Genomic DNA, 239,229 nt, shown 5'->3' with positions numbered 1-239,229 from the left:
CCAGAATCTTCTTGTTTTAGTAACTGAGGATCACTAGGCATCAAAAGACATCATTCAAACTGTGACACCAAAGAGGAGGTTAGATGCGTTAAAATACTGAATTGTGTGTGGGTTGTGTGGCAAAGGAGCATGCTTGTATTATTTATGAGCGCTTGATTAAACACGACTGCAGCTTGTGCTATAGTGAGTACGATCTGTAACTTTATATCCATCTGGCTGCTCTCCAGATTTATTGTGAAGATGCCATTTGTGCTCAGTAAATACATTTCAGATAAGCCGAGCTGGCACTCAACAGAACGGTAACTGTCATAACTATCACAATACATAACCGTTAGCACCTCTGAGGGATCCATGAATCTCATAAATGCGATAATTAAAGCCTGACATCAAATCAAGCTTTTGAGAGAGTTGCAAGTGTAGTACTCTTACAATTTATGACGTGAGGCCTTCTTGGCATTGACTTGCAGACTGACAGGGTAAGTTATTTTAGTCACTTCCTCACATACCCTCAAAAAAGTGTGTATTTTTGGAGCATCTTCCTTGTATGGCCTGCTTTTGATCGCACAGCATGCAACAGATCCCTGCGATGGCTGCTAGAGTTGTCCCAGCATTTATCCTCATGAAAATTCTGTCAACATTATGAATTTAATCTAAACCCCTACTGTGCTTTTTCGGCTTATCAGTTATCGCTGATTTGTTCATCTAACCTATTTGAGACTGCTATCATTTACTGTTGCAAAAACTTATACTTTCTCTCAGTTTATTTTCACCTGCTACTTTTAAACTTGTTAAGTTAATGGAATCTATATATTGAGCTGCACTTGTGATTGATTGATTTTGTTCACTATATTGCACCTTTTACGCTTGTGTATTTTTTTGTTCACTTTTTGCTTTGAGTGATTGATTTTTTTGAAAGTTTTATTGATTCTCTGTCCATGTCTCACACAGATTCATCTGATGAAAAATATTTCCAACTAAATCTGAATAGTGCAATTAAGGTGAACCAACAGCAGGAACCTGCATTTTAATTTTCGAAGTACTCTCTAATGTACAATGAAATTAACATAAAACATGCATATGATACAATAGCTATTAATTGGGGGCAACAGGTTAGGCACATTTGGCTCTTTCTGTTTTTTTTATCCATTTATTTAATCATCAATCCAGGTTTGTTGACATGGGGGGATAATCGTAAACATTCATGGGGGGGGGGGGGTCCCTGGCGATTATTATTATTATTATCAATTGCTTAATAACTTTAAAATGGCTTTTTGGTTGCTTTTAGTCAGAAAACGTAAAGAAAATGACACACATACAGCAAGATAATATAATTTCACTTAGCCTACCTGTTCTATCACTTGAAACAAACATCCATCCCTTCTTAAATGTCTGTGTTAAAAGAGACCTGCCTGTTGCGCCATTTAATTAAGCCACGACTGCTATAGCCTATATCCAGTTTAGGCGTGTTTTCCATTTATTTAAATTTTGTATAAATACTGTTTGAATGACAGCTTCGTAAATCTGTTAGCAATCAAATATTTAATATCGCTACTCATCATAAGTACTTGGTACATTATCAGTGCAGCGACAGACGTTTAAAATAATATCACATAATTTACGTCTCTATGGTGATTGGCCTATATGAGAAGGGCGGCTAGCCTCTAGTCATCAAAAAAATTCGTAATATTCTATTGGAATGATTTCTGAAGGATTAGGTGACACTGAAGATCAGAGTTATGACATTACAGGAATAAATTATACTTTAAAATATATTTAAATATAAAACATTTAAAATTGTAAGAATATTTTACAATATTACAGTTTTAACTGTAATTTTAATCAAATAAGTGCAGGCTTGGTAAGCATAAAAATAAATATATTTTTTAAATCATTCAAAAATCATCTTACCAACTCCAAGTTTTGTAATCTTGTGGATTTACTTAAGTAATGTAATAATATTTCAGGTTATCAGAACAGCAGCTTTTGTTGATACAAGTTTAAGTTATATTTCAATTTGCATTTTTTTTTATCATGTTATATGCTAATTTTGTAAAATTAGGATGTGTTCTTGTCAAAAGGCAACAATTTTGACTTGTGAACACTGCTCTGAATGTGGCTTGACTGAATGCAGATTCCATTTGAACAATTCACTAAGGAATTACCTCTAAGAGACATTCCACAAATAGAACATATGATAGATGACATTTTATATTAAACAACAATTACCCGTTTTGCAGAACAGATGTTTCGGGGCCATGGTATCCATGGCCATATGAAATTTTCTCCATCACATTTGTCATATTTATTGTCCCTGACTAGACAAAAGACACTATGGGTTTGTGAGACCTTTGTCGGGGATGTCACAGCACTTCGCCCTCTTGTACGACAGAGTAAGACTCAGCTAATGCTCATGTCACTGTGCCAGTCTTAGACGCAGCAGGAGCTAAAAATGGACAGATAAGCAAGGGGGTGGGGAAAGACGCAACAAAAAAAAGAGACGCGAGAGAGAGGTCCCCTGCTTCTACACCATCCTGTTTTCACAGATTAGCTTTTTATTGATCTACCTCTCACCTGCTCCCTCTCTCAATTTCTCCCATACATGCTCTCTTTGAGCGCAGCTACCTGGTGGCAGTGGCTCTGCATTTTTAACATCTACACACGCTCACACACACTTATGCTAACACATTTTTCCTTTTCATCTGTGTGTATTCCTCTCTGCCAGGCCCTTTGTGAGTAGAGAGACTCTAAGAATAGCAGTCAATCAGATGAACACCTCAGAACGTCTGCTTCGAAAGGAGTTCTGCCGCGCATGTTTGTGTGTGTGTGTGCGCGTGTCTCGAGAGTAAGAGAGACAGCAGAGAAATGAGAACAGACAGCTTTACACGCACCAGTCTCCTTGCATTATATTTGGATAGTAACAACACACATACATACGCACATGTACGCTCAAACAAAACAGATGTGCACACGCAATGACAGCTTGCAGTTTGGAACCTCCGTTCCACCTCCTGGTTGGTGGGCAGGGGTTGCGTTTCCATAGTAACAGAAAAAGGGAGCTCCCCAGGCCCCTCCTATGTGCACAAGTGCTGTAAGTTCACCACAGATTCAAACGTGTAAATATTTTCTCACACTGGTGAGACGTTTTGTGTAAAAACCCAAAAACGACAAATGATATGCTATGAACTACAAAACCGCAATTATGATATGACATTTATGTGGGTATTGCGAAGTATACACAAACACTAAAGAGAACCAGTCGCAATTTTACAAAATGTCAAAAAGAACTTTTAAAACACAAGGGTCAGCTGAGCCAGAAACTACCTGCTGGTTTCCTGTGACCAGGCATGGGTCACTTCCTATTCTGTAGCTGGGGGAAAATGTTTGATTGGGGGATGAGTCACGCAGTGCTTGCCCTTTACAGAACATACGCACACCAACTCATACACTGCTTTCTTAATTAATGTTGTTCAGTTGCTTGAACACGATCTGATTTGTTTAAAGCGCTATATAAATGAGGGTGACTTGACTTGACTTTTGAGTGGTTGTTGGGACAGTTAAAGGCTATTGTTGGTTGTTAAGGCATTGCTATGGGTTTGGTAGTATGTTTTGGGTGGTTGTTAGAGCATTGCAACAGTGTTGGTTATTATTAGGGCATCACTTGGGGTTTGCACGTGTTTTCTGTATGGTTGCTAGGGGTTTGGTAGTGTGTTGGTGGTTGCTATGGTATTGCTTGGGGTTTGATAGTATGTTTTGGTAAGTTGTTAGGGCATTTCTACAATGCTGGTAATTATTATGGCATCACTTGGGGTTTACAACTACAGTATGTTCTGGGTAGTTCCTATGGAATTTATAGGGTGTGGGTGGTTGTTAAGACATTGCTAATGGTTTGGTAGTGTGTTTTCAGTGGTTGATGGGGCAGTTATAGGGTTTTGGTTATTATTATGGCATCACTAGGAGTTTACAACTGTGGGTTGCTATGCCATACTGTTGGTGGTTGTTAGGGAATTGCTTATTATAAGTATTTATTATAAGAGCATCACTGAGGTTTGCAATTGTGTTCTGGGTGGTTGCTAGGGGTTGGTAGTGGGTTTGTGGTTTTTAGGGCATTGCTAGGGATTTGGTGTGTTTTGAATGGTTGCCAGGGCATTTTTATGATGCTGGTTGTTGTTAGACTGTCACTCGGGGTTCACTAGTGTGGTCTTGGTGGTTGCTATGGCATTTATAGAGTGTCATTGACTGTTAGGGGTTTGTAGTGCATTTGGGTGGCTGCTATAGTGTTACTATAGTATAGGTTGTTCTTTTAGTGTATCCGTGATTATTAAGGCATTGTATAGGTTTTGATTATGTATTCTGGGAGGTCACTAGACTGTTGATATGTGGGTCCTAGGGTTTCTGGGTGGTTGCTAGTTCATTGCTAGGGGTTTGGTAGTATGTTTTGGGTGGTTATTAGGGCATCTTTACATTGTTTATTATTAGGGCATCACTATGGGATTGCAAGTTTGTTCTCTGTGGTTGATATGACATAAATAGGGTGTTGGTAGTCATAAGGGCATTGCTAGGGGTTTGGTAGGGTGTTTGGGGTGGTTTGCTAGAGGCATTTCTATTGTGTTTGTGGTTATCAATGCATTTTCATAGGTTTCCTAGTGTTTATGTGGTTGTCAGGTCATTGATAGGTGGCTGTTATCCAGTTACCAGGGCATCACTAGGGTGTTGGTGGCATTAGGGCATGGCATTTGCTAATGTTTTAGCGGGTCGCAAGGCCATTGTTATCTGATTCCTAGGCATTACTAGGGTGTTGTTGTGGGTTTGTGCGGTTGCTAGGGTGTTGGTGGCTATTAGGGCATACTAACACAGCCAAGCAGGGTCTCTCAGCCTGTCTGACCTGTCTCTCAGCCTGTCTAGTGGAAAAGTGCACAAAACTTCTCTCAGACAAACCTGTTTAGGCTGGGAGACCATCAAACAAGCAATGTTGTTCATTACATAGTGAAAGTCAAATCCATGGATGAATTAACTTCCTCAACTCTTATTTGCATGTGAGCACTTAGGAGCTGGTGGGTTTGTTCTTCAGGGACATATTTCACTGTGAGTGTTGATTTGTGTTATGATGTGTTTGCAGCCCCACAAGAGACATCAGCTAATCCTAGCTGAGAACATCAGAAACATGACCCATAATCTTGCACTTTAGCCACCTACAAGCCACGGATAAAGCAAACACTCCACCCACACAACAAGGACATTTATCACTCCACAACTTCTCCAAAGGGACGATGAATAGATTTAATCTTTGTATATTCACCATTTGCTAATTCCCTTGTTCTACACTGTGTCACCGTACACTCACTATAATGATTATTCTTTATTAGCATCCAGCTTGTACGCCACCTCCACTTTAAGTGAATCTCACAAGGGTACTTTGAGATAAATTGCCAGACATCAAACAGCAATTAAAAGTTTTTATTGAGTTTTTAATTTTATGTTGATGGGAAATGTAGGAAGTTTATTATTGCTGCGTTCCGTTCAATTCAGACGTGGGATATTTCTACTTAAGATAGCTGACCTACAGGTATATAAAGAAACAAAATGGTACAGTTTTGCAGGTACAGTTATCAGCAGGGAGGCCTCTGTAAACACTGGCTCAAAAGATTTTTATTATCTTGAAATCTAGGAACTTTGACTCATTGAAGCATTTTATTTGTTTAAAGGTTAGTGATTATCAGTAACTGTGTACATCCTGGATGCCACTTTCTTTAATGTGACAAAATACCGAGAAACTGAATGAGAAACTGGCACACATTCGACCAAGTTGGAAATTAAAAAGGATTAAGAAATGAACAAAGAGACAAAAAGTAAATTTATTACCTGAAGTGTTGCTTGTGATTTCAGGAGCATTTAGTAGAGCTGCGTGTGCTGTTGATTTTGACACATTTATTAGCGTGCAGTGCTAACAGGCCTGAAGCTCTTCACTGACCTGTTCTCCATAACACTCAGCAGTAGCCAGCAGCATTGGCCGCACAGATAAAAAGGCATAGTCTGGATAACCGGCTGTATTTTTTAGTCCAATAACTGAACTATTTATAAACTATCCACTAGTATCTACTGGCAGCATTTTCTGGACTTCTTTTACCATTCAAAAGAAATCTTATAGTAGTGTTGAGTGTATATCACTTAAGGAAGACACAGTGAGTATCCAAGTTTACTTTTGTATTCATATTCAGCTGCATTCCAGGAAGTACATTAATTTAGACAGGAGAACAAATGCTGGATAAACATTATTTTTGAAAGGCAAAAATACAAAAAGAATGAACAGAGGTGGATTGGAGATGTAATCCCAAAAGAAATGGAAATGAATTCAATTCTTCCTTTAGGTATTCAATAAAGAGACAAGTGAAAACCTGTCTTCATTGGGATTTGGGATTAGAGACACCCTGATGGAGTGGTTGCTTAAAGCATGAAGAAAACGTTGACTCCAGGTTTATCTTCAATAAGAGACCTCAGTCACACATCACTGAGATGATAATGAAAGGCGCAGCTGAGGTGAAGATCTGTGAAAGGGCACTTTGTCTAAACAATTTATTTTATGGATTTAACTCCATGAATAGCTTTACTGCACTGCTGCTTGAAGACAAAGCAGATGCTGCTGAAGTTATTCATTGCACTAGGGGTGTCCCCGACTAAGGATTTTCAAAGTCGAATTGGATTTTTTTAATCTTGCCGATATTCGACTGATAGTCGGATCATATGTTTTGGGGGCAGGGCAAAATAATTAACAAGAGTCAAGTCAGACATTCGACAGCCGTAATTACTGATGTTTATTTACAGGGAAAATGTGTAACGAACACCTTGCAGATATAAACGGGGTAAATAATGTGTTATGTTTTGATGAACATGCTAACACTTAGCGTCGGCGAAACTATAACAATTAATTTTTTTTTTTTTTTTTACAATAGTGCTCTCATTATAACGTTAGCCTATAACATTAGCAGTTAATGTTCTGCATTTCTGTTTTGAGCTGCGGGAGCTGAAGATGACATGCATATTATTTCAGGTAAACAATATGTCCACGATATATATACACCGGCTGAAATGTTTTTAATTTACTTGTACCCTACCTGTTCGAAAAAATCCAGTCTCTGCCTTTGTCAGTTTGAGTCTTGGTGAAGTTTTAAATCCCTGCCGCCAAGATGCTCCTCAGTCGGTCACAGATTATGGACAGTGAAACATAAATCTATAGGGGTGGTTGGATTTTTTCACGCACTTTAAAATCTTAATTTGAAGCTTCTTTCTTTTCAGATCCTTACAGCTTTATCATAATAGGCTGTATATTAACTTATTGGGAGAAAACCGGTATAGTTATATGTGAAATCAGACATTTGAGCTCCCCCATATAGTCAGAATGGCGTAATCAGTAACACAACGCAAATATTCGACTGTTAGATTGGTAGACGAATCAGGCTCCTTGAATCAAAACATCAATTCGTCGACTATTCGGGGTCACCCCTACATTGCACTGAGCAAATGTGTTGAAACCATCAAAACTAATTAGATTAACAACCAAATCTATGAACAAAATGTGAGCGGTGCTTCAGGTGCAAAAAGTGCTACTACAGTGTTGGAATTTTCCATTGTATGGTGCTGTAAATAAATCACATCTCCTGATATTCTGGAGACAAGAGCTGGCTCAGTTTGCTATGAGTTTTTTTTTTTTTTTTTTTTTGGTTGCTAAGGTGTTGACTAAATCACTTTTGTAACTCTAATAAGAAGAAAATTGTATTCACAAAATGAATATGCAGTATTTTAGGCGTTTGATTTCTTTATACAATGGAGCCTATGTAGCATTTATTTTATTTTCTTGTTCTACTGTAGTTTTTTGTCATTTTTTTAAATTAGTTTCTTATTCTTATTTAATTGCTGATTGTTTACTTGTCTTCAGTGAGCCTGAGTTTTAATTCTATTTTTTGATATATTGACACTGGTGACAAGAATAATGAAATTGCTAAGGTATCAAAATTGTCATCTTTTATTAAAAGCCAAAATAACTATATTGTGATATATATCATTACCGTGTAATAAAATGTATCATTTCGTTTATATAATATATTGTTCTTATCACCCACCCCTAGATAGGGTTTTGATAGTGTGTTCAAGTTGTCGCTTTGCCATCAACAAACAGTTGCTATGATCTAGGTGGTTGCCAAGCTATAGTTAGGTGTTTGTTAGGACATTGCATGGGCTTTGGTAATGTGTTTTGGCTGGTTGCTAGGGCTTTGATGGTCATTAGGATATCACAAGGGGTTTGCTAATATATCTTGGTTTGTACCTGGTCTGAGCAGAATTCAAATCGGCATTTTGGTAATAGGATGCATGCATGCTAACAAGGACACTAAAGGCCACAGAAACTGGTGTCTCCAGGGTGGGGAGTAGGCCATGCAAACAAGGAAGCCAAAGACTGCTGCTTCCAGCGTCAGGCACCAGTGTACATTTTGGGATCTGGGACCGAGGTTTAACTGCGAAGCACTTACTAGCTGGCCTCCATTACACTAGTGTCACTAGGATGTTGTTAGGCAGCGTCGCTAAATGTCCCTAGATATTTGTAGGGAGTGTTTTCAATGGAAGTGGAAACAATGTTATTAGTAAAGCACCACTAATAAGTCCTTATAGTTTCTTTTCCTCAGCAGTATTAACAGTGGCATTCCCTGTGGTGCCATGCTCCCTGCAGAGCTCTGGGAACTGATGAAGGGGTATTAGCATAATTAGTTAAATGTTAGCTGCTAGCCAGAATGATTGTCCTCCAGTTTGGCTGACCAACAGCACCAGTCTCATACAGGCCAAAAGAATGATGATATAATCTAGAGGGGAGTGGAAGAAGGAGAAAGGAGGAAATGAAGGTTGCATATGAAGGAATTACTGGAAAGACACCAAAAAGTAAGAAAGCGAGTATGCAAGGAGGACAGTGGTAAGGAATGAGTGATCAGAGCGATCGGATGAAGTCAGAGATATAAAGAGAGATTAAGACAGTCAACAGGGGAGAGGCCATCTGTACTCCAAATATCTGGAATTGGTTTTGGGGCTGGAATGTCAGAATAAAGTGTGAATATGGAATGCCTCTGTTTGAACAGAGCTTGAGGGTTTGTGTAAGTGTGTGTGTGTGTGCGCACTTGCGTGCGTGTGTGCGCACGTGTGTGTGTGTCAGCTTGGGTTTTCGTTCAAAATCCCACAGGGATGCAGTAATCCGCGAATGGCTCCGAGATTTGAGTCTCTAAGCAAAGCCTTTTTCTCTCTATTTATAAATCTCTTAATCTGCAGAAAGGGTCCTGTGAGACACACAAACCGGAGTCTGTATATGTTGTGAATAGAGCAGTGTGTTAGCTCTACTTACACACACAGGACATTTGTGGTACACGCCACCTGGATTCAGTAAGAAATGAGGTTCATTTGAGTCACAGGTACTGCTCAAAAGTGGGATCAATCATTTTTTGTGTGTGCTTCCGCTTGATGCTCATAGACAGAAGCAATCTGAAACCATACTTTATCAAATTACAGAACTTTTTGGGATGCATGTGAAAAATGCAATTATCTAAAATTTTGTTGAAATTAATAAAGTAATATATTTGTATTTTATATTTAAAAATTTCTATCGAAAATGATTTTTCCTCAAGATTAAACAATCAAAAAGGTAAGTGTTAGATCATTTAAAATAAGAAATGTAATAAAGAGCCCCAGTTATGAGAAATAGTCACAATTATGATAAATATTATCACAATTATGAGAAATAAAGACATAGCTGTGAAATATATAGATGCTAATTAATTAATCAGCAATTCCAAGAAATAGATACAATTTAAAAAAAATAGTTATATGCAGTACCAATTAATATTATGATAAAGAAATAACGTCTTAATTACAATAAATATATCAATGAATTTGATAAATACATTTTCAGCTGTAAGATATAAAGTTGCCATTATGAAAATGCAATTATGAGATGTAATTATATTGTGCAATATCAAGTCAAATTGTGTGATATAAACAACGCAATTGTGGTATTTTCACAATTATGCATAATTATTAAATAGACATAATTATGAAAAATACACCTACAATCCCAAGAAATAAAAACAAATTATGAAAAATAAAGTTACATACATATATACATTTATATACAAGATATACAGTCACATTTACAAGATATAAAGGTGGAAATATGAGAAATAAATTCACAATCACTGGAAATAAGGTTGTAATTACAATAGATATATTCATAATTACGAGAAATAAGATATAGTATATTATATTGTAAGACACAATTATGAAAAATAATGTTGAATATTAGAAGATATATTCATTGTGATATATAAACACACACTATGAAATTTAAAGTGTTCCTATTATGGATTTTTGAAACTGACCTTTCATGCAGTGTGTAACGCAGCTCTAAGTGAATGAATACATCCTGCAAAGTTTTAAATCTGAAAGTGCAACGTGTATAAAGTTATTCTCTTTCAAAAGAAAGAGTTGACTGAATGATTGAAAGTCATTTTTAAAACGAATCCCAATCCATTTCATGTTGACGTCAACATGAACTTGTTGGTCTTTTCGAGTTGGTCTGAAGGAAAATGTAAATTCATATTTTGCCACTAGGTACTGCTTTTGGAGCAGTAAAATAGCGGTTTCCCCGGTAACGCTGTACACAAAGCAGCACTGCGCTCACAAACGCTGCTTTATTCGGCTTTACAGGCATGATGAAATGAAAATAAACCCATTCTGACCAATCACCACAGATTAGCATCACGCAAAGGAGAGGTTTGGAAAAATTCATCATTGAGCAAATCGTTTGGGAGTCATTGGCTGCATCCGAAAACTCTAAAACACTGCCTTCTGAGGATGCATTGCAAGGCAGGAAGGCATCAAGGCACGTTGGAATCCAAATTCTGTTTTACTTCCTGTCTCCGGAGGTAACCTCTTCTGATCAAATTGTGAAGGCAGCATAGATGTATTATTGACTGCCTTTGATATCCCACAATCCTGTGCGTTCAATTCCGTGATGGTTGGGTTAAAAAAAAAAGATGGCATCTGAAAGTTGTGTTTGGTGGTCAGTTTGTGTGTAAATGTATATTTCTGACTAACCTTTTGCACATTTGAGGTTAGTTCTAGTCAGAAATCAGTATTGTAGTAATTAAACATTCATTTAGTTATCACAAAAACTCGTTCTATTTTGTAGTAGATCATAAAAACTGTTACGCTGGCCTGGAAGTCTGTCCAAAATCAGTTTCATGAGGAGCCTTCGTGGTCATTGCCTCATACGGCAGCGAAGTAGCAAGTCAGCTGCCTAAGTTTTCGGATGCAGCCATTGAGCAAGTAAGGTTAAAAAAAATAAATGCATATTATAAGAAAATTAGAGGTGTTTTTAACCTTGCGTGCATGTCAACCTGTTGTTGGGGACTCCAAAAACCAAAATATGAATCTTTCATAACCCATAATAGGTTACTTTAAAGTCACACATAGTATATAAAGATATAAAGGTGCAATAACGATAAACAGATTCATGATTATGAGAAATACATTTAAGTTTAAAGTTCCAGTTGTAAGGTATAAAGCATTTACAAGGCATACAAACTTGCAGTAATGTGGCATTGCCGTTATTGCAGTCTTAGCTATGTGACTTAAATTTTCTTGCAAATCAGTTCTGTAAAGAACATGAATGTAAATTTAAATGTAATATAGGGTGACGCTCAGTCCATGGCTCATTGGAAGTGTTGCCAGTGGGCTGGGTTTCTCTGTCAGTTTGCAAAAGCCTGAACGAGCTGTTGCATTTTTTTTCTCCCCCAGACTAAGATCAGGACACATTTTGATCATTCTAGGCTAAAAATATCAATTTTTCCCCCCAACCCATATTAGCTTATGCTATCAGCTCAATATGCGATTTGACTGTCTGACTGAACAGATTACTCATTTTATATAACCATGTCAGAAGAAGTGAGATCAGTCTCATTGTCTAAGTAGTGAACAAGAGGAGGTAATATGCAGGCTTTTATTTACATGCACATATATACATGCTATGATCATAAATGGTGCAAAATCAGTCATGTTCTACTATGTTGCAACTAACTTGTCAGTCCTAAAATGCGAACAAACTGCTCAATTGTCCAGTTTTCACAAATATCATCCAGCGTTTCATTGTCTATCAATTCTCTGCTACAGAGAAAGCTGGCAAACTTGTGTTTACTAGAAGCTGCCCCTCCCCTCCAGTCACTGTGACCCCTCATGTCGACAATGTTTTATATCAGTCCCACACTCTCTCCCTCTCACCCCCTGCCCTATCCCTCCAGAGCTGTGAGAGAATTTTGCATGCTCTCTTCATGTCTTCAACCATAACCTCACTTCTCTCTTGTGTAGGATTATGGTTTATACAAGAACTATAGATTGTTACTGCTTTAGTTCTTCCAAAGACTGATTCCTCACTCATATGTAAATATTCTGTCTCTATTGTAAAAAAAAAAAAAAAGTGAATGCAGGAGCTAACTCCCCAAAACACATCACAGGATGACCCTAAAAGGAACAAACAATAAAGTGCAGAGAGCTTCTGATAACCTGTACTGTAGAAACCTATTTAGAAAAATAGGTTATATACTTCAATTTCAAGTAATACTATAAATATATATAAATATATATATTATTTAGTTTACATGCTTTTGCCCAAACCAAACACACACACAAAACTAATAAATTAATAATAATAAAAAATAAATATGTGATAAAATGTAGTATCACTTGGTTTCTATATCAGCTGTGGGTCAATCCCATTCGCACTGAATTCTCATTAGATTGAATTAGTGCTCCTCTTGTGTATTAAATATACAAGTAGAAACTGACCCTGGAGCACAGAACCAGTCTTAAGTCACTAGGGTATATTTGTAGCAATAGCCAAAAATACATTGTAAAATAAAAATAAAAATCATTAAGATATTAAGTAAAGATCATGTTTCATAAAAATATTTTGTAAATTTCCTACTGTAAATATCTTAAAACATAATTTTTCATAAGTAATGTACATTACTAAGAACTTCTTAGGCCAATTTTCTCAATATTTAGATTTTATTGTCCTATCCTAACAAAATCTTATTTATTCAGCTTTCAGATGATTTAAAAATCTAAATTTCGAAAAATTGACCCTTATGACTAGTTTTGTGGGACCACAAATCATCTGATTTATAACAAATACAACAAAGCATCCAATCTGCTAAAGAATTACAGAATTTTTGAAAATGCAAGGTATATGCTCTTATCTTTACTATCTTTAGGGGGTTTTAGAGAGTGTGCAAAGAGAGAGAGATGCTCAGATTGGATTTTTTTGTGATTGATTGTCAGGTCAACCTCTATTTGCTCTTTCAGTGTGAATAGACACATTTTTGGTCACGTCGTGTCTGATTAGGTTTGTATTTCTCCCATTAATAGTCCTAAATATATCTTCGTCCTACTTTCTCTGGTATGACCAGAAAAGGACTTAATATCAGGGCGGTTCTTGGAGGAGGGGGCAGTGTCATCCCTAAATTTGGAATCATATCACACCAAATTATTTTGGGTGAAATGTGCAGTTTGTCCTGTAAACTATACATATAAAAAAATAAAAACATCACCAGCTGCCAAATTTAAATCTGCATTCGCTGGCAGGCACAAAGCCAGAGACAGACACGTTTTTAAAGCACTGCACATTATAACCAATCCCATATGATTATGTTGAGTTCATGAATGGAAGGACCAATCAGAGGTGTTCAAATGAGTCATCGCTGAAACACACTGTTTCGTCACTGCACTCACTGGCTGGCTAATTCTCTCATCAGAAAAAAAAAAAAAAGTGAAAAAGTACGAATGTAAGTAAAATATTCATTTCACAGTGTAAACAAATTTAGAGATTATTATGTGAGTTTTCGAGAGTGCTTCAATTCGCTGGACTGAAGTGAAAATGTTCTTTGATAATATCAATGTTCTTTGCTCTCTTTTTGTACAATGAAAGTGTTATAAGCTAATTAGTAACTTAAAATGTTTTTATTAAATTCACATTGAATACAAAGTCAGTCCTATTAAAGCTATTTTCTGGTATGACACCCATATCTGGTACTTAAGTAAAAAGATGTTGTTGTTTTTTTATGCATAGTTAACAGATTACACCATTAGGCTACTTTAATAGAGAACTAACATAAGCTATAAAGGTGCAAAATGCATTTACTTGCACATATTTGAGAATCAAGATATTTCATGATATATTTGGGAATATTTAAAATAAAAATTGTTTAATGGTTTTACTGGTTATAATGAGACTTGTATTGGTTTTACTGAAAACTGTAATGGACCCTGTTCTTCTCTGCTGGTAATTGGTTGCTTTCTATTGGTGGCTTGTTAAAAACCAATACATTCTAAACGAATATGTCCCAAAACACACTGCAGAATACCATTTTTAATGGTTTTAATTGTTAAAAGTTGATGGTTTGTAGTGTTATTTGTTGTGCTGTGTATCACATGACAAGCATAAGATCCTTCTCAAAAATGATGCCCTTGACACTACAATACAAAATAATCTGTCAAATAAATGAAACATGATTAAACATTAATTTTAGTTAAAACTGTTACTTCTAGAGATTCCTGTGATAAATGACATGGTTAAAAATAACTGAATTAATAATAGGCTACTTAAAGTAGTTTGAGATGAATTTTAAAATTGTGCCCCCTAAAAGCACAAGTGGCCGCTGAAACAAAAAGGGGTAACTGAGAGATCTGTTCGATTTCCAGGCTTTCAAATCACTGCATGTTTCACCAACCCCAAGCTGAGAATCACAGTAAAGTGTTGAGACTCCCTCCTGCTATAATACTGAAGCCACATGCACCAGACCGCCCTTCGTGAAAACCAAACCTTAAAAAAAACCATTCAATTTCAGCGCTGTACTCAGAACTCCAAATATTTAAAATCAATCCCCTTTATTTCCTACACAGCACACTTTCTTAAAGCATAAGTTGTTGTTGTTTTTCTCAAAAGTACATCAGTACATTACTTTTCCATTAAATAAACACATTGGCCAACTGACATCTCTGCTTGGAAATGTTTGAACAACACTGCATTCTGTCACGCTGAAATGAGGGCAAGATTTTATACTTTAAACTAAAAATGGTCTATTTTATATTTAGTCATGTTCAGGCATGGTGAGAGCAGTAGGTGGTTCCCCCCCAGAAGATTGATGGAGTTGACACACTCCCACCCCCTCAGAGGACAACTTAAAGCTTGCAACACTATAGATGCCAAAGATTGCAATGGTGAGGACTAGAAGCTTCAATAAAACAATTTCTGCACCCTTGGTTTCACTACTCATCATAAGTGTGCCCTTAATGTGTATTGGGTTAGATCCAGGTAGGTCTGAAATGAAAGTATACCTAGGGTTATGAATATACTGCGGTTCTCCTTGATTATGCCATCCTCAATCCAGAACTAATTCCTCTCCGAAAGCAACTTCTAAAAATATTGCGAAGGACCAGAGCCTGAAGGGGATGCTGTCAAAGGTGATGGCATTTATAAGCGGAATCTCATGATCCTGTATGTCCTACTTGGCATGAAAATGATATGACCCAGATGGCTAGCTTCTCTTTTGGTGCAACTATTATGAAATCCCCCTGTAGGATTATCATCAACTTTTGCATATAACTTGGTGATATAATAAATAAAAACCAAAAAGGGTTCCAACTGTTACACAACATTTCCTGAAAAAAAAGAGAAATAGAAAGACTCACATTTCCTTGAAAATATTGGCATGTCAATGTCAGTGTCAACAGGTGGATCATGCTTTACCTCTAAGTGCCAAGAGGACACCAGTTTTCTGGATGTGTGAAAACTGTATTTGCTCACTGTACTCTTCTCATCCAGCACTCACATTCACTCAGATCAGGGTACACACATTACTGCCAATGGAAGTAGGCATCTTAAGCACATTTTTTGGAAGGCATCTTAAGCGAATGGACACTGACTGGCCATTCCTTTCAGGTAAAGTAGAATTAATTGAGTCATTCAATAGAAACTGAAAAAAAAAAAAAGAGTCAGGGTCTCTTCAATCAAGGAACCACCAGTTTAAGCTTGTGGACACCGCAAAAAGAATCTCCTGGGGGCAGGGGAAGGAGGCAGTATTTGGCTGGTACGCTTCGGTCTTATGCAGGGTTCACACTGCACGATTTTAGCCCCAATGTTCACTCGCCAACAGTTTTGTGGAAATCAATTATTTATACCCAAAACTGAAGGCAAATCGGTGCTTGTTCACACAAGTGACACTCACACAGTGTATTATCAAAGACACAATCTGAGAAAACCACCGACACCCATGAGATATTTGACATGCTAAGGCCTGGGACACACTAGATTTTCAAATCTTAACCAATTTTAAAACCATGGGAGACCACAGGCATGAAGAGTTTTAACCATGAGATCGAATGTGACTTTGGGTGTGTAAATCGGCTTTAAATCGGCCTTAAAATCTTCAAGTATGTGGCCACCCTAAATATCTGGAGTCTGGACCTGTCAGTGACTCATAGTTCTGTAGTGTGAAATGTCTTTTTGACTGGAAATAACATTAGTGATGACCTACAGCCAATAAGATAGCAAGATACAGGGCAAGGAAAGGTTCAGAGGGAGGAGTCAGATCTACAACAAAACATCACATGCGTGAGTCGCGTGACTTCTGCAAGCAACCATTCACTCCTTCATATTCTTCTTCGTTTAATTTTTAATTGCAAATCATTGTAGAGACAACTTGGATTGCAAGGTTTTTGCAGGCTGCCATTTCTTACAGAAACATTTATGTCTCTCACGTGATCTTACATTACATATGAAATCAAGCATGTGTTTGACTGTGAAACATAGTATGTAGACAATGCAGAGATGTTGGCGATTCTTTCTATTGAGAAACTATAAATGTTTGTCCCCTGTCCCCGATCCATTGTGTAGTGTGCACACAACAGCAACGAGATGGAACCCCACACTGTCATGCTGTGTGAGAAAAGCAAAGATCTGATGACTGAAAATCGTGCAGTGTGAACCCAGCGTTACCCTGCTTGCAACAGAAGTAGGTCAATGAACCCTGGAGAAAGTTTTATTTGCATTTTCAACAACAATCCCAATCCTCCCCAACTTTAGTTTTACTCACGGACACTAAGTTCTTGACATTTTTTTAATCACTCTCTTGAGTTAAGAATGGCATGACTAATCATATGATTGTCTAAAGGAATTGTTTCTGGAACTGAGATGATTGCAAACGGATAGCTCCCTCCGGGTTTATTAGACCTCCTTTAGTTAAGGTTAACTTCAAGAGCATCAGTCCTGATGCCAGAGGGGACAGTTGTCCAAGACAGATGTTAAAGATACCCATGAGAACACTGGTCATTTTGGCCTGACATTCTTTAACTAAACCTGAAAGCTAAGCTAAAACTGTTTAGGAACCTCTGCAATTAACCGAAGCCTATGGATTGGTGAAACACTGTGAGATTGTGAGAGGTTAAGGCTCAGGCCTGGTAACCGGAAGGTGAGTCATGAGTCATCACAGTTGTGCCCTTGAACAAGACACTTAACCCCAAGTTGTTCCAGAAGGACTGTCCCTGTAATATGTTGTGCTGTTTTATGGCCACAGAATGTGACAGTAATGGAAACAAATTCCACTTCTTCTGGTTGTGCTGTGATAAATAAAGATTGTATTTGATTCATTCTTGCTAAATGATGCCCTTGTGGCTGGATAAGCACAATGCATGTGACACACAGCCTCATAGAGGCATTTAATTCAAATAAAAGGAACATAAAACATTAAATTTATATATAAAAAATAAGTGTCCAGAGAGAATCCCTTAACGCTCCCTTTTTGAATCTGCAAGAGCACACAACCTGGACTTTAGGAACATGTGTTCATCTCAACATACTATATACTCGCCATCGATACTTTATTTTAGAATTTTAGGGTTTATTTGAGAAGCCTCTCTTAGGCCTGACACTGCATCTGTATTTTTTTTCCCTCAGCCAGCAACAGCTCTCTAAAAATCATTAAATTTCACAGCACTTCAGACCTAGATTCAGAGTTCCCACACCATAATAACAATGAATTTTCATGACTGTGTCATGATTTTTTAGCAGCTTGTGATGGCTTGGCAAATGAAGCTGGCATGCAACCCAACTGCACATCCATATTGTGACTTATGTTTGAGCAAAACACATTAACAGAAAATATTTTTTTTTTTAAAAAGTAGGATGGAACTTTATTTTAACCATCAGCTATTGACTGGAGTGTTAAAAGTGAGTACTGCATATCGTAATGGAGGCAGATATGAATGCAACTGGCTTAACTAGCACAGCCTTGCATACATCAGCAGAGAAGTCGGTCAAATCACAAAAATAGTAAGCCATGACATTTATATAAATATCATACAGATATGCAAAGGTATATAAATATAAATGCATGGATGGATCTCAACCAGATCATTTACATATATTAAGAAAAAACCAGGGTTACTTTCAATTTCATGCCAACTTTAAAAACATGTTACAGAGACTGCACTCACACAACTATTTCTAGTCGATTAAATATTTTAGAGCCGACAAGAGTAATACAATTATTATTCACAGTAGAAATTTCAGTGGTCTTTTATTAATTAAAATGAGTTTTAAATAATTACGTTCCAAGCCTAAAAATGACAATTTTCACATTTTCTGATATTTCGAGGTTGCCAGTTGCTGCAACTGTGTATATTTTCTAAGAAGTTATCCAGGAATTAATACACAATCTACATAAATAAAATAAAAATAAAAACTTGCTCTCTTATTATAGCTATCAACAAATTGTCAAAGTAAGGAACAAAAAAGTTATCATCATGTAGAAACACAACAAGATCCATATCACACCAAGCATCCGTCCCACTAGTGTCCTCCTCCTCTCCATCACTCCATTCCTATCCTCCTGCTCCCTCCCCTGCATCTCTCTGTCCCTGTCCTCTGACAAGCCCAGACTGGGGAGACACTCAGATTGGTGTGAAATCGATATTTAATGGGACCATGCGTGTATGTGTGTGTAGGATTGATGTTGTGTGTCTCAGAGGATTTTAGAGGCTAAGCGTATGTCAGGGGAGATATTTATTGTGCATGTGCGCGCGTACGTCGTTAAGCTCAGATTGGTGTGAAATTGTGGTTTAATGGACAGGAGATGGTGTGTGTTATTTTTGGAGCAGACCTCTCTCATCGCCTCAGAAACTAATGAGCCACAGTCTCTCCAGGAGACCCAACGCACACACACCAACAGTGATCAGTTACACACACACACCTCAAAACTACACACTCATTTATCATTTACAAACACAGACGTACAACCACCCCCCCCCCCCATCTCACACATATAAACACCAAAACAGCATTTTAGTAACAGTGTCAGTCTGTGAAGACACATTCAATTTCTTAGAAGCAAATGTGCATTCTGTTGCACATTTGTAATTCAGATAAATCAAGCGATTCATGCAGCATCATCCCACAATCTCATGTTAACATGAAAGGATGAATCTGTATACATATGAAAGTAAGCAGGATACCTGAGTTGGACCAGGAGGTGTCAAACAAAATGTAGCTTTTCTGCTGCTTGGTTGTATAAGTCATGACAGTGAAAGAGAGAGAGAGAGAGAGAGAGAGAGAGAGAGAGAGAGAGAGATTTCCAGCTGGACCATGGAATCTGGCATAGGACTAGACAGAATCAAGGTGACCCGATGCCACAGGGTGCATGCACACAAACACACACAGAGTCACTCAAACTCATCTATTGACTTTGACAAACAAAAAACAACACTCATACATATGCCAACCACCGGCTAAAAGTGGCACAATTTAAACAGTGATCTCTGACGAATTTCGCAGTCAACCTTAAACACAAACTAGGGCTGTGCGAAAAACAAAATACAATCGCAATATGGCTTACTGTAGGATAATTATCAAATTACTTAATCTGCACTGTGTTCATTTACACACAAGCAGCTCATGATTCAGTGTGTTCAGTGTCTCAGAGCAAACTCATCTCGGCATGACTTTGTGCTCCGTGTTTGGGTCTTTTGTATCGTGCATTTGGGAACACAACATGTGACAACCATCTTTCCACACTTGTAATGAGAAGCACATATCAACAAAAGGGCTTTTTTAGGGCTCCCAGTCTCTGCATTCTTCCGCTATAATAAAGTATTGTTGTATTGTTAGTATTGTAATTTTACTGATGTACTTTAAAATAAAAGCAAAAAAAAGTTTCAAAAGTAAAATAAAAATGATTGAAATATTAAACAAGTGAAATATAAAAAAAATAAATATATATATCTTTAGTTGAATACAATAGTTTTATTTAGTAATAATAGTCATAATAATGGTAATCAATAAGAATATTATAATTATATATATATATATATATATATATATATATATAAATGATTATTGTTGGCCAAATTGTGCAGCCATACGAAGAAGTAAAGCAAACCTGGAGCTTTTTTCCTCCACAATTAATCTTTCTGACCCATCCACAGACAGCAACAGAACTACCAAGTTCAAGGCCCAGAAACATAGTAAGGACATTGTTAAAACAGTCCAATGGTTCAACCGTATGATTTTATGAATCTAGAAGAATTCTTTTGTGTGTGTGTGTGTGTGTGTGCAAAGAAATCAAATATAAATGACTTCATGCATCAATTTCTTCTCCTCCGTTTAAGCCTAAGATGTGCATTCACAAGAGTATCACGACACTGTGTTGCTGTCTGTGGAGGGCCAGAAAGCTCTCGGATTTCATCAAAAATATTTTAATTTGTGTTCTGAAGATGAACAAAGGTCTTACAGGGTTGGAAAGAGATGAAGGATGAGTGATTAATGATTTCCTTTTTGGGTGAACTATCCCTTTAATAACCCAACACTAAAAATAGAATTTAAAGACCAGTCATAAATCTTGTTCATGTACTCATGTGTTTTTAAGTATTCCCCTTGGACACTTTATTTAATGGTTATTTTATTTCAAGTAAAACTCCTGATTCCTCACTAATTGTGTCCGTCTGTGCTCATCCTGACACAGCTCATTCAAAATCATTATACTGCATTAGTGTCTAGTCCTACATGTACATTCAGGGTACCCACAACATTTGACCAATCAATTTTCATGATTTTTCCAGCCAGGATTATTATTATTATTTATTTTTTTTCCAATGAAATATTTCAGAACTGATCATATTTAAAACTTACTCATGATGGAAATTTCCATAACTCTTTAAAACTATTATCTTCAATGACATTTCTGGGTCTGGAAATTACGATCTTTAAATTCCCAGGTATTCCACGACTTAAATGAGTTACCAGTGAATCAACAGGAACAAATCTACTAAGATCCAATGCCAAAAACACAACTTGCCCAAAACGCACAGGCCAAGCAAACACTCAAAAAGACACTATTTAAAACTTGATTTCAGCCTTTGCAATAAATCTTCATAGCACGCTAACAATGAAGGCATGAACCAATCCAATGTGCTCTGTTAAAGTGCTCTAGGCAGTAGGCATGAACAAATGGGTCATGCCTTCTCTCTCCTTAAATAACCTCGCTCTCGTGGCGTTCCAGGGCAGGAGGCAGTGTGACACCACAAGGACCCTCAAAGTGATATCTGTTGGTGAGAAACACATCTCAAATAAACCACACGCAGGTGTTCAATTTGTTTTGTGAAGTGTAGCGTTCAGTGTTTGCTCAAATGCGACAGCGAGGGACGTCACTAAGAGTCTGTGCGTATGTGGAGGCTTGTGCACAATAGAGCAGCTATGCGTTATCCTGTTGAATGGGCTGACTGAGAGGCATCACTGTGACTCATGTAAAGTGATAGTTTGTGTGTTTGTATGTCTTACTTAAAGCGCATAGTAGCAGGTGTGCTCTCCATGTTGAATTCAGCTACAGGCACTCCTCTTCCTGCCACCTGAGGAGCAAACATGGCTGCTGGGTAAACTATGGAGGAGGTACCCACCTAGAGACAAGAGAACAATGTGACAAACACAGAATACAGTTGGAGGTGAAACGCATCTGTATGAGGGATTGACGATATTGTGTTGGTTTTAGTCAAAGACCTTGCAAACCTACATTAAAAACAGTATAAATATGTTAACCAGTATACGTTTTTTATAGTATTGTAAGAGTATTATTGATGTTGCTGTTATGCCAGGATTTCCTGCAATGCTCGATCTCTAGAGCCACTGTGTAAAAAACATAAATCCCATTTACTCGAACTGTAAATGTAATTTTGCAGGCTGAATTGAATGTGATGTGATAAAAAGACTGGGCACCTTGTGAGCTGCACGAAAAAACGTACATCTCCAGTGTAGTTCGATTCATATTACTGGTTTGAAGAGTCTTTCACTGAATTAATTCTCTAAATTCTTCACAGCGGTCAATAAATCAACATCTGACTCACTTAATAAACTGCAAGATAGCATTCCTTTCTTTTTTTGCATGCTGAAGGATCATGAAAATTACTAACAGATCTCTGGTAATTGATTCTAATGGATATGGTTTAAGCCTGCATGTTGCTAAGCTAAAAACTCAATACTTTAGTAAGCTGAAAATAAAATTTTGGATTTCATCAAAATAAGGTATTATAAACATAATAAGAAAGCCTAAGTTCTAAAATAGGCCTATTCTTAAAATCCTTTCTAGGTAGTCAGCTCCGTGGTTCTGTTAAGTGTATCACTCACCACTAAGCAGAGATCACATTTTTCCAGCTCCTGCTCCACAGCGGTGAGGATATCTGAATCCAGAGTCTCTCCGAACCAAACCACATGAGGCCTCAGCAATCCATTACAGCCACTTCTGTCACACCTATAATCATAAAGTAAAAAAACTAACATCTCGATCATGAAATATTAAACACGTGGATATATACTGCCCACTGCTGGAGAAAAGTGTTGCTATTCTCAAGTTATTTCTGTATTGACCTTTACATATTTTTTTTTATTTCCCCATGAAGTCCAGTTATAAAGGTTGTTGAAGGTTTTTTTGCACCAAAGCACCCCCAATTTCGTATTACATGACTACCCTCCTACCTCTCTAAATTAAGCAGCCTTACAGTATGTTTACAGTAAAGCAAGCCAGAGGTATGCATTCCAGCGGCATCTGATTATATTTGTTGCAACGCAGGACATCATTTTTTTTTATGCAACATAATTTAAAAAAAAAAGTTGATTTGATCTAAAATGCAGTAAAAACTGTAATATTGTGAAATATTTTGACAATTTAAAATCACTGTTATTTTTTATATACTGTATTTAACATGTCATTTACTCCTGTGGTGCAATGCTGAATTTTCCGCTGTCACTACTCCAGTCTTCAGTGTCACATGATCCTTCAGAAATCATCCTGATGTTCGTACATCATAAAACTGGTGCTCAATAAACATTTCTTATTATTAACAAAGTTGAAAACAGTTGTGCTGCTTAACATTTTTGTGGAAACTTAGAATTTTTTCCGGGTTCTCTGATTAATTATTTTTATTTTTATTTAAAGAACAGCATTTATTAATTTTTTTCATAACAATGTAAACATCTTCACGGTCACTTCTGATCTGAATAGAAGCATTCATTTCTTTTAAAACCCCAAACAGTGTAGTGTAGTTCTCAGTTCCTTGCAATTTGTTTAAACAGCTTAAAAATCTGATTCTGCACAAAAATCTGCACAGAAGTACAGCATGCAGAACATTTTGCAGATTTGCACATATTAAATATGTAGGCAAATTAGGTAGCGGAACAGCCCCCCGGTAAAATAGCTGCCTTTTACAATGTACTGCATCTTCAGACTAATCACAGTCTACAGTACTGATCTGCAACAAAACCCAAACTCACAAACCTAGGCAGGTGCTCCACTGGTATCCTGGCATCCTTGGCACTGGGGTCAGGCTCTCTGAGAATTGAAAATGAAAGAGAAAAGCAGATACAGAGAGTGCATTCTCTTGTGGTTTAAATATTTGATGAAATAATAGTGATGTGTTTGCATGAGCTTGTACCCTTTCCCCTCCAGAGCAGGACAGATTGGACTCTTGTGGTTGGCTTTGACTTCTCCACAGCTCATGCAGCGGGTTTTAAATAGACTACCTTGAGAGAAAGAGAGAAGAGAGAGAAATCGCAAATCGGATCGGGAATAACCTCAATTTGAAGGTATGATTGTATGGAAAGATGGGACAAAAGCTCCACTACCAAATAGATGCCCAATTAATTTCATTCTGTTAATCAGATGTCAACCAGTAATTGATGCATTATAATGGTGTCCTGGGTCGAGAAGCTGTTGTCTCACCGTGGATTTCATAGAGATGTTCGGAGCCAGCACGACGGTGCAGTTCATCGATGTTCTGAGTGATGATCACAACAGAGCGCCCCTGTTTGCTGAGACGGGACTCACACTCCGCTAAAGCCAGGTGGGCTGGGTTTGGCATCTTACTGCGAATAACCTACAAAATTACATACAATATGAAAAATGAAATAAATTAAGATTAGTAGTGGTCGAAATATTTTGCATTTTTCAAATATCGGCATCGGCCAAATACGTTTTTCTGCTTGGCCGATGTGTTCGAGGTGGATAGAAGTCTGTCTAATAATCAGATCGGTTAAAGCAATTAATGTATATAAAAAGTATTATACCAATTGCTTTTTATTAGACCTATCAGTAACAGAAAGGCACATATTATAATACTTTCTCGTTTGCCATTAGCATTAAGCAAATCCACATTTATATAATTTAAACAAACCTTTGAATGACTAATGAACATTTCATTTCACAAACCTTGCAAACTTAGTAGAATCCAGGAGTGAGATCTTGTGAAGTGTGCACATGACCAGCACGATTGCGTGATCCCTGTGTGACGGCTGGTCCGTGTACACTCAATGCTTTTAACTTTGAACTTTGATTTTCAATTCTGCTGCACTTGCCCTATGCATTTGCCCACTCTCATATTCATGACATTTTCTCTGTGTGCTGTATGTAAAATAAGGGTTACCCTGGCTTTATTTGAAAAATATGATTCCCAATGCACACAAACTTCCCAGAATACTCAGTGCCCTGTTGGTTACAGTGTTTACTTCTTTTTTTAATCATATTTCTATTAAATATCTATGTATTTGTGAAAAATACTTTGTCATGTAAAGTATGTTTATTTTACACACTTCTTTTTTTAATCCATTGTCAAAAGATTTATTAAATATTAATAAAAAAAATATTACATCGGCTTCATATCGGTTGTCCCACCCCAAGAAATCGGCATTGGTATTGGCTGTCAAAAACCCAATATCGGTCGAACTCTGGTTATTAGGATGCAACAAAACATAATTTTTTGTTTAATTATTCTTAATTGTTTGACTGCAACCCCAGTTTTTAAACATATAATAACATTTGATGTTGAAAGTGGCTGGTTTCAAAATTTATAATAATCATATTTTGTTTTATGTAGTAGTTTTTAAAATGATTTGCATTTTATTTCTTACGTTTTTTTCAGTTAGTCTTAATCAAAATATTTTATTATATTTTATTGCATTATTATATTTGAGACAGTTTTGATATATTATAATATAGTGCAATTTTTCTTTCTCATATCGGTACCTACAACTGAAACTTTTATTGTATTGTCACAAAATTAATAAAGAAAGTTTTTTAAAAAATGCAAACAGGAATCTCATAACCAATCTACTACTATTGAGTAACCCTGGGATGCAATGTGAATTTCAGACGTTCTTTCAGATTTTTTACTGCAATTCTAAGGATGCAAAACATGAAGAAAAAGTAGTAGTAGAAGAAAAGTAGTAGTAGTCTCATTAAAGTATTAACATACCATCGCAGGCATTTATAATATACTTTTACAGTGAATTGATCACTGAAAGAAACAAATGGCATTATGACATTGGTAACCATTCAGTCAGTAATGTGTAACCCACCTCACGCCTGTAATGGTAAAACTCCCAAACTAAAGAAGGATCTCGAGAGAAAGCTTCAGGGGTTGCCAAATCCTGAAAGACAAAGAGAAGAAAAGAGAGCCTCCTGTTAATGTTTCCTTATGTACATGTGATGTGAAACTAAAAGCTTGAATTATGACAAAAAAGTTTAAGAGTACTATTTAGAATAAAAGTATCTCTATATGTTCTGTTGTGCAGCACTAAAAAAAATAAAACATCAACGATCCGTTGTAAAATAATTGTTAAATTTTCATATGATTAAACTTTAAATAAATTGTTAATTTTAGTATTTCATATTAATATATTAAAACGATTATTATTATTAATCTTTGCATGCTTACACACGTGGTGTGACTACAGCATTCATATCCACTGTTACAAGTAGCCTGACAAATTTGGTCAGAGCTGTCAAATACAATAGATGTTGAATGTTTACAGTCATTATTTACAATGCAAAATGTAAACTATGTTTTACAGGCCCATTTGTATATATTTCTGAATCATAAATTAAAGAAAAGTCATGCAGTATAATATACAACTGGTACCCTGCTGTAACTATGCCACTACTTTTTCAGTGGGGTGTTTTTCACAGCCAAGAAAGACTAAGACTCGCCTCTTCATTTAGAAGTGTATTTAGACTTTTTATGTTGTTATGTTGTCAATTAGAGCAGTATATCGCCTTGTAGTCACTGTGCTCATATGCTGTTATGCTCTGCAAAGTACTACATAAGTCAGGGGTTTTCAAAGAGGTCTGTGAAAAATTGGTCAAAATTAATATTAAGATATTAATGTAATGCACATTCACATTCTGCCATTATTTATCAATAGAAAGGACCATCACAAAGGGATTCGAGTCCTAGAATTACAAAGTTTTAAAAACCTTGGTATAAATCCTTTACTGAAACTAAGATCAGATAGTAAAAATTGTGTCATGTGTTTACAATACCTGTGCCTGCCATTTCCTCCAGTAGCCCCCCTGTCCTCTAAAGGTTGGGACTCCACTCTCTGCACTCACTCCAGCCCCCGTAATGATAGCAATGTGCTTGGCTTTAGCAAAATCCTCACGAAACTCTGTTAAATCTGCAAAATGAAACAAATTACAATGCAAACCACTTAATTCACAGGCCATCCGCTGCCATACATACACAGTGAAGACGGTCCTACCTGAGCTTGGTCTAGCCATCTTTGGAGCGCTCCAGTTCTGTCTGACTGTCGCACAGAGGTGAGAGGTCAGCCCCCTACACGTCAAATGCCACACAATCATTCAGAGTTAAATGTCACTCTGCACAGCAAGAAAATCAGAAATATCCATATAAACAACCTGAAATGCAACGTACTCACCAGCAGACACGCACAGAATCAGAGAATGAGATTAAAGCACTTCCTCTTTCTGTTCGGAGATGTTCCTTTGCTAGAAAAGGAGGCGTGTCCAGGAAGTAGTCTGACAGGTTGGGAATTCTGGAATGATTTCCTTCTTCTATTCATAATCACACAAAGCATTAAAACTGTATTGGCTTAATATAAAAAACTCCTTTGTGCAGCTTTTTTTTTTAAAGAAGGAAGAAAAGAAAAGAAAAATACTATTTATATATATATAAAGTATATGTATATATTTATTTAAATACATTAATGTACTACATTGTTAAATGTAACATTTTAAATTAAAAGTTTCATAAAACTCATTTAAATGCAATCCACAAATATGAAAAAAAATAAAACACCACATTTGGGATTTTTTTTAACGACTTCTACATATACACTTAAGGAAATGACTGAACAGAAAATCTGACTCATGGGTCATTGCTGCTGTGCATTAAGTTTCCATGTCCTCAATACATTTTATACGTTTTATTTACATTTGTTTTTTAACAATGAACTTACAGTATGAGTGAATTTTAAATCTCGAAGCTACAAAGCTGTTTCAAACCAGAAATATTTTTTAAAAATGTTTGATTAATTATGGTTGAACTTGTAATAGCGTCATTAAAATGAAATAAACTTGTTTGCGTTACTTAACTTAGACACCCCAATATAAGCTTTATATCCATTCTGTTAAGAACCATGTTTATTTCTTTATTAATTAGTAGCCTCATTTTTTTTTTTTTTTTTTTTTTTTGCCAATGTGTAAATAATCAATTTAATTAATAAAATCGAGTTAAAAATACTAATAAGTGCCTGCTTGACCTGCACATATTTCTGAATATCTGGTATGGTGGTGCACCCCTTTATTTGATGTAGTTACTAATAAAACTACACAACCATATTAATTTTTATTATTATTTTTCTTTTTTATTTAACCACATAAGAGGAATGAGTCTGACCCTCCTGCACAAGACTCATGGCACTATTGCAGGAACATGAAAAGAGGACAGTACTGAGGTGCAATAAAGTCAAACTTTAATAAACATATGTGGGCCTTGAAGGACCATGACCACAGCTCACATGCACTATAGTTCCCTGCTCTCAGAAAAACACTTGATAGGTCAAACATGGTAAACAAAGCAGCAGTAATGTTACATGTGCAATACATGCTGATGACTATGAACACACAGCTGTCTAACAGAATGAAAGGAAAGTAACAGCTACCTGCGTGTGTTGTGCGGACTTCTATAACACAGATTGTGTAGATTTAGTCCAGCAGAGCTGAAGATGAAATATGTATTACATCTACTCGCTGTCATGAGCCAGTGGAAGAGAGGGTGCACTACTCTCGGCTTCGAGACAAAATTGCACGCACAACACAAACCGTGAAACAACAAAAGTTCCTGTTAACTTTCATATTAGACGCCTCTGAGGGGCGTTTGGTGGCTCAGAAAACTCAAGCGTCAACTGACTCACATCCAAATCTTTGAACGCATTTTGAGTTACTGATTATATTTGTGCACCATAAAGTATAAAATATTAAATAAATTAATTTCAAGGATTGTTATCTGAGAAACGAACAGACTAACTCACCACAATAATTTCTATAAAATCACACTCAAAAAATGTTTATCCATTAATCACATTCGACTGTGAATGGTGCATCCTAAACATTGATGAGAAAAGTAACACGCATCACGAGTCTTTGCGCTTCCTCAGCGTCGGCCTGGACAATAATTCGCAGCTGAAAAATGGCACTAATAAACTTTAATAGCCAATTAATTGATATTAAAAGGGTGAAGTTTTAAATACGACAATTATTATTTAGACTCATAGTACTTGACCAATAAGAGAAAACATCTGAGCCACTAAACCCGCCCATTATTGTAATATTTCATTCTGTTTTTCAGAAGAACACGCTGCTGTTGAAGACTGGTCCGGTTATGGAAAGAGCGACCTCTAGCGTGGAGAACATAATACTGTCAGTGGATGTATCACAATTACAAATACGGCTAAATACAGCAGAACTATGTAGAAAAAAAAGACTAGTTTTATTGATAGCCTGGAAAGTCATTTAAAATTAATTTGAAATGCAGTGAATACAATTTTGGATGTACTGTATCCATGTACTGTCTCTTCTTATAATTACCTAATTATAAACATAACAGTTAGTGCTGTCAAATTATTAATCACAGTTTATTGTGATGGTGATATTTGCTATTTTATTTTATTGTTGCATAATTTATTTACACACACCCTTTATGTTTGTGCACATATTACATTACAAATATCCACTCCCCTAGTCTCCCAAAGTGCTAAAACAAATTACACGGAAACATCTTATTAAACATGTAATTATGCATGCATTCATCCATTGGGCATGAACAGACATGCACTGGAACAACCAACATCATCATCATCCCTGGGGTTGATCTTTCCAGAAGCTTAGCTAGCCTACTCGAAGCTATGATGAATCACTTTTCTGAGGTAAACATGAAAATATTAATTACAAAACAACAACAGCAAAGATTTAGTGACTTAATGAAGCATGTGACTCCTCTGAAACATGATCAGAGTGACACAGACTGTACACGATGACGGACTCCTCCCTTTACAACCTCAAAACAGACAATAGTGGGAGGCACAAGCAAACGTCATACTCTCTCTCTCTCTCTCTCCACAAAGCAGCTTTACACTCTGTTTTTTACCCTCACTGTAAACGATGGCAGAGGAAGAAGCTGGTGTTTTCGTCAACCAGGAGCAGTTCAGCTGTCCCATCTGTATGGACCTTCTGCGGGACCCCGTGACCATTCCTTGTGGACACAACTACTGTATGGAGTGCATCAAGAGCTACTGGGAGCAGAAGAGCCAGAAGAAGTTGTGCAGCTGTCCAGAGTGCAGACAGACCTTCTCCCCGAGACCGGCGCTCAACAAAAACACCCTGTTTGCTGAAGTTGTTGAGAAGCTGAGACAGACTGGAACGCGTTCATCCACCATCCCTGGAGCTGAGACCGATGAGGTCATTGGAAAAGAAAAGCAGGACCTCGTCATGTTCTGTCAGGTGTGTCTGACTTCTCTTCTGATGGTAAACGTCATAATAACCAAGCACAGCAAGAGCTTTAATAAACAAGTCATTGAAAGGTCAGTTCATTTCTGTATGTTGAGGCTCAAGTGTATGAATAAAATTGCGTTATATAACAAAATGTCAAACTAAGTAGGATTTGTCTTTGCACAAATAATGTCACACGTACATTATACATTTCATAAATTAAGTTTTAAATCAATAAACAATTATTAAATTGATCAAATAGATGTGTGTGCGTTATTATATTACAGTAAAAATCCTTGAATATATAGGTAAATGTATTGTTTAGGGTTTCTTTTTTTTTCTAAATATGATCAGTGATTAATTTCTAAGCATCAGTACTTTTGGGGGATGTCACACAAGGACATCACTGCTTTTTCCCTAATGAAATTCTAATATAAAAAATAATATGAGTCAGGCTTTTTGGCTGATTTTTAACTTTAATTCTCAAAAAATATCAAAATTGATTTTAATCAGAAGAACATGCTCACCACAAAAGAAATATTGAACAAATAAAATAGTAATAGTAAAACTGGTACTTTATGGATCACAAGGGCTGTGGACTAAATCAACTTGGGGGGAGGGGAGGGGGGGGTCTAGTAGTACTTTTAATGAAAAAAAAAAAAAAAAAAAACCCGGGTTGATCCTGATCAAGGTTTGAAACCCAAAACATGTTGGTATGTTTCCCATCACATGTGCTGCTGGATTCTTTTTTGTTGTTAAACAATTCTTCATGTATTTATCCTCATGTCTGCAGCAAGAGCTTAAGCAGTCACAGAGGAGATGCCAGCAGGTCATAAAGGAGCGCGAGACAGAGCTACAGGATCTGAGTCACGCCGTCCTCTCTCTCAGGGTGAGTCTCTTACTGCCAGGAGCTGGGAGATCTTAATGGACAAGTGGAATAGTGTGGGTCAACTTATGATCCTTATTAGACCCGTTATACACAGAGAGGTTCTTGGACTCATCACTTCTCTGGTTCTGCTTGTTGTATAACAGAGCTCTGCCCTGGCAGCAGTGGAGGACACGGAGAAGATCTTCAGTGAGCTGATTCTGTCCATTGAGGCACTGTGTTTCAAGGTGACAGAGATGATAAAAACAAAGGAGCAGATGGAATTAGACGAGGCACATGGATTTATGGAGAAACTAGAGCAGGAGATCTCAGAGCTCAGGAGGAGAGATGCTGAATACGACACGCTTGCACGCCTTGACGATAAAACCCAGTTCCTGAAGGTAGCGTCAGTGCTTCTAGACTCCAATGTACGTGTCGCTTTGTGATTTTGGGTTAAGAGAGTTTATTACTATTATGTATTCCTCAGAGTTATGAAGCACTGTGTAGTCAGCCGGAGTTGGTGACTTCTCCTGCAGTTCTAGTCAATCCGGACTTCACTTTTGAGAGGGTGTCAAGAAAACTCACATATCTCTGTGAGGACATTAAAGATCTGTGCCAGAAGAAATCGGAGAAATTGTCAACAAAAGGTAAGTCATCATCTGAATATGTTTGGAATAGCATGCAAACTAAACATTTAAATCATGTAAAGATGCAGTATATTCCAGGTTAATAATTGCATTACTTTAGTAGTAAGTAGTTTCAAAGTAGGACTTCTCTTGTGTATAACTGGTTAATGGCAGCTTTATAAGAAACAAGACCAGTAAATTACATGTTGTTAGCAGCATTCTGCTGTTTCACAGTAATTTGGCAGGAAAATAACCCAATATGCATATATTTCACAGCAAATTTTTGACCTAATTTATGTAATACTGTACATTCATGGCAAATTTTGTGATTAATGAATCACACATTCTGATTCATTATGATTGGATAAAATTATATGTTATAATATACTGGATAATAGTTTTTATTTATTTATGATAAACCACTGAATTAATAACTAGTGATGGACAATGATTAATCATAAAATTAACATTGATAAAAATTGTTTACATAATATATGTGTCTGTACTGTGTATATTTATTATGTATATATAAATACACTCATACATGTACATATTTAAGAACAAATTTATGTTTATATATTAAATATATTTAGATATAATATAAATTATATTCATATTAATATAAATATGTACATGTAAATGTTAATGCATGTGAATTTTTTCCAAATGTATACTGTATGTGTGTGTCTTTATATATGCATTATAAATATCCACATCACACACACATATATAAACAAAAACTTTTATTTTGGATGCGATTAATCACAATTAATCATTGCCCAGCACTGTTAAAAACTCAACAATCAATAATAAAACATCAATAATAATAAAAAAAAAAAATACAAATAATAATCCTTATTTTCTCAAGATGGCAAATGCAAACCTCTCACAAGTGATGAGGTCATGTGACAATGTTTAATATCTCTATCTGTTTTATTCGCATACTATTGTTTGAAATGTAAAAAAAAAGTGCTTCACTTACTATTTTCAAAGAACTGTCAAAATTCATATAGTATTCAAGTATTCCAAACACTATTAAACATTAAAAAAAAAAAAAAAAGTATACATATTTAAAATGCCTGCACTGTTTCTATTTTGTCTTATTAGTGACAAACCTGAAGTTTATTCCTACTCCTGAACCTAAAATCAGAGAGCAGTTTTTGGAATGTGAGTAACACACACATGCACACACACACACACAATTAAATGTGCACCAGAAATCAATACAACCAACTACAGAACTACTGTCTTTGTTAATCCACGTCTTGTGTCTCTGGATTTCAGATTCGGGTCCCCTGACTCTCGACCCGAATACGGCTCACAGAAACCTCAGCGTTTCCTCAGAGACCGGCGAGGTGATGTGCAGTAAAACCTCTCTATCCGTTCCTGACCACCCAGAGAGGTTTGACAGCTATTACCAGGTCCTGTGCAGGGAGAGCGTGTCCGGTCGATGTTACTTCGAGGCAGAGTGGAGCGGGAAGGGTCCTGTGCACATCTCAGTGTCCTATGAGGACATCAGCAGGAAAGGAAAGAGCACCCTGTGTGCTTTTGGACACAACGCCCAGTCCTGGAGTCTGGTGTGCTCTGAGGATACATATGCATTCTGGCACAATGCACGGGAAACTAAGATTCCCAAAATGCAGTGGGCTCGCAGGACTGGCGTTTATGTTGACTTCTCTGCAGGAATTTTGGCGTTTTACAGCATCACAGACTCATTGAATCTCATCTACAGAATTCGTACTGCATTCACTCAACCGCTCTATCCTGGATTCAGAATTAACACCGGGTCCAGTATGAGGCTCTGTTATCCACTTTAATGCCATGAAATGGAGATTACTCAGTTCTTGAGAAGTTCTTTGAAACTTAACAAATGAAGCATGAGAGGTCAGGCTCTACTGGTTGTTAACATTAGTTAACTACATTAGTTGACATTAGCTAACAATATAAAGTGATTCTAAAGCTTATATCAATCTTTGTTAATTTCTTCATTTACTAATATAATATTAAAATCAAAAGTTGTATCTGTTAAGATTATTTAATTGTTCTGAGCTAACATGGACTAGCAGTGAAAATCTGTATTTTAATGTAATAAACACTGTAACAAGTGCTCATTGAAAAAGTGAAGTGACATACAACCAGGTATGGTGACCCATACTGAGAATTTGTGCTCTGCATTTAACACATCCAAAGTGCACACACACACACACACACACACACACACACAGCGTGATCACACACCTGGAGCAGTGGGCAGCCATTTATGCTGCGGCACCCAGGGAGCAGTTGGGGGTTCAGTGCCTTGCTCAAGGGCACCTAAGTTCTGCTATTGCCGGCCCGAGACTCAAACCCACAACCTTAGAGTTAAACTCTCTAACCACTAGGCCACGACTTCCCCACTTTGTTAGTTAATGTTAATTAACATGAACTAATGTTAACTCATGTAACTTATTGTAAAGTTTTACATAAATGACCAACACACTCTCATGGCAATTCTTAACTATTTAATATTTTGGCTAATTGATATCCTCTCATTTGAATGTTTTCATACAATCTGCTTGTGTCCCACTGATAGAATGGGTTGGGGGTAAACCTTCATGGTTCTTTTTTTATTTTATTTTTATCACAAGTTTCTGTACAAATCACATCACACAAATTCATACTAAATTGCCACCACATAAAATAGTTACGTTTTCTCTGTGAATGTTAAATTTGGCATACTGAAGTGTCACCAAAAATGTTTTCTGGAACCTGGTATTCATTAAATATTTTTTCATCTTATCTTTTTTTTTTTTTTTTTTTTAATTAAGGTTCCAAAGGGGGTTTTCGCAGCAGTGCCATTAAAAAAAAATATATATATTTAGGCTATGTTAAATATGTGTCAAGCTAATGCGTCAGGAAGAGGAACTGAATTTGTAGGCTAACGTTACTTAGACTGAATTTATTAATAATGTTAACGTTACTTGTATATAAAAAAGGTGTATACGAATTATTTAAAATGTATGCATACACAAACGTATAGCATAATTAAAAATGTCAAATAAGTTTTGTATGAGTATGTATGAGGGAATTAAATGAGCTGTGAAGGGAACGTGGTCTTTCTTCTAGTTTTATCCATAAAACAAGTTATGTCAAAAGCTGTGTTACTATAATTAATTTCAGGTTTCATTTTGGCATGTTGTGTGATATTTTTGTGTTTCCGACATTAAAAGATATGAATAAATTGTGCCATCTCTCTCTTTTATTAGCCAATGCTTAATTATTACAATGAAACGTGTAACGCTAATGTAAACCAGTGATATACGCTTATTTGAAGTTAACATGGGTGTGTTGAATGGGATTTAGCGTGTGCAAACTTTTGCAATTTGCTGGTATTTATCAACAACAGGAAGGCATATTATGATATTATTTTAATGCTGTTTAAGGTAGACTTTTAATATGAAATGTCCATGTTCTGTTACAAATCCTTGCAACTAATGAACAGTTAGCATCAATGCTCCCTGTGTTGTGTGATGGATTGACATCCCAGATGTCAGTGACTTGTCTTCTTCAGTAGAGTTTTATCTGAATTGGTGATACACTGCACATCTGTGGCTGCCGGTTTCTGATTGTTTATTCATAAGGTCTCTATGTGTCCTCAGGAGCCTTTGGTAATTTGGTCTTGTCTGTATATGATTATTTGACTCTCAAAAGCCAGCAGCCAGAGACGTGCAGTTTTGCAATTTTTTTAAAGACAATGTTTTCACCTAAAAATTTCCTTTATGCAGATTGTTATTAAATAAAGTTGTAATGTGTTGTAATGTGTTTTAGTGATTGATAGACACCAGGTAGTTTTTTTTTTTTTTTTCAACTCAATATAAAATATTATAACTAGTTCAACAGCAATTTCTTATGATGCCCAAATAATACACTTTAACATATGAAACACGTGGAGTGAATGGTTAAATTTTAATTGACATAACTTGCTGTAGTTTTCTAAATGTTTGACCAATGAAATAATTTTAGTTTAATGGACTATAAAACTATTTCAGTAAAGGTTGAGCCAAATTAAAAAAAAAAACTAAAAAAAAAACAATTCAGGCAACACTTTGAAGACAGAAACTGACTGAATGTAAAATTTCTGTGGAACTTGTTACTAAATAATAATTAGTTGAAACGGCTTGACATTTTTTACAGTGTATATACAGTATTACACACACACACATACACACACACACACACACACATATATATATATATATATATATATATATATATATATATATATATATGGGCACTTTTAAACACTAGTAAAATATTACATTTCTCATCCACATACAGTACATTTATCCTTTACAACTGTGGCATGTTATGAGCAAAAAACCTACAAATCCAAACACATTTTTATAAATTTATTTAAAAATAATTATAATAATCAACCCATTTCCATACATTACACAACAGAATGGCAAAAGCTTTACATTCATCACAGATTCAGACATTATTCTTCATTCTTGAAGTTGATGTGTAATTTTTTCGATAAATGTAATTGCTAAAATAACAGATTTCCCAAACAGCCCTAACGTATAACTGGTCAAACAGACAAACACAATAGTTCAACCAGTGTTGCCGTGTCAGGCTGGTGGTTTTTCACATTTACTTTCAATGTGCTGTTTAATATAAAAAAAAGAGAAGCAATATAAATTGCAATTAGCTTTTATTCAGGCAGAAAACCTGGTAATGCAACATTTTCTTTATCTACTACTTCATTTACATACAGTGCTGTGAAAAGGTTTTTGCCCCCTTCCTGTTTAAATTTATTTTATTTTATTGCATATTTTTCACACTTGAAAGATTCAGATCATCAAACAAATTTGAATATTACACAAAGATAACGCAAGTAAAATGCAGTTTTAAATGATTTTATTTATTAAGGGAAAAAATATTTCAAACCCACCTGGCCCTACGTGAAAAAATGAATTGCCCCCTCATGTTAAATCACGAATAACTGTGATTAACCACGTTATTTTAGAAAGCGGGGTTAAATTTCACACCCACACATGATAACTGTCAGAGCTGTTGAATCAAGAAATCACTTAAATAAAACCTGTCTGACAAAGTGAAGCAAGCTTAAAGAGCAACACATCATGCCACGATCTAAACAAATTCAAGAACAGATGAGAAACAAAATAGTTGACATGTATCAGTCTGAAAAGGGTTATAAAGTCATTTCTAAGGCTTTGGGACTCCAGCGAACCATGGTCAGAGCCATTATCCACAAATGGAGAAAACTAGGAACAGTGGTGAACCTTCCCAGGAGTGACCGGCCTACCGAAATTACTCCAAGAGCACAACGACGAATCATCCAGGAGGTCATAAAAGAACCCAGAACAACATCTAGAGAACTACAGCCTTCACTTTCCTCAACTGAGGTCAGTGTTCATGATTCAACAATAAGAAAGAGACTGGGCAAAAACAGCATCCATGGAAGAGATCCAAGACAAAAGCCACTGCTGACCAAAAATAACACAAAGACTCGTCTCACATTTGCCAAAAGATATTTTGATCTTTGAGTTTTGGGCAAATATCCTGTGGACTGATGAGACACAACTTTTGGGAAGGTGTGTGTCCCGTTACATCTGGCGTAAAACCAACACATAATTTCATAAAAAGATCATAGCAGCAGTCAAACATGGTGGTGGTAGTGTGACGGTCTGGGGCTGATTTACAGCTTCAGGACCTGGACGTCTTGACATAATTGATGGAAGCATGAATTCTGCAGTCGATCAGAAAATCCTGGAGGAGAATGTCCAGACGTCAGTTTGTGAACTCAAGCTCAAGCGCACTTGGGTTACGCAGCAGGACAATGATCCCAAACACACCAGCAAGTCCAGCTCTGAATGGCTCAAGAAAAACTAAATGAAGGTTTTGGTCCAGACTTAAATCTGATTGAGATGCTGCGGCATGACCTCAAACAGTCCTTTCATGCTCGAAATCCCTCCAATGTGACTGAATTAAACCAATTCTGAGAAGAAGAGTGGGACAAAATTCCTCTTTTTCACGTAGTGCCAGGCAGGTTTGGACAGTTTTTTCCCCCCCTTAATAAATGTAATCATTATTTAAAAACTCCATTTTGTATTTACTTGGGTTATCTTTGTGTAATATTACAATTTGTTTGTTGATCTTAATCATTCTAGAGTGACACATGCAAAAAAAAAAGTTTAAAAAAGAACAGGATGGGGCTAACAATTTCACAGCACCGTATGCAGGCAGGAATTAAACTTTGGCTAAAACTTGATGGAACTTCAGTATTAAGCTCAAATCTATGCATTTAATTTTTTTGACCATATGATTTACTAGATATTTTAAGTTAAATACAGTAAATCTAACCAATAACAGAGTCCCTGGCTGCCGGTTCATTTGCATTGATAAAATATAGTCAATCCCTTATTACAGGGACAAACCCAAAGCCTCACCAGCATCTTACTGGAGACAGTCATACAGTATTAAAGCTGAAAGATACCTCCATTCAAGGCACTGTACTGTAACTGATATGAATATACACAAATATGATGGACAGAAAGCAGGATGTGTAAGGCAACTGGAAACAGAAGCTACATTCCAGAGTAAGGAGTCACCATTACAACAATGGTGCTTTATATCTAATCAGTTTATATGACTAACACATCAGTTAGGCACATCACATATGCTTGACAAATCAAATGACTGGGAAGCACACAATGTGTCATGTACACCCAGGTAGTTCAGTTTGTTGTTGCTTAACATCTGCAAAAGACTCAAAAGCGGTCAAACAAGACATAAACTGGTTCGTGTTGAATCTGTCACAGCAAAGGTCAGTTTGATGGATTCAGATAGAGTTCATCTGTAAATGTGTCTGACCAGTATGTTTGAATAACATAATCCCACAACTTGATTCATGACTCAGGCTGACATAAATATTCTGTGCAAAACTTTGGGGTGTGTAATAATCATAATAATTTTTATATATATATATATATATATACCAGTATATATAATTTTTTTTTACATCTATTAAGCTCAATAAGGCTGCATTAACTTGATTTAAAAGTGTAATAAAAACAATTTAAAACAAATGTTTTCTATTTTAATGCATTTAAAAATGTCATTTATTCCAGTGAAGGCTCATGATCCTTTAGAAATTATTCTGATTTGGTGATCAAAATAAAAAGAATTGTGCCAGTATTTTTGTGAAAACCATGATTGTTTTTCCAGAGTTATTTGATTTAACAAGTGTTTTTTTTTTTTTAAACAGCTTTTATTTCCCGTAGAAATGTTTTGCAACATTATAAATGTGTTTATAGTAGTGCTTTCAAACAATTGATAGCCTCCAAAAAGTTTTTGTTTACATAATATATGTATTTGAACTATGTATATTTATTATTTATATATAGACACACATACATACAGCATAATTGTAAAATATTTACATAAATTATATTCTATATAAATATATTAAATATATAAACCAAATGTATTTTTCTTCAATATATCCATGCAAATGTGTGTATTTATATATGCAAAATAAATATACACACAGTACACACACATATATTATGTAAACAAAATCTTTTATTTTGGACGCGATTAATAGCGATTAATCATTTGGCAGCACTAGTTCATAATCATTTTGATAATTTGCTTCCTTGTGGAATTAAGTCTTAAAGACAAAAAACAAACAAAAAAAAAACTGACCCCAAACATTTGAACAGAAGTATATATTTATAGTGTGAATAACAATAATAATAGGATATATATATATATATATATATATATATATATATATATATATATATATATATATATATATATATATATCTCAACACACTTATATTAATGTTTGTATTAATTTTGTTTTTGATATTAATGTATTTATTTGTCTGTTTATGTAAATACATTTATTTAATGTATTTAAGTATTATATATTTTTTACCTTAGAATATATTACACATTAGACTATATTAGATGAGCGCATAGTCACCTGTGTATCCAGTGCACTGATTAAATACTACACAACAGACATTGTCAATCAGTATAAAAAAAGAATATGTGTTTGTGAGTCATTAAAGAATACTTGTAGAACATGCTCAACTCCATTCTGTGGGGCAACTGGTGCTGGGTGCATTTAATTTAACCTCTACTTCAACAAACAGCAACAGAATTCTAAATCTACATCTAGGTGAGAGCATGATTTACGGATTCATCCCTGTTAAAATGTGGAAGTGAGAAATTGTGCGCAAACATGTCGATTCATTCATACCCAATCCAGGAGAACAGGATGAGATAATATGACCACTTTGTGACAGAGTGAGGTTGCCTTCATAAAGAAAACCGAAAATATGTGCCAGAACTCTAGAACGTCAAGAAAGGTTTTCAGAATATCCCTTCCACTTCCCATTCTTGTCCATTTAAACTTGCATATCAGTTTTTTCTCAACCATGCAAAGTGTAACATTCTATCATTTAAATATGCACAGCCATGATCTGTAACAAACAAAAAAATCTTCTCTATGCATCATATGTCTAAACTAAAACTAGAACAGCAAAGATAGAAAAAGACTATCTATCATAATAATAACCAGATTTGTCAAGAGGTAATCCAGTACCTGAGAGCAAGTCATCGCTGCCCGAGTCACACAGACGTTAACCAAAGGTTTGCATTGCATTGTGGGAGCATAACTCCACTATGTTGCAGTAAGGTCATCAGAGTGTGGTGAGGTTTTCTGCCAGGTAATATAAGCTGTATCCATTACATACGATACAGCAGAGGTTACAAAGTGAGGACAGCAGGTGATACAGCCACAGCCGACCACTCAGCTTTTTATACTTGGGGTCTGTCTCGCAGAGCTTGGCGTACGCTTCCCGATTGGACGAGAGCCCGATGTCCTGACCCAATCCACAGGCCTGCTCAATCAGGTGCATGTCCGCCATGATTTCAGAGGTCATCTGACCAAACCACTGGGCATTCACTGCCGCCACCGTCACACAGACGAAAAAAATGAAGATCTAGGGGAAAAACAGAAAGCTGAGGGAACCAAGTCTGTCACATTACATAAAGGTGAAAAGGTTAGTTCGCCCAAAAATCATACTCTTTTTACTCTTGTATTGTTTAAGAACTGTGTGGCTTTCTTTCCTCCATTTAACAAGAATTTTTTTTTTGGAGAATGTGTTACAAGCAAGGGTTGGAAGTTAAAAACACACTGATTAACTTGGACTGGACTGGTGGATTATTGTGATGTTTTTATCAGCTGTTTAGACTCTCATTCTGACGGCACCCATTCACTGTAGAGAATTCTCTTGTTAGCAAGTGATGTAATGCTAAATTTCTTCAAATCCGTTCAGATGAAGTAACAAACTCATCTGGATCTTGGATGGCTGGAGCTGCTCGATTCATGAAGTCTGAAATCTGATTCAGAAAATCCACTGATTCAATGATTCATTCACACTGGTTCTCAGCTCACATAAAGATGAAGGGAAGTTGTTTAGAGGTGTCTCTCACCCGAAAACTATCACACGACTTTAGAAGATTTTATTATCTGCTCAAATCATATGGACCGCTCAAGTTTTTGGAATCTTTTCTTGAGAACAGTAGAGTAGGTTCTAAATACCTGGAAGGCCTCTTTGTCATCCAGCATGTTACTAGGATGGTACATGGCAAAGATGGTGAGGTTGAAGAAAGCGCAGGCCGAGCCTATATGCAAGTAAAACGGGAAGAGCCGGCTCTGGATGAAGCCAAACGTGTGTCGGTTTAGATGGTTGTCCATTACAAAGCCTGAACAAAAAGAAAAGAAAAAAAAATTAAGTTAATCTTAAGGATTTTGGATGTCGTAAACCTTGTTTATAACATTATATTAGTTTCACATATAAAACTATACTTGTGAAAAATAAGTACACTTTAGAAAAAGAGTTTAGAAACAGTACTTGTGGAAATAAAATACTCATAATAACAATAATAATTATTAGGGCTCAAGCCCGAAGGGGCGAAGAGCCCTATTGTTCTTCTAAGGATTATTCTTATTATTATTTTTTTTATTTTTTATTAAACCTTCCGGGGGTTTTTGGGGGTCTTAACATGCTCAAAAACTCTTGAAAATTGCCACACACATTGGAATCTGCGGCCAACAGGACGCCACAGAGACTGGGACCCGGGCGTGGCACAGGGGCTCTACAGCGCCCCCTGGAACGCAGTCAGAAATCATGAACCATAGCTCACACACACTTGCATATATTTATATGAAACTCAGTACACTTATAGATCTCTTTGAGCTGAACAACTTTCACACTTTATGTCATAAGCTCCGCCCAACAGGAAGTCAGCTATTCAGGGCTGTTTAAAAAAAACATGCTCTGGAATTTGAAATACTCCTCTGAGGTTTTCAACCCGTTCGCCACGAAACTCGGTGAACATGATCTCAAGACATTGAGGATGAAAAATTGCGAGGGGATTTTTGATATCTCGAACGGTTTGCCCGTGGCGAGGCGTGGAACTTATGGCGAGAAATGAGAAACAGGAAATGCCTAATAACATCCACATACATTGCCTGAGTTTGATCAAACTTCATCGGTTTGTTCGATGTATGATACCGATCGTATATATGTGATTATTAAGAGTCAACGTTATAGCGCCACCAACTGGCAGCAGGAAGTGAGTCATTTCCAAAATGCTTTGAATTCAGCATCTTATTTTTACTCGATTTGCTTCAAACTTCATCAGAATAATGACAAAACATGGCCGATGTAAATCTGTTGTGGGGATATTGATATCTTATATATTGTTGCCATGGCAACGTGTCAAACTTGAATATTCTGTTATGGTGATTTTGAGGCAGATAACAACCTCAGATTTACATGAAACTCAAAACACATATCAGTATTCTTGATAGCTAGACAATGGAAAAAGCTTTTAAAAGGGCGTGGAAGAGGCACTCTATAGCGCCACCTTTTGTCAAAAGTGGGGGGGTTAGTTTTAGCTACAGACACCAAACTCGGTACAAAAATTGTTCTTATCAACACGGACAACTTTCTAATTCACAGTCATCAGCTACGATCAACAGGAAGTCAGCTATTTTGATTTGAATGTGGATTTTTTTTTTACATTTAGCTGTGAATTAATGCATACTGCTCAGAGGAGAGTAACACTATACACACCAAACTTTGTCTACATGATGCCAAAACATTTTAAACAACTTAAATTGCCAATGGATTTTGGATAGCTTGAACGGTTTTGTCATGGTGATTTTTTTAAATGACAATAAAAATGGAATTATTAATTGTCCTGCATTTTTAAATTCCAAACACTTCAAAACCTTTTTTCATACAGAAAAAAAGTCATTCTGAGTAAATATGGATAGTTTCACGACTTTACAACACTGTATGGATAACAGAAAATTAAAAAACTGTCAGACATCTCATCTCACTCTGTCCCTCTGTTTGAGTATATGTGCTTCAGACTTCCATTGTCTGAGAGAAATAGCGCCCCTACAGGTTCAATTCCCGAACTTTTACTTTCACTTTTAAATCGGTTAAAAATACAAATACATACTTAGATTTAATTCACACTGACAAGCTAAACCAACATATCTGATTATTACCGGTTCAGGGCTCATGGATAAATTATTTCTGGCCAGAGATACGTGAGAAATAGGAGAGATGAATCACCGCTGTGATCACGAGCGTCTGGAGTAAAGAGCTCAGAAAAAACGAATTTATTCCTGTTTTAAAGCTTTTAAAAATAAATTATTACAGCGATATCACACAATCAACCAATTAGAACACACCAAGAGCTAAATTCAGATGTTTTTGAACTGTTTGTGTGAAAATGAAATATTTGCAGCTGCCTATCTGAAATCACGCCTCCGATCAGCGCGTACAGTGTCGAGCTCAAAACAAACGAATTTATTCTTGTTTAAGAGCTTTTTTAAATAAAATATTACCACAAATGCACACAATAAACCCATTGTAACACTACAAGAGCTAAATGCAGGTGTTTGTGACTCGTTTAAGTGTGCAAGACTATTTGAAAGCGCGACTGGCAGAATAACATATCTCTCGAGCTGCAGGTTTCTGTCTTTCGTCGTACGAACGAACACATAACGGACAAGATTATTTCAAAATACATAATAGCTTGGCGAATATAAACGAAAACAGCCACGTGAACATAAACTGGATCTACTGGATTTGAATATTAAAGTGACCACATTTACCACTTGCTTCTGTCTTCAATTTTAATCTATATAAAAAAGGAAACTCATTCGACTTGGCTGCTTTTTTAATGTGTGCGTATTTATTTATTTACCTTTTTATACATTTTATATAATTTCATAGTTTGTGTATTACAATTATGAAAACAAAAATAAATTTAGCCACTCACATAGAAATAGCTTAGGCCTTAACCTTTTTCTGTCAGTTTTAGGGATTTTTAAAAATCCTAAAAAAAAAACTTATTTGTGCTGCAAATAATAATTTCAAACTCATTTGATACTGACCTATGACATCCTGTGACATTATATTTATTTGAATTTACATAATCTCATAGATGTAACAGTAAATCTGTTCAGCTCACAGATCAATACTAAGCTGTAATGCAAGCAGAACTTTCACAAATGCTTATGAGTCATTTAAGGATTTGATAACACTGTAAAATAATGTCTAATTTGTTAACATTAGCAAATTCATTGATAACACTTTATAATAACTGCACTCATTAGTAAATAGTCAGTTCATGCTTTATAAAGCCTTGTCCCAAAATTAATAGTCAGTAGTAAGCAGTTTATAAATACAGCTATAAATAGCTTGTCCTTGGTTTATAAGCACATTTATTAAAAAGGAGAGTAAAGGGTCAGTTATCTTCCTATGAAAAATAAAAGATAAAAATAAACAAACAACAACAACACAGATTCATACAGAACTCAGAAATTTTATTGTGGATTTATGATAAAATCAGCCTGTAAATGAATTCATACTCCTCCTCATACTACTCCATACTCCTTTTTCAACATGATGCCAATATACTGAGATGTTAAATTGTGAATGGGTTTAGGATACCTTAAATGGTGTTGCCATAGAGATTTATTAAAGTAACATAAAAAATACAATAGTTATTTTACTATATCTTTAAAATTTTTCATTCTAACTCTTCATAATTTTTTATATAAGTAGAAGTCCTCATTTGAAGGAAGCACAGTAAGTTTCATAGCTTTATCATTTTCAAGAGCCAGCATAAAATTAAAACTATCATAACTTATAAATCAAGCTTGCAATTCTTAGTACCTATAATGGCCACCAGAGGGAGCTATAGGATTACTTTTAAATAATTATTGGAGAAACGAGTATGATTTAAATAATTTATAGAAATCTTTCAAATAAAATAATATGTATTTTAGGAATTTTACTGATAAAATGACCCTCACTTAATTAGAATAACAAGCTGAAGTATTGTGAACTGTATATTAAGAATAATTCTTAATAGGCTTTATGGACAGATACGTTTTATGTGACTCTTGAAGGTTCAGCACCACATCCTCTTTTACCACTGTTTAAAGAATTAATCTTACAGAACAGGTGTGAATGAATTTTGGATAGCTTGAATGGTTTTGTCGTGGTGATTTTTTGAAATAATAGTAAAAAAGGAACCAGTAAAAAAAAGTGCAGCTTCTAAACACTTCAAAAAAATGTACACATAGAAGACAAGTCATTCTGAGGAAATATGCATAGTTTCATGACTATACAACATTATATGGATGACAGAAAATTAAAAAACATACATCTGATGTCACTCTGTCCCTCTGTCACTGTGTGTGTGTGTTTTAAGTGAATTAGGTGTGAAACTATCAGTGAGCATTTAGTCTCCAGCGCCAACATTTTACAGAACTGCCACTTTCCTGGAGTCTCAGAATTACAATGTGTCAGGTTCTGAGAGATCTAAGATTCCAAAAAATTATTTAATTAGAATACCATGAAGTATTGTGAAATACTATATATTAAGACTTTATATATAGGCTTTATGAACAGATTAGAGTGACTCGTGAAGGACCAGCACCACCTTCTCTTGTCCGATGGTTTGAGGAATATATCTTCCAGAATCTGGGATTAAGATTTAGGAGCTCATTTTTATTCCACCTCCTTTCCTGAAAGTCTGTCTTGCAGAATTGACTAAAAATTTATCTTCACATTAATTCCTAATTCTTTTGCAATTCTTTTGTCAGTTCTTCTTGACCTGTTTTTCTCTTCCAGCTTTCCTGGACTATTGTATAGCACTCATAAATGATTAAATAAAAATAATGGTAGTTATTAAGATTGATATGGTTTGGAATTGGTAAAATGTGCTTGGAAAAAAATCACAATAAAACAATGTTTTAATGTTTAAGTTTGGAATATTAACTGACATGAATGAATGCTATATAAATATTGTTCATGTTAACATAATGTTTATAAATGAAATCTTATTGTAAAGTGTTACTAAAGTTATATATATATATATTGTTCTGTGAATGTGATTTTAAAGTCTAGATGATTCGGATTAACCCTTTAACTGCCATATCAAGTTCAAGTTCTAGTTCAAGTTCAATTTATTTGTATAGCGCATTTACAACAGCCTCCTGGCTGACCAAAGTGCTTTAACATAAGAGCAAGAATATTACACATACATAACAATAGACCAGACAAAAAATTTAAAACCACCCATTTCAAAATGTAGCATAACACAGTAGTCAGTACACTAAGGAAAATAAAAAAGTTTTTAGCAAAGATTTAAAAATAGACAAGGAAGGGGCCAGTCTGATCTCTAAAGGCAGGGTATTCCAGAGTCGTGGCCCAGCCACTGCAAATGCACGCTCCCCTCTACGCTCCCCTCTATCCTTTAAAACCTCACTGCCAGAGGGATATTGTGAATGCATGTGCCCGCTGGGCACAGTTTACCTGATGCCACCGGGGTGGTGATGGCATTGGTGGCTTGAGCCCGCCATCGCTGCTTGCAGCTATATTTAATAATTATTCTTTAGTGCAAACTGAATCTTGAGAACTGCATGTCATTACAATTAAATAAATGCATCATAGTTTAAATTTGTTAAATGCAATTAACTAAACTTTAGAGTGCATTTTTGACAGACAAGCATTTGTTAAACTAAAATATACTTAATTTTCCTTTCTGCTGAAATGTGTATGTCATACATGAAAATATTTGTAATTTGACATTTGTATTCAAGTTGCAATTAAGTACAATCAATTTGTGTACTTTACACGTAATATCCCGTTCAAATTATAATGAAGTACTTTACATGTGCTTTAGGATGTTAGTCAATGCATCTAAAAAGGTGTATACTTCTTTAAGGCATGACAAAATATTATTAAATCATATCGATTTAAAAATGTACTTTTAAGTATATCCTAAACTTAAAAAAAAAAAAGTTTATAAACTGAATCTAGAAACTTTTTAAAACGTATTCTAAAAGACTTTGAGGTAACCAACACTACAATAACTCTATTAATGATCTATAACCAGTGAAAAGCAATGAAAAACAGTGACCACACCTACCTGATATGAAGGTGACCCATATCTGCATTCCCCAGAAGGTGGAGAGAAACACGAGGTGAAGGAGTTTGGCAGTGACGGGAGGCTCTCGGTCTGTAGACATTGTCACAGGCACACTATCGTCTTTCACCTCCCTCACTCACGGTCATGCTGTTATAAAGGTTTGACACAAAAATGACGTCAGCCTTATTGTTGTAGTGTATAAATTACACTAGATTTATGTAAGACTTAGAAGTCATAACAATTTTAATGTATCAAGTCATGTACTTGATGTGATGCACACATCAAAACAAACCCTGCCTTATAAACAAAAGAGGTGGAGGTGATCACCTTTCACCCACATGACTAACAGAGCACACCATAATGAAACAAACCTTCTTACATAAGATCTGCCACCTAATATAAATCATATCAGGCACACTGACTGAAAACTACTGTGTGGTGGTAACAAAGCAACAAGACAAATGGAGAATACTCTTAAAATCTGAAAAAAAAACAACAACTTATTATTATTAATTTTTTTACATCCTGTCCCAATCACGTTGTTCCAAACCAAGAATGACAACAATAGTCAGGGTTGCCAGATCTAAGTAACAAAACTAGCCAAATGGCCAATCATAACTAAACGAAAAACAGCCCAATGACCCAAGCCCTAACATAAAAACTATGCTAATATGCTAATTTCATACTTAAAATATATATTTTACAGTCATTGACATGCATTACACAAATCACAATTTACACAAAATCACTATTTAGGCTATAAGTAATAATAAAAAACAGCCTTAAAAAAAGTCAAGCGATTTACGACCAGTGCTCCTTCTGTACAACAAATATGGTAGAATATAAAATGGGTGAAATACTTCAGTACAAGCATCTCAGTCAAAGAGGGAGTCATGGCCTAGTTGTTAGAGAGTTTGACTCCTAACCCTAGGGTTGTGGGTTCGAATCTTGGGCTGGCAATACCATGACTTAGGTGCCCTTGAGCAAGGCACTAAACCCCCAACTGCTCCCCGGGGCGCCGCAGCATAAATGGCTGCCCACTGCTCCGTGTGTGTGTGTGTGTGTGTGTGTGTGTTTTCACTGCTCAGTGTGTGTGCACTTTGGATGGGTTAAATACAGAGCACGAATTCTGAGTATGGGTCACCATACTTGGCTGAATGTCACTTTCACTTTAAATACAATTCACAGAATGAGTATAACATAACTTGGCAACCCTGACCCCTGTCACCATTCACTTCCATTGTATGGAAAAATGTGCCAAGAAAGTGACATGACAGAGACTGTCAATCTAACTAACATGTGCTCCACATAGACATGATGGTAAATATATAACAAATTTATAAATATAGCATATTTTGGGGTGAAGGGTCACTTTAAGAATCGTAAGTGAACTACTCTTGATTCACTACTAACGCCATGTCCAGAAAGTGTGGGCTGTGTCTCAAAACATACTACGCTGTCTACTAGACTACATCTTTGGCTCATTCTGAGTACACACGCGCTGTCAATATAGGCAGCTCACTAGTTCAGATACAGCCATTGTGTCCAAACCTCCAAAGCTTCCGATTAAGCACAGAAACTCAACAACAGAGGAAATTTGTTTCCTATTTGAATTGGCACCAACTTACAATATGAGACAGACGAGCTCTCGTAGCACGTCATTTCTATTGCGTCGTGTGAAAGCTACACCTGGTTATCATTGACTAGATATCATTACTGCTACATGCTGTCTCCATGATGTCGATCTACTTACCAGGCGCTCACCCTGACTATGTAAAACGTCGATGTCCGGTTGCGCGTCACGGCCAGCAGCAACACCATAAATGTGAGACAAAAGGAGGAACCAGTGTGCGGCGCAGTAACTCTCGGAACGGTGGGCGGGGTTTAAGCGCACTCGGCATTCAAAGCGGTCGGAGTGGTTTAGTGGGCGTGGTTTGTCGTTATGTTGGGCGTGGTTTTGTACACTGGCGGGCGTGGTGTATGTAAACGGGTTTTTTTGATTATTGTAATTATTGTTGAATGGAAAATGTGTTTCTAGTTTGTACATTTAAAAACGCGCACGCACACGAATTTTCAGCATCATAAATCTTAATTAATTTATTTGCTTCTCAAGAAATGTTTATTATAATTATTTTTATTATTATCAATATTCAAAACAGTTGAGAACATTGTTTTTCAGGATTCTTTGATGAATAGAAAGATCCAAAGATCAGCATTTATCTAAAATAAAAAGCTTTTGTAAAATTAATATACACTATACAATTCAAAAGCTTGGAGTAAAAAAAAAAGAAATCTATACATACATTCCATTTCAGATAAATGCTGTTCTTCTGAACTTTCTGTTCTTTAAAGAAACCTAAATAGTTTACTCGGATGATTTCAGCATAATAATAATAATAATAATAATAAAAGAGCTGCAAATCAGAATATTAAAATGATTTCTGAAGAATCATGACTGGAGAAATGATGCTAAAAATAAAGTGTTGAAATCATAGGAATAAATTACATTGTAAAATATATTAAAATAGACAGCAGTTATTATAAATAGTAAAAATATTTCACAATATTACTAATTTTGATGTATTTTGAATCAACCAAAACCAGGCTTGGAGAGCAAAAACAATTCATCAAAAAACATTAAAAATCATAATGTTCAAAAACTTTTGGCTGGTAGTGTATAAACACACACACACACAGACAGACACACACACACAATATTACTACAACTAGTTGTAGTTTTACAATAAGGAAATCATTTGCTTTTTTTTTTTTGACAAATATTCTTGTACAAAACATCTGATATGTCAGTAGCTGTTCACCACAACAAAGGACCAGTTAACAGAGAAAGTCCTTAAACATAGCTGTTCTGCCTGTAAATAATCACAGCGTTTATTCTCACGGTGCCTTTATATGGCATGTTCAAACTGGTGGATTAATTAGTGCTTAACACGTCACTGCTTTCTATTTAATGGGTGTGAATGAGCAAAGGACAGGTTAATTCTCTTGGGCGCTTTCTTCACTGTTGTCACTGCTTTGATGAACAATTGTTCAGGGCATAAGTTTACAGCAATTACTATGTGCAACCGAAGTAGAACAACATCAGTGACTCCTAAAAACACTAGGAACTTCAAGCAAAAATATTTGAGTGGGTTTGTTAATGTGTAGCGTAACAGACAACTTTGTATTTTATCTGTGATACACAAATCTCTAAGTTGTCTACGGAGAAGCTTTTGGGGCACAAAACTGATATCTTTAGTCCTTCAAACTGAAGGAACCTACAGTACAGTTATCTAGAGATACACATTTAATTTTATGAAATAATTTGCTTGTGCATCTGGAAGATTTTTATTGTAATTTCTGAAAAATAAATTTTTTTAAGGCCTAAAATATTAACCTGTGTAAGTGATATACTTATGACATGCTCATGTTCCCATATATATCAAGATCTTATGCAGAAGAAACTACTCAACTTCACAGGCACCAGAAAGAAACGATATGAATGAAGCATTCGGTCACTAGAGGGAGACATGCTTCATTCAGTCACTAGAGGGAGACATTGCCGCACTTAAGTGAGCCCCTCGCGAAAAAAAAAGTTAAAAAAAATTATATATATATATTTATAAAATTAGGGGATATTAATAATGTGGCCAAAAAGAGAAAAGTTCTTTTGAAGCAAGGATGTCAGTTAATATGACAAGGACATGACTGCTGAACAAGGTACATCATAATGTGCCGGCATCACGTTACAAGGAGAGACTGGGAGCCATTAATGTTTATCTGGAGCAGATGGATGATTGTTTTCCATAGCGTATGTTCCTCGGCCATAAATCCACTCAACCCAACCAATACACATTAAGCACCACCATAGAAAACAGGAAAACTTTCCAAGAGCTCCATTATTAGAGGTTCACTGAATATGATCAGAGCCAAATTCACTGTTACTGACAGCACAGCAGTCTGTAGAGGAGTTAAATTATTCATTTTGATGGATTTGTTGAGACTGCTAATTATGTGACATCCATAACTCTTTCAGTACAGTGAAAATACAAATACAGAAATATACCGTGAATGCAGTATAAAAGGGCAAAAACACATTCAGAAGGCCACAAATACAGTATAGTTATTGTTTTGTTCATAGACCTAAAGTAACCTAATCTATGTAACCAACTATAACAGTAACTGTACTTTACTTTAACTGTATAGACAAAAATACTGTGGTTTTAGTAGATAAAATATCCCTTTGAATACATCTAAAAAATTAATGACTGTTGAGGTAGGCAACACTCACAAATGTAGGAAAATTGGGAATATATATATATATATATATATATACATATATATATATATGTATGTATATTTATTATAATTACCAATAACCATTGGTAACTCTTTTCTAATAATAAAAATAATAATTATATAATGCTTAAAAGATCATTATGCAAAGTACTCTAAAATAGTTTCATTTATAGTTTATTCACATTTGAATGCACTAGAAAAACTGTCTCTTAAGTATTATATATTGTTTTAATAAATCTAAGCATGTATTAAACCTTAGGAATAATAAGGGCCTTTACTTTTTTGTCTTAAACATAGATATACAACAAGGCGGTTAAAAATTTAGCTGGTGCTCCTTCAAGAAATAAGAGTTTTTGCCCAATGTGTTCATTTACTTCAACAAAAGTACAGTTTTTTTCAGCTGTTCTGCTGGTCACACCTTTCGTGTTTTTTTTTTATTCAGTGTCTTGCGGTCTTGCAGATTTTGTCATAGACTTCAGGAAACGCATCTTCACAGGTGAGCTGCTTTCTGAGTTTATGATACAATGTGCCATCGAACATTTCCCAGAATTCCTGACGCTCCATATATACATCAGCATACAGCATCTGGAATCTAGAAATGAATGGAAGGAAGGACTTGTGTTATACAGTACCCTCCACTATTACTTCAGCAATTGCATTTTAAACACCTTTCTTTCATAAACAGGTTGTTGAACTTATGCGGTTCTACCAAATAACGGAAAGATGAGAAGTCATAACTGACCCATGAACGTCTCTGACAAACTTCTCCAGCTGCCGTGTGGAGGATCTGGCCTCAAAGTGTTTGACTTGGGGCTCCCCGTACGCTCCGATATCAACATACAGTTCATCTTCATCTCCTTTAGGATGCACCATTCCTGGCTGGTTGGGCAGCATGAAGGGACAAAGCCACAGAGGATACACCTACAGCACACACATAACCATCAACAAAGTGTCGCACATCCAATCACTTTATTATACAGCAATATTGTGAAATAGATTTTAATAGATTTAAATATGTAATTTATTCAAAGCTGAATTACTCCAGCTTTCATTCAATCTAACATGCTGATTTGCAGATCTAAACATTTATTTCTTCTTACTAATGTGGTTAAAAACAATTGTACTGCTTCATATTTTTGTAGAAACTGTTACATTTTGTCAGGATCTTGAATAGAAAGATCAAAAGAAGGGCATTTATTTGTAAAAAATTTTTTTGTAAGATTACTAATGTCTTTTCTGCCACTTTTGATCAATTTAATGTATCCTTGCTGAATAAAACTAATACTTCCAAAAAAAAAAAGTTTTAATGTTTGATGCATTCGTAATACTGTCTCTTTTTCCATCACAGACAATGTTCTGATTTGGCTGCTCTAGAGCCGTTCAGCTTGTAGTAATAAAACCTGGAAGAGAGTAAGCTTTTCAAGTCATGCGTTCCCCCAAGAATTTCTAATGGTTTTCAGAATAGCAGCTGTCGATTTTTGAGTAAAATAAGGTCTGTGGTGAACATTACTGGAACAGGCGGGCACATTTTGTTCTAAAGTATAATACATTTTGATGCCTGCTTTCACTTGAAATAAATATACAATTCCTTAGTGAGGCTTTAGTGTGTATTGAAATAATAATGTAACAGTTATTAATAATTAAGAAATGCATTCATATATTTTCAAAGCGCCCCCATTATGGGTAATGAAACGTTCATATTTTGGTTTTGGGAGTCCCCAATGACAGGTTGACATGCATGCGAGAACAAAAAATGCTTTAATTGTCTTATAATATGCACTTGGTGATTGATCCGATTGGTTTCATTTTCATTTCATCATGAGCCTGTAAAGCCTGATAAAGCAGCGTTTGTGAGCGCTGTGCTGCTTTGTGTACAGCGTTACCGGGGAAACCGCTATTTTTACCACTACAAAAGCGCCACCTAGTGGTAAAGAATGAATTAGCATTTTAATTCAGCCCACTGCGGGAAAAACAATAACTAGGTGGGCAATATGCTAATGTTTCATGTTGACGTCAACATTAAACGGTTTCGGTTTAGTTAAAAAAAAAAACGACTCATTTCAATGATTCAGAATCGACTTTTATTTGAGAGACAATAACTTTATAAAACTGCACTTTCAGATTTAAAACTTTGCAGGATGTTTTCATTCACTTAGAGTTGTGTTACACACTGCATGAAAGGTCATTTAAAAAAAATCCATATTAGGAGCACTTTAAAGTAATAATAATTGTAATAATAAAACGTATACAGAACTATATACATTTATAGCGATTAGCTATCAGTTCTCACCTAATGTGTGCATATCTATGTGTGTGTTTGGGCGTCTCACCTGTATGTCCTCGTGGAAGCGTAGGATGGCACTCTTGATGTGCTTCATAGGGACCAGCATGTCCTGCACCACGTGGTGCTGCTCGTATAGCTTGCGGATGGTCTCTCCCTGAGTGAGCTTCAGTAGAGAGATCTTCGGAGGAACCATCCAGCCGAACACATACCTGAACAATGGGTTATTCCCAAACGGAATGATGTCCTGAAAGATAGACAAGGAATAGAGGTTGTAAAATAATATGACATGGATAAGGAGATCAAGATATAGAAAAAGATGACAGAAAAGAAATGACCAATCAATATGTTCAGTAACTAAAGGAAGTAGATGTGTATACATACAGCATTCTTCATGTTCAGAAAAGTCATGTTTTACAGTCAAAGACACTCCTTCTAAGCTTGTACATCTTTAGCTTTAGCTGCATAATTTATTGAGTAATGTTAGACTAGTCCTGTCTCTCAACAGACAACGCACACTTCCTGGAGCTAATGGACGGCTTCAGTGGATATAATGCATCGAAACTGTGTATGCTGAAACTGAGTATGTTTGAGAGTGAAAGAGAAGGGTTGAGAGAGAGAGAGAGAGAGAGAGAGAGAAACCTGGCTTGATTAAGATGGAAGAGAAGGATAATAGTCTTGCCCATAACTATGCATTATGGGACAAGTGAAAAATGCCAGCTAATGGAACCAAAGAGGAGGAAGTGCACTTCTGACTAAGTGTCTCAAACTCTTGATACACTTTAAGTGTACACCACAAACCAAAAGCCAAATTGAAAGTTAAAACTTGTAATAGGCTTTCTCAATAAGAGTCTGATATTAATAATATAAGATGCAATCCCTAGAGATCCATTCATAATACAACGCTAATCATACAGCTACATATTTTCATAACTGTGGAGATCATAATCGAATACTAAACTCCTCACATTAAAGTGGAGTAGAATAAATAAAATGGTTGTATTTTGGGATACTCGTTGAAAAAGAAAATGGATAAAGGATAATTATGAAAATTTAGAATAATGAATGCAAAAATTATAATATCTGTACAGGTTAACGCAGAGCGGTCCCAAAAATATTTAGACATTTGAACTACTTTATAATTAAAAATGCCATTCAATTATATAAAACAATAGAAAACCAAATGACAGTTATCTGAAATAAATTATATATATATATATATATATATATATATATATATATATATATATATATATATATATATATATATATATAAAACCGGCTGGATGTACACGCAAACAAAATTACTGTATTTAAATAAAATTTAAATAAAAAATAAATAAACAAACAGCCTGGTGAGCATAACATCATATAACCCTAAACTTTAAAATGGTGGTGTATGGTGTGTAAAAACAATAATTGCTGTAAATCAAGTTAATCTGATTCTCTATACAACCATCTGAACATTTTTGAAATATGACACTATACAGCCACTGAAAATCAGTGTCTGTTATTTTTAAAAAAACAAAAAGACAAAATATAAAATAAAAATAAAAAAAAGATGAGAAGATAATTTGGTAGTTGTGTTGTTAAGTGAAATTTTCCAGCATCATTTGTAATTACATACTTGTACATTACATACTTGTAATTCCCAGAAGATGCTGCGGGTGTGTCTGTGGTAATAGTGCCGGAGAGGAATGTACTCCACTGCAACACGGTTCTGTTTCAGGAAACCCTCCACATGCCGAAAGAACCACGGCTTGTAATAGTGGCCTATACAGTTAGTCTAAGAGACAGAGAAAAACAGAGACAAAATTAAACACCATGATAACACAGTGGTGTTCAAATGTAGATAAACATGTTCCAGTGCTACTGGAAATGTAGGCTCCTCAAAGGCCCAGCAAGAAGCAACTGGGCCAAAGAAAAAGTGCATAAAAAAAAAAAAAAATTTGCATTACAGATATTCATTATCACCTTGTCAGGCTCTGCGTGATCGGTCATGGTGCCCGTCATAATCACAGCCTCGTCCCGAGAGTACTGCAGTCCCTCCACAAACTGGTTCTCCCTGTTGGCTGATTCCTCTGCAAACTTCTTGCAGATAGCATCCAGGCCTCGTACAGGTTCGTAGCAAAGCTTCACCCATTTGCGAGCTGGGATTATCCGGATCTCTGCTGCAACCAGGAACCCCAAAGTACCGCAGGACCAGGGAACGGCATAGAAGAGGTCCGAGTTTTCTTTCTGTGAGCAAATTTGAAAACATCTGTTTTAACATGTCTAAGTTTGTTTGAAATAATCTGTAACAACGCGCTCACCTCAGTGCAGCGGACCAGACTACCATCAGCCAACACCAGCTCAAAAGCCACACAAATGTGCTGGAACAGGCCATAGATGTGAGATGAAGACTCGATGCCTGTTCCCATCACCAGCCCACCTGAACACAACATGAGACATTCCTGAGGGACAGTCTCTTGAGTAAATGACCTTTAGAATACAACTGAATGAAATATTTAATATTACTTTTAATATTATACTACTGTTCAAAGGTATGATTAAAGTAAGTCTCTAAAGCTCAACACAGTTGCATTTACTTGAAAAATATAAATAAATAATAATAATAATAATAATAATAATAATAATAATAATAATAATATATATATATATATACATATATATATATATATATATATATATATATATATATATATATATATATATATATATATATATAGTGAGAAATATTATTACAGTTTAAATTAACTGTTTTCTATTTTAATGCATTTTAAAGAGCGGTCAAATGATTAATCGCGGTCATCTTTTTGCTCTCTTTTTTCATATTTGTCACACTTAAAAGTTTTAATTTTACACAAAGCTAATGCAAGTGAATACAAAATACAGTTATTAAATTATGATTTAATTTATTAAGTGAAAGAAGCTGTCCAAACCCACCTGTCTCTACGTGAAAAAAACCCATTAAATTTACTGCCCCCTCTTGTTAAATCACGAATAACTGTGATTAACCACATTATTTTAGAAAGCGGGGTTAAATTTCACACCCACACATGATAACTGTCAGAGCTGTTGAATCAAGAAATCACTTAAATAAAACCTGTCTGACAAAGTGAAGCAAGCTTAAAGAGCAACACATCATGCCACGATCTAAACAAATTCAAGAACAGATGAGAAACAGAATAGTTGACATATATCAGTCTGAAAAGGGTTATAAAGTCATTTCTAAGGCTTTGGGACTCCAGCGAACCATGGTCAGAGCCATTATCCACAAATGGAGAAAACTAGGAACAGTGGTGGACCTTCCCAGGAGTGACCGGCCTACCGAAATTACTCCAAGATCACAACGACGAATCATCCAGGAGGTCATAAAAGAACCCAGAACAACATCTAGAGAACTACAGCCCTCACTTTCCTCAACTGAGGTCAGTGTTCATGATTCAACAATAAGAAAGAGACTGGGCAAAAACAGCATCCATGGAAGAGATCCAAGACAAAAGCCACTGCTGACCAAAAAGAACACAAAGACTCCTCTCACATTTGCCAAAAAATATCTTGATCTTTGAGTTTTTGAGCAAATATCCTGTGGACTGATGAGACACAATATTTGGGAAGGTGTGTCCCCCGTTACATCTGGCGTAAAAACAGCACATAATTTCATAAAAAGAAGCTCATAGCCACAGTCAAACATGGTTGGGGGTGGTGTGAAAGTCTGGGGCTGATTTACAGCTTCAGGACCTGGACGTCTTGCCATAACTGATGGAAGCATGAATTCTGCAGTCGATCAGAAAATCCTGGAGGAGAATGTCCAGACGTCAGTTTGTGAACTCAAGCTCAAGCGCACTTGGGTTACGCAGCAGGACAATGATCCCAAACACACCAGCAAGTCCAGCTCTGAATGACTCAAGAAAAACTAAATGAAGGTTTTGGAGTGGACAAGTCGAAGTCCAGAATTAAATCTGATTGAGATGCTGCGGCTTGACATTAAAGGGGGGGTGAAATGCTCGTTTTCACTCAATATCCTGTTAATCTTGAGTACCTATAGAGTAGTACTGCATCCTTCATAACTCCAAAAAGTCTTTAGTTTTATTATATTCATAAGAGAAAGATAGTCTGTACCGATTTTTCCCGGAAAAACATGACCGGCTGGAAGCGTGACGTGTGGGCGGAGCTAAAGAATCACGAGCGCCAGTAGGCTTTTGAGTTGAGAGAGTTTGGAAGCTGTGACACCGTGAGGACAAAACCAACCAAAACAAACCATGGCTAACAGTCAGATTCAGCGTATATTTATGATCCAGAATCAGATCCAGAGGCTGAAACTGAACGAGAGCAGCACCAGCAACGACTCGCTCCAAGCGGACGCACTAACAAGGAGGCAGGGATATTTGAAGCAGTTTTACTCACCGCCTGTGGTTCCAACACACGATCGTGACCCTTTTTCGTTAGGATTCCATCATCCTTAAGAAATAAACGATACGCAAATCCATCGTCAAACTGGGCCTTGTTTGTAAAACAAGCATCTTCGAAATGCAGGGAACAAACAAAAACACTTGCACAACTCCGTTGATGCTCTGTAAAAATAAACTCCATCCACTGGTCCCTTAATGCTGTTTTTTTTTTTTTTTGGTAATCTGTGCAGGGTTGTCTTGTCCTGGCAACCAAAAACACACTTCTTTTGTGACATTTCGCGAAGCTCTCGCTCTGATCAGTGAAGTCTGTTGTGCTCTCTCTGCTCTGCTATACGGGAGCACGCGCTCTTCCGGCAAACGTGCCCTTAGGACCCATATAAGGAAATTCCGCTCCATCTAACGTCACACAGAGCCATACTCGAAAAAAACTTTCCGAAACTTGTGACAAACCGGAAGAGGTACTTTTGGAACAAAAATACTCCTTCAAACGTACAACTTAATTTTTTTAAACTTTGTCCATGTTTAGCATGGGAATCCAACTCTTTAACAGTGTAAAAAACTCAGTATGCATGAAATAGCATTTCACCCCCCCTTTAAACAGTCCTTTCATGCTCGAAAACCTGAGAAGAAGAGTGGGAAAAAATTCCTCCACAGCGATGTGAAAGACTTATCTCAAACGCTTGACTACAGTTGTTGCTCCAAAGTGTGGCACAACCATTTATTCGATTTAGGGTTCAATTACTTTTTCACGTAGTGCCAGGAAGGTTTGGACAGCCTTTTCCCTTGAAATTAAATAGTTATTTCAAAACTGCATTTTGTATTTATTGAAATAAAAAAACAGGGTGGGGGCAAAACTTTTTCACAGCACTGTATATGAATGTGTTTATTTATTATGTACAGTATATATAAATACACACACATACAGTCTATATTTAGAAAAAATTACATATATTATATATTTATATTATAAAGAAATATATTTAATATATGAACAGCATATTTGTCTTAAATATATACAAGCAAGTGTTTGTATTTCTATACACATAATAAATATACACAGAACACACTCATATATTATGTAAACAAGAACTTTTATTTTGGATGCGATTAATCACGATTAATTGTTTGACAGCACTAATTTTAAAATATTTTTTTTTTTCCTATGATGGCAAAGCTGAATTTTCAGTCTCATCACTGCAGTCTTCAGTGTCATATGATCCTTTGGAAATCATTTTAATATTACCGGTATAATCAAGAAACATTTATTATTATCGCTGATAAAAAAGTTTAATAGAATAGCATTTATTTTTTGTTATAGTATTCAATGGCACAGTATAAGTATCTTTAAATAAATAAATACACACACTTTGAAACTTTGTTTCAACTGTATAGTTTATTGAACCAGAACTATATATTCATATAGTTTCATCTCGGCTCAAAACAACGAACTATAAACAACATGTTAACAATTAGTGAAGATTGAAATATAATTTATTTTTGCATGGGACATATTTCTGACATCGATGTTTTTATCAATAAACCTGAAAACTTTCAAAGTGACAAAAATTTACTATGTAATATATGATAAATAGGCTACAGTCAATACAATTTTTATAAAAGTGAAAAATGGAACAAGATTTGAACTGCATATATATATATATATATATATATATATATATATATATATATATATATATATATATATATATATATATAGGCTAATTTTGATGTTTATTAAAAATGTTAAATATTCTACAGTGTCTTTCAAATTTCATTCCCTTTTCTTAGTTATAAAATGCAATACTCTCTTTCAACTACATGTTTTTAGCCAAATTACCATGTTCCATCACTGTCTAAAGATTATTTTAAATCTATGCACTTACATATGCACATAAATCTTTTGTTGTGTTTTGTCTGAGTACAATTTTTAATACTAATATGTTTGTTTATGTTTCTGTTACATAAATAACTTAAATAGGTCTCGCTACAACATTCTTTGCTTCTAAAGCTTAAAAAAAAATAAAAAATCTAAAAGTTATTTGTGAAAAGTGCCAACTGGGCAATAAAAGGGAAGGGTCAAAAGTCCAATAACTGACCTTTGATTACAGATGCACTCTAAACTGCTTTAAGGTATGGTTTTGTATAAAACGAGCGCTTTCAAACAGTCCCTACAGTATCAAAGATATAGGAATCAATACATGTGGCCAGAAAAATCTCCTATCGTTCAACACTTCACAAACACAACACACCTTTCCAATGTGTCTCTACAGGATTACAAATGAATTTGAAGGAAAGTCTGTGTAAAACATTTCTCCGCCGATGAGCGCTCTTTTCTGAGATCTATAAACACTTTCAGCAATAGGACCCGTATCCGCCCTAATCTAATCTGCCTCACTGAAACAGGGACAATGCTCATCCATAACCTGATTACAAGTAGCCTCTGATGCACCACACACGGCATACAATATTGATCAGGAAAGAACGTTATGCTCCATTTGAAGAAAGCGAATATCTGCAAGTGCTCAGAGACATTAAACAAATACCTTGTGGTGCATGCGGAAAGAAAGAACGAGATTATACAGGTCAGAGATGATTTACAGTCTTCATCTAAATGGAGAGAAGTGTTACTGTGTGCCGAACAGAAAATTATCAAATGCATCTAGACGCCACATAAATAAGAGTTTTGCTGTAATCTGAGACCTGGTAACAATCAGGCATAAACAGACTTAACACCGGTGCAAAAGAAGAAAAAAAATATGAGAACCCTTTATGTGTATGTATGTTACTGAAATTAATAGTAATTAATATTCAGATTTACTATCTTACAGAAAATGTACCACAGAGCCACATCCTCAAATGCAAAGTAAGTTGTTTTAGACAAAACATCCAGTGAATGATGCAGGGATAATTAAATACTTGTTTATTCGCTTCTGTCATAAAACCTACCAACTGTGAGGTCATCGAGTTCAGGCAACACTGGCAGGGTCCAGCCAATAGAGTTGAGCAGAGCAGTCACCTGACCCATGTTGGCTAGGGGTTCCACACGCACCACCTGGAAAAAGCAACAAAAGTTTGATTTGTTGTTTTTGACAATTGCAAATTTCCTCACTTTTCATTGTATGTTTCTATCAGCCGTTTGGACTCTCATTTTGATGGCACCCATTCACTGCAGAGGAGCCAGTGGTGAGCAAGTGATGTAATGCTACATTTCTCCAAATCTGTTCACATGAAGAAACACACACATCTTCATCCTGAATGGCCTGAGTGAGTTAAATGGTCAGCAAATGGTTATTTCTGCTGAACTATTCCTTTAAATTAAAGAAGAGATTTAAACGGTTTTATTGTCAAAAATAATAATAATAATATCTGGCAACAACCACCTGCCGTTTTGTGTCCACCTCCAGAATGTCCATCATGTTAATCATGATGTTCTTGTGCGTCTTCTTGTACTTTCCCACCCTGAGAGATACAGTCAGCCATCCTGGACGACCTGTGCACATATGTTTCTTCCCTCCCTCTTTTTTCCATTCTCGCACCTGAAAATGTTACATGGTCACATTTTATTCAAACCAGATTGCATTGAGGTCTCATCATTTTTATACAATAATTTTTTTTTTTTACACTGATTCAGCAAAACCACAGTAAAATTACCAAAAACTATTTTGTTTTAGTTAACAATAAGTACACCTGCTGATGCACCTGTCATTGTGTGCCGAATGTAGGGGGCGTGTTAGTCACTTTTAGCCACGCCCCTACTTTCGCAACTCCATAACTTGCAGAGAGACTTTTTTGTACCATCAATTATTTTATTTCTTTTCAATCAGAATTTATTTGAAGAGAGAAAAACTACCTTTATAGATCAAGCCGTTTGCACATTTATTTGTTTTTTCATGCATATTCATTCATATTACATGCATTTCTAATTTGTAATGCATAATGATTTATCATCAATACCAAAGACTATATTCAAAGACTATAGACATACTTGAAGATACCTTTGGCAGTACTAACGTATATAAAATATTAAGTTATTAATGAAAGTATGTAGGCTAACATAAAAATCATTCATAACTTACCTGTCTCTGGATATCTCTGACTCTCTGGTCGTGCTGCTTGGGTGCTGAGCACATCTTGAAGATGATCCACGCGCGCAGGTAATAGTACACATCAAAGATGACTGACAAGGGGAGCAGAAAGAGGCAAACGAAGATCCATCTCTGGTGTACTATCACGTACTCCAAGCCCTTCACCTTAATCCACACCAAAAACAAGACAACTAACCCTCCCAAATATAATAACGGATTCATTCCGACAGCTTGTTTAAATCACGAATCGCCTAATTACAATGCAATTTAAAAACGCATGGAGCTTGTTGCTGGGTTTTGACTTCACATACGCTTTTTTTTATTATTATTCACAGCGGACGAGCATCAAACCACATGCATTAGCGCTGTCTAATAAACTGCTATTTAACGCGGTTTCCCCACTTGCTCACACACTATTTGTCATCTGCATATTACACGCTGTTTAGGAACTTGCCCAGGTGGTCTAAGCACCGCCCCCAGCATGCAATGATTGGCCAGTAGCGCATCAAATCAGATGACGCCAGTGGTTGCGTGTCGTCTGTTCAGCCAATCACAAGAAAGAAACACCGTCACACCATTGACTCAGCGAGATGTATTCATTATTATACAGTAGTTGAGAAATGAGGCGACTTGTGATAGCAGTACAGATATCGGCATACATTTCAGTTTAAAAGATTATTCCAAAACTCCAATTAAAAAAATTACTCCAATACTATAATTTACAATTTATAGAATATTCTTACCCAAGTTTAGAAAAGTGTTTTATCATAGGGTTTCTGAGTAAATTAAATGATATTGTCAAAATTAATGAAAAATTTACTGTTTTAACCAAATTAAACTTCTTAGGTGAAGATCTGTGTATATTGAAACATTTTTTGTTCTATAACATTAGACACAGTCACACCATATAGGCCTAAATGTGAATCCTTAAGCCATATATGTTCATGTGCAAGCTGCTAAAAAGGAAATCAGCTACAACAGAGAATCCAACTGCTTGAATGCTTTTACTTAGTAACAAAAATCCACAAGTCACTTTGTTTAATTTATGTTGTAGAGGAACAACATGTGAAAATCTCTTGAAGTGTTCCTAAACGAAAATGGTGTCAATCATTTACTCATCCTCAAATTGTTCAAAACCTGTATGATTTTATTTCTTTGGCTGAAGATTTTGAAGAATATGTAACCAAACAGCTGCCAGTAGCAACATACTTTTTATAAAGTCTTCATGTTCCTCCAATAGTAGTTCAATATTATGTAAGTCAATGGCTACCGGCAGGGTTTTCCAACATTCTTCGAACTATATATTTATTTTTTGTTTTTTTTTCAACAGAAGAGAGAAACTCATAGGTTTGGGTACTCACTTGATGGTGAGTAAATGATGACAAGCAAACATTTTATCCCTTTAATAAAAAAATAAAAAAAAAAAACTTTCTACATTTTTGACGTCTTGACTGAGGAGCATGAAGGGTTAACCGGCAAACTAATGTTTATAACGGTTCACACTGATAAAGGCTATATTTACCTCCTATATTTAGCAACTGGATTTTCATCTCGGGGGAAATCTATTTTAAAAAGGTTAGAGATCACCATAGCTGCAACAAATAGGCCTACAGTATGTCTATGTGTTTTCTTGTTAGAAATCATTTTCATATTCATGCCAATGAGCATCTGTCCTACAGACGGCTCTGGGGTGGGGCATGAACTCTAATGATGCTCTTATAATGACAGAGGAGTTTGACAGCACAGCAACTGCGCTCATTTGACACAGCATGGACTAAACCTGATGCGCGCGGACAGCAGATCACCACCGAGTGCATGTTACATTTGTTTAATGCACATTATTTCCTTTTTTACTACAAGTGCCTAAATCAAGACATTGGGTAATATGAAGGCATTATCAGTCATAAAGTGCGCACAGGATATGCAGTTTCCTTCAGAAGTGAACCAATGCAGACAAGTCTCCGTTTGAGAAACTTGATTCGCCCTGGATTCTCGATATCAACTTGAAGCTGGACGATGCGCGCGGAACTTTCCAGATAGATCAGTGTTATGAATTTACATTATGCCTTCACTACATCATGGCGCTATATTTATTGGAGTATTTTTAATAGTCTCCGGTGGCACCACCGCTTTTCTAACTTCTCATCAAAGTCGCCTGCAGGCGTTCAGCATGTGCTCTGTGGTGCTCGGGGCGGTGATGCTCACATTAGGGCTCTTCTGGGCGATGAACGGCAAGAGAAACCCGGTGCCTTATAATGAAGAGGACAGTCACGACTATAGTCAATCCCTGTTCACCCCAGCGCCCGGAAACCACTTCCCCGAGTCCCAGTCTGTCATTCTGCACGGGTAAGTGGGGGATCGCATCATAAATTCACTTATAAATGTCTTCGCTGATGATTCTGATAAGATGAAGTAAATATTAAATCACTGAGCAATCTGGAGTTGAATCGCAGAGGAGTTTCCATCCAAAATAGCCTTTATCAGGATCAATCTAGAGTCATTAACAGAGGGACTCGACACTCAAACTCTCCTTATGGGCTAACTCAGAAAAAATAACGTTTCCATAAATGGACACTAACCTACACTCAAGTAACTATAAAATTGTAATGTCAAGAGATATTTCATGCTAAAGATAAATAGATAGAGAGATTTACTCATGGAATTGCAATTTTCTATACTTTAACTTTTTATATTGTACTTTATGAACTTTAAAGTAATTATATATGTTTAATGACTAGCCTAATTCTAGGTAATTCTATATATTTTATTATTAGTAGCCTATTTGTACTCTTTATATTGTATATTTTAATACAAAAGTATTTTTATGCAAGCTACTTTAGCTAATTATATACAGTTAATGAGGAGTTCTATTACATATAGTAGAATTACTCATGCAATTGCAATTTTATACTTCGTACTTTTCTATTGTACCTTTTAAATTCTATATGTGACCTTTGACCACAAAACCAGTCATGATCATTTGAACACCATGTGAAAGCTGAATAAAGAAGTTTTTCCATTGATTTACGGTGTGTTAGGAATAGGATACAATATTTGGCCGAGATACAACTGAAAATCTGTAGTCTGAGGGTGCAAAAAAAATTAATAAAAAATCAAAATATTGAGAAAATCACTTTTAATGTTGTCCAAATGAAGTTCTAGCAATGCATATTAATTATCAAAACTTAAGTTTTCATATATTTATGGTAGGAAATTTACAAAATATTTTCATGGAACATGTTCTTTACTTAAAATCAAAATTATTTTTGGCATAAAAGAAAAATAATTATAATAATAATGATAATTTTGACCCATACGATGTATTATTTATATATATGCACTTTTGACTCAAAATATCTCATCTTGATGTTGTATATTGTTCTTATTCCAACACCCATGAATCCAACCTAATCTCTCTGTACTCAAACTCCATCTCATATTTTATCACATGTAATACAATGTAATATTTTAAAATAAATCTAAAAAACATTCAGCATATTATCAGCTTAAAATAAAAGAGTAGACCTCATGTGCCATAAAACAAAAATACTTAATTTACCAAAAAAAGGCCCACATCGTTGCATGCATTTTCATGCAGCTTTTTTTTTTTTTTTTTGACTGGAATAGATAGGAGCAAGCATGGAGATAATTTTACTTTTCCACCCATAACCCAAATCCCTCTGGATTTACGCCATTTCTCTTTCCTTTCCCCCTCTCTCTCACCATCAGATGCCATTAAAAATCACTTAGAGGAGAAGCCTAAGAACCTTAGCTGCTCCTCTGTTATCTGATACTCAAAGGCCCTCTAGTGTTGATAAACATCTTACACCAGCTTACATCCTGGTTCTGCTTCATTTTTTTATATTTATTATTAAAAATAATAATGTGTGATTGTGTTTTGAAGGACTTTGCAAAGACTAGGTGTTTATGGGGAAGATTTGGACTATCCCCCGATGGAGCCGACCTGTTTTAGCCCCACCACTCGGGGTCGGCCGCCTCACTGGGACATGGAACCTCCCCCGCCTTATGAGGTGGCCATCAAAACCACTAGGAGCTCCACGCACCTGAGACGCAGCTACTCAGACACACAGCTGCTCACTGAACCTCTGTTTGGACGCTCACGAGAGATCAGTTTCGAAGTGTGACATCTGATCCACATTCATCTCCTGAGACCCGAACTAAGGAGCTGAATAGCCATCATAAGTATATGCAAACAAGTGTTGATGAAGCTTCAAAACAGGCATAGGCAATCCACAGCTCGTCGAGTCGAGGGGCTGTTTTGTGCCTCTTGAGATGGTTCTTGACTTATCCATGTGTTTACAGCCTTTATTTCAGAAAGAAATGTAGAATACTGTGCTTTTTCTCAAATAAAATGCATTATAAATAAATAAAAAAATCTATAATCAAGCTGTTGGAAATAAGTGGTTGATGTCTCAATAAACATAATGCCATGCATTTTTTTTTTTTTCATTTTTTTTTTAAAGAGAAAGTTTTGATTTTAGTTAGACGTACCAATTCATATCGTTTCAAGTCATCTCAGTAATATCTCAAATTCTATGTATTCTAACCTATTCTTGCGAGAATGTGAGAAAATGAGCTTGTGCATAGGAGTGTATTCAGTTCTGCAGTCAAGTGAATCTGTCAAAGCTAGCGAATCACAAAGATGTCAAAATAAATTACAATTACATTTTTATAGTTGAATTATTATTATATTATATAAGTTAATATTCACAATTCATTTTTTTTGATTTGTATATTTATCCATTTGTAAGACTCTCAGGGTGAAACACTGAGTTTAATGTCAAGAATATTTTCATGGCATATATGAGCACACAATTTTGACTCAAAAACCGCATGGTCAGGTTACTGTAGAGATCTGGCCAGAGAATTGATTTATGCATAAAGCACATATTGTGGTGGCTGATAATGGGAGCACATCTCTGAGAAAACCACACAGCATTACTGAATTTAATGATGAACTAATGCTCTGTTAATGTTGTTTGGAACACTATAAACATTGCATTGACAGCCACTGCTTCCTCTGACTCATCCATTACAACGATATTAATCTTTTAACAAGAGCACTTCTGGGTATTCTCTATTTTGAACCGATTCTGTGTGTTTTCTTTGAACTGCAATGAATAATCTACCAAGGGCTATTTACATAATTTGTGTTTGCATGCTAGACATTTATTTGAGACGATGCTAGTTATTTTGTTATTATTATTTAAACAACTAACTAAAGGATAAACCAGACTCACACTTTTCTTATTAATTTTTTTAATGATGTGGCATGAAGGGCTAACCTATGACACTTAAAGTAGTGACGATTCAGATCAATTCCAAGAACTCGGCCGAGTTTAAGAATGTAACATCTCATCTATGCAAGTTGTAACCATGCCAAGCAACACCCATATCCCGCTGTTTCTAACTATTTGCTGTGCCATGGGACACTGTGTAATCTCTCTATTGAGAAATAGTGGTTGGGAGAAATTCCATAGTTCCCATTCCTAAACAATTTCCCATAATATGTCAATCTTAACGTTTTATACAGATCTATTAATGAGGTGCTGCATGGTTCATTGCCATTTGGTCTGCAGAGGTATGTCCCTCTCAGTGATTGGAAGTGCCCCTGATTTTATGCAGAAGAATTAATCTGAGACCACTGCAGAATTTCTGGGACTTTTTTAATGACTGCTCATCAAAGGGTTAACAGTGAGCAGGACAGTGAGTGTTTTTACATTAACTTATTAAACTGTTCAAATGAGACTGACACCACTGTTCTTGTCTAATGTTGTGGCAGTACAGTGTGGCTTCATCAGATTTATCTTCAATAAAAGCTTGTGTGCACTGAATAAACTGTGATTGTATCAGGAATCTCGAAACTCGAGTTTCACATGAGACCCGTTGGGCTCTGCCTCTTCCACGCCCAGGACCGTGTCATTTCCCGAGTGATGGGAGAGGTCAGACTCATTTCCGCGACTCGGTTCGTTTGAACAGTAAAATAAAATAAAATAAATAAATAAACAAATAAAAAAACAAAGTTAAATTCTGAGCAGCAACCCGTAACACGTCATATTCAACCCTAATATTTAAAGAAACTGTAATAATATCAATTTCTGTCATTTCCCCCTAGCAGAGCCAAATGATCCGTTCTTGGACTGTTTAGTGAACCGGCTCACCTGAACCAATAAAGCGATTCATTTCAAAAGAACGATTCATTAACGGATCGGTCGTCGCTCTGAAGTGGCATCAACCTCCGCCCATAAACTCTGCCACTTCCTCTTCACGTTTAAATGCTTATAGAGACTCAAACAGCGATGGTTGTGGGAAGAGCTTGACTTTCCATTAGGATTCCCGAAGGAAATGACTGGCGATTTCTGTGGTAAAGTGAAGAGCTTGCTGGAAATGATTATCCTCGCTGAGTATAAATGAAACAAGCGGCACTAGAAGCCTCTTCAGTACAGATAATATATGTTGAAGACCGTTCATTAGAAGAAACGCATACACTCATCCACTGATGTTCAACTTCATGATCAAAACAAACGCCCGTCGGACTCACAAGGTAATGCATTTATAAAGACGAATTGAATAGCCTGATTTTTGTTACATTTGAAAAATACATTCAGTCACAAATGCTAAATCATAAGATTCGCCTATAATAATTGCAACGACATTTGAATAACATTTATGAATTGTATTTAATATGGACAAGACTACGGTATTAAGTTGATGTTCATACGTTACATTGTAATAATGCAATTATTAATATAAACATATTTTGCCTAATTTAAACTTACCTTTTTAATGCAACTAACGTAGTCATTTTGCTTATGTCGTATTTCAGTAAGTTTATTTGTACATTACCACATGAAGCATATATCTTAATGTATTTATTAGCTATCTTATGAGCAATTGGATTTATATTGAAGCATGCTGCCATATGTCCTAATATGCTTTAAGATGTTTTAATATGTAAAAAGCTTGGGTGCAAGTGTAACGTTAACTCATTTATGCTGCTCTATATTTAGGATGGTCTCTGGGAGGATATGAATTGACCACAGGGCTGGACTGTCTTTTGTGCTTAGCTCTGTGCAACACAACTTGAAGCACATACTCGGACTATCATAAACACATGCTCAGTGACACGTGTGCTGTTACAAGGGCAGAAAACAACGTGTCTACTAGTGATGGCATAGCCAAAAAAAACAACATGTCCTTCAAGCACAGATGGCAAGTTTCATTGGGGATCTTGCTTGTGATAGCAGGCCTAGTGCTCTTTACGACAATGTTTATGTACAAGCATATGTACATTGTTTTCATTAGCGTGCCTATCGTGTGTCTGGGCCTTCTTATCCTCATCCGTGCCTTCGGCGTGGCCATTAAATCCAGTGATGTACCTGTGCCGGGTCACTTCCTTTTACAGTCGCGAACAGGCACCTGTTACACCCACCACCAAGCCATTGCGGTGCAAAGGTAAGAAGCAAAGGCTTTCCATGCATAAATATCATTATGAGGCTAATTTATGAGTGCAATTAAAGAGATCCAAGGGTTTAGTGAGAGTTGTTGCAACTCTATACAAACTCGACGAGTGCCATGGAGTATTTAAATGTCAAATCAAGCTTCTGTAACACTGTGAATAGATACAATATAAACAGAGACACTCTAAAAGCTGGAACAGACTACATGACTTTTAAAACCAGAACAGATTTTAATATTTGCACACTGGTTCTGACTTTTGGCAACTAGCACTGATTTGTCCAGACTGCAAATTGAGGCAAAAATCATGTAGTGTATTCAAAGCTGTATATGTGGACAATATCAAAAACAGAACAGAAGATAAATAATGTTGAGAGGTCATGGTCCACAAGGATGGGTTCTTGACATAGCAATCTTTTTTTTTGTTACATCTATAAATGTATTAATACATACATACAATGTCTTGAACACACATTTTCTATGATAAGCATGTTTTGAATTCCTGAATTGCAATTCATTTTGATATTTGGAGGCAAATAGAAAATGTCATTGTGATACAGTTGTTTTCGCAATGAAGAAAGAAAAAAAAAGCGAATAAAAAAGGTAAAATTCTTAAATAAAACATAATCTTTTTAATTATTTATTTTTGTGATTCTATGTATATATGTACTTTATAGAATGTTTCCATAAAATGACAGTCATGTGGTGCAACCAAAATGCAGAAAACCCATAAAATAGGAAATGGCATCATAGATTGGACCACCTGCTGACCCTGACCTAAATAACTTGCATTTCTAAATAAGTTTTTTTTTTTTTTTTTTTTTTTTAGAATTAGTTAGAAGTCATTAAATGATTGTTTTTACTTAAGTATGAGCAATAGTATTCGTTTTCTTTTGCACTCACTAGAACTAGTAACATCAGTTGTGAAACATCAGTTTTGTATTCTCTCAGTCGATCTCTGGCTTTCGGTTTATAAAAATATGCAAACTAAGAGGGTGCTCTGTCTCTTTTTGGCTCACTCTACGTTTGGAAGCCAAAGTTACGCAGAAGTAACAAATGTTCTGATTCTAGAAGTAGGTCAGCAGTGAAAACAGTGAGAGCCTGCAGTTTTAGATAATAGATAGACTTGGTGGTTTTCATAGTACAAAAGCCCGATGTATTAGCTGAAAGGATGATCATTTTCCTCCATCCAATATGTCTATGAGATCTGGCTTGTGAAAAACAAAACAAACAACAAAACAAAATTCAGATTCATACTTCAGAATTTCAGCTTTAGTCTGTTTTATTTTTTATTTTATTTGATATTTTTGTCATTCCAGTTTAATGTACAAATTAGATGCCTTAGCTTATTGTTTGTTAGCCTCTTATGCAATTTGTTTGGTGTGTTTAGTGTTGCAGGAATTACACACTTTAGTTTTAAATTAGATGTTAGGAAGTCATTCTGTGATGCCCAGCTCAGCACAACAGTGTTTTTGTGTCAATCACAGTAATTAGTTTAAGAGTTTAAACTGACTCCCTTTAGTCAAATCAGTCAGAATCATTTTTAAATGTTTCATTGCCTGACAAAATGCAACTGTGTCATGCAGTTAATGGAGAAATGGAGAGAAAATGTTACAGCAAGGTCACGTTCACAGGCCAAGTCAGGACTGAACAGCTGCTGGGCGCCAAATTCTTTCAGTGTTCCATGTCTGAGGGAAAACGAGAGACGGAGAGAGAGAGAAAGGGCCCATTGACATTTAAACACTAGTGAGGTGCTGCTACTTCATAATGACATTAGTTTATATTCATATCTATGTTTTGTTTTCTTTTTGTTTGGAGAATCGTGCCGAATCAAAGAGGGCAAAGCAGTTCGTTCTGACCACATGATCTGGAGCATAAATTTTAACAGAAACTAGTCTGCATTGTACACTAGCCCAGAAAGAATGAGGAGGGAGGGAATGAGTTTTTTGTTGCTTGCAACATGCTGAAGCCATCAAATCAGTGCTTAGGGGTCCCCCCCTTCTCCCCACCCCTGTCTTTTTGGCAGCTGAAGTACAGTCGTTTTAAAGGAATAATGTTAAATGCTCAAACTCTTTGGTTTAAAAAGGACACACTAGCAAGCACACACTAGGTGATGTAAACTTTGTCTCTATAATTCCTAATAGTTTAAGCGAAATCAGAGACTAAACCAGTATGACATAATTTTTAACAAAATCTGACCAAAACAACGTTTGCTTGGAGTTGTTTCGGGAAGTTGCCAAAGCAAACATTCCTAAAAGCAGGTAAACACTGTAGAACCACCATTGGTTTTTGACGAATGTGAAACAGGTAGATGTGGCTCTGGAGCTCCACAAGGGTCAGCTCAGCTGAAGTTGTAATTCTAATTGAAAGTGAGTGACTGACACTGTCTTGAATGATTGACAATATAAAGCTGCTTCCACTATAATTGCAATCTATTGTGTAAAGTGTGGAATACAGTAAATAAATGTGACTTGACTGGAGTGTGAATTTGCAGAGCTGGTGCAATCATATCCACTGCTATTATCAGATACTTTCCTAACCGCTGTTTTCTCAACACTGTAAATTTTTTGTGCATTTTTTTTTTTTATTGACGGAAAGCATTCAGCACATATTTACATATGCATCTAAGCAGTTTGGTTGCTGTTGAGATTTTTGATAAGAGTATACCAATGCAAACGTATTTCAAATTTTTAGTTTGCAAAAATGAAAATTACCCCGTGATTTACTCACCCTCAAGCCATCCTCTCCCTAAAGCATCAAGCCAAAAATGCCCTGGCTCTTCCAAACGTAATAATGGCATTGAATGGGGGTAGAGATTTTGAAGGTCCAAAAAGTGTGTCCATCCATCATAAGAAGTACTACACACGGCTCCGGTGGATTTGTAAAGAAAAATGTTGGAGAATTTCGACATGCTGTAAGCCAAGAGGAGACTGGTTTTTCTTTGTTATAAACAAAAATTGGTTCTCACAAGACTAGCATATTCTCACCAGAGCTTACACTACACCATTCGCTGGAACTGCACTGTCTAGTGAAAGCATGTACAGCAGTTAGCAGAAGCTAGAGATTAATGTTTATAATGTTTTAATTATGTCGATTTTTCAAACACAAACTGATCGCTTCGCTTCAGAAGGCTGTCATTAATCCCCCGGAGCTATGTGGAGCACTTTTTATGATGGATGGAGGCACCTTTTTGAACTCCAAAATCTCAACCACCATTCACTGCCATTATAAAGCATTTTTTAAATTAACTCTGATTGTATTTGTCTAAAAGAATGAACCTAGGATTACTTGAGGGTGAGTAAACCATGGGTTAATTTTCATTTTGGGGGGAGCTATCCTTTTAAATATCCAGTTGAGTTGCAATTATGCCACATATTCAAACTATATGTACACATATTCACTGCTGTTCTCATTTCCCCAGGAGACTGGATCGCATCCGGAGGGCTACAGCAGAGGAGCACAGTTCAGTCCAAGCACCTCCCACCTCAGACATTGGTCCACAGAGCCAACCTGCAACCCCTCCACCCTGGCAAATGGAGCCGCCGCCGTCTTATGAGACTGTTATGAAGATCACTGCAGCAGAAAACCAAGTATTACCACTGGTTTGACTTTAGACACCGACGCGTTATGATTGAAAATTTGGTTTAATTGGGGGTGCACAGATATAAAAAATCTGTCAGTCACAGTTAAGCCAGTAGTTATTTTTATAAATGGCCATATTAAACTCTATTCTACAGAAATAAATAAATACCTTAAATTCTTCAACTGAATGTCGGCATCAAAACAGCGATGGGATGAAAGATGGATATTTTTCAGTTTTTGCAGTATGAAAGGGGAATAATTATTCATAACTTTCATTTTTGATTTGAATGAAAAAACAAAGTAACATTTGTATGCATGAATGCACACAGCTCTGCATGCACTCTACAAGAGATTATGCACTTAAAGGGTTATATCTTTTTATATCTCTATCCTTTAAGTTATTGAAACAGTAGATACAGACTGCAAAAGTAATCCGAAATTAAAAGGGAATCAAGTTCACAAGTACATATGCATTATTTAATAATAAATGGAAAAAAAAGTACTTTTTTTATTGTGCAGCTCCATTTCTCTATCTTTAATCTGTAAAAAAAAAAAAAAAAAAACGCTAAAGTGCCTTAAGTGACACAAAAGATCAGTCTAACCTCCAAAAGAACCCAACCTCCAGTTTCCTGTCTTGTAATAGAGGTGTACTGATTTAAATTTTGGCTGACGATGAACATTTTAATTTTAATTTTAGTTTTGAAGCCAATAAAAGTACAGATCTCTGCATGCTACAAATGACACCAAGTGTCGTAAACAGTGGAACTGCTTTTTATATGAAAAGAAAACAATATTCCTTACTTCGTATTTAAATAAAATTATTTGAAAGTGAAAAAAGTAACATGACATACAGCCAAGTATGGTGACCCATACTGAGAATTCGTGCTCTGCATTTAACCCATCCAAAGTGCACACACACACACACAAACTGTGAACACACACCAGGAGGAGTGGGCAGCCATTTATGCTGCGGCACCCAGAGAGCAGTTTGGGGTTCAGTGCCCTGTGCACATCAGTCGTGGTATTGCCAGCCCAAGACTCGAACCCACAACATTAGGGTTTGGAGTCAAACTCTCTAACCACTAGGTCACAACTTCCCCATGGCTTCCCTACGTGTCCCGTGAAACATGTCAATATCTGTTTTTTCTTAAGTCAGACAAAGGGAACGAACATATTAATTTTAAGGGAAAATTTAAGATTATTTTAAAAACCTGCAGAAGCCATCAAATCAGTGCCTAGGGGTCCCCCCTTCTCCCCACCCCTCTAATTATTATTTAATATTACACATACACTACCATTCCAGTTTTGGGTCTGTAAGATTTCAAAAAAGGTAAAACAGTAATATTATTAAATACCATTACAAATTCTAACAGTTTTTGTAATTAATTCCTGCAATGGTAAAGCTGAATTTTCAGCAGTCATTATTCCAGTCTTCAGGGTCACATGATCCTTCAGAAATTATTCTAATAGTCTGATCTGGTGCTCAAAAAGCATTTCTTCTTATTATCCCAGTCGAAAACAGTCAAGCTGCTAAATACTTTTGTGAAAACCATCAATAAAATACATGTAAATGTCTACTTCTTTTTATAAAATTAAAGTCCCTGCTAAATAAATGAATTAATAATAATAATAATAATATTAATAAACCACTTACCCAAAACTTGAATGGTGATGTTTATTACTGGGGTTGGTGGGACTCCAAACATGAAGTCAGTCTGAACAGAACATGAAGGTTAAAATGCTAAGTTATGATTGTAATGCCACTGTGTACCACTTTATTAATAAGCTGAACCAAATACTGAATTGTGCCTTGCTTTCTACACACTCCTTTCCCCTTATGACCAGAACATGTTTTTGAGAAAGATTTAAACATTTCCTAATGTATATTCATTGTATTATTATTAATATTTTTTTATTATTATTATTTTATTATTTTAATAGAAGGCCTACATTATGTTGTAAGATATGGGATTGGAAATGTGTGCCTCTCTCTAGATTGCCACTTTCATTGTCACTTTAACAGGCCTATCAGAAACTATTATCTCTGTTTCGTGTGTTTCATTCATTCTATATCACACATCCTACATGCTGCACAAGTGTGTTTTCAGAGATGTTTTGTCAGTTACACATCATTTTGTCTGTATATTACTATGACCTGTGCATATAAAACACAGTATGATACAGAAATTGTATGGTTGATTTTTTTATTTGTAACCAATATTGATATATCAAACCGAAAGTTTTGTGTGTTCTTGTACTTTATTTCTCTTTGCTATATCATTAAGATGCCAGAATTCCTGGAAATGAATGTAGTAAGATTGCTCAAGCTCATGCAACCTTTACCTGAGGGAAGGTCACCTGACTAAGGCCCATTACGGGTTCAATGATCCGGATCTTGGTTCTCCACTGGCCCTGTGTCCTGTCACTCATTCCTGCCCTTCACCTCTATGAGGACACATTCATAAAGCTCCACACGCTCAGCGATACTTTCCTCTGTGAGCTTAAGAAATCCACTGCTGGACTTGTACGTTTTTCCATGGCCGAAAACAAGCCGTACCGCTATGGGCTCATCATTCTGGGGATGGCGTTCATGGCGTTGGGTCTGTTCATGATGTCTGTAGAGAAGCCACAGGTGTTTGCCACGTTCTGTGCTGCGGGAGTGATAATGGTGGTCATTGGGTCTGTCTGGTCGGTGTGTCAGTGTTACCCCAGGGTAAGGAGAGAGGCTGTTCCTACTGTTCACTAATGGATCTATTTAATGTTTTATTGTCAAGGCATAATATCAGATCTTGGGTTCTTAATACTAAAGTCAGAGTTTGAGTTGTGTTTCACTCGTCCTGCAGGTGACTGTTATACTGCCAGATAAGGAAGATCTCTGTGGGGCTGAAAAACAGGACTTAAGTGCTGGAAGTTCAGACGTTAAAAGGTTAGAGTGATCTAAAAATATATCAAAATTTCAGTGTAAAAAGAAAATCTGATCAATTTCAAATGACATCAAGATTTTTTTTACCATAAATTTGCCAATGGGAAACAAACTTAATTGAAGAAAATAGTTTTGTGTGATGTCTTTAAACATAAACGTATATTGTAGGGGGGGTTTTGTCTTTCTTTTTTTTTTTTTGCCGACAAGGGATTTACAAAGCTAAATAAGGATGTTCTAAATAAACATAAATGCTGTTTTTTTTTGTATGGATAATTAAATTGTGAAGATAATGCAAACTGTCGTCTCCATCACCCTCCTTTCATTCATTCATCCATTCTAATCCAATGTCTTCCTTCTCTTTCTGTCTTTACGCTGGGGTCTGTGTGTTTTCTGAGAGCCCATCAAGATTTATTACTTTCCAAGTACTCTCCCTCTGTAACTGGATTCAGCAGTTGGCTAATTGAATCTTACCAGCCAGAGAATGTAATTACTCTGAAGATGAGGAGATTATTTTTGGTTAAAATCTTCAAGAGACAAGGGTTCAAACTTACAACTCAACAGCCTCTCTCTCTCTCTCTCTCTCTCAGCATTATCATCACCATTTGATTTAAATTACATTGACAATAGTGAGTTTTAGAAAGCAGTCTACAAAATAATGAAAGAAACTGGCATCACTATATTCAACATCTTCTCCATCATCAAATCTTTCCACAACTGACGTTAACACTCGTTTTTTACCTTTGTTGCAACATGACTAGATTTTTGAATACTAGGGTCATTACTTATTTGGGTCAAAATATAATTAAAATATAAATTGTAATATTTTTATCAATTACAAATATTTGTATATATATATATATATTTCAGGTATAAGGATTTCAGGTACAATATATATATATATATATATATATATATATATATATATATATATATATATATATATATATATATATGCAAAACCAGAAAGTGACAATTTGATCCAAGATAGAACCAAGATTTTATGATCTCATCCAATTTCAGTATCCCTTTTATTTTCGTTTTTGAACAACCCATTTTCAAGATTTGATCACATCTGATAACCCAAATCCGATCAGATTACTTTTGAACCACTGACCCCACAGGGTTATGCCATTTCAAAAGGGATTTCAGCTCATTTCAAAGGGATAGTCCACTCAAAAATGAAAACTGGCTGTTAATTTACTTACCCTCAGGTGATGCAGTTGACTTTTTCTTCAGCAGAGCAGTATAGAAGATTTTTTACTTAAACCATGGTCCTTGATGATTCATAAAATACAAGTCAACTGCTACCATAATTTCAGAGAAAAAAATTAAATAAGAATCAGGCAACACAAAAGTAGGTCTTGACAAAATATCGAGGTCTTAAGTGAAACGTTTAGTCTGTGCAGGAAACTGAACATTTACAACATTAAAACCATGATCGAACACTGCGGTAACCCATACACAGTGCTGGGTAGAAACTGATTACATGTATCCACATTGCAAAATCAGATTCCAAAAACTTAAGTTCTTGTAATTAGATTTATATAACATTTTAAAATGCTTTTAATCAGATTACAATGACTTTTTTGTATTACATGATTACATATTCACATATTATTCTAAACTAAAATATCTGGATCCCTTTACATTATTCTACAGATCTTGTGATCATTTTTATCCCTTTAACGTGTAAGACTTTAAAAATTAGCACACACACACACACACACACACACACACACATATATATATATATATATATATATATATATATATATATATAGACGGGTGGATTTAGAAAATCATATTTATGGTGGCATGGGGTCTATGAGGGGTGGCAACACCAAAGCAAGCCCCCATGCAGTTTTTGGGTATTTGCGGTCTGACATACAGTACACAGTTGTATTCACAAATATTGTATTAACATTAAGTAATTATCTATACTGCAGGTTATAAATGTTTGTAGCTTGTATCACTAAAGAAGACGTGGTTCTATTACAATTACATGCGCTAGATGGTATAATTCACGTTTAATGCAAATTTAAGAGCTCCAACCCTGATCAAACTGACCAAACCATTTAGGTTTTTTAAACAAGACAAGCAGCATAAATTTGTCTTCTAAACTTTTCAATCTAGTTATTAAAATGTTTTTTCTTCCAGTTTTTTTCAACTGCTTACATACATTTTCAAAAGTTTGCCTCTATTTTCTTTTCTTTACTTTACACACAAATCTAAGAATTGCACACACAAAATGCAAAGGCCTCACATCTTGCAAATGAGGCTCTGCATTCAAAATATCACAAACACATCTCAGAAACAAACATTTGCAAACACCTTTGGAAAAATATTAATTTCTGTTAGATTTTTGTGTGTTATATAGAGAATTGTGCATGTTTTTTTTTTTTTTGGGTGGATATAAAAAGTTTTGCAGATTTGGTGTGTGCTTCTGGTTTTTGAATTTCAGGTTTCAGAAATTGTGTGACAAGTAAAGATTTTGTGTGTAAGAAGCTGAAAAAAAAACTGTAAATGCTCACAATTCAAATATGACTTTCCTGCCCAGTGAACACTGAGATCAATAAAACTGTAACAAAAAACTCTTACAAGGATTCAGGAATTATTTTTACAGCTCATTGTCTATTACAGTATACATACATTAAAGATACAGATCTATAATTCAGCAATTAATTAGTTCAATGAATTAACTTTATATATAGCTTGTATATATATATATATAAACTAAATTTAGCATCCTCTGCACATTTGGCCAAATTTCATTACAGTAGTAGCAGTAGCAGTTAGTGGTTTCTTGATCTCCGGACACAAGGCTAGCCATATCTCTAGGCAGTCATTTATCTACATATTACCTACATATACATTTTTTTTAACAAATAAAATATACTACAGTTTACTGTACATACAGAATAGTGAATTTTCCATTATCTACTGTACTGGTACTGTACTGTAATTTACTGCATATGCAAGTATTAAAACCCTGTAGATGATTGGCTCAACTCTCTCCTTTCTCCATTGATAGGATGCAGAGAGTCTGGTTCATCTTCTTATTTATTTCATGTTATTATTAAGTGGAGCAAGCGGTCGGCGAATCGGATAACCAAACAATTACGCCATAAATCTCAGGGACGGGATAAGATTTCTTTGAGGACTTCTGAGTTAGCTGAAAAGCAGTATTTATCGGATTTCAAGAACAAATGTAAAAACAATTTGTTTTTGAACTGGGCCGTGCTTTGTGTTTCTGACTCACAAAGTGAGTCCATAAGAGGCATTTGTTGATGAAGCCGACTACACTAGAACGCTGCGTGCGTGTGCAACCTCAAAAGACGTGTTTTTTTTATTTAGTTTTCTATTATTTTGCGTTACTCTGTCATCGCCGCGGTTGAAAAGTAGCACAAGAAACACTGCTTCCATTTATATTTTATTCTGTGATAATTCTGGGGTGGCATGCACAGCTTTTTGCCACCCACATTGAAATAGGCCTGCTGTATAAATCTCACATTTATTTCCTGTCACAGTCCAACGAAATTAATAAGAGCTCCCCTGGCTGGGTTCAGCGATGATGAAGTAGAAATATCGGCAGATCCAAAACGCCACACGGAGAAGAAACCTGGTGACCATGTCACCGTCCTCCACACATGTCGAAGCTCTCCCAGTGTTCTGGCCTGCTCCAGCTCTCCACCGATGGACAGAAGATCTCCACGACCAGACCCCAGCAGAGACATGTACTATGGGAAAGTGGAGGACTCCTGTTTCTACACATCTGAGCTGGAGAGTGAATAACTACTGCTGATCCTAATGGCCAAATCACCCTCTACATCTGACATAAAAGATTTGACATGTAGTCGTACATATTTTAAATAACTTGTAAAACAACAAAACAGCTATGCATGTAATTTCTGTGCCATCACGTTTTACATTAGGCTGATACAGTAAATGTGTGAATGTCACAATGTCTGGCCATGACTTTGTCAACAGCATGATAATAGAATTGTTCAACCATCAGGGAAACGAAGCTGGGAAAGTTTAAGCATTAGGTGATGAAATACTTGTGACCTTGCCTCATGTCTCCACGCAGACCAGAGGACACTGAAAAAGCCCGGTGTGAAGTTTTTATATGTGTTTGTGGTGCTCTATTCCTTTACATCTGAGACAGCACAATAATTATAATTATAGTTTATAGGTTTATAGACTATTTAAATGTATTATTTGAAAAATTCTATTAGTTTAATGTGTAAAGTGATTAATTGTTGAGTGAGTTGTAGATATTGTAAATCATGGGAAGACGCATGTTGCAATACTATAAATCTTGGCCACAAATGATATAAATGCTCACACTCATTTGTTTTTCTGTCAGGGTGGGGACTTTCCATTTTAAGGGTTCCATTTGTGCCAAAAAGGAGTCAACTGCTTTGTGCTATTTGTCCATGTCTACATTGCCTATGTGTTAAGATGAACAAAGAACATCGTCATCAACATCTAAATTATGTTGGTTTATGTCATCCTCCTTGCCAAGCTAGTTCTGTCAATTATGGAAGGCGTTTTCCAAAGATTATGCTGTTCATTTGTGCCAAAAAGGAGTCAACTGCTTTGTACAATACATTTGTTTATGTCTTTGCTGTTGTTTCATTTGTGTTATCTACTTGTGTCGTCCTCCCTGTCATGCACTCAGCTCTGTTTTATGCTTTATACAGTAAGTTACTGCTGTCAGCGAACAATCTGTATTTTTAGAGTTATCCAATTTAACAAATATGTTTTGATACTTTTTCCACTATAGAGCTTTTACAATCTTTCTAACACTCTGACAAATTATGAAGACAAAAGGACTACACTGTAGATTCGCTCAAGTTTATAGAACTATAATATAAATGCATCTAGAATTTTTGAAAACTTATTGAACAAATTTACATGTTCTGTTTATTTAGATTATGAAAAATAACCGTGCTTCACGATGCCACAGATAAAAGATCCTTTTTTGTCTAACTGGTTTCATAAAGATTCTTTAACATCTGAAGAACCTTTCTGTTTCACAAAGGTTATTTGTGTTCTTCCAATTTTAAAAAGTTAAGTACCTTTGACTGAATGTAGTTTTTGACTCAATGCCATATCAATTGAATTCTGCTTACTGAATGTACTGAGCTACTGGTATTTTCTATCCTCTTACCCGAAATATGAACCTGACCAAACTTTTTGCATTTTTACACGCTCATACGGATATATTTTATGAATGAGGCAGATCACTTTAAATAAATAAATTTAAAATACCTACCTACCTCATTTATATAATAAAAGAATAAAACTTCATTTCTGCAATTTGATTCCTACAGTATGCAAAACCTAACACACTCACACACACACACACACACACACACACACACACAGGTGTAAACATTCAGTCTCTGTTAAAAAGCAGATACATTAATCAAGCATTATGCCAAAGCCTCTGGCATATGATTTGCATAATCAGATCGTTTACAAACAGCTGTAACACGTCATATGACACCGAATGACAACGTCATCGCTGCCTCAGTAAAGGTTTACCTGTACTTTTGACAGCACTTGATTCTTGCATTATTTACACCAATAAAGCAGGTTACATAACTAATAAAAAAATTATGTAATAATTATTGTAATATCATATCATGGGCAAATTAAAAAAAAAATTCCTACAAAATGCGTTTTTTTTTACACATATTCTGAATTGAAACAGGTATATTTTCACTATTTCTGGCAAGAGCATTAACCCCTGTTATGCATGTGCACAGTGTATAAAAGTGTAATTATTTTTATAAATTTATATTTTTATTATGCAGACTTTGACAACTTCATGTAATGGTCTACTTCAGACATACAAAATCACACAGTCTGAAAAGTTGTGCATTCCAGTTTTCTTTTTATATCAAATGGTTTCGTCAAACTCTGAAGTACAAATTAAAATGTGGTTTTAACATGCATTAACAGATTCCTTTACACATCATACACGCTGCAGAAATGAATCAAAGAATCACCAGTTATTAAAAACACTTCAAGCATCTTCAACCCTGTCCTGACACACAGCATAAAAATCACAGATCTACCGAGCAGTTGGTACAGCATCTACCGGTGTAGGAAAGATGAAAAAAGATGGATTGGAGGGTGGAGGATCAGATTTTTAGATAGTTTTAACACACCCTGTCCACTCAAGTAAACCATATTTCTTAGAAGACTACAGCAATGGTTATAAACTGTAACCCCACCATATCTTACAGGCTCTTTTACTGAAAACCTTAGCAGGCAGTTAAGCTGAAATTAGTGTGATAACTTTGCAAATGTGCATATTTCAGCAAAATAAGAAAGATGCCTTATGTTTAGGCACTGAATTGATGAATTCCATTCCAACTGAACCATGTGCCTTTAGTCCTGAAACGTTTCAAAATAATCCTCCGGTCATCCTAAAACCTAACTAATCGTCCCAAACACTTAACACATCGGCTACAGTGAATTAGCAGTGAACCATTTACTGATTCAAAGCATGAAGGCAGTTGTGAGTACTGCAGTGTTTTGTTGACTATTAGAGGCCAAAACCAAGAGAAAGAGACGAAAAGTCAAAAAGCATACTGAAAAAGACTGCTTAAACCAGCCTTAACAGGTTTGCTGGTTTTACCAGGCCTTCGGGCTGACCATGTTGGAAAAAAATAAATTAAAAAAACATGTTGAACCAATTTAAGATGGTCTGCTAGTTTCATCAGGTCTTCCAGCCTGACCAATTTTGAATTTAAGTACCCCAAACCATTCTACAACCAACAAACCAGATTAGCCATGGAAAACAATTACAACAACAAAAAACATGTTAAACAAGCTCAAGATGACGTGCTGGTTTGACCGGTCTCCTACTCAGAGCAATCTTAAGTGTAAGTGCCCCACCCAAACCACTGTAAAACCAGAAAACCAGGCTGGCGCTTTTGAAAAAACATGTTAAACCTGTTTAAAACAGTGCGTTGGTTTTATCTGGTCTCCCTGTCTAAGCAATCTTGAGTTTATGTTCCCAAAACTCCCCTAAAACCAGCTAAGCAACCAGACTGGCTCCATTATCTTAAACCAGTCTAAGTTGGTTTGCTTCTCTTAGTTGCTCTTCCAGCCTGATCAGGCTGGTCTGTTGGCTGGTATTAAATTATTTTGGACGCTAAACCACCTAAACACAACAAACAGCTGGGCAGAGACACCAGCATAAACCAGCGAAGTCCAGCAAATCCACTTAGACTAGGTTTAAGATTTATTCTATAAACCAGCTCCTCTCAGTGGTTACGGGCAGTTTACGCAATTCTTTTCCAGCAATAAAGTCTCTCACTGGTACAAACATGCACAGAAGCGCGTGAAAGTTGCGAAGAGCAGGTGACTGTGAGGTAAAAAGCAGCACTAACATTTGTGTGAGGTGGCATTGAGGTCCTTCCGCTGTAAACATTGAAGCAATGTCGCTAAGTGTTCTAGTCTAAATTCAAAATGAGCAGCAAACGGCAGCTAAATCACTCCGCAGGACATCACAGGCTCGGCTCAAACAAGGGACCGTGACGCATGAGATGCCGCCTGAGTCCTCAAATGGCACTCTTGAGTTGAGCGCGGCCGAGCCATCCGAGTATTTGTGTGCGCGTTGTTATCGTGATGTCGAGTGGGTTCAGGCATTTGTGTAGCATGACGTGTCCACTGGTTTGTCTCAAGGCGAGGAGGATGTGAGCGGCGTAGGGGAGGATTTGAGTAAAGGCACTGTACTACTCTGTGAGAACTTTCCTGTCCCTCCAACAACCTACGTCTTTCTCATTCCCCTCCCACGTCGCCCCCTTCCCGCCCCATCCTCGCCTTGTCATCCGATTTGCATTGCGTAAGGCAGACTGAATGGAAAAGATGCAGATAAACAAACAAAAAAAGGAAAATTTGGCAAAATAAACCCTGAAAAGTGTCTTCACGTCCCTAGATCTTCATACAAAAGCAGCACGAGACAACATCAAAACAGATGAACAGAAAGAAATGAGACAGTTTTCCAATGACAAACTCTGCTGATTGTAGCACTCATTGTCTTTCAGGAAGAAGAAAAGCTAGTTGGACAGTAGCGTCTCTGTGTGTTGCATATGTGTCTCCGGGCGCATCTGCTGATGCAATTTGTCTTCCGCCATAAGGTCCGTCCTCAATGTCCACCATTATATTTCTGTCTAGCACTTGCGTAAAAAGCTTGTGTCTTTTGCTGAATGCCGTTCCTATCCAAGTAACTCAATGGACAGAGATCAGCGAGGGACGTCCGTTATTGTCTCCACGTGATGAATTTCTCACAAACTGAATACAAATATAAAGTGCTTTAAAAAATACCAGCAAGAAAAAAAAACAAACAAAAAAAAAAACGGTGTGATTATTTAACTCTCCGAGACTTGGCAAGTTCTTCTTTTTTTCGAATAAATCTGAGGCACCTCTCAAACAGATCCACAAAAAAAATAAAGAAAATCAGTAAAGGATTCTTAAAAATATTATTTTACATTTGAAATTACACTTATGGAACACATCTTTACATTTCTCATGAATAGTATCTACTTAATTACATCGGCAAATATACGCTGACTGCTTTTAAAACACCCCGTCTGGCATCGTAGTAGTAGTTCGGCATAAAAACGTCAAGGAACGAACGCCTCCGTTTTTAAGTCCCACTGGTCTGACAGAACTCATCAAACCAGACGAAATGTAGAAATAACTTGCAAGACCTGAACTCTAATTTAATCTAGCCAGGTTTTAACCCCGCCCCCCCCAAAAAAACGAAAAAAAACCCAACCCCATATTTGCCACTGTTCACGTTTCGGACGAGGCAGCCCGAAGAGCGAACACTCCGACTGGCCCTTTGATTGCTACTTCATTTCCAGTCCTTAGAAGATCAAATGCAGTTTTCTGATTGTCTTTTTAGAGCCACAACATCTCTCTGTCGGAGGGAAACTTTTTTTGTGTTGTTTTGTTGCGCAAAAACAATTGAGTTTTTGCGTTATGGATCCACATCTTCTAGATCACTTCGAGAATCGCCCAACATCATGGGAGATTCAGATCCCTGAGAGAAAGAGAGGTGGAAATGGTAAAAGAGTAAATGTAATTCTTTATTAAACACTAGTGTATTTGATCAAGTAATGTAACTGATAATGGACTGCTGAATTAATGACAGACAGAGCTGTACCTGTCTGAGGCTTCTGTCTGAGTTCTCATTGGCTGGGCTGCCATCTGATCCATTACTGCTGCCGGACTGCTCCTTCTCGTTCAGTAAAGCTGTCGCATAAGCTAAAGTGTCCTAAACACAAAAACCAGCATCCACTAAACTTCACTCCGCAGTTCACATGCCCTCCTAATGACTCATAAAATGGGAAGCTAGCTCTAGGTAAACCCTTTATTTAAAGATATACATCTTGTCCCGTTTTAAGACAAAATGCAAGCTTAAAATCATTGTAATTAGCAGAAATGTAACTTTGTACTTGGCTTAAACTTTGAAATTCGTTTAAATTAGCATTTGTTTGGGCATTCAAAATGGCCTTTTTCCCTAAAAGTGTTGTTAACTAAAAACTAAAAGAAAAATGATTCGCAAAAGTGTTCAACTTTGAATTGTAAAGTTGAAATTTCAAGTTTGACAAATACATAATGTAAAGAATAATACCATGTGAAGAATTGTGAGTGCAGTACCTGTGCTGAGATGGTGCGCTGGAAGGTTTTAGCTGTGGACGTCTCGTTCGATACATTACTCTGAGGCGTCCAGTAGTGCTCAGACATCTGAAACAGGAGAGCAGGGGAATTGAACAATGGATGTTATTGTGTGTATGTGTGTGTGTGTGTGTGTGTGTCATCTGTGGTCTCTTGCCTTCTTCTGAAGCCACTGCACTGCCCAACTCCAGTGTCCTGAGAGCTCTTTAAAATAGTCCTTAGCTGGAGAACATCTATAACAGAAACACAATGTTTACATTTAACATCACTTCTGCCAGAAACACGGATATTGGAAGAAGAAAATATTAGACATGATTTATTCCGATTTCAAATAGCAATATACTACTAAACAGTACTAAAGTTACCAATCTTTTCTACTGTACATGAAAATGTTTTTCTTTAAGTGGAGTTGAGTGAATTTGACGATTACGAAAGCATAAAAAAAATCAACACCTGTTTTGAGATTTGCTATAGATTACATTTAATAGTGTTATTCATTTAAAACTTTTAATATGTTAAATTCAAAAGTGAGTGTTTGATGACAGCAAAGGTAAATGTCAAATTTGAGGAAATTAGCATGAACATTTTAAATATCCAATATCGACAGATACGAGTTAAAGCTACAATTTGTAAGATATTTGCAGTAAAATATCCAAAATCCCCTAGACTAATGCTTTATATTTTGTTCAGCTGATTACTAACAATATCTCTAATGTTTTCAACTACTTGTAAATGATGAGAAAATTCCCATTCCAAACAGTGACACAGGGCAGTGCAGTCGCCTGTCAATGACGTTAGTTACCCTTTGTGAGCGCCTTTACTGACGTAGAAACAACATGACAACAGTGTCATGGACAAATGCGGAAGTAGTGTCTAGCATCCAGCAAACCACTAGCTTGCTTCAAGCTGTTCCTTATTTACTTCTTCACGTTTTATGGTGGATTTTGTTACTCATGGAACATAATTACTGTTTACTGTCTGCCGCTGGTTCTGTCAACAAGGACAGCTACCGTAAATGTAAGTGTACGGGCCAACCAAACGACCCAAGAAGAGTTCGGGACAAGAGGAGAGAAAGAGCGAGGATCAATATCGGTGTTGCATTTTCTAGATGGAGAGAGCTTCGTGACAAACTTCAACTAGAAAGAGATGCGATCTCGCTTGTGTTTTACTCGACAGGTGAGTTGTTTTGATTCGTATCTTTACAGAAAACGTATGCTATTATAAAGATCAACAAGATTAGTATTATGGGGTATACACGCCATACGTAGGGCATTGCATCTCTAGACCCACGCGAGGACACGTCTGACCATAGTCTGATCACGTCTTTGCATTGACTTTGTATGTAATCTACTCGCGCAAATCATTGAACTCGCGTTTGCTATGTATGCCCAATTATTTTGTTTTAAATGTACACGAGTGTATATATTTGTTGAACAAGTGGTAATCGTTTTCATTTCATCTGACTGAACAGTAATCAATTAATTTGATAATTTACTGTCAAACTATATTTGCTTTATTGTTGGGTAGAAGACAACAAATCCCATCATTCCACGCTCCTTCTTAGTGTCATCAAAACACACGATTGTTATTGTTTTGGTAGTGCGCCCTCTAGTGGCAGGTCCTACAACCTGTACCTTTAATATATTAAAAATATTTTCTGATAACCAACATGGCCCTATTATATTGTATATGTCTGAAAAACAATACTATTATATACAATTAAATCCATCTATGTTAACACCCATACTGAGTGAATATTCCTAATTGGATCCCAGTGCTCTACACTCACTTCTGTGCCAGCGTGACCAGGAACTTCACACACTGATAGCAGCGACTGCTGTCCACATTGTTGCTCTGATGCATCAGAGCTGTGAAAGAACGAGAATCAAATATAATCACAAGTTAACTGAATCTTACACACACTTACACTGATGGAACCAAATTATATCGTTCTTACCCAAAAGGCCCTTTTCAGATTCAAATGCATATTTAAGCCTCTGAGACTGCAGAGGGTCCTCTATCATCTGACAGGTCAAAGGAACAGTGGCGTTACATGATTTTAAACCATATAAACTATAACAATAAACTGTTTTCAAGACAGCACATAGCCATCACTCACCAGGATCTCTAGGAGCATCTGAAAAACGTTCTTCAGTTCGTGAGGAGGAGCCGTTTCCAGATGGTTCTACAAGTCACATGAACATGTCATAAGAAACATCGTTGTAAGTTTATTTTTACACAAACGCAGGCAGGGATCAGCTCAACAACTATTTTTCTGCTGAGATAATTTGGGTTGAATATTGCCATTGTGGACATATTTTCACTTTACACAATATACATACAAATGTTACACAACCAAAAGGTACCAACCTTGAGCAAGTGTAGGACTCCCAGTGAGAAAGGTTCATTACAGAATGAGCAATATGTGATCATCTCAATGAGAAACGACAATGGGCCGGACAACTCACGCATGGCAAACATCACCTGAAAGACACGGGACTCAGTCAGTAGTGTGCAATACAGAGAGACAGAGACAGCAGAGAGAGAATAAGAGGTAGCATTACCTCCATGAGATACGCCTGCCCTTCCGCTTTGAAGAGCAGCGTGTTGATGTCTTGATGTAGAGGCAGGAGGGGTGAAGATGGAGCCACCAGTCCCGAGGAAGCGTGCTTGAACACTCCTTGAGCTGAACACACCACAACAGTATTCACATATCACCCTTACTTCACCCATTCATATCTAAACATACAGAAGAATGCACTAATAAATGAATGCTTTATTCAACTTTGTTAGTTATTTGTTAGTTATATATATATATATATATAAACTACCATTCAAATATTTGGGGTCAGTAAGATTTGACCAAAGAATACAGCAGAAACAATAATGTGAAATATTATTAGAATCTAAAACAACTTTCATTATGTGTGTCACATGATCCTTCAGAAGTTATTCTAATATGCTGCTCAATTTGCTGCTCAAGATTTGCTGCTCAAGAAACATTCCTGCTTATTACCAATACTGAAAATAAATGCGCTGATTAATATTTTCGCTCAGTTTCAGTATTATTTTATGAAAATAAAGTTCAAAAGAGCAGCATTCGTTTGAAATATAAATCTTTGTAACATTCTAAATGTTTCACTTTAGATAAAATTAATAAATCCTTTCTGAATAAAAGTATAAATTTCTTTCACAAAATAAAAAAAAAACCCTATATCAATTATAAAATGTAATAAAAAGTATGAACTTTTCTTCTCGTTGTCATTGTTCAGTTTTTTCTCTGCAAACTGCAATTTCATTTGTTTTGTCATTGTTTCTATGCCCTCATCATAGTTTTCATTAATGATAATAACTTTGGCGTGTGTTCAGATCGTGTGTTCTTACCCTCTGTCCTCTGAGACGTGAGGTCTGTTTGCAGCACGATCAGGGCCAGAGTGTTGTGAAGATGCAGGAACTCTCGAGCCTGTGCCGAACTCCAGCGCCGGTGCTGAAACACAAAACCAGAAGAACATTAAACAGTGTAAGTCAACATGTGCACCTAAAGGGACAGTTCACACACAAATTTAAGTTCTGTTATCATTTACACACTCTCATGTAATTCCAAACCTGTATGACTGACTTAGGAAGATATTTTGAAGAATGTTGTTAGCAGTCTTGGTTCCCATTGACTGTCCATACAATGGAAGTCCAAGGAATGAAAACTATTTGGTTACCAACATCCTGCAAAATATCTTTTATAGTGTTCCACAGACAAACTGGAAGGTTTGGAAGGACATGAGGGTGAGTAAATGGAGATCCCACTGGGACTGGGATCTCTTTAAGCAAGCAGTAATAGAGCTGAAGATCTTTGCCCGAACCCGACGGGTTCGGTCGGGTTCGGGCTTAATTTCTATCATCTTACGCGGGCTCGGGCCGGGCTCGGGCTTGCGCTCCGGTTTGCGAGGTAAACGAACTGTCATGTGATGTGTTTCGATTAGCGCGAGAAAGATGCGAAAATGAATGCTGAGCAGGTGTAACGGAGGCTTGCCTCTGGTGATTACGTTTTGGTTGCACCAGCAACTAAAGCAAACTCTGAGCGAGGTGTGGAAAAGTTTTTATCATGTCTATAATGAGAATAATGAGTGAATAATGACGCACCATCAGTGAGCGCAGGAACGCGCTGAAGACATCTACAGTGGATTCAATCATTTTCCTCCACAAAACATGTAGACCTAGCCTAATCTCTGTGAGTAAAGGTTTTTCAAATGATAACTAAATATTCATTGAGTCTTAAATGCATAATGTTGACAGAGTATTTACGCTAATGTTGGCATTATTCTTTTATAAAATAAAGCAAATCCGGCGGAGCCTATATCTTAATTTCGTTATTGCCAAATACCCATTTTAATTTAAAATGTATCTAAATTTTTTTTTTTTAAATGACTCGTTTTTATTGTCTAGAATGCTGAGATGTTACGATGTCACAGAGGACTTATTTTATTTCTTTATTCCAACCTCCAAGTGGTCTAGTCTACGTTAGTTATGAGTAAATTGTGTTAAAACATGAATTAATTACTCATTGTTGACAAAAGGCAAAAGAGCTGTGTGCGTGCGCACATTTGAATAATGTCGGGCTGTAAACGGGTTCGGGCTTTAAAAAAGCTGTCAATGAAAATGTACTTGTCGGGCTCGGGCCGAAACCTGTCGGGCTCGGGTCCTGTCGGGCCTAACTTTTAAGGCCCGATTACAGCTCTAAGCAGTAACCCCAAACCCAATATTCAAAAGCCATAGAACACTGCAGTACCTGGTTGTTTTGCCGGTTGGGTCCCAAAAGGAAGACAAGCATCCGACGACAAGCAGAATGTTTTAGCAGCAACTGACACGGCCCACAGCCCTAAAACAAATCATCAGTGAATAACTGTTCCATAGGTTCCTATGTGTGGCTTCAGAAGACAGAATATCAGTTGTACGGGCCACTTTTATGGTACTTGTTTGTTTTTGGAGCTTACGATCTATTTTCTTAATGACATCATTGTTCTCACCCTCTGAGCAAAGTTACTGAAGAGGCTGAAGTACTGAGAGCAGTTCTTGCAGTTATCCGGGATGTCCTTATCCAATAAAGAGAGCAGCATGTCCAAAAGACTGTCCAACCCAGTGTCCTGGAAGTACAAAGCGCTCTCCAGTGTCTTCTCCAGGATGGTGGCCACCACGACACGGACCTCCCGCACACTGCATTCCAACAGACAGATCCTACAGGGAGAGAAAATCATGTTCACCCATTAACAATGATAATTCAGTTGACTTTAAAACCAGTTTTTGTATGAACATTTGGTAGGAGATGCTGGATGTTGGCGTATCTGAGCTGGTTGGGAGGTCTGTGGAAACGTTTCCTGCAGAGCCAGTTCTATCCAGGGCGAAAAGTTTTTATGAAATTATGGCTCCAGGTCTCTCCTGATAAGGGAAACTTTTTTTTGTTGGAAGTGTGTCAGAGTTGGATCGTAAAACCATCGGGAACATTCCCTGGCTTCTGCAGAGGTGTTTCATGATAATCGGGGTAGTGCCAACATTCAATACGAACCAGACAACTATATAGCAGGGCACAATTACCTCACTTACCCCCAATCCGGAGTACCTCTAGTCATGCTAGATCACGCTTACATGCTCTACACATTAACATCCCTGTACTGGCCCATACTTCAGGTTGACACAAAGCAGCTGTTGCTGTACTCCACATATCCTAATGATTTTCTGCCATACAGTTATGACCACACAGAGAAACTTGTATGAAGAGAAACTTGTATGAAGATGGTGTCTTTATAACCAGCAGGGTGGACTATTGTAATGGACTCCTCACCAGCCTTCCCAAGACAACTATTAGACAACTGCAGCTCATCCAGAACACTGCTGCCAGGATTCTGACTGGAAGCAGAAAATCTGAGCGTAGTCCTCAGGTCCTTACACTGGCTTCCAGTTACATTTAGGAGTGATTTTAAAGTACTCTTACTCGTTTATAAATCACTCAATGACCCAAGACTGTAATATATAGCAGATATGTTCACTGAATATAAACCTAACAGAGCACTCAGATCATTAGGATCAAGTCAGTTAGAAATACCAAGGGTTCACACAAAACAAGGGGAGTCTGCTTTAGTTATTATGCTGCCGTCATCCGTAAAACTCATCTGTTTAGCTGTACATTTATTAGATGAGCATTGTCCGAACTGATTGAGCTATATTTTATATATAATAATTTTCTATTCTTAACTGTTTCAAATTCATTTTAAACCTTTTAAATCAATCAATCTTTAAACCATTTTCAGAGTTTTCAAATTCCTTGTTTTATTGTTGTGAATAAGCATGCCTTGCCTATTAAAGTTACAAAAGTGATGCAGTCAAGAGCAGTGAGAGATTTTCTCTCTTCTGTTGTTTGATTAATATGAAAGACAGACAGCAGGAATATTAGACTACTGTCACTTTAAGAGCTACCCAGTTGATTGTGTCTACAGGTATATTGCCTGCCCTTAATAGATTTAAAGCTGTATGAAGATATGTGTGTTTCATGTCTGTGTGCCAATAGTCTAGTTAGTTTTAACATTTACTATACCAGTGACAATTGTATTGGCAATAATGTGCATAGAGGGTTGGATTTGATGCTCACTTGATGATCTCCCGTCCTTCAGGTGCCACCAGGTACTGGACCATCCACTGACACGCCTCGCTACTCTTGGACAACAAAACCTCCACGGTAGCGATCCACTCCTCTGTGTCCACCCTGAGAAGAAAAGACAGAGTTCCAACACTGATTAAATAAACCGATAAAAGCCACAAATGGGAGACTTGATTAATGAGATACTGACTGAAAAAATGATCATTTTTTGTTTAACTTTTTTATTTCATTATCAAGTTTTTGCTCATATTTTATGCAATTTCACAGTGCATTACAAATGAAGTTTCTATTAAAGGATCAATTCTAAATTAATAAATAGTTCCTTGTCTTTGTAATGGTTTAACAATAATAACATTGTGAGAACAGGCCTTGAGTTTTAAGGACTGTAAACAAAAGCATCATCCCACCTGAGTTTCTTTTTGGTACGCAGGTACGTGTGGAAGAGGAACTGGACGGCCAGCTGCAGGCTGGTTCTGGCCATGGCCTGATATGATGGATGCTTTAACTTTGTCTGAAAAACAGTATAAAGCTGAAATTTGAGTACAGATGATATAGCGCACTTATAAAAGAGGCTGAATGCCTAGAGCTTACCGCGTTGACAGAAGCCAGAGACAGTGTGAAGTTGAAGTAATCACTGTTGTAAACGTCTCTGTTCTTCATGAACTTCAGATTTTCGTCTCTCACCATCTACATATCCAAAAAATATGTAAATAATTTAAATTTGTTAGAACTTTGAGAAAGCATCAAAATGTCTTAAATACTATGAATAATATAACTAGAGTTACTGTATAGTATGATGTTGTCAGACCTGGGACATTTCTTTTAGTCACTTTAGAATTGCAATGCATGAAAAGGCCTTAAAATCGCTACCTGATAGATCCTAGCAGGCATCTTTTCCACAAACAGACCCTTCTTCTCTCCTTTCTTGACCAAGCGTGTGAGCAGGGTGAGGCGGTCATTGTTGGCCCTGGGTGGCCGTGGGGAGGATTGGGGTGAGATCTCCGGAGATGACGGGGCTGACCTGAGGTGAGGGATTGTGAACATTAATAAGTGTATCCACACTTACTCGTTTATGCGGGAAGTAAAACGCTAACTCACAATGAGAGATCCTCTGCCTCCTGTCTCATGATGCTGACTCGACTCTTTTTGGGCACAACGGGCGAGTTCTGGTCACTGATGCGCTGGTAGAACAGCATATAGGCGTTCCAGTATCTCCGCCGCACATCCGGGTAAGGGTTAGCTATAGCATGTGAATACAGTGACAAAATGTTAATATCATATAAACATGAAATTTAATCCATGTAAGACTAAGTTAAGATGAAAACACTGGTGCACTTGACATAAAATTGATAAGCATTTAAAGAAATATTAATAACTTACATTGGTCATAAACTCTGGGTCTGTACTCTCCTCCAAAACACTCGTACTCCAGAGTCTCATCGTTCATGTCAAACTCTTCCACAACATTGTCATTAAACTTATACCAGCGTCCTCGTGAACTACCCCTAAAAGAAAATAAAGCATTGACATTGCAGACATTGCTTAGCTCTGCTTGGTCACCTAAACGTTCCTTCATTCCCTCAAAAATGCACAAGTTTAAAGCACCATCATGCTGGCAAGCATCTGGGACAGTTTAAAGCTCTCATAAAAACACTCTTGCCTAAAACAGAAGCATGTCCCCCCAGAGACCTATACTCATACATACATACACACACACAGAGGGGCAAAAGAACTCCCAGAAACATGTTTCAGATATTATACGTTTGCTGAAGTGTGTGGGTGAGAAATAATCGATATTACAAAAATGAAACAACGTAAACATTACTAGTAAATACAACATTAAAAGTATAAAACTCAATCGTTGTTATAACATAACACTGTCCAACAGGGACACCCACAGGTATAGGTATGGACTCGTTTTAGCATGATAAGGGATACTCCACCCAAAAATGAATATTTTACATCCATAAATATCTTAAATTGTGTTCCGAAGATGAACGGAGCTTTAACAGGTTTGGAATAACATGGGGGTAAGTGATAAATGAAAAAATTTTCATTTTGGGGTGGAGTATCCCTTTAATGGATATGACGATGTTAGTGTGTATGGTCTTGGTGGATTATATCTGCCACATGCTCCTGCTGCTGCCGAGAAATATATGGACTTTATGCTGCAAGCATAAAGAGAAATAAATCCCATAGCAGGTCTAGACAGGTGGAGCTGGGGATTTGAAGGGTTTCAGCGGGTTTTGAAGCAGCAGCGGCCAATCAGCTTGTGTCATGCATTAATTACCGTATTTTTTGGACTATAAGTCGCACCTGAGTATAAGTCACATCAGTCCAAAAATACGTCATGATGAGGAAAAAAAACATATAAGTCGCACTGGACTATAAGTCGCATTTATTTAGAACCAAGCACCAAGAGAAAACATTACAGTCTACAGCCGCCAGAGGGCGCTATTTGCTGCTCAGTGTAGACTACAGTAGCATTTAGCAGCATAGAGCGCCCTCTGGCGGCTGTAGACGGTATTTTTTCTTGGTTAATTTCTCTTAGTTCATTTCTCTTTGTTCATGTCAAATTAATTTGTATAAATAAGTCGCAGGACTAGCCAAACTATGAAAAAAATTGTGACTTACAGTCCGGAAAATACGGTATGTGATAAGTAGCAGACTGCATTTAAAGGATCTATCAGCCTAGAGTTTCTCTAACTAAACTAGATGCAGGTCCCAAGATACTACTCAAATCCCAGTTTGGTGTAACTTTGGTGTAACTTGTAAGGCCTGATACAGAAGAGGTGTGCTACCATCTTCCAAGTCATCAAACTGTCTTCCATTAACTAGGAACAACAAGTAAACACCTAGCAACCCAAACCCCAACACGTAAAGATACTCTCTTGCCATCCCGGCGGTCTTTGATGAATGAGTAATAGTGTCCTGCGTGGGCCTGTCCGCTGTGGACCACCACTCCCACCAGTTCGTAGTTCTCAGAGATGGTGACCTTCTTCCGAGGCGATCCCCCAGATCCAGCCTCGCCCCCTCTCACGTTCTCCCCATGATCTGCACTTGAATCCTGACGGGCCATTCCTGACACCGTGTACGGCTCCATGTTCAGCACCCAGGGGAACTAAAAGGGAACACCAATTACTGAAGTATATGCAAATCAATTATATATTACTATTCAAAAGTTTAAGGTTGGTAAGATATTACTTTTAAATGAGCAAGGATACATTAAATTGATCAAAAGTAAGATTTTTGGTAAGTTTTTAGGTGCAGGCCAACACTGCATAACAAGTGAACCTAAGAAGAGGTGACGCTGCATATAATCTTACTCTGATCTGCTCATCGTATTTGATGGAGCGGCCACTTTCCCAGTCAAAGCCAAATCGCATGAGGTGGATGACCAGCACGCTGGGCAGAGACTTTATACAGGTCCGCTTCACAGTGGTCCGCTGCAACACAGAATGTGTGAGCACAAAGTACAGCTGTATGTCCCCTTCAGTTCTTTATGAATGAAAACACATCAGACTGTACCTTCTCTTTACATTTCTCGCAGTAATAAGCATTGCTGCCATCCAGGACCTCTCCTCTGACAAACTGATCCAGAGAGATCTCCAGACTTTGACAGGATGTCACCCCCAAGTTCAGAGCCATGAACGTCTCCTCACGCTCATACCTACAGAGCAAACCCGAAAACAAACTCAAGAAGTCATGGGTTTGGAATGATATCTGAGTGGGTAAACACTGAGCTGATCCTTTAAGGCTTACCTGTGTGGGCAATCTTTGCATATCTTCTGATCGGAGAAAATGCCCTGGAATGTGTTCTTGAAGATCTGCTCTCGACCGATTTTCTATAAGGGTGAAAATGAGGTGAATTGAAGACACACTTCAGACTGTGTATGAGAACTTGAGTACGCAAGGGACTGCAGGTGAGCTGTACCTTTAGATGTTCATCAAGCTGATCCACCAGACTGGTGAAGAACTCATAAGCGTCCTGCTGTTCTCGCACATATAACTCTTTATTCCACATCTTAAATATCTGCATCAAGACCAACCAAGTGATAAGAACAACGAAGTACTTCATTTTCATTAATAATAAATAAATATTAACTTACATAAAATCAAATATTTATATAAAATAAAAAAACTAAAATATAACATAAAAAGCCATTATTTCCCATTTGTTAAAACTGTACTAAAATAGTACTAAAGTAACTAAAACTTAAAAACTGTATATATTACCACAATAGAGTGCATTTTAAATCTTCATGACTTTGATATAAGCATCTAAATTAAATATATTTTTCCTTAAATTCTCTGGGGTATCTGATAAACCACAGATAAAATAAATGCTGTTTTTAAACATGTTTCTCACCTGACATCAGAAATCTTTCTTTAGTATTTTATACATTTGGCAGCATTTATTCCAAATTTAGTTCACTGTGTAGCATTTCAATAGTTCTAGAGATATCATAACAGTGGATCTCACCTTCCAGAAGTTTTCAGGTATGTAGTACTGTAGCTTGCTCTCCATCAGGTGACCAAACAGAGACTGTACCTGACAGAACACACTCTCCTCTGGGTTTTCAATGTCATCTTCAATTGACAAGACAGCCTACAACACACACAAGGTTAAAATTGTTACCGAAACCTATTATAAAAGACAAACATCTTAAAAACTGAATTAAATAAAAAAATAATCAAATAAATAGGTTAAAATATTAGTATAATAGTCTAATGTCAGTAATATACTACCACATAATTTTTTTATTATTATGATCAATGCTGAAAATGGTTTCTTGCTTAATATTTTTGCGGAAACTATTACTTGTTTTTACTATTAATGATTTTTTTATGAACGCCGATGAACAGAATTGATTTAAAACCAACAATACTTTGACACATCAATGACTTTTCTGTGATTTTGATCAATTTAACGTGTCCTTGCTGAATAAAAGTGTTATCTAAAAGAAAATCTAAAACTTTTGAATGGCAGTGAACATGAAAATATTAAATATATATTTGAGACCTTGTAAAAGTAAAGACAAAAACAAACTATACATGTAGGGAAGAACAGGGGAAAATAAAACTAAATAGAATTGGAATGAAAATAACTTGCAATATTTTCAACACTGGTCTGACTTCTGATTATCAGGATTCATTCACTGCAGTATTTTTGAGTTTTTTATCGTGTAACATGCATTATCATAGGTGGCTGTGGCCTAATGGTTAAGAGAGTTGGAACCCAAGGTCGCAGGTTTGAGTCTCGGTGCTGGCAGGAGTTGTAGGTGGAGGGAGTGAATGAACAGGGCTCTCTTCCACCCTCAATACTCATGACTGAAGTGCCCTTGAGCAAGACACTGAACCCCCAGTTGCTCCCTGGGCGCTGGATCTATAGCTGCCCACTGCTCCGAGTGTGTGTTCACTTCTCACTGCGGTGTGTGTGCACTTGGATGGGTTAAATGCAGAGCACCAATTCAGAGTATGGGTTACCATACTTGGCAAATATTACGTTCCTTGCACTTTTTCACTTTCATAGGTTGAAGGAAAAATTTGTGCTCATGCTTTTGAGAAAATATACTAAACCAAAAATACATTTTCACATACATACATACATACATACATACATATATATAAAGACATTTGAAAACAAACTAGGTCTTACAAACACACAAAGCAATACAGCAATTAATACTTATCTACTTCACTCCTATTACTTCAAGGTTAGGGCATCACCTAGTGGTGAGAAAGTCTGCTAAACTTACTTTAGAGATAAAAGAGCAATGTTACCTCAGGCAAACCAGGCTGCATGTAAAGCTGCTGGAACACTGCATTCATATAACAGGTCGCACCTCCGTTCTTCAGTCCAACAAACCCAGACACAGAGCGACTGTCTACAGGAGGAAGATACTGACAACACACACACACACACAGTGACACAGGAATGAACACAAGAACATCTGTTAGAAGTTCTTCTTGCGGAGATTTAAGGACTGGTGAAGGTACTCACGTCGAACTCTTTGGTTAGAGACGGGTCAGACTGGTGATGCATGGACAGCAGTTCTTTAGTGATGAGCTGCAGGTTAGTAAGAGAGCTGTCGGCCAACATGACCAGCACCTCGTACGCCGCCAGACGACTGCTGACCGTACTGCACCTGAGACACAGACACAATTACTAAAGCTAGCTGAAGCAGCTCCCTTATCAATGTGTTTAAATGTATGCATTTCCTCTTACTTTGGGTGGAAGTCGTGGATAGATGCTGTAGTGCTAGATGAGCTGTCACTGTTCAGGATGATACGAGACGCTCTGAAAAGGAAGTCGTCCAACAGCTGCTGGATCAGAGAAGGACCTGCAGCACATTAACAAGAAGATCCGTTTAATTCACAGCTGGAGCTCCATATGCATGTCTCGCTGTCATATTTATCCGAAAAAGTGGCTGACCGAACTGCTCTTTCTCACTGCCGCAGAGGGACAGCAGGGTTTTAATGAGGCGCAGGTGTCCGGCCAGTAGGATGTTGTCTGCCTCGCTGGTCTCCAGCTCGTTGGTCCAAGTGGGCTCGAAATTATCAAGCCAGCTGATCTCGTCCTCCAGCATAGCCGCAGGACCGATCTGAAGCTGCTCCATTTCTGATGCTGAGGACATGAAACATATGATGCTGAGCTTTTCTAAGGGACTGCACAGGACTAAAGCAAGTGACACTCTCATTTTTAACTTACATAGAAGGGACAAAACAGGATTGAACCAATTGGCTCAGTAAATTGTTTAGCTGCGCTAAAAAAATATTGATCATCAAGCTTTTTATTTGATACTTCATTCATTTTCAATATTTGCAACCCTGTTACCATAATCAAGAATATCGTTAAAACATTATGTCACTGGTCTCTCCTAGTAATAAACAATTTTTACTGAAAATGTAAATAATCGATATTTAACACAATTTTCCCAATTTGCCCCTTTCCCAACTTTTTTTGGAACGTGTTGCAGCCGTCAAAAAACAAAATTTGTTTTGTTCAATAATTACGCTGGTCAGTGAAAACTTTTGAAATCTTTTCTTTGTACTTTTGTAAATTCAATAAAAGTTATAGATAGTTTACAAATCATAGATACTTGATTTTATTGTATTTCACAAACGTCCCAACTTAATTTTGGTCATTGTTTTTTCTGCCATGCTGTAGAAACAATGTTTTAAAGAAAGTAATTTTTTATATATTTAAGAATATATTTTTTTTAAGGGAAACAACAGGGCTGCAAGTAAACAAAAATATGGGACAAAATGTTTTCGCAATTGAGTTAGTTAAATTTTAAATTTAATTTTGCTACAATGAACTACAATTTACTATTATCTAAATTACTATAATCAAAATTATGGAATAACTTTTAATAATCAGAAAATAAATATTGTGAGACCAAAGCATCTTATTCATGAAAACTGACATTTCCAGGTGCTTGTCATATAATTAGAATATCATAAAAAGTTGATTTATTTCACTAATTCCATTCAAAAAGTGAAACTTGTATATTATATTCATTCATTACACACATTTATTTCAAATGTTTATTTCTTTTAATTTTGATGATTATAACTGACAACTAAGGAAAATCCCCAATTCAGTATTTCCAGAAAATTAGAATATTGTGAAAAGGTTCAATATTAAAGAGACATCTGGTGCCACACTCTTATCAGCTAATTAACTCAAAACACCTGCCAAGGCCTTTACATGGTCTCCCAGTCTAGTCCTGTAGGCGACTCAATCATGGGGAAGACTGCTGACTTGACAGTTGTCCAAAAGACGACCATTGACACCTTGCACAAGGAGGGCAAGACACAAAAGGTCATTGCAAAAGGGGCTGGCTGTTCACAGAGCTCTGTGTCCAAGCACATTAATAGAGAGGTGAAGGGAAGGAAAAGATGTGGTAGAAAAAAAAGTGTAGAAGCAATAGGGATAACCGCACCCTGGAGAGAATTGTGAAACAAAACCCATTAAAAAATGTGGGGGAGATTCACAAATAGTGGACTGCAGCTGGAGTCAGTGCTTCAAGAACCACTACGCACAGATGTATGCAAGACATGGGTTTCAGCTGTCGCATTCCTTGTGTCAAGCCACTCTTGAACAACAGATAGAGTCAGAAGTGTCTTAAGACAAAAAGGACTGGACTGCTGCTGAGTGGACCAAAGTTATGTTCTCTGATATAAGTAAATCTTGCATTTCCTTTGGAAATCAGGGTCCCAGAGTCTTGTGGAAGAGGGGAGAGCCACATCCCTGTTCTTAATTGGCCAGCAAACTCGCCTGACCTTAACCCCATTTTCCTTAGTTGTCAATTATAATCATCAAAATAAAAAAAAATAAACATTTGAAATATATCAGTCTGTGTGTAATGAATTAATAAAATATAGAAGTTTGACTTTTTGAATGGAATTAGTGAAATAAATCAACTTTTTGATGATATTCCAACTATATGTCCAGCACCTGTATATGACAAACTAAATTTGTAAATAAGGCAGAACACTCACTGGTCAGGTCATCCAGTAGTTGGCAACGCAGGTCAAAATACTCTGTGCATTGTGAAAGCAACCTAAAAACATGATCATCAGTTTAGCTTAGTAGTTTTCAGAATTTCACAGCTACACAGTGTTTTAATTACTTTTTGGGCTTGTTGCAGTAAGAATATCATTCAGGGCTCATTTGCCATTATACACTTAAGAAAAATAAGATTTCTAAATGGTCTTCTAAGAGACAAAAAAAATCATGTGTTTAGTATGGCAGACCTCTGGTTAACACCCCTCATGATGCTGGTAGGGGACCAGAGAGGAAGTTGGGCTGTCAGAACCACCTTCAGCAGGAAGAGGTTGGGCTTCTGGAGGTCAGGGTACGCAGAGGTGTCTGACTGACTGAGAGTGTACAGCTGATCACACGCCACACGTCGAATCTGTGAACAGAGGAGCTCAGATCTTTAGACTCAGAAGTCATACTTAAGAGACGAGTTGAATTTTGTTAGGACTACAACACATTCACTGACCTCTCCACTGGACGACCCCAGCAGAATATCAATGATGAAATCATTCACTGAAGGCAGAGTGTAAAATGAAGCTAGAAAAAGACCAGGAAACAAAGAGATTGTGTAAGTGTTCGGATTTTTCGCTGACTTTATTTCACATCCTAGTATTTATTTTCTTACATAGCTGTTGGCAGCGTAGCTGAAGGCAAGTGACGAGTAAAGAGAGTGCTTCTCGTGCAATAATGGTGTCTTTGATAGACACACACAGCTGTTTGACACATATCCCAGCCTGCAAAATGGTGGCCTCTCCCTCACTACCCGAGCTGCAGTTACTTCCTGCAACACACACGAGCAAATGCCTTTAGAGAGAGGCATAAGTCCGACTAGAAGACAGACTATAGTATTGTTTAGAGTCTCACCTGTGCTGCTGACCCTGCTGCGGACACCAAAAGGGAGAAGCGAGTTTGTCGTCTCTCTGATTGACTGACTGCTGCCAACAAGGTCCAATCGGCCTGCAGCTGCCGCCCAGGTGAGCCTCATGAAACACGTCACTGTGGATGTGAAGTCCCCCACCTCCATTGTCTGAAATGACAAACCAGTAAAGTCAGATAGGGTCAGAGATGAATCATTTAGTAAAGCCTGGGATGCTCTCTCACACCTGTATAGCGACACGGGCGGCTGGCATGATTTCTTCCACTCTGATGGAGGATCTGTCAGACATGGACACCTGCCTGTAGGAGGACTTCTCTGGAGTTCCACAGACGGAGAGCTGGCGGCCGCTCTGCCGCCCGGCGTTACGAAACGGCCGAGAGGACAGAGTGTCCAGACCTTCCTTGCTCAACTCCTCATCAAGCACACTAGGCATAGCCTGACCTACCAGCAGGAACCTGCAGGGGGAGACAAAGAGCGAGCCCTTTAACAATGGCTAAAGTCAAAACCTTGTTTAACTGAACAATTCATTTAGATTGCGATTATTAAACAATTAGGGATATAATTCACGATTTTGATTTCACGATTCTATTTTCTCACTTTTTTTTTTTTTTTTTAACCAAATGAGATCAGAAGACATTATAGGGTGAAAGAAAATGTGTCCTTTTAGGCTATCGCAGGATGCTTCAATATGAAACTGAAATATAACAAAACTAAATTAAAATTTAAAACAATCCCCAAATAAAATAAGTTACACAAATAAAAGAACTCTTTTCAGGTCTACGAAACTAATGCTTTGTCTGTGCTCTTTCCATTTAAAATTAGAAGCAACCACTGCATTTTAATCATGATCCAAACAAAGATGCAGCGTGCATGCAGCATGAATAGTTTTTAATCTAAATTCGAAATTTGAAGCAAAAACAGAATGCATTTTTTTGCTGTTACTAAAATAACAGGGAGTGGAAGCACTGTCAAGTAAAATGTGCATGTGTCTCACAGTGCATATTCTGTGCAATGAAGCCTGCCACATTTATCACTAGTGCACACACACACAAACAGAAAGAAAATACCAAGTTCCGATTAAAAAAAAAAACAGAGTGCATTTTTTTATACTTGTGTGACATTCGCGTATGCGAATGACGTCATAGACTATAATCGATTGTTCACGTACACATTGTGATGTGTCGATTAATTTCGACACCCCTATTATATTCTGAAATATTATTAATACATTTCTTATGGACCATGGAAATATGGCAAAAGGTCTATGGGAAGTTATCAAAGACAGTTTTTAATTTTCATCCGTGTCAATAAATGACCCAAACAGAACACAATGGTCTTTAAAGCAATATCATTATGCTGCTCATCACTTGGAGTGCTGAATCCAGTGGACAAAAAGAGAAAGAGTGAAAGAGAAGACCGCCAGACTGATAAATGAGACTGCACCTGGCCAGCTGCAGGCAGATGGAGTAGACTCCTTGTCTGGTCTCGTAGTCCACCTCAGAGGGGATGGAGTCTCTCTGCATGACGTTAACCACCAGACTGAGACAGAAAGAGAGAGACAGAGAATGCACCACTGAGATAATTCATGATTAAAATACACAGCCCCACTACGACTGCAGAATTACCAACATGAGGAGCAGTGTAAAAGCGGACAGAAAACAGACGGCTACCTGAGACCTCCCGCTTTGAGGAAGTTCTCACAGAAAGATTTGACACTGGTCTTGGCCATTTCATCGTCAGATGTGGGCATCAGCTTGGAGCTCAACACCTGTAAGGAGGACAGGGGTCAGGTGTGGGAATATACAAAAGGCCTAAAAATGATTGTTCTCTCGACAAATGGTTTTATTTAAAAATTAATTTTTATAACTTCTGAGACCCTGTTACAAAAATGTGGGATTTTATCTACATCGGTATTAATTTCCTAGCACTAAATATAAATAGATATTTGGGAAAAGCAACTTTGTATTTTACTATGCATTTATATTTTAATATATTTTAAAATGAATTTGAATTTCCAGCAGCCATAACTGTCCATTTAGTGTGACATGATGTTTTACGAATCATTCTAATATGCTTATTTGCTGGTCAAGAAAAAAAGACACTTATTATTAATGTTCAAAACAGTTGTGCTGCTTAATATTTTTTTTATGAGGAAACTGGGATGTACAAGTCGAAATAAGAAACAAGGCTGAAAATGAATCTTTCACTCATCTAGATAGTCATCAAGTGTTGGTTTCTAATTACAGCTATGGCTCAAGAAAAATGATTTCTATACCTCCAGGTTATAGAGCACTCTGAATGTAGACATGCCAGGGGCAGAGGAACGGAACAGAGACTCCAGGATGGACGCTGCACTCTGCTGGTGCTGCTGTTTACTGGACAGAGACGGAGACTTTGAGGCCTGAGAACCAGACCCCAGTGTGAACAGAGTTTTCTGATATAAGAGAGAGCGAGAGAGAGAGAGAGAGAGAGAGAGAGAGAGAGAGAGAGAGAGAGAGAGAGAATTATTTATGGTCTGCTAGATTAGAGGACAATGTTAAAGGTTCAACTTTGACTCTGTTTCACTTAAACTACCAGTCACACTTACTTATTCTTTACTATTATTAAATAGTAAATAGTAGTGAACTAGCTAGAAAAAAGAGTGGCTTTCAGGTACCTGGTGACTCCAGACGCTGGACTCTTTTGGCACAAAGTTATCAAGGGCGTCCTGCACCTCTGGGTCAGTCGGGATGAGCAGCAGCAACTTCCTGACACGCAAAGTTATTCTGGACAGGAACAAGGTGGACACACAGTTATTACAAGTCAAATGAAATCACAAAATACACACAACATATGCCCGCATATTGAAAGGAAAAATCAACCATAAAATGAATAAAAAAACAGGATAACTAATAATTAATACAAATTTGGGGTTAACTACTTTAAGTTATTGCATAATTTGCATGGGTTGCGGGTTGTTTACCTGGGTTCCTCCAGATTGGCGAGCTGATAAAGCATCTCAAAGACATTACACACCAACGCCATGACCACACCAGGAAGAGATTTCTCCTGCAATCACACACAGGAGGATAAGAAAGTAGGCTGATTCAGTTTATAACTGCTTATAACGGGTCTGAAAGGTTGTTTTTATTTTTATAACATAAAAACTGCTGTACTATTTCAAACAAATGCCGTTCTTTGAACTTTCTATTCATCAAAGAATCCAAAAATTTTTAAGTAGCACAATTGTTTTCAACAAAAAGTGTTTCTCGAGCAACAAATTAGCATTTTAGAATGATTTTAATATTACTGTTCTTCATGCATTTATAATGAAAATAAATGCAGCTTAAATCTTACAGACACTAAACTTTTGAAGGGTAGTGTGTGTATTCTGTATAAAAGCGTGTGATTGCTCAATTAGCTGTCAGTCCAGTGAATGAATGTACCTGCTCCAAGGCATACGCGGTGTTAAAGACGCCGCTGCTGCTGGAGCTGGCCGAGGCCGAGCTGTCCGCTGAACTGCCTGATGGAGTACCTGTTCCTGAGCTCTTCACCGTCAGACTCTGCTCATCAGAGAAACCCAGCTGATTCAACAGCTTCTGGTCACGATTCATCGTCAGCTACAGTATATAAACAATCCAGAACACAAACAAATATAGGTTAATATGAAGAGCTTGTTAAATATGAACTTTAAAAAAAAATTGCTTAAAATATTATTGATTTATTTGTTTATTTATTTTTATTAAACATTTGAAAGTTTTGAAGTTGAGATTTCTGTTATTTATATATAAAACATAATAATAATAATATAAAACAGAAAATATAACTTTTTTTATTATTACGGAACAAGTTGATCTTTCTTTAAATTAATTTAAGAATAATTAAAATTTGTCTTTAAATCTACCTCATCAAAATAAAAACAAAATCTATTGGTCTAAATAAACATCTACCTCAGCTTCAACTATCAATACTCAAATTAAAAATAAATAAATACAATTATGATAATTATGAATTATATATATATATATATATATATATATATATATATATATATATATATATATATTAGTGCTGTCAAAATTAGCGCGTTAACGCATTCGATTAATTTGAAATATTTAACGCGTTAAAAAAAAATAACGCAATTAACGCGGTTGCAGTTTTTTTTTATTTCCAGTTGTGGCCTATGTGTGTTCAACGTGCAAAGAAATATGGATAAGACCAAGGAAGGACTTTTAGACGGAAAGTTTCAGTATAAAACTCTGCCGGATTACTCTACAGTCTGCCACAAGAAACATTACTCTTCATTTAGTCTGCCACAAGAAACAGCAACATTAAAATCATGAACTCAAATGTCATTGTTTAAAAAAAACAAAAAAAAAACTATGACTGTTGTAACAGTGCGTAAATCAGACCTTTCTGTAACGCTAACGTTAATAAGCTTAAACGAAATAACGAAATAATTGTGTAGCGGAGTATTTTTTGTACACAGTGCCGCGAACTGTCAATCACTCCTGTACGCGTGCATCACTGTCCTCAGCTGCAGCAACTTGCGCTCTCTCTCTTCATCAAGCTTTAAAACAAAAAGGAGACAAAAAGATCATATTGTCTTTGTGCATAGGCTATAGATTAATTAGATAAATGAATATCTAAATTTGTGCCTTGCCGTCTACGGTATTTGTTTAGAACTTAGAAAAAAGATGCTGCAGCCAATGAGCAGCCAGCGGGGGCTGCAGGACGACTCAACCTCCGCAGACAGTTTTTAATGTTTATCAGACAATAAATACTCAAGATTTTGCTTTAGTATAACTCACAACGAGTTTCACACACCTTCTCCGGCCACGTTGAGTTGTTGACACTTAACAGTGGGAAAAGCGACACATGCGCTATTCACTTGTATTATTTAAGGGTGAATGGGTAATGTAGTTACTGCTCTGGGTGGGATGAATTAGGAAGCTCGCATTGTGAAGGGCGCTCTGAAAATCGGCAGTGCAGGTAAAAGATTAAAACCTCTATTAAAACAGATGTCCAAATGAGCGTACCGGTACGCTACAAGCACGTTCTGGGCGCACGGAGAGGTGGCGGTACGCTCAAGAGCTATATTTGGAAGTGGCGGTACTGAGTACCTGTGCTTACTGGCCCACTGAAAGCACTGGCAATGACTATACTTTGTGAATTCAACATGGAAATCATTTTTGTTTTTTATTGGCATTGATTGTTTTGAAATTCAAATGGCACTTACATGCCTGTGTTTTTATTTCTGTAATAAATATGGCTTTCAAGCCAACAGTTAATTTGGAGAATATTGATGGTTTATTGCAGGTATGTTGTTTACATGAGAAAATCTGTGTTACAAGTTAAACAAAAATTCCAATAAACAATCATATTTTGAATTTAAATAGTTTCTTTGTCTTGAGTTTACATTAATTATTTACATTTTACATTTACATATCCAAAAAGTTTCAGTCTTTTAATTGCGATTAATCGCGATTAATTTTAAAAAATTGTGCGATTAATTAGTTAATTTTTTTTAATCGATTGACAGGACTAATATATATATATATATATATATATATATATATATATATATATATATATATATATATATATATATATATATATATATATATATATATATATATATATATATATATATATATATATATATATATATATATAATTCATAATTATCATAATTGTATTGTATATATATATATATATATATATATATATATATATATATATATATATGCGCAAACATGTAAATTCAATGCAGTCCATGCTGTTTTTAGTTTAACTTCTAAATTATAGGCTACAATTTCTATCTGTTGTTGAAATATAATCATTTACACAGTGGCCGTCATAACTTGTTTCATGAAAGATTTCTTTAAATATAGATTAAAATATTAAGATTACACTTACAGGTAAAGTAAAAATATAGTAGTAGGTTATATAGACTAGTCTAATATTTTGTGAAATGCTCTTCTCTAGACTTCATTGCTCTGGACACTGATGACTTGACTGAGGGAAATGAAATGCTACGTGTGACTGAAACACTGATTGTTCGATTACATGAGGCACGAGATGATAATTCATGTTTATTTCATGTTAAAAATAAAAAAAATAAAAGGAATGATTGTGTTCCACGCTGCCGTCAGAACCGAGGCGTTCATGTAGCGATCGGTCTTACCAAAGATTTTCGGTACGAATACGTGTAGTTACACCCCCACAGTGTTGGGTATAGTTACTTTGGAAAGTAGTTAGTTAGGTTACAACGTTACCATCAATTAAAAGTAATCAGTTATGATACAGCGTTACCTATTCATAAAAGTAACGCGTTAGAGTACTCATGCGTTACCAAAAATTAAAAGCCGTTTGCAGTGGCTCACACATGACAGACACAGCCCCCGGCCCCTTTAAATGCACCTAGAAGTCGTGACTCCCGACAATGAATAACGTCAGTCATTCGACTAAATTAACACTGCAGGATAACAATAACAGGAAAGACAGTCAGCAATAGGCTATTCCACATGGCGTTTTATTTATTTATTATCACAGAACATATTATTAATCAAAATTCGCACCTACCCAGCCCGGGTAGCCTAGGCTTCTGTATATTATGAGCACCACAAGATAACTCCTGATTTTTCTTTAACTTTAAATAATGCAGTTATCAAAGTACAAGTATGCTTACTTGTAAACACAACCTTAAACAGGCTTGCAGATTTAAATCCATTTAGAAATGATGAACAACCAGCCAGCCAATGATCTAACAGAAATTAACAGCTGCCTGTCAAACAAAAATGAAAACAAACCGAATTAAATCCTTAACTGCCACACAGGCAAATGACAAATCGCTTAATAGACGAACTAATTATTATTAAAGTGTCACTCACAGTCACAAGCCTAAATTCGCTTTAACACAGTCCTCTTACATTTACTCTTCAAAGTAGTGATTAAAACGTAGCGTTAAATTTGAGGTAGAATTTTTGGCGGTCGACAGAAGCTTTTCACCAAAGCAGAGTGTGCATTTTACCGTTATGTTCTTTTCTTATTCGTTGACAAATTGAAAATAATGTGCGTACTTCCATAAACCAAACGCTGTCCTCTCTGCCATCTTGCCGGGAGTTCAAAAAAAAAAAAAAAAAAAAACCACACACACACAGGGTCAGGCGCAGGGCACAGACGCATCACAGCCATTGACTTTACGATCACAGAGCTTCGGCTCCGCTGATACTGTACATCCGCAGGTGGCACAGTAGACCTAGGACTACTGTCTGACAAAAAGCAGGCTGCAGTCGGGATTTTCCTTTCCTTAAAATAACGGATTACTTTTTTTAAAAAAATAACGAAGTTACTGATTACTTAAGCACGAAACTAACGCGTTAAGTTACAAATTTCAGGAAAAAAGTAATTAGAGTACTCTAACGCGTTACTTTGTAACGCGTTACCCACAACACTGCACCCCCAATATATAAAAAAAAACTAATAAAATTTACAAAGGTAATTCAGATCAATAAAAACTAAAACAGTATAAAAATACTAAAATAACACTGGTAAAAATAATCAACACAAACTATGTTTACTGTTCTCTCTCTATAACAAGGAAAACTAGTCTTAGTTTCAGTTTTCACGGTCAAAGCTTTAACTATTAAAAACATTTTTGTTTGATAAAAAACCCTGAAATAAAATGAAATATAAATATTAGATGATAATTAAATTAAATTTTTACATTATCGACTAAACGAAACAAGTTTAACTAGTTTAACTATAATTAAACTAAATTTTAAAAAACAAATTAAAACTAACCACATGCGGTCATAATAGCTGGCACATTCTCTCCCAGTGCTGTAGGAGTGTTTGATACGACCGCTCAGATATGACTGCGACCAATCACTGTTAGTGTTCGACTCACCATGCTGTCATTGGCAAATATCTGCACATTGTCCACCGGACAGCTGAGCTGCTCGGCTATCTTCCATCTGATGCTGCCTATGGTCTCGTTGCTGTGGGCCTGCACACATTCACATCGACACAAACACATAAGGGTCGTTTCAATCCAGCCATTCAAATCAGACACAGCAAATTCCAGTCAGCTGAGTCACGATCACCCAATAGAAAGATGTTTATTAACATCATATCTGGTTTCTCACGCTGAACCTCCACCTGCCATTTATCAATGCTTCTCTATTCTCCAAACAGGGAGAATGTCGGTCCAATCTTCCATTTATATCATCCCTGTTTACAGTCTGTCATTAGAGGTGCAAGAAGTGTGTGTGTGTGTGTGTGTGTGTGTGTTTGTAATGTTACCTCCAAGGTGAATGTGTCTTTGGTAGATTCGTAAGTGATGTGAAGTGTAACAGGATGGCCATGGAAAGACGCTCCATGAGGTAGAATAGTTCGAGGAACAGAATACAGGTCCTGAAACAGATCCAGCGGGACAACAATCAATATCATGTGACCTGGAAACTAATTTTCCATTTCAAACCAGTGTGAACATATAATCATTTAAATGCTGGCTGTCATACATTTTTTTTTTATTAAATATGATCTACAGATTCAAAGCGTTTTAGATATTATAAAATGCATTCTAATATACGCTACAGCTAAAGCAGGAATTTCCTTTACTGAGGAATACATTTTTTATTCATCTTTACTTTCTATTCATCAAAGAACACTGAACAAAATGTATCCCAGTTTACACAAAAATATGAATCAGCCTGTTTTAAACATTGATTATAATAATAAAGGCTTCTTGAGCAGGAAATCAGCATATTCAAATGATTTCTGAAGAATCATGTGACGCTGTAGACTGGAGGAATGATGCAAAAAAATTCAAAATTACATCTCAAAAATTATTACATTTTATTAACTTAAGTGCTGTCAAATGATTAATCGCATCCAAAAAAAAGTTTTTGTTTCCATAACATTTGTGTGTGTACTGTGTATATTTATTATGTATATAAATACACACACATACAGGATATATTTTGACATTATTTCCACATAGACTGTAATTAGCCTGATGGGACCAAACTTTCTCTGTAAGTGATTTTAAAACCTAACTCAGTTCCCAGATTTGAGAACTATAATAAGATTTCACTTCTACGGTTAAATTATTTTGGTAAGCTACTATGAGATTAATAGACTTAGTTATAGGCCAATAATTCAGATGGGCTGCGTGTTATCTTTATGGTATATATACAAAAGTGTACACTTTTAAATGTGATTGTTGTTACATTTTACCAGTATTTAGCGTACTTTCAAAACAAAAATTCAAATAGGAAAATATGCAATATGAAAATCAATTAAAAAAGAATTTTTTTTCCCCAATAAGTAAAACACAAGATTTGATTTTCAAAAAGGCTTTTTCCAAAAGGTACATCTGGAAAAATGGGTGTCGTCTTATAATCAAAGTTGTCTTCTATTTGGGTCAATTGCACAATTTGCAATATGGTATTTTAAATTGTAGTTAAAAAGTAGTGTATATTATGGTGTTTTTCAACTGCTTGGTACGGTATGGTTTGGTCCGGTACAGTACCGTACTTAGCCGTATCGAGCCGAGTCATACCATGCAGTGGAAAAGCGCCATAACAAGCTACTGAATCACTTTCCTAAAGTAAATCTAACATTAGATGAGCTCCTGCATATTTTACAGCAATAAATCTGCCATTTCAAATTTGATCATGAATAAGCATTTCAATGACTTGACAAATGAATTCCAGCAATAAGCTACTGAGCTTCGTATTACATGATTTACTCAAATTCATAGATTAGACAAAAGTGCTACGGTCCAAAAGCACTTCCTGCACTAAATGCCTGTCAATAACCGACCAATTAGCATCTGTTAGATAGAACGGGTGTCAAAATGTCTGCGTCTCTCTCTCTCTCTCTGAATACGCGCAGGAATCAACAGCGTATCAGATCTCTTTTATTGTGTTCTGGTATGATTATTCCTGAAGGCACTAAATGGCGCGACAGACTCTATGGCAGATTTCAGCATGGAACTGAACAGCTGGAGAAACGGGGAGACGGTGAATGATGATCAGACTTCATCATTCCACACAGCTGCGAGTCTGACGACCATCTAACACATTTACAGAATTAATTAGCAAAGTCTGTTGCTACATTTGACTTTTACAGCTTGCTGGTTCCTTCGCCGAGACTGACTGATGCTTTCACACAGAGATCAACTGTAAGTTATTTAAGATAAGTATTAATGCATTAGTCATAAGAGGTTGAATACAAGATGAACTTGAGCGAATAAAGTTTTGTGCTCAGATATGCAAAGCAGTGTGTAACCCAGTCTCTGTGTGTGTGTGTTGTGTGTATGTGTATATATATTATATATATATATATATATATAAATAATGGCTCTCACCTCTATTGTGATGACATAACGCTCTGCCAATAACAGAAGTCTCTCAATGATCACGAGTTTACTGGACCTGAGGACAGAGATGGTTATGAACTTATGGTTATGAATCCTTTCTGAACAACCTTCAGATCAATTAAGCCTTTAATGTTGCTTAACACCATTGCAACTAAAGGACAAAATATTAAATATGGGATAAATGTGATTTGTTGAAGATTTTAAGTTTACAAAACAAGTTTAAAATTTAGTAGAAAACGGTGAGGTTTCTAAAAAACAATGAATAGAGCATAATATATAGGCTACAAGGATTAATCTGGACAGAGGAACACAACTGTGTTGCCTGATATGAAAAGACATATTCCCAAAACGGAGCTTCCCAATTACGCAATACGGAAATATCTTCTGAGCGTGCTACTTATCTTTGTCAACCTGGCAACCCTGTGCACACGCTCTCTCTCTACTGTGGATAAACACATTTGCTTTCTAAAAACACAGATAAGCTTGCAGTTTAGCAATTTCCACTTGAATATTCTACTCTTCCTATTGTGGGGCAATGCTTTGTTCCGGCCACAACGTGTGAGTGACTGAGCCTGTGTGTGTTAGATACAGTGAATACAGTGCATTAGTGTGGAACATTTCTTATTTTTATTTTTTAAATGTAGATAGTGTTCATTTTGTGCAAAGGTAACCCTACCAGCAATGCAAATATGAATTTGATATATTAGAATGAGTACATTACAATATAAACTTATTAGAATGAGTACATTATTATTTAAACGCAGCTAAAAACATCAGCTGGATCAGCTGCTCAACTGGCCTCAAAACTAGTGCTCATACCTGGATGGAGACTGCACTGATGTGGCGACCGTTGGCATAGCAGTGGCTGTCAGCATCTTGGTTGCCCGTGTAACAGCATGTGTGAGGGTCGGGCCGCCCAGCGCAGAGCTAGCAGCCTGTGTGTGATGTAAGAATGGATTTGATCACAATTTCATCACATGTGGGTGGGGGGGGGGGGGGTGGGTTGTGGGGGAGTGTGACAGTGTAACACACACCTCCAATCTCTTATAGCAGTCAGCAATGAATTTCTTATGAAGAGATACTGAGTCCTGCAAAAATTATACAAAGAAGCAGAGAAAATGTTAATTAACAGCAAAATTATGGAATGGCAAGACTCAAAAAAATGAAGGTTTGACTGTTTACCTTCTTCATTTTGGGGTTGAGGTTAATGTAGCTGTAGGTAATGATGAGCTGTATGGCTTCATTAGCGATGTCCTCGTCTGGAGATTCCATGGCGATCCTCCAGATGAAGTCCATCCCAGCCAGATCCAATCGCTCCACGCACTGAGAGAGACAATCATATGATTTCACCTGTCAAGACGGGATTTTCTGACCGGTTTCACCGAGAAAAAGCAGGAATCCCATACCAGTAGTGTTCCCTGTCGTTTGAGACGGTGGTCACTGAGGTTCACATTCTCAAAAAAGGTCTTGAAGAGGTTAAACCCTGTAAAACATTGATGAAAGACCACAGATGTGGTAAATTTAGCACAGTAAACGCAGTGGTTTCCTGCAGATGTACAGGAGACGTGCAATGCCTTAAGGTGCTATAATGTGGAAATACAGTGGTTTTTAAGTGGAAGCAGTGAGTGAACTCTGTGGTTAAGCTTTTACCGTTCATAGTGATCTCATAAGGCTCCAGCTTGAGGATCTTCTCTTTAAAGAGCTGCTGTTGAATGTCACTCTCTAGATCATGCTGTCCCTTAGTGAACCACTCGAAACACATCTACAGAAGAGTTGAACACCATCAAAAATACATATTTTGCCGCAATAACAAACTAAAAATTTGCAGTTTTACTGAGTATTTGCAACACCAACGACTTTGGAAAAAATAACAAAAAACACAATGGCATTTAAACTTCAATCCGAAGCATGCGTGGCTTATGTGCACTTTTATTTTTAAGGACCATGATTAAACCAGTATAATTACATGCAAAACAAACAAAATTAAAAACAAATAATAAAAACAAAAAAGATAATTCAAAAAAACAAAAAAAAAAAAACAAACAAACAATAGAAGCACTTTTTTTTATAAAAACAAAACAAAACAAAACACCACACCTCTCGATCCAGTTCGCACACATCCATGCCGGACACCAAGCATTCCCAGATCTCTTTGGCTCTATTCCAGACCAGGTACAGACTGGCCTCTTGCAGGAAGAATGCAAGGAATTTCAAATGACCCTCCAAATACTGGAAAAATGTAAACAAAAAAAAAAAACATCAGATAAAAAAAAAAAAAAAAAAAAAAACACTACTTCTCTTTTTCCATTCTTACCAAATGTGAGGCCAAAATGAGTCAATTTGGTAGTCTACCAATATATTTTTGTACTGTGCAAATTTTGGGGTCAAATAGAAACATGATTCATCTATATACCAGAGGAAATGACTTTGTTTTCACTACTTACTTAACTAGAAGTCAACCGCCTTTTTTGGGTGTTGTAGATTACAAAAAAATGCATATTTGATTTGCTACATGTCTGTTATCCACTGGAGAAAAAAAAGGTTATGCCATATTTTATTGTTACTGTTATTATTATTCATATTATTCTCCAAATACGTACCAAAAATGGCAAGGTTCATAGTATTTTTTTTTTTTTTTTAATTTAATAAAACTCAGATTTGCACTGCTTTACATTATTTGAAATTAGGCTTCTTTCACACCCGTAGTAACTGTTATCAGAAAACTCTATTTTTGACTGAGCTGTAATATAAACAATGATTAAATTCTTTGTATCACAAAGAGATAATGGACTCGTGGCAGCACACCTCCTGATAGGAGTACCGCCCATCGACCAGTGTGGACCCAGAAAGACCACTGGACCCAGCGACGGACACGGCCAAGCGATGACATGACACCAGAGAGCCGGTGATCAGCTTCACTATCTCGAAGTTCTTCTTCAGGTCCTGGATTATACTCTGATAGAGGACACAACAAAGTATAATCCAAAGCCATTTAAAGCATGAAAAATCAGGTTTATAGTTTATGTAGCACCACTTGCATGACAAAAACAAATAAACAGGCCAGATGGTTGGTCTGAAAACTGTCTACACGTACCTTGTCCTGTTTCTGGTAGGTCTGTTTGATAAAAGACCGTGTAATCTCATGAAGCTGCCGCAAAGCTGGAACCACCCACACCGTCTGAGGGTTAGTCTGCTGAGACGACTACAATACAAGCACAAAAACACCGATATAAACACAGAAACATCAACCATTACACACACGGTTCATTCATGGAATACGGTAATCTCCATCTGGGTCAATGACGTATAAATATGTCCACAACCTTCATATGGTTTATTAACATTTATACCATTTTCAAGAAAAGTTTATATTTAAAGACTCTAAAAATGTCATGTGGTACAACCAAAGTAACAAAATAATAAACTTAAAAGTTAAAAACAACAACAAAAAAAAATTCCAAAATTAAAACATTTACTAAATTATAAAATTAAGTTTTTGAGGGGTCGCACCACTTGACATTTTACAACCTGGACTAACATTGCCTTGTCATAAAATGGCCAAATTATCATATTTTTTGAAAGACTTCTTGAGTCATGAGGGTCTGGGGTACACTCCACGATATAATTTTTTTAGACATTGTTTTTTGTTTTTGTTTTTCTGTATGTTGGTTGCACCATATGACGGTCTACTTTTAATAAAGCCTTTTTTCTTCATTTTGATATCAGGACCGTTGTATCTGCCTCTCAAAAATATCATACTGAATTTGAATTCAGAAAGAGGCATTTTTAAGTTATTATACGTGCAAACCGCATTATTAACTTATTTATTTTTAATGAAAGAACAGGGAGTAGAAATTAGCATCACGTCATTGACCCATCAACAACCCAGACATTGGTTAGAGTCTCTGATTTCTGAAAGTTTCAAATAATCCAACAAAAGATCGAAGCCAACAGTCAAAGAGTCATTCGTTTTTCCAATAGGTATTTGGTTATGAAGATCAAACCCTCAGAAGTGCCCGTTGTAAATCACACATATCTTTACAGTCCGTCCCAGTGAATCAAGTGGCAATCATCATTTTGCAAATCAAATTCGGTTTATGAGAGATTCAGGCTGAGTTATGATTGGTGAGTGTTATGAACTAAAGGGGTGGGTCTTCTCTTACTTTAGCCAATGAGCTCGGTTTCTTCTTGCCCCAGGTGCCAGTAAGAAAAGAGACCTGTGTCTCGCTGGAAGACTTTGCATCCTCCTGTATTTGCATCTAAAGACATAAACTTTCAGTATTCAGTGAGCGCCACTAAGAGTTTATGCGGCAGACGCTGCACCCAAATCACATCAGAGGCTGAAGCGCAAAGAATGAGCAAAGTGAATGGCTGTGTGCATGTATGTGTGTGTGTGTGAGAAAGAGATGAGGCAAGCTGAAACTAGACTGCCAAAAATATACTAGCGCCAGAGACAGAACAACACCTTTATACTCCCAGAACAGCTCTTAATATAGACTGCTGCACAGATTCTAGCCTGAAAAAGAGGCCAGGAAGCTCAAAAATGTGTGTCATTGTGTTGCTGAGTGAGTATGTGTGCATATTTTGTGTTTATGGTCCATAATCTTCTGAATATGGATCTTCGGGAAGGAGCACAAAGCAGATGGAGTAGTACAGGAGATGTGTGTGAGAGTGAGGGACCCTCACTCCAATTCAGACCACCAGAAGCGAGCCAGACAGTGACTTTCCATAATGACAGAACAGAACATCAATAATAGTGGCATCATACAAAATTAATCACATTCATGTTGGTTATTTATCTATATCCATTTATTCATTACCGATGAATTGTGATAGAAGAATGTGGTTTATGGGAATTCTGATATCAGCTCACCTTCTTGATGTCCTCGATGCATTTGATGATGTAGTTCCTCTTGATGGTTTCTTTGACGGCGTATGCGTCGCTGAGGATGGCCAGGTGTTCTTCCAGCGCCTGCTGCACTAGAGTGGTAGGAAGGGTGGGGAGATGTGCCAACTCCCACAACACCTCCAACACCTGAAACCAAAGCCACAACAAACACAAGATGCTATGATTTGACATCAAAATAACTCACAAGTCCAGTGTCAATTTTTTTTATAAATCTGTCTCTCTCTTATTTGAGATTTATAGCTCACAAAAGCTGCATTTATTTGCTTAAAAATAGTCGTATTGTGCATATTATTACAATTTAAGATTATGGTATTTATTCCTGAGATGGCTTGAGTTGAGTTGAATTTTCATCATCATTACTCCAGTCTTCAGTGTCACGCGATCCTTCAGAAATCATTATTATATGCTGATTTGCTGCTCAAGAGACATTTCTTACGACTATTAATGTTGAAAATAATTGTGCTGGTTAATATTTTTGGAGAAAGCTTGATATGCCTTTATTCAGGAACGAAAGTGCAAAAACTGAATTTCAAATATAATTTATTCTAACAAGTTTAAAAGACTTCATTGTCACTTTTGAACAATTGAATGCATGGTTAATAAAAGTATTCATTTCTTTAAAAAAAAACGAATCTTTTTAAAAGTATTGTAGGTGGTAGCACATAAAATCTGCTGTCAAATATAGAAAATAACTTGAATAAAGTTTAACCACACCACATTTAATTTGCACATAAAAGTAAAGGAGTAAATTAAGAATTTATAATTATGCAATATAAACATAAAAATGTATTTATTTAATATTGTAATATATTATAATATTATTATATAATTAATCACTGTTATAATATTAATGAATAAAAAATGGTTAAAATAGTGAATTCAATATTTAAATATTATATTAAGTATTTTAATATTCTAAATATTATGTTGATATATTTATACCCGAGCAATGTTTGTTTCAAGATTCATATACATTTTATGTTTATATTCCTCACGCATTTATTTACAGATTTTATGATTAAATGCAAATAAATGATCTCTTGAGGTTAAATTGCAATCATTTTCCCTCCATTATTCAATGACCAATATTTGACAATCATCCAATTATTTCAGAAACAAAATAAAAAAGTCCTTACAGTGCAAACCTTCACGGGCTTCAGCAGTTTGTCTGTCACATTTCAGCACTGTATCTTATTAGCAGCTAGACCTACTCAAACCCCAACTTTCAGTTCAGTTTTAGTTGAGAGACAGAAATACACATACAGTTTCATATATACATATGAATGGCACATACCTTTCCTGTGGTAGCCTCAGAGCGAGCCTCCCTGCCGATCCGTCCAATCAGACTCAGAAGCTTCTGTCTCACGCGATCACTTTCCACCTCCCAGCTCTGAACACACACAAGGCACAGTCAGAAACAGCTCATAAAGCTGAAGGAGTCCAGACAAGAAAGAAAGACAGACAAGAGTCGAGACCTTCTGTATGAGGACGAAGAGGTGGCTGAGCTGGTCAAAGTTGAACTTGACGGCAGCAGCGGCGATGATGGCGTGGATGTTCTCTATCACAGTGGAGGACTGACCAGCCTGCACATAAAATATGATCTATGTTTTAGTTCGAAAATCGATTGCAAAATCGATCGGACCAACCAAAAAAAAGTTGCGAAAATGAAAATAGGGAATTGATTTTAACCAAATATGTACACTGTTAATTTTGAAATAATTAAACAATAAAAAAATAGATGTAAAAAAACTCACAAACAAGCAGAAAAAGAAAATAAAAAAATCTGAAAGAGCAATATGCGTTGCGAAAGCTAGACAGAAAATGCCTGCAATTTTACGCGCCTATAAGACCCAGTGACGTCGCGAAGCGACCTCTTATGCTGCTTTCTCACCAAATGCAAATAGAATAGTCTGGCGCGAATGATTTCAATGTTAAGTCAATGTAAAGACGCATTTACGCGCGTCTGGGATCTTGCGGCGGGGTAGACACGAATTCGCCTCATTCACGCATCTAGTTACAGGAGATTCTGAGTTATTAAAAGGACCATTGCAAGCTGACAGCGACCGGCTTTTGTGGTGGAAAATTGGCAGTAATATCCCCACCTTGAGTGTCCCTGGGACATCAGTGTGGTCGGAGTGCGTCTTCTCAACAGCTGGACATATAGGGAATAAAAAAACGCTCTGCTCTGGACCCTGAAAGACTTTTTTTGAACAGTTGTTTGAAATGGATTGAATCATTATTTAAAATAATCTTGGAGATTTTTGAATTGCCTAAATCATAAATTGCAGCCAGTTTGAAGCCAGCAGTGATGTTTTTCTTTTGTTATGGCAGCCGTCCCCTATACTTCATGCCAATAAATAAAAAATATTTCTGACCTGTGTGTTTCCAGCGCTCTCTTTATGTTGGTCTGTTATTTGACGTTGAAAAAGAAAACAGTTTTTTTTTGGACATGGAAAATCAATTTTACAATCGATTCAATGATATATATATATATACACACAGACAGTACTGTGCGAAAGTCTTAGGCCACTATCTTTTGCTGTGGTGTGTCAGTAGTAAATATCAGTTTAAATTTCCAAACATTATTTTTGCCATTAATTGTAATAATCTAGTGAGATTTGTGTTTGCACAAGGAGTCTGAGAGCAGCCAGTGCTTTACATAGAGATCTGATTCCATCATCATCCAATCTGTCTGGAATAACATGAAGAAACAGAACAAACTGAGACACACTCAATCCAGAAGAACTGTGGCAACGTCTCCAAGACACTTCAATAAACATGAAGCCATGGCTGGATAATTTAATGCAGATCTTCACAGCTTTCTCCGATCATATTTACCAGGGGTGCTGATATTTTTGGCCATGACTGTATATCATATGAGCCATATCACACGGGCAGGAACACAAATATGAGACACGTGTTGATTTTGTCCTAAATATCACCAGATTAAATGTGTTTTTTTAAGTTGGTATTGTGTTATATTTTAAAAACAATATTATGTTTTCTTGCAGAGAACACATTACCTTTAAAGCCATAGCAGAATTGTTGCGCGTCAACAAGCAACACAGCAGTTTCATTTCTGAATGAATCTGCATTTTGAATAAATCATGTGAATCAATGATTCAAAGACTTATTCATAAAATGAACCGTTTACTCAGTTCCTGAATGAATCAGCCCTTTGAACAAATCATAAAGGCATTTACCACCACCTGCTGGTAGATTTAGTTACTTATTTAGAGCATAATTTAATTAAAATAAATAAATAAAAACATTAAAGTGATCATTCACCCAAAATACCATCATCATTTGCTACTTTAAATAATCTTTTGGGGCTATTTCCACAGTCAAATTTATATTGCAATTAATTCGATTAATTAATCAAAACATCATATAATCAATTAGATTAAAAATGTTAATCGTCTGCCAGCCCTAATAAATATACTGCGCAGTATATTTCTAGAAACAATTTCAGAAATTCATGTAGTTTTGAAGCACTGATTTGAAGGTCTTTAAAGAAACAGCTCACCTGTATTTTCCATATTTTGGAGAGTTCATCCAATGATAGTTTACTGCCCAAAAGCTCAATGATTCCCTTTATTCTGTCACAGTACTGGGCCTGGTCAATGTTTCCTACATCACAGAGAGAGAGAGAGAGACAGAAAAAATATTTTATTTATTTATTATTTTATTTTTTAATAAAAACCGGTTAGATTTTAATTTAAGGTGTCCTTGTTACAGTGTAATTCTACATTTAATTTACTCAGTAACATTACTGAGTTACTTGCATATAATTATGCACAATTTAACATTAAGAACATGTAACGTGTAACAAGGACACATTAAAACAAAGTGTTACCTAAAACCATTATTCTCATACAGCACTGGATTGCAATAAAAAAATAATCCTAAAATAAGAGACTAGCTCCATTATAAACTCAGTGATGTAAAGACGTCAGTTTTCCATATCTTGTCATCTAATTTACTAACATTTTAAATCACAGACATTGAATTTCCTTTATTACCCTCAACCTTAGAATTGATACTTTTATAATCCAAAAGTTTTTGCCTGATTTATTTTTTTTAATCTGTAAAATCACAGCAACCCAATACTAAGGCACCCTCCAAAAAAATCCTTATGAACATTAAATACATCGAACATGGTTTCTTTCATTGCACAAAACAGAACAAAGTCCACTAAGAAAAATAAGAGCGAGAGAGCTCTTGAGATTGAAAGGCAAAGCTAGCAAAAAAAGACAAAATGAAAACTAAAAGTAAAACACAAAGAAAGCGAAAGGAAGAGTGCAAAGAGAAAGTAAACCAAACTAAGGCTTAAAAGTAAAAGAGAGGAGAAAAAGAGAAAGTGAAGGAGGGAAAAGAGAAAGTGTCAAGAGAAATGCAAACAGAACAAAGAGAGAAGAGAATGAGGCGGTGTCGAATAAAGACAACTGAATAAAGAGATGACACAAATGAGTGGGTGAGGTGAAAAGGCTTCAAGCACAAAGCAACAGTTTGAGATTCTGCCATCTGAACACTTTAATAATAACACAGATGATTTGCTCAATGTGAAAGTGTGAGCGTCCAACCACAAGACACTTATGTACTGCCTTTGGTTTCCAATCCAAAAATATTGTTAGATTTGTCATAGTTTTTGTCATTTAAACTGGCTTTTATTTAGTCATCATCTGTTTTTCGTCTGTGAAAAACTTTTGTGGATGAAAGTTGCGACAAACAATATTTGTTCATATAATTAACATTGATTCTAAGCATGCGTTGTTCTTGTTGTTTTGTCGACTGCTGCTATAAACGCTCAAGTGCACAGTTTTGAATGCTAAATTATAGGGCTAGGGCTGAGTGATAATTTATTATTATCATGATAAAAAAATCATATCAGTCAATATTGATAATAATAAATTACTTATTTCAAGTTTAAAGGCAGATATTGTTCCTAAGAGAAATTTGAAGGAACCAGACTGTTAATTGAGCCTTTAAATTACTTTTTACAGTAAGAACGTGACAAACACTTCATGCTTTTGAATTCTTTGACATTTTTTCAGACATATTTTTAAACAAAAATATCTCAATAGAAAAGCAGATTTCTAAGCTTCAGCATGTTCTAACATTGCAGGCAGCAATAATAATAATATAACTTTTTTGGTCTCTTAGAAAAAAGCACATTTGACAGTAGCTTGATTTAACAGTATTAGTATAGCGTTATTTCCGTGTCAAATGTCGAGAGCGCATTTTTGTAGCGCGAAAGTACCGCACATGGAACACGTGGAATAAGTTCACTCAAGTTCAATCAAGGTGAGCCGAGATGGATCTGCTGAATCGACGATCTCAGGTAACCAGTTTTATTTGTTTTGATTTTAAATATGTCAAATGTATCGTCTTGATTGAACTTCAGTGAACTTATTCCATGTGTTCCATGTGCGGTTCAATATCAACCAATAAGATTCCATGTACGATGTCGCGTTTTCATTGGTCAGTCGTTGAAGCCCATTTCTGATTGGTTGTTGCCGTTTTGACAGCGTTTGTGCCAAGAGCAAAGAGAAAGAAATCGAAGAGAAGATTACTTGGCCATGCGTGAACGCACGGGACATCTAAGCACATACACACTTACTTTAAACGAAGAGGAGAGATTTGCGATTGCACTGAACACATTTTAAGTGCAGGCATACTCTCTAAACCAGCCCAGAGAAAATTCTTACAAGAGCAACGTGTATCTCAGAGAGCGCACCCAGTTCCCATGCGCGAGGAGAGAGATTCGCGCTCCGCACATTATATTCCACGCTCGAGGAGAGAGATTCGTGCTTATATTTAATGTACTTTCGCGCTACAAATGCGCTCTCGACATTTGACAGGGAAATAACGCCATATATTAGTAGCTTGAGTTAGGGTGCAGAAGTACATTTATTTTCATGATCAAAAACAGCAAAAAATTCAGTGTTTTGTATTATTTCCCACGTATGGTTGGTAAACCTATATGAAAGCAGATGTTCTAACAGGTCTAATATGAGTTTGATATTAAATTGAATGTTTATACGTTAAACTGAATCAGAGCCTGTCTTACCTTCCAAAGCTATTGACAGTACTGAGTTTTCTACAAGCCAGTCCAGGAGTCGGTCTGTGTCAATGGCATTCTTCACAGTCTTGGAAACTGTGCTTTCCTCAATGAGTTTCGTGACCTATCAGAGCACAAAGCCATCAACATGAGGGAAGAACTCAGGCGTGAACTTTAAGCTCCAGAGCACTAACATGTGGAAAAGAATTTGAACCTCTTTGAGGGAGTTCATCTTGGCACTGAAGTGGGGCGTCTTGAGCATTCGAAGAAGGATGTCCAGCCGAAGGTCATCCACCACGTTCACCAGCTCCCGCTGGAAACGCATGCACAGAAGCTTTATGGCCGACAAGAGCTCTGGAATACTCACCAAACGCTTTAGAGAGAAAGAGACATACATAAAAACATCAAGAGTGAGTTAAAGTCTCTCAAACATTACCAAAATTTAAAACAGAATCACATTTTAATCATTTAAAACATGGTACTCAATCCAGATGAAAAATGCATAATCAATGCACATTAACAACCCTACATTTTGTAATTCATTTTCACTCTGAGGATTATGTAATTTTTTGTTTCTCTCTGAAAAACACTTTTTTTTTTATGAGGGTACAAAATGGTTTGTGTGCGAAAAAAATCTTATAAAACAGGTTTGCTATTTTATATTAAAACTTTATATTGAAAGTGAAAGTGAAGTGACATTCAGCCAAGTATGGTGACCCATACTCAGAATTTGTGCTCTGCATTTAACCCATCCGAAATGCACACACACAGAGCAGTGAACACACACACAAACACACACTGTGAGCACACACCCGGAGCAGTGGGCAGCCATTTATGCTGCGGCGCCCGGGGAGCAGTTGGGGGTTCGATGCCTTGCTCAAGGGCACCTAAGTCATGGTATTGAAGGTGGAGAGAGAGCTGTTCATGCACTCCCCCCACCCACAATTCCTGCCGGCCCGAGACTAGAACTCACAACCCTTCGATTGGGAGTCCAACCCTCTAACCATTAGGCCACGACTTCCCCACATTATATTTTAATGTGTATTTATATTTCCATTAAAAATGTCAACATTTACACTAAATACAAAATTCAGCTCTAAAGTTATGAAACTTTAACACTACCTCACGAAAATGAAAGACGGAATGCATGCAGGTGCCTTACCTTGTCTTTCAGGTCTTTCTCCTCCAGGTTCTGCACATATGTTATCATCTTATGGATGACTGGGTCCAGCATGGGCTACAAAATACAACAAAACCAACCAGTTCAAGCTGAAGCTCACATTGCAGAATGCCCTTGAAATTTCTCTAGTGACTATTGTTCAAAAACACATTGATTCAAATGCATTTTTTTATGAGTCAATATCACATATCAAAGCTATGTCATTTACCTTTTAAATCTGATTATATAAACCAAATATCTAAGGTTCAACTACATGTAACAGGAAAGCATTAAATTAAATGTCAGCTGGTCGTATATATATATATATATATATATATATATATAATTTTTTTTTTAAGCTTATATAAATTTGACTAGTTCATCTAGACAAAAATTAATACAAAATGATAAACTTGTCAACATAATTAGCGACTAGACTACATAACTTCCAACCAATCAGAATCAAGTATTCCATCCAGGGTAAACAAAAGGTGAACAGAAGGACCGCGGAAACACTCACCTGCACCAGGCTTGAGTTGAGGTATTCTGCACATACACCGAGCGGCTGAACCAGAGCTGATATACACTGAGGAAACACACATATACACACAAAAACAAATATATAACATTTTTCCCAGCTAAAAACAAAATGTTTCTCTAAGCTGGATACATGAAACATCAACAAAGAGTAAGCAAACTCTTAAAGGAACACTCCACTATTTTTGAAAATGGCTAATTTTCCAACTCCCCTAGAGTTAAACAGCTGAGTTTCACCATTTTTAAATCCATTCAGCTGATCTCCTGAAAATAGTTCCCGGCTAGCTTCCAACGGTAGCCTATTTTCAGGCACTGCGTAATATTATTGCGCCTGCTGCAGCCATGGTATGGCAGCAAAGTTCCTTGATTATTACGCCAGAATGAGAGTATAGTTCCTAGCCATATCAGCCAAGAAAATCGCAACTTTTCATTTTCTGTCGGTCTTAGTACTGTGCACTGTGCTATGTCCGAACTGATTGCACTATATTTTCACTGTTTTTTTTTTAATATAAAATCAATTTCTAACTGTTTTTAAATTGATTTTAAGTAAACGTTTTAATCATTTTAAAAGTTTTTAAATTGCTTGTTTTATTTTTTGTTATTTTTCTTCATGATTATTTTACTTTCTTTGGCGTAAAGCACTTTGAATTACCATTGTGTACGAAATGTGTGAAAATAAACTTGCCTTGCCTAGTACACGATGTAACTACAGAAAAGTCAAGTTTTACATAGAAAAACATATAAACTCTTTGGTCAGTTTTGAGCGAGATGCTAACGGTCTGATTCAGATTCAATGATCTTTGCTAATATAAGTTAAAAGTGCTACCGCCAAACCTGGAGATCAGCTGAATGGATTTAAAACCGGTAAAACTGAACCGAAAATTAACATTCTGTCATCATTACTCACCATCATGTGGCTTCAAACCTGTATGACTAACTTCCGGGAGTGGGTCAACTGCCATTGTATGGAAGAGAGCCATGAGAAAATTCTTTAAATATTCAGCATACAGGTTTGGAGAGACATAAGGCTCAGAACATGAGCAAATGATGACAGATTTTTCATTTTAAGGGAAACGGTTCCTTTAATGGCGCCACAGAGATACCCGATTAAAGAGTGAAAAACAAAATCAGGGATTTTTATACAACATTTACACAACATCTCTCAACTGGCATACATCTCTTTAGAGATATACGCCAGCACTGATGAATCACTCCTCTGTTCAGCATCAAATGACTTCTCATCCACTGGAGAGAGTGAATGAATTAGTCCAGTCAGTGGAGCAGAGGAGACAGCATCCATCTCTTGTTTTCTCGCTTTAATTGACTCACTACAAATTAAATTGTTACTGTAGCAGGGAATCCCTTTATGTTTGAGATTGAAACATAGCTGGCGATGAACCAGCAGAGTTTCCTTTAAGTGGCCACAGCAGGTTGTATGTGTCCCTGAAAAGAATTCCTCCCCCTACGCTCGCCTCCAACTTCCTGTTCCTGTGTTAAGGCCATTAATATGCAAATCCTAAATCAAAGCATCTTTTCCCTGTCGCCAGCTCTGTCTCTCAGCCCTGGCACCCAGATCATACTAATGCCCACCTTCAAAAGACAAGTGGGCAGAACCGAAAACAAGGCAGCTTCACAGCTCCAAGACAAGGGGGAGCATTTACACACTCGTAAAGAAGGAGCGGACACCTCATCTGCTAAAAATAATGAAGCCGTCAAACATTCGAAGAATCTGTCTTTTCGTTTTCGTGTTTTTTTTTGACACTTTTGAGTTAGAGATAAAAAAAAATGTTTTTTGGTTTTCTTAAACCACACTGATGGTAAACAACTTTAAACAAACAAACAAACAAAAAAGTCTAGGCAAAATAAACAAACAAACAAACAACAACAAACTAAAAAAAATTAAAAACACCAAAAACAAAACCAAAAAAAAAAAAAAATCTAAGCAAATCAAACAAAAAAAAAAAAACTAAAAACTCGCCAAAACAAAAACCAACCACAAAACCAAACAAAAACATGACGACAGACAAATGTTTGACAAAAAAAAAAAATAATAAAGAAAAATAATAATAATTTGTTTTTAATTAGCATTAACTAATTTCTATTTAAAAAAATAAAAATAAAATAAATTAAAGGATTTTTACGAGATTATCTAGATGAAAAAATACCTAGATTAATCTAGATCAATTTGTTTATCTAATTAATTGACTGACTCACAATCAACTTCGGTTGTTTGACAACTTATTGATCATCCCATCTTTCTCTACCTTCTGTGTTTATCTATCCATCCGTCTGACGCAATAAAACAGTAGCTGGTGTTTGAGAGCTATGGTAGGTTTTTTTGCTTTTATCCCACTAATTAAATTTTTTATGTTTTTTCAGACAACCACATTGCATCAAAGGGCTTGATGATAAATAGCGTTTAAAAGCAATTCTGTTAGTGCATATCTGAATAACAGACCTGAATGCTCTTTTGTTTTTCCAGCCATATGAATCTCATGTTCTCTCTCATCCCCCTGCTCTCGTCTCTTTCTCACTGTCTGCTGTGAGTAGGATGCTCTTTAGCACACATGCTATAATAGAATCTGCCCTCGTTCAACTCGCTCTCAGCATCTCACACACACTTCCTCTCTTCATCCAGACACCACTACTTTACTCTCTCGCTCTGATGGATTATCCATGAATTATCCATTAATTTCACTGCAATTCCATTACTGTGCTTACAGGTCTCTCAACCCAAAGATAGCCTGTCCTGCTCGTATCTTGTAGCCTGCAACGAGTGTGCAACCAACCAACATCTCTTTTGCACCTAAGGTGTGGTAAAAGGTTATTATTTTGCATTTTTATTGTATTTTTTTTTACATTTGAAAACCTTTTCTACCCCTCAAAGTTTCCTTTTTCTTTACAATTACGTTTTAGTCCAATCCATTAGTTTGTTAAGAAATCATTTGAGAAAATAACAGAACATTGGCAGAGCTTAGATTTACATCTGCAATAAACAAGCCGCATCTGTGTTTACACAGAAATCACAATTACGGGAAACAACGTTTTAGCTCAGTCAATAATGCCACTTGATTCTGAACTGAATATAATTCTGTCGCATTCATTGCAAATTGTAAAATCAAGTCACTCCACAAGGGATGCACCAAAATTTGGCCTGACACAGATAAGCCAACAATTAGAATTATTATAATAATATCAACAGTAACTCTCCCATTTTATTGGCCATGAACATATGCCATAAATAAAAATAACAATTCTACAGTACATCAGTAACATTCAAAGACGTCCACATTCTTACCCCAATCTCTATCTCTTCCTGGTGGAGCTTGCACTGAATTGCTGTGAAGCCGCCCATCTCTCCAAACTGCAGATATAATCCAGAGACATATTCAGAGTCATCGAACACCACATATATTTATCTAATAAAAGAATACAATAAAACACAATTCCTTCTATCAGTGTGTGTTACTTAAGTTCTTACCCGATTCACTAGGTCCACCAACCAGCCGTGAGGTTCCTGGTCCAATCAGAACACAGAACATAAATTTCATGCAACGTAGAATTTTTTTATTTTATGCAACTTGTTTCTTTGAATTTGAACATGAATGAGTCCTTATTTCTGTGCAGTTAAAGGGGTCACATGACGATTCTAAAAATTATTTACAATTATTACATTATTTGATTTAATGCAATGTGTTAACATGGTTTAAGGTTCAAAAAACACAATATTGTCATCATTACATACAAAGCGGGTGGTAACGCTGTACTACTATTTTACTGAAAACAAGAGTGCTGGAATCTACAAAACCAGTTTTTCTGAGAGTGAGGACTGTCAAGTCAACTGTCGCACCCACACACGTGTATTTGCAGTACCTTCTGGTAGTTGGAGCTGGGAGAAACAGCGAACATGTTGTCCTCTCCAAACACTTCTGCCCAGTTCCTCTGACAGGCCTTCATACGATTCTTAAAGTGATACTCGTTATCAGGGTTAAAAGCCTGTCAATCAAAAAGTACAGGGAAACAGGTTTAGCCCAAGATGGCCTGATATAGTCCATATTCGCAATATATTTGCAATGAATATGTTGGTGATGTAAAATTGCACAACTCTCGAAAGGTTGATAGTTCAGCCATGCTGTTCCAAATAGTTCCTGTATAGTTTCTGTCTTCTGTTAAACACAAAAGAACATATTTCATAGAATGTTTTGCAACCTAATAGTTGTTGGTCCCTGTTGACTTTTATAGTATGTTTTCCCCTCCATACTATGGAAGTCAATGCCTACCGGCAACTGTTTGTTTCCCGACACTTTTCAAAATATCTTTTTTTTGTTAACAGTATTCAGAAGAATGAAACTCATACAGGTTTGGAACAACTTAAGGGTGAGTAAATGATGACAGAATTTGTAGGTGAACTAGGTGAACTTTAAATGTGTTTTTTAAATTGTATCAATAAAGTATATATATATATATATATATATATATATATATATATATATATATATATATATATATACATATATATATATATATATACATATATATATACATATATATATATATATATATATATATATATACATACACACACACACACACACACACACACAGGTAAATATTATACAACATTTATGTATTATGTATGTATTGTATTAAATATTAATGTCATTTATGCATTTATTATTTTATGAAAAAATTTACTTGTTTTATATAAATTGAATGAAACATTTCACTGAAAAAAAAAAATCATTAAATATAGTTATTTGGTGAAAATTTTGTGACATTTATTTGTACTAAATTAATTTATCTACAATCATCTTAGATACTTTTTCTTTTTTTTTTTTTTACAACATCTATAATTTTTTTAACTTCATGTTGTCTCGGTGTTTTTACTTCTCATATTAAAGTTTATAACTTTACGTGGCCACAATAGCTGTTTGCTTAAAATGTTAATTTGCTAAAAATGTTAATTTCTGGTAAAAAAAAAAATTTAAATGTTAATATTATGTAGACCTAGATAGAAGGGCAATATTATAAAAAAATATATATAATTTTGTTGTTGTTGTTTTATCATCCATTTTTAGTCTGGCGTTTTGTAGTAGCCAACCACAATTACTAATGTAATAGCAAAAGGGCATGCGTACCATAGTGAGAACTCCCATAAGGCCAATGGGTATCGGATCCTGTTTGACTCTCTCTGCGACCAGATCCACCAGCAGCATCAGCATGTTGTAGATACCCTCATGAATCTCTGTTCCCCACTTGTGCACCGCACTGGACATCAGCAACTACAACACCATTTAACACCCAAGTTATTAAACATAACACATCTAGCCGTTTCTAACAATTTATTACAAACACCTGATAGCGTGCATGCGTTTACATGCCTGCTTATTCAAACACACACACACACACACACACACAAACCTTTTTGAAGGCTTCAGGCATGCAGCGGTCAATGAACCTCTTACAGTTCTCATCTGCATCAGCCAGGCCTACAGGGAAGAAAATCCATTTCAGATGTGACGTTTCCTTCTAGACTACACACATTAAATGATGTACATAAAAAACCATCAGAACTCACCCAGTCTGGCCAGGCAGGTGGAGGCGACGAGGCACTTGCCGAGTGATTCCTCTCTCTTGTATGGGATGGACCAGTGATCAGTGAACACTCTGCTCTCCAGCTCATACAGATTAGTGGTGGGAAACTCTATACTGTTCCCAGAACAGTTCCCGTTCTCATCATTAGTCCTCTATAAGAAACAGAAAAAGATATATGCGTCACAACATGAACATTTGCAATTACTCTTATTTTTTCATTCGGTACAGGCTTTCAAAGCAGTTCCATCAGGACCAGGGTCTCTAAGTTCAGCAAGGCTGCATTCATTATTTATGAGCAAAAATATAGTGTAAAAAACACGCATATGGGAAACAAAAGTGGAAACACTTCAGGAGGGTCAAAATTCTTCATCAGATCATGAATTCTACAGGATTTCCGGGAGACATGCGTGTCATGTTCTTTAACTTTCCACCTGGAAACAAAGATATAATGGCGCCAAACCCCCTGACAAAAGAAGTTTGTTTACAACTGTGACTACAAGCGCTTATAAGAATCATCTAAACGCTGGATTTTCAAAAGAATGTTAAATATTTAAAGTCTGTGGCATAGAATCTATAAAATACGTCTCAGAGTTTTACACACCGGTCTGTTATTGTGGCAACATCTCCTCACCCTGAAACATAACGCTGAACGAAACAAACTGTGATTGGTTGTTTGACATGTTGGTCAAGTGAACATACCTTGAATCAATGAAAGCTAAAATGAATTCCAGACCTTCAGCCATCAGTCTGAAGGTCTGGCTTTGAGAGACTAAGGTGCCACCAACAATTCAATTTTAGATTTGGGTTTGGGTTGGACCATCCCCAATCTAGCCTAGAGAAACCTTTAACAGGAACCCTATGTGAGAGGGGTTGGTTCCAGAAGCGCTGCAACTCTGTCACCAGTGTTAATTTTGGCAGGCTTTTTTGATTTAGTCTTAGTCTTGAGACGAAAATGCTTAATAGTCTTGGTCACATTTTAGTCATTTGAGTTTTTCATAGATTTAGTCGACGAAAAGTCATTGCATTTTTGACAACTTTTAGTCCATACTTTTAGTCAGTAGTTTTAGCCAAACTGTAGTTACCAAAATTTATTTTGGTAGCTATTTTATATGTAGTTTTCAAATTAAAATAATGATTAATTCTACTCTCTTCAAACAAAATCAATTAAGCTTATGAGAAATTTGAATCAAGGACTGAATTTGGAAAATCTTTAAAAAATTTGTCAAAATTGTCAATAATTATGACAATTTTCATTTTTGGGTGAACTATCCCTTTAACAGAAGTGAAAAAGGAGCAACTAATAAAAATATATTATATATATATATAATCTTTTGTTGGGTAACATTAATGACAGATAGGTATTTAATTTGGAATGCTGGAACACATGCATGAAATACTGACACACGTTTAGTTTTCAGCCATCTGTTCAAGTTCACTAAATCCATAACCTACTGTATTTACGTGAGATACTCCACACCAGTGGTTCCCAACCTTTTTCAACTCGCGACCCACACAACCAAACACATATGTTTGCGCGCCCCACTGCAAAAAAATGAACTGACCCAGCTATTGTTGGGTTAATAACTTAGTACTCAGAAGCTAGATTGTTAACTGTATTTATTGAATGAACTAGGGCTGTGCGATATGAAAAATCTATCGCGATTTCTTTGATCAATTTTGCGATTTCGATTTCAATCACAATTTTGACACACACATATATATGCTTTACAGTCATAAATGCATTCAGGATCAATTTGAAACATATTACATATTACATATTATTCCAAAAGAAAACCAATTAAAGATTTATCAAAAAGTTGTAACATCTCTAGAACAGACATAAGTCAAAATAATCACTATAGTAAAGGTGTAACAAACTTTCTAGATTTTAGATTTTTATAAAAATATAAATAAATAAATTTTTTTCTGTTTTGCCATGCATTGTTCATAGAGCTCATAAATTGTAGCAGTGCCTCAGGTGTTGAAATATATTTGTTAAACATTATACAGGTTCACACGTACTCCGTTTGCAGTGTGTTTACAGTATGTGTAAGCGGTGCAGAAGCAGCAGCGAGAGCGCGTTATTGTAACGCAAAAGCACATTAAAATAATGCACGAGTGTGAATCTCTCTGTTCACACTAAGATTTCCTTTGCTCAGTCACAAAACCAGACGTGCTAGCGGGTAGACAGTCAGAGGAGCAAGCAGTCAGGAGGGAACACGTTGACAGCCATTTATGTCGAGCCTGTTGACAGCCATTTATACATGTTTGAATTTGTTTTCTGTAGCATATAATAATAATAATTATAATAATAATAATTCTTTACATTTATATAGCGCTTTTCTAGACACTCAAAGCGCTTAGATAGTCAAGGGGTATCTCCTCATCCACCACCAGTGTGCAGCATCCACCTGGATGATGCGACGGCAGCCATAGTGCGCCAGAACGCCCACCACACACCAGCTTACTGGTGGAGAACAGACAGAGTGATGAAGCCAATCAGCAGATATGGGGATTGTTAGGAGGCCATGATGGTCAGAGGCCAATGGGCGAATTTAGCCAGGATGCCGAGGTCACACCTCTACTCTTTACGAAAGACATCCTGGGATTTTTAATGACCACAGAGAGTCAGGACCTCGGTTTAACGTCTCATCTGAAGGACGGTGCTTGTTGACAGTATAGTGTCCCCATCACTACACTGGGGCGCTAGGACCCACACAGACCACTGGGTGAGCACCCCCTGCTGGCCTCACTAGCACCTCTTCCAGCAGCAACCTAGTTTTCTCAGAGGTCTCCCATCCAGGTACTGACCAGGCTCAGCCCTGCTTAGCTTCAGTGGGAAACCGGTCTTGGGCTCCAGGGTGATATGGCTGCCGGCATATGCAGCAAAAATATAAATTGTTGGTTTATTCTTAAACCAATCAGCGACCTCGAAAAGTCGAAGCATAGTTACAGTTTAATATTTAGTTTTTATTATTTAATTATATATATCAAATGATGTTATTATGTAATTACTTAGACATTTTTACATATATTAACAATATTATTTATTTTAATAGTAATTGGCGGCCCACAGGTTGAAAACCACTACTCTATACGATAAACATTTTGACTGTCGTGTGTGTATTTGAGCGCTGAGAACTGATCGCGCGCTGTATATGAGAACTGAGGAAGTGGAGCATGCACGAGAGAGAGAAAGAGAGAGAGAGAGAGAGAGAGAGAGAGAATGAGAGAGAGCACTTCTATCAGTATGATTTCGCCTAACCCACCTTCACTAACTTTAAGTTAATCGACAACAAATTGTGACTCCCGGGAAAAATGGGACATCTGGTTACCTTATCCCTACCTCATCAGGTGCTAAGGCCATTGTTTCAGATCGCTAGTTCACATTTTATTAGTCTATCCATCTACTGCGGCTGCTATGATGAGACTAGATATGCAAATGGCCCTTATCCAATCACAATCCAATGACAGGGACGCACATTTTGAAAGAAAATAGCCTATAGGATGCATTTTGAATGTCCGGTAGTCCTCAAATAACATTGAAGTCCAGTCTTGTCTAGTTAACGAAGACGCAGCATACATTTTGTCATAATTTCATCATCAGGAGGATAGCATCGTCTTCGTCTTCCTCCAAATCCTCCTCGATCATCTTCCTCCTCCTCCTCTTTGTCCCCCGCCGAAGGGTCCGAGTCAAAGAGGGGAGGATGTTCAGGAGAAATCTTGCCCATTATCTCTGCCCAGCTGCACTAGGCCTACGGAGCAACTTCATTCATTTCTGAAGGAAGCAAAACAAAAAGCAGCCACGTTCAGCGACGTACCTAAAAGTAAGGCTTGTCCGTGAACGGTTAAGTGGCTAATATTAGGATCTAGTTACCCATAATAATAGGATCTGCTGAGGATAGCTTCCAATAAGGATCTTCACTAGAAGAAAATGAGAATGAAGTAGGGACCACTAGAAGCGAAATAATGAGGGAGGTGGGACTCCTGCATTACTGTCGTGATTGGTCTGTCAACGGACAGTTGTTGTGAAATTGGCACTTCCAGAATTGATCATGCTCAAGGCTATTCCCATAATGAGATACCGAACGAATGTTTGAAGAGAACCAACATCTAAGAAACAGGATAAACATTGGTCAATAACTCCAAAGAAAGGCCTTCATAACACAACTTACTTAAACCCACCACAACAATTATAGAAAAAATTGCAAATAAACACAACATTGTTGAAACTTAATTTATTTTATATAATACCTACTAGAAATCTAATTTAATGCAATACCTACTTAAAATTCATTCAAAAATATTAAAGGAGAGCTTCAAGACAAACATCTGAATAATTAGCCTGACTAATGTATGTCGGACTTTTTATTCTTCATTTCAAAACTAACAAATGTCCTTAAACGTCTTGTGTGACTTCCACATATCTCATTTTAAGCCGAATTTAATGTATTACCTACGTCATCTGTTTCACATTCATAATTAATGCTGCAATCTGGAGTGTGGTTACCCAGTCAACTAGCGCAGATCCTAGCAGCACAGATTTGTTGTTGTTGAGTAGAGTGCAAAATGAAATAAGCTTGGCAGCTGACTTCTGAGGCTATTTATGTTAAGCTTTGCTGAAATCATATAGCAACTTTAAAAGGCCAGATATTTCAATGGTTGTGAATGGTTGTGATTATCAGTGTACACACTGCAGCAGATTACTGCGCAACTGAGGACTCGGCAAACAGGAAACACTTCTTCCAGGGGAATATTAGTATACAAGGCATATGTTTGCCCTTGAGTGAGAGGAATAAGTGAATATGCAATCAGGTCTGGAAAGACAGCACAACAACACAGAGTGAAAGTCACCTTCACTCTTTCTGTTCCATAGGGGAATGTCAGATGTCTATGCCATTCCCAAAGTCCAGAAATCAGTGTTTTTCAATGTCAGAAAGGGAAAATTGGGATCCATTTTTAAATCAGGGATTTGTAGTGAATTCCTCCTTGTGGACAGGGTCTGCGTTTAAGGGTTAAATTAAGCTTCTTTTGAACTGACTGAACTTCAGCTGTTACTATTTACTTATTAAAGAGCCATTATGAAGCAGGTTTAACACTAAGCTGAGCTCAAACTGAGAGGAGCAACTGCGACAGAGAGGTTTCATTGATTCTGAGGAGTTTTACACTTTGACTTGGCTTCATTTGTGTGCTGTGAATGATGTCAAAAGGACAGTCACGCAGGAACTTAAATCATCTGACCAAGCACCATGGCATATCTTGGTCATAAAGACAAATTTTAATGCCACTCTTGCTTTCCACAGGCAGTTGTTGTAGATTAGTTGCATATTTCAAGAATAGCCTCTTCACAACTAGACTGTTTAACAAGTAATGCCTCAATCATCTCAAATCTGTGCTAAATTAACTTTTTGCATTTCTCTGCATTAATATTTGGTCAGTATAGATTGTCCAATGTACATTTCAGTTCAGTAATCATACTCTCTCTCATCTGTAGCAAAACTACACCAATCACAGGCACAGTCATGTGCCAATAAAATACTAATCTAAAATGGTTTCCAATTACACAGATGTATCTAAGTTAGACTATGGTGACTACCTGGTTATGTAATATCATACAACAAGGTAGAGATGGCTGTAAAAAGGTACTACATTTAGTATAAATGTTCCACATTTAACTTAAACTGAATGTCTTCATCAAAGATAAAGAAGACATTAGCAAAAATGGGGTCATGACATAAGAAATCAAATTTGCCTTAATCTTTTGGCATATAAGAGGTCTTTGTACCATTAAAACATCCTGCAAGTTTCCTAGCTTAAGACATCCTCCTCATTACAAACAAATATTTATTTGATCAAGCTTCAAAAACGTCTCGTTTAGGATCCAAGGGTCAAGGTGATGTTCCCTGGGCGCAGCCATTTGCATAAACACCGCCTCCAAAGCAAGACATCAATAAATAATCATCTTCTTAGTATAGGAACCACCCACTGGCGTTCAGTTGCTAACAACTTGACACTTGATCATGCTGAATGTGAGTGTTGCGTCAAATGCAAAAAGATATTACAATCACTGACGCTATCTTGTCTACACTGGATACATTAATTAGATGTGCGTTTGCTTTCTGAAACAGTCCACATGCTTGAATGGAGCGAAAGAACATTCACTTTAATGCGTTTAAACAGTTCACGTACAGATGACCGAAGGATTCCAGCATAAGGAACAAGTGCATAGTTTATTTTTAATGGCAACTCAGACCGTGTCTGAGGATTGTTAAGAGGATTTTGTTTTGTAAATGAGGCACAGTGTCAGGGAGAGTTCACAAAAAAAATTGTTGAAATATGAAGTGGTATTAGAACTGACTGCAGCTGCATCACATGTTGACAAAACGCAACAGTGAGGAGCGTTACAGTTTCCTACGCAATGACGTTAGTCAATCATAACAGTGGCCAATTACTGAAAAGGACACGCCCCTTAAAAACAGGGCATTGTAGAGAGAGGTTCAGACTAACGTTAGGAAATTATTATACGTAAACTTCAAGACACATAAAACAAAAATCCATGTCATGACCCCTATAAACTTTCAGGCGCAAAAAAAAAGGACCAACGCCTATAGCATAGCGATGTATGATGCAAGGCTACACATACACAACACACACACACACACACACACACACACATGTATATACATATATTTAAAAGAGCAGTAAAAAATAATTCTACGGTGAAATGTCCTATTTCACATTATATCGTTTGAGAAATGACAAAGAAGGACGTTTGTCTGAAGTGGAAATGAGGTAGAAATAAGTCACAATGGCAGATGTCAAAGATTGTTATGGTTTGAGTTTACAGCGGAGTTGTTATTAGAGTTATCGACATGATCTCATTACAATATCTGCAACGGAAACTTTAAACTGATCTAGAGGAGCGATTGATTTGTGAAAGATCTGTGCGTTTCTGTTGACGGAGTCTGACAGTTTCTGTGTTCAGGAGAAACAAGACGCACTGAGCAGGGTGAGAGGAGAGGCAAGCGCTGGGGAAGCAAAAGAGAGGCAACAGGAACAAATTACTAATTCTGTTTTCTGTTGGAGGAAACAACCATCTGCACTGTGAGGACCTCCGAAAAAAGAGCGACAGAAATAGAGACCACGGAAGTCGAGCTGGGGCTCATTTTAATATTCTGATCACATAAATGTGTATACTAAAGATATAAATACCACTGTATCTGGAAAATCTCTTATCTGAACATTTCAAGTCTGTTCTAAGTAGGAAAATATGCAAATTACAACCCACATAAGTTCCATTTGCACATAGTTACAGTACATGTTATGACGTAACTCTCTTTTGATCTATATTTGTAAATGTTAATTAAAATGATGACAGGAAAAGGTCGCTACTGACAGTTGATTCATACATGTTGATATGAACACTTTTGCTGCTAAACTAAATTAAAAGCCTCCTCAGGGAACTGTGTGAAAATAGAACCCATGTAAATGACAGGGGAAGTGGTGTTGGTTGAAATTTAACCAACTAAGACAACCTCATATTACGATTATACCACGGTGTCATTAAAAAGGTTTCCATGTTTGAAGAGTTCATTTGGGGTCTTTTTTTAAACGTTTTTTTTTTTTTTTATTAACGTGTTCATCAAGAAAAAACAGATCACAAGAGAAGATCACAAAAGATAACAAAATATTTATATTTCCAATAAATGCTGTTGCTGTTCTTGAACTGAGGAATTCAGAAAAAATTACAAATAACAAAAAATATTAGGCATCACAAGTGATTTTAACTATAATAATAATAAATGTTTCTTGAGCACAAAATCATATGAAGGATTATGTATATTTAAAGGATCATTTCTGAAGGATCATGTGACACTGAAGACTTTAGATATGCAGGTAATAAAGCAGGTATTATTTTAAACATTTAATATAGAATAATACCCCAATATTACAATTCTATACTTATATTCTTTTTATTCTAAACAAATCACAATACATTACGTAAAAACTTAATTATAAATAAAACAATAACTAAAAGCAATCATTTTAAATTCTACAAATCAATTTAAGCAACAAATATTAATAGAGGTTTGTGAAAGACTATATTTAATAGTTTTGTTAAAATAAAATATAAGTGACAAACAATATAATATATCCCAAGTAATATGTAAGCAATAAGTTACAAGAAGCCGTGCTGTATTGTGAATAAGTCACAGCTGAAGGACGTTGTTAGGCATGACACGAAGCCAAAAATGTATGTTAAAATGTATGCAAGTTTCGTTAAATATTGTCCTTAAGCTAAAAAATAGTTCCAGACAGGAACAGTAACGAACATGCCTTATCTTATAGAGCTCAAATAAAAACAGAGAATAGGAATTCTTCTTATCTGCGGTGTCATTTATTTTCTTAACACCATATATGATATTTCCTCACACACATACATCTGCTTATCTCTCAGCATGAGCAAACGTCTGTTTTCCACATTTTAGTTTTAAAACAGACCGATTTTGCAAGCATCATTACAGTGTAAACTGATGGACACATGGACATACAGAGCCATAGCTGAAACAGAAAAAACTAATAAATAAAGCAAATATTCCCTCCTCACTTCAGAAACTGTGAGCTTCCACATAGACGAGCACACACATCAAGGATGGGGTGAAGAGCGCGGTCTCAAAATTAAAGATGAGAGACGCACCATAACACCAGCAGGGATCACTCATACTTCATTAAATAAATAACAAACAGTTAATTCTGCCGAAATACATAATACACAGAACAGTTTTAATGCTATATTATTAAGCCTGCATACTTGTGTACTGTTCATAAAGGTCAAGAATCACATTTTGTCTAGCATAAGGGTGCCTTTGATTATGGAAATAAACATGTGAGTATGTAACTGGACACTTGTATTGTCCTACTCCGAATTTCCGAGTTTTACTGGCATCGATGGAGATAATAATAATTTTGCTGTGCAAACATTCTGTGAAAACATTCTGAGCCCATTTAGAAGGCTTCTAGGTCCTTCTTCCAATTTGTAATATGAATGTTTCGAAACAAACACAGTCAATCTAAGGTTGGCACGATGTTCATGTGCAATGATTTAAAGAGACGAGAGAGAGTTTGTGTTGTCAGGAGGCCTCTGGTCTTTGGGGGCAATGTAAGGTCACATGGCACATTCCAAACCTGTTGCCATGGTGCGATCGGGGTGAGGTGTGTGTGTAGGGCCCACTGCCTGATAAACACACAGCCTCAGAGGGTTCAATCCTCCCCTATGTGTGAACTAATTGGTCCTATACCTATGACATCTGTGTTAATGTGTTTGTGGCCTAATACCTAGAATGATGTTCTCTATTCCTAATGCACCTCTGCAAGTGATCCTGCAAGTTGTGATTTGAGCGAGTTGTTTGTTGTTCCCCACTGCATTGCGCAGTGCTGGGCGGAGCGGCTGGGTAACTAGAGAACCCGTGTGTGTACCAGTACACTCCAGACCAGGCCTGCCAGCTCTATTTATAGTCCTGATACATGGCACTTGCAACATGTGACATACAAGACCAGGAGTAAACAAAGCAGCCAGGCATGTCCAAAAAAAAGACCTTCATAATTGCATCACAAACATAGGGCTCTATGAAAGCAGTTTTATGTGTCCCAATTTTGTTTTATTGTCAAATTATTATTATTTGTTTTTTGGATTCAGTTTCAATGGTTCAAATATTTTAGTTTTTTGTTTTAATAATAAAAAATGATGTCTAATCAACTTTAAAAATGTAAAAAAATATTTTTATTAAAAAGAAAATGTATAAATATATATATACACATTTCCATATGCTAGAAAGATAATGGTACATTTAAGAGTGGAATATATACCTTTTCTGTATATAAAAATAGATTTGGCACCTGTAATGCACCTGTTTTGTATGCATCTTAAATCAAGCTTAGTGATTTAATTAATATATAATAGTGCCCAAAGAAATATATTTTATTGTTTTCAAAGATTCTGTGTTAACTGTTGAAATGTGTTATTTTGGCTTTTTATGTAAATGCAAATTTATTATAAAACATTTTGAAAATCAAATGAATTCATAAAATCTTAACATTAATACATTTTTAAAATGTAATCAATTGAATTCATCTCATATTTTGGCAAAGTACGTGTGTCGTGGTCCTCTGGTGAATTTGCAGCGAAGAGAAGAAATTGTTGAATTAAATAATTCTTTTTGTTTTCTTCACAAAAACTATTAATGTAGCTTCATAAAAGCAGGTGGCGCTTATAAACAGCAATGATACAGTGTTTCCCGGGTTACCACTGTAAACGAAGCAGAGCTGCTTATGAACTATATATTAATATGCATCTCTCAGAGGCAAGATGAAAAGAAAATACCTTGTACATTTTTTAAAAGATAATCAGTCCCCCTCAGAGATACATTCAATATAAAGTCCTACTTCATTTTTATTGTGAATTGTTTGCCATCTCAACTGATTTGAATCACTATTATAAAATATCAAATCATCAAGAAATCAAATTTTGTTGTTTGTATAAAGTAAGACACACAAACTTTTCTTCAATTTGCTGCTAAACCACACATAATCACTTAAGTTGGTCAGTTCCATATGCTAGAAAGATAATGGAACATTTAAGAGTGGAATATATACCTTTTCTGTATATAAAAATAGATTTGGCACCTGTTATGCACCTGTTTTGTATGCATCTTAAATCAAGCTTAGTGATTTAATTTTAAATCTGTATAAACAATAAACAAAAGAAAAATAAACAATAAATAAACATGAAATATTATTAGTGAATGCACTTATTAATGCAAAACAATAGTAATTGTATGATTAAATGATCTTTATTTCGATCTTTATTTTGAATACCCCCACAACTGCTTCTCAAAACTAGTCCAATCACTTTACCAGGAGGGCAGCATGCGCTCAGCTGCTGTCGAATCACAACACAGGAACCGCTGACCCAATCAGAACTTGTTATGTATTTCTGAAGGAGGGACTTTATAGAACAAGGAAGTCATCAGCCCGTTTTTGTGACAGTGAAAAACACATTTTATCCGATTACTCGAGTAATCGATAGAATTATTGGTAGAATACTTGATTACTAAAATATTCGATAGTTACAGCCCTACTTTGAACAATTAATTGCCGCTTTCAATGATTACGTAATTGTGGCATCCATAATTGTAATCGTGATTAGAAATTCGATTAATTGTGAAGGCAATGCAGACGAGGACGATTCGTTATCGGTTGAGTAATAGACCATAACCGATTATCACGTATTGACGCTTTTCTGACATCATTTGTCATGGTAGCATACAATGGCGGGGGGAGGCGAGTGAGAGTAAATAAAAATGCTCCAACTACTGTAAGGCCCCGTCCATACGGAGACGCGTTTCTTTGAATACGGATAGGCATTTCATCCACACAGATTCAGCGTTTTCGGAAGGTGAAACTGCTATTTTTTTAAACCAGGTCCCAGAGTGGATAAATCTGAAATCGCGTTTTTGTGTATATTTTCTGAAACGATGATGTCATCACCCCACATGTAGACCCTAGTAAGACACCACTAAGTCACATAAGAGCAATAACAACAGTGGTTTGTATACAGCGCGCAAGGTTTATGCGCATGCTCCGAGTCTTCTTCTTCATTTTTAATGCAGCTCTGTGGTAAAATGACAGCGCCACATACTGATCGTTTTCAGTCGGTTTCACTGGGTTTGTTTGGATGCAGATATTTTCAGCCATGTGGACGGGATTTTTTTTTTAGAACGAGGCAAAAACAAGATCTGATTGAGGTAAGCTCCGGCTTCGTGTGGACGTAGCCTAAAAGCCGACATCTGGGCACATTTTGGCTTTTACAAACAACCTGGTAAGCATGACCTGGAGAAGACACGCTGTGTGTAAATCATGTCGCACACAAGTAAAATTCACAGTGGGTAATGCCACAAACCTGAGAAACCAGGTCAGGTTCAGTTCATATATCTGACTGCTTGTGTTTATTGCGTTTATGTGAAGTAAAATGTAAAAACTGAGGTTGCAGTGCATCGTGATATCAAATTGAAATTTAAATATAAAAAAAAAGAAAATTAAAATACTGTGCAATATGATGTGTATCACCTTTCAACCTAAGAATACAAAATACGTGATTTTTGGTCCACATCATCCAGGCCTACTTGAAAGTCGGACAGTTTATTCAGTGTAAAATATATTCGGCAACTTGATTGAAAATCTTGGTTAGAAAAACACCAGAACCAAACATGCAGGAATATCATCAGATTAGTAGTATATTTAAAAATGTTCTTTCCCCAAACAGCTACAACAATCTGCTTTTCAGCACTGTTAAAACCAATGGTTGAAGTAACACTGATACATATTTAAAGGGCTTTTTCACACAGGCTGAAGTCAAGACTAGCTGCACTGACCCACATGGTCACTTAAAATCACAGCACTTAGTTTTCAGTTTGGACTGCGGTTGACCAACAGGTCAAAACATTAATGAGGGAAACAGCGAAAGAAACACTGCAACAGTTGGGCAATAGCCTATATCAGACTCAGTGGCCTCATATCAGACAAGCTTTACACATAACTAATGCTGTTTACCCCAGGGCTTCTGCGGGTTATACAAAGGTAAATAAATATACGAGTTTTTAAGATTTAGGAAACGCTGTATAACAATGCTTTGAAGTTTGAAAATACAACTTACAACATGTCTCTATTACTTTTTAATTATTTTTATTAGAAGAAAAATATCTAAATTAATGAATTTTTGTCATCCACTAGCCTGTGAAGTGACTTTTACTGTAACATACATTCTGATCACACTGCAAAAAAAAAGCAATGCTTTTTCTCAGCATTTTGTTTCATTTCACGGATTCTTAAATCAAAACACATTTACTTGGGAAGCAAAATTGCACAAATGAATTTTTTTTTTTTTGGTTTTATGAGAAATCGAGCCGGACAAGAGTTTATGATTAAAACAAATATTTGCCAATGGGCTCAGAAAAAATAATAATTTTAATTTATTAGAAATACAAGTTTTCATACCTCGTTGGCAATATTTGCTTGTTTTAAACATTCACGCAATTACTTTTTTCAGAAAACAGGACATAAACACATTTTAATTTTATATTATAAAAATATATATAAGCACATGCAACATTTAATACCATCATTTCATTAATTTCTATTTCAGTTCAAGACCTTTCAAATCAACTTGTGATTTGTGGAAATGTGAATTAAGATCTCGTTAAGACCCGCAGAATGCTTGTATCATAATCCAAATAATAATTTGAGACCTGTGGGATTGCAGACCCCAAGCACAGTAGCAGACAAAACTGAATTCATATGCACGTTAATAAACAGCAGCTCCTCAAAGCCTGATCAACTGAACCCAGTAATACTGTTCAATATCAGAGATAATACAACAGACGGCATGCTGCAGTCTAATGACACTCGATGGTTTAACACACTGACATGAAAATCATCAGCCACACGTTTCCAGATATTGCTTAACAGAGATTAGTTTAATAATTGATCAGGAGGAAACACACTCCATTGGCTGAACGCTTCCCTATCAACACGCAAATAAAAGCAAAGTAAACTAACAAGTCATGCGTTTAAATGCAATCTACGACACCCATCCCCCAAGATCCTTTAACTTCTGCTGGCATGTGAATGAATGCCTGTGCTGAATTGATTTGTAAGGACGCAACATTAAGCGAGAATATCTTGCCATCTTCATCAAGTGTTGCAAGCGCATGCACAACAGGTAATGCATGTTTAAGCAGAGACGATAAAGGCGTGCGCTCGCCTTTCTCTCCGGTTTTTGACAGTCCCGGTGGTTGATATAAAAAATGCACGCGTTTCATAATCATACCTCACTTTCCACGACATCGTGATACGCAGGCGGAGGATCAAACCCTCCGGTGCCCGTGCGCCCGCTGCTCTCGCCGTCTCCGCTGAGGCCGGAGCCCGGGGAAGGGCCGCTTTCCATCGGCTCGTAGCCGTATCCGAGTCCCGGGCTTTCGTTGGTGAGCAGCGCGACAGCCTCGTTGATGTCGTTTTTGGCCAGGCGCAGGGCTTTCCGGATGGCCACCGCGTCTGGGAAGCCCATGCATAACAGCGTGGTCATATGCTGCTCCTCCTCTGTCTCCATCATGGAAGTGTGTCGATGATCCGGGCTTCAGTAAGGGGGCACATAGCACAGGCATCCGGCTGTGCACGCCGCCATGTTTACAGTCGGTGGTGCTGCTGGTATCCTGTCACGATGGATTCCCGTCACAGGCAGAGGGCGGCGGGCTGAGAGCGGGCCACGCCAAGCCTGTGAAGCGGGCGACGCCAATCGATCGCTAGGTGGGTGTAGACGGAAACACTTTTCAAAATAAAGGTCAAATAAAAAAATCCGCATTCAAACTACTACACATTAAATGACACTTGAAAGTAAAATGCTTGTATATACAGTAAACACTATATATATATATATATATATATATATATATATATATATATATATATGTATGCATGTATATATATGTGTGTATGTATATATATGTGTGTGTGTTTGTATTTATTTATATGTGTAATAATTTGTATATTATATCCCTGATCATTCATATATGTGTAAAAATTTGTAAAATAGTAAAATATGATATTAAGCAGATTAGAAATTGATCAGTTACTTATTCGTTTATTTTATCAGCTTATTGTGCATCACGTGACTGGTTTTTAATTTAATTTAATTTATAATTTAATTTTATAAAAATTTAATTTTAATTAATTATATCGACTCTCTCTGTGTCTCTCTGTATGTATGTATGTATTTATATAGCATTTAGAATCCACATGAAAATACATGAAATAATCATTATTTTGAAATGCACTCGGCCGGAAATACACTTGATAGAAGCTCATTGTTCTTTGCTCCACTCTTTTTAAGTTGGCAGAGTTGGCACGCAGCCCCACCCATATCTGTATATGAAACATGTGGGTTTTGACATATACTTTATTAATTATAACCCTTAATGATACACCTTTATATTTAACATCTCGTATTTAGGAACTGTATCTGACATGCACGCCAAAAGTTATATTACATACAAAAGAAGCAAGAGTATCAAATCCGACCACGATCATTTTTATCAACAAAAAAATGAGTGTATGAAAAATGATGTATGAGTTTCGTTTCACCAGATTTAAAAATAATTCGGTTTTATTTCTCTGCATAATAGAGAGAGAGAAAAAAAAACAGAAACGAGGAGTCACGTGAAACTGGTTGGTCATGTGATCATGTGATGTGAACATGGCAGCCACGGGAGAGGAGGCCGCGGCGATGGAGAGCATCAGTAAAGCCCCGGTTCCCCCGACAGACCTCACCGTCGAGCACGAGACAGAGGCGGCCGCGAACGATGCGACAGACAACCAAAAAGCCAAAAGATCCAGTAATAACAGTAAGCCGTTTTATAAACAGACCAGCTTGTGTGCAAGTCAATGCAACTTCATCTATTACGATTCTCTCAGCTCTCCAGTGTTGTTGTGTTTGGGTCTTATTTTTGAGTTAATGCAACCTGTTTCGGGGTATTTCACTTGTCCAGTTTCCAAAGAGAATGATGCGTTTTGTGTGCATTTGTACCTAGACTGTCTGTGTCTCAAAATCCAGTAACCTTTCTATCTAGTGGGCATCAAATACATTTAACGTTAGTGCTTAAAAATGAAGCCTAGATAAACAGCTCACTAGTAGGACTCTAATAGTGTTTGCTATGCTGTCTGTACCAGATGACGGAGGAGTGGAGACAGCAGAGGAGGCCACTGAACCTGCTCAACCTCAGATCAATGAGCTCTGCAGAGACATGTTTGACAAAATGGCAGTTTTCTTACAGGGAGAGCTCACCGGTAATGATAATAGAAGAGCAATAATTCATATATTTCTCTCTCTTTCAACTTATATATAGAAGTTTGTGTGTAATCTTTGTTCTGTTTACTCAGCAACCTGTGAGGACTACAAACTCCTGGAGAACATGAACAAACTCAGCAGTCTGAAGTACATGGAGATGAAGGACATATCCATCAACATCAGCCGCAATCTACAAGATCTCAACCAGAAATGTGAGAAACAGCAGCAGTATATACAATCAGCCAGTGTTATAGGGTTTTATTAACCTTGTGATTTGGTTAATAACATTAGTCAGTATTCAAGCCATATATTGATCATCATAAATTATGTTCTTATTTTTGGCTTTAGATGCCAGTTTGCAGCCTTATCTGGATCAGATTAACCAGATCGAGGAGCAGGTTACGGCTCTGGAACAGGCTGCTTATAAACTAGACACATATTCAAAGAAACTGGGTGAGTACAAAAACCAACAGCTCTCTGGAGAACACTGGGAGCTTTTCTTTTTTTTTTTGTACTGTTTTATTATTTGCTTTTATATAGTTCATATTAATTTAAAGGGTTAGTTCACCCAAATAGCAAAATTATGTCATTAATAACTTAACCTCATTTCGTTCCAAACCCCTAAGACCTCCGTTTATCTTCGGAACACAGTTTAAGATATTTTAGATTTAGTCCGAGAGCTCTCAGTCCCTCCATTGAAGCTGTGTGTACGGTCTACTGTCCATGTCCAGAAAGGTAAGAAAAACATCATCAAAGTAGTCCATGTGACATCAGAGGGTCAGTTAGAATTTGTTGAAGCATCGAAAATATATTTTGGTCCAAAAATAGCAAAAACTACGACTTTATTCAGCATTGTCTTCTCTTCCGTGTCTGTTGTGTGAGAGAGAGTTGAAAACAAAGCAGTGTAGTGATATTCGTTTCTGAATGTATCATTCGCTGTAACCGGATCTTTTTGAACCAATTCGCCAAATCGAACTGAATAGTTTTAAACGATTTGCATCTTCAATACGAATTAATCCACAAATGACTTAAGCTGTTAACTTTTTTAATGTGGCTGACACTCCCTCTGAGTTAAAACAAACCAATATCCCGGAGTAATCCATTTACTCAAACAGTACACTGACTGAACTGCTGTGAAGAGAGAACTGAAGATGAACACCGAGCCGAGCCAGATAATTAACAAGAGACTGACTCGTGCTCGAGTTTGGTGAACTGGTTCAAAAAGATCCGGTTACATCGAATGATTCGTTCGTGAACTGGATATCACAAACTGCTTTGTTTTGAACTCTCTCTCACAACAGACACGGAAGAGAAGACAATGTTGAATAAAGTCGTAGTTTTTGCTATTTTTGGACCAAAATGTATTTTTCTAACTGACCCTCTGATGTCACATGGACTACTTTGATGATGTTTTATTACCTTTCTGGACATGGACAGTATACCGTACACACAGCTTCAATGGAGGGACTGAGAGCTCTCGGACTAAATCTAAAATATCTTAAACTGTGTTTTGAAGATAAACGAAGGTCTCACGGGTTTGGAACTACATGAGGGTGAGTTATTAATGACATAAATTATGAAGGACAACATTAGGTTTGTTTGAACTGAATTATTTTGATTGAACCTAATCTAAACTTACTGAAAACAAAAGGGTCATGACCATAGGTTGACCATTTGGATTATTGCAGAAAATAAGCTCTGTGAGCAACAAAAGTTTATGATTCTTGCACTTTTTGTTCATCATCATGATAATCTTCACAAACAAACACAGTTTTTACCAGTTCTGAAGTCTAAATACAGTCAAAAAAGTGGACTAATATGTAGATGAGTTTAACTCCTCGAGTTGATGTCTAATGTTAACAAATGTTTTTTTTTTTTTTAAGGCCAGCTGTAAAAAAAAAAAAAAAAAAAAAAAATAGTTATTTCTGCTGTGTCTTAAATGGTAGAATAAAACATGAAAATATCTTGCTTGCATTCACCACAGACCTTATGTCAAGCATTTAACTCAACACCTGGTCAAAAAACAAAACAAAAAAAAAACATTGACTTCAGGATGACGGAACCAGAAGTGCTAAAATGCAGAAAAATGCAATCCCTGTTGCACTCTTTGAAGAGCAATCTGTGTCCTGTCTGGAAGAGAGAATTTCTAATCATAATCAATACAGCCGTCTGCTCTGTTGGCGCCCACTTCAGATGACCAAAACACACAATTTCTATTTTTGCTGTGCAGCTACTTTTATAACCATTTTACTTTTGCAGTTGATCTGAAATCAAATAATGAATCATACGTATTGATTGAAAAGTACTGTATCTCTTGTAATGTTAAATTGACCATCATTCAAAGTCAGCTTATGATATATATATTTTTTTTGCCTGCTAATTTAATGAAATTATTAGTTTCTTTATATGTAGGTCTGTAGACACAGTTACAGCAATACTCACATTATTATACTCCCCTCTTGAAAAAGAACTGACCCCTGAATGAATCACTGAACAGTTGATTAAATGGACATTAGATGGTGCTATAAGACCAAATAAATGCTCTGGTTTCTGAAGTACTCTCAGTATTTTGTGGTTCACTTGTCTAATTGTTTGTGTGTTTATTCACAGAGGCCAAGTTTAAGAAACTGGAGAAGCGGTGAAAATGACTAGGAACTCCTTCAAAGTAGTGATCCTCAAAATATATCTGGAAGTCTCTCAGAGATATTTGTTTGTTTTATGCACTAAACAGTCTTCAGACTGATATCACACACATACACCATGGCAGTGTTGTAGTCTCGGAGTATGGATTGTAAAGCAAGTAACCTTAGGTACATAAGATTGAATGCAGGAGTTGACATGCTTTCTGACCAACTCCTGATTTCAAAATACACATTTAAGACTCGAAAAGGCATGAATACAGATAAACCTGTACAGTATATGTTGTTAAAGATGATTTTTTTATAGTGATTTTTTTTTTGTATGTTTGCGGTTGAAAAAAAGCAAATGCTTGTTTGAAAATTTTTAAAATCTTAACCTAACTAAAATGTCATTTTTGTGAACTTTTAGAATAAAAAAAAAAAAAAAAGAGTGAAGTGAATGTTATTCCATCTTTTATTAATATGGTGCGGTGAACAAACATACCTCATATTTAACACACTTTAAATTACTTTATATACCGCTGCATTTGTGCAGCTGCTGTTAGATGATATAGTCATACAAGCAAACAAATGCAGTTCTTCATATGTTTTGTTTTATATTTATGAACTGATGTGATTCATACCTCTCTCTCTCCATATCCACCAGAGGGCATATGAAGCCCACACATAGTCTGACTCAACCTTTAACCTGAATTTGACTGTAAGCCACAGTGATAGATCCAGAGCCATGTATGGTGAGGCGCTCATCCACAGAGATAGTAGCCAATGGATCATATGTTCAGGCTCCAATGTCAGGATACCAAAATAATCGGCATGGGGCTGTTTCATTTACTTTATAGACAGTGTAACAGTCCAGAACCATTACTGTATTGACCCACATTCATTTAATAACGTTACTCTTCTAAAGTGTCTTATTTAATATGAAACATTTAAAAGTACACCGTAGGTCTTTGACATATTTGATATTTTTGCAATTTGAAATGGTTTAAAGAACAAACCAAATTTGACTCGTTCTCACTTTGATTTTGACTTCACACACACTTGCTGTTTATAATGTCACAATGTTATTCTCACTCCCTTAATATATTTGCTCTTTAAACTTAAACACACTTGACACATAAACAACACTGAGCCAATATAAAGACTGTCTCTACTCGCTGATAGCAGGTTTTCTTTATCTTTTAAAGAAATGATAAGCTGTCCTTCACTTTACAGTTATGCAGCTAAAGGAAGTACTTGTAGGCAGCAGTTGGATAAATAATGTTTTTCTTTTTAAAGCAGGTGATTATCTTTTTCTCATAATTCTGAGTTTGCATCTCAATCAATTGCAAGTTTATCTCACAGTTTTTTTTAGAGTTTATATCACAACTGACATTTTTTCTCAGAATTGCAAGTTCATACTTCATAATTTTGGCTTTTTATTAGAATTTGGAGTTTATACGCATCTCATACTTTTGACTTTTCTCATAAGTTTGCAGTTCTGACTTTTTTATCTGAATTGTGAGGTATCAACTCAGAATTCTGAGGAAAAAAATAGAATTGTGAGATAATTGTTTATTTAATAGTAATTGAATCAAAAAATGAGGAAGTTTGTCTCCTGTCAGTTCTGATTACTATCAGCTCCTTATGAGTCTGAAGTTACGCATCTAGTCCTCAGAGAGCCGTTAACTGGAAATGTGAGTGTGGCAGAGGGGTCTGTGGAAATCTTTGTGTGGAAGCCTCACATACGTCTAATGCTATGCTGTGTTTACAGTAATTAGATCCCGGAATGCTGCTTATAACACTTACTTGAAAGGAAAAGTAACTGAGCACAATGACTCATTAATCAACACTTCCCCCAGTCCATGGGGCTTGAACAGCCGGATTTTTGCTGTTAGTGGGCTTCAGTGATGAGAGATGCTCATTGGTTAGTTCCCCCCACCCTCTGGGATTCTGTTTCTCCAGTGCTTATATGTAAAACAAGCATAGTTTTTAAATGCAGCGTGTTTTCTTACAAACATCTGGCATATATCTATGATTACAGTCATATTTTGTTCATCACGAGTTGCTGTGTTTGCTGGCTGATCTGGGTGCTACACCCTTCTAAATAGTTTTAACATTGCGGGGCAAATCCCGGGCAGAGCAGCAGAGGTCATGGATACAGCCATTTGTATGCATGTGGATGTAGTGCTTAATCACATTTTTTGACAAGACTAATTATGAGCCCCTGTTCGAGTGGGTAATTAGTGTTGAGTGGCGCTAATGTTCTAGTTGCCTTCGGGGCTTTTTAAATCCGCTAACCTGTTCTAACCTATGCACTTTGAATTACTGCCAACACTGGGTTTCTGGCATTATTCAGGACCAGCACATTGACTAATAGGCCTACTTTTTTCTTTTTTAATGGTATGTTTTATACATATGGTTTAGCATTTGATATATTATGACAGGCAGGAACTTTTAGTGATGCAGCTCCAAAAACTATGAATTTGTACTGTTAAGGATATATATTACACAAGCACTGCTGACAGATTAGACCAACAGCACAATTGCGAATGTAATATTGCTTTAACAAAACAGTACATTAAACAAGTTAATATTGAGTAACTTACATTTTTGGCAAACAACTGCTCCATCAATGAAAACAGTTACTTGCACAATCAATTCAAGTTTATTTGTATAGCGCTTTTTATGAAACAAATCATTGCAAAGCAACTTTAAAGAAAAATAAGTTTCTGCATTAAGTAGTAGCATCTTATCAGTGGTGACTGTCAGTTTATGTGCATATGAAAGGAATTTTCAGAAAAATGTATACAAGACGTAGTCAATCAGACGATGAACACTATTAACAGCAATTGTTATATGATGCAGTCACACTTGTTGCAATAATTGTTAGTTCTGTATCTTGCTTCAGGGTTAGCATCATCTGGGGTCCCCTAAGGGGTCAGCATCATCTCTTCTCAGGTGTTCTGGATACAGACTGGAGCTTGTGTAAATCTTAGTTTGTTTTGCCACGGCATTTACATCCCGTGGCAAAACAAAGAAACAAATAGAGATATAATTAGCATAGCTGCTGTTCCAACAGAGTAAAATTCATTAGATTTAAACAGAGAGAGTTTCTCTGAACCCCAAACATTATCAGGAAGGCTATCCCAAAGTGTGGGAGCCAAATGCGAAAAAGCTCTATCCTTTTGGTGGACTTTGCCATCAACTACCAAAAGTCCAGCGTTTTGTGACCTTAGGGAGCATGATGGGTTGTAGCGTGGTAGAAGGCTAGTTAGGTACGCAGGAGATAAACCATTTAGGGCCTTATAGGTAAGTAATAATAATTTGTAACTGATAAGGAACTTAATAGTTCGCCAGTGAAGAGACTGTAAAATTGGGGTAATATGATCATATACACCTAGGACAGATCCTTGTGGCACTCCATATTTTACTGGGGATAAATGAGCAACACAACGTGGTTGCATTTCTGAATGAATCAGTTAAGTTAATGAAACAATGACACCCAGTCACTTGTTTATTGTTCCTCAAATCAGTGTGGTTGAACGAAACAGCTGAGTTCATGATTCAGTGATTCACCTATAAAGACACTGGCTGATTTTGGAAAAGATAGAGTCAAGAAATACAGAAATAGGTAGTTGAGTCAGTCACAATTCGGTCACTTGATCGTTCCTGAAAGAAATCAGTGAGTTGAAATATTCAATTAATTGTTATAAGGACAGTCACTTGCTGCCAACTACTGGCATAACAATGTAACCTGCAACAAAATGTAATCAGTTACTGATTGGATGGAGGCAGATCTTAAGAATAAAAACTTATAGTTAATTGTAAAGAGACTTGGAAGATCAAGTTATGTCATGTTAATGAAAAATTACGACATCAAGAAAAATTAAATATGTGCATGCATGATCCATTCACAATAAGAATAAACACATTCATTGATTCGGGAAGTCAAAAACATGAATTCAAAGAACGGTTTCTGATTTTTTTTATAACAACAAAAATATAAACCAGTATTATACAGCTTAATGTGTCTAAAACAAACACTGGGAAGCGCAGTGATACAAACTGTGAAAAGACAAGACTTGGTTGCTGTTGGACTGTTACATCAGCAGTCTTGGAACACAACTCGACCAATCAAGTTTGAGGACCAGAACGAGCTGTTGTATACAGTAAATGAAGTTCATGCCAAATCCAAATGTGCTTTCTACTCTCTGTATGAAATGAACACTAATACTGACACCTTCAATGTCATAACACACACACACACACTTTTGTTTTTGTGAAAAGTGGGGACATCCCATAGGCGTAATGGTTTTTATAATGTAGAAACTGTATATTCTATCGCCCTTCACCAACCCTACCCCTAACCCTAACCCTCACAGGAAACTTGCCCACACACACACACAAAAAAAAGGTGAAAGGAAGATCATTTGACACAAAACGTGACAAGGCCAACACAAATTCTGTCTCTAAACTATCTAAGTGTATTTCAGTGAAAGAAAATGGCATTATGGCTAAAAGCAGAGGATCTCTGTGTTGTAAATGGCTGATTGCCCGATTCCACCACAGAAAACACATTAGCGCACCACAAATGTGACATGCATGAACTCCTTCAGCCTCAATAGATTTTTCACCGATGGGTTCAGAGGAAACACAGAGCTCGTAAAGTCGTGTGGTGTTCACGAATCATTCAGAATCAGTATTCCTGAGACACATTATAGAAGATGTGGCGATAAAATAAAGTGTAAACATTCTTCACATTAGGCAATTCATTTTTATTTTTCCTCTTTGAAAACTTTCCTCACAAGCTAATGTTCCAAAGCTGACCACGGCTGTGAAAACGGGGGATGTTTATTACATGAAAAACAACCAAACCGTGACTACTCAATGGCTTCTGCCTTCCTAATACAAGCAACCAAATATTCTGGTTGTTATGTACTTGCACACACTTGGTCCCTTTTGTCGGCGTATGACTCACCATCCGACAGTTGTGCTTAATTTAAGACATGAGTGTGATGCTAACAATATGCTAGCCTTCCTTTCATCAAACGATTCTTTAGCCTTTAACTCCCTTGTGAAAAAGAACCGTGCTTAATTGTTTTGTATGTGCACATCTAAAAATAATTTAGTAATAATAACAAACACTACTTTAACTTTAACCAGATTTCAAAGACAATTTATGAAATTACATAAGCCTTAAGTGGGTCAAACAATTTCAGCTAATTGCATTTATTAAGCTATACATTTAAACTTTTTTTTTTATTGCAAATAATTTGTATTTATAGTTTACACTTCTAGAAACAATGTATTTTTTAGTCTGGACATATCAGCTTCTAAAATCATTGTAGTGGAAAACGTACTTAGCTATAATACTGTGAATGTTCTTTTTTCTATTTTCTTTTACAAAATTCTGTGAAAAGAGCAGATTTCTTTACAGCAGCAACAAATCCACACGCACAGCTATTTACTGTAATTATGACAGGGAATTCTACTAATTAAAATAATTTAGTATGTTCTTTCAAAAATATAGCCTGTTATTTCCATAAACAGTACTCTTTTTAAAGGTATGCCAAAGTGTACTTCTTTTTCATAAAAGCGTCCAAAGCAAGTTGAGCAATCACTGATATCGAGAACAGGACACAAATTCAAAGAAAACCTCTCCAAAAGTAATGCAGTTTTGAGTAAAATCAAAATTGGCTATAGAGCACACAGCCTTTAACAAAGAACAGAAATTAAGATCCAAGATAGACTTTCTTTGATGTAAAAAAGTGATAAAGAGCTCCTTGGAATTGTGTGGTCGGTGTTTGAATTTGTGGTGAAAGAAATTCCTGGTTTTCCTCTGGGAATCCTGAACCCTACGAGACGGCTTGTGCTGAAGTAAATAAACATACATAAATCTAAGTCCTTCCCATGGGAGCCTGTGAGGAATTTTTTTGTTTGCGAGTGAGTCAGTGAGCGAGAAAAAGCATGAAATGTGTTCATGTGTAAGAGCTGAATGATTGGATAGATCTCTTTCGTATCTCTATTTGAATCACAATGAGTGAGAATTTAGTAGATAAACTGGACTGTTTTGGATTGGAAGCTTGAACCACTCACAAACATTCTTAGGTGCTGATATCTGCTTCAGAGTCATGGCTATTTATGATACTTTCTTTAGACAAACTCCTCCAAACTAGACAGAATAACAGCAGTAACTTATCCATCTATTAGCCTCTATGAAGTTTTTCAAATGATCAGAAGCCTATGTGTTTTTTTTCACCCCCTTTGTCACCTCCCAGGCCAAAATTGTGATTTCATCACTTAGAGACATAATATAATTTTTGTCCTTTGCATAAATACTTCAGAATGAGTTACAGACCAAATTTTCAGTTTTAAAGCCAATAAATATGCATGTCATTTCTTTGCATTGCTCTGTAAAACATACAATTGTATTTAATACTTATATAGGCCTATTCATAATACAAGATGAAGCACTGAAATGCCATTGTAGCTTCTTGCAGTAAATGCCACTTTTAATTTGGAAGGCCTCAGAGTATCCTTCCCCTAGCACTGACCCACAGCTGGATCCCTTCGGCAGGAGAGAGTGGATTATAGGAGAGGATATTGGGATACTTTAGACCAGAACCAAAATGCTCTTCACACTAATAAGAAGCAGACTGCAGTTCTGGTCACTACCCCTTTCTTCCCTTGTCACACACAAGCACGCAAACAACACTACCCTCCTCCCATTTGACATACAGTGTTGGGGCTACGGTCTCCACGCTCTGCTGCAGTAAACCCCATCAACAAGAGCTCATATGCATCCCTCCCACTAGGACAGAGTAATCAAAAACAGCTGCTGTGATTAACTGGGATCCCCCTAACAGTGAAAAACCATTAGTTATGCTTTTGCCTTATTAGCTTTATATATATATATATTTCATATAATTCAATCTCCTTGTCCATCTGTCTCTTGCGCGTGATACCAATGACTCAAGGTTTCCTGTAACTCATATAACTGATAAATGAATAAGCATGCAGGGTCACAGAACATGCAGACAGGCCCGTTCCTGGATGATAGTGACTGAAGGAGACAAATGGATCACACACTTGCAGCACACGCAATCATACACACAGAGGGCAATGGTTACATTTCTTTTGGTTGGCCTTGACACTTCAGAATCCCATGACTCGTGTCATGTCTGATAATGTGAAGCTCTTACTCCTACTATGCAGAACAGACTGTTTGCCGATTGGAGATATTTCAACATTAACAATGTCTATGGCATAAATGATTTAGTTTATTGAATATTCGAATATTTAGTTTTGCAAAAAGAAACAATGAGGAAAAACACACAAATGCTACCTGACAGTGAGTACATACTAGTGTTTTTAAATAAACTGATTATTCACTTACTAACTACAGCCACTTATTTCCTTAATACTTTTTTTTCCAGTGTTTCTTTTAAAATTGGTTACATGAATGTTTCAGTCACTCCCTTATGATGACTGTCACTTATTTAAAGGGGTCATATGATGCTATTTCATTATTTTTTGTATTTATTGTAACAGAATATGTTGACGTGCTTTAATGTTAAAAGAAACACATTATTATACTAGACATTATTGTAGGTCCTCTATGCTCTGCCTTTCTCAAACGCGTAATTTTTCTACAAAGTCCCTCCTTCTGACAAGCACAGTCTGCTCTGATTGACCAGCTGACCCAGTGCATTGTGATTGGCCGAACACGGCAAGCATTCGTTGAAAATGTAACGCCCCTTTCCATAATCACAAGCTTCATCTTTCAAAGTAAATGTAAAGAAAGTTAATAATGTCCTTAGTTTAACCACCAGTTCAAGCCATAAAGGTGCTGATCAAGAAATGCCAGACTGTCGTAGCAAAGTCATAATTACCTCCTCTCCTAGGTTCACAAAACAGTTGTCTATAAAATGTGTTGCTGTTCTGTTCTAAGTAATCTTAAAGATTACTAATGCATCTTCTACTGGAAGGCCAAATAAAGTGCTTTTGCTTCTGCCTAGTTACACACAGCATCTCCCTGACACGACTGCTTCAACACTGATACTGAAACCACGCCTTCTTTCTTTGAGTGAACATTTGGGTGGCATTATGCAAATATTTCCACATAGTGACATAGACATGTGGGGGCGTGTTTGAACGAGCCATTTTAGGAGGACGTGCATGAGTCTTAACTTTGATAAGGAATATGTCTTTGGTTTTGAGACTTTAGTCTTTGCAACTTCAGGGATCTTATCCATGCACAATCAGCTTGTAACAAGCCAAAGAGAAAGGAAAACTTGAAATCACATCATATGACCCCTTTAATTCATAAATGTATCATTGTGTTTCTTTGTGAAGTACTCATAACGATAACTCATTATGCCTGAATAAATCATACTTTTGAACAAATTGGTTTAGTAAACTAATTTAGTTATTCAATACTAAACACAATAACTTAATGTTTTGACTGAACTGATTGAATGAACAATCCAATAAATCACTCAAAATGACAGTCACTTGTCTTACTCCTCATAAAATCAGTATTTTTTTAACAAATCAGTTTAGTAAATGATTTAGTTAATAATAATTACTCTTTTGAATGAACTGGTTGAATGAACCAGTGATATGAATCACTCAGACAGTCACTTGTTTTAGTCCTCAGTAAATCAGCTCTTTTGAATGAATCGGTTGAAATGATTCAGTTAATCACTCATGACATATTCATTTGTTACATTCCTCAGTAAATTTTGAATGAATGTGATTAAATGATTTATAAAGAGATTCAGTCATAAAGACAGTGACTTGTCAATTTCTGAACGAATCAGTGTTTTGGGGGGAAAAATGGATGAATGGATGACTCACTCATGAAGACAATCATTTGATATGTTCATGAAGGACTCAGTGTTTTGAAAAATCAATTGAATGACTGATTCAGTGACCTACTCAAAAAGACACTGACTTGTTTTGCTCCTAAATGAATCAGCGTTATGAATGAATCTGCTCTATTCTATCCATTTAACACAATTTTGCTACTCTGCTTGTGATCAGATCATTTTAAGCTGCTACACTCCAGGAAAGTTTTCACTCCAGTTATCCAGTAAGCAAATGCATTCAAACAATCCATTCAAAACAGTGTTAATATAAAGGAAAACCTGGCTGATTTGGGGGGGTACAGGAGTTGCACAGTAAGCACATGCGAGTCCGTTATATCAATGCGTGTATGAGTTCTCCTGACACACTGATTGCACATCGTATTTATGCACATGCACAGACATTTTCGTACATTCACATTGTTTCAACACACATTCACAATAAAGTCTTGATTTGTCATGTTTATGTTATTGTGTTTATACTGAATGGATCTGTGTACTGTAGTACTGTAGATATATGCAGTCAGCAGGAGGTTGGTTTAGGTTTTTCATTATAGCAACTTAACTTCTCTAAAAATATAAAAGGCTCTTTGCTGTTGCACTATACTCACACTATAAAATTCAGAAATGTTCCTCTTTTTTTTCTTTCTTATGACCATACAGTATATTGGTTCCTTTTATCATTTGGTCCTTTGGTGTTCTTTTGGAGTTTCTAAGTGTCCTTTTTTGGAAAGACATATAAATTTATCTTGAAAAATGCTTGCAGAAAATAAAGATTTTTGAGAATCACTCTTCAATCTGGTTTACCTTAAATTTTACTTTAAAATTTGGTTTACTTTGCTGGATAAAGCAAATGACAAAATAGACATTTTAATATTAATTATTTTAATAAATTGTCTATGCTTAATTTCATGAAATGTGTGATTAATCATGATTATTCACAGAAAAATTTTCTGTGATTAATCACACACTTATAAAATTATGCATTTATACTGCTCAATACATTAATTTTGTCACTGTTTACTATATCTAGCAAAGTAAACCAAGCAAAGTTCTCACAAAACTGTATTTTCTACATGCTTCTTTCAAAATAAATGTAGATTTCTCTAAAAAAGGGAAATTAGGTAGACTCCAAAAGGACTCCAAAGAAGAGAGAGAGAGAGAGAGTCAACAGATTCAAGTACAATGATACAAAATGATGTTAGCAAAAGTAAATTGGGTAATCAATGCATTCCTGATAATGGCCATCACTACAGATGCCTCTGCTGAGCAGCTGGTCGGCCTGCTTCTGGTGTTAATTCCACTGGTCTTCAGAGATTTAGAGCTCACTGTGTTTTATGTGGTTTTGTGGTGCTTACAAACACAGAGCTGCCTGTAAATCTCCTGACACAACAGACACCACTGCAAACATCTCACAGGGAAGACACAAGCTGCCCTCTCAGTGCACATTTCATTCACTCCAGCTCTCTATATGAGGAGGTGTAAATCAGGTCTTCAGAGACGAAGCCATGGCTGTTCAATGACCCATTAAGGCTCTGCTCTGTTCCCACATTAACAAACTGCCCACGTTGTTTACTTATGCATATGAGCCCATATGAGAGGAGAATACTTATAAACGCCCTGAGCATCTGTCTGATTTGACCAACATGCAGGTACTTTATCTTTGCAGTGAAGGCATCTGGAAGTCATTTCTCTAACCAGGCAATGGATGGTTTACACAGAACCTGTTACTGCAAACCTTGGCAAGTCAAGCAAACTGTAACGTTGATATAACACAGGGCATGGGGTGTAATCATATATGATATACGTAATAATATACGACAACATGATCCTCTACAATAAACTTTAGGTCACAGTTGGTGGGATACTGCACACTGAAATTTCCCAGAATTCCCATCAGGAGTCGCTTCAGAGCGGATCACAATTGAGCATCCAAATATTTCGATTTAATCTTGATTTCTGATTTACCACCACAACCAACACTGATTTTAATATTGATGATATTGATTATGTCAAAACACAGAGCTGATGTTGTCACGGGCAGTAAAATAATAAAAAATACAATCTGGTGCAGCAGGCTATTTTTTTTTATTTATTAATACACACACACACACACACACATATGGTATAAATTTACATTTAAGATGAAATGTCATGCATTTTTCAATTTATGAAAGAATTTCCACAGAAAAATACATAAATATAGACAATTAGACAATATTCAGACCCCCAATACCTTTTTATATTTTATATAAAAACGTAACATTTCAAAAACATATTTGAATATTTAAATTATGATAACGTTTATATAGATGAATACATAATTTGACAATATTTACTAATATGACAATATTTAAACTGTTAATTTCCTTTTTGTGCCAACTACGGCATCATTTCATAATTAAGTAGATATTCTGACAATGTTCAGACCCTTTTTTTTCATATATTTTGTCAAGGGTCTAGATGTAAATTCTCTCTCTAATGTGCTCACATTCATAAAAAAAAAATAGTTATAATTTAAATAAGTAAATAAATAAAAAGGTTTTTAATTTCAAACAAAAACGTATTCAAAAGAAAATATTGAAATAATTACATATAATTATTATAATAATATTGATTAATTTTCCACCCCTTTTGATAAGGGCCGAGATACATTCTTTCTTAAATGTGTTCATGTGTTCAAAAAATAGTATATACTTTATGTAACTACAGGCATGTAGCTGGGATTGAGAGGTCTGAGCAGTATCTGGTTTCGGCCTCAGTGCCAGCGCAGTTCAGTTTCACTGTGTCTGGCTGAATGAAGGTCTACCAGGAAAACTGTGTTAGAAGGGGCCGCTCACCAGCTATGGGTTGGATGACTTTATCATACATGTGGTTGATTTGTGTGCCTCTGACAAGTTCAGGTTTTATTTGCTGATTTAGGTAATGTGAAACAGTGAGGAGCAAAGTGGCACACATAAACACACACACACACACATACAAACAACTTACCCTAGAGTATAAATCATGCAGTGCCCAATATAACGTGCACTTTGCATGATCGCAGAGACGTCTATGATAAAATGATGCAAAAAAGTTTTATGAACTAAATGTGGCACCAGAAGACTGTGTCCCAGACCTCACCACATCATATATAGAGAACAAGGAAGTCTCAACATTATAAAGTTAAAAAGATATCGGTACACACAGTTGGGAAATTGTACACACAGAAATTGTAATTTAAATCCTTGAAAGATGTTCAGAAAGATCAGCTTGTTTTAGGCAGGGAAGGGTGTACAAATGGAGCTGATCTAACCTGGTGTTCAGCCAGATGTAAAAGCAGGCCGTCTCTCCATTCACATCTCCTCTTCCATCTCTCTTTCTCGCTCACTCTTGGCTTGATTAAGGGATGAGACCAAAGTCCTGAGATCAAAGACAATAATATGTGACTCATGACAGCCAATCCACACCCTGGTGCCGTGTGTGTTCACAAAAGCATGTGTGTATGTAATGTAATGGGAGAAGAATCAAAGACTTAAGAATATCAGTGTCAAATACATACAAATATTTGAAAGAATATTCCAGTAATGTGGTTATATTAGAGTGAAGGAAGGCAAACAGGAGGGCAAATCTGTATCATGTACTTTAAGAACAAAGTAAGTCAGTTTCTAAGTGAGTTATGGGGGGAATGTTGAAAATACAGCAAACGCAAAAAAAAAATGCCTGCACATACACAAACACATACTGACATAAACACAAATATAACTGACCTTCAAACTAAATCAAACTAACATGATTTGACTTACCATGGCAAAACTTCCCTTAGTGGTGGAACAGTTTCAATCCCAGTGGAACAGTGGTGGGCCTAGTTATTTTTCCAGCATTTATTTAATCAACAATACCGTGAAAATGGTAATACTGTTAAATATTTCTACAAATAAATCCACTTTGTATCTGAATATATTTTGAAATTATATTATACTAAAATTATATTATATAAATATATTTTTAAATAAATTTGAGTGGTGAAAAAGCTAAACTAACATGCTGATATAGTTCTTAAGAATTTTTTTTTAAAGTTGCAGTAGGTAACTTTTGTAAAAATATATTTTTTACATATTTGTTAAACCTGTCATTATGTCCTGACAGTAGAACATTAGACAGATAATCTGTGGAAAAAAATCAAGCTCCTCTGGCTCCTCCCAGTGAAACAACCAATCATAGCTGCGGTCCGTAACTTTGTTTGTGTTCAAAATGTAGAAAAATGTATATAATAAGCGAGTACACCATGAATCCATTTTAAACTGTGTTTTTAGCTTGTCCTGAATCACTAGGGTGCACCTATAATAAGTGTTTATATTTGGACTATTTTAGATTGCTTCAGGCGTACCGCGGCGGAGTAACCCAGTACCTTTGTGATTCTTCATTGACATAAACAGAGAGAAGTAGTTCCGGCTACGATGTTCTTCCGCAAGACGCAAGCAGTTCTGTTTATTAACCGCTAGAGCGTCAAAAGTTACCTACCGCAGCTTTAATTATGATCAGTTTAAATCGTGTGCTGCTTGATATTTTTTTGTGTGGCAGCTACACTTTTTTTCTTTGATGAATGAAAAATGAAAAGAATAGCAATTGTATGGTTGACATACATGTATTTGTATGCGCATTTGGAATACTGTATTAAAAAAAATGCTGGATGGAAACACCAAAATGTGCATAAATTTGAAAAAATGAGCATTAAAAAAATTTATACGCGCAATTAAGTATGATAAGCTTTTTATCCGGTAAGAAAAAATGTTCTGATCTTGTTGCGCAGTATCTAAAAGGTAGTTTTGGTCATTCTGAAATGCCTGAGCAAAGTATTTTTATATAATTGTCTTCTATGACTGCAGGCATCCACCTCTCAGTTTAAAAAAATTCACCGTGGTCCAGGATCACATATATGAAAATTATTACATTCTCCTACCTTTCCTAGTGATATTTAGTGCCAGTTTATCAGGAAGTGACAATTTTGTTCTCTCTTGTTGTATGGAAATGTTGCTACATTTGCAAATGTTTTATGCGATATTCCAGTTTTGCACATTAGTTAAATTTGCATCTTTGGAAGACGCCAAAGCTATTGTCAGATTTAATTTATCAATTTATACAAAGATACAAATAGATGCAGTTGATGGTAATACAAATGAAAATAAAAACTCTTGAGAAAAGGACTTTGAAAGTCACAAAATTTCCAAATATGAGACCCAACAATGGTCTTTTGCAATATGAGATGATTCAGTGCCTGTTGATAATTTCTCACATACATCCCTTAGGGTTTCAAACTGAGTTGTTAAGAAAGTTCTTGGATAAGACCTCCCATTGCCTCCCTCCTCCCATTTCCCAGGCTATCCAGGTCTGCTGTGCTGCTTCCCGAAATCCCTAAGGATGGAATTCTGTTGTGCTGTGGGCTTTACTCTTCCAAGAAAACTGGCTTCTGGTCATAACCTTCTTGACCTAAAAAGCAGTTTCCTAGGTAAAAGGAGAAAAAGGCCTAAACTGTAACATATCTACAATATTTTGTATATCTCCAACTAAGAGTATTGGTTCCACAAACAATCATTAAACTGCAATGTGTGCTGAATTAACAACAGTCCATCATTGTCGTTGTAATCATAGGGCATGAAGAGAAAGAAGAAGAGGCATATTGGGATTAAAACAACAACAACAACAACAAAAACACTTTCCCTTTCATACAGTGCTGTTGTAATAAACACAAGCAATGAACTTTGTAGGAGTTAAATATTTAGTCATCTTTACACAGCTAAGTTAAGGCTGGCCTTTGCCTGCTCAAAATTAAGTATAAAGGCAAAATGCCATATAAAAACTAAATTATGGCTGGTGTATACCATTATACAATTGTATTTGTTATGTAAATGCTTTCATGCCACCTCCAAGCAACATTAAACAGACTGTGACTGTTTAACAGAAGTGCCACCTTGACATTTGATATTTGATGAATGCTTTGTGTTTAACGTGTTTCCCATCAAAAATAAAATTCTCTTCAACTCTTTAGATGTATTCAGAATGAGGCGCACCTGGCCTAGATAGAATATCTATGAGAAATAAATAAGACAGATGTCATCAGGACATATTCTTAGAATTACGACATTATTATTAGATTAATGTTGAGTAATGAACTGTGGTGTAAGTTTATTCGCTCCCACAGAAATACACTCTCTGTGAACCAGAGGGGAAGCCAGTTTCCTCACCTCACAGCAGTCACAGCGCGGAGCATTACATAGCCATCAAAGGCCTGCAGTAACTGATCAAATATTTATTTTACAAGACCAGGGGCCACAAACCAACAATGAAATGTGGCTAAATACAATTCTCTGGAAGCAAGACGTTTTATAGGGTGGAGTTATGAGGAAAACACTCACTTAGGATCATTACATTAGCATCAGATAGTGCGCTATCAATCCCCTGAGGAAGAATAACACTTATTCTCCACTATAGGAGAGGAATAATGTTATAAACTTGTTAAATCATCCAAACCAGTGTTGCCATGAAAAAAATCCCTTTTTAATATTTTTAATTTGCTAAAATGTTCAAAAATACATCTATTACATAATACCCATTTCTGATGTCGCCTATAATTAGAGATGCACTGAAATTCCGACTGCCGAATATTAGTTCACCGCTCAGGTTTTACTTTCATGTGGTGTGATGCTCTGTGTATTATCCCTCTATATGCACGTGCACACCACTTAGTCGCTCCACTTATATATTGTTCATGCTCATCGGAATAGCAAACTCCACTCAAAAATCGATGTATGTGTTGTAACATGATGTGTGGTATATGGGCAAATCTGCTAACACTCTTATTTATTGATCTGTTAATCACGTTATGCTCTCGTGTTCTGCTAATAATAGTTTTCTAGGACTAAACATTATTTGGATAATTGGTAAAAAACATACAACAACTAAATCTCTTAATAGCCCTACTACTCTTAAACCTGAAAAAATAAAACGCAATTTATTTCATTTCTAGGGCTGTCGTTATTTTTTTTAATTTTTGCTATCATTATTAGTTTCTTTATTTGTTCTTATTTTATTACTGACTGGTTATTGTAATTTTTTATTCACGTCAAAGTTTGAAATCAAGCGCTACTGCAACAAAATTGCCCCACTTTAAAATAAAAAATACACTGAGTGAGTAAAATTTGTGCCACCATGGACAAAAAATTAAATAAAATAAAATAATATAATATGAAAAACATCTGTATGACATTATTTTCTGCAGTTATTTCCAGCTGTAGCAAAAATCTTTACTTTCAATGTATAGTTTCAAAGTTAGAAAATTCAAACATTGTGACAAAATTTATTTTGTACGGTGCCATAAATTTGTTAAAATTTCCAAAGGGTGCCGCAACTCAAAAAAGGTTGGGAAACACTGATCTAAACCAACAACATGTATGTTAGAAAACCCATTAAAAAACCCACAATTTGAACCGATCTCAAATCTCATTTTTCTGCCAAAGATACTAAAAAAAGGTAGTATCCTCACAATTATATTCCTTCTTGGAGAAAAATTATATCTGTGGGGATTTCCAGTCAGAATTTAGACCATATCATAGTACTGAGACTGCTCTCATTAGTTACAAATGACCTGCTCTTATTATCTGATCATGGTTGTATGGTTGTAATTAGTGCTACTGGATCTTAGCGGTTCGTTCAACACTTGACCACAATTTTTTTTTTTAATAGACTAGAAAACTTTGCTAATGCATTAGTGGAAATGCATTAGCATAGTTTAAATTGTACTTATCTGACTGCCATCAGTTCGTAGCAGTAAATGAATAGGTATCATATCTATCAAAAGTGCAGAATGGAGTACCACAAGGCTCAGTACTAGGGCCGTTACTTTTCACACTTTACATGTTACCTGTGGGAGATATCTTCAGGAAACATGGTGTTAGCTTTCACTGTTATACTGATGACACTTAGCTCTATATTTCTTTGTGGCCCAGATAAACATACCAATTTGAAAAACTAACGGAATGCTTTTTTTTTTTTACTGCTAAATTAAAAAAAAAAAAAAAAAAAAAAAAAACTACAAACAGGTTTCATTTATTTATTAATCAAATGCTTTTAAGCATTTGAAATGCTTGTTTCAAACAAAAAATGTAAATACTCAGTACATATCAAATTATCTGTAATAAAAGGCAAAGCAATAATGAGCACATAATAATAATAAAAGAAATATTAGCATCTTTATTGTTTGGTTTCTGTATAGACTTGCATGTTCACCTCTCTCATAAACATTACATGCACAAATCACAAAATATACAGCTAATGACATTTATGAACGAGGAAAATACACAGCAAAAAAAATAAAATAAATAAAATAAAAAAAAATAATAATAATAATTAATTGTACTTGTTACTACAACTTAAGTAAATGCATTATAACCAGTTTAGGTAACACTTTAGATTAAGGTTCCATTAGTTAATGTTAGTTAACTACTTTCGTTAGCATGAACTAAGCAAGAACAATCCTTCTACAGCATTTATAAGTCTTAGTTCATGTTAATTTCAACATTTACTAATGCATTATTTAAATCAAAAGTTGTGCTTGTTAACATTAGTTAATGCACTGTGAATTACCATGAACTAACAATGAATAACTGTATTTTCATTAACTAACATTAACGAAGATGAATAAATACAGTAATAAATGTATTTGTAACGATATTCACTCCATACTCATCGGGAAGAAGGAGACGGGAACCGGCGCACAATCAAAAAGCACTTTAATAATTCATAAATAAATACAAAACGGCGCACCAGCCCCTCACGGACGACTGATGCGCACAAATAAAAGCCAAAACATAAAATAATGTCCCAGGCCTGGTCCTCTCTCGTCCTTCACGGTCGTCACTCCAGTTTTATATCCTTCCATCTCCTACGTGGGACTCGATACTAGCGGTGGGGCTCAGGTGTAGCTCATCTCCAATCACTACACCTGGCCTCACTCCTCGTTCCCACGCCTCTCGGCCCCGCCCCACTCGCCACAGTATTATTCATTGTTTGTTCATGTTAATTAATACAGTAACTAACATTAACTAATGGAACCTTATTCTAAAGTGTTACCCAAGTTTAAAATTCAAGAATTTTAACTTTTTATTAAACCTCAAGTTGCAACATTATTTTGATGAGTTCTGTTGACATAATAATGTTGATCATTAAATTAACTTAATACTGCATTTGATGTCAACTCAAATTTATGCATTTATTTATTTATTTTATTTTATTATTATTATTTTTCTTTTTAAAGTTAACTTGATAAAATGATCTTGTTAGCTTTGGGAATTGGATAGTAATTTTGTAGTTCCCTACATAGGACCAGACTGAGAGTGTTTCCCGTCACAAATAAAATTATCTGCAACTGTTTAGATTTGTTCAGAATGAAGCACACCTGGCCTAGATAAAATATCTATGAGAAATAAATAAGACAGATGTCATCAGGACATATTCTTAGAATTATGACATTATTACTAGATTAATGTTGAGTAATGAACTGTGGTGTAAGTTTATTGGCTCCCACAGAAATACACTCTCTGTGAACCAGAGGGGAAGCCAGTTTACTCACCTCATACCCAGAGTCACAACGCAGAGCATTAAATAGCCATCAAAAGCCTGCAGTAACTAGCTTTTCAGATCAAATGTTTATTTTACAAGACCAGAGGCCACAGACCAACACTGAAATGTGCCTAACCACAATTCTCTGGTAGCAAGATGTTTTATAGGGTGTATTTATGGGGAAAACACTCACTTAGGATCATTACATTAGCATCAGATTAGTGCGCTATCGATCCCCTGGAGAAGAATTCCACTAATTCTCCACTATAGAGGAATTTTATATATTTGTTAAATCATCTAAACCAACAACATGTAAGTTACACCCTATTCCATCTAAGCTCCAAAAAGAGGTGCTTCCAAAAGTCATAGATCCTCCTCTGTTATTAATTTGTCATTGTCATTAGAATATGTCCACAAAACCTTTCAAACTGGCTGTTATTAAGCCTCTCATTTAAAAAAAACACAACTTGACCCCAAGGAATACCAGAAAAATACCAGAAAAGGTAGTATCCTCACAATTATATTCGTCCTTAGAGAAAAAATGTTATCTGTGAGAATTTTCAGTCAGAATTTAGACTGTATAGTACTGAGACTGGTCTCATTAGAGTTACAAATTACCTGCTCTTATTATTTCATCATGGTTGTATCTCTCTATTAGTGCTACTGGATTTTACGTTCGCGCTATGTTCGACACCATTGACCACAACGTTTTTTTAATAGACTAGTAAACTTTGTTGGCATTAGTGGAAATTCATTAGCACGGTTTAAATCGTATTTATCTGACTGCCATCAGTTTGTAGCAGTGAATGAAGAGGTATCATATCGATCACAAGTGCAGTATGGAGTACCTCAAGGCTCAGTACTAGGGCCGTTACTTTTTTACATGTTACCCTTGGGAGATATCATCAAAAAACAGTGTTAGCTTTCACTGTTATGCTAATGAAACTTAGCTCTATATTTCTTTGTGCCCTGGCAAAACATAACAAATTGGAAAAACTAACGGAATGCATAGTCAATATAAAAAACTGGATGATGAGTAATTTCTTACTGCTACATTCACAAAAACAGAGTTTTTATTTATCTATTAATTAAATGATTTTTAAGCATTTGAAATTCTAGTTTATATATATACGTTTTTGTGATTGAGGCACGACTTTTATTTTGACGGTGCTGAGAGCGGCAGCACCTGAGTGCACACAGTGCTCACACTCTCTCTTGTTTGCTGTCGTTGTTATCAGTTCTGTTTAATACGGATAGAAGTCTGTCTAATAATCAGATAGAATTGTTAAACAAAGGAATTTATGTATACCGAAAGTATTATAACAATTGATTTTATATTAGGCCTATTAGTAATAGAAAGGCAAACAATATAATACTTTCCCGTTTGCCGTCAGCATTAAGCAAATACACATTTATATAATTTAAACGAATATTTGAATGACTAATGAACATTTAATTCCACAAACCTTGCGAACTTAAAGATTACCGGTTTCAAGGTATACCGCGGTTTGAAAATGTCACGGTTTCAAAACCTCTAATATTTCCATTATACCGTTCCTGCGGTATGCACTGTTTTCCATGTCTCCTCAATGACTGAAAGAGTATGAGTCCCTCAGGCTGAGTAACACTGACCCCTCCTCCTCCTGTTATTGCAAGCGGGCCGTCAGTCATATGTGTGTAGGATGACCGAACTTAAGGCTCAGGTACACTTCACATTCAGTGTTCCTTTCCGTCTCGTGCACAGCCACGTCCCCACAGCTTTCAAAAGTATACTCCACCGCAGATGAGCACAGACGGATCAGCTCATATGTGCAGAACCACGGGGTGCGCGGCTTTGCACGAGCCTTCTTGATGATGAAAATAACGTAATGCCGACGGTGCGCGGACCGACGAAGAATACTTTGGCCTTTGCCTTATTGCAACTCTCTGTTCTGGATGTGCACAATGTCATTTATGTGATAATATGAAGTCTGTTAACGGGTGTTAACACAAGCAAGAGACACTGAAGACGGACACACAGAAAAATGCTGTAGCAGGCAGTACTGTAGCTCTTAAGTTTTTTTTTATTAAGTTAACTTGATAAAATAATCTTGTTAGCTTTGGAAACTGGACTGTAAATTTGTACTTCTCTGCATGATTTGCATAGGACCAGATGAGTGGTATAAATATTACAATTGTTATTTTTTTTATTGAAAATGTTTATTGCTGTTGCGTTTGACATTTTAAGAAGTTTCTGCTATTGAAGTACTTGTGGTTACCATTGTGCAGAAGAGTAGACCACAAAAAGGTAAACACTTTCGACTCTATGAGCAATGACTTCCCTAAAGCCAAAGGCAAGTAATATCTTGCTTCTACATTATATTTACATGCCAAGTAAGTTATATTTAACATATATAATGAGATTTGAGATGGTTTTTGCTAGCTGTTGATTATCTAAAATAAAAAGATAAGATTAATTGGTTCCAGGCCCACAGACCCATTAATATAGCAAAATTATGTTTTATGCTACAAATGATTAAGTTCTTAATTATTACAGTCCTCTAACTCAATGAAACATGATTTCATTAGAAGTTGTCAAAGTGTTGATGCAAAGTGTTGCATTATTACTACTTAAATAATTGAAATATAGTAATAATGCTTTCACACTCATACTATAACTATGGCACAGATGCCCACTAAATGGCACACATGTATACTGACATACTCTTTGCAAAAGTTTTACACATTGTTCTGTAAATAAAAAATAAATACATGCAAATGATTACAGAAATTGAATGTTTGCCCTTTTCATGACTTTCTATGACATCTAAAGTCTAATAAAATGTTATGATATGGATAAATATTTTTAAGGAAAAAATAAGTTTAATATAATAAGTAAATAAGTAATACATTTTTCATTGTGTTGTACCTCAATACTCCAGAGACTGTACAGGAAATGCTGTAGTGTGTGCCATAAGTCCATATTTTCTCCATGATTTTTCAGTTTCACTATCAGGCACCAGGGGATTGACCTCATCACACCCCTCACATCTTCTCCCCTCCTGCCCGAAGAGTAGCCATGGAGAGCTAGAGTTACACAGAGCCTGCAGGAAAAGATGAAGCTTTAGTTTTCTCATGTATTACCACTTAAATCAAAATGTCATACATGTGGTTCCCATTACTCACGATTTGTTGGCCGTGCTCACTTGAGAGATTCTGTTTCTTCTCCTTAACCTTGTCGACTGCGCACTTTGTCATATGCGGGAACAGAATTGCATGGAAACTGCAATTGTCATGAAACAGTTGCAGGAAAATGACATCTTTGTGGATTCACAGGCTGAATTGATGCTCAGTAAGTTTACTGATGTTATAAAGAGCCTTCCATCAAGCATCAAAGCAGGAAAACACCTGAGGAAATACACACAAACATCCCAAACCAGGGCACTGAGAGGTCCAGCTGACCTAGTATTACCTACACAGCTGCACTTTCACACACAAACACAGCAGTCCAGCACGGTTTCATCTTCATTTAGCATGATTCAGCAGGGCTGGTCTAGAATGGAGATGGTTTGAGAGAAAGGGAAGAGAACAGTGAAGTCAAATAACAACATTCACAAATAACAACTATGACTATATTCAGAAAATATTAACACTTTTTAAATGTATTTAATGTAAACTCAGTGTTACACAATCTTTCAAAAAATCATTATATTTTGCTAATTTGCTGCTCAGAAAACATTTCTTATTATTATCAGTGTTGAAAACAGTTGTGCTGCTAAATATTTACAAGTTTAAAGGCTCAGCATTTATTTAAATCAATGTAAATCCTTTTCTCACTTTTGATCAATTTAATGCATATTTGCTTAATAAAAGTACTAAGTATTAATACTAATCAAAGCTCTCAATAAAAAAAGCCAGAATTCTCGTGTAATGGGATTACAGCCAAAAACCACAACCACCTACATTGTATGCATCTTCCCAATATGAAAAACTGTCTCTTTTATGTTATATATGATTAAGGTCATACTTCCTTCTTTGTTTTCTCTCTATGTCCAGGCTTCCTGGCATTTACTCCTTTTCTGTGTAACAAACACCACATTCACTGGAAGAAGTTCATTGGAAATTGCTTAACTAGATAGGACAATAAACAAGCTCTCTTATGGTTACATTTGTTCACTCTTCCAGATGGTGTTACTGTAAAACTGAACTTTACACGAATTCCACATCCAGCTGCCATAATGGAAACAGATGGTAGTGATGTTTTGGCTTATCAAATAGACCAATGCTTCCTTCTCACTGCATTAATATCTATCTAGCACACATCCACTGTGAATGCCAAATCCATTTTAAGATTAAATGAGTTCGATCTGCTCTAAAACATGAGTTATCAGAAATAACAACAGAATAGTTTGCCCAAAAATTTATATTGGCTGAAATTTACTCAACCTCAGGCCATCAACTCCATTCCATTCGATCTGCTCTAAAACATGAGTTATCAGAAATAACAACAGAATAGTTTGCCCAAAAATTTATATTGGCTGAAATTTACTCAACCTCAGGCCATCAACTATTACTTTTTTCTTCATAAGAACAGATCTGGAGAAATTCAGCATTACATCATTTACTGTACATGGATTCTCTGCAGTGAATGGGTGCTGTCAGAATGAGATACCAAATAGATGATAAAACTCAAGCGCTGAAACAATATAGCTGCCCACTGCTCCAGGTATGTGTTCACCACTGTGTTCATGCACTCGGATGGGTTAAATGCACTAATATGCACTAATTCCGGGTATGGGTCACCATACATGGCCACACTTCACTTTTACTTTTCACTTCAAAAGACATTAATTTAAAGACTGGAATGTTGTGGATTACTCATGAATTATGGGGATGTTTTTATCAGCTGTTTGGACTCTCATTCTGACGGCACCCATTCACTGCAGAGGATTGATTGGTGAACTTGTGATGTAATGCTACCTTTTTAAAAAAATCTGTTTTGTTGATGAAACAAAGTCATCTACATCTCGGCTGGCCCGAGGGTCAGAAGAACATTTTCAACACTTTTTTTTGGGTAAACTATTCCTTCGAGTCATAACATGCATGAAAATTTTTCCAAAATATGCATTTTAATTATACCTTGATTTAGCCTAAAGGCAGGATTGTATGTATAGTATCCTTATTGAAGAAAGCAACATCCAAGATGGAGGCCATTGAGGAAAGAGGATTGCTTATTATAAATTGTCCTAAATATGTTCTGTGCTTATGAATAAGAGTTTTGTGATGTTATCTTCGCAACACGCCAACTTCAGACTATTATTCAACTGAATGTTGACTCCAAAAAGAGTAAAAAAATTAAGTGGATGCATAATGAAAATGAGCGTGATTCCTGAGGATTCCCATCTTTATTTCCCAGCGTATTACGTGTCTTTTGAGGTTTTCCGCTTGACTGTTCTTTGATTAAATTCTCCGGAGCTGCTTGTTAGTGAATGTTGTTTTAAGACAATGTTATTTTACAAATGGATCAAACAGTTTGGGATTCTAGGGCTAGATGAAAGACTGAATCCATCTCTTTACACAGTGGAACAACAAAACATGCTGTCCTGGACACAGACTGTGTTTGTGTTAGTGTCTGTGCACACTGCCAATCTGATAACGGTGTAGTTTTCTTTGTTTTAATCAGGTACCATTATAGGAAGTAAAGAGAAAGATGGAGTTAAAGGCTCTCAGATAACCCAAATAAAATGCACATTTCACCTATAGATTAAAAGCATCTAGGGAGACCAGAGACTGGTCTGGTTTTGTCTAGTCCAGCAACAGAACTGCATCAGATGAACTGTCCAGTTCAGGGATGAACTTTTTATAGCTATGTAAGAGGAGAGGTGTACAGGGAAATACAATGCCAACCTGAAAGCTTGACTTTGGTTCCTCTGCTTCAACGCAATGTGGATCTCTGTGCCATAATTTCCCTAAGTAAACCCCTAGAGACAATGGACCACAATCAAGAGCTGTCCACTCATGTCTCAAGGATGCTGGGACACAGAAAAGCAGCTCAATACAATTGCATGTTGTGTAACCATTGCAAAATACCAGACAGGAGTCAACGTTGACGCACTGTAGGCCACAGAGACTTCTGTATTGTCAAAGCCACAATTGCCAAACATTTAAGACTTTGTAAACCTGCCAATAATTGTTGTGGACGACAATTTTTAAAACTCTTGTTTGCATGACGGGCTCATACATAAGAACAATGGCGTGACTTTAAGAAAGAAAAACACTGAGAAAAAGACCTCTTCTGCCTTCACGTCTGCCTGCGAACTAAATTTAAAGATTTTCTAGCTCATCAATCATCTCTATTGTATTTTCAAAGGCACAAAGCCATACCACATTTCTACTACCAGAGCTGAAACTGCAAAAAAAAACAACTTTCGTGAGATTTTTCGTGTTGTAACATTGAACAGGCATTCTTCTCCATGTCTATCCACAGAATTAACCGATTAAACACATTACTCAAGCCCTCCCCACATCCTCTGTCGCAATCTGTCATATAAATAACAACCGCACGTTCTTCATCAGTTGTCAAATTAAATTCAAACACATGGTTCAAAAATTCTGTATTTTCAAATGATTTGCATGGTTTAGATTCACACTCAGAAAACCAGCATGAACATTTTAGAATAAACACAAAATGTGCAGTATATGGCAGAAGTTCAGAGAATGTCCCGAAGCTGTTCACTGGTCCACAGGAAAACTGTTAAGCGCAATAAAATACAATGAACTCTCTGAGATTCCTTGTAATGACATTTGACATATTTGCCTGAACACTGTTTGTCTGCTAATGACTAATTAGACTAATTAGATTGTTCTGCATTGCTCTTTTATCATCACTATGTTTCAGTCATGGGTCCCTTTGTCATCACATGGTACAGTATATTCATATGAATTCACACATTTTTATTTTCTACTAAACAAACCAGTATCCAGGGCACTATGCTGTCTATCAGCCCAAAATAAAATGATTCTGAATTATGCAAACATCATATACTCCATGTAAACTGATTCAATGCCATGACTTTTACTAATGTATATCAATAACTTTTGAGAGTTAAATTAAAAATAACATATTTTCTTTCCTTTTCTAAATTTTGGAGATATGTAAACTCAAGCTACTTTATTTTCACTATCCTTCTAAAACATCTGTAATCCCTGTATGTTTCATAAAAGCAGTTTGAAATATCATAAAGATGCTGAATTAATTAAAAAATTAATTAAAAATAAAATACCGAATTAAATACTCCTAACTTTTATTTGCTATATAATTTATTTAAATGCAATCTGATTGTGGCATCAAAAGTATCTTGTGATACAATTGTGATAAACAATTTGGCTACATAATTTTTACAACTATTATAACTTGATATTATTGACAGATATCATATATTTGAATTGCAGGATTATTATAATTTACTAAAACTCAGACTGAAACTAACCTCAAATATAAACTATAAATGACAAAAGCAGAAATTATAAAAACAAAACGGATTCAAAATATGAATAAAAAACCCATTTTACACAATTATAAAATGCTGAATTACAGGTATATCACACGGAAAGTTCGAATATATTTACAAATGACGTAAACAAAGACTGTTATGTTTATTTTTGGACAACTTATGTGGTTACTTTAAATCTGCAGTGACAACATATTGTCAGTGACACAGGTCAATATATAGCACAGATTTGGTGCAAAAAGGGTAATCGAACCCCAGCTTCATCTGTAATATGACCTGATGTCAGTGAAGGGTCACTTTCACACAGCCCAGACAAGCCTAAATCCATATGCCCCCTTGTGAAGGCTCCGCTCACTGTTAGTATGCATCTTAATTCAGAGACAGAAGGCTGCTGGATGCTGTTGGCTGAGGATGTTTGGTATGATATCTACTCAAACACACACTGGGAAACCGTCTTTGATGTACAGCGTCTCTTTTGTCTTCACACCGTGTTTAAAGAGGTCCTTAAGACTCCAACCACTGGGTAAATCCAAAATGCCCCAGGACAAACCCATACAGACAAATACACTCCATGGGCTACAAAATAAAGCATCAAGGGAACTTTTTCCCCTGTGCACTACAGGACAAAGACTGCCAAAGGACACCACAGAAAGCCAAATATTATTTGTTACCTGCAGTTTATTATTGATAATAAAAGAAAGAGGCTGGATAAAGCTCAAATGTGAGGTCATTCTCTCTGGAATATGTAGATCATTAGCTCATATTCAGACATAACTAAATGCAAACTCATTCTGCATGGAACAGGTAAAGAAAATTAAACAGGCAGAAAATTATAGTTTAGTGGGGGGAAAATGAAAAATTAAGGACTGAAACTGGTCAGGCATTCTTAAAAGAGCATCAAAGTTACTCGCTGCATCTGAAAACACATTTACAGCCACCTTGTATCAATCAAAAGCCAACAGTCAGTTTATATAAGTCAATTATTCACAACATCAAACCCATTGTTACACAACCTATTACGCAATGCAGCACTCTCAGCCAAAGACACTCAATACAGGGGTTCAGCTTTATAGTTATGGTCCTCAGGGCATCTATAAAAAGCCGATCTGATTTAGTATTGATGTGTCATGGACTATATGCAGAGGTTGTGAGACAGAAATTGTGAGATGGTTTTAATAATCAACTACTGATCAAAAACATCTGTTTCGACAAAGTTTGATGTGAAGTCATCAGTTCTTGAATTTCAACTGAGGTAGTAAAAAGGACAGACACACAGTGAGATAGATAGATAGATAGATAGATCAACACATCTCAAAAAAGTTGTGACCAAGGCCATATTTAACACTGTGTTGCATCCTGTTGTCCCATTCTTGTCTAATACAAGCTTGTAGTTGCTCAACTGTCTTAGATATTCTTTGTCGCATCTTCCTCTTTATGATGCACCAAATGTTTTCTATGGTTGAAAGATCTGGACTGCAGGCTGGCCATTTCAGTACCCGGATCCTTCTTCTACGCAGCCATGATGTTGTAATTGATGCAGTATGTGGTCTGGCAGTGTCATGTTAGAAAATGCAAGGTCTTCCCTGAAAGAGACGACATCTGGATGGGAGCATATGTTGTTCTAGAACTTGGATATAGCTTTCAGCATTGATGGTGCCTTTCCAGATGTGTAAGCTGCCCAAGCCACACAAACTCATGCAACCCCATACCATCAGAGATGCAGGCTTCTGAACTGAGCGCTGATAACAACTTGGGTTTTACACTTTGCCACAGTCCATTTGAAATGAGCCTTGGCCCAGAGAAAACGCCTGAACTTCTGGATCCTGTTTAGATATGGCTTCTTTTTTAGCCGGCTACAGCGAATGGTACAGTGGATTTTGTTCATCGACAATGTTTTCTGGAAGTATTCCTGAGCCCATGTTGTGATTTCTATACAGTAGCATTCCTGTATGTGATGCAGTGACGTCTAAGGGCCCAAAGATCATGGGCATCCAGAATGGTTTTCTGGTGTTGACCCTTACACACAGAGAATGTTCCAGATTCTCTGAATCTTTGGATGAAATTATGCACTGTAGATGATGATAAATTCAAACTCTTTGCAATTTTTCTCTGAGAAACTCCTTTCTGATATTGCTCCACTATTTTTTGCTGCAGCATTGGGGGAATTGGTGATTCTCTGCCCAGCTTGACTTCTGAGAGACACTGCCACTCTGAGAGGCTCTTTTTATAACCAATCATGTTACCAATTGACCTAATAAGTTGGAAATTGGTCCTCCAGCTGTTACTTACGTGTACATTTAATTTTTCCGGCCTCTTATTGCTACCTGTCCCAACTTTTTTGGAATGGTTAGCTCTCATGAAATCCAAAATGAGCCGATATTTGGCATGACATTTCAAAATGTCTCACTTTCAACATTTGATATGTTATCTATATTATATTGTGAATAAAATATAAGTTTATGAGATTTGTAAATTATTCCGTTCCTTTTTTTACTGACAATTTGTACAGTGTCCCAACTTTTTTGCAATCGGGTTTGTAGAGAGATAAATAGATAGATAGACGGATGGATGGACAGAGAACAATGGACAGAAAGACAGACAAACAGAACAGACAGACAGACAGCCAGACAGAGATACAAACAGAACAACAGACAGATAGACAGACAGATAAAAGACAGATAGAACATCAGACAAACAAAACCACACAGACAGACATATGCAAAAGACAGACAGAAAGAAAGAACAACAGACAGATAAAAGACCGATAGAAAGAAAAACAGACAGTTAAAACAACACAAACAGACGGAAAGACAGACAGACAGACTGAAAGAACAACAGGCAGACAGGTAAAAGAGCGATAGAAAGAACGACAGACAGATAAAACTACACAAACAGACGGAAAGACAGACAGAAAGAACGACAGACAGATAAAACGACAGACAGCCATACAGACAGAAAGAAAGAATGGAAAACAGACACAAACAATGACAGACAGATAAAAGACCAATAGAAAGAACGACAGAGAGATAAAATGACACATACAGACATATGGAAAGAGACAGACAGACAGACAGATATAACAAATTCCACTTCTAACTTCCTGTGGGGTGCAGCCTATTCAGTTTAATTCCAAACTATGCTAATTAACCTCATTTATCCATTCAACAGTGTTCCAGCACTGGACCTCTTATAGCAGCCACAGGGTATGTTTATTTCAAGCTGCATATGCATGTCATGTAAATAACCATTCTCCAATCTCAAGTGCATAAATATATCCTTTCAAAACGCCACTGGATATGAATATCCAGCTGCTCTAAAGTCTTCAGCCCCCACCACTAAATCCAAACTCCTGCATATTGGCATGACAGAGTCAAACGGCAAGGCCTCTGAACTCCAGCGCTATTACTCATGCTGTTACCCAAGCCCAGAATATTTCAACACCTCACAGGCACTAAACACACGTGCACAATGACATCTACTTCCAGTTCCACCATAACGAAAGGCTTTACTCTTCTTTCTTTAATTCTACAACAAAGTGTCACTTCAAAGTATTATCTTTAGTTCTAGCCTAGTAAAATGCCTTGACAAGTACAATGTCTGGGGAAGAGCTTGCTAATCTAGTCCCATGAAGAAAGCACATTTATTTATACAGAGCTTTATACAATACAGACCATTTCAAAGCAGCTTCAAAATAATATTAAATGCTGCACAATTCAGCAATTAAATGACTTCAATTTCAGCTTTACAGAAGATGTTTGTGTAATTATTCATCTCAATATAATTTAAAATTGATTCAGTTCAGTTAAAACTGGATTCAGTTCGGTTTCAATGTTGCAAAGGTGATCAATTATGAAACCAATAAAACTGAACTAAACTAAGATAAACTAAACGAAATGAAACTAAACAAAATAACAAATAAATAAATAAATATGCCACAATCTTTCAAACTCTCAACCTGTTCTAAAGAATAACAGTATTGATAACTGTATATCCTGCTGGTGTACAGTTACCTTTATTACCTGTGAGTGCCCCGTAACACACACACTCTTCCTCTCTAAGAGAGCCGGAGAGCATTGCAGAAGGATGTGGAAGACAGACTGGAATAATATTTGACATAATTAGCAGGGGAGGATAAACAGAGCTGCACCTGGTCTCTCTGCACAGCAGCCTTTCGCTGCATGCTGGCACTGGATCTCTGGGATATGCTCATGCTTGGCTTTCAACCGGCCAGTGAGGCTAAAGGAACGGAGCCATGATACACATGTAAGACTTTGCAAGAGGTTAGTGGTGAGGTTTTGGTAAAATTAAGAAATCTGTGACATGACTAAGCCAAATGCATCCATTTTGGAGGTCAAACTTTGGCAGAACTAGCATAAAATGTAATTTAGAATCACATGCCGAAGCGAGCGTTCTTTAAATTCAATTTATAATACAATAAAGCAAATAATTAAAAGTCTTAGCTTGTTTTGGCAAACATTTGACATTAATGTTTTAAATGTCCAGATATAGTGATTCAGCTGGGGAAATAATAAGCCATTATGTTTAATAAGATTTAAGTGGCTGGGGTGTAATAGTTAGAGTGATAGGTGAGCGCAGACATGTCATTAAAATGTATGTTGGCATCAGATAGAAACCAGGTCTCTTGTGGAGAGGGGTTGAAATCGGAATAAACACTTGGCATACCGCATCTATTGTGTGTGTGTTGAAACATGTTCTACTGGGATTGAATGGTTACTCAATAACTGGGTGAATGGACATATGTTGTTTCGATGTTTGTGGTTACCACTTTCATTGTTCTTACCCTTGTTGACTTTGAGTTGTGACAATAAGCCAAATATATGTGAATGGTATTCTTCTCTAGAGCTGTTAAGTTTAACACACAGTCTGAAGTTTGAGCCTGATAAGATTCGTAAAAATATTTTTTAACCATTTGTATGTTTTTTATGCTTAACCAGGCTGCATTTATTTGATTATATATATATATATATATATATATATATATATATATATATATATATATATTATATATATATATATATATATATATATATATATATATATATATACAGTCTTGTTCAAAATAATAGCAGTACAATGTGACTAACCAGAATAATCAAGGTTTTTCGTATATTTTTTTATTGCTACGTGGCAAACAAGTTACCAGTAGGTTCAGTAGATTCTCAGAAAACAAATGAGACCCAGCATTCATGATATGCACGCTCTTAAGGCTGTGCAATTGGGCAATTAGTTGAATTAGTTGAAAGGGGTGTGTTCAAAAAAATAGCAGTGTGGCATTCAATCACTGAGGTCATCAATTTTGTGAAGAAACAGGTGTGAATCAGGTGGCCCCTATTTAAGGATGAAGCCAACACTTGTTGAACATGCATTTGAAAGCTGAGGAAAATGGGTCGTTCAAGACATTGTTCAGAAGAACAGCGTACTTTGATTAAAAAGTTGATTAGAGAGGGGAAAACCTATAAAGAGGTGCAAAAAATGATAGGCTGTTCAGCTAAAATGATCTCCAATGCCTTAAAATGGAGAGCAAAACCAGAGAGACGTGGAAGAAAACGGAAGACAACCATCAAAATGGATAGAAGAATAACCAGAATGGCAAAGGCTCAGCCAATGATCACCTCCAGGATGATCAAAGACAGTCTGGAGTTACCTGTAAGTACTGTGACAGTTAGAAGACGTCTGTATGAAGCTAATCTATTTTCAAGAATCCCCCGCAAAGTCCCTCTGTTAAAAAAAAGGCATGTGCAGAAGAGGTTACAATTTGCCAAAGAACACATCAACTGGCCTAAAGAGAAATGGAGGAACATTTTGTGGACTGATGAGAGTAAAATTGTTCTTTTTGGGTCCAAGGGCCACAGGCAGTTTGTGAGACAACCCCCAAACTCTGAATTCAAGCCACAGTACACAGTGAAGACAGTGAAGCATGGAGGTGCAAGCATCATGATATGGGCATGTTTCTCCTACTATGGTGTTGGGCCTATTTATCGCATACCAGGGATCATGGATCAGTTTGCATATGTTAAAATACTTGAAGAGGTCATGTTGCCCTATGCTGAAGAGGACATGCCCTTGAAATGGTTGTTTCAACAAGACAATGACCGAAAACACACTAGTAAACGGGCAAAGTCTTGGTTCCAAACCAACAAAATTAATGTTATGGAGTGGCCAGCCCAATCTCCAGACCTTAATCCAATTGAGAACTTGTGGGGTGATATCAAAAATGCTGTTTCTGAAGCAAAACCAAGAAATGTGAATGAATTGTGGAATGTTGTTAAAGAATCATGGAGTGGAATAACAGCTGAGAGGTGCCACAAGTTGGTTGACTCCATGCCACACAGATGTCAAGCAGTTTTAAAAAACTGTGGTCATACAACTAAATATTAGTTTAGTGATTCACAGGATTGCTAAATCCCAGAAAAAAAAAATGTTTGTACAAAATAGTTTTGAGTTTGTACAGTCAAAGGTAGACACTGCTATTTTTTTGAACACACCCCTTTCAACTAATTGCCCAATTGCACAGCCTTAAGAGCGTGCATATCATGAATGCTGGGTCTTGTTTGTTTTCTGACAATCTACTGAACCTACTGGTAACTTGTTTGCCACGTAGCAATAAAAAATATACTAAAAACCTTGATTATTCTGGTTAGTCACATTGTACTGCTATTATTTTGAACAATACTGTATATATATATATATATATATATATATATATATATATATATATATATATATATAATCAAATAAATGCAGCCTGGTTAAGCATAAAAAACATACAAATGGTTAAAAAATATTTTTACGAATCTTATCAGGCTCAAACTTCAGACTGTGTGAATATATATATATATATATATATATATATATATATATATATATATATATATATATATATATACAGTACAGACCAAAAGTTTGGACACACCTTCTCATTCAAAGAGTTTTCTTTATTTTCATGACTACGAAAATTGTAGATTCACACTAAAGGGATTAAAACTATGAATTAACACGTGGAATTATATATGGAATTATATTCATAACAAAAAAGTGTGAAACAACTGAAAATATGCCATATTCTAGTTCCTTCAAAGTAGCCACCTTCTGCTTTGATTACTGCTTTGCACACTCTTGGCATTCTCTTGATGAGCTTCAACAGGTAGTCACCTCAAATGGTCTTCCAACAGTCTTGAAGGAGTTCCCCGAGAGATGCTTAGCACTTGTTGGCTCTTTTGCCTTCTGTCTGCGGTCCAGCTCACCCCTAAACCATCTTGACTGGGTTCAGGTCCGGTGACTGTGGAGGCCAGGTCATCTGGAGCAGCACCCCATCACTCTCCTTCTTGCTCAAATAGCCCTTGATGCCTTCAGTGTGACTCTACAATTAAGGATGAACCACTGATGACACATTGACTATTTTACTGATGTCCTTGCTACTTTTCTGGACCTTGATCATCGTAGTAACCTTGCTGACTATGGAAAGTCTGAAAGCTTTCAGATTTCATCAAAAATATCTTAAATTGTGTTCTGAAGATGAACGAAGGTCATACGGTTTTGGAACGACATGAGGGTAAGTAATTCTTTTTGAATGAACTATCCCTTTAATTTAGTCCAAGGCCCATTTCCAGGAGAAAGGTCACAAGATCAAGCTCCTTTCCCTTAATAATTATGTTCTCCAACCAGTCTCAAACTAAAGGAAACAGATGAGGGCATCGTTATGCAATTAAAAGGTTTCCTGGGTAACATGCGATCCAGACTACCTTTGGGCTCACAGAGGGATTCGGGTTTAATGTGAGGCCTCCTGCTCCTGACGGATAACACGATTCTTTCTACCTCGCGATGTCATACCAGTCATAAATACAACAACAATAACTGAAACCAGATGCACGGCATCATTTCGAGCCATAAACCCCCAAAACTGGCCCGGGCTGAGGTTAGAGCGCTTGCCCTGTAGTCTTTGAGCAGACTGTTTGTAATTGGACCCATATCTCACTGATCATTTATGTTGTAGGGTGAGTGGCATTTGTAGCCACGCACATGTTTCTCGTTGTGTTTTCCGACAATGAATCTGTAAGGGAACAATGAATACATCCGATTCAGGAATGAAACACATGACCTCGGCAGGACTTGGGAGTTTTAATATGACATGCCTCTTGCAGGACACCAATACGTTTGGTGCCACTGACATTATAACAGAGAGGCTCTTCCTGAAGACCTCTGTAACCAAGCAAGGCTGCTTTTGTTATGAGAAAGTGAAAAATCAGGGACATATTTCTGAACTGTTTGTTCAGTGATGTTCATGCCCCTATACTTTAGTCCAATATTTCCCTTGGAGCCATCCCAGAGCTGGCTGAAAACCCTGAGCAGGCCCCATGCAGAGTGAAATTGAACAAAAGGAAAAATCTGTTCATGTTCAGCGCATACTTTTCAAGAAGGAGGAAACAGTATGTTATCTGATAAACCTCAGGCATTTTTCTTACTCTACTGTTTGGATTTTCACGTATCTTTTTACAATGTCTTAAAGGGATAGCTGACCCTAGTTTAACCACCTACATGTTGTTTCAAACCTGTATGACTACATTTTTTGTAACTGGGGATGTAGCTCAAATGCTGGTAGAGCAAATGCTTTGCATGTATGAGGTCCTAGGTTAAATCCCCAGCATCTCAAATCACTATTGTATCTTTAGAGGCAGTCGTGGCCTAATGTTTATAGAGTCGGACTTATAACTCAAACCTTTGATGTTGACTGATATTTCAACATTAAAAAAGATATTGTTTATTCTTCTGCATTTAAACGTAGTATTTATGTTGCACAGCTATATTACTGTAGTTAGGAGCCACTACTTATATGCATTTTATGATTGAGGTGCAGTTACATTTATTGTTTTTCTGCAAAATTTCACACACAAAATCCAGTCAATCTAATAGAAATTTCTCTAAAATTTAACTAATGTGACAGTACCTTTCGCCTGCTGTATGAGAGCCCATATCAAAACAGAAATGCAGGCCAATTTTTCAACCACTGCTGTACATCACATTTAAAGAGCCTGTATACAAATTTATACAGATTTACAATCGCAGGTCTTCCAAACAGCTCTTATTGTTTCCTGAAACTCAGGACAATGCCCTCATTGCATAAACTGTGGTAGCGCTGTGTTGTTTCGCTTGATGTACTACATACTCAAACATGACGAAGCGAACAGTGGTTCACTTAAGTTTACATCTCATCTTCAATTAACCACAATGTTGAAACTGAACGTGCAGAAAATCGAATCCCCGTAGGCAGAATTCTCTGAAATGCTAACAACTCCTCAAGAAAAACATCAGGGTACTACAACTAAATTACATCCAATTAAAGTTTTACAAGCAGTGGTTTGAATGCTTGCAGATCGTGAACAAAGGTCATGTGAAGTCTGGATGAATCTGGGGTGAAATAAAAAAAGCCTCTCCACAAATATGTAAGCTAACACTTTGAGAAAAAAGCCACAGAAATAAGTTACACGACTTACTGACAGGGACAAAACATTTCAACACGCACATTTCTCAATCTGGGACATGAAATGTCACACGAAGTCCTCTCAGGACACTGTGATGCATGAGATGAGACCTGAAACCTTTGGCTTGGTAATCAAAGGGATGATCCATCTAGCGACTAAATGCCAACTCAAGGGCGCCATGTGTAACTGATATTTGATTGAGCTGGACTGCTGAGGGATGATTACAGAGTGTTATATTCAGCTAAAATGATCACACGTATCGCAATATTTTGAGGAGGCACTGCCTCCCTTGCCCCTGATATATGTGATTAGTGTAATGGTCTGACTGACCAAATTAAAAAGTAATAATGTAATAAATCCATCCATCCATCATCTTCCGCTTATCCGGGGCCGGGTCGCGGGGGCAACAGTCTAAGCAGAGACGCCCAGACTTCCCTCTCCCTAGCCACTTCCTCCAGCTCTTCCGGGGGGACCCCGAGGCGTTCCCAGGCCAGCCGGGAGACATAGTCCCTCCAGCGTGTCCTAGGTCTTCCCCGGGGCCTCCTCCCGGTGAGACGTGCCTGGAACACCTCCCTGGGAAGGCGTCCAGGAGGCATCCGAAATAGATGCCCGAGCCACCTCAGCTGGCTCCTCTCGATGTGGAGGAGCAACGGCTCTACTCTGAGCTCCTCCCGAGTGACCGAGCTTCTCACCCTATCTCTAAGGGAGCGCCCAGCCACCCGACGGAGAAAGCTCATTTCGGCCGCCTGTATCCGGGATCTTGTCCTTTCGGTCATGACCCACAGCTCATGACCATAGGTGAGAGTAGGAACGTAGATTGACCGGTAAATCGAGAGCTTTGCCTTACAGCTCAGCTCCTTCTTCACCACGACAGACCGGTACAGCGACCGCATTACTGCAGAAGCTGCACCGATCCGTCTGTCAATCTCACGTTCCATCCTTCCCTCACTCGTGAACAAGACTCCAAGATACCTGAACTCCTCCACTTGAGGCAGGAACTCTCCACCAACCTGAAGTGGGCAATGTAATAAATGTAAATGAAAAAAAAAAAACTAATACAACTATAGTCGGGAAGGTTTACAAGGTCTCATAACATGCCGGTATTACCGTAATTATGAGATGACAAGTCAGAGATATCAAAAAAAAAAAAAATCTAATTTTACAAGTTGTAAGCACAACGTTTTATGAGGCTGTGAGCATTATTTACGTAATCCCGTAATTATGGTAATTCCACGTGACATAAATGCACCATGAGTTTCCTCTTCATGGTTTTCTCATCACATGACAACAAAATGCATGTGATATATTAAATAGAGAGAATGCTAATAATAATCAGATACAATTAACATTTAAAGGCAAAATGAATTCACTGCACATTCTGCAGTAAATATACTACACTGGTTGAAGGTTTTGAACAATATTTTTTATTACTCTGGTCAGTTTAAAATACAATGCCTACTCTCTTTTTTTTCCCCGTTGAATCACATATATTTTTAAGAAATTTTAAATAAATGTAAAAGATTCAAGGGATAAAAACAAAACCAGCATAATGTCATTGAACAATTTCCTTTCAATAACTTCCTGTTTTATAAAAGACTTCTTATGCACTGAACATCATGTAAGATTACTCAGATATTGTGATTTTGAAGATTTGGACATCTATGATACGTGTGATAAATTCAGCTTATTATTATGATTATTATCAAATATTCTGCAACAGTCAAAAGTTTGGAAAAGTTCAAGATTTTGTTTATGGAAAAAGTATTTTATGCTTTGGGACAAGCCTCATGTCATTGACCAATTTTCGGTTCAGCAATCTTTAGCTTTAGTTCAGCAAGTTTTATAAAGGACTTCTTATGCACCAAACATTCAGTTGAGAGTGTAGACATATGTTGCACAAGTTGCTTTAAACATTTGCAATCTTGAGATCCACTTGAGACTACAAGAGGATATTGGCTTCAGTCTTTAAGAGCACTTAGACAGCCAAGGTCTCTTTTAAGAGGTCCCATGCTGTATTCAGTTGCTTATTAAATACGATTGACAACTAATAACCGTGTATTTCATGTTTAAATACAGTTACGGGCAATAAAAATAGTAGTTAATCGATACTTGATGTCAAAATTTGTATTAAAAGGTCAGGTTTTTCTTATATAATGACAGTCAGTTCAGAGCGAGGCATTGCGTTCACACTACGTCAATGGGATTGATCTGTTTGTGTTGGTTCGGGCTGCTGTTTTGACTGTCCTTCCTGGTTGTAGAAGAACCAGCTCAAAACACTAAACAGACGTCATTGGCTGCTCGTCTCGGGACTTTCTGGAGGTCAGAAACAAGAGGAGTGAGAAAAATGCTGATAATTTTGAGACATGGAACATATCTGCTTGGGTTTAAAGATGAACTCGACATATTTAGGCCACACTTTAGATAAGATTTAGGAAATGAACGGGCCACACAAGATGTGTAACTGTATGTTTTTATTTTATGTAACACGGATTGTGTTTAAAATCTATTTAATATTTATTTAATTCTCCAAGCAATGTAAATAAAAGAGCATGTTATGTCTGTAATGACTTAGTCCTATTCTTAAAGGGATAGTTGTTCGAAAATTCTGTCATTATTTTGTCATTTTCATGTCGTTCCAAATGTGTATGACTTTTTTCTTCAGTGGAATGTAAAGAAAGATATTTTGAAAAACATTTTTGTCCTTAGAGTGGAAGAAAATAGGTTGATTTGGACAACACTGACTTTAACTGCATGGACAAAAATGCTTTTAAGTGGTTCTTGCAGAGAATTTTCTTCTCAGTAAAGCTATGCTTTCATTCTGTAGAATTACAGTAAAACATACACATCCACAGAAATATGCACTCATAAAGATGCCATGCAGGACCCATAAAGCAGCTGGGTCTGATTTCCACTCAACTCTGGTGCCTTTAGGAAGTTGTTAAACAGAGATACACAAAGAGGGCATGGTCCAAGTCAGCACTGATGTAATACAAGGTAGCGACTGATGTCATTTTAAAAGAAATCTGTATAAATTTCAAGTTTTGCTTAATAAGAAAGTGTCTGAGTATAGAGAACTTCAGGGAAGGAGTTTTAACCTTCAGAGACTGACCTAACATCATGATTTACAGTTTTTACAAAACTATAAAAGTCACTAATTAGTTCATTAAATATCTGTTATTATGTCAAATCTGTTTAAACACCTGCATTTTAAAGCATATAATAAGGTGTGTCTCTGTGTACATATGTAAATTTGAATTTTAACAGCAACACTACTAGGTTAGATCACATTTTGTCTCAGAGCATAAGAAAAAAGCAACTTGTGTCTCACATTAGTATATGCATAGAGTGTGTATAAAGTAAGGATTTAGTGTCAATATTTTTGTTTAATGCCATTCAATAGTTTGGGGTTTATTTTTATTATTTATACTGTATGTTTATCTATACATTAAACTGATCAAAATGAATATTAAAGACTAACATTTACATTGTTACAATATATATATATATATATATTTGTCTTTATATTCTGATATATAAATATATATTTTAAATTTGCTTCTACATATTCAGACTTCCTTATGAAATTACACACGGTTTAAAGATGTACTTAAGTGAATCAAAAAAGTTCAACATTAACTATTATCAATAATAATACATTATTGTTTCAGTGAAATTTACATTAAAGTCTCTAAAAACACTACATTGACACTACAGTAAGTATATTATTTTAAAATATATTATTTCCCTAATAAGTACTTTAAAAAAAAAATCTTTATCACAAGAGAAGCATTATTAAAGGAAAAGTTCACTCAAAAATGAAAATTATATAATTATTTACTCACATTCATATTATTCCGTATCTGTGCATTGTTTTGTTTGTTTTTCAGACACAAGACAGGCAAGAACCAATCATGTTCATTGTTATTTACATCCAACATAATTAATTAGAAACCTGCATAACTACACAGAGATTAATTTACAAGTCATTTTATATGTAGTTGTCGTAAATTAAAAACGAGTTGGGATAAATTAGTCTGGATCACATTTATTGTTGTTATTTTTTTTATTAGACTTGATTGCCCGTGATCACTTTGAACTGTTCTTATATGTCACAGGAGAATAAAATAACACCATGCAGATTTGGAATGACATGAGAGTGAGTGAATAAATAATGACTGAATTTATATTTTTGGGTGAATTGTTCCTTTAAGACATGTTACTGTTAAAAAGTGGGTTTCGGAAGCCCCTCGCTTCATAAGACAGATCTAATTTCGATTACACAGCTGCAAGACACGTGTCTCTAAAATAAACATCAAAAACAACCCATTTCATTCATGAACACATACAGCTGTGTCTGGAGACTATAGCATCATCTGATAAATGTACTCAGTGCCCTTGCAGACAGGGACATGTACATACAGACCTTGCCTTGAGCTGACCCTGTCAATCCCCTCGTGTGACGTTCTTTGTTTTCCTGCCATTGTATGCTTGTTGAGGAGGAACGTTCTAAAATTGGCTTTTTGTTTAAGAGTTTACTCAACAGCACGGTTTCCTTTCATTGCTCGTGCAATTCCACACTTACTGACACATCTTTAAAATTAGTCGACCAAACAGGAACCTGTGCGGATGAAAATTGGGATGCTCAGAGTGGGTGGACATCTTCCTCCTCTGCTTTATTTTTACACTGTGAAGGATCCAGTTTCATAACATCTCATATTTCCAGTTGTTATCTGGGCATATGGAAATCATGGACGATATACTCCTCGTGCAACACGATCTCTCCACTAAATACATTCTAGTGGCTCCCGCGGGAAACACTCGCGGCTCAGCCTCCACATATACAACATGATGTAATGTTTGCATAGGCTACATAATGAACTTGCTGAAGTTCTTGATTCCTTCATAAATAACAGCTTCACAGTCACTCTAATCTGGAAATGAGCTGATGCCAGATGCATTTCAGCTTAGAGGCAAAGGATGTTGGCGATTTCCAGGTGAATGAGAAGTTTCCAAAAAGTAAAAGCAGAACAATACAACTTGCGGTGACTCTTAGAAGTTGGAACAGCGCTGACATCCGGAGCTGAGCAGGGGATTGTGTCGGGCCAGACCTGCTCCTGGCCTCCATGAAAGAGGTAGTGGAAAAAGAAATGAAGCTTTGATTTCTAAATCTCTCATAATGTCTTGTTCTGTAAAAGCCCAAGTCCCGTGAGTTGATGGCTTGCTGGATAAGGCCTCTGGTGTTTTTCAGGACTTTTACAAAAGATGATGTTCTCCATGTTTTATGGATAGTGGCATGAAGACATGGAGGCACACTCAAAAGTAAATAAATCTTTTCAACTCATACTGTGTAAAAAGAGAATGTATAATCTTTATAATATATATAATTAATCTATAATCTATCTATAAAAATAATCTATAATTTTTACAATGATAACCATAGTTTAATTGAAAAATCTAATGCATTTAGGATTAGTTAATTTAATAACACAGTTGTTATAAAGCTTTCAAAGTTAAAAGTGCAAAGGTTATAGCAGTGAAGTATACAGTAGATAATAAAGTTATATTGACATTACTTAAATAGAGTCAGAGTTTTAAATATTTATTTTACATTTTTAAATGGAGCTATAAAGTCTCTTATGCTCACTTTATTAATTTGTTTGATCAAAGTTAGAGTGTATATATATATGATTTCTTATGGATTATGTTACACTGAAGGCTAGGGTAATGTAGCTTTGCCAGTACATAGATAAATGTAATTTTAAAATATATTAAAATAGAAAACATTTTAAATTGTAGTAATGTTTCACAATATTATTGGTTTTACTGTGATTTAATATAAAAAAGCCTACGTGAGCAAAAAACTTGAAATATATTTATCAACTTTTGACCAGTAGTGTATATATTTGTGGAACTCTCATCATTGAAAGAAATATAAAATAACATATTTTACAACCTCCTCATGAATATATTATGGCTTTACTGTGGCGGTTGAAAATATCGTAAAGTGAAATATTTTTTAAGGGATTGTTTGAATGAGAACCATTTAGACACGTGAACCCAGTGGAATAGACGTAAAGATGGAATAGCCAACCGCAGCGACTGCAGGGGTGAAGAGGAAGAACAACAGTTCAGAAAAACTGTAAAACAAATTCCAGTTTTCCTGATTTCTGCTCTGTAGTGGTCCCAATATCGGCACTCCATCCGACCCCCTTGCTTCCTGAGATTTCCTGTCTATTCCCGGCCCATCCGGTCCCTGGCATGATCCGACTGTTGCTCAGGCAGATCCGGACAGGGAGACAGCAGGGAATTTATTTTCCAGACGTGCAGAGCCCCCACACTGCTCCCAAAGAAAGTGGCATCAGAGCCTATCACACGCTATTTAAAGATGACCCGAAGTGTTTGAGCGCATGTCGGAGTGTGTTACTGATGCTGGGAATGTTCCCTGATAGCTCTTCTGGAAAGTGCCACAGTCAGTTTGGCACCACACACACACTTCCTTGGAAACCTCTTCCTTTTGGAGATTAAATTTACTTTTGTGGGACGTTTCAGCACCGCAAAACACTATTTTTAAGTAAATATATTTGTCTGAGGACATATTTTCTTTTTAACTTGGTTTATTTCCTTTAGCCTTCAATAATGGCAATTAAAACTGACACGACTTTTTATGTTTATACATTTTAGTTTAAATAATAAATAAATAAATACATTTGTATTTAATGTTGCAAAAATATCCAAATCAAATGATTAAATTTGTTCACGTTTCACCTTCCACAGATCATTTTATCATCTATTCTTACAGTATGTCACTCCTATTTAATTTGTTTGGCTTTTTTCACAAACAAGAAATAAAACAAACACATACACACAAAGTAAAAATAAAAAAATAAAAACAAAAAATGCACAGAAAAACACCTTGTATGTTACCATTTGTGAAATTGTAGCTTTTTGATCTCACAAGTATAACATGGGAACAAGTGAAAATAAGTAAGGGAAGACTGAATCTGTTCTGAGACTCTATTGAAAGCAGTGGGTTATAGTTTTTTTAAGAGTCACCTCAGTGTGTGACATATAAAGGGGTCATAAGAAGCAATTTCAATCAATGTTTCCTTTCTTTTTGGAGTGTTCTAACACGCCCCCACATCTCTACGTCACTATGTGGGAAGATTTGCATAACGCCACCAAGATGTTCATGCAAAGAATCTTTGTTTGTCCTTGCTTCATCATGCCTGGAGCTAGTGGTGGAAATCATGATTCTTTCAAGAGATTCGTTCATTTTCAGTTTGTTCACCAAAATGACTAGTTCAGAATCGTTCACTGATTCGTTCAGTGATCATTTCTTCGTATTACACAAAATATGCCAGCAGGTGGCAATAAAGAGTGTATTGTGTGTTATGTCTTAAGTCAACGAACATATTCACTTGTTACAAAAACTGATCTGGCTTTATTAAAATGTGTGCATAATCGCATTCAATATAAAGTTTATAAAGTCTAATAAATTGTGCCTCCACTCACTCTAGGCCTCAGCTCACTCCAGGCCTCCGCTCACTCCAGGCCTCCGCTCACTCCAGGCCTCCGCTCACTCCAGGCCTCCGCTCACTCCAGGCATCCGCTCACTCCTGGCCTCCGTTCACTCCAGGCCTCCGCTCACTCCAGGCCTCCGCTCACTCCAGGCCTCCGCTCACTCCAGGCATCCGCTCACTCCTGGCCTCCGTTCACTCCAGGCCTCCGCTCACTCCAGGCCTCCGCTCACTCCAGGCATCCGCTCACTCCAGGCCTCCGCTCACTCTAGGCCTCCGCTCACTCCAGGCCTCCGTTCACTCCAGGCCTCCGCTCACTCCAGGCCTCCGCTCACTCCAGGCCTCCGCTCACTCCAGGCATCCGCTCACTCCAGGCCTCCGCTCACTCCAGGCCTCCGCTCACTCCAGGCTTCCGTTCACTCCAGGCCTCCGCTCACTCCAGGCCTCCGCTCACTCTAGGCCTCCGCTCACTCCAGGCCTCCGCTCACTCTAGGCCTCCGCTCACTCCAGGCCTCCGTTCACTCCAGGCCTCCGCTCACTCTAGGCCTCCGCTCACACTAGGCCTCCGCTCACTCCAGGCTTCCGCTCACTCCAGGCCTCCGCTCACTCTAGGCCTCCGCTCACACTAGGCCTCCGCTCAACTCCTGGCCTCCGTTCACTCCAGGCCTCCGCTCACTCCAGGCCTCCGCTCACTCCAGGCCTCCGCTTACTCTAGGCCTCCGCTCACTCCAGGCCTCCGCTTACTCTAGGCCTCCGCTCACTCCAGGCCTCCGCTCACTCCAGGCCTCCGCTTACTCTAGGCCTCCGCTCACTCCAGGCCTCCGCTCACTCCAGGCCTCCGCAAAAACTAAAAATAGCCAAAAGATAGCAAAAACTACGACTTTTTTCAGCATTGTCTTCTCTTCCGTGTCTGTTGTGAGAGAGAGCTCAAAACAATGCAGTGATATCCGGTTCGCGAACTAATCATTCGATGTAACCAGATCTTTTTGAACCAGTTCACCAAATCGAACTGAATCGTTTTAAACGGTTCGCGTCTCCAATACACATTAATCCACAAATAACTTAAGCTGTTAACTTTTTGTGGCTGACACTCCCTCTGAGTTAAAACAAACCAATATCCCAGAGTAATTCATTTACTCAAACAGTACACTGACTGAACTAATGCAGAGAGAAAACTGAAGATGAACACCGAGCCGAACCACATAACGACAAACAGACTTACTCGTTCTATTTGGGTGAACTAACCCTTTAATGTTTATGTCTCATCACTCCGGCCGGACTGGATCACAATAAGTTAAGGGGCGTAACATTTCCATCACGCTTGAGGTATTCGGCCAGTCACAACGCACTGGATAGCTGGCCAATTACAGCACACCTCGCTTTTCAGACCGATGAGCCTTGTAAAAATCAACGCATTTCAGAAGGTGGGGCATAGAGGAGAAACAATAATGTACAGTATGTGGAAGTCTTAAGGCTTTCTGGGGAACAGAGGAGGGAGTGAGGATGTAAAGATGTGATGGCTGTGAAGCACAGAGCAGGGGTTGTGGAGGTGGTTCTGACCCTCAGGATGCCCTCTCTGTGCCCTGCAGGAGAATCTGGACTCTGCTGCTTTTGGCACATGATGTGACAGAGTGAGTACTGCTCTCACACACAAAGACAAACACACCGTATACTGGTTTATGATCTGCCATAACTGGGCAACATGTCCACAAGAGTCAACATGAGAGTCGTTCAGAGGTATCAGCAGTTATGTAACACCACATGAGAATGCCACCAACAGGTCAAAGAGAATGACAGAGGAGGAGGAAAGAGTGCAATTTTTCCTGTGGCTATAACAAAGGAATGTTTGTTAGATAAATTCCTAAATATCTCTAATGATCCCTGTTACTGTTATTATATAAATCACTAGATACTCGTCTGAAAGAAGAAAGTCATATACTGTACTGTACGTCTAGGATGCTTCGAGGGTTATTAAAACATGGGCTAAGTTTCATTTTTGGGTGAACTAACCCTTATAGTAAGAGATTTCTTTATCAGCTCTTTGGACTCTCATTCTGATGGTACCCATTCACTGCAGAGGATCCATTGGTAAGCAAGTGATTTAATGCTAAATTTCTCCAAATCTGTTCTGATGAAGAAACAAACTCATTTACATCTTGCATAGCATGAGAGTGAGTAAATTTTCAGTAATTAAAAATTTTTGGCTGTACTATTCCTTTAACAGTCCAAAAGAAGTCAAATAAAGCATGCACATCCATAATAAAATGTGCCTTTCACACCCTCCTTGGGTGAATAAAGGCCTCCTGGATTCATGTATTTTTGTAAGAAAAATATCCATATTTAAAACATTATAAACATTTTTATCTCACTTCTGAAAAAAATATTGACTTAAAAGATTAAATGTGTAACAGCATTAATTTTATAGATCAAATCCACACTATTCCAGTATGATGACAATAATGCAATAATTATTCAAATATTTATGTGAACGCAGGACACAAGATGCTTGTAAACTACATGTTCTCTAGCTAATTTCCTGAACAGACATCTACCTGGTCCTGGAAGATTTGCTTGGCTATGGGAATTTGGACCAAGATCAAGAGAAACAACCATAACCACTCCTAAAGAAACCACTCAAAAACAGCATCTGGTAAGAATATTTAGTGTAGCTTTACTCATTCTTTTTCTCTTTTACTTTTGTCTCTCGCTCTCTTCCTCCGTAAATCTGGATTCTTTCTGCTGTTAACGCACATGAAAAGAAATCCATCCCCGCTTCTTACTAAAAACAAACATTTCTTTGATCATATTGGGTCAATCTTTGTTTTTTTTTTTTTTTTTTTGAGAAATCTGCAAACAATCTGTCTCGGAAGAACTTGAAATGTAATGTTAATTAAGAAATCTCTGTTCGGTCACAGTTGTGCTTAAAGCAAAGTCCTTTTCTCATCTGGATCTCATGGTACTAAATATCTGAAAATGAAAAAGCGCAGCTTATTTTTAGAAGAAGGCTAAATAATTAGTATGTCATGTATTGTGCTTTTACAATCTGACCGTGCCACCCATAATTATATAAATCAGGATCAGACACAGGACCTTGCCCAATCTTATCAAAATCCCACCTCGGAATTCCTCCCTCTAAATAAGCAAAACTCAGATACTAATAATACAACATGGAGTTTATATAACCTGTAAAACATAGGACTGGTCGACTGACGTCAACCTGTAGGTTTCATACTGTCTGACAGGACATCCTGCAGGTGTGGGTGGATTACCTGGTCTCCAGTGCTCTCCACGGGATTCAACACCCACCCCATCCGCTGCCTCAGCCGGGTTAGACCGCTGCCAGCAGTGGGTGGTTCACCACAGACCTCCAGCGCTGGAAATCTGGATCCAGTCTGCAAATTCAAACACAGGTATTAGAGATCAAACTCTTTGAAGTATTTTTAAAGTACTTTTTAATGATGACTAAATTGTGTTTTTTGTTATCCACTCTATAACATTTTAAATTCACAACCCACTGAGTAATACTAGTTATTAAGAAAAAAGATGGACACCTGGATCATCCGGCTGGAATGTCATTTGAGCCTCAAAATGTTCTAAACAGCATTGCTCATATTGCAGCTCCCACTTCTGTTATCGTGCCATTGGGACATACTCTTCTTTACTACTGAATCAGGATTTCAACTCATGCCATTATGGAATGAAGCACAAGGCAGAAGCTAAAACTTTGAGGTCTGTGTAAACTTAGAAGGCAGGTCACAACATAAAATTTGACATTACAGTATTGCAGACATGCCACAGTGTATAAGTAATTATTCACTCAGCTTTTCTCATTGATGTTCAAATGAATTAAAGGGGCATTTCAATCAAAATGATCCCAAACCTAGGTGCTCTTCTCCTAACAGTGAATGATGGCAGATGCTGTTTAGCTCAAAAAATTATTAGCCATAAAAGTCCAAACTAATTTTGCGCTGTAGAAGTGTTTAACATTTTCACAGAAAAATAAATAAATAAAACACTGTAAATTAGTTAAGAGTAAAATACCATGAAACACTGTAACATAATTGTATGTTATTTAACGATCTAAATGCATAGTGTAAAGTGCACGGCGCAGGGCGTGTCCAAATACACTTTTGCTATTTAAACGACGGAAAAACGGTTGGCGCGTAACATGCAATAAACCAATCAGAGTCTCATCTTCCAGTGCGAATTGCACTCGTGACACGACGGATTTGCTATTTACACAGCAGAAATTGGCTATCAAGCGTAAGGTTGGGGGTTTGATTCCCTGGGAAAACATGACAGGTAAAAATTGATAGCCTGAATGCACTATAAGTAGCTTTGGATAAAAGCGTCTGCTAAATGCATAAATTTAATTTAATTTAATTTAATTTAATTTAATTTTCTATATATATATATATATATATATATATATATATATATATATATAATTAGCCTAAAAAAATATTATGTATTCCAATCCTTTAATTTTTAAAATTTTGCATGTTTGTGTGCTGCCCTGTGTTTAATAAGCAGCGTGTACACGCGTTGCGGATCCGCCTATACTAACACGCTCTTTAAATAACAAAGAAAAAAACATTGACTTTAGACTTTAGACCAGGTTTGAGTTGGTCTATGGTGCAGTCTATTTTCAGCTCCTTAAAATAGCAATGCGCCTGAACACACCTCTTTTTTAGACCAGCACAAATGGGCGCAAATGCATTTGCTAATTAAACGACATGGCGCTGGATGGGAAAATGTGAACGGCGCCGGACTGAAACTAGCAAACACACTTGCATTGAGCCTTGTGTCGCATTGCGCCGGATGTATTATAGGGTCCTATGAATGACCATATAGTTTACAGTGAAAAACTGTTTATTTTAGTAATGATAAGGTGTTTTGGGTTGCATTTTCTGTTTAAGTTTCACATATCTGAAACAATGTTATTGTACTTTATGGTATCATAAATATTGAATATTTTACAATAGCTTTGTGTGAGGAACATTAGTAAATAATGACAATATTCTATGTATCTTCTTTTATGTTCCACTGGAGACAGGTTTTATTTCTACAGGTTTAGAAGGACATGAGGGTAAGAAAATTACAGAATTCACATTTTTGGAAGAGCAATCCCTTTATTATTTTATGAAATCCGACAAACCAACTGTAAATTGCTACACAAAATATAATGTAATGGCATTTCAATATGAATGAATTCAATATGAATTATTAATTTTGATAAAGCATCACAGGTGGTCAACATCTGTAACTGTTTGTGGCCTCATGCAATGTGAGGGGGTAAAGATACATTTATCTTCCTGAGTTATAAATATATTGACACACATCCACTCATCCTTTTGACTTACATGTAAGAGTGTATAGGGTTCCTCAGCACAAGGATTCTTCTTCTTGTGAGCCCTGCGAAAGCCAAACACAAAGCTTCTTTAAAGGACCAGCCAACCCTGTCTGATTCACATGACTCACACAACATGGATCCAATCAGATCTCAGAGGCTTTGAGAGGATGTTGTGATGAACGCCACATCTGTCCCACTTATGCTCTGCATATCAACACACTTATGCAAGAATGACAGTGTAACATAACCATTACCATGAAGACTGACACATCTCTGAAGGCATATTAGCAATCAAGGCACATACTCCCATCAGAAGTAGTTAAATATGAAGAATGACCCTTGTTCAGATGAGTATTTCTTCAACTATAGACATTTTTGGCTCATATTTAAGCTCAAGCTTTTTTAATTTTTTGGTTTTGATGAAGACGCTGCTGTACTGGGTTCAAAAACCATCCAAATGGTTTATGTGTATTTTAAACTGTTTAGATTTGCAGTTTCTAAAAATGTAGTAATTCATATTTCTATGATGGATTTTCATAGTGTGGATAAAATGAGGGTAAAACAAATCTATTCCTAAGTCATTTGAAAGACAACATAACCACATAATGATGTTACAGTACTTTAATGTGACCTTCAAATATCAAAAAAGAAGAAAAAGAAAAAAAGTGTATTGAATCTATTTGAAGTTTTTAGTTGCTGTTACAGGAAAAGTTCGTCCAAAAAATTTAAATGTATTCATCCTCAGGCCATCCAAGATGTAGATGATTTTGTTTTGATTACTATTGATTTAGAAAAAAAAATGCATTACTTTACTGCACAATTAAATCTTCTGCAGTGAATGGGTGCCATTAGAATGACAATAAAAACATCACAATAATTTCCATATCCATAATAAAGCGTCCTGCAGTGCAAAGGTCCATCATCTCATATCAAACTCATATTTAGTTACAAACATACTTCGTTTAGAACTGTTTTGGAGTGTTTCAGCTTGTGAAAGGAGATTGATCTGGATGGAGCATACAGTATTTCTCTTCTGACTCTCATTCTGATGGCACCCATTCACTGGATCCATTGGTAAGCAAATGATGTAATGCTACATTTGTCTAATTCTGTTCTAATGAAGAACATTTGAATGTCAGATCATTTGTGTAATAATGCAAGTTGGAAAAAATAGTGGATGGTTTTTTTTTTTTTTTTTTTTTTTTGCATAGCATGGTTTAAACCCCTTTGTTTCATGAAAAGACTAATTGATAAGTGAGAAGGCAGTTGTCTGCAGGTGTTGTTTGTATTAGCGTTTTCAATAAAAATGCATGCATTTCTGACTAGCTCTCAATACAGTTCAAATAATCCAATCACAAAATGTTTTGCCCCATGTTCACACTTGCATTTAAGAAATGAATTCTAATACCAAGTATAAACAGTGTCGGTTATCATGAAAAGCATGCAACGAGTTTGCTGCTCTCCACGCAAACCCCCAGAACCCAGTGCTAAACATCTGTTAGACCCCCAAAGAACCCCTCTTTGTGTGTCTGTCTCACAGTTTCTGTGTATTTGCTTGCTCTCTGTGCTTGAAGAGTGTCTGTTTCTAGATAAATGTTTGAATGCGTGTACGTGTTTGTGTGCACGCTCAAACCGCTGTGTTTCTGTGTGTGGATGGCTGAAGGATTCTCTGCCAGTCTCATTACGATCTCAGCTCCCCTGGCCTGTTGATTGACGTGCTTGAGGGGGGGTCTGTCCTCGCACACATGGTTTGGGTTAGCGGGGCAGTAAGGATGAACCCTCCCCTCGTATTTACAGGTTATATACCGTGTATGTAAACAGTACAGAACCGTTATCTGACCCTGGCATCCCTCCCTCTACTCAGGCTGATGTTTGCATTGGTTATTAGCATGAATTGGAGAAGGTATGAGGTCCGGTGTGGGGTCAGTGCATGCTGAGGGCACATGCTCAATAAAAGCAATGAGCTCTTATGATTGATGTCCAACCATTAGTCATCTAATTATTACGCCTACTAGGCTTTTTTTTTAATGGTTATGCAATACTTGTTTTGGAGAAAATGTCAAATGTGGTTGAATAACACTGGGCATTAATTAAATTCTTGCATATCTATGCAGGCAAATTAAACGAATATGTTAAACTATGGTGTTCCATCCCATGTTTTTGTTCTTAGAGAAATTAGATAAATCATTATGTGATATAAAATTTTACATGACGAATAGCAAAGTTTGGCCTGTCTTGACCAGTTGTTCCCACAAGTTAAAATGTCAACAATGTCCTAAATTGACATAATCTGTCAATCTCCATTGTTATTTTTTTATTGTAGAAAAAGCATTTTATAATTAATTTGGCAAGCATTAATCAATCCTCCCCCATAGTTGTCATTCAAGTTTGTTAATTTGTACACAAATTGCAATATCGACCCTGTTACCATGGCTTATACAGTGTTTAATTTCAAATATCTTATTTTGTGTTTCTCATAATAAAAAATAAAACAATGAGGGTGAGTAAATGACAACAGAATTATTTTGGACAGATAATGTCTGACAGAGTTAACAGCGTCAGGCCTTACTTTGCACACCAGTCAAATGTGCCTCTAATGTGTTTCCTTTTTGAAGCTGATATCAGTCACACACAAACACACCAACATGCACACACACGGGGAGCGATCCACGTCAACCCTAATGGCTGTCAATTCCCATGCAATAACAAACAGAGGGTCTGTAGGTGCGTGCTGTGTATGATTTAGAGGGGGCAGTCAAACAGAAAGGCCCTCTAGGGGAAGCACAGAGCTGCCAAGCCGTGCTTTAAACCCCAGAGCACTACACCGCCACAGACCACGGCCAAGAACAAGACACACGGTACATGCAGAAATTCAAATGTAGGGAAATAAATTTAAACAAGATTCACTATACAACATTTATGAAAACAGCCAGGATAGTTACTAAGCATTCTCTTACTCAATGCATCAATGAAACTATCCAGACCTGAGCAGTCTGAATAAAAGCCACTGATGTAATCTGTACACCTGTGGGTTACAAATTCTCAGAAGAGAGAACTTTATTCCACCATATATTTAGAATGTAAAGATGTCATAGCAAATCCACATGCTATAACTCTCACCATAAAAAGGGTTTGCAACTGGGAAATGATAACTGCTCCTGCAAAGAAAAGAGAGAGAGAGTTTGTCAAAAGGAATGTAAAGAAAAAGAAGGGGAGGCAGAGAGCCTCTCTGTGCTTTCATAACCCATGAAGAGTGTTTTCCTGCTGGCTAGTTTCCTGGACGACATGGTGGTCAAATATCCGATGCTGGATCCAGGTACAAGAGCTTACGCCTGTGTGTGATGAAAGGATATTAAAATTACATGAGCATCAAAAAACTTCTCTGTGCTGACACATTGATGTTGATGAAGGGGGTTAGTGGTAGTGATGAAAGGGTGATGTACAAGGTGAAGTGATAAGGGTCAGAATCGTCTCGTGACGGAAAGGATGGGTGTAACATCACAGCAATCCACTTAAAGATGCTTCACAGATGATTTGTATTTTATCACGGCATTTCACCAAGCAAGTAACTGAAGAAGTACTAGCAAAGATCCCTTAACATAAACCCAATAGGTTTTTTTGGGTTTGTATTATTGCAGAAGTAAAACAAAAGACAATGATTCTTACATTTTGTTAATGATAACCTGTACAAAGGAACATGCCTTTTATGAATTTTAATGCCTAATTAACACTGTCACAAGTAAAGAGCTATAAATATAGGCTATAAACAAAGTACATCCCCGTAAAATGACTTCAACATCACTAAAGTAACGTTTCTAAAAAGCATTTTTGCCTGAAGTCTGGGCACAATCATAATCACAATGTGCTTGTAAAGCTAGTGAGTAGATGAATTTACCTGTGATGACGTTTATTCTCTATAACAGCTTTAGTCTGATTTAGCTGCTATTTAGCAACTGTCTTTTTCAAGACAAGAAAAAGCTTTAAAAAGAATCACAAGTGGTATTACTGATGTTGAAGAACAAACCATGAAAATATCTTAAGCTTGTGTTCACCACAGACCTTATTTCAGGCATTTAGCGAAAGAAAACATTACAAAAGTCCATTACACTGAGTGAAAGGAACCCGGAAGTGCTAAAATGTTAGCTTGTTTCTAGGATTTGACCAACAAAAATACATCATCTCTGCAGCACTCTATAAAGTCCAATGCCAAGCCATTGCCAAATGATGATGTCACTCTCCAACAGTCTATTGCCTAACTTGATCTCATGCCACTGTCCAGTGGTCTATCCGTCATTAATCAATGGATCCCCAACTTATAATGCACACATACAACTACACACACTCAAATTCAACAGCTGTTGTTTAGAGTTGAGGAGCATAACAGGTCAAAGTTTGTCTTCATGTGAGATTCAAAAATCCAGATCCAGTTAAGTGAAGCCATGTGTGTATGTGTTGATGATCATTGTGATGATGACACAAATACTGAATTTGTTTTGTTGTGGTTATCTGATGTAAAGGCAGGCGTCTATAAAGTGAGTAGTGATCTGTCAGTTAAACGCTGAGGAACGAGGGATTTCATCGTATAAATCAATCAGAGAACAGAGAACAAACCCTGACTTACTCATCTCCTTTGGAAAAGAGGCCCTCAAAATATTAGCTCCTAAACATGCCTTCAAAAGCCACAGAAGATCTGGCCTGGAGTCTCCTTAAAGCCTCAGATTAGTTTTTATTTCATTAGATATCTATTTTCCTGTCAGCTGCTAAGCCTTTAAGTGCCTTTTAAGAGATGTTTGAGCTTGAGTTAATCTCTGCATCCCGTTTTATCAAAACCATCTATGCTAGGAATGGACATTCAGTGGACACTGGCCTGCATGGAGGTGAAGGTTCACTGGGTTGGTAAAACAAAAGTCATGTGAAACACTATAATCTTAACTCGATAGAAAGTTAGTCCAAACTCAACACTGAGTGATAAAAGAGGTTTGGCAACGTTCAATCAGGGAATTAAAGGGATAGTTCACCCCTAAATGAAACTTCTGTCATAATTTCATCACCCTCATGTCATTCCAAAACCGGACTTTCTTTCATGTGCAGAATTTCCAAAAGTTTTTGTCCATACAATGAAAGCCAGTGGAGCATGATGATATTTTGCACTTCAAAAATGCCAAAAATTAATAGTTTTTCTTTTGTTGTTCTGTATACTTATGTATACTTGCCCTAAATAAAGATGTGGCTTTAGAAGTTAACTTTATCTCCATATAGACGCTTTTAGGAAATCACAGAGCTAGCTGGGGGAAACTAGAGGCGGCCAATCGACGTAATATAGCCTCATATTAGAAATGTTATTGCACACCTACTGCCACTGCCAGACAAAAAAATAAAAATCGACAACAGCTGTGGTTAAACGCGATAAAATGAGCCGACTGGACTGAAATGATCTTCAAAAATGCTTATGTTTGCAGCGCACACTTCTTATCAGAAAAGGTTTTTGGTAATTGTGGCTGGAATAATAATGTAGCTGTGAAAATAGTTGCCTGCTGATATTGAAATGAATATACTATACTAATATACTATACTAATATACTAGATAGTCACGGTGAGTTCATTAGATGTGAGTCACTCATCCGGAGGGAATCCTGTCAGATTGTCCAAGCACCGAGTGAGTGTGTACGGGTCGTACGATTTGGTTTAGTCCATTAAAGTTAACCTTTTCAAATAGTAATCGTGGTCCCAGACAGTGAGTCATCTTACATATGTAAGTAAAATTGGATTTTCTCCAGTCATTTTTAAAAAACAAGCTAACAATCTTCATAACTAGCGTTAGTGTTTTTCTCCACCCAGAGAAACACATCACAATGTTTACTAACAGAAAAAGGGTCCTTAAACAATAAATATTTCAAAACGTGGGTTCTGCAATGCCATTGAATTAAAGGTTATAGATGACAATAAAGAACCTGTGCTGGGTACATGAGTTGTACAAATGCTGTTCAAAATCTACTTCATAATCAAGTTAGTCAATCTGAAGAAGACTTTCTCTGATAACACAAATAATTTTCCTAGTAGTGTAAACAATGTTTTGTCATTTCAATGGGTCAGAAGTTTATAAGAAAGAAAGAAAGAAAGAGAAGAAATGCATAATCTGATGGAGTGCTGCTCATTTGTTGTGGTGAAGTCATTCCCTAAACATTAATCTCTGCCGAATACTGCACATGTTACAAAAACCAGCTGCTTTCAACAGGAAATTGAACATTGGAGGGAAAGAATAAGAATTATGACTGATGAGATATTGGCACAGCTATGATCACGGCTGACCTGAATAGAAGATGTTGATATGCAAAACAAAGTAATAAATGTTAGCAGGAAAACTGCTGGCTAGTGCAGATTTCCTCATCTGACTTGATCATCATAAATACTAAATGTCTATTATCGTAAAGTGTGTTTCATTTTAATAGCTGACTTAATACAGCACATTTGTATGCCTTATATCTCTTTAAAACATACCACAAAAAATAGGCTAATGCTTCATCATCATTCCAGTAACATGTTTGCAGTAAAGGTTTAGATGAAACTTTATTTCAATTGTCCTCTTTTGACATTCTACTAACTACAATTAACTACAACTACATGACCCTACAGTTTGCCAGGGGACTTGGAATGATGGAATGAATATGTAAAGGTGCCGACTATGCTGTATTTAGGAGACTTTCTCAAAGCCTCAGGACAACTGCATTTTGGAGCATAACCCCATCTGACACTTCCAACATATCATTGAAGAAATAGTGTCCCTTTTGGCTAGTTTAGGTAAAAACTATTTTATCTGCTATCTGCTGTATCTAGTGCTCTTGTGGCTCAGTAGTAGAGCATTGCATTAGCTGTGCAGAAGGTTGTGGGTTCGATTCCCAGGGAACATGTTAGGTAAAAACTGTTAGCCTGAATGCACTGTAAGTCACTTTGGATAAAAGCGTCTGCTAAATGAATAAATGTAAATTTAATGTGCAGGTTCAAAACATGGTATTTCTTGAAAACGTGTTCATGTAAATATGACACCCTAGTAATCACCCTCTGACAGAATGCTGTCGCGATGCCTGTTGTAAACATTACTCAATCAAACTTCAGGATTTTTTTGAACGGCAGTGTATATAAAAATATTTAGTGAGCCTATCAATCTAAATAAAAAAAATGAGTTCAGTGGACAGAATCACTAGCACACATCCTCCTAAACGCAATGAATCAGAAAAAGGATCTCAGTCTAATGGTCAACCAAAGACATAGACACAAATGAAACTGTAGACCTTACTACACCATGTCTGTTTCAAGGCTATGTTTGCAAATTCCTTACTAATTAGCACCCTAGCTTTTAATAGTGAGCGAGTGAGTGCACACACACACACACACACACACACAGTTTATTGCCATTAGAAATTCTTCCCGTTATTAAACCTCAGCTGCCTCCACCCTGTAGTTTATTAGTTTTAGACCAAGTGTATTAGAGATTGTTTATTGGGACGGGTTGTGTTTGAAGGATGACCTGGTTGGGATACACGTGGGCCTGTTGCTCTCTGGGGTGTTGCCGGACCACCTTTTATGCCCGGAGTTGTACTAACTCTCCTGAACAGCACTAATGAAACACAAGAGCTTCACATTTCCGAAAGCGCTCATTAAAGTGTGTTTGTATACATGTCTGATGGCACGTAGAAATCTATGTCCACTTTCACTATTCACCTTATTGGTCTTCATTGTGCAATTATGTCACTTCCTCAATATGAAGCATTATTTGGGAAAAGTAAATAAATGAGGGGCCAGACAAGAAGTTCAAAACCTAGGAAATGGATTGATTTAATTTTTTTTTGTATTGGTCATATATGGACATATAAAGTATAAACATTATGCACATTCCTGATATTTATATTGTTCCTAAGTCCAACTGTTATAATCAAAATACCACTTTTATGGTCATTTTGCATGGTCTTAAGCCTATTGTGCATGCTGGAGATTCAGTTTGAGAATTTCTTTTTTTGTTTTCAAAATTGATCTTTGGTGGGAGATCAGATAGGAACATGACATTTACACAGATACTTTATAAGTCCTCTATGGCAGCACTGCTCTATAAATGATTCTGAGTTTCCACTATTTACAGAGCAATGTAAGTTTTCCCTCAATAAACTCCTAATTTGATGCTCATTGATAGTAAGCAAGGGGGTAATTAGAAAATAGTGCTTCCTAAGCTAATATGTGACAAATAAACCTATGCTCACTGGAAAAACATGACTCTAACTATACTTTAGCAAAACTCCAAAAATGAACCTATACATACAATTCACAACAGTTTCCAGTTCAAATGTGCATGATAGTGCATGATTTGTAAACCAACACATTTAGACGTTTACTGTACATCACAGGCACATTTTCCAGTGGACTTGGTTGCAATAAATGTATTCATTTCTCAACCAAAATTCAATGACAAAGCCCGTTTAAATTACTATTTTGCTTTTGAAGAGCATTAGTGATCAACAATGGATTCAAGACACAATGGACAGAGAGAGAGAGAAGAGAGATATAGAGACCACGGAGCCAGGTTATCTTACGTAACTCAATATGTTCCCAAACATACTGTACAGCTGTTGGTCTCCCAAAAGAGTTACATACATTTTTGAACCTGGCTCACTGGGCTGCTAAATCGATTTATTTCTGAATTTTTTATTATTATTAGGTTTTTATTTGTTTATTTTGTTAGACTGAGGGAACAGGGAACATGACTTATGTGTAAGCCTATAAAGTCTTAAGTCTTTATGACTTAATAGGAATAAATCTCTTTTAATTCTCTTTTTGTTTTAATGGGGTGGGCATGACATCATCCAGTGACCTATCAGATGGTTTGGTCCTGTGAGAGTCACTGACCTACACCTCCCCTCACTCTGGCCTTCACTCAATGAGAATTAACACTAGCAACAGGGGACTATTGAATCCCCTAACATTTATATTTCACACAGCTTCCTATTCATATGCTGTTCAAATATAGTGACTCCTAGACAGATTCTGACACTTTTAGAGCAGAACTGTATTTGAACGTCATTGCATTAAATAACTGAATATCTAAGCAATTTGCACCTGCAGCTAGATCTTTTTTTTTCACAACTTCACTTTTCTGAACCACTTTTTATTGTATTGTAATCGGCATAGTAAAGTATATGTATAAAGTCATTTCTCCTCATGTTTATGCAGATGTTATTAAAATGTAACCACAGGTGTAGAGAAACACTTTAACTATGAACATGATCCACTAACATTTGAAAGAGTCCAAATACATTTAGTCTTCATTTCAAACAGTAAACTGAATCTATTGGTTAACATTTTAAACCATAATACACTTCTGTGTTAGATTAATAGTTTTAAACATGAATTAAATATTTATAGACCCCCGTGAACCTTTTGTCCTTGTAGAGATGCCAGGATTGACTATTCATCAAGGGAAGCTTCATCTCCACAAGGACATAAAAAAAACTGAAATATTCAAAAGAAACACACATAAAATAGAAATTCAATCCTTATCTACAGTAGAGGTAAAAATAAACATGTATTTGCCAAGTTAAATATCAGCTGTCAGCACCATTATCAGGCCATCAATCCTAAACATTTCAAATGTTTTTGAAAAGAATGGAAAACAGAAAAGGAAATATGGAGAGTTAAAGATCCTGGCAACAAGGATTGTAAGACTTTACTCTGATATAATTGCAGATTCAACAACTGTGTTTACATCAGAGCGCACACTTCTTTCAAGCAGCATACAGCGGTGTTGTGCATTTTGACCAGTTGATGGGAATAGTATTCTTAAAATGCATTCCAAATTCTGAATAATTTGTAATACATAATTATTCAACGTATTTAGAAGTGCCCACGATAACAATATTGTGCTTATTCATTACAGTGATATATCGCATTACCGAATACCGGCACAAGTCTATGATTCAGTTTCAATGTTTAACAGCTCATTGGAAGCAAAGAATATCAAAATATCAACTTATTTTTATCATAATTTATGGAAGAGTATTGTATGGCTTTATAAAAATGAAAAATGTAAAATTTGAATAAGAATAAAAGACAACTCAAACCGGTTTAAAATGGCATGAGGTTGGCTAAATGATGACAGAATTTTTATTATTGGTTTAACTAATCCTTTAAAACACATGTCTACATGTTATCATAAGCCAACATTTTTAAATATACACAGTTGTGTATATTAGTACATGCACTTTATAAACAGAACCGGGTGAAGGAACACCCCATATCTAATAGAGCCAGCTGCATTATGTCAACTACTCCAGTCAAACTAACCCAGACACCTGTGCTTCAATCAATGACTGGTCAGGAGTAACATGAATAATACCATGATTTATGAAACAAGCAGGACTGGCCTCCTGTTATCCAGCAGAGAGAGGGAGAGAGAACACACATATGCACTTACAGTACACATATAGGGCAGACACTTTGGCCCTCTACAGAATAGCAGATGGAGCCAGGGTTGATTAGCTCTTAAAGAGCTCAGCGTGTTTGGTGTCTTGGCTGAGACTCTGGAGTTTTTGTGCCCAGTTAGTCACCACAGCTAGTAATGTGTTTGCTCTTGGAGTGTCGAAATGCAGGACAGTCATTAACCCTACGTTTAGAAGAAGAACTCAGCCATTAGTGTGTTGACACCACCAAGAAAAAAAAATAAGAATCTCTACACCTGCCAAATTCCCAATGCAAAACATATACAGCAATCATAATAAAGCAATATCACACAAGTTATTTTACAACATTTCAACAGACAATTTACATAATTTAAAACCAAAAAGTATGCCATTGCTAGTTCAAAAGATGTCCAAGCTTGAAAACACTGCTGGAGTAACATGGAAGCATTTATGGAAATATCATTCCAAGCAAAGTAGCAGTGGTGTTTTGTTTCTGAATGAGTCAGCATTTTTTGGATAAACCGACTGAAGGAATGATTCAGTGACTCATTAAAAAAAAACTCCTTGTATCAAATCACTTGTTTTGTTGTGGAATGAATCACAGTTTTGAACAAATCAGTTCAAAGCAAAACAGTTTGAACAAAAACATCAGTTTGAACAAAACTGATTCAGTGAGTCATTCGTAAATACAGCCAAATGTTTCATTGCCATCGAAATCTTTTTTCATTTTCTTTTTTTTAAGTCAGTTGAATTAATGATTTACTGACTCTTCATAAAGACATTCACTTGTATCATTTCTAACTGAATCAGCATTTTTATAAGAATCAGTCAAATTAAATGACTCCATAAAGAAAGCCAGGTTTATTCCTGAATAAATCTGATTTTAAAAATACATGAATAATAAAAATTTGTTGAATGTATGACTGAACGAATAATTTATAAATAAAAGGAATGCATCAGAATATGCAAGCTTTTCTAAATAGCAGGCGAAAACTAGAACAGTATGCCTGAAGCCACAGTATTCATAAAGAAGTCGTTAAAAAGTCTCTGGAAGAGCTACTAAAATGACAACATGATGAATGTAGTACATCTGGTTTACATTTATACTACACACATTCATACTACATAAAGCTATGAAGTATGTACTTAAGAAAAAAATAAAATTTCACGAGTTCACCCTTACATCTAATCTGAAGGCAAATAGTAGGCATATTTTGGCGTGCTGTCCTGGGGGAGGGGTCCGGGCCCGGAGCATAGCCCGAACCCAAATAACTCCCCCTATCCCAATTTGGGATAAATAGATTAGAAGTGAGGAGTTGGGGTGGAGGAGGGTTGCCGAAAAACTGTCGTGGGACAGGAGGTAGGAAGACTGGATATATATACGCGTGCGTGCTATAAGATGATTAGCTAAACGAGATGCACCTGTACCAAATTGGATGATTATCTGATCGTGCTTCTCCCGAACTTTGTTAATAAAACCACATTTCACGAGTTCACCCTTACATCTAATCTGAAGGCAAATAGTAGGCATATTTTGGCGTGCTGTCCTGGGGGAGGGGTCCGGGCCCGGAGCATAGCCCGAACCCAAATAACTCCCCAAAAGAAGCTTAAAGCCATAGGACAGCAGCCAGAGAGATAAAATTTAGTTGCCCCCCAAAATATGCGTGTTGGGAAGAAAATGCAGAGCGACCTGGAGAGCCCGTGCAGTGTTCGACGAGAGCTGCGGCTCGCAACGTCTTACCAGCGAGCCCTCCATGCCGCTTATGGGAGGAGCACAATGCCAGATATCAAGAAATGAGGGACTCTTGCTGCCTCCGAAGGGAGCTGCGGCTCTGCTGCACCGGAAGGGAGAGTCCCTCTTGCGGCTGAGTACGAGGCGCGGTTTGTTGCATCTGATGGAGGGCTCTCACTGCGACTGAAGGGAGCCAGCGACTGTATCCCATCGGGAGGGAGATCCCTGGCCGCCATAGAGTATGCAACATAACTCGGACGGGGGGTTCACACTGCGACCGAAGGGAGCCGTGGGTCTGCTGCACCAGAAGGGAGAGCCCCGTCAGATGCTAAATAGGCAATGAGATTCGAGCCGCGGTTTGGCGCGTCGGATGAAGGGCTCCTAATGCAACCGAAGGGAGCCAGCGGCTGTACCCCATCGGGAGGGAGATCCCTAGCCATCGTGGAGCATGCAACATAACTCAGATGGGGGGTTCACACTGCGACCGAAGGGAGCTGTGGGTCTGCTGCACCGGAAGAGGAGCCCTAGTCCGATGCTGAGAAGGCAAAGAGACGCGACTGTTGGAGGGACTCCCGCTGCATCCGAAGGGAGCTGCGGCTCTGCTGCACCAGAAGGGGAGTCCCCCATTGCGGGTTTATGGAGGCACGGTTTTTTGCCTCTGAGGGTTCTCCCAGCCTCCGTAGGGGGTTCGCAACTCTGCAGCAGGAGTGCTGCCCCGGAGGGGAGAGCCCTGATTGACGCTAACTAGAATACGACTGTTGGAGGGACTTTTGCTGCGTCCGAAGGGAGCTGCGGCTCTGCTGCACCGGAAAGGCGAGTCCCCCTTGCGATGCGAGGCATGGCTTGATGCGTCTGATGGAGGGCTCTCACTGCGACCGAAGGGAGCCAGCAGCTCTATTCCCCCGGGAGGGAGAACCCTATCCGCCCTTGAGCATGCAACATAACTCAGACGGGGGGTTCACCCTGCGACCGAAGGGAGCCGTGGGTCTGCTGCACCGGAAGGGAGAGCCCCATCAGATGCAGAATAGGCAAGAAGATTCGAGGAACGGTTTGATGCATCGGATGGAGGGCTCCTGCTGCGACCGAAGGGAGCCAGCGGCTGTGTTCCCCCGGGAGGGAGATCCCGGTCCGCCCTTGAGCATGCAACATAACTCAGACGGGGGGTTCACCCTGCGACCGAAGGGAGCCGTGGGTCTGCTGCACCGGTAGGGGAGCCCCGTCCGATACGGAGTAGGCAAGAAAACGCGACTGATGGAGGGACTCTCGCTGCGTCCGAAGGGAGCTGCGGCTCTGCTGCACCGGAAGGGAGAGTCCCCCTTGCGACTGTATAAGCGGCTTAATTTGATGCATCGGATGGAGGGCTGTCACAACGACCGAAGGGGGCCTGTGGCTCTGCTGCACCGGGAGGGATACCCCCATCTGCCGCTGAGCGCGCAGCGCAACTCAATGACAGATGAAAGGCTCACACTGCGACCGAAGGGAGCCACTGCCCAGCTGCACCGGAAGGGAGAGCCCTGTCCGATGCTGAAATAGGCAAGGAGATTGTAACGATGGCTGGAGGGCCCTTACTTTGGCCGAAGAAACGATAACTGAGAGGCTTCTATTATTCAAGTACACAACATGATTTAAGGAGGAATATATAAATTTTTTTTTTTTTTTTTTTTTTAAATGTCTGATGAACAACAACCGAGGGCATCTATCGGATTATGTGAGAGGCCCCTTTTGAGCTGCTTAAGATTAGGGCTGAAACGATTCCTCGAGTAACGCGATTACAAAAAATGATGTAGGCAAATTCCTCTGCTTCGAAGCCTCTTTTAATTTATTCTAAATCTCACGTCGGGTTCTTTCGCAATGAATTTTTTTTTTTTTTTTTTTTTTTTTTTTTTTTTTGAAAGAAATAATCAAAATAGGTAATTGCACTTACATCCGATTCACGAATTAATATCTCTAAATATTAAGACGGAACAGTGTTTAAATCCTGCATGTTCTGTGTGTCTCTGTTAATGAATGGAGCAGGAGCGCGACTTCCTTTTTCACACACACACTGAAGCGCGCATTACTCTCGCGGTAATTTCTGCGTCTGCTGTCTCACTAAATGAGGACTTGAACACATGAACAACATCTCCAGAACTGCTCTGACAGTCAGTTCATGAGCATTTGACTTTAAGTAAAACTAGCGTCACATCACATACACAGAACTGAAAAGGTACGTCAACCCGACTAAATAAAGGTCCGGGGTCCTGACATTTTATCCTACCCATCAGATTTACTGTGCATGCGCACATCAGTATAATTAAGCAACAACACATTTTGTTACTCGATTAATTTTTTTTTTTTTTTTTTTTTTTTTTTTAAACCAGAGTCGTTGATGAAATGAGGGTCCATCGTGAATTTAGATTGGGCGTTCCGGAGTTAGACAAAAGCGAGCCTGATGAGGTTGAATTGGAGAATGGACATAAAATATATATTTTTATTTATTTATTTATTTATTTATTTATTTATTTATTTATTTATTTTTGAGGCTCTTGCGGCAGCGAGAATTGCGGCAGTAGGGAAGGATGGAAAGGGCTCCTGCGGGAGCAGACACTGCTATGGCAGTGGTGAAATATAGGTAGAGGCTCCTGCGGGAGCAGACACTGCTGCGGCAGTGGTGAAATATAGGTAGAGGCTCCTGCGGGAGCAGACACTGCTGCGGCAGTGGTGAAATATAGGTAGAGGCTCCTGCGGGAGCAGACACTGCTGCGGCAGTGGTGAAATATAGGTAGAGGCTCCTGCGGAAGCGGAGACTGCTGCGGCAGTGAGGAAAAAACAGAAAAGGCTCCTGCAGGAGCGGACAATACTGCGGCGATGGGGAGATATAGAGAAGGCTCCTGCGGGAGCGGACAATGCTGCGGCGGTGGGGAGATACAGAGAAAGCTCCTGCGGAAGGATGGCTGAAGTGAGGATTGACCATTACAGATAGATAGGGCATGTTAGGAGAGTTAGCTATGGTAGATTAGGAGTTTTAGTGAAAGGGGATGAGCTGGCGTTAGAGGGGTTGGCTGAAGAGGGTTCGAGATAGATATATAAATAAATAAAATAATCGGCCTGACCAATAATAGGTCTTGGTACCCTCTGCCTTCTGGCAAATCTGGAGCTGGAGGCCACTGAACAGAAAAATGGTTAGTAGCATGAGGGAGCGGAAGAGTTGAGGGCGCGTTTACGAATGGAGGCGGCCTCACGTTTGCTTCAGCTGCTGTAGCTGTGGGTCGTGGGAAGGGGCTGGGGTGTGTGATGTCTTGAAGAACCTGTGTAGCCTGCACTGCTAGCAGAAGTAACAGGATGAAAATACTGAGATGTGCAGGCCCGTGTTGCAAGTAAAAGTAGCTTCATGCTTGCTTTGGCTGCTGTAGTTGTTGGCTGATTTGACAATTGCTCAAACCTTGTCTGAATTAATACAGTCCTGTTGGAAAAGCATCTTTTCCTCTTGTTTTGGCCTTCGGGCCCTTTTAAACAGCCTCCGGAGCAGATAAATTTGGGATGCTGTTTTCCTGTTGTAGTATGGACTGTGAAAATAGAGGCTTTGAAACAATGTAGCATGTTTAGTTTTATAAACCATTGTACCAATAGACATGTCTATAGCAGTAACGTTAATTGCAGTAATTCAAATTCAAGCCGTTTCTAAAGACATTTACTTTGCATGCTTTTCATATAACAGTCCTAAAAAGACGACAGAAAATTTACTCACACTTGTTGTTCTGCAGCCAAACACGAGGCAGTAGCGTGAAAAATTCTGAATAATCATGCCAGTAAATGGTGAAATATGTCCCTAAATAATTGATCCTGCCGGAATAATTGCATGAAACTTATGTCTGTATCATCTCAGTGAGGTTTAAACATGCACAGTAAAGCAAATGTAATGTCTTTAGACATTTCGGTGTGGATGACAACTCTGCAAAAAGCCTTTGCTTCGTGGTTAAAAAGTGGCATCGTCATCGGACAGAGTTAAGTCATAACGCCGTTTAACAAATTTTTGCGTCTTCATAAGCGCATTCTATATATAACGTCTATTTAAATTGTTCAGATGAGCAAATCACGAGGTTTTCTTGCATGATTAGCATTTTAATTGTTTGGTCAGACGGTTCATATATTGATCTATATATTCACGTTCATAAATCGGGGATTAAACGTGGAATTTATCTTTTGTATGCTAAATATGTAAACAATATGTGCACAGTACCTATAACTGCGCTTTACATTTTGCAAGATTGACATGCTAAATGGCTAACTGACCCGGTTTACTCTCATCTTAACAAAATTGATAAGAGTTCCTTGCGTTTACGAACGACATGTATCTGTTTAATCAACTCGACATGTACTATACCGGTTTAGTCCTTTCGTTCACGAATGAGAGCTCTCGATCTCTGAGACTCATATGAAACTCGCTCATTGTGGATGACAACTCTGAAAAATTCTTCATGAATGAGTGTAAACGGAGAACGATTCGTTCGCCTAGAAGATTCATTCGAAAAAACGATTCTTTCACGAACGACATGCCACTACAACAACGCACGGTCTTCGCCGCTAGTGGAGGCAGCATCGAACTGCGACACGGCAGAAAAAGCGAGAGGTTTACTGCGGGGAGAACTGGAGCACGGCTGCGATCCAGCATTATAATAGAGCCCGGTCCTGGCGAGAAAATCGTGTTGCCGAGTGAGGCGAGCTCAAGGATTTGCACGAGCTTTTGGCCACAACGTGTGGCTTGGCGAGAAGAGCAGCTGACCGATGACGCTTGTTGGTGTTCGGCGGATAGATATCTTCGTCGGAAGGAAGATTGGGCCTGTGATAAGATGACGGACAGCGCGAACCGAATGCTGACAGAGCAAACCGAATGCTGACAGACGGTCTATGCCGAAAAACTGTCGTGGGACAGGAGGTAGGAAGACTGGATATATATACGCGTGCGTGCTATAAGATGATTAGCTAAACGAGATGCACCTGTACCAAATTGGATGATTATCTGATCGTGCTTCTCCCGAACTTTGTTAATAAAACCACATATAAAATAAAACCTTTTAATTAAGTATGGGATTTTGGATAACGCCAGTCATTTCTACCATTTCTGTTGTGAATCAGTTAAATGATTCGACTCACTTATAAAGATACTTGTTACAAACTACTGGCTTAAAGATGCAACCTGCAGAAAGAATCATTCAAAAAAATCCACATTACTAATTCACAGAATGACAATTTGATGGGAACATGCAAACTCAGACTATACATCAGCACTATTGGAACGATACTCAACCAGTCAGATTTGAGGAGAGGAAGTAACCGTTTTAAGAAGTTGCATAGTTTAAACACCCAATAAGCTAACACGGTCTATAAACCATAAACACAAAGACTGAGGTGAACACACATTGAGTTGTTTATCAAGGTGCCGTTGGAGACAGTGGCGGACCAGTGTTTTTGTAAGAAGATATATGTATAAGTCTACGGCAGGGTGCTCCCTTGTGTACCGCTCCTGAAGACTTCTCCAGGCCAGAACTGAGGCATACAGGGGAAACCTGGCCTCAACTACAGGAGAATTTCCACAGAGACACTTTCCTGTATGATTTCTCCACCATATATCTTTAAGACTGCCATTTCTGGATCTGCTGATTGAAGAATAAATTAAACAGATAAATGCCTAGGTACTCTTTGAAGAATTATATACATGATGATTTGGATTGCAAGGACAGACAATGATCAAGCTTATGGAGGACAGGAGAGCTGAAAAGTGAATACAGTTCAAAATCCCCTTTTTTCTTTCTTAGATGTTTTTTTTTTTTTTTTACTCCAGCATTTGGCTTAAGTCTTGCTTGAATTTCCCAGAATGCCACCTCACACACCTACCCCCTTTCAATCCTTTTTTTAAATACTCCTATGTAGTTTAATCACAAAAGCAGTTCTTTTGACCTACTTCCTACTGAAAAATTGATTGATTAAAGGGATTGTCCTTTTATTTTTATGTCACATGAGCTATAATTAGAGCTTCTGGTATTAGGTGAATAACCCTCACCCCTAATACCTTCTCTAGGTATTAGGGGTGAGAGCATTTCAATGTACAAAAATCTGTGTAATGTAGATTGAGTCATTAATATGTTTAGGCCAATGTTCACTTTTCACACTAGCAGCATATGCAAATAACTTCAAAAAGTTTGATTTCATGGGGTATTTAAAGGATCTTTCTGCTCATAGCATCTAGAAGAACTCATTTGACTTTTTCCCTCTATTCAGCTGGAATACTTGATGAATGAAGAAATGCTTCAGCTGAAATTGTGTTTTCAGACACTTCAAACTGGATATGATGACTCTCTAGTGTGCAAAATCAGTTTGAACAGATTAATGGTTAAAACAGAAGTAATTCACACACACACAAAATTACAAACAGAAGCATTGTGCTCCTCACACACACACACACACACACACACAAAGCTAAATTTCTCTAAACTCAATGGCCTGGTGTTTCATGCTCTGGAATTTATTAAACCAGAATAACCAAAAACACCAATCCTCATGGCGCTCACTTATGAGTGCAAAGAGAGAAGGGCATTATGAGGGAAATGGACATGTCTGTCTAAAGTATGTTGAAATGGTTTAACCATAAAACACCATTAACATAGAACATGTTTCTGTATCTGCGGTATTGAGTAGGGATGGGTATCGTTAAGGTTTTAACGGTATTACTACTCTTACCGATACTGCTTAACGGTCCGGTACTTTAACGGTATTCTTATCGGTACTTTGTGTTGTGTGTGTGTGTGTGTGTGTGTGTGTGTGTGTGTGTGTTTTTAAGAACAAGTTGAGAACAGAATTAACATTTCTTTATTTTATTTTTTTATGTAAAATTAATAATGGGCTTGTCTTGGACCAGAGGTTTTAGGAGGAGTTGGTTGGTTCATAGTAGCTGCAGCTTAAAAAAATAAATAAAAATAAATTTTATATATATATATATATATATATATATATATATATATATATATATATATATATATATATACAATAAATTATATATAATAAAAAGGTTGCAAAATGTGGCAATTGGCTATTTTGTAAACTAACTTGAGGTGCTGTGCATTTAAGTTAGCCAAATAAATTTTTACATTTACATACTGATTTTTCCTTATTTGGAATTTTAAAAACAAGTAGAAAATATGTTGATTTCATTTTAATTTTTCCCAAAAGAAATCAACAGAATTTCTGCGTAAGGTTAGCAAACCAGGGAGATTTTACATTTATTTTAAATGACGTGAACAACGTTGCTTCAACATGATTTTAGCATACATACCTGACGTAGATGGGGCAACAACCATAGACGAGCTAGCTAGGCAGTCGATACACATAATGCACTTTTGAAAGATGCTTTGACAGATTGCTTGTGTTTCCGCCCTTACATGCAAATATTGTTTTGCACTTATGACAACGAGGGTTGTCAGCATTAACTCTAGTGAAGTATAACCACACTTCGGAACGTTTTGTGTGTGTGTGTGTCACACACAGACAGCCTCCGTGGCGTGCATGAGAGTTCACGCAGATCAAATGGACAAACGTCTTAATATGATCACACATTAGAAATGTTTGGTGAGATTAAATGTGCACGACAACATTATTAAGCAAAAATACATAGTACATTAGTTTTTTTCCTCCAGTACCGAAAGCAGAACCGATATTGTCAAATTTTACTGATACTATGGTCTTTCATAATTTAGCCCCGGGGCCAGTTTAATACCGGGTTTCGGTACCCATCCCTGGTCTTGAGGGCAACACACTAAAGATTCACATCTCAGTTGTGGGTTTGACAAAGCAAGGGGTGACCTTCCCACAGACTAAAGTTAATACCTGCTTATTTTTCCAGAAGTTGTATTTTTATGCAAACCTTATGCAAAATGTTAAAGTTGAAGTAAAGCATAGTTAATGTTTCAAATGTTATTTAGTCCTGTGAAGTATAGAAAGTTAAAAAAAGACCACATTTATTTGAAACAAATCATTTCTAACATTATAATGTGTTTACATGATAATGTTAATGAACATGTCAATGTGTGCTTGCTGAATACAAATGTAATTAATGAATTCATTCATTCATTCCTTCTGACCACTAACTGTTAAATGCTAGTGCATTTATTTAAGAACATATTGTATACATTATACAAATATGCTAGAAAGAAGTTCCATATTTGATACTTCAAATTATAATTTTCTCAATCTATTACTTTATACTTCAGATGATGATATAAGTATGTGCATATGTTTATTTTTGAATGGTCTGCCATTCTTTTTGTGGATGAAGTGGTTCTGTGGGACAATGGGAACATTTTTGGCTGCTTCACATGTACAAAGTGAATATTTGCACGTTATTTGGCAAAATCAGTAAAATGAGGGTTTTGAGAAGCCAACAAGTTAATTTAAATATGTACTGTTGACAATAATTAAATGATCAGATTGGCTTGAACACGGAGAAACTATCAACACATGCTTTTACAATAACATCACCATTGTCCTTATTCTCTTTACATCTCCAATTTCAATAGACATGTCAACACTTCTCACAAAAACATCCCAAATCACGACTGATTTGGCAAGAAACACATACTCACAAACACAAACACTCTCACATTTCTGCACAACCTTCCAATCAAACCACACGAACACACACCCATGCCATGCAGAATATTCATTTTGGTTCAACTATTCCTTTCAAGTGCATTACAGTTTTCTCACAACTAACAATGTGTTTGAGTTTCACAGTAAACATCCATTAGTGAGGTAATGAATGGTAACTGCACCTCAGGGCAGGTCTGAGAAAATATTTTCACACAAAATTTATTCGTGCAAATCCGTGCTGACACACGTGCACAGATGCTACTGGCTACAAGGTGAAGACTGTCTTGGGACAGGTTAGCGTTTGCGAATGCGCTCGCACACTTGGCTACAGTACCGCTGGTGTCGAGGGACGGTCTTTAAGTCGTGCGCAGCTGTGCGAAGTTTGAGAAGGTCTGCTGCTTGGGGATGGAGATGTCAGCTGCAATAAAATGAATCATGGAACTTGGGGAGGAAAATAAATCTAGGCGGGTCATTCCCAATGACCTTACAATACGTGCCGTTCCATCTTATATTAAAACCTTTCATTAAATTGGAAATGTTGACACTCACAGAGTCACGCACACTTGCATTACAAGAATGTTGCTATTTATGTGTGTGTGAAGCACAAGTATGGCTTCGAACGTGATTCATCCAATTGGGATTTTGAGTCAGAAATGTTCTACAATGTGTTTTTGGACAAATCCAAACAAAACCTTTTTTTTTTTTTTGTCATACCTTGCAGCTGTGTGCAAAAGATGCTGATTGACGCAGAACTGGTCGATGTACCTTGTAGTTAGAAAACATCACCACTGCCATGCACCAGAGAGATAAGAAACACAGATGGCCAACTCTGAAATGGAGGAAGATGGCAAACTCATATCTAAAGGAAAACAGAGTACAGAGAAGCAGCTGGAATGCACACCTTGTTTTCAAAGCTGTACATGCCAAAGTCTAAAAAGAACACAAGAGTGTAAAGCCAAGTCAAATGAAAACATGGAGCCGCATTAACTCAGCTATCATCATGCAACAAGCAAGATAATCCTTAATAACAGCCAAAGTCCTAGTATAATCATATATAAATATATATTTTCAATATAAGGGGTTTGATCGTGTCAATACAATATGAATGTATTTCACTGCAGAGTGGGGCTAGTTGTCAAATTAATGGCAGTGAATTATTTCTGAATTTGTTTTTGTTTTTTTCTGTGTAGGTATTTGATTGGGAATTTTGGTAAGATAACAAAATTGATAAGATAACATATACAGTATTAAAACATTATATAAATTATAATTATACTTTTATAATAACGTATAATTATAAAATTCACAAATGCACAAAATGTAGTAATGCATTCAAAAGTAGTGTATTGTGCACATTTTTCATTTAAAAGTAGGCTACAGCTAAATGAACAAAAGTGCAGTGACATTTGATGTGCAAACACTTTAGATATTTTCCACTGTCAGGGCATTAATGTTTTTATAGAAAATATTTTATATTTTGTGTCAGAGTCCAGAGCCTCGATCATAACATTATAACAGGTTCCTTCCAAGTAGAGACCTGCACGATTGCGGGACCCAACGCAACAGCGGAGCGGGACAACAATTGATGGGCACTTCCAATTTCCCACTTACAAAGTTCTGATTACGAGCAAGTTGCATTCTTTTCTGTTAAAAATAACAGTGAACAGTGTGCTTAACTGGCTATCAAACTCACCAGACCTAAACCTATGGGGTATCTCGTGGTATCTATGGGTATTGTCAAGAGGAAAATGAGAAACAAGAGACCAAAAAATGCAGATGAGCTGAAGGCCACTGTCAAAGAAACCTGGGCTTCCATCCCACCTCAGCAGTGCCACAAACTGATCACCTACATGCCATGCAGAATTGAGGCAGCAATTAAAGCAAAAGGAGCCCCTACCAAGTATTGAGTACATGTAGAGTAAATGAACATTCTTTTCAGAAGGCCATACATTTTTTATTTTTTATTATTGGTCTTATGAAGTATTCTAATTTGCTGAGATTGTGAATTGGTGGGGTTTTTACTGATATAAATGAACTTTTCCACAACATTCTAATTTATTGAGATGCATCTGTATATAAAACATTGAATAAGCATTGTGTGATATGTCTGGGGGAAGTTTAAGTTAAGGGCAGTGTTAATTTTGACACGAAATTTTAATTTAGTTTTAGTCTTAGTCTTTTGACTATAATTCTTTTTAGTTTTAGTCATCTGATTTGTTTTAATTTTAGTCTTATTTTAGTCGACTAAAATTGCTTGGTATTTTAGTCAACTAAAATAAGACTAAAATCAATAACAGATTTACTAGACAATATTTTTACAGCTGGTATAGGAAACAAACTTAACCAAAATATATAAAACACAAATTCAACTTTATTTCAACACAACTGTGTCTTTATTTCGATTCAAAAGCTTTTATGCAGCAACAAACACTGTCATGATAATGTAAACTATAACTAGCTGCCAATTGACCATCAATAAAAGAAAAATAAAGTTAGGTCCAGGACCTTAAAGCTTACAGCTGAGCTGAACAAGGAGTGCATACATTTAAAGTAAATATTTAATAAGTTGCGTGGATAAAAAAAGCAACAAGATTTTATAAGGTATTCATTTGTCTAGCAATATTGTATGTTTTAAATACTAAAATATTGCTAGATTAGTATGTATAATGATAGGATGTGAACATTCACGTTTCACATGACTAATATAGAAATATTTGTGATATTGTCAACAAGTAGAACATTATAAAATATACTAAACATTAGTATTAATCAAATGTATGTATCATAATATTACATATTAGTATTGTGCTCTCATCTAATTTGAAGAAGGGGCTATTTTACAGTACTTTTCAGTTCATAATATTTAATGCTACAACATCTACGCACTGCAGTCTTCCAATTTTGCTTAGCTCAATAAACAAAAGAACATCGTTGTGAAATTACATTTGAGAAAATGTCCGGGTGGCTCGTCTGTAAATGTCTTTTCAAATCGGTTGTGTTCTTGCCACGAATGAGCGCTCCGCATGCTTTACACTTCGTTTTGTTTTGTTCGTCGTCAAACGTGAAGTGAGCTGTGGACATTTTGTCGCTCTTTTAGACATCACCTCTGCGAATGCCGACTTCCCGCGAGCTCATTTAAAAACTGAAAACCTTCGCTTCACGTCTCAATAAGTCAGGCTTGGATTGGTTCTCTTCTCTCATGCAGTATGTTCCGTTTTGCCGGTTCTTTTGTTCATTCCTCGCTTCTCTCCCGTCTGCTGATTTGATTTTCGGTCACAGTCTATTTTCGTCTCGTCCTTTATTCGTTGACGATAATGTCAATCAATTAAGTCATAGTTTTAGTCTCCATCAGTGCCTTCTATTTTAGTTTTCGTTTCGTTTTCGTCGGCAAAAATATATTCGTGACGAAAATAATGACGAAAATATTTAGTCAACGAAATTAACACTGGTTAAGGGAATGTGGTCTTTCACCTTGTTTAATCCATAAAACACTTAGGGCCCTATTTTTACGATCTAAATGCAATGTGTAAAGTGCACGGTGTAGGTGCACTCAGGGCGTGTCCAAATCCACTTTTGCTATTTTAACGATGGAAAAACGGTTGGTGTGCCCGGGCCATGGTCTAAACGGGTTGTCCCTATCCTTTTAATGAGTAATGGGTGTTTTTGGGCGTAACGTGCAATAAACCACTCAGAGTCTCATCTTCCATTCCCTTTAAGAGGCAGTTGCGCTCGTGCCATAACGGATTTGCTATTTACATGTTGGAATTTGCCATGTTTGTGTGCTGCTGTGCGTCCCTGTGTTTAATAAGCAGTGTTTACGCACGTTGTGGATCCGCCTATACTAACACGTTCTTTAAATAACAAAGAAAAAAACACTGACTTTAGACCAGGTTTGAGTGGGTCTATGGTGCAGTATATTTTCAGCCTGAATGCACCATTTTTAGACCAGCACGCCCATGGGTGCACAAATAGGTGCAAATGCATTTACTAATTAAATGACATGGCGCTGGATGGGAAAATTACAACGGCGCCGGACTGAATCTAGCAAACACACTTGCACTGCGCCTTGCGTCGCATTGCGCCAGGTATATTATAGGGCCCTTCATGTTAAATGCTGTTATTACAATGAATTTTAGCTAATTCTGGCATTGTAACATGAAAATATATGAAGAGATTTTTTTTTTTTTAGCCTTTATGCTTACAACTAACATTAACCGAAATCTACCACAGTAATGCGCTCATTTGAATGGGTTTTTGCAAGTGTAAACTTTTGAAAAAAATGACATTTAACGTGGCTAACAACCAGCCATGGTGAAATGTCACTCTTTTCAAACTGCGTTTTCAGTCTCGTGAAGGAACTTCGAAGAGGTGCTTTTCGTTCAAAATGAAATTGAACAACTAAATCGTTTCACAAGGCCGTTCAAGGAATCTCGGTCAGTTCCCTAGATAGTGAATCAGTAGATCATGCACACAATTTTCCAGAGACAGATCCCCTCCGAAGACCTCATTGGCCATTGGGATAAGACCACGAGAACCAGACATGTCCTCTGCTCAATCTGACCTGTGCTGCAGCCTGGAATTAAACCACACTATGCTGTTTTTGTCTGGCTAGATGAGGACTGGTCTCCTGACTAAGTTTGGATTCTTCCAAGGTATTCTACTCAATTTCTGTCACCGACAGAGTTTTGGTTCCTTTCCGCTGTCACCTTTGGCTTGCTTCTTTGGGGATGCTTGGCTGATTTCACAGACATTATTGGAAGCGAGCTGAACCGGATGATGTCATCACTGAATCAACAATGAACTTTAACTGGAAAAATTAAAGTTGTTAATTAAAATTAACTTGTTGTTGTCCTCTTGTCCTCTTTGTCCTCATTACTGAAAAAAATATTTTTGATTGACTCTGTATAGCTGCTTCGACACGTTTAGTATTGTATGAAGTGCTATATAAATAAAGGTGACTTGACTTGATTTTATATACTGTAAAACCTGGTTAATTTTTTTATTTTTAAACTTCTGCCTCATTTTAAAGATGTAACTGTTGTCACACTTCTCAGGAACTGGGAATGAGGAGACGAGGAGAGGTAGGAATTAACTCAAAAACTTTTATAATAATAATCTTTAATAATCCAATCACTAGGAACACAGGGACCATAGGAGACACTAATCACATAAATGACGATTAAGTTTATTAAACAAAGTTAAAACTGAATGTTGCAGTTATATTACAGATGTAATATTTGTCAACTGGAGATTTAAAGGGATAGTTCACCCAAAAATGGAAATTTGCTGTTAATTTTACTGACCCTCAGGCCATCCAAGATGTAAGTGACTTTTTTTCCCCAAGTTGGTATGTTTATGTTTTAACAGCAAATCAAGATATATAAAAAAGAAACAGTTAGAATTGTAAAAAATGGATAGTCTCCCCTATCAATTTAGTGGCATGCCTGTGAAAGGTAATTATAGTGGAAACTTTAACCAACAGAATAGAAAAGGGGCCGATTAATATCAGATTGCTATGACAAATACAAAACACAGGGTTGGCATGACCTCACCAGTCAGTAAAGCATTTGGATATGTATTTCAAGAATACGAAACAGTGAGAGGAGCTTATTGCATGTTGCCTCAACTATAAATAGTGCCAGCATTATCCCTGGGACCCAGCTAGTGTATGCATAATTTCATTAATTCCCTTGTTCTCTTTCACTAGCTCACCCTTCCTCTCACCTCTTGACCTGACCGCAGGAAATTCTTCACCTACCAGCTGATCAGCTATTAAAGAGAGACTTTATGATGTATTGGGGTAAGAAATATCAATCTTCAAAGGGTGTGAAGAGGAAATGAAAGGGAAAAGAGTGAGCGAAAGCATGCTGAATATGGAAAATCCTGTCTTTAAAAGCTCTGCATAGTGTTTGTTGATCTTGGCATCTTCGAGTGAAAACTATTCAGAGGGAGAAGGTGCAGATGAAGCGAGACTGAGATTTTTAGACAAGTTATTAAAAAAAAAAAAAGAGAGAGAAAAAAAAAACTTTTGGATTGCCTGCATGATACCTGCTGCATATATTAACATAACCACAGAAGAACCTACTGTGGCTGAACTCAGTAAACCTTTGAACTACTTTCCCAGTCTAGATCTGAGTACTTAAATATAATTACAGTTTTACATGTACTATTACTGTAAGAAATCAGAGCTCCATACACATAGTTCATGTGTGCTATTTTTAAAATTCTCTTCATACTTGTGTGTTAAAAAGACTGAAACTGTATTTCTGCAAATAACTGCTTAAACTGTGGACTCTGTAATGGAGACTTTGAATAAACTGTATGGAATTTTAGAGATTGACGGTAGTCAATATCCTCTGTTGCAGCAGGAAAAAGAGCAGCATGAACATTCTGCTAAATATCTCATTTTTATTAAACACAAAATTAGATATTTAGCAAAACGTTCACGTTGCTCCTCAGAAGAGAACAACAATACAAGTGGGGAAGTCGTGGCCTAGTGGTAAGAGAGTTTGACTCCTAACCCTAGGGTTGTGGGTTAGAATCTCGGGCCGGCAATACCACGACTTAGGTGCCCTTAAGCAAGGCATCGAACCCCCAGCTGCTCCCCGGGCACCGCAGCATAAATGGCTGCCCACTGCTGCGGGTGTATGTGTGTGTGTGCGTGCATGCGTGCGCGCACTTTGGAAGGATTAAATGCAGAGCACAAATTCTGAGTATGGGTCACCATACTCACGTTATATGAATGAAGTTCAGAATGGCACAAGGGAAAATTATTTTCATTTTCACCTGAATTTTCCTTTTAAACTATTCTACTTCCTTATTATCTTACCGTGGATCATTAGCATATCATAGTTACATCATTAGTTATCATAATGCATTAGCCCCTACTGGTAGATGTTATAGCTATTCCAATTGGACCCAAAGATCTTTTTTCTCCATTGATGACTGTATAAGGGAGGCAGTGGTGTGTCAGCTGCAGAAAAAAGGACCCAAAGATGCAACATTAAAACATCAAATAAAATGATTAAACATTTGGCTATGTCAAACAAATCGACCCAGCAGACAGCAATTTCACTCCAAAACATACTAATTCTCACTCTACAAGTCTCCAAACAAATCTGAAAGCCCATCTTAAAAAAATCAAAGCCCCTTGGCTCCTACTTGGACGAAACCATTTGTAAAAAACAACAACAACAACAACAACAAAAAAAAAACAAAAAAAAAAAACATTTTTTTAAAAAAAGTACTTTAACAGCAACAAAGAAGTAAACTATTACAATAACACAAAACACAGGAATTTGGAAAAAAACAAACTCAATTAATTATTAATGTTTAACAACGCTCAACCAAGAATTAAGCAGGTCACCAACCTCCCCCCCCCCCCCCCCAAACATGAGAACAATGAACTGTTCCATCTATTGGTAGTGTCATGAGAAATTGAGGCCCACCTCGAAATTGTGTCCACTTAGGACCTGAGTGAACCCCTTATCTCAATAAACTTTTAATGGGTATTATTTTTAGCGACTGATTACAATTCCATATAAAATCGCGCTTTGATTTATGTAATTTGAACTTCGTTATAATGACCATTAATGTCTTTTCAATGACATGTTTCATACTCTAGTATACAACCGAAGCTATAGCCTATAGGTGTCTCATTACTCACGTACTAGCATATCATACATCTACGTGATTAGCCTCCTAGGTTAGCTTATACACCACACATTTGCACTTACCAAACATATCTTCAGGCATTAATCAGGCATTTAAAACAGCTAACGTTACAGCCTTGGTCCTATGTGGACCCGATTTCGAGGCGGGACTCGATTTCTCATGACAGGAGCAATGGTTTTTCAAAATGGTGGGCATTAACTGTGACCAGGTTTTGCCTGTTTATGTTGAGAAAATGTTCAAGTATGTAAGTACGACTATTTATAATATGCAAGCTGTTATATAGAAACAATAGACATTTAACATGATCACTGGTCTCGCTTTACTTCTTAAAACAACACAACACCATAAATCAACATAGTCAAACTTATGAATAATTAAAAGTCGAACTGAGGAAGAAGAAAAGCACATGATCAACGACATAAACATATGCATGCAAGTCCCGTTTCAACGTAAGATTCCTTTTCATAATAAGAGTCTCTAGTCACAGAGCCTCAATGTGACCATGACCAATCAAAAAGAGTCCAAGTATAATGACAATTTATATATAATTTTTATATTTAATAATATATTTTAAAATTTTAAATACTTTTAAAAGCATGAATTATAATTTTTGTGATTATTTATATGACACTAACAGCTCAAATTATTGTCTCAAAAAAACGAATTGGAAGAATTTGGCATCAATGGGCATCAAATTTGAAGCATTTTAAGCATCAAGAACAATGAACATTTTCGTGACATGACCCTTTTAAATACTACTCTGGTAAAACAGTTCAATACAGTGTCAAGAATGTGTATTATCCTCGCAATAAACTACCACAAGCTGATTCATACATTCATCTGTAGAAAAACTGACCCAACGGAGGCCATTCTCACCAAGAGGAGTCAATAGCGGTCACAAAGAGGATCACTGGGTGGTGAAACCATCAAACCACATTAAGAAATCAAATGCAAAACAGAGGCAGTGACCACCAATGTATCACTGCTCTCATTCAAAGACAAACACTGTTTTATGGAAGTGTTTCATTGTTTTTTTTCAAAGCAAGAAAACCAAAACTACAAAACAAAAGCTCCTCGTAAAACATTCCAACATGTGATCATTACCAACCAACATGAGAATCAAGAGTTTCCCGCTGGTTCAAAAAGAGGCTCACACTTTTTATAGGCTTATATAATCAATTCCTCTGTTTTCGGGACAAATCATGAAAGTTGTAGAACAATAGGAAATCTCTTTGGGATGGAGGGGAAAAGTGCGCAGCTCAGCATTAGAAGGAAGTATTTGCAGCTGGGGGTGAACCACAAGACCCCCTCAGGAAACCAAATCCACCTACGGATGAACTGTGAGTGAGTAGTAAAAGGTGAGAGAGGAGGGGGATGACAACTGGGATAAATCTCTGTGTTATATTATCTATATTCCACACTTCTAACACATGTTCCTATATCATTTGGACACCTCTCTCTGCGTGCAGCACTGCAGGAGCAATAAACCACGACTTGGAGGACTGATATGTGGTGGGCAGTGAACACAGTGCTCATTACAATACAATAATGTGGTTTCTACCGCTCAAAACCTCTGCTGAACGGAGATATCAGTTACTACAAGAGCGAGAATAGAAGACAAGAAATCATTGATTAATACTTTGGTGATTTGAAGATTGAGGCTTTCACGCTGCATTTAGTGTATAATATAAATTGCATATCCACATTCTTATACTGGCAATGGTAATCTATAAACCTTCTTTACATTACATCCACACCACTAGGTGGCAGTATAAGTCCAAGGTCGCTGACATATAAGCAACTGTTCTGTAAGTGTTGAGAGAATATGATACAGCCTTTTCTGAAAACAAAAACAAACAGAACAGAAAAAAAGGAAAAACTTTGAAAAGAATTTAATGATTTCTTACGTAGAAGTATGGTCTTAAGTCTCAAAATCAATTAAGAGCTGGCTTCCATTAAGAGCTATGCTACAAAGAAACAAACAAATGGAAGCAACATGCTATTCAGAGATCTTACTGTAATTGAGAAAGTGTACCAACAAGAAAAGGCAAATATGAACAGATTTTAAAGACTAATGGATCAGTAGTACGTGACCACTGAGATCTGGTGACTGTGGGGGCCATTTTAGTACAGTGAACTCATTGTCATGTTCAAGAAACCAATTTGAAATGATTCGAGCTTTGTGACATGGTGCATTATCCTGCTGGAAGTAGCCATCAGAGGATGGATACATGGTGGTCATAAAGGGATGGACATGGTCAGAAACAATGCTCAGGTAGACAGTGGCATTTAAACGATGCTCAACTGGCACCAAGGGCCTAAAGTGTGCCAAGAAAACATCCCCCACACCATTACACCACCACCACCAGCCTGCACAGTGGTAACAAGGCATGATGGATCCATGTTCTCTTTCTGTTTACACCAAATTCTGACTCTACCATCTGAATGTCTCAACAGAAATTGAGACTCATCAGACCAGGCAACATTTTTCCAGTCTTCAACTGTCCAATTTTGTTGTGCTCGTGCAAATTGTAGCCTCTTTTTCCTATTTTTAGTGGAGAGGAGTGGTACCCAGTGGGGTCTTCTGCTGTTGTAGCCCATCCGCCTCAAGGTTGTGCGTGTTGTGGCTTCACAAATGGTTTGCTGCATACCTCGGATGTAACGAGTGGTTATTTCAGTCAAAGTTGCTCTTCTATCAGCTTGAATCAGTCGGCCCATTCTCCTCTGACCTCTAGCATCAACAAGGCATTTTCGCCCACAGGACTGCCGCATACTGGATGTCTTTCCCTTTTCACACCATTCTTTGTAAACCCTAGAAATGGTTGTGCGTGAAAAACCCAGTAACCGAGCAGATTGTGAAATACTCAGACCGGCCCATCTGGCAACAACAACCATGCCACGCTCAAAATTGCTTAAATCACCTTTCTTTCCCATTTTGACATTCAGTTTGGAGTTCTGGAGATCGTCTTGACCAGGACCACACCCCTAAATGCATTGAAACAACTGCCATGTGATTGGTTGATTAGATAATTGCATTAATGAGAAATTGAACAGGTGTTCCTAATAATCCTTTAGGGGAATATATATATATATATATATATATATATATATATATATATATATATATATATATATATATATATATAAGAGAGAGAGAAAAAAACATTTTATTAAAGTCGCGTTTTATTATTTAATTAAGAAATAGGCCTAATGCCAAATTAATTTTTACAAACATTATAATAAACACTGTAGAGATAGCTTGGTTATTTTAGTTCCCCTCACTCCACAACAATCCTTTCAATTAACAGTATTTAGAAAAGAACAATAATAAAAAAATAAGAAGCTATAAACAACAAGCCAAAACTAATTAATTTAGGCTAAAACGAAACTGAAACCAATGTTGGGTCTCTCAACACAAAATCTGTATTTGCGATATATTTGAATGCCACATTATAATTTATTATGTAGCTACTTCACTCTTGTTCCGATATCCATGTAAATCAAAATGTTTTGCATAACATCACGGCGATATGGTGATAACACTTAACGGCACAGATTTTACTACATAGGCCTATTTAAATTGAGTAGTGTTTTTTTCATGTTTGACTGACTGTATTTTTTATGATAATAAACAGGCTGCATTGTCAAGGAAGCAAAGCTTAACTATGTGTGTGCATGCAGCACCAGCACAATCACTTGAAAGTTTTTTTTTTTTTTTTTTTACTAATCCTTTTAGTCAAAAAGATAATCGGAATTGTAAAAGGTTTGCCTTTATTTGTGTAAATTCACAATAAAAAAACTAATCTTTATGCTTTTGTAAAAGACCATGTAAATCCTCATGTTCTGTTGTTTGCTGCTTTTTGCTCATGTAAAATTAATTCCCAGGAAACAAATGTTTTTAACAGGTCACAGACACTTATCCTTTTTAATTTAATTCAATTCTAATTTAAAATAATTTTGTCGGTTAACGGTTAACAATCTGTTTACAAACATTGGTTGCCGGTTAGGAAAAATAACCAAATTGAACATCCCTAATGCCAACTGGATAGAATCATTGGTTACATCCCGTTTCAGATAAGTAACCATTGTAAATTTTACTGTTATTACTTGTAAGGTGTAAATTACTGTAATTCTTTTCTTATTAAGCTTACTTTTCTAAACTGAGGAAACTTCAATGACATACTGCATGTGGCTGACAAATGCAAAATCCAGAGGGTGCAGACCTCGAAGACATGGCTATATCATGTATATAGTCATACACTGCATGATTTTCTGTGAAATTTATCAATCCTGACTGCCCAAAATCTGCGGACTGGCTGACTTTTGCCAACTCATCCAGACTACAAATCAGGTTAAACATCCATGCAAAAGTAATCCAGGTTTAAGTATAAAATTCATTTAGATTTCTGGCTTTCCATGAAGTGCAATCCAACAAAGAAACAAACAAAAGGAACTAACATTCCAAAAAATATTACAGTAAATACTGAAAGAGTACCAATAAGAATTATTGGAATACATTGGCTAAATGTAATTTTATGTTCTCTGTTTGTTTAGCCCAGAGGATTATGAATGTTTAGCTACAATATTTCCAAAATTATTTAATGCCCCTCAAATCTCTACCATCCCATGACAGATGGCTTTGTTTATCTAAAGTAAGCCTTGGAAACTGGATGGTATCAAATGGGCCGTGTGCTATGCTGAAATCCATCCAGTGCACTGGAATGTTCGCTCCCTAAAAAATCCCGTAATGCACTGCAAAAACCAGGGAGAATTGATGGTTACTATGTTCATCAACAGAATGTCCATCACATTTCTAAGACCTTTATCAGAAGAGAGGACAGAAAAGATATCAGTGAAGCTAAATCTAGTTAGTACAATGTAAACACTGAGTTGACAGCAATGAGACTTTTGAAGAACCATCTTAAATATTGGAAAGTTAGCCTATTAGAGGCTAAATGGCTAAAGCCATTGGAGTTAAGATGGACTGAGGTCTGTACTGATCTATGAATGTCACCAAGCTGTCATCTTTGTGTAGCTACCTAAAGTAGTATGACAAGCTGAGTATAATAATGACTTTTGGATTGAACATCGGCCTATGTCATCTGTGTTTTCCCCACCAGCAGCTGCCAATCAACTGAACACATTGTGTGCAGCAAGAGTTTATCTGAGGATACCATGTGTGAGTTTAACCCAACAATCTGATCTAAGGACAGCATAATAATGGGGTCTTCAGCTGGATGTGTTATTGCTCTAAGAGCTATCTATGGTGCTCTTGAATTCAAGCCAGTAGATACACATCTTTGTTGTTATATGTTCTGGAATAGTTTCACCAAACATCTGGAATGTTCTGACGCCATTTGGCCTTCATCTCTTAGTACTAATCCACAAAACGCGGGCACCCGGCATTGAGGTGAGATAAACCTCTTAAAGTTGGTTTTCACGTATTCTGTGCGTCACTTTTTTGAAGAGTTACAGCAACACTTCAAAGACGGTTGCGGGAGAGAGGAGCTCTTAATGAGAAACAGTGCCTTGTTCGCTTACGGCCATCCCGGAATGTTTATTTAGAAGGATGAGCCAAGAGTGGCCAGCTGCTTTCTTTTGGGAACAATACGAGAATTCAGCACATCTGCTCTTCATTACAAGATCCTTCCCTCATTCTCTCTTTTACTCTAAGCTTTATCATTCAGATCTTATCCTCCTCCCTCTCCATCATACACACTCAAACAAACGCACATGCACCAGATACATTTATCGGAACCTTTAGCCAAGCTTACAATGCTATCGCCATCAGCTCTACCTCTGCCTCAACTTTGACTGAAGAAACAGTTCAGTGTTCAAGTACACTGATGTTAATCTACTCAGCATTGTCATCTATGGAGCTACGATCAACTTAGGTTTACAATGCTTTTGGGAAAAGGGAGCCCCGTATTGTTTGTTTGTTGGACAAAATGGCAGATTCTGCATTATGATTGGTCAGATCACCTGTCAGTCAAACAAGAAGAAGAAGGGTCGGTTGCAACGTTATATCTCAGAGTATCTTGCATCTGCCACTTATTTACAAATGCAACTTTAATTCTTGTAATTGTGAGAAACTGCAACATTAGACAGTATCTTACAATGTGACTATATCGCACAATTGCCATTTTCTCAAAAATGTAGCGAAAAGAAACTGTAACTTTACAGTATAACTTATAATGGGACCTTACATCTCGCCATTGCTGCTTTCTCAAAATATAGTGGGAACTTGTAACATAATATCTAACAATGTGACAGTATTTGGCAATTTTAAATTCTTCACAAATGCAACATCAATTCTCACGGTGCTTAGAAATGGTTTCATACTGTAAAATGTGAAACAGACATTCAGAGACATGGAGGCAGTAAATAGGGTAAATTGTGAGAGAATTGTTCTGAAAACTCCCCATGTAATCATGTTTCAGTCTGCACTGTTTGTTCCATTTGCACTGAAGCTGTTCCACAGTTTCCATATGTTGGGCACACTGACCTTACATTTCAATATGGCTAACATGCCAGTTGATAAAGAGCCATGAAGTTGTTTTGCTGGATGAAATCTGCTAAAGTTTAAAAAGACTTAAAAATACAGTACCACATAAGGAAACGCAGCAGAAGAATATCTCATCTTTCATTCACACTCTTCCTCCTCTCCTGGGTCACTACCCCCAGCAAAGACCTCCCAACCTCGCTAAATTGTGCAAGCTGAAAAGGTAATAGATGATTCATAGGCAAAACAAAGGGGAAAGGGATTCCTGACATTTTCTAAAGCAAATAGAAAAATACTGTGCAAGCGGGTGACCTGTTGCTTTCTCGCTCATCTCACACTGGGGTCAGGAGGGAGGTGTGCTTGTTCAGTCACTGGGGGAGTGGGATACTTGGGTCGCTAAAGCCTGCGGTCAAGTTGTTATTTCAGATTCAATAAATTTCACTCTGCTGAATAACAGGTTCTTATTTTCAGACAGGTTGAACATTGTGTTTTAGCGAGTGACGCAGGGAGCTGGGACCCTAAAGACCCGAGGTCACCAATTAACTGATACCAACTCAAAACTGTTTCCATCCGCACTGGAAGTCATTTATCATAAATAACATAATCATGCATGCTCATTGTAAAATAAATATTTTTTTAATATAAAAAAATAACTGTAGTATGCTTTAACAAAAAGGTACTTTTATTCAGTGTTACTTGCCATATCTTTGTAATTAATTGTGAATAATAATACCATTCCTATCTGCCGATTTCTTACACATGCGACTGCAGTTGCAAAGAATTGTATCATTATAATCCACAATGTGATTTTATATCTTGCAACTGGAAGAAACTGTAACATTGTCTCAAAATTTGACGTTACATCTCGCAACTGCCACTTTCTTTCTTTATTGTAAATAATATCATTATAAATATGCACTATAAAAAAATATATAACCAGATAAATGGAGTATGTTTTAGAATTTATATTCCAGTATGTAATGTTTATTCCAGTGTACGTGCAGTTTCTTTGTAATTATTGCTGAAATTTACTAAGAATTTCTTAGTGAAAATATTTTGTAAATAATTCTCAGTGTTGAAGACCTGCTTCTCCCGATAGTGTCTAAATGTTAATGTAAAAAGAAAGTACTTTTACAATATAAAATATGTACTGTTATGTCTCCTTATTGGGACTTAATATCTCATAATATCTTGCAATTGCCATAATAATAATATCTCATAATATCTTGCAGTGCAAGGATTTGTAACATTATAATTGACAATATAAATTTATATCTCACGATTGCCACATTCTCAAAAATCAGACTTCCTCTCAATTGTGAGAGATCTATTAATATAATTCATAATATGATCTTGCAGTTGCCAATTTCTCACAAATGCAATTTAATTCTTGCAATTGTGAGAAATGTCCCATAATGTGATAAAATAATTATTATACTCTACTTTTTTATGTAAACAGAAAATTGGATTACTGTATGTTTTACAAGATTGCATTTTTTTTCTACTTCAACACATTCAGGTTTAATTCAGTGTGTCTTTTGCAGATTCATATTTGTTAAGTGAAGTGAAGTGAAGTGAAGTGAAGTGACATTCAGCCAAGTATGGTGACCCATACTCAGAATTTGTGCTCTGCATTTAACCCATCCGAAATGCACACACACAGAGCAGTGAACACACACACACACACACACACTGTGAGCACACACCCGGAGCAGTGGGCAGCCATTTATGCTGCGGCGCCCGGGGAGCAGTTGGGGGTTCGATGCCTTGCTCAAGGGCACCTAAGTCGTGGTATTGAAGGTGGAGAGAGAGCTGTTCGTGCACTACCCCCACCCACAATTCCGTCCGGCCCGAGACTAGAACCCACAACCCTTCGATTGGGAGTCCAACCCTCTAACCATTAGGCCACGACTTATATTTGATAGCAAAGTCTGAGTGAAAATTGTTTCAAAATAAATCCTACACCAATTTTTTTCTGTCCATCTTTCCCCAATATGCATGTCAATGTGTACTTTTCAAAATCAAATATATACTGTACAAAGGAATTCAATTTTTTTATTTTAGACATATTTCTGAATAATAGCCTATAGTAAATATTCAAAAAACTTTTTATTTATGAACTTTTATAATAATATGATTGTTCTTAACTGGAGCTTAAATACATCTACCTTAGACTGTCTGCTTGACACAATTCAGCAGAAATCGACTCACCCTGTGTAAATCAGGGAAACAAATTGATCAGTAACAATCTAGTAAACATCGGTGGCATGGCCTGCACAGGTTGGAGAAGCACTCAACTGAGTTTAGCTGAAAGAGTAACAGGTGTGTGAGATCATCATTAACACATCTGAAGCAGCATCAGCGTTCAGGCCTTCAGCCAACTCTTCTTACGTTTCCCCAGAAGAAATCTTCTTATGTTCACATGAAAACCACAAAGACTTTAAAACTGAATGGGAAAATAGTTGCAGTTCATGAAGTGTTTGTCCTTGCCTCACAAACTGGAAAAAAAAAAACATAAGCGTGTTTGAATAATATTTGAGCCCCTCCTTCTCGTTCTGGTCCCATGGGTGCCTTGAGGTGGGAAAAGAATCTGGCATTAATAACCAGTGTGTAATATTAGTGTGCTTTGATACTGGGAGGCCTGGAAAGGCCCTGTACCTCTGCCATTCTGTGTCTGGATGCACTTCAAAGAGACAGTTCACTGGCGGCATGGAGTACGCTAAGGAAAGTTTGCTGGAAAAGTGACAAAATTTACAGACTATGTCTACCTCATAGAACAAGATCACAAGTGCATGGTGAAAATGACATGAGTGGTACAATATGGCTCTCTCTTCCCTTGTGGCTTTTAAACCCTGCTTATGCATGGCCAAACTTTTCATTCTGGGTGAAGGGGAACAAATGCAATGGGTTTTGTCACTGTGGTCGTGTAATCTGAGCCGCTTGGTTTGATGTATGACATGTACAGCATGATACAATGTTGGACTTGGCAGCGAGCGCAGAAGTTGGGCCGAGGTGATGATAGGGTCCTTTCCAGATGTCTCGCTTCCACTTTCCGCCGAGCAGAACGGAGTAGGACATTTTCTGTAGTTTTCCTTTTTCTGTGATTTTTTTTTGTTTTGTTTTCTTGCCTGGTACTGCATTTTCAAACGCTGTGTCTGATTTCATTCATGATGCAGTACAGTCTGCAACCTCTCTTTCTGTTTTAAAATAATGAGAGACTACTAGCCTGACGCACATTATACTAAGAACAAAAACATTTGTTTAATTGTGCTGTTTTATTATCTGGTTGATTAAATCAATTATGCAAATCAGATTACTGTGGGGGGGGGGGGGAGTTTAAAGTTTAAAGTAAATATTTTTAGGTTTAAGTAAAAAAAAAAAAAAAAAATTACTTTGCTCATTAAAGCAATGTTTGAACAGTGAATGCAAACTTCACAGATTTGACTCATTCCACATTGAAGCAGTAAAAGCTGCACTTTCCCAAAGAGTTTCCTCTCTCACTTTCTCTGTGTCTCTTAAAAGCATCTCTCATCACTCTGTCCTCCAAACTGAAGAGTCTTCACTGAGAGCCTGTTAACGGTCAGGAGGAGGTGAAGATGATGGATAATGAGAGACGGATAATAAGAGTCTGGATAATGTTTTTGCCTGGTACTCACGGTCTTTCTCGGGGTGTGGATCTCGCACTACGGCACTCAAAAAGTATCCAGCCTGAAGCACTTCAGATTCCACAGCAACCTCATCCATCTTCTTCAGTATCATCAGCAACAAAATAGATCTTCACCTAATATTTCTCTTGATATAACGGCTTCGATGAAGTGCTACTCATTGCCGAAAACCTTTGAGATGCACTCAAAATGTCTGAGATTCTTTTGTTGAAACTGAACACACTGACAAGGGAATCATTTACTGTAGCAGATCGGCCAATTATGCACAATTTTGAGGACAGTCAAAACCTCATAAGCGGGAAATTCGGCTTTTCCCCCCACATACCGTGTTTACAAACAGAGTTTAGCACTTCACGTCACCACAGAGTAATAATTAACATGTTTTAGTGCTGCTAATGGTCAGCAGCGAGTGTTTGGATGGGATGTGATGCTGGCAGAAACAGGCCGTTCTCGTGCCACTTCAAAAGGGGGAGATAAAAGCCAAGTTGTTTCCCTCTCTGGAGTGGTGGACCACAGGAGGCCAGGCCATGAAACAGCAACCTCTTTTAAAGTGCACACACACATGTGAACACACACACATAGTCAAAGTCCTGCTCTCAGCACAATTTCGTATGACCCCAACAATCAAAATAAATAAACTCCAAAGAGAGGATGAATAGATGGTTTTACTAAAACAACAGGCATTTGAATATGAAAGCAGCACTAATGTGAGGTAGAACAGAGAGCGGGATTGTGGAGAGACGAGCTGTGCTGAGTGAAGCAGCTAGTCTCAGTACTCACACACTCACAGCAGAGGGCACTTCACCCCTCTCTGTCTGTCTGTCGGTCTGTCAACCATCTAATAAAAAATAAAAATAAACATTCTTCACGTTCTTCTGCATATAACACTGTGTCTCTGAAAAATTACTGGAACACAATTCTATGTTAAAGAGCTGTAATTCCTAAACCTTTCCTCCATGAGAATACATCAAATTAAAGCTCAGAATCTGCACTTTAAGCCCATATTCATTATACGACTGTCATTTGAATATGTTTTGGTCAGCAGTTAAATAATAAAAGTTGGGCCCGTGTCCAAATATACATGAACCTTTCTGTAAATACAGTGTATGCCCCGCCCACACGTAGACATGCATAAGCAAAAATTTTGCATCGGACTCGCATTTTGTCCAGACGGATCCAGCGCTTTGGGAAACTGAAACCCAGAGTGGATAAATCTAAAAAATAAATAAATAAACACAAACACCTTTGCGTTTTCGTGTGTACAGGCAATCTGAAAAGTTTGTAAAACGATGATGTCATCAGCTCACATCTCGCCCTAGTCAGACGCCACAACCCTAAGGCCATCCAAATGAAGTAATTAACAATTTTGGGAGGAGTACGGCCATCTAATCTTCCAATTAATATTAAAGTATAAAAGACAGCCTCTTACCACTTCTGTTGTTAGTTCTTTCGCCATCCCTCCTCCTCCCCATCTCCTCCTTTTATGCATATTTATTTATTTATTTATTTATCTTTGTGTCTATAGGGGCGCTACCAGAGCTCAGTAAAATAGTTTCTGAGATAGGGATGCAGCGATTAACCGGTTTCACAATTAACCGGGCTTTAAAATGTCACGGTTAATTAATCGTAAAGGCTTGGCTAAAACGAGTAAAATCATGGGATGTAAAATCATATGAATTATTATAAAAAGTATTAAAATAAATATGTATGACGATAGTTGATTATAATAATAGTTCAGCTTATTCCCCTCATCGTTAATAGTTTGCCCTGTGGGATAAATAAAGTTAATAGTCTTATTAATTATATTAATAATACTTCATTAACATTTTTATTTAATTATCCCTTTTACAATATTATTCATAAGTCACTTTTTTTTTTTTTTATATATTTCCAGAATGTACAAATTAACAGCACTAAATACTTTTGTGGTCTATTTTCATTAGTTATTTTCAAAAGGGAAATTCTGACATGGATGTTTACAGAGCATAGGTCACCTTTTTAAATTTCAGTTGGAGAGATGGATTTTTGTTTGTCTTTATTATTATTATTTTGTGCTTTATTATTTGTCACAGTGTTCTTTCTTTTTGAAAAGGCAGCTATAAATAGCACTTTAATATCTCGAGCGTCCATGTAAATATTGATTGTAAATATTATAAATGCATAATAATTGTCATAATCGTTAAACAGTGATTATTTCTCAGACAATCCCTACTCTGTGAGCCCTTTATTGCAGACATCAAGCCAAATCTGTTTACCACTAATGTTAACATTAAATGGACACTCAAACTCGTGAAAAGATAGATTTGTTTCTTTATAGGATTATAGGATCTGTTTTGACTCTCATACTATAACGTTTTCATAAGTAAATTTATCTTTAATAAGATGATAAATTTGAAGATATGTTACTGAAAATGTTAACAACATGGTACATTCACACAAAACGTTAAGAAAATATTTTAATTAATGTTGCTATTATTATGGTGTTCGCTGACATTTTTATTGTTCTTTTCTTCATTTTCTTCTCTTAATTCCTGGCTCAGCCTGAAACCTATTCGGAATTACCCTCATGGAGCCGTGACCCATTTTTACTCACAATTACACCCACACTTCCTCACGCCAGGATCAAACAGCAGACCCACAGCTGAGAGAAAAGAGGCACAAAGAAGGCTGGAGACATAGAAGAGAGGGGAAATATAAATGCTTTTTTCCCTTTTTGCCACCACCAAATGTTCATTTGCAAAGCAGAAGAGAACACTTCAGTAAGGTCGAATGTAGGGGTAAAGGGCCCGAGCGGGACGGTCTTGTTTAAGATGAATGGTGAGCAGCTTATGAATGAGT

The 239,229-nt window shown here is 36.8% G+C and overlaps 7 protein-coding genes and 2 long non-coding RNA genes across 16 annotated transcripts; 4 read left to right on the top strand and 5 right to left on the bottom strand.

Moving 5' to 3' along the window:
- Nucleotides 1–21,225: 21,225 nt before the first annotated feature.
- On the bottom strand, nucleotides 21,226–30,294 carry LOC113121085 (NAD-dependent protein deacylase sirtuin-5, mitochondrial). 3 transcript variants are annotated; one of them, XM_026291320.1, is made up of 11 exons: nucleotides 30,064–30,294; nucleotides 27,335–27,470; nucleotides 27,158–27,231; nucleotides 26,940–27,073; nucleotides 25,976–26,047; nucleotides 24,345–24,498; nucleotides 24,058–24,145; nucleotides 23,901–23,954; nucleotides 22,754–22,877; nucleotides 21,914–22,029; nucleotides 21,226–21,678 (listed from the first exon to the last, which is right to left on the bottom strand). In XM_026291320.1, exons 1-11 carry the CDS (start codon nucleotides 30,164–30,166, stop codon nucleotides 21,606–21,608), a joined length of 1,128 nt encoding a protein of 375 aa, XP_026147105.1. In that variant the 5' UTR covers nucleotides 30,167–30,294; the 3' UTR covers nucleotides 21,226–21,605. The 3 variants fall into 3 exon arrangements, with proteins under 3 accessions (XP_026147105.1, XP_026147106.1, XP_026147107.1); XM_026291321.1 differs by lacking the exon at nucleotides 30,064–30,294 and adding an exon at nucleotides 28,665–28,804; XM_026291322.1 differs by lacking the exon at nucleotides 30,064–30,294 and adding an exon at nucleotides 28,580–28,803.
- A 126-nt stretch (nucleotides 30,295–30,420) lies between these two features.
- On the top strand, nucleotides 30,421–34,076 carry LOC113121086 (tripartite motif-containing protein 16-like protein). Its single transcript, XM_026291323.1, has 6 exons — nucleotides 30,421–30,496; nucleotides 31,198–31,293; nucleotides 31,437–31,670; nucleotides 31,757–31,916; nucleotides 33,003–33,062; nucleotides 33,180–34,076. The coding sequence occupies exons 3-6, from the start codon at nucleotides 31,527–31,529 to the stop codon at nucleotides 33,710–33,712; spliced, it is 897 nt and encodes a 298-aa protein (XP_026147108.1). The 5' UTR covers nucleotides 30,421–30,496; nucleotides 31,198–31,293; nucleotides 31,437–31,526; the 3' UTR covers nucleotides 33,713–34,076.
- Nucleotides 34,077–39,748: 5,672 nt separating this feature from the next.
- Nucleotides 39,749–49,314, bottom strand: LOC113121084 (transmembrane protein 205-like). 2 transcript variants are annotated; one of them, XM_026291318.1, is made up of 4 exons: nucleotides 49,195–49,314; nucleotides 47,442–47,588; nucleotides 41,518–41,681; nucleotides 39,749–40,915 (listed from the first exon to the last, which is right to left on the bottom strand). In XM_026291318.1, exons 2-4 carry the CDS (start codon nucleotides 47,539–47,541, stop codon nucleotides 40,613–40,615), a joined length of 567 nt encoding a protein of 188 aa, XP_026147103.1. In that variant the 5' UTR covers nucleotides 47,542–47,588; nucleotides 49,195–49,314; the 3' UTR covers nucleotides 39,749–40,612. The 2 variants fall into 2 exon arrangements, with proteins under 2 accessions (XP_026147103.1, XP_026147104.1); XM_026291319.1 differs by having other exon boundaries at nucleotides 49,070–49,200.
- Nucleotides 49,315–51,895: 2,581 nt separating this feature from the next.
- LOC113121083 (delta(24)-sterol reductase) lies at nucleotides 51,896–62,947 on the bottom strand. Its single transcript, XM_026291317.1, has 9 exons — nucleotides 62,510–62,947; nucleotides 61,814–61,969; nucleotides 61,380–61,485; nucleotides 56,331–56,449; nucleotides 55,993–56,256; nucleotides 55,661–55,804; nucleotides 54,068–54,265; nucleotides 52,480–52,658; nucleotides 51,896–52,329 (listed from the first exon to the last, which is right to left on the bottom strand). Exons 1-9 carry the CDS (start codon nucleotides 62,738–62,740, stop codon nucleotides 52,176–52,178), a joined length of 1,551 nt encoding a protein of 516 aa, XP_026147102.1. The 5' UTR covers nucleotides 62,741–62,947; the 3' UTR covers nucleotides 51,896–52,175.
- An 11,607-nt stretch (nucleotides 62,948–74,554) lies between these two features.
- Nucleotides 74,555–81,506, top strand: LOC113121082 (uncharacterized). The gene is made up of 3 exons (XM_026291315.1): nucleotides 74,555–76,292; nucleotides 76,423–76,505; nucleotides 80,030–81,506. The coding sequence occupies exons 1-3, from the start codon at nucleotides 75,963–75,965 to the stop codon at nucleotides 80,292–80,294; spliced, it is 678 nt and encodes a 225-aa protein (XP_026147100.1). The 5' UTR covers nucleotides 74,555–75,962; the 3' UTR covers nucleotides 80,295–81,506.
- A 788-nt stretch (nucleotides 81,507–82,294) lies between these two features.
- LOC113121081 (ubiquitin carboxyl-terminal hydrolase 24-like) lies at nucleotides 82,295–145,239 on the bottom strand. Of its 2 annotated transcripts, XM_026291313.1 has the most exons (67): nucleotides 144,794–145,239; nucleotides 130,892–131,060; nucleotides 130,735–130,802; nucleotides 130,452–130,595; nucleotides 129,187–129,309; nucleotides 128,795–128,830; nucleotides 128,612–128,677; nucleotides 125,297–125,362; nucleotides 124,780–124,854; nucleotides 123,832–123,990; nucleotides 123,627–123,741; nucleotides 121,083–121,186; nucleotides 119,032–119,139; nucleotides 118,851–118,946; nucleotides 117,521–117,682; nucleotides 116,811–116,906; nucleotides 115,742–115,849; nucleotides 115,453–115,602; nucleotides 114,745–114,876; nucleotides 114,298–114,409; nucleotides 114,054–114,130; nucleotides 113,830–113,970; nucleotides 113,682–113,735; nucleotides 113,467–113,582; nucleotides 112,636–112,702; nucleotides 110,565–110,675; nucleotides 110,170–110,268; nucleotides 105,704–105,877; nucleotides 105,241–105,326; nucleotides 104,935–105,043; nucleotides 104,554–104,712; nucleotides 103,949–104,046; nucleotides 103,722–103,817; nucleotides 102,505–102,733; nucleotides 102,266–102,428; nucleotides 102,027–102,182; nucleotides 101,868–101,938; nucleotides 101,617–101,777; nucleotides 101,362–101,423; nucleotides 99,290–99,481; nucleotides 99,083–99,197; nucleotides 98,858–99,002; nucleotides 98,638–98,757; nucleotides 97,337–97,462; nucleotides 96,788–96,886; nucleotides 96,616–96,698; nucleotides 96,382–96,523; nucleotides 96,180–96,299; nucleotides 95,754–95,974; nucleotides 94,234–94,358; nucleotides 93,952–94,093; nucleotides 93,724–93,874; nucleotides 93,445–93,540; nucleotides 93,261–93,364; nucleotides 92,845–92,958; nucleotides 91,229–91,436; nucleotides 90,991–91,080; nucleotides 89,592–89,694; nucleotides 88,772–88,893; nucleotides 88,578–88,691; nucleotides 88,327–88,392; nucleotides 88,165–88,231; nucleotides 87,997–88,075; nucleotides 86,365–86,440; nucleotides 86,190–86,276; nucleotides 85,693–85,803; nucleotides 82,295–85,569 (listed from the first exon to the last, which is right to left on the bottom strand). In XM_026291313.1, the coding sequence occupies exons 1-67, from the start codon at nucleotides 145,073–145,075 to the stop codon at nucleotides 85,507–85,509; spliced, it is 7,881 nt and encodes a 2,626-aa protein (XP_026147098.1). In that variant the 5' UTR covers nucleotides 145,076–145,239; the 3' UTR covers nucleotides 82,295–85,506. The 2 variants fall into 2 exon arrangements, with proteins under 2 accessions (XP_026147098.1, XP_026147099.1); XM_026291314.1 differs by lacking the exon at nucleotides 116,811–116,906 and having other exon boundaries at nucleotides 144,794–145,238.
- Nucleotides 145,240–146,171: 932 nt separating this feature from the next.
- LOC113121079 (biogenesis of lysosome-related organelles complex 1 subunit 2-like) lies at nucleotides 146,172–149,806 on the top strand. Its single transcript, XM_026291312.1, has 5 exons — nucleotides 146,172–146,363; nucleotides 146,689–146,805; nucleotides 146,899–147,018; nucleotides 147,155–147,259; nucleotides 149,417–149,806. Exons 1-5 carry the CDS (start codon nucleotides 146,216–146,218, stop codon nucleotides 149,446–149,448), a joined length of 522 nt encoding a protein of 173 aa, XP_026147097.1. The 5' UTR covers nucleotides 146,172–146,215; the 3' UTR covers nucleotides 149,449–149,806.
- A 10,618-nt stretch (nucleotides 149,807–160,424) lies between these two features.
- LOC113121077 (uncharacterized) lies at nucleotides 160,425–200,642 on the bottom strand. 4 transcript variants are annotated; one of them, XR_003294669.1, is made up of 5 exons: nucleotides 197,762–200,642; nucleotides 195,668–195,790; nucleotides 171,057–171,423; nucleotides 170,800–170,974; nucleotides 162,838–163,778 (listed from the first exon to the last, which is right to left on the bottom strand). It is a non-coding gene; the product is annotated as an uncharacterized LOC113121077 (long non-coding RNA). The 4 variants fall into 4 exon arrangements; XR_003294670.1 differs by lacking the exon at nucleotides 197,762–200,642 and adding an exon at nucleotides 195,950–196,690; XR_003294671.1 differs by lacking the exons at nucleotides 162,838–163,778; nucleotides 197,762–200,642 and adding an exon at nucleotides 160,425–161,696 and having other exon boundaries at nucleotides 195,668–196,690.
- On the top strand, nucleotides 193,797–195,768 carry LOC113121078 (uncharacterized). Its single transcript, XR_003294672.1, has 3 exons — nucleotides 193,797–194,029; nucleotides 194,943–195,048; nucleotides 195,641–195,768. It is a non-coding gene; the product is annotated as an uncharacterized LOC113121078 (long non-coding RNA).
- Nucleotides 200,643–239,229: the final 38,587 nt, after the last annotated feature.

Source organism: Carassius auratus, chromosome 20 (assembly GCF_003368295.1).
Source record: "Carassius auratus strain Wakin chromosome 20, ASM336829v1, whole genome shotgun sequence".
In the NCBI taxonomy this organism is placed as follows: domain Eukaryota; kingdom Metazoa; phylum Chordata; class Actinopteri; order Cypriniformes; family Cyprinidae; genus Carassius; species Carassius auratus.
Note: the sequence above shows the minus strand (reverse complement) of the source record. Positions and strands in the feature narration are given on the sequence as shown.

Excerpts from the sequence above, each read along its gene's own strand:
- LOC113121085 (XM_026291320.1), bottom strand. The coding sequence starts at position 30,166 with ATGGTCACGGGGTCCCGCAGAAGGTCCATACAGATGGGACAGCTGAAC. Across the intron at positions 27,074-27,157 it reads GATGGCTAGACCAAGCTCAG|ATTTAACAGAGTTTCGTGAG; the intron begins GTAGGACCGTCT and ends TTCATTTTGCAG. Across the intron at positions 23,955-24,057 it reads CCTGCTCTGGAGGGGAAAGG|AGAGCCTGACCCCAGTGCCA; the intron begins GTACAAGCTCAT and ends TTCAATTCTCAG.
- LOC113121086 (XM_026291323.1), top strand. The coding sequence starts at position 31,527 with ATGATAAAAACAAAGGAGCAGATGGAATTAGACGAGGCACATGGATTT. Across the intron at positions 31,671-31,756 it reads ATAAAACCCAGTTCCTGAAG|AGTTATGAAGCACTGTGTAG; the intron begins GTAGCGTCAGTG and ends TGTATTCCTCAG. Across the intron at positions 33,063-33,179 it reads CAGAGAGCAGTTTTTGGAAT|ATTCGGGTCCCCTGACTCTC; the intron begins GTGAGTAACACA and ends TCTGGATTTCAG.
- LOC113121084 (XM_026291318.1), bottom strand. The coding sequence starts at position 47,541 with ATGTCTACAGACCGAGAGCCTCCCGTCACTGCCAAACTCCTTCACCTC. Across the intron at positions 41,682-47,441 it reads ATGGGTCACCTTCATATCAG|GCTTTGTAATGGACAACCAT; the intron begins GTAGGTGTGGTC and ends CTTTTTGTTCAG. Across the intron at positions 40,916-41,517 it reads ATGACAAAGAGGCCTTCCAG|ATCTTCATTTTTTTCGTCTG; the intron begins GTATTTAGAACC and ends TTTTTCCCCTAG.
- LOC113121083 (XM_026291317.1), bottom strand. The coding sequence starts at position 62,740 with ATGAATCCGTTATTATATTTGGGAGGGTTAGTTGTCTTGTTTTTGGTG. Across the intron at positions 56,450-61,379 it reads ACTCGATGACCTCACAGTTG|GTGGGCTGGTGATGGGAACA; the intron begins GTAGGTTTTATG and ends TGTTGTGTTCAG. Across the intron at positions 55,805-55,992 it reads ATCACGCAGAGCCTGACAAG|ACTAACTGTATAGGCCACTA; the intron begins GTGATAATGAAT and ends TCTGTCTCTTAG.
- LOC113121082 (XM_026291315.1), top strand. The coding sequence starts at position 75,963 with ATGATCCGGATCTTGGTTCTCCACTGGCCCTGTGTCCTGTCACTCATT. Across the intron at positions 76,293-76,422 it reads TGTGTCAGTGTTACCCCAGG|GTGACTGTTATACTGCCAGA; the intron begins GTAAGGAGAGAG and ends CTCGTCCTGCAG. Across the intron at positions 76,506-80,029 it reads GGAAGTTCAGACGTTAAAAG|TCCAACGAAATTAATAAGAG; the intron begins GTTAGAGTGATC and ends TTCCTGTCACAG.
- LOC113121081 (XM_026291313.1), bottom strand. The coding sequence starts at position 145,075 with ATGATGGAGACAGAGGAGGAGCAGCATATGACCACGCTGTTATGCATG. Across the intron at positions 94,359-95,753 it reads TCATTCATCAAAGACCGCCG|GGGTAGTTCACGAGGACGCT; the intron begins GGATGGCAAGAG and ends ATTTTCTTTTAG. Across the intron at positions 93,875-93,951 it reads GAGGCAGAGGATCTCTCATT|GTCAGCCCCGTCATCTCCGG; the intron begins GTGAGTTAGCGT and ends CCCTCACCTCAG.
- LOC113121079 (XM_026291312.1), top strand. The coding sequence starts at position 146,216 with ATGGCAGCCACGGGAGAGGAGGCCGCGGCGATGGAGAGCATCAGTAAA. Across the intron at positions 146,806-146,898 it reads CTTACAGGGAGAGCTCACCG|CAACCTGTGAGGACTACAAA; the intron begins GTAATGATAATA and ends CTGTTTACTCAG. Across the intron at positions 147,019-147,154 it reads ACAAGATCTCAACCAGAAAT|ATGCCAGTTTGCAGCCTTAT; the intron begins GTGAGAAACAGC and ends TTTTGGCTTTAG.